The 217,304-nt window shown below is 50.0% G+C and overlaps 2 protein-coding genes and 1 pseudogene across 3 annotated transcripts; 2 read left to right on the top strand and 1 right to left on the bottom strand.

Annotated features, from left to right (window-relative positions):
* Positions 1 to 1,329: 1,329 nt before the first annotated feature.
* MYOF (myoferlin) lies at positions 1,330 to 157,518 on the bottom strand. 2 transcript variants are annotated; one of them, XM_038764076.1, is made up of 54 exons: positions 157,317 to 157,518; positions 114,069 to 114,124; positions 107,594 to 107,685; positions 104,112 to 104,220; positions 102,634 to 102,724; positions 101,152 to 101,324; positions 100,813 to 100,941; positions 98,318 to 98,380; positions 98,106 to 98,156; positions 93,985 to 94,015; positions 93,443 to 93,558; positions 90,748 to 90,874; positions 88,424 to 88,527; positions 86,262 to 86,330; positions 86,030 to 86,073; positions 84,988 to 85,070; positions 82,355 to 82,393; positions 78,957 to 79,078; positions 76,572 to 76,688; positions 73,584 to 73,761; positions 71,604 to 71,728; positions 70,263 to 70,369; positions 66,712 to 66,904; positions 65,298 to 65,453; positions 63,075 to 63,206; positions 62,213 to 62,376; positions 60,383 to 60,497; positions 59,671 to 59,776; positions 55,894 to 56,039; positions 53,165 to 53,338; positions 50,162 to 50,270; positions 42,603 to 42,680; positions 39,215 to 39,396; positions 36,086 to 36,244; positions 35,879 to 35,974; positions 35,629 to 35,790; positions 33,831 to 33,996; positions 31,536 to 31,612; positions 26,025 to 26,036; positions 24,430 to 24,528; positions 23,163 to 23,288; positions 21,547 to 21,702; positions 20,507 to 20,598; positions 17,086 to 17,256; positions 11,950 to 12,098; positions 11,546 to 11,685; positions 9,054 to 9,142; positions 8,859 to 8,954; positions 7,513 to 7,654; positions 7,089 to 7,188; positions 6,182 to 6,372; positions 3,753 to 3,862; positions 3,257 to 3,404; positions 1,330 to 1,778 (listed from the first exon to the last, which is right to left on the bottom strand). In XM_038764076.1, exons 1-54 carry the CDS (start codon positions 157,402 to 157,404, stop codon positions 1,737 to 1,739), a joined length of 6,192 nt encoding a protein of 2,063 aa, XP_038620004.1. In that variant the 5' UTR covers positions 157,405 to 157,518; the 3' UTR covers positions 1,330 to 1,736. The 2 variants fall into 2 exon arrangements, with proteins under 2 accessions (XP_038620004.1, XP_038620005.1); XM_038764077.1 differs by lacking the exon at positions 82,355 to 82,393.
* Positions 157,519 to 172,356: 14,838 nt separating this feature from the next.
* CEP55 (centrosomal protein 55) lies at positions 172,357 to 217,099 on the top strand. Its single transcript, XM_038764734.1, has 9 exons — positions 172,357 to 172,436; positions 182,061 to 182,236; positions 187,699 to 187,974; positions 201,020 to 201,079; positions 208,876 to 209,026; positions 210,532 to 210,842; positions 211,332 to 211,403; positions 212,809 to 212,934; positions 216,848 to 217,099. Exons 2-9 carry the CDS (start codon positions 182,063 to 182,065, stop codon positions 217,049 to 217,051), a joined length of 1,374 nt encoding a protein of 457 aa, XP_038620662.1. The 5' UTR covers positions 172,357 to 172,436; positions 182,061 to 182,062; the 3' UTR covers positions 217,052 to 217,099.
* On the top strand, positions 189,928 to 190,050 carry LOC119944189 (annotated as a pseudogene).
* Positions 217,100 to 217,304: the final 205 nt, after the last annotated feature.

Here is a 217,304-nt window from a genome sequence, read left to right as displayed (position 1 = left end):
ATTTATTAAGCACTTACTATTTGCAAAGCACTGTTCTAATAATAATAATAATAGTAATTGCTTACTATGTGCAAAGCACTGTTCTAATAATAATAATAATAATAATTGTGGGCGCTGGGGTGGATACAAGAAAATTGGGTCAGGAGCACTCCCTGCCCCACATGGAGTTCTCTTTATTTTACAGATGAGGATAGAGTATATCTGATGGACAGAGGATCCGGTAACTTGTTGCGGGCAGGGAATTTATCTACCGACTGTGTTATAGTTTTCTCTGCCTCCCAATCACTCAGTACATGATCTGCACGCAGTCATCACTCAATAAATGCAATTGATAGATTAATCAGTCGATTAATCAATTGACCAGGCAGGGTTGGATGGGTCACGGTTGGACAGAGAGGGTTTGGTGCGGTAGTGATAGTATTTATTAAGGGTTTATTGTGTGCAGAGCACTGTACTAAGTGCTGGGAGAAAATACGCAGTGGGGAAGTTGACACAGTCCCTGTCCTTGCCGCCGTTTGGACCAATCAGGGTTGGTTGGGTCGTGGGTGGACAGAGAGGGTCTGGTATTCATTCAGTCATATTTATTGAGCGCTTACTGTGTGCAGAACACTGTACTAAGCGCTTGGGTATGTGAACCAAGTTGGGCTGGGGGGAACAATTCTGCAACCATTACAGAAGCAGCGTGGCTCAGTGGAAAGAGCCCGGGCTTTGGAGCCAGAGGCCATGGGTTCAAATCCCGGCTCCGCCACTTGTCAGCTGTGTGACTTTGGGCAAGTCACTTCACTTCTCTGGGCCTCAGTGACCTCATCTGTAAAATGGGGATTAAGACTGTGAGCCCCATGTGGGACAACCTGATCACCTTGTGAATGCCCCAGCGCTTAGAACAGTGCTTTGCACATAGTAAGTGCTTAATAAATGCCATTATTATTATTATTATATATATAATAATATATAATATAATAATATATAATATATAATATAATATTATATATTTTTATATTTTAGACTGTGAGCCCACTGTTGGGTAGGGACTGTCTCTATATGTTGCCAATTTGTACTTCCCAAGCGCTTAGTACAGTGCTCTGCACATAGTAAGCACTCAATAAATGCGATTGATGATGATTATTACAGTTTGAGTACGTTCCACAGGCCGAAAACAGGACCAGACTTCCCCTTCCACGGGGGAAGAATTTTACCGTCAACAACGTATTCATTTATTCACCCACCTCTCCAAAAGGAATGTTTTCTGACTCTGATCTTTATCGGGAATTTCTCGGCTAAGCCCTTCGAGTTGACTTCTCTCACTAGAAGTTAAGTAAAGCATTTCAATTTAAAGACAGATAGTTGAAAAGTTTTTATTTCGTTCCATTATACGGTTTGAGCAGTGCCATAAAGTTGCTCCCTAAAGTGGCCCGGCAGTGGTGCGAAGGCTAGACGGCAAACGAGTGTTGATTTTCAACCGATATCACACTCTGTCCAGCTGGTGTTGGAAGAAGGGTTTCAGAGCTAAAGGGGATTTTTGGTTCATCTTGGGGGTAGACGGGCCTCGGCAGCGCCGTTCCCGAAATCCTTGGACAAGTAACTCCGCGATCCTGGTCCTTGGCGGGAGGCCGCAAGTCACGTCCCCCTCCTCCGGGAAGCCCAGCGTGGAGGGCAGCGGGGTCTGTGGCCCCAGGAAACTCTGTGGGATTGGGGGGGGGCTCCCCGAGGCTGCCGGGACGGATTGGCGGTCTCCCTTATTTTGCGTTCGGCCTCACGATCTTCATGGACAAATAGTTCTAAACCGGAAAACGGAAAGAGCAGAAATGAAAACCGAGACCGGCTGACTCCGGTCGACCGGAGTGTTGAGTCCGTCCCTCGGCTAAATTCCTGTGAGCTACCGGCTCTGGGCCGAGGACGGTCTGCCCGTGGCCCCCGAGCCCACGGCTGGTGGCCGGGCAGCTGCAGGACACTGGGGAAGCAGCGTGGCTCGGTGGAAAGAGCCCGGGCTTGGGAGTCAGAGGTCATGGGTTCCAATCCCGGCCCTGCCACTTGTCAGCTGTGTGACCTTGGGCAAGTCACCTAACTTCTCTGAACCTCAGTCACCTCATCTGTAAAATGGGGATTAAGACTGTGAGCCCCACGTGGGACAACCTGATCACCTTGTAACCTTCCCAGTGCTTAGAACAGCGCTTTGCACATAGTAAGCGCCTAATAAATGCCATTATTATTATTATTATTATTATTATTATTAATCCCGGCTCCGCCACCTGTCTGCTGTGTGACTTTGGGCAAGTCACCTAACTTCTCTGAGCCTCAGTCACCTCATCTGTAAAATGGGGATAAAGACTGTGAGCCCCACGTGGGACAACCTGATCACCTTGTAACCTTCCCAGCACTTAGAACAGCACTTTGCACATAGTAAGCAGTTAATAAATGCCATTATTATTATTATTATTATTATTATTATTATTATTAATCCCGGCTCCACCACCTGTCTGCTGTGTGACCTTGGGCAAGTCACCTAACTTCTCTGAGCCTCAGTCACCTCATCTGTAAAATGGGGATGAAGACTGGGAGCCCCACGTGGAGCAACCTGATCACCTTGTATCCCCACTCAGCGCTTAGAACAGTGCTGTGCACATAGTAAGCACTTAACAAATGCTATCATTATTATTATTATTATTATTACCACATCAGGAGCAGGGTAGGGAGGAGTCGGGGGGCTGAGGGAGTCAGGGAAGGCGACGGGGCTGGGGGTGAGGGAGGAGGGAAATTCAGGAGTCCGGGTGGGGTGGCGCGGGTACTTCTCAAGGGCCTGGGGAAGCACAGTGAAGGGAAACATGACACCGAGGAAGCCAATAAGAGACGGGGCGCCCGGCCCGGCAAAGAGGAGGAAAGAAGTCCGAGGATGGAGACGCGCCAGGTTAGCTCTGCGGGAAAAATGCGTCTCCGAACCTGGAGAAATGACCAAATGTCCAAACCTGGACTGACGTGGGCCGAGCAGACGCTCGGACCGTGGGCAGAGCCAGGACGGAGCCATAGCCCTCAACGCCCTGGGCACTTCTAGATGCCAAGGCCCAGCAGTTGTCTAGTTAACTGAGAGCCGGGCTGAGCTGGACGGGGATGGGCAGGGCTGAGCGGGGCTAAAGACGGATGGGGAGGAGCAGGGAAAGATTGGGCCAGGCAGGGTAGGGATGGGTAGGACTTGCAGGGTTTGGGCAGGGCTACAAGGGGATGGACGGGGTGGGAGGGGAGGAGCGGCTGGTCTTCTTACCGGCAAGGAGTAGAGGAGCACGGCTACAAACAGGAGCAGAATCAGCAGGATGATCAGGCCGATGATGACCCATTTAAATCGACGCCACAGAATAAATCTCATGGTCTTGCAGGGGTTGGTGAACCAAAGGAAAGAGGTCTCCGGGCGGCTGCATTAGGAAAGGAAGAGTAATCATCCCCGAGGAAGCTGAAGTTGCTAAGTAACACTGATCATCATTTATACCCACTGTGGCATTCGTCAAGCTCTTACCATGTGCCAAGCACTGGACTAAGGTTATCAGAGCGAACACGGCCTCTGCCCCAAAAGGGACTCACAGTCTAAGGAGGAGGGAGAACAGATATTGAATCCCCATTTTCCTTAGGCCTCCCTCCCAGCCCCGCCAAAACCGTGCCCCGTGCTCTGCCCCTCCTCTCTGTCCAGGCGGAGGTAGCGGGGTTGTCGAGGGCCCGGAGACCCTGGCCCTCAGGTAGCCCACCTCCCGAAGGCGACGACTCACTTGGGGGTCTCTAGCTTGGGGTTCATGTTGGGTTCGTCCCGGCCTTTCCCCGCCGGCCTCTCGTCCACCTCCTTCTCGTTCAGCACTTCCAGCGTCATCTCCACTTTCCCCTTCGGTAAAGCAAGCAGGTCAATCAATCAATCAATCAATCATATTTATTGAGCACTTACTGTGTGCAGAGCACTGTACTAAGCGCTTGGGAAGTACAAGTCGGCAACACATAGAGACAGTCCCTACCCAACAGCGGGCTCACAGTCTAGAAGAGCGGGCTCACAGTCTAGAAGTTCAGCCCGGGGGCTCAGCAGCCTCACCCAGAGGGCTCCCATCCCCTCCCGCCTGGCTTCTTCCTCGGTGCCTTCCGAGCCGGAGCCGAGAGCCCCCGCTCTCAGGCCTCTGAAAGGATGGGGGCCCGGTCCAGCGGCGGGAGGCTTGAGGCCTCGGGGGTGGACGGGGAGAGCAACAGATGGGCTCTGAGGGTCGCCCACCCACGTCAGACTGCCACGGTGGCTGGAGGCCCGCCCGGGGCCCGGCGTGGACAGCTGGGCCTCCGATCCGTTCGCCACTGAGGCCTCCGGGCCCGCACCTGCTCCGGGACCCCATTCCGGAGCTTAGAGTTGAGCCCTTGACCGGTTAAACGAGGGTTGGCCTGGGGGACCTGAAATCCCTTCCCACTCCCCACCCAGTCCTCTACTCGGCCCGTCTAAGCCCTGCCTTTCCTGCTCTCTTTCCTCACCATTCCCCTTTTAGACTGTGAGCCCACTCTTTTAGACTGTGAGCCCACTGTTGGGTAGGGACTGTCTCTATATGTTGCCAATTTGTACTTCCCAAGCACATAGTACAGTGTTCTGCACATAGTAAGCGCTCAATAAATACGATTGATGATGATGATTCCCCACCTCCCCTATTCATCGTTTCCCTTTCCCCCTTCCTCCCTTCCCCTCTCCCTTTCACCACCACCGATCTCCTTTCCCTCCCCATGGTGGCCCGCTTCCCTTTCCCCTCCCGCCATGCTCATCCAGGCTAGGCGGCTGCCGTGGGCGCAGCCTGAAAGGAGTCATGATAATAATATTAAAAATGACTGTGGTATTCGATAGGCGTCTAACTTGTACTTCCCAAGAGCTTGGTCCGGTACTCTGCACACGGTAAGCGCTCAATAAATACGATTGAATGAATGAATGAGATGAGAAGCAGCGTGGCTCAGTGGAAAGGAGCCCGGGCTTTGGAGTCAGAGGTCATGGGTTCAAATCTCAGCTCTGCCAGTTGGCAGCTGTGTGACTTTGGGCCAGTCACTTCACTCCTTCTAGACCGTGAGCCCACTGTTGGGTAGGGACCGTCTCTCTATGTTGCCAACTTGGACTTCCCAAGCGCTTAGTACAGCGCTCTGCACACAGTAAGCGCTCAATAAATACGATTGATTGATTGATTCTCTGGGCCTCAGTTCCCTCATCTGTCAAATGGGGACGAAGACCGTGAGCCCCCCGTGGGACCACCTGATCACCTTGGCACCTCCCCGGAGCTTAGAACAGTGCATTGCACGTAGTAAGCGCTTAATAAAAATGCCATTATTAGTGTTATTATGTGCCAAGTACCGTACTACACACTGGAGTAGATATAAGGTAATCAGGTCGGACACAGTCCCCGCTCCGGTACCTAAAAGGAAGGGAGAAGAGGTATCCTCTCTCGATTTTATAGTCGAGGGAACTGAGGCACAGAGAAGGGAAGCGACTCACCCGAGGTCACACGGCGGGTAAGTCGCAGAGCTGGGATTCAAACCCAGGTCCTCCGACTCCCAGATTGGGGCTCTCTCTAGTAGTCCATGCTGCTTCTCAGATCCACAGGCAACTGTCCCCGACAGCCAAACATTTCAGTTTGGTGCCCAGACCCCAGGCTTCTGTCTCCGGGGTCCTTTCTCAAATTATCAATCGTATTTATTGAGTGCTTACTGTGTGCAGAGCACTGTACTAAGCGCTCCCCAAATGCCGGGGGAGGACAAGGAGGTTGCCCGAACGCCATGCCCGGATGCCGCGGGGATGCGGGTGATGGATGAATGCATCTGGCCTAGAGGCTGAGCCCCGTGAGGCGCTGCCAGGGCTTTGGGAAGCGGCAGAAACGTGGCTGGGCAGGGAAGATGGCGTGGCCTAATGGAAAGAGCACGGGCCTGGGAGTTGGAGGACCCAGGTTCTAATCCCGGCTCTGCCTGCTGTTTGACCTGGGGAAAATCACTTAACTTCTCTGTTCCTCCTCTGTAAAATGGGGATTAAATCCTACTCCCTCCCGCTTAGAGGACAAGCCCCGTTTGGGGCAGGGACTGTGTCCCACCTGATTAACTTGCATCCGTCCCAGCGCTTGGAGCAGTGCGTAGCACGTAGTAAGCGCTTAACCAATACCGTAATAATAATAATTATAACAAGGGGGAGAAACCCGCATACGTTCAGCACACGGACGCCATCCTTCTCCGCGTAGCACGGCCACCAGCCCTTCATCGACTTCTGCTCGAAGAGGGACGCCGTCTTGATTTTCAGAGGGTTGGTCGTCCCGGGATCGGGGATCATGCCCAGGTGGCACTTTTCGGGCGACTTGGCTGGGATCACCACGCGGTGCAGATCGAGCTCCACAAAGCCTGGCCGAGAAAACGGACCCGACACCCTGCAGAGGAACTCAGGCCGAGGGCCGGAGCGGGCCAGGGTCCCCCACTGCCAGTCCCTTTCCTGAGCTGCCCGAAACTCCGAGGTCGTTTGTCTCTTTTTAAAGGCCCTGACGTCTGACCCAACATCCTCCTGTCCATTGTCCCCAGGCCAGGCCTCGCCTCATCACTCCCACTGATCCTGCTCTTCTCCTCCCACCCTTCCCCTTCCTCCAACTCTTAGCCCAGTCCAAGTTCCCCCAATCCGTTTCTTCCTGGCCAGTGCTCCCCACTCCCCTCCCATCCCTTTCTTCCTGTCCAGTGCTCCCCACCCCGCTCCCCTCTGACCGGTACCCAAGTGGACCGGCTGCCGGCTCCCCTCAAACTCCACCTCCAATCCAGGGCTTTCTGGACCAGTCTCTCATCCAGTGCCCGCCGCCTTCTGCCCCCCACCTAATATCCCTGGTTCCTGTTCTGGGGCCTCAAGGAGAAGCCCAGTCGAGACCTAGGGCGGTGCCACCCTGCCAGCCAGAAATATGCCCATCGAGCAACAGGGATTCCCAGAATTTCTTCCGTGTTCCCAGCAGGATGCCTGGTTCCGTTTTCCCCGCCCGATGCGTCTCGTGGTGGGACACTGAACAGAGCCCAGGGAAGAGGCATTCCTGCTGCCTGCCTCTGCGGCCGTCCCGGGCCAGCCGGCTCGGCAGGCTTACCCAGGAAGTCATCCAAGGAAAACTTGTCATTGTCCCAGATCTGCACGATCAGCCTCGGAGGGACGCGGAACTCGGTCTGGTCGAGGCTCCAGAAATGCTCCTGAAACGGAAGCCCGTCTCTGAGGAACCACACTTCCCTCACCCTATCAAGAGTACATATCGAGCACCGACTGCATGAAGTGACAGGGAGAGCGCTGTAGAGGAAAACGGCCCGATCCCTGCCCACGGAGAGCTCTCGTGACCAAATTTACGGAAAGGAGGACGACGGGCGTAAATAGTAGTCTCCTTGTTCTCCCAGGCTGCCAGAGGCTCACCCTACTACGCTTTCCAGCCCAGCTGCCCAGCCGGGCAGGATCTCAAAGACGGGATTGGGCGGTCCCACACCACTGGCCCCGCCTGAGGCCCAATTCCCCCTGCAACCCACCTTTTTGGAAACGATGCAGAGCTCCTCAGCTGGGAGATACTCAAAGGGGAAGACAAATCTCCAGTTAAAATTCCCTTCCCCATCCAGCGACCTGTAGTGCACATCCGTCTTTTGCTTATTTTCTTCATTTCCTGGGATCCAGCTGAAAGAAAGGTGGAGACAAGGCTTGGCTTCAGGGCGCGGACTGAGTTGGCTCGTGGGCCCCGAAAGGAGGCTTGGAGGTGATTCTAGTGGGGCTGCGGTTGAGGAACCCCGAAGGGACGGGTGATTCTCACCCGGCCTCGTCCGGTAACCACACCAGGGCCCCGTCTCCATCCCAGGGAGCGCGGCCGGATCCGGTGACCTGCATTTCTTCCCAGTGGGCCACATTCTGCACTTTCAGGATTTATAGGGGGAGACCCCCGAAATCCTTGGGAAACATGAGGTAAAGAGCTTTCCTTGTCTGGTGTGTGTTCGTGTCTGTCTGTGTGTTCCCTGTGTGTTTATGTGTGTCCGTGGGTCTCTGCGCCTGGGTGCCCGTGTCTCATGTGTATCTGTGTGTGTCTATACTTCCCATATATGCCCGTGTTTGTGTCCGTGTGGGTGTCCGTATTGGGGGCTGGCCAGAGAACCTTTGCCCTTCTTCAGCCCTGGGGCAGTTCTCCAATGAGGGCCGGCAGCTGCGGTTCCTGGCCCCTTGTCCCTCTAGACTGGAAGCTCGTTGTGGGCAGGGAATGCGTCTATTGTTATATTGTACTCTCCCGTGTGTTTAGTGCAGCGCTCTGCGCACAATAGGCGCTCAATAAATATGATTCAATAGATAGACGAATGGCCCGTCTATTGCTCACCTGGCTTTCCTTGTGCTCACTGTATCAGAGTCATAGGGTCCAGCTGAGGGAGCCCCCTTCTCTCTCTCTTCCTCCTCCTCCTTCTCCTCCCCCAAAGCCCCTGGATTAGAAGTCCTCCACCCTCCTGCAGTGCCTGGCCGGCCTGGGCAATCGGATGGCAAGGATCTGCTGTCGATCAACAGAGGGCTGTAGCCTTCCCTGATCCCAGATCCCAGGCCTCAGGTCTCAGGCTGGGAGCTTCTGCATAGAAGCCAGGGATTCTCAGGCTCAGTTCGGGGCTGAGATCGGCAACAGTTCCCTCCGGCCTGCTTCTAAAGGTCCCCAGAAACATCCACAACTTGGTGCTCAGATAGTTGGAGGCCACGATAACGGTTACGATATGCTCCATCCAAAGTTATCAGCCCGAAATAGCATTTGGTTCTCCCATCTCCCAACTGCTGTTTCTGAGCGGGTCCCCGGGGTGGGACGGGGAAGAGGCCTGGGTCTCGGCGTATCCTTTCACCCTGATAGCATCCGTACCCTTTCACATAGATATCACTCATCTCTTCTCCCGTGACGCTCTTCTCGTCCAGGATGACATCCTTTGTGTTCCAGATAATCACCCGCAGGACGTACCTGCCAGGGAAAGAGCACGGAGGGAGGTTGCCGGCTCAGGGCTGGGGCGCGGAGCCACGGGGGCGCGGGGTGGGGGGGACCGTCCCGTCCGCTACTCACTTCTTGGCCTTGCGGGGGTTGATGTTGAAAGGGGGGCCGGGAGGACCCAAGCTTTTGGGGAAAACATCCACCCACATCTGGAGCTTTCCCTGTGTCATTTGGAGGGAAAAGAGGAGCAGGGAATTATTGAGTGTCCTGTCGGAGAAGCGTGGTTAATCTAGGGCATCGGCCAGACAGGTAGACACACGGCTCGGCAGGCAGACTGACACAGACTGACAGATAGGCAGACATATGAGAAACAGCATGGCTATGAGAAGCAGCGTGGCTCAGTGGAAAGAGCCCGGGCTTTGGAGTCGGGGTTCATGGGTTCAAATCCCGGCTCCGCTAATTGTCAGCTGTGTGACTTTGGGCAACTCACTTCGCTTCTCTGGGCCCCAGTGACCTCATCTGGAAAATGGGGATGAAGACTGGGAGCCCCCCGTGGGACCACCTGATCACCTTGTACCCTCCCCAGCGCTTAGAACGGCGCTTTGCACATAGTAAGCACTTAATAAAATGCCATTATTATTATTATTGTTAGATAGACAGACAGACAGGCAGACAGACAGAAAGGCCAGCAGGTAAAGAAGTAGACAGGCAGACAGACAGTCAGACAGTCAGACAGGCAGTCGGACAGAAAGGCCGGGAGGCAGACGGGAAGATGGACAGTCAGACAGGCAGACACACAGACAGTCAGTCAGTATGGCTTAGTGGAAAGAGCCCGGGCTTGAGAGTCAGAGGTCGTGGGTTCTAATCCAGGTTCCGCCACTTATCACTCGTTCATTCATTTCATTCAATCGTATTTATTGTGCGCTTACCGTGTGCGGAGCACTGGACTAAGCGCTTGGGAAGTACAAGTACACGTACATATAGAGATGGTCCCTACCCGACAGCGGGCTCACAGTCTAGAAGGGGGAGACAGATGACAAAACATATTAACAAAATAAAGTGAATAGAATAAATATGTACAAATAAAATAGAGTAATAAATACGTACAAACATATATACGGGTGCTGTGGGGAGGGGAAGGAGGTAAGGATGAGGAGAGGAAGGAGGCGGTTCAGTCTGGGAAGGCCTCCTGGAGGAGGTGAGCTCTCAGTAGGGTGACTTTGGGCAAGTCACCTCATTTCTCTGGGCCTCGGTTCCCTCATCCGGAAAATGGGGATAGAATCTGTAAGCCGCACGTGGGACAACCTGAATACCTTGTATCTACCCCAGTGCTTAGAACAGCGCTTGGCACATAGTAAGCGCTTAACAAATACCATTATTATTATTATTAATAATATAATAAATAATATCAATACAGTAAAATAATATAAATATAATAAAATATAAATATAATATAAATTTATTTTAATATAAAATAATAATAATAATAATTATTGTTATTTATTATTAATAATAAAAACAGGCAGGCAGGCAGGGAGCAGACAAGCAAACAGACAGACAAACAGGCAGGCAGGAAGATAGATAGACAGACCAATGGGCAGAGCAGTGGGTAATCGCTGTCACCAGGCAGACGGAACCGTCTGCGGGCAGACTATGCCCTCCTTTCCTCTTCTCCCACTCCTTTCTGTGTCACCCTGATTTGCTCCCTTTATTCATCCCCGCCCATCCCAGCCCCATGACACTTATGTCCACCTAATAATAATAATGATGGCCTTTATGAAGCGCTTACTAGGTGCAAAGCACTGTTCTAAGCTCTGGGGAGGTTACAAGGTGATCGGGTTGGCCCAAGGGGAGCTCACAGTCTTCATCCCCCTTTTACAGATGAGGGAACTGAGGCCCAGAGAAGTTAAGTGACTTGCCCCAGGTCACACAGCGGACATGTGGAGGAGCCGTAATGTATTTATTTATATTAACGTCTGTCTCCCCATCTAGACTAGAAGCTCTCTGTGGGCAGGAAATGGGTCTGCTTATTGCTTTGGACACAGCAAGCTCTCAATAAATACGATCGCGTTGAAAGAGTGAGCGAGAGAGTCGGAGCCGTGTGGCTGGCAGAGAGGGTCATCGTCATCAATCGTATTTATTGAGCGCTTCCTGTGTGCAGAGCACTGTACTAAGCGCTTGGGAAGTACAAATTGGCAACATATAGAGACAGTCCCTACCCAACAGTGGGCTCACAGTCTAAAAGGGGGAGACAAAACCAAACATAGTAACAAAATAAAATAGAATAGATATGTACAAGTAAAATAAATAAATAGTAATAGGGTCGTCCCATAACTGCAGCCAGAGGTAAACTGAGCCCCCCCAGGCTCTCCCTCTACGCTTGGAGATCCTCTCCGACAGGGGAGGTGCAGAGGGGCAAATTCCTGGTGTGGCAGGGCCCAGGGACTGGGAAGTGGAGATCGGAGGAGCGTAATCTACTGGATTTGGGTGCTCCCTGAGGCTGGGCTCCCGGAGATCCTCTCCCCTTGACGCAGCGGGTTCCCCAGGTGGATCCGCCAGTGCTCTGCACACAGTAAGCGCTCAATAAATACGATTGATTGACTGAGGGAATGGGGGAGCTCCACCTGGGAGATGTTGGGCTGAAAGGTGCTGAACAGAGTGCGCGTCTCGACGTGCTCGGGAACCAGCCCTTGAGTCCGGAGGACGTGCAGGGCCAGGCGCTGCTCAGCCGACCCGAGGTGGGGGTGCAGGACTTTGTTGGCTTCTGCAATGGAGGCAAAATTGGCAGCGCCCGGCGGGCCCGGGCGCCTTGCCCGACAGACGGCCCGTCCGCGGCAGGGTGGGCGCGGAGGGGCTCCGTCGGAGGGGCCGGAGTCAGATGTGAGGTGTCTGCACGTTCCCCCCGAGGCTCGGGGGGTAGGAGCAGCGGGAGGACTAGGATCAGGAGCGGGTCGATAGGATGGGGCGCGTGGTCCCGCGGAAGGGAGGCCTGGAATTCCGCTCCACCCAAGCAGGGGCCTGGGCTCACCGAATTCATCCAGGCTGTAGTCTCGCCCTCCGAACTCCAGTCTGTTCCCACTTTCCAAGAGGATGGGGGGCGGGAACCCCTTGAACCGGGCCACGTTCTGCAGCAACTGGGTGGGCTGCAGCTGGTCTCGCCAGGTGTTGATTCCGGAGCTGCAGACGAAACGGGAGGCCGAACTGAGCCCGGCGAAGAGAAGCAGCGCGGCTCAACGGAAAGAGCCCGGGCTTTGGAGTCGGAGGTCACGGGTTCAAATCCCGGCTCGGCCGCTTGTCAGCTGGGTGACTTTGGGCAAGTCACTTCGCTTCCAGCGCTTAGAACAGTGCTTTGCACATAGTAAGCACTTAATAAATGCCATCATCATTATTATTATTATTCTCTGGGCCTCAGTTATCTCATCTGGAAAATGGGGAGGAAGGCTGTGAGCCTCCCGTGGGACAACCTGATCACTTTGTAACCTCCCCAGTGCTTAGAATAGTGCTTTGTACATAGTAAGCACTTAATAAATGCCACTATTATTATTATTATTATTATTCTCTGGGCCTCAGTTACCTCATCTGGAAAATGGGGAGGAAGACTGTGAGCCTCCCGTGGGACAACCTGATCACCTTGTAACCTTCCCAGTGCTTAGATCAGTGCTTTGCACATAGTAAGCACTTTTAATAAATGCCATTATTATTATTATTAAGCCATGCCCCTGTGTGGATAGAGGGTGTTGGGGGGCACCAGGCTGCCTGGCCGCCGGAAATCGCACCATGAGTGGGGAATTCATTCATTCAATCGTATTTATTGAGCGCTTACTGTGTGCAGAGCACCGTACTAAGCGCTTGGGAAGTACAAGTTGGCAACTTATAGAGGCGGTCCCTACCCAACAGTGGGCTCACAGTCTAGAAATGCCTCCCTGCCAGGCTTGGAGGGCCCCTGTCTGCCCCGTGCCTTCCGAAGGACTGGGAGGAAACTGAGATTGCGCTTTCCCGCTGGAAAGGTGGCAGGGGAGTCGGAGCCAGCACTGCCCAGCAACTCATTCATTCATTCCTTCAATCGTATTTATTGAGCGCTTACTGGGTGCAGAGCACTGTACTGAGCGCTTGGGAAGTACAAGTCTGACCCCTGGCAGGGCACGAGGGAGAGCAACAGAGGTCATACGACCAGGCTGGCCATCCCGGAGGTCACGAGTTTTGCCCCTGGGCCTGCTTCCTGACCGGAGGCCCGATGTGCGTTTCCCTCTTGGCGGAGGTAAGTGGGACGGCGGAGGGTGGCGGTGAGGGGGTGGCCATCACAGAGCCAGGCAGTGGCGGGGGAAACAGGTGAGAGGAAAGGGACTCCTGGGTTCCTGCCATCATCATCAATCGTATTTATTGAGCGCTTACTATGTGCAGAGCACTGTACTAAGCACTTGGGAAGTACAAATTGGCAACAAATTGCCACCCCTGGCCCTGGGGGCAGCCAGCCTAGGGGCATAGTGGGAACTCTGGGCAACCAGCAGAGGTGGCAACGCTGTAATGATAATCATAATGCTGGCATTTGTTAAGCGCTTACTCTGTGCCAAGCATTGTTCTAAGCGCTGGGGAGGATACACGGTGATCAGATTATCCCACGGGGGGCTCACAGTCTTCATCCCCATTTTCCAGATGAGGGAACTGAGGCCCAGAGAAGTGAAGTGACTTGCCCAAAGTCACCCAGCTGGCAATGGGCGGAGCCAGGATTTAATAATAATAGTAATGATGGCATTTATTAAGCGCTTACTATGTGCCCAGCACTGTTCTAAGCACTGGGGAGGATACAAGGTGATCAGATTGTCCCACGGGGGGCTCACAGTCTTCATCCCCATTTTCCAGATGAGGGAACTGAGGCCCAGAGAAGTGAAGTGACTTGCCCAAAGTCACACAGCTGGCAATGGGCGGAGCCTGGATTTAATAATAATAACGATGGCATTTATTAAGCGCTTACTATGTGCAAAGCACTGTTCTAAGGGCTGGGGAGGATACAAGGTGTTCAGATTGTCCCACGGGGGGCTCACAGTCTTCATCCTCATTTTCCATATGAGGTCATTGAGGTCCAGAGAAGTGAAGGGACTGGCCCAAAGTCACACAGCTGGCAATGGGTGGAGCCGGGATTTACTAGTAATAATAATAATGATGGCATTTATTAAGCGCTTACTATGTGCAAAGCACTGTTCTAATCGCTGGGGAGGCTACAAGGTGATGAGGTTGTCCCACGGGGGGCTCACAGTCTTCATCCCCATTTTGAGGTCACTGAAGTCCAGAGAAGTGAAGTGACTGGCCCAAAGTCACACAGCTGGCAATGGGCGGAGCCGGGATTTGAACCCTTGACCACTGACTCCCAAGCCCAGGCTCTTTCCGCTGAGCCACGCTGCTCCTGCTAGTGAGTTTGGTTGGGTCCGGGGGGGGGTCAGTGCCTGTTGTGTCAGGGGGATTTAAACAGTAGCATCACCCAGCTTCTGCACATTTTAGTATTTTGGGAAGCTCTGGCTGTGCCGGGGTTCTGGCCGAATCAATCAATCAATCAATCAATCAATCAATCGTATTTATTGAGCGCTTACTGTGTGCAGAGCACTGGACTAAGCGCTTGGGAAGTACAAGAATGACTTGGGGGTTGCCACTTTGAGGCCCCTGAAGGTCCCTGTTTTTCCTGGACTCATCGGACTCGGCACTTTCATTGTTGTTTTAAAAATAAAACCTAGGCGCTTAATTCATTCAATCATATTTATTGAGCGCTTACTGTGTGCAGAGCACTGGACTAAGTAGAGAAGCAGCGTGGAGAGAAGCACTGGAGAGAAGCAGCATGGCTCAATGGAAAGAGCCCAGGCTTTGGAGTCAGAGGTCACGGGTTCAAATCCCGGCTCTGCCCATTGTCAGCTGGGTGACTTTGGGTAAGTCACTTGGCTTCTCTGGGCCTCAGTGACCTCTTCTATGAAATGGGGACGAAGACTGAGAGCCCCCCGTGGGACAACCTGATCACCTTGTAACCTCCCCGGCGCTTAGAACAGTGCTTTGCACATAGCAAGCGCTTAACAAATGCCATCATTATTATTAGTAAAGCTTAATAATATTATTATTACTACTACTACTGATGCTTCTATTGCTACTTCTATTACTACCCTGAAAATATTACTACGACTAGTAGTAGCAATATCTCTAGTAGCAGCAAAAACTGTATTTCAAAATTCTGTTTGATGTAGAAAAGCAGCGTGGCTCAGTGGAAGAGAGCCCGGGCTTTGGAGTCAGAGGTCATGGGTTCAAATCCCGGCTCTGCCAATTGTCAGCTGGGTGACTTTGGGGAAGTCACTTCACTTCTCTGGGCCTCAGTGACCTCATCTGTTAAATGGGGATTAAGACTGTGAGCCTCCCATGGGACAACCTGATCACCTTGTAACCTCTCCGGCGCTTAGAACAGTGCTTTGCACATAGTAAGCGCTTAATAAATGCCATCATTATTATTATTATTATTACTACTACATCTACTATTTCTACTTCTGTTTACTGCTGCTACAACTAATGACACTACTACTACTAATAATGATGGTATTTGTTAAGCGCTTATTCTGTGCCAAGCACCGTTCTAAGCACTGGGGTAGATACAGGTAATCAGGTTGTCCCACAGGGGGCTCACAGCTTTAATCCCCATTTTACAGATGAGGGGACTGAGGCCCAGAGAAGTTAAGTAGGGACCGTCTCTCTATGTTGCTGACTTGTACTTCCCAAGCGCTCAGTACAGTGCTCTGCACACAGTAAGCGCTCAATAAATACGATTGAATGAATGAATGCCCACAAGGAGCTTGCAGTCAAGCGCTGAGTACAGTGCTCTGCACACAGTAAGCGCTCAATAAATGCGATCGAATGAATGTTTGAAGTGACTTGCCCAAGGTCCCACTGCGGATAAGTGGTGAAGCCGGGATTAGAACCCATGACCTCTGACTCCCAAGCCTGTGCTCTTTCCATTAAGCCACATTGCTTCTCTAGTCCACTCTACTCTACTGTATTCTACTTCTTCCTCTACTACTATTACTATGGTTACTGGTATTATTACTAGCTGCTACTACTCCATGTGTGAGTGTGCGTATTTGTGTGTGTGTGTGTATGTTCAGGAGCTCTGGGGCTCCTAATAATAATAATGATGGCATTTATTAAAGCGCTTACTATGTTCCAAGCACTGTTCTAAGTGCTGGGGAGGTTACAGGGTGATCAGGTTGTCCCACTGAAAATATTACTACTACTAGTAGTAGCAATACCCCCCTTTTAGACTGTGAGCCCACTGTTGGGTAGGGACTGTCTCTATATGTTGCCAACTTGTACTTCCCAAGCGCTTAGTACAGTGCTCTGCACACAGTAAGCGCTCAATAAATACGATTGATTGATAGTAGCAGCAAAAACTGCTGCTACTGCTACATCTACTATTATTACTTCTGTTAACTGCCGCTACAACTAATGATACTACTGCTACTACTAATAATAATACTACTAGTACTACTACTAATAATAATGATGGTATTTGTTAAGCACTTATTCTGTGCCAAGCATCGTTGTAAGCACTGGGGTAGATACCGGTAATCAGGTTGTCCCACGCGGGGCTCACAGCTTTAATCCCCATTTTCCAGATGAGAGAACTGAGGCCCAGAGAAGTGAAGTGACTCGCCCCAAGTCACACAGCTGACGAGTGGCCGAGCCGGGATTTGAACCCGTGACCTCTGACTCCAAAGCCCGGGCTCTTTTCCACTGAGCCACGCTGCTTCTCTAAGGGGATGGAGACCACGCTGGGAGACCCCCGGGACTTTGTGGGGGTAAGAGTGTCCTTTGGGTGGGACGACAGTTCTGCGGCCCGGGGCGCTGAGCTTTCCCAGAGTGAATTTGGTCCGGTGCTCGGCACGCAGTAAGCGCTCAATAAATATGATTGAGTGAATGAATGAACAAAGCAAACGGTTCCCTACCACTCCCGAGTGGATCCGTCTGCCCATCAACCACCGGTCCGGCTGCCCACCCACCCACCTGCCCCTCGGCCCGGGGGCAACGGTCATGCCAGGCCGGACGCCCACGTGGCCGACCGCTCGGGGGGCCCACACCGTGACCGCACGGTGCCCAGCTCCCGGGGGGCACGGACCGCAGCTGGCATCCCGGGACTCACGTGCAGTACTGTTGGGGGATGCCGCAGTGGGACCCAAAGCGAGACAGGAACCGGTTCTCCAGGTCTACGACGGTTTCTCCCACCTTCTCGTCCCGAGTTAGCGCGTCGTAGTCGTAGACGGAAATCTTCAGGTCTTTCTCTTGCGGTAAGAAGCAGCTCAACTCGTACATTCTGGGGGAAGGCACTGAGGTTACGGCCCCGGCCGGGAGGAGCCGCGACGGGCCTGCCCGTAGGGTGGTGGCGGGAGGGATGGGGGGCACCTCGGACCCCCGCGCTTCCTTCAACAGGACCAAAAAACTTCAAAAAACAAGTCCACACTGTGGACACTCTGCTGAAGAGCCAGCCCCCCAAGGGGGAGGCTGGAGGGAGGGAGCACAGCTTTAAAGACGGAATTACGGGGTGGGAATCGGGGGAGCCGTGCCCGCTTGGCCACTCTGGACTGGTCTTGGAACCCGTCTGAGCCTCAGTCTCCCCGTCTGTATAAGTGTTGCCTAGGACTGGACTCTGGAGTCTAAGGCCACGAGGGAGAGGAAGTGTTCTTCCCATTGCGGATGTGGATATTCTCCTCAAAGAAGCAGCGTGGCTCAGTGGAAAGAGCCCGGGCTTTGGAGTCGGAGGTCATGGGTTCAAATCCCAGCTCGGCCAGTTGTCAGCTGGGTGACTTTGGGCAAGTCCCTTCACTTCTCTGGGCCTCCGTTCCCTCGTCTGGAAAATGGGGATGAAGACTGGGAGCCCCCCGTGGGACAACCTGATTACCTGGTAACCTCCCCAGCGCTTAGAACGGTGCTTTGCACATTGGAAGCGCTTAATAAATGCCATCATTATTATTATTATCAAAGATCCCGAGTCCTTAACAGGCCAGGCCAGCTGAGCTCACAGTCCCAAGGAACCCAGGTGGAGGCGAGGCCCGGGGGGTCAAGAGCGAGACTGAGGTCGGCAGGAGTGACCAAGTCCCTCTCGGTGTTGCCGGGCTCGGCTGCCCTGTCGGAGTCTCCTATTCCTAGTTTCCTGGGAGGTTCAGGACTCAGATCAGAGTGGGGAGTCTGGTCCCGTGCAGCAGGGACCCCATTAGACTGTGAGCCCACTGTTGGGTAGGGACTGTCTCTATATGTTGCCAACTTGTACTTCCCAAGCGCTTAGTACAGTGCTCTGCACACAGTAAGTGCTCAATGAATATGATTGATTGATTGATTAGACTGTAGGTTCCTCCAGGGTAAGGATCTTGTCATCTATTGCCGTATTTACGTGCACAATCGCCCCGCTTTTTGCTGCTGTAGTGGGCCCGCCCTTCTATGTAATAATAATAATAATAATGGCATTTGTTAAGTGCTTACTATGTGCAAAGCACTGTTCTAAGTGCTGGGGGGGGATACAAGGCGACCAGATTGTCCTGCATGGGGCTCCCGGTTATCACCCCCATTTTCCAGATGAGGTAACTGGGGCTCCGAGAAGTTAAGTGACTTGCCCAAGGTCACACAGCAGACACGTGGTGGAGCCGGAATTCAAACCCATGACCTCTGACTCTCTTTCCACTGAGCCACGCTGCTTCTAGACTGTAATCCCATTGTTGGGCAGGGACCGTCTCTATATGTGGCCAACCTGTACTTCCCAAGCGCTTAATTCAGCGCTCTGCGCACAGTCAGCACTCAATAAATACGATTGAATGAAGGAATGAATCAGGAGAGGGGGAAAAAAGGAAGAAAAAGGAGAAGGAAAAGAGGATAAAGAGGAAGGTAAGAGGGCACTGGAGACTGCATCTCTTCCTTCGAGTACACGCTCCATGGGAGCGATGCATGCAATAGCCGTTCAGTGAATTACAGTAACCCTCCTCTTCCTACCCTTGGCATGCCCCAATTTCAGGGAATCCACCTTTCATTTCCACCTCCAAAATCAGGATAGGGAGAATTATGCATTGGGGGGAATGATGCGAGGGATTAAGACCCGAACACCTCAAAGGGAGAGTCACGGGGGTTGCACTTAGTACAGCGCTCTGCTCACAGTAGGGACTTGGGACCACCCTCTTGGGGCCCCCTATATAGTGCTCTGCCCCACTCACCCAGGGCAGGGGGGTCTTCTTGGATTGACCCCTCGCTCCAATCAATCAATCAATCAATTGTATTTATTGAGCGCTTACTGTATGCCGAGCACTGTACTAAGCGCTTGGGAAGTACAAGTTGGCAACATCTAGAGACAGTCCCTACCCAGCAGTGGGCTCACAGTCTAGAAGGGGGAGACAGAGAACAAAACCAAACATAATAACAAAATAAAATAAATAGAATAGATATGGCTCCTGCTGACAGAACAGCAGCCTCCTGTGCAGCCTTTGTGCAGATCCCAGCACTTAGAACAGTGCTTTGTGCATCGTAAGCACTAATAAATGCCATTATTATTATTATCCCCATGCAAACTCTCATTGCCCCCCCCACTGACACATGATTTGCAGTTTACCTTGCTTCCCAGAGCTCCTTTCCCTCTGGGGAGGGGGCCCGGCTCTCTTTTCAGAAATAAGAATGATGGTGTTTGTTAAGCGCTTGCTATGTGCCACGCACTCTTCTAAGCGCTGGGGAGAAACTGAGTCCCAGAGTCAGGGACTCATCCGGGAGAGTTCTCCTCACCGTTCCCCCGTTGCAGGTGCTTCTGGGAGAAACCAGACATCTCTAGGGTACCCACGCTCTGCCACCCACCTATGTCCAACGGGATGCCCGGGGCTTGACTGAGGGGTAGGGCCATGGAGAGAAAATGCCACGGTTCATCACAAGGAGATGGGCAACAACCAACGGCTAACCCTCACTGAGCGTCACAGCGAGCGTAAACGATAGGACCGGTCCAGCTGCAAAATTTACCGCCCGCCCGTCTAGCTGTAGTCTATTCCTGGTCCCAGCTTTGCCGGATCTGCTGGGCAAGGGATTTATCCTGCGCGATCCCCAGTTTCCCCAGCACTGGGCCGGGGGCAACCCTTTCCCATCCCTTTCCCGGCGGCTCAGAGGTGACGGGTAGAAAGAGTCACACGTGCAGCTGAGTCTGGGAAAAGGAGGATTGGGTGGGAGCCTGTGGTTGTGGTTTTCCTCCCTCGCTGCTGGGGAACTCCTGCTGCCCGCTGTTGGGGCCTGGTGAGGTGGGAGCTTGGGGGACAGAGGAGGGAAGGGGAAGGGGAGACTCCAGGCGGTGTGGAGAATGGGGGGTGTCGGGGCACCTCACCAGGGAAAGAGGGGAGATAGCAGCTGGGGCGACACTTTGGGGATGGGGATGGGGAGAAGGTGACCAACCTTAGTGGAGGGTCAGAGGGTTGGAAGAGGAGGAGGAGAAGGATGAAGAAAAGGAGGAGCGTGGCCCGAACCGAAAAAGAAGTGGGAATTTGGGGCGATAGACGGGCTGGGGTTGGATCTGGCCCGGGAGAAGCTGAGGGAACGGGAGGGCGTACCTGCCGAAAACTGGATTGAGTGTGTTGGGCACGTAGTGGTCTCTGTCCTCGATGACTTTTCTGCCCAGGGATATTTTGATGTAGGGGTCACACTGCGGGAGAGAGGTGGCGAGGGGCTCAGATGGCCAGGCCGGGATTCTGGGCTCCGGCCCCATTCAATCATCAATCAATCAATCAATCGTATTTATTGAGCACCTACTGTGTGCAGAGCACTGTACTAAGCGCTTGGGAAGTACAAGTTGGCTACATATAAAGATGGTCCCTACCCAGCAGTGGGAACCCGCATCCTTCTGAGCCGGCGGGGGTGAGGAGGGGGCTCTGTAGGTGGGGGTGGAGGGAAGTTGGGTGGTGGCAGGGGAGTGACTCTCTCAGTTGGGGTTGACTGGTGAGAGAGTCACGTGTGTAGTTGAGTTTGGGAGAAGTTTGGGAGAAGGAGTGAGGCGGAGGCATTGGGTGGGACCTGCCCATCCCATCCCCTTGTCGGGTAGGGACCGTCTCTATACGTCGCTGACTTGTACTTCCCAAGCGCTTAGTGCAGTGCTCTGCACACAGTAAGCGCTCAAGAAACACGATTGATGATGATGACAATGATGATGAGAAGGAGTGAGGCGGAGGCATTGGGTGGGACCTGCCCATCCCATCCCCTTGTCGGGTAGGGACCGTCTCTATACGTCGCCGACTTGTACTTCCCAAGCGCTTAGTACAGTGCTCTGCACACAGTAAGCACTCAAGATATACGACTGATGATGATGATGATGATGATGATGATGATGAGAAGGAGTGAGGCGGAGGCATTGGGTGGGACCTGCCCATCCCATCCCGTTGTCGGGTAGGGACCGTCTCTATACGTCGCCGACTTGTACTTCCCAAGCACTTAGTACAGTGCTCTGCACGCAGTAAGCGCTCAATAAATACGATTGAATGAATGTGGGACGACAGGGGGCCGGGACCGTGTGTGTGAGGGTTGAGGGGCGGAGGAGGGAAGTGGAAGGGGAGACCCCAGGCCCGTGTGGGGGACGGGGGACGAGGGGTCACCTCACCAGGCCGTTGCTGTCCTGCGGCTGCAGGTCCAGCCCTCTGACCACGTAGACCCTCACGATGCACTCCTGGGGGCCGCTGTCCGGGAGCTCTCGGAACTGGCGCGGGGGAACCGGAATCGAGGGGTCGTCTGGCAGAGGGTAGATCCGGAAGGCGCCCTGAGTGGGGACAGAGGTCGGGGGTCAGCCCGGGGGTCAAGCGTCGGGGTCAGGTCCCACCCAGAGGAGCAGCGTGGCTCAGTGGAAAGAGCCCGGGCTTTGGAGTCGGAGGTCACAGGTTCAAATCCCAGCTCCGCCACTTGTCAGCTGGGTGACTTTGGGCAAGTTGCTTCACTTCTCTGGGCCTCAGTTACCTCATCTGTCAAATGGGGATTAAGACTGCGAGCCCCCGTGGGACAACCTGATCGCCTTGTAACCTCCCCAGAGCTTAGAACGGTGCTTTGCACATGGTAAGCGCTTAATAAATGCCGACATTATTATTATAAGAAGCAGCTGAAGCAGCATGGCTCAGTGGAAAGAGCCCAGGCTTTGGAGTCGGAGGTCACGGGTTCAAATCCCGCTCCACCACTTGTCAGCTGTGTGACTTTGGGCAAGTCACTTCACTTCTCTGGGCCTCAGTTCCCTCACCTGGATAATGGGGATGAAGACTGTGAGCCCCCCGTGGGACAACCTGATCACCTTGCATCCCCCCAGCGCTTAGAACAGTGCTTTGCACATAGTAAGCACTTAATAAATGCCATTATTATTATTATTCTTAAGTGGGGGTGGGAAAGGGGCAGGCTGACCCTGTGGGCTCCAACTCTGAGGCTTGGCCCGTTCAGGACCTCGGTGGGGAACTGGATGAGACCCTTCTTTTGGTCGCTGCTTGGAGCTGGGAGGGGGTGCAGAAGGGGGGCTCTCAGGGGGCAGACATTCCTTTCATTCATTCATTCAATCGTATTTATTGAGCGCTTACTGTGTGCAGAGCACTGTACTAAGCGCTTGGGAAGTCCGAGTTGGCAACCTATAGAGACAGTCCCTACCCAACAGCGGGCTCACAGTCTAGAAGTGGGGAGACGGACAACAAAACAAAACAAGTAGACAGGCACCTCTGCGCACAGTAAGTGCTCAATAAATACGATTGAATGAATGAATCAATATAAATTCCAGGGGCTGGGGGAGCAGGAGCCGGGCTATGGATTGAGGAAGGGGGAGTCCGGGCTGCGGACAGTGCTAAGTACAGTGCTTAGTACAGTGCTCTGCACACAGTAAGCGCTCAACAAATATGATTGATTGATTGCGGGTGGGGTGGGGGCTCATCCTGGGAGCAGGTGGACGGAAAGGCATCTCCCATGTGAAGGGGGGTGGTTTCGTTCTCTGACCATTCCCGGGGTCAGGGGAGACCAAACGGGGGCTTCCGATTGCTGGTCAGGGGCCAGAGGCCGCGGACCTGGGGCCCCGGGGTCAGACACGAGGTAAGGGGAATAGGGGAAGCCCCCACTTCCTCCCCACCCCCGAGACCAATTCTCCCAGTGTCAGGGGCTCCTGGATACCCCTTGGTCACTAACTGAGCCTTGGGAAGGGGGTAAGTAGCCCAGGATCTGACCGGAGGGAGGCCAAGGGCCGGGGCTGAGTGTTACCTTAAACTCTCCAGCCAGCGATGGCTCATCATACTCTTCCGACTTGCCTCTGTACAGCTTGAAAGTGTCTGAGAAGTCTGTGAGGCCCTCAAACTCCGGCAACTGCTCTAATTCACAGTCGTACACCTGGACGCCAAAGAACCCCTGGCTTAGAGAGGTGGGGTCAACTCTTCCCCTGTCCCGCCCAGGGCTCTTGTTGGGATGTCCAAGGGCTTCAGGACCGTCCATCAGAGACCACCCCCATGGCCCACCGCCCCCGGGATAGGGCGGCGGGGAGGGATGGGCTAGACCGTGAGCCCGTTGTCGGGTAGGGACCGTCTCTACATGTTGCCGACTTGGACTTCCCAAGCACTTAGTCCAGTGCTCTGCACACTGTAAGCACTCAATAAATACGATCGAATGAATGAATGCTCCCAGCCATCCTCTAGCTAACGTGCCCGCTATGGATTCTGTACTCTAAAACCGTCTCCCCTGCACATTGATTCCTCGCTGCCCGAAAGTTTGCCGAAGTCTTCAAGTTGAAAACTGTTTCAGCTTCCAAACTCCCTGGCTCCTTCCAGGGAAGGACTCCCTAGACTGTTGGGAAATGATCCTGCCGCTTGTCAGCTGTGTGACTTCGTTTCTCTGTGCCTCAATCACCTCATCTGTAAAATGGGGATTAAGATTGGGAGCCCCACATGGGACAACCTGATCACCTTGTATCCTCTCCAGTGCTTAGAACAGTGCTTGGCACATAGTAAGTGCTTAACAAATACCAAAATTATTTTTATTATTATCCTGGAAATGGAACTATTATCCACACCACATTTCTAGCTTTGGGAAACTGCCGCTCTAGAGGAGACCTCTCAGCACGGCTGAGCTCTTAGAGTGGAACAGAAGACTGTGAGCCCGCTGTGGGACAACCTGATCATCTTGTATCCTCCCCAGCGCTTAGAACAGTGCTTGGCACATAGTAAGCGCTTAACAAATACCAAAATTATTATTATTATTATCCCAGAAATGGAACTATTATCCACACCACATTTCTGCCTCTGGGAAACTGCAGCTCTAGAGGAGACCTTCCAGCACAGCTGAGCTCTTAGAGCGGAACAGAAGACTGTAGGACAACCTGATCATCTTGTAACCTCCCCAGCGCTTAGAACAGTGCTTTGCACATAGTAAGTGCTTAATAAATGCCAGGGCTCCAGCCGGCCCTGGCCCGGAACTTACCTTCAGGGTGTCGTAGCCTTTCTGCGCGTACTGCCCACATTTTTGGCCCGGAACTTACCTTCAGGGTGTCGTAGCCTTTCTGTGCGTACTGCCCACATTTTTCCAGCTCCCCTGTGGAGGCGTAAAACTTACTCCACCAGTCAACGATCTCCTCCTCCTGAAACCAGAAACAGAAGACACCTCAGCATCCCCCCGTTCCCCCAAGGAGTGTCCCTCTGCACGCTTTCTACACCTGTCAGTGGCTAGTGGCTGGCTCTCCTCCTGGCTCAGCAGGGAACAGTGGTTGATGCCCGCTTCCCTTCTCCCCTTCTCCTCCTCCACGTAGGGACTAGGCCATGGGCTCCCCTTGCTCCCCTGCTAATTCCCACAGAGCAGGTGGGCATCCCCCCGCCCAGACTCTGAGAAAAGCGAGCCGACTGAGTGTCCTGTCCTGGGGATGGTGAGGACAGCGGTGGCCACAGTTGGGGCCTCTGATCACCACAGGTGTGGGGTCTCTCAGAGTCCTACTTTTAAGTGGGGGGGGATGATTGTGAAGCAGCGTGGCTCAGTGGAAAGAGCCCGGGCTTTGGAGTCGGAGGTCATGGGTTCAGATCCTGGCTCGGCCAATTGTCAGCTGTGTGACTTTGGGCAAGTCACTTCACTTCTCTGGGCCTCAGTTCCCTCATCTGGAAAATGGGGGTGAAGACTGGGAGCCCCCCGTGGGAAAACCTGATCACCTTGTAACCTCCCCAGCGCTTAGAACAGTGCTTTGAACATAGTAAGCACTTAATAAATGCCATTATTATTATTATTAGAAGCCCCTGGCTCCAGGGATTAAGATGGGGACTATTGGTGTTGTCCCGAAGGAAGGAGGGTATTCTTTCTTTACTTCTCCTCCTCCTTTTCTTCTTCCCAATCTTCCTCTCCCTCCTCTTCCATTGCCGCCATTGGCATCACAACCCCGGCTGAGTTGTCCTTTCTGGGATGGGGAATAGGAGTTTCTGGGACTGCTGGATAGGAACTGGATAGGAGTTTCTGGGGGGATTGCCCACCCCTTAATCTAGAAGGACCAGTTTTGGCCTGGCAACTCTTGCCACGGCTGCCACCCCTGGCAGCTGCCCAACTCAGCCCCTCCAGCCCGGGCAGAAGTGCTGAGGGGTGAGCAGGGGGGAGAAAGCCATGGCCAGAGAGAGAACTATATCACTCTGCCATCCTTCCAATCCTGCACACTTCCCTGCCCCTTCTCTCTTTCTGGCGTCTCCCCATCTGTCCAGTTTAGGGGTCAGGGTCGGGGTGGGAGGCCGGCCTGGGATTTGTAGGGAGGAATTCCCACCCCTTCCCAGCTACCGTGGAGGCAGGAAAGGACTACCCGCCTCTGTCGGTGTTCTGGGATGTCAACAGGAGGGACAGGAGAGCATTCCCCTGCCCCGGCCAGTGGGAGGGGGTGAAGGTAAATGGCCAGGAAATTTTCAACAACTTCATCTCTTAAGAAACTGGGGAAATTTGGAGATGGTTGTTAAACTGTTCCCGCCTGGCCTGGGCTATCTGTGGCGTCGTTCCCCTCTGTCCCCACCCCATACGCTTTCACTGGAGCTCTCGTAGCCTGCCCCAACCCCCTTCCAGGGCTCCTGGCTGTTGGGCGGCGTGAGGGCCAATGTTCTGGTTAGAAATTACCTTTTCGGTGAGCTGGGGGGAACATCAGGAGAGCCGACGTCCGGAGAAATAGGATGAAATCCAGGAATGAGGAATAGGGAAAGGCAGAAAGGTTAGCCGCCGGCCCCATCCCTGTCCCAATAGGGAGGTCCCGATGACTTCTATAGCCCTCAGGAAATCCCCCACAATATCATAACCCCCCAGCTGGAATCTGGGGGGCACAGACAGCCCTGGCATTATCTCTGAACTCGGCTCAGCAGCCACTCTCGATGCCCGCCTGTTCAGGCTCAACTAACACAGCCCGAACCTCTTCCACCATCACATCTTGCTCCTCTTCGGCATCCCGCAAGGAGTTGCGGGAGATCCAGATTGTGAGAAACACTTGGAAACCAGAACCACTTGTGGCAGGGGCCCTCTGGGCTCCACACTTTCCCCAGACTTGACAGTACAGAGAGATGGGCCGCCATCCAGGGCCTCCAGTTGGATCCTGCCTCTTCCTGGGGGAGATACAGCTCACCTCCTTCCCCTTCTCCTCCTCTCTTCCCCACCCTCTCTCATCCTACCCGCTGCCCCATGACAGAAGTGTTGGACTAAATCCGTGGCTCACCACGAGCGATCCGTCAGGCAAATTCCCCAACCTTCGCCAATCTTCCCTCTACCTCTTCATTTCCATTTGCTTAATAATAATAATAATGGCATTTATTAAGCGCTTACTATGTGCAAAGCACTGTTGTAAGTGCTGGAATTGATTGATTGATAAAGCTAGAGATGCAGGGCTTCAGAGACGGGGAGGATGGCGGTCTTGTCAACTGTAATGGGAAATACAGTCGGAGGAGAGGATCTGGGCGGGAAGATGAGATCAGTTTTAGACATGTTGAGCTTCCGGGGGCTGGCAGGACATCAAATAGTCAATCGGCACTATTTATTGAGTACCTACCGTATGCAGATTACTGTACTTGATACTTTGAATTAGTACAAATGACCCTGTCCCGAAGGAATTTTTAGTCCAACAGGGAAGATGGACACAAAAATATATTACAGACAGGAAGAAGAAGGAAAAGGGGACATGTTTTCCTAGTTAGAGCTTTAGTGGGGCATTTAATGTATGAACAAGACTGTACAGGAGGTTGAGATTAATTAAATGCTTAGGTGGAAACTGGTGGTGGGGCCTGTAAGTTGGGGAGAGCAGGTCTGATTTCCGAAAGGCTCCAAACTCAATGCAGGCAAGAGGAAATCCGAGATTGCAAAGAGGGAGAGAGGTCAGGGCTAGTGAGGATGATTTGGGAGTCATCCACGTAGAGGTGGTTGTTGAAGCCATGGGAGCAACTGAACTCCCCGAGGGAGCGCGTGTAAAACGGGACGAGAACGGGACCTAGAATTGGGCCTTGCCCTCAGTGAGACCCACTGAGAAGAGAAGGCAGAAGAGAAGTTCGGGGGGCACCATCCCCATTTGTTCCACACCAGGGAAACTTAAGAAGTCTCTGCCTCTATCACGCCCCAAAGCCGGGAATATGGGATCACTGGTTCCATCACCTCCGTGTGAAGTGATCAGATTTTCCTTCGCCCAAAGTGGGGCAGGGCAGGGACAAGGGTAGCCATACCATTTCTACTCATTCCCTTCCACCTCCCAGACTAAAGCAGGACCGGAGGAGTCGCACATTTAGCCTTCTGGGTGACACGGCTGAACCCCAAAAAAGGGTGGACTGTCCCACATCTTGCGGAATATCCGGTCACCCTGCCCAGGACAGCCACCACAGGTACACAAAGGGGACCATCGTGTGTCTCTTCCCCCCACCCCAACCTGGGCCTCACCTCTGCAGCCTGCTTCTTCCATACCCTTCCCCTCTGTCAGATGCGGAGGTGGGGATGGTGCCAATATATCATTTTAGGCTTCAGCTATCTGTGTAACTTTCTCATATCTACACAGCATCCATGTTTTAAAATTTAATTTGGGAAGAGCAACTTTTCAAATCATCTACTGATTTAAGGGTCATTGCAGAATGGAAACTCCTAGGTCCCCACTTCCCTTTTCCACAGGTAGAGAAAAGAAATCCACAATAAGCAATGAGGTTCTTAAGGGTCGTAAGTATCCAGTACGGTTCTTAGGCATGCTGAGCTCATCAGTCAGGAAGACAGGATGTGTGTTTCAGAGTATCTGCTCACGGGATGCGTTTGGAGAGATGGACAACCAAGCACACCATTCCAAATGGATTCTCATTCTAAGCCAAACAAATTACAGGGCCCAAATAAACAAGTCTGGTGTTTGGGACGGAACAAGTCTACCAGCCCAATGACACCGAAGGCCACTGTTTGGCTAAAAAAATCCAACCTGCCTTCCTACAGATTGGTGTCTCCCCTATATTTAGCCCAAATAAACTTCTGTGCCTCTGTAGGCCCTGCAGAAATGCAGCAGAAAATACTGCCCAGTCTGTGCCTGGGCCACACGGTGCCTAGTGGGACAGGTGAACGGGAAGAGGACGACGCCTAGAAAGATTCAGGGAGGAGCTGCCCTCCCTCACCCTGCCATGATAGCGGTTCATGGGAAGGACAGCTGTGTGTGGAGTTTACGCACAGGCACAATCAGGAAAACGGAAGAGAGATGAGAGTTCTCTTCCGAGCTGTGTCCACGAGAAGCCTCGGGCTGACCAGTTCTCAGTTGCTGGTCAGTGGTTTCTGGGGCCCTGTGGGAGCATAACATCTACGGGGAAAATACCCTGGGTGAGGGCCCCAAACTCCGAGCCAACGGAGCTTCCAGCCCAGTGAGATTTCCCCCGGGGAAAGATCCGGACACGGCTGCTTCGGCCCCTTCCTGTGATCAGGGAGAGTGGCTGAGGGATGGAGTTATTAGGGTTGCAAACTATTCAGGCCGGGATTAGGGCGTTGGAAAAGCTGGGCTGGGTCAGGCTCTGGCCAAAGGACTACCTTCCCCGTTATGGGGCCAGAGGAGGGCCGACAAGAGACGCCCATTGGTGCTGGAAGTGAGCGGGTTGGGGAGGACAGGGGGGTGTGAAAATCAGGGAACAGCTGCGTTTCAGCCCGAGGTGGCTTCTCACTAGCCAGGGCTTGCAGTAGATGCAGGTGGCCACCTGTTCCGAGGGGTGCTTCCCTCTTTCTTTTCCATTCATTCCGTCGTGTTTATCGAGCGCTCACTGTACTTGGGAGAGTACAATGTACCAATAAACAGACACACTCCCGGCCCGCAATGGGCTTACCGTCAAGAGCTTACATCTCTCAGGGTTCACGACCGGGAAGATGATGCCAGGACCTGAGTATGACTGCCTCCGCCACTTGACGGGCAGATGGGCAGGCAGGTCCATCTGACCTCTGCTGCTCTGAGGGGGACTCCGTATCTTGCCCAAATCTCCCCAACCACCATCGCGATGGCCAGGCGGCTGTTAGGTTAAGCAATCTGCTGGCCGATAAGGGGGTGCCGGCCACTGAGCCACCGGGTCTGGGATCCACGCCCCCTCTTCCTGCCCCCCACCATATACGCCCTGTGTTTGCCGCCCTCCCACCCTTCCCTCCGGATCTAGGGGGGCAACTGGCGTCTGTGTTCAGACTATGGCAGGTTGGCTGGGTTCTCCCCATCAGCTGGATTCCGAGCGCAGTAGTGGGGGGATCTGCCTCTGAATTATTCCTGCCTCCAGCTGGTTCCCTTCTCCCTCTTCTCGGGGCAGAAACACATGGAAATACAGGGAGAGGTTTCCCTTCAGTTCTGGACAGGACAAGCAGGAAGACGGGCAGGCCGCAGACAGGAAGAATGGCCCTGTTCCACATGGATGGTTGCAAGGAATCTGTGAATTGCTGGGGTCTGCGTCCCCTGCATTTTGTGGGTCCCTACCCCCAGTCCCGGTAAGATAGGTCACAGGGTCTGGGATAAGGAAACAGGGCAGATGGGGACTCCCTCTGGCAGGGTGCCCTAGGGGCAGGGCTGAATGTTGCCAACTTGTATTACCCAAACGCTTAGTACAGTGCTCTGCACACAGTAAGCGCTCAATAAATACGATTGAATGAATGAATGGTATTTCTCTTGGTTCACGTTGGCAACAAAGGATTCCTCACTCCAGCAAAACGTGTCTCCCAGAACGCACGCACTCACGCGCACCCTTCCCCGCCGCCCGGCCCCTTGGTGAAGAAGCCCAGCCACGGAAGAAGGGGGACGAGGGGGAGAGAGGACAGACGACGGAAGGCGGAGGTCACAGATACAGACGTGGTGATGGCAAGGTAAAATAGGGGGCTTGGTTCCTCGTTTCGACGCAGGAGGCCCAGTCACCAGAGCAGCCTCAAAACTGTCCCCACGAGAAGGGCAGATAGGCTTTTCTGCCTGCGCGGTGTGGAGGCACGGAGGCAGGAGGGGACAGGGAACCCCCTAGGCCTGCTGGGAGCACCGAGCCAGGTGAACCAGTGCCCACTGAACACCCAGGTAACTGGCCCAGGGGTCGAAGAGCTTAGTACAGTGCTCTGCACACAGTGAGCGCTCAAGAAATACGATTTGAATGAATGAGGGTGAATCCTCTGGGTCTTTCGGCCCCTCTGCATCTTGGTTTTATTTTTCATTTTTGCGTACTTTGTTTCCTCTTTCCTTATGGCGGTCGCCAACCCCCTCCTTCCTCTAAACTCTCAGACTGGGCATCCCTTGGGGGCCAGGGACTGTATCTAATCCTCACTGGCATCCAGTACAGTGCTTTGCACACAACGGGTACTTAATAAATATGATAATCCCTCCTGCTCCTCCTCCTCCTCCCCTTCCTTCTCTTTCCCTTCCTTCCTTCCTCCTACTTTAGAATGGGCTATGCCGCAGTCTGAATCAATATCCTGGTATCACTCTAATAATAACAATAATAGTCGTGGCTCAGTGGAAAGAGCCCGGGCTTTGGAGTCAGAGGTCATGGGTTCAAATCCTGGCTCTGCCAATTGTCAGCTGTGTGACTTTGGGCAAGTCGCTTCACTTCTCTGGGCCTCAGTGACCTCATCTGGAAAATGGGGATGAAGACCGTGAGCCCCCCGTGGGACAGCCTGATCACCTTGTAACCTCCCCAGCGCTTAGAACAGTGCTTTGCACATAACGCTTAGCAAATGCCATCATTATTATTATTATTATCATTCTGGCATTTGTTAGCTTACTAGGTACCAGGCACTGTACTGTATAGGCAAATTGGGTTGGACACAGTCCCCGTCCCACGTGGGGCTCGCAATCTCAATCCCCATTTTACAGATGAGGTAATCGAGGCATAGAGAAGTGGAGTGACTTGCCCAAGGTCACACAGCAGACAAGGGGCGGAGTCGGGATTAGAACCCGTGACCTCTGAATCCCAAGCCTGCGCTCTTTCCGCTGAGCCACGCTACGTCTCAGTGAATCAGATTTGGAATGCATCTTGGAGTAACCCCCAGAGACGCCCCATCCTTCCCCCCCAACAGACTCCAGCCCCACGTTTCTCTTGGAATAACCTCTTCCGAGGATCCCTGCTTGGGTTCACGGAGGGGAACACGCCCCATCCCCACCCACCGTCCCCCTCACGTCGTGACACCCACCTGCGAGGTCAGCAAAGGCTTGGGTTCCTCCACTTCGATGACCACCTCACGAGGAGCCGCCGCAGCCAGGAGCGAAACTGAAAACGTCAGGGGATTATGTAGCTGGGAACTTTCTCGCGGGACTCCAAGTGTGATCAATGGTACGGGTTTGGAGCCTGCCTAGGGGGTCTACATTTTGTGCCGCCGATACGTTTTCCCTGGCATGTCACTGGCATGTCAATGGCATGCGCCTTTGCTGGGTGCTGGGGCTGGGGGTAAAATGAATGAAAAGGGTTGGAGTCGGAAGCTTTGGCCCTCCAGATCAGCCCACGACCAGAGTTTCTTTGTTCACGCGTGCATTACATTAGTCGCTCGGCATTTGTAAATGTTTTGTCTGTGGTCTTGGCCAACGGGGAATTCATCCTCGTGAAAGCGGCCCCCGACCATAGGGACTGTCTCTATATGTTGCCAACTTGTAGTTCCCAAGCGCTTAGTACAGTGCTCTGCACACAGTAAGCGCTCAATAATTACGATTGATGATGATGATGATGACCACACCTCCAGACCCTGCTGCCTGAAGACTTCTTGGTGGCCAGCAGCCCCAGGCTCCTTCTTCAGGGGCTGGCCTCCGCCGCTGGCCACCTTCGGGCTCCCCCGGAGAGTCCGGGCCTCCGTGAGATCAATCAATCAATCGTATTTATTGAGTGCTTACTGTACTAAGCGCTTGGGAAGTACAAGTTGGCAACATATAGAGACAGTCCCTACCCAACAGTGGGCTCACAGTCTAAAAGATGTCGAATAAACTTTCCCTGCGGGGCGCTGATGGTACGTCCGGTTGCAGCTCACTTTCTGGCGTTTCCCCACCTGATCTCCGACCAACAGCAAGAAACTATATGTTGCCAGCTTGTACTTCCCAAGCGCTTAGTACGGTGCTCTGCACACAGTAAGCGCTCAATAAATACGATTGAATGAATGAATGAATGAATGAATGAACTACCATACGGGAGTGTCCCGTATGGGAAATCAGCGTGGAGCCGGGCCCCTTCCAGCGTCTTCAAGTGCTCAGTACAGTATTCCGCACACAGCAAGCGCTCAGTGAAATCCGCAAATTGATCTTGCTGTGACTCACCATCTTGGTTCTTTCCTTCCATGATACTTAGCAGCCAGCACTAGTATCATCGTGGTGCCCACCCCCGACTCCAAACGGCCATCATCATCATCATCAATCGTATTCATTGAGCGCTTACTATGTGCAGAGCACTGTACTAAGTGCTTGGGAAGTACAAATTGGCAACATATAGAGACAGGCCATCCACAATCGACCGATCTCCCCACGCTTGACACAGCCTTGTGAGTATCGTTTTGGGCTCTCGCAGTGCAGGACGTGTTGTCTGCAGATCTGTTCTATCTAACATATTGCTGGCCTGCTGTTTCTCGATATTGATGAGCCCTAATCCTGGCCTCCAATTTGGAGCCTGGCTGTGACAGATAATGATTAGAACAGTGCTTTGCACATGGTAAGCGCTTAATAAATGCCATTAAAAAAATCTTCTAATAAAAAATAATTGTGCTCTTTGTTAAGCGCTTCCTGTATGCCCAGGACTGTACTAAGCACTGGGATGGGTACAATATAATCGGCTCTGATATTCTATTTATTTTGTTAATACGTTTGGTTTTGTTCTCTGTCTCCCCCTTCTAGACTGTGAGCCCACTGTTGGGTAGGGACCGTCTCTATATGCTGCCAACTTGTACTTCCCAAGCACTTAGTACAGTGCTGTGCACACAGTAAGCGCTCAATAAATACGACTGATTGATTGATTGATAGGAACCTCGTGATGATGATTTTGGTATTTGTTAAGCACTTACTATGTGCAAAGCACAGTTCTAAGCGCTGGGGAGGCTACAAGGTGATCAGGTTGTCCCACGGGGGGCTCACAGTCTTAATCCCATTTTACAGAAGAGGGAACTGAAGTGGCTGGCCCCAGGTCCCACAGCTGACAAGCGGCGGAGTCGGGATTAGAACCCGTGACCCCCGACTCCAAAGCCTGGGCTTTTTCCACTGAGCTACGCGTGAGCAGAGGGAAGGGAGGCGGGATGATAGGGAAGCTGGCTTCACCCACAGTAGGGAAGGTAAGACACATCCTGGGCTATATTCCCCGAGACCGTTGTGGTGGAAGGCCAACGGGGTTGAGGGTGTCTCTTCTGTCCACGGTTGCAGAAAAGATGAGCCCGTACTCTTGGGGCCTCCTCCTACTCGCCGTATTTTAGCGACTGCTATTTTTATCGTTATTACCAATGATCATTCGGGCTACTTACCCTTCATATGAGGGATGATGTCCCGCTTGGCAGTGTAGGGGTCACAACGGAATTGCTCGAGGAGATCGATGGTGCACTGGCCTACCACGGGCTTCCTCCCAAAGGGTCTGTGGTCAATCACTTTGATAACCAGTGGGGGAGTGTACATTTCCTCCTTGGGCAGGAGCTGGGCGCGGGAGCAGAAAATTTCTATTTCAGTGAGGCCTGAGGCCCAAAAGCCTTCGCAGAGAGGTTAAACCCAGACCCAGCTGTTCCCCTTCTTTCGGTCTCCCACCCCCAGGTCCAACACAGATCGTAAATAGTACATGGCTCAGTGGAAAGAGCCCGGGCTTTGGAGTCAGAGGTCATGGGTTCAAATCCCGGCTCCGCCGCTTGTCAGCTGTGTGACTCTGGGCGAGTCACTTCACTTCTCTGGGCCTCAGTGACCTCATCTGTAAAATGGGGATTAAGGCTGGGAGCCCCAAGTGGGACAACCTGATCACCTTGTATCCTCCCAAGCGCTTAGAACAGTGTCTTGCACATAGTAAGCACTTAATAAATGCTATCATTATTATTATCATTAATATTACTTGTCGGCTGTGTGACTCTGGGCAAGCCACTTCACTTCTCTGGACCTCAGTTCCCTCATCTGTAAAATGGGGATTAATGTGAGACTCCCGTGGGACAACCTGATCACCTTGTATCCTCCCCAGCACTTAGAACAGTGTCTTGCACATAGTAAGCGCTTAATAAATGCTATCATTATTATTATAATTATTATTACTTGTCGGCTGTGTGACTCTGGGCAAGTCACTTCACTTCTCTGGGCCTCAGTTCCCTCATCTGTAAAATGGGGATGAAGACTGTGAGCCCCCCGTGGGACAACCTGATCACCTTGTAACCTCCCCAGCGCTTAGAACAGTGCTTTGTACATAGTAAGGGCTTAATAAATGCCATCATCATTACTATTCTATTTCTTTTGTTAATGATGTACATCTAGCTTGAATTCTATTTGTTCTGACGACTGGACACCTGTCCACATGTTTTGTTTCGTCATCTGTCTCCCTCTTCTAGACTGTGAGCCCGTTGTTGGGTAGGGACCGTCTCCATATGTTGCCGACTTGTACTTCCCAAACGCTTAGTACAGTGCTCTGCACACAGTAAGCGCTCAATAAATACGATTGAATGAATGAATGATTGAATGAACAGAGAAGCAGCAGGAGTTTCCTGCCTGGTCATAATGAGGCCGAGATGCCGGGGCCCAAGGCTTTGGGCCTTCTGAAGGTTGGAAGTGCCAGTGTACCCGGGTACTTCCTGCCCAGCGCTGGCTCTGCCGGAGTGAGACGCAGCATAGCTCAGTGGAAAGAGCCCGGGCTTTGGAGTCAGAGGTCATGGGTTCGAATCCCGGCTCCGCCACACGTCTGCTGTGTGACCTTGGGCAAGTCACTTAACTTCTCTGAGCCTCAGTTCCCTCATCTGTAAAATGGGGATTAAGACTGGGAGCCCCACGTGGGACAACTTGATCACCTTGTATCACCCCCAGCGCTTAGAACAGTGCTCTGCACATAGTGGGTGCTTAACAAATGCCATCATAATAATAATAATATGGGTGGGTCTCCCTGGGCCAAGCCGATGCGATGAGCCCCCCGCGTCGGCAGGACCCAGGATCCCCCGGGGGTGAGCCCCGCGGGACTGTGCCCTACAGGAGGGCGGTGGGCTGGGATCGGAGCGATGGAAACCTGCCTCGGCCCTCTCAGCCTGCCCGTGGGTGGGGCAGAGAGACGCCTCAGGGAGACGCCGGACCGGACCGGCCACTCACCACTTTCATGAAGAGGACCGAGTTGGAGAAGTTGGGGGTTTTTTTCAGGTTCTTGATCACCATCGACTCCACCCTTTCCCCGCCACACTCCACAACGAGACTGGGGGAAGTCACGGCTGCCATTTGGTAGTTCTTCATGTTCCTCAAGCCCCAAGCTAAAATCTGCAAGGAAAGGAGACAGCCAGGGCAGCCATTCAGCCGGGAGGGTCTTGGGCCCGTCGGCCCCGCTGGGCAAGGGGCGCGGACGTACCTCGATGGCTGTTAGCTGGACCACTGGCCGGATTCCCTGAGGAACCATGAACAGATTTCCTCTCTGGGCCGGGAGGATCGGAAGGTTAGAGCCGTCCTGCGGACAAAGGAGGCCATGCCCGTGAGCTCGGCCAAGGTGAGCGGCGGGGTCCCCGAACTCCCGTCCCAGAGGGAGGAGGTGGGATCGGGGGCAGGTGAGCGGCCTCACCTTGTCCCGCAGAATGAGTTCGGCTGCGAACAGCACCTCCCCGCAGGTGATGCCGCCATTCAGCACGGGATACCAGCGCAGCTTTGGAGTGACGTCTTCGCCGGGACTCAGTCGGACCACCGGGGAGCAGATGCTTCGGCCGAGGAATTCATCTCTGCCCTGGAAAGATGAGGGAGCTTGCCCCAGTGCCCCAGCACCCTGATGCCCCGGACCCCAATCGATCAATTAACTCTATTGATTGATAGATAACAGCCCCGGTGCCTCAGTACCCCAGCAGAGGCCCTGTACCCCTTTCATTCAAAGTCATCATTCTCCCTGCCTCCATAGTCCTCAAACGTCGTGTCATTCATTCATTCAATCGTATTTATTGAGCACTTACTGTGTGCAGAGCACTGTACTAAGCGCTTGGGAAGTACAAGTTGGCAACACATAGAGACGGTCCCTACCCAACAGTGGGCTCACAGTCTAGAATCCTCTCTGCCAGTGGTCTCATCCTTCCAACTGCTAAACGCCGTTGGCTACCCCCCGGCCAAGCCCGGACCATGTTGTGGTCATGTATATGTGTTTGTACATATTTATTACTCCATGTATTTATTTATTTATTTTACTTGTACATATCTATTCTATTTATTTTATTTTGTTAGTATGTTTGGTTTTGTTGTCTGTCTCCCCATTTTAGACTGTGAGCCCACTGTTGGGTAGGGACCGTCTCTATATGTTGCCAATTTGTACTTCCCAAGCGCTTAGTACAGTGCTCTGCACACAGTAAGCGCTCAATAAATACAATTGATTGATTGATTGTGGTTAGACTCCCCTCTTTTAGAGAAAAGCGTGGCTCAGTGGAAAGAGCACAGGCTCTGGAGTCAGGGATCGTGGGTTCAAATTCCAGCTCTGCCAATTATCAGCTGTGTGACTTCAGGCAAGTCCCTTCACTTCTCTGGGCCTCAGTTCCCTCATCTGGAAAATGGGGATGAAGACTGTGAGCCCACCGTGGGACAATCTGATCACCTTGTAACCTCCCCGGCGCTTAGAACAGTGCTTTGCACCTAGTAAGTGTTTAATAAATGCCATTATTATTATTATTTTTTTTTAATGGTAGTTAAGTGTCAGCAGCTTCACTGGTGTCTCCCTGCCTCTCGCCTCAGCCTGAACTCCACATTGCTGTACAAATCACTTCCGGAAGCATCCCTCAGCACTTTCCTCTTTTCAGACACTTCTGATGGCCACCTGACTCCCTTCACATCAAGCAGAAATCACTTCCCATTGTCTTCAAAGATTTCCACTGATTTTCGGTATCATACGCGTCAGCTTTCTTCACCCGCTGCGTCCCACCTTATACACTTCACTTCCCCCCATCTCTCTTTCTAACTTGTACCCCATTCATTCATTCATTCAATCGTATTTATTGAGCGCTCACTGTGTGCAGAGCACTGTACTAAGCGCTTGGGAAGTACATGTCGGCAACCTATAGAGACGGCCCCTACCCGACAACGGGCTCACAGTCTGGAACAGACTGGAGACAGACAACAAAACAAAACATGTGGACAGGTGTCAAGTCGTCAGAACAAATGGAATTAAAGCTAAATTCTCAAGTCTTCTCATTCTCATTCTCAAGTTTTCCACCTCGGATTCCTCCCCGCTGCCATGCCATTCCCTTCCCCACAGCACCTGTATATATGTATATATATGTTTGTACATATTTATTACTCTATTTATTTATTTATTTATTCTACTTGTACATATCTATTCTATTTATTTTATTTTGTTAGTATGTTTGGTTTTGTTCTCTGTCTCCCCCTTTTAGACTGTGAGCCCACTGTTGGGTAGGGACTGTCTCTATATGTTGCCAATTTTTGTACTTCCCAAGCGCTTAGTACAGTGCTCTGCACATAGTAAGCACTCAATAAATATGATTGATGATGATGATCCCCATCAAACCGTCAGATCGCAGCTCTCCCTATCTACAAGACCCTCCTGAAATCCCACCTCTTCTGCAAAGCCTTCCCTGATTAATTCTGAGCTCCCAAGTCCCATTGACCCTTTTGGCACATCTATTTCACTCCTATCTTCCTCACTTGAGTGGATTTTTAATGGAGACATTCAATGAGTTATTCGACTATTTCATTCTGATAAATGTGTAATACGTGCTCTTCCTCAAACTCCCACTACTTATGGATCATTTTTTCTGCCTGTTCATTTCCATTCATTCCTTCAATCGTATTTATTGAGCGCTTAGTGTGCAGAGCACTGTACTAAGTGCTTAATGTAAATGTCAAGGTCCGTGCCAGAAGTGGGGCATTGGTCTTGCATCTTTTGGACTCTCCCAGTAAATCAATCAATCAATTAATAATATTTATCAAGTGATGACTGTGTGCTAAGCACTTGGGAGAGAACAATAGAAATGACAGGCACAATCTTTGCTCTCAAGGATCTTAGTTGAGGTCAATGCTTCACACTAAGAATAATAATTATGGTACTTGTTAGGCGCCAAGCCCTGTTCTAAGTGCTGGAGTGAATGCAGTTATAATTATCATTATTAATAATAATAGTACTGGTTAAGTGCTTACTATCTACCAAGCATTGTTCTAAGAGCTGGGGTGGACACAAGTTACTCAGGTTGGACACAGTCTCTGTCTTAATCCCCCTTTTACGGATGAGGTAACTGAGGCACAGACAAGTTAAGTGACTTGCCCAAGGTCACAGAGTAGACACGTGGCGGAGCCGAGATTAGAACCCAGGTTCTTCCGATCTACCCACTAAGCCATGCTTCTTCTTCATTCTTTCTTCTCATGCTTCTTCTCATTCTTCTCAGAGAAGCAGCACGGCTCAGTGGAAAGAGCCCGGGCTTTGGAGTCCGAGGTCACGGGTTCGAATCCCGGCTCCGCCACTTGTCGGCTGTGTGACTTTGGGCAAGTCACTTCACTTCTCTGTGCCTCAGTGACCTCATCTGGAAAATGGGGATTAAGCCTGTGAGCCCCACGTGGGACAACTTGATTACTTTGTGTCTACCCCAGCGCTTAGAACAGCGCTTTGCACATAGTAGGCGCTTAATAAATGCCATTATTATTATTATTATAAGTAGTAGAGGCTCCAAAGCCACCAGTGGGGATGGGGCTGATGGCAACCTACCACCTGATCACTGTCAAACAGCTCAATGACCACGCTGGGTGGGTGCTGGGCGATGGCCTGGGGTTCGCCGTAGATGTCCACTTCATCGAAGATGAGAGTCTGGTCCCATGTTGGATTCAGAGTTGAGTGGATGATTTCCGTTGTTTGGCTCCGATGCAGGAATGAAACGTGAGCGTATGGGTCTGAAATCACAAGCAGAGGAACGGTGTGAGAAGCCAGATTCGGCTTGAGAGTCGCGGGGGCAGACGTTCCCATCCCTCTCTTCTAGCTCCTGGGTCGCACGACTTCCTCCGGCCCGCTCCAGCGCAAAGCCCCTGGAGGGAAACGCCCGGAGATCGATCCTTGGGGAAAAGGCTCCAGTTGGAGCTTGGAACTCTGCCCGATCCCAGGAAATGGGGCCACTGCTTGGGCTGATGGCAATCATTGGGCTGATGACAAGGCGGGAAAGGATTCCAAGCATTGCAAGTCATTTAATCCCATCAACCAACTAGCACTTCTGTTCCTCCTTGTGCCCATCCACAGCACTTATGTCTGTATGTTATTTAACTGATTATTCTGTTTAAAAATACTTTTATGTTTGCCCTTCCACACCCCGCCTTAGGGTACAAGCGCCTCGTGGGCAAGAAACACGTCACTTGCTTGCTCTGTCCTTCCCAAGTCTCTAGTACAAAGCATTGCAGTCAGTGGGCACTCAATAATAATAACAATAATTATCATATATTACATCATATAATTATTAATATGTTATATTTCACCACATCATATTATATTATCACACATAATATATAATACATTATACATATATTATTCATATATATTATTTATATATAATTAGATTACATCACATTATATTATATTATATTATATATCATATTATATTATTATATTATAGCATAGCATAGTATATTATAGTATATTATATCATAGTACATTATATTATATTACATTATATTATATCATGCTACGTTATATTTTATATTATATCATATCATATTATATTATATTATATTATATTATATTATATTATATATTATTATATTATATAATATTATATTAAATTATATTATATATTACACTATATTAATTATATTGCATCATATTGCATTATATTATATTATATTTTATTTTAATATTATATTATATTATGCTATGCTATGCTATATTATATTATATTATTTCACATTATATCATATCATATCATATTGTATCATATCATATTATATCATATCATATCATATCACATTACATCATATTATATTATATCATATTATATTATACCATATTATATCATATCATATTATATCACTATATTATATTATATTATATTATATTATATTATATTATATTATATTATATCACATTATATCACATCATATTATCTTATATTGCAATATTATATTATGATACTATATTATATAATTATTAATATATTAATTATATATTATATAATAATAATGATGATGATGATGATGATTATCTCTAGTACAAAGCTCAATGATAATAAAATGATGGCATTTATTAAGTGCTTACTACATGCAAAGCACTGTTCTAAGCGCTGGGGATGTTACAAGGTGATCAGGTTGTCCCACGGGGAGCTCACAGTCTTAATCCCCATTTGACAGATGAGGTCACTGAGGCCAAGAGAAGTGAAGTGACTTGCCCAAAGTCACCCAGCTGACAATTGGCGGAGCCAGGATTTGAACCCGTGACCTCAGACTCCAAAGCCCGGGTTCTTTCCACTGAGGCACGCTGCTCAATAAATGTGTTCTAATCCCAGCTCCGCCTCAGTTCCCTCATCTGTCAAACGGGGATGAAGACCGTGAGCCCCACGTGGGACAACCTGATCACCTTCTATCCCCCTCAGTGCTTACAACGGTGATCGGCACATAGTAAGTAAAATGGGGATCGACACTGTGAGCCCCACGTGGGACAGGGATTGCGTTTAACCTGTTTAACATGCATCTACCCCGGCGCTTAGTACAGTGTCTGGCACACAGTAAGCACTGAACAGAAACCACAAAAACGAACAACCTAAAACACCCTTTCTCTCTATCCTGTAGCCAAATGGCAGAACTGGGATTCGAATCCAGTCCTCCAAGCTCTTTCCATTAGGACACACTGCTTCTCGATTAAATGAAGTCTATGGCTCGAACTCCAGTTTTCCTTTCTGCTTCTAAAACCAGCGCCCTGCCGATGGGGAATCTTGGAATCGAGTCCCAGAGAGCTTGAAATTCTGCTCCTCTAGCCCAGCCCCCTGCAGAATTGGTTTTTATTTCATGGATTTGTCTTTGTCTTTTATAGTGTTTTAGTGTTTTATTGTTTCATCCCTCCTCACGATTCTCCAGTCCCCTCCTCTGCTTTGACTAGATTTTGAGCCTTCTGAGTGCCAGGGACTGTGGCTAACTCCTACTGCTGCTTAATAAACACAATTACTACTATGAATGGCCTCAAGTGGAGAAAAAAGATGATAAAGTAATATTCAAGAGGACCTTCTGGTGTAAAACAAAATGATTAATCTCTCAAAAAAGTGGTGAGCTTGTCTGATAGTTGCAGGCACCTCCCTCCCCGAAAGAATTGGCATGTGTGGTAAATGGTATTTAAGTGCTTACTATGTGCCGGGCACTGAACTAAGCCCTGGGATGGATACAATCTATTCGGGTTGGACACACTCCAAGGCCCATATGGGGCTCATAGTCTTAATCCCCATTTTGTAGGTGAGGTAACTGAGACCCAGAGAAGTGGGACTCGCCCAACACATGTGGCAGATAAATGGAGGAGCTGGAATTAGAACCCAGGTCCTTCTGATTCCCAGTACCATGATTTTTCGTTAGGCCATGCTGCTTCTCGCTGCATTTCGCCGTTTAGGGAGATGGGTTCTTCGATAGCCCACTTAGTCCTTCGACCTCTAATCCCCTCAAATTCCCAGCCCTGGCACAAGTCACTTAACTTCTCTGAGCCTCAGTTCCCTCATCTGTAATGGGGATGAAGAATGTGAGCCCCCCGTGGGACAACCTGATCACCTTGTATCCCCCCGGCGCTTAGAACAGTGCTTGGCACATAGTAAGCACTTAACAAGTGCCATCATTTTTATTCACCAGCTCTATGAAGGAAGTTATAGTAGCCTTCTAGTATAGCTCCGTTGGTAACAAAAAACCGCTCCCTTGACCCCATGGCTCCCTCCGGTTAGCGCCTCATCTCCTTCCTACCATTCCTCTCCAACCAATGCTCTTCCAAACCACCCGGCCCAGGTGACGACTGGCAGACTGATTCCACTGCAAATTCAGATGGCCTGAAGCCGGGGGGGCGGGCAAAGATGTGGCCCGGGAGGGGAGGCGATCACTCAGCCTCCTGGTCCACTGGACCGCTTTGGAGTTAGCCACCGCCTTACCTGAAAAACTGTCTTTGTCCAAGGCGATGAGGTTCTTGGCCTGGTAAATGTAGCAGCGCAGGTGATAGCTGAACACTCCTGGAACAAAAGAGCAAAGTCGCGTTCCCCTGTCGGAGGGGGTCGGAGGTCCCCGCTGGCCTGCGTCATAGTCAACTGCGCCACAGGGGAGGACCTCCGTGCCAACTTGTACTTCTCAAGCGCTTAGTACAGTGCTCTGCACACAGTAAGTGCTCAATAAATACGATTGAATGAATGAATGGATGAATGTGTCTGGCCGGGGCTCTGAGCACGCCTGGCTCCCAGCAATCTTCTGCTCATCTGGCAGCCCTGACATGCTGTCTAAAGGCATATCCGCCCTTTCCTCTCCACCCAAACCTCTACCTTGCTGGTTCAGTCTCTCATCCCATCCCGACTGGATGACTGCATCAGCCTCCTCTCTGATCTCCCATCCTCCTGTCTCTCCCCACTTCAGTCTATACTTCACACTGCTGCCTGGATCATCTCTGTGCAGAAATGCTCTGGGCTTGTTACTCTTCTCAAAAATCTTCAGTGGCTGCCTGTCAATCTACACATCAAGCAAAAACTCCTCACTCTCGGCTTCAAGGTTGTCCATCCCTTCGTCCCCTCCTCCCTCACCTCCCTTCTCTCCTTCTCCAGCCCAGCCCGCACCCTCCGCTCCTCTGCTGCCGCTAACCTCCTCACTGGGCCTCGTTCTCGCCTGTCCCGCCGTTGACCCCCAGCCCACGTCCTCCCCCTGGCCCGGAATGCCCTCCCTCCGCCCATCTGCCAAGCTAGCTCTCTTCCTCCCTTCAAAGCCCTACTGAGAGCTCACCTCCTCCAGGAGGCCTTCCCAGACTGAACCCCCTTTTTCCTCTCCTCCTCCCCATCCCCCCACCCTACCTCCTTCCCCTCCCCTTAGCACATGTATATATGTTTGTACAGATTTACCACTCTATTTTACTTGTCCATATTTACTATTCTATTTATTTTGTTAATGATGTGCATCTAGCTTTACTTCTATTTATTCTGATGACTTGACACCTGTCCACATGTCCTGTTTTGTTGTCTGTCTCCCCTTTCTATACTGTGAGCCCGTTGTTGGGTAGGGACCGTCTCTATATATTGCCAACTTCCTAAGCGCTTAGTACAATGCACACAGCAAGCACTCAATAAATATGATTGAATGAATGAATGAATTTCCCTACTTATCCACTCCTTGTCAGAGTCAGGGCCCGAAGGGCCTCACTGAGTTGAGCATCAAGTTGAATGCAGTGAGCCACTACGCCATCCGGCCCCGGGAAAGTGCTTGTTTCCGTGGCAGAGAGGGATGGTGCATCTGGCGTGGCCCCTTGGGAATCCAGGCCAACTTCTTAGACAGTTACCCTGTAGATGGGTAATCTGCAGCTCAATTGCTCTCAGTGGAGCAGTCCAGGGGGTGCTCAAAACACTGGCCAGTGCTGTGTGGAGCCCTGGTTCTCCCAGGGGGTTTGGGTTTTAGCCAGGACTTCCCTGGCAATAAGAGGCTCTCTTCCTCCGCATTGCTTTGCCAGCGTAAGCCAGGCTTGGGGATAATAATAATAATGGCATTTATTAAGCACTTACTATGTGCAAAGCACTGTTCTAAGCGCTGGGGAGGTCACAAGGTGATCGGGTCGTCCCACGGTCTTAATCCCCATTTTCCAGATGAGGTAACTGAGGCCTAGAGAAGTGAAGCGACTTGCCCAAAGTCATACAGCTGACAATTGGCGGAGCCGGGGTTTGAACCCATGACCTCTGACTCCAAAGCCCAGGCTCTTTCCATTCATTCATTCATTCAGTCGTATTTATTGAGCGCTTACTGTGTGCAAAGCACCGTACTAAGCGCTTGGGAAGTACAAGCTGGCAACACATAGAGATGGTCCCTACACAACAGCGGGCTCACAGTCTAGAAGGGGGAGACAGACAACAAAACAAAACGTATTAACAAAATAAAATCAATAGAATAAATACGTACAAATATTTCCACTGAACCACGCTGCCCCGAAAGGTCCATGCCCAGCCACATTCTCCGGCTTTTCAACCTCACGGCATCCCTTACCTCTGGCCCTCGGACAAGGGGAAGTCCTGAGTGCCGGACTCCAGGGCCCGGCAGATTACGGGAAGCAGCGTGGCTCAGTGGAAAGGGCCTGGGCTTTGGAGTCAGAGTTCATGGGTTCGAATCCCGGCTCTGCCAGTTGCCAGCTGTGTGACTTTGGGCAAGTCACTTCACTTCTCTGGGCCTCAGTTACCTCAACTGGAAAATGGGGATTAAGATTGTGATCACCTTGTAGCCTCCCCAGCGCTTGGAACAGTGCTTGGCACATAGTAAGTGCTTAATAAATGCCATTATTATTATTATGGAGGCTGGGAGGGGAAACCCGGGAGGGTCAGCCATTCTGAAACTGATGCTGTCAGGGGGGCGCGGGGTGCTTGGGAGAGAGGGGGTGAAGGGAGATGTTTTAGGAGCAAGGAAGGGAAAGTTAGGCTGGGGGAGACGGTCCAATACAACCCCATCTGACTGCAAGCGGTCGGCTAGCACAGGGTCGGCAACGAGGAGGTCCACAGGGGACCAGACTGTGAGCCCACTGTTGGGTAGGGACTGTCTCTATATGTTGCCAATTTGTACTTCCCAAGCGCTTAGTACAGTGCTCTGCACACAGTAAGTGCTCAATAAATACGATTGATGATGACCACCAGGAAAGTACTCGGCCCAGAGGACCCAGGCAGGAGGAAGCAGCAGCCGCGTTCTCAACTTTCAGAGCACTGGAGAGGCCGTGCTTGCTGTGTCTCTGCGCTCTCAGCTGCAAGGAGTCCCAAACACCGCTCCTTGACTATCCCTCTTGTTGTATTGCAGTCTTTGATTTCTATTTTGTCTCCATGGCTTTACTGTTTTAACCCTTCTTTATGTGTCTGTCACCTTATTCTTAGTTTGGAGCCCCTTGCTCGCCAGGGATGATGTCTAAGTTTTCCCTGTGGATTTTTTTCCAGCACTATAAGTGCTTAATAAACACCCAATCAATCAATATGTATATATGTTTGTACGTATTTATTACTCTATTTATTTTATTTGTACATATTTATTCTATTTATTTTATTTTGTTAATATGTTTTGTTTTGTTGTCTGTCTCCCCCTTCTAGACGGTGAGCCCTCTGTTGGGTAGGGACCGTCTCTATATGTTGCCATCTTGTACTTCCCAAGTGCTTAGTACAGTGCTCTGCACACAGTAAGCACTCAATAAATACGATTGAATGAATGAATGAATGAATCAATCAATCCATCATATTTATTGAGCACTTACTGTGTGCAGAGCACTGTATTAAGCACTTGGTAGAGTCCAGTGAAGCAGGTTCACGGGCCACAAAGAGCTTACAGTCTAGGGCTCACCATTGCTACCACTACTGTTATTGTTCTTAAATACTCTGGAGGTGCCCAGTACAGTCCCCTGAACACAGTACATAGCCAGTTCCGGTCTTTGCACTCAGTACAGGACTCTGAACGGAGTTAAGTGCTCAGTATATCCTGAGGAAAATGAGGCCTGTTAAAAATCACTTCAGAACAACGCTGGCAAATTGGAGTTCAGAATATGTCCAGAACGCTTTCCTCCAGGATATGCCCGGAGAAACCTAGAAAAAGACTACTCATTAAAATCCAAATAATAATAATAATGGCATTTATTAAGTGCTTACTATGAGCAAAGCACTGTTCTAAGCACTGGGGAGGTTACAAGGTGATCAGGTTGTCCCATGTGGGGCTCACAGTCTTCATCCCCATTTTACAGATGAGAGAACTGAGGCACGGAGAAGTGAAGTGACTCGCCCAAGGTCACACAGCTGACAAGTGGCAGAGCCGCGATTCGAACTCATGACCTCCGACTCCAAAGCCCGGGCTCTTTCCACTGAGCCACACTGCTTCTCCAAATCATTTTAGGCTGGAGGAACATCATCCACTCTGTCTTCCCTGGAAATCGTTGGCACTTGGCTCGCACGGAGCCGTTCCGACCGGAATTTTTCTTAACCTTATCACCGCTTTTTGAGAAGCTTTTAATGAACTCGAACCGGGTTTGAAAGGGAAGGTGACAACCTGCCCCAGCTGGAGGTGATCTGAGCGTCTCCCTTAGCCTCTCAGGACTCTCTCTTCATCAAGCGCTTAGTCCAGTGCTCTGCACACAGTAAGCGCTCGATAAATACGATTGAATGAATGACTGGAGAGCCGAAGCCCAAGCTGAGCTGGGGAGAGGGGAGCAACGGAATCTGAACCCCCGACTCCAGCGTACCCCGCGTCTGCTGGGGCTCCAGGGATTGGGAGCTGATCCCAGGAGGAAGTTCCACCCTTTTAACCCCTGGAACTTTTTTATTGACCCCATTAGGCGCCTCTGCCCCCATCTCCGACCTCTTGGCCTTTATTTCCCTTCAGCTTAGACTCTGAAGGCTCTTTGATCATCAATGATTTGTTCGACAGTATTGGCTGAGTGTCTTCTTTGTGCAGACTATTGTTCTGGGAGCCTACTGGGGGCAGAGCCCTGTACTGGATGCCTATTATTAATAACAATAATAACGATGGCATTTGTTAAGTGCTTATTCTGTGCGAAGCACTGTTCTAAGTGCTGGTGGGGGGCTCACAGACTTAAGACGGAAGCCATGTCCACCCTGATTTGCTTGTATCCGCCTCAGCACTTAGTACAGAAGCACTGTACAGTACAGAAGCACGAGAAGCAGTGTGGCTCAATGGAAAGAGCCCGGGCTTGGGAGTCAGAGGTCGTGGGTTCACATCCCGGCTCTGCCACTTGTCAGCTGGGTGACTTTGGGCAAATAATAATAATAATAATGATGATGATGATGATGATGGCATTTATTAAGCGCTTACTATGTGCAGAGCACTGTTCTAAGCGCTGGGGAGTTACAAGGTGATCAGGTTGTCCTACGTGGGGATCACAGTCTTCATCCCCATTTTACAGATGAGGTCACTGAGGCACAGAGAATAATGATGATTCATTCATTCAATCGTATTTATTGAGCACTTACTGTGTGCAGAGCACTGTACTAAGCGCTTGGGAAGTACAAGTTGGCAACATATAGAGACGGTCCCTACCCAACAGTGGGCTCACAGTCTGGCATTTATTTAGTGCTTACTATGTGCAAAACACTGTTCTAAGCGCTGGGGAGGCTACAAGGTGATCAGGTTGTCCCATGGGGGCTCACAGTCTTCATCCCCATTTTACAGATGAGGGAACTGAGGCCCAGAGAAGTGAAGTGACTTGCCCAAAGTCACCCAGCTGACAAGCGGCGGAGCCGGAATTTGAACCCATGACCTCTGATTCCAAAGCCCGGGCTCTTTCCACTGAGCCACTGTAATCACTTAACTTCTCTGGGCCTCAGTGCCCTCCTCTGCAAAATGGAAATTAATAATAATAATGATGGCATTTATTAAGTGCTTACTATGTGCAAAGCACTGTTCTAAGCGCTGGAGAGGTTACAAGGTGATCAGGTTGTCCCACGGGGGGCTCCCAGTCCTCATCCCCATTTTACAGATGAGGTCACTGAGGCACAGAGAAGTGAAGTGACTTGCCCAAAGTCACCCAGCTGACAATTGGCAGAGCCGGGATTCAAACCCATGACCTCTGACTCCAAAGCCCGGGCTCTTTCCACTGAGCCACGCTAATCACTTAACTTCTCTGGGCCTCAGTTCCCTCATCAGCAAAATGGGGATTAAGACTGTGAGCCCCACATGGAACAACCTGGTTTACCTTGTATCCCCCACCCCCCACGCTTAGAACAGTGCTTGGCACATAGTAAGCGCTTAACAAATACCACAACTATTATTATTATTATTACAGTGCCGGGCACATAGTAGGCGCTTGGGAAGTACAAATCGGCAACATACAGAGACGGTCCCTACCCGACAGGGGGCTCACCTTGGTCACTGTCCCTTCCCACGTGGGACTCACAGTCTCTATCCCCATTTTCCAGATGAGGTAATTGAGGCCCAGAGATGTGAAGTGACTTGCCCCAAGTCACACAGGTGACAAGGGGTGGAGCCGGGATTAGAACTCATGACCTCTGGCTCCCAAGCCTGGGCTCTTTCCACTGAGCCACGCAGGGTACTGTAGTGGCTGCCTATGGCTTACTGAGCATCGTGCTGGGCGTCTGCCGTGGTGGAGCTCTGCCCTAGGTACCTATTATGTGCAGAGCACTGTTCTAGACACCTAATGGACAGAGAACAGTGCAGTTTGCCTCCTGTGTATACAGTGCTTTACTGGCCAACGACCGGCAGCACAGATTCTACTGGATGGAAATGTATGATGAGGTGGTAAAATAATAATAATAATAATAATGGCATTTATTAAGTGCTTACTATGTGCAAAGCACTGTTCTAAGCACTGGGGAGGTTACAAGGTGATCAGGTTGTCCCACTGGGGGCTCACAGTCTAAACCCCCATTTTCCAGATAAGGGAACTGAGGCCCAGAGAAGTGAAGTGACTTGCCCAAAGTCACACAGCTGACAATTGGCAGAGCAGGGATTCGAACCCATGACCTCTGACTCCAAAGCCCGGGCTCTTTCCACGGAGATATGCTGAGGGGTGAATCAAAGGTTGCCTTCTGGAGGTGGTGGCTCCATGGAAAGAGCCCGGGCTTGGGATCAGAGGTCATGGGTTCTCATTCCGGCTCCACTACTTGTCAGGTGTGTGACCTTGGGCAAGTTACTTAACTTCTCTGTGCCTCAGTTACCTCATCTGTAAAATGGGGACGAAGACTGTGAGCCCCCCGTGGGACAACCTGATCACCTTGTAACCTCCCCAGTGCTTAGAACAGTGCTTTGCACATAGTAAGTGCTTAATAAATGCCATCATTATTATTATTAGAACAGTGCTTTGCACATAGTCAGCACTTAATAAATGCCATTATTATTATTATTATTATTAAAACAGTGCTTTGCACATAGTAAGCACTTAATAAATGCCATCATTATTATTATTATTATTCTCTGTGCCTCAGTTACCTCATCTGTAAAATGGACATTAAGAATGTGAGCCCTATGTGGGACAACCTAATTACCTTGTATATTCCCCAATGCTTAGAACAGTGCTTGGCACATAGTAAGCACTTAACAAATACCATTATTATTATTATTTAAGAGGACTTTGAAGGAAGCAAGAGAGGCAGTTTGGCAGATCAGAGGTGAGGAGGGAGGTACAGACGGGGGGATAGGTATGAGGATTGGATTGGAAGTGGGAGAATGGAGGGATGGGGTAGTGAGGGGCTTTGACTGTGGGCTTCTAGACTGTGAGCCCACTGTTTTGTAGGGACCGTCTCTATATGTTGCCAACTTGGACTTCCCAAGCGCTTAGTACAGTGCTCTGCACACAGTAAGCACTCAATAAATATGATTGATTGATTGATTGATTGATTGATTGATTAGTACAGTGCTCTGCACACAGCAAGCGCTCGATAAATACGATTGAATGAATGAATTCGTTGGGAAAGAACCAACAGAACGAATGGGGATACGGACGAGGGAAGAGGTGTAAGGAAGGCATACTCACGGTCAAAGTTACAGGAAACTATGGGTGTGTTGGCACCGAACACGGTGGTGGGACTGCCGTGCTTTCCCGATCTCTTTTCTTCCCCTTCATCAGGACTGGTGTCAGCTCCCTGAAACCGAGCACAAAAATCAAAGGTCAATGATAGACTGTGAGCCCCCTCTTCTAGACTGTGAGCCCACTGCTAGGTAGGGACTGTCTCTATATGTTGCCAACTTGGACTTCCCAAGCGCTTAGTACAGTGCTCTGCGCACAGTAAGCGCTCAATAAATACGACTGAATGAAAGAATGAATGAATGAGCCCACCGGTGGCCCTGGTGGCTTGGGGGGATGGGGTGGGAAGAGAGGGGAATCCTGCTCCTGAAGGCTCGGAATGGCTTGGGGCTCCCCGACAAGACCAGCCCTGGCTTCTCCGGAGCAGGATGGGTGGTTTCTAGACTGTGAGCCCACTGTTGAGTAGGGACCGTCTCTATATGTTGCCAAATTGGACTTCCCAAGCGCTTAGTCCAGTGCTCTGCACACAGTAAGCGCTCAATAAATACGATTGAATGAATGAATGACTGGCAGTTCCTCTCTCCCTCTAAGCAGGGTGACAGGGCGCGCCTCTTGGTCTTGAGCGGGCTTTGGCCAGGATGGGATATGCAGGCAAGAAGTGAGAACCACAGTTCGGTGCATGGAGATCCTGGGTAGCTAGCCTGGGCCCTGGGGAGTTGGTGAATTCATTCAGTCAATCGTATTTATTGAGCGCTTACGGTGTGCAGAGCACTGGACTAAGCACTTGAGCACTGTATGAAGCGCTTGAGTTGCAGAGGAGCAGAGAAGACACTCTGAGCAACCGGAGACACGGGCCCAGAGGTGGGCACAGCCTGGCTGGAGGTCACTGGCTAGACTGGCCCGGACACCTGGCCGACTGTCCCCTCCGACTGGGCGGGGGGGAATATCAATCAATCAATCAATCAATAGTATTTATTGAATGCTTACTGTGTGCAGAGCACTGTACTAAGCACTTGGGAAGTACAAGTTGGCAACATATAGACATATATAGACATATAGGGGAATACAGCCCCATCCTCCTCCTCTTCCTGAACTCTGGCCCCAGGGGCTCCGGTTGCGGGGTGGTGAGGGTTGGAAGGGGAGCAGCACTGAAGCAAAATAGCCAATTTGCTGATCTCGGCTGTGGGGAGAAGCCAGGACCATTCATTCATTCATTCATACAGTGCTCTGTCCGTATTTCTTGAGAAATAAGATTGAATGAATGAAATTCATTCAATCGCATCTATTGAGCGCTTACTGTGTGCAGAGCACTGTACTAAGTGCTTGGGAAGTACAAGTTGGCAACGTAGAGAGACGGTCCCTACCCAACAACGGGCTCACAGGCTAGAAGGGGGAGACGGACAGCAATACAAAACACGGAGACAGGTGTCGAAGTCATCGGAACAAATAGAATTAAAGCCAGACGACCAGGGCCCAGTCAGGCTGGAAAACGACAAGGTGAAACTCTGGGGGCCGACTGAAACCTACAGCCAGGGAATGGAGACACATTCTCCAGTTGGGCTGCGGACCCAACTGCCGTCTGCGGTTATTCGAGACAAGCAAAGCCCCCTGACCTGACCCCCACCAAGGATATGGGACTCCAATTTATCACCTGGTGAACCCGGAGCTCAGACTGCCCTTGGCTGGAACAGTAGGGATGGCAGCCACGGTGGACGGAGGTTCAGGGCATCCACGCAATTCATATTGGAATAAAGTCCGGCCCCTTCCGGCTAATTCTCTCCCCTTCTTCTTACTCACTTGGATCCTTCCTTCGTTCATTCAATCGTATTTATTGAGCGCTTATTGTGTAGAGACCACTGTACGAAGCACTTGGGAAGTCGGCAACATATAGAGATGGTCCCTTCTCAACAACGGGATCTTTGTCTCCTGTCCCCCCTTCACGTTCAGTTTCGTCTCCCCATTCCTGCCCCATCTCCTCTCCCCATTCCGGTCCTCATCTCCCCTCTTCCTTTCATTCATTCATTCAATCATATTTATTGAGCGCTTATTGTGTGCAGAGCACTGTCCTAAGCGCTTGGGAAATCGGCAACATATAGAGACGGTCCCTTCTCAACAACAGGATCTTTGTCTCCTGTCCCCGCTTCATGTTCCGTCTCATCTCCCTGTTCCTGCCCCTATCTCCTCTCCCCATTCCGGTCCTCATCTCCCCTCTTCCTTTCATTCATTCATTCAATTGTATTTATTGAGCGCTTATTTTGTGCAGAGCACTGTCCTAAGCGCTTGGGAAGTAGGTAACATATAGAGACGGTCCCTACCCAACAACGGGATCTTTGTCTCCTGTCCTCCCTTCCTGTTCCATCTTGTCTTCACGTTCCTGCCCCTATCTCCTCTCCCCATTCCGGTCCTCATCTCCCCTCTCCCTTTCATTCATTCAGTCAATCATATTTATTGAGCGCTTACTGTGTGCAGAACACTGGACTAAGCGCTTGGGAAGTACAAGTCGGCAACCTATAGAGACGGTCCCTACCCGACAACGGGCTCACAGTCTAGAAGGGGGAGACAGACGACAAAACAAAACATGTAGACAGGTGGCAAAGTCGTCAGAACAAATAGAATTAAAGCTATATGCACATCATTAAGAAAATAAATAGAGTAGTAAATATGTACAAGTAAAATAGAGTCATAAATCTGTACAAATATATATACAGGTGCTGTGGGGAGGGGAAGGAGGTAGGGCAGGGGGGGATGGGGAGGAGGAGAGGAAAAAGGCGGCTCAGTTTGGGAAGGCCTACTGAGGTAGGGCTTTGAAGGGAGGAAGAGAGCTAGCTTGGTGGATGTGTGGAAGGAGGGCATTCCGGGCCAGGGGAAGGACGTGGGCCGGGGGTCGACGGCGGGACGGGCGAGAACTAGGCACAGTGAGACGGTCCTTGGCTTCTCTCCCTTTTCTTGTTCTCGTCTCCTCACTCATTCCTGCTCCATTTCCTCCCCCTGCTCCTCGCCCACTCCACTTACAAGGGCGCCTTCCAGTTTGAAGATGGCGGCCGCACCGTGTGTGTCGGAAGGCGCCATTTTCCTCCGCCAGCGTCTTCGACGGAACGTGTCGGAGCTGCGTTGTTTCCAGTGAAATTTCCAACCGATCAGGGAAGCGTATTCCCATCCTTCTTGGTCTTCGAGCGCCGCCATTCGCTGCGACACGGTTGGTAAAGAGGCAGTCAGCCCGGGATGGACCGGCCGTAGAGGAAGGCGCAGTGCATTCCCCGGAGCGTTTGTTTGACGGGAAGAGCCCTCGATCCCCCTCCCAGAGGGAAAGGCTAACAGCATTAATCCTGTGCAGGGTGCCCAGGAAACAGCGTGGCCAAATGGATAGGGCCATGGGAGTCAGAGGGATCTGGGGTCTAATCTAATCCCGGTTCTGCCACTTTTCTGCTGCGTGACCTTGGGGAAGTCATTTCACTTCTCTGTGCCTCAGCGACCTCACCTGCAAAACGGGGATTCAGTACCTGTTCTCCCTCCTACTTAGGCTGTGAGCCCCAGGTGGGACCTGATTTAACGTACATAATAATAATGTTGGTATTTGTTAAGCACTTACTATGTGCCAAGCACTGTTCTAAGCGCTGGGGTAGATACAAGGTAATCAGGTTGTCCAGTATGCTCCCTATCTCACAAACCCCGTAACCTTGGCTTTGTCCTCTATTCCCTTCTCTGAGGAAACTCACATATTCTATCTGTCGCCAAATCCCGTCAGTTCTACCTTCACAGCAATGCCTCTCTCTTCAAATGGCTACTACGCTTATAATAATAGTAATGATGGTGTTTGTTAAGCGCTTACTATGTGCCAAGCACTGTTCTAAGCGCTGGGGTAGATACAGGTAATCAGGTTGTCCCACGTGGGGCTCACAGTCTTCATCCCCATTTTCCAGATGAGGGAACTGAGACTTAGAGAAGTTAAGTGATTTGCCCCAGGTCACACAGCTGACAAGTGGTGGAGCCAGGATTAGAACACACGACCTCTGGTTCCCCAGCCCGGGCTCTTTCCACTGAGCCACGCTGCTTCTCTGCCTCAGCGCCTCAGCGGTTAGAACAATGCTTGGCACATAGTAAGCCCTGAACAAATACCATTATTATTATTATTAATAATAATAATTAATAATAATAATGATAATAATAATACCATGGGGGCTCCAGATATCCCCCGGGAGGACTCACGATTCAACCACCAATGGCCAGAAGCCAGAGTCCTTGATGATGATGATGGCATTTCTTAAGCGCTTACTCTGTGCAAAGCACTGTTCTAAGCGCTGGGGAGGTTACAAGGTGATCAGGTTGTCCCATGGGGGGCTCCCAGTCTTAATCCCCATTTTCCAGATGAGGTAACTGAGGCCCAGAGAAGTGAAGTGACTTGCCCAAAGTCACACAGCTGACAGTTGGCAGAGCTGGGGTTTGAACCCGTGACCTCTGACTCCAAACCCTGGGCTCTTTCCACTGAGCCACTCTCTGGCCCCCCTCCCGCCCCTTATATGCCAGACACTGTACTAAGCGCTGGGGTTGATTCAGGATAATCAATTTGGACACAGTCCCTGTCCCTCACGGGACTCACAGCCTGAGAGAGGAGGATCGCCTCCCCATTTTACAGATGCGATAACTGAGGCACGGAGAAGTGAAGTGAGGTCTGGATCCTCCACCGTCCCTCCCTAAAGTCACCTAAAGTAACTGTTCTTTGTTCCCGAACAGGGGGACTAGAAGCACTGAGTTGCAGAAAAATCTCATTTTTAGCTTGGGTTTTTTGCCCTCCACTGGCACGGTGGCCGCGACCGCTTCGTCCTGAGCCCGGCAAGCTGCGATGTAAGCGTGGCAACCTTCGTCCCGCTGAGGGGCTTGGGGCTACGTGCTTCTCTCTGGAGTGAAGAGCCCGGGCAGGGTGCCAGGGCCATTGGTGTGGGCTTGGTGTCAGACCGATGGGGGAAAAGGGGGCCTGCCTTCCATTCCCCCCATTCTAGCCACCCGTAAAACGGGGATTCCATCCCTATTCTCCTTCCCTCAAACTGTGAGCCCTGTATGCTACAGGGACCGTATCTGATCTGATTATTTCGTATCTACCCCAGCGCTTAGCGTGTGCTTAACAACTATCACAATTATTAAAGTGACTTGCCCAAAGTCACACAACAGGTAAGTGACGGATCCCGGATTAGAACCCCGATCCGGGCTAAGAACGTTCCGGAAGCAGCATGGCTCAGTGGAAAGAGCCTGGGCTTTGGAGTCTGAGGTAATCGGTTCAAATCCCGGCTCTGCCACTTGTCAGCTGTGTGACTTTGGGCAAGTCACTTCACTTCTCTGGGCCTCAGTTACCTCATCTATAAAATGGGGATGAAGACCGTGAGCCTCATGTGGGACAGCCTGCTCACCTTGTAAACTCCCCAGCGCTTAGAACAGTGCTTGGCACATAGTAAGCGCTTAATAAATGCCATTATTATTATTATTATTATTATTAAATCCCGGCTCAGCCAATTGCCGCTGTGTGACTTTGGGCAAGTCACTTCACTTCTCTGGGCCTCAGTGACCTCATCTGGAAAATGGGGATGAAGACTGTGAGCCCCCCGGGGGACCACCTGATCGCCTTGTAACCTCCCCAGCGCTTAGAACAGTACTTTGCACATAGTAAGCGCTTAATAAATGCTGTCATTATTATGGATGGGCATCCCACCAGAGCTCCCGAGGAAAGCCAGGAGAGAGTCTCCTCTTACCTTGGCAGTCACGGCGGAACTTTGGGTCAAATCCTTCTTGCGTTTGCGCACCAGTCTCCGGCGCCGGTGCGTGTGATACATCTTCTCGGCGGCAACCCACGACTTGGGCTTATTGTCCGGAGGAACCGTAATTCCATATTCCCAACCTGCAGCGGAGTGCGAACCGTCATCGATTTCACGGCCCAAGGCGGGCCTGTTCCACCACCCCAAGGCCCGGCTCTGCCCAGAGGCGAAATTCTGGGGCTGCAGGGGAGGCCAGGCTGGACCTCTGGACAACTCTTCCTTCTCCTTCTCCTCCTCCCTTGGGCTCTCCCACATTGCTACTACAACCTAGCCCGTACAACCTAGTCCGTATGCTTTGCTCCTTCGATGCCCACCTTCTCACTGTACCTCCATCTCTTCCATCTCACCGCCAAAATCTCACCCACATCCTGCCTCTGGCCTGAAACATCTTCCCTTCTCATATCATCATCATCAATCATATTTATTGAGCGCTTACTATGTGCAGAGCACTGTACTAAGCGCTTGGGAAGTACAAATTGGCAATATATAGAGACAGTCCCTACCCAACAGTGGGCTCACAGTCTAAAAGAGTGGGCTCACAGTCTAAAAGGTGGGCGCACAGTCTAAAAGGTGGGCTCACAGTCTCATATCCCACAGACAATGACTCTCCCCCGGTCCAAAGCCTTTCTGAAGTTCGGCACATCTCTCCCAATAGGCCTATCCTGACTAATCCCACCTTTCCTCTTCTCCTGCTCCCTTCTGCATCACCTGACTTGCTCCCTTTATTCATCCCCTCCTCCCAGCTCCACAGGATTTATGTCCAGATCGGTCATTTATTTATAATCAATGTCTGTCTCCTCCTCTAGACTGTAAGTTCATTGGCAAGTCCCTTCACTTCTCGATGCCTCAGTGACCTCATCTGTAAAATGAGGATTAAGGCTGTGAGCCCCACGTGGGACAACCTGATCACCTTGTAAGCTATATATATGGGAATATATATAGCATATATATATATATATATAAAATAAATATGTACATATTTATTACTCTATTTATTTATTTATTTATTTTACTTGTACATATCTATTCTATTTATTTTATTTTGTTAATATGTTTGGTTTTGCTCTCTGTGTTCCCCTTCTAGACTGTGAGCCCACTGTTGGGTAGGGACCGTCTCTATATGTTGCCAACTTGTACTTCCCAAGCGCTTAGTACAGTGCTCTGCACACAGTAAGCGCTCAATAAATACGATTGATTGATTGATTGATTGATCACCTTGTAAGCTCCCCAGCGCTTTGCACATAGTAAGTGCTTAATAAATATGATTGATTGATTGATTGATTGATCACCTTGTAAGCTCCCCAGCGCTTTGAACAGTGCTTTGCACATAGTAAGTGCATAATAAATGCCATTATTATTATTATTGTGGTCAGGGAATGTGTTTGTTTATTATTGCTTTGTACTCTCCCAAGCACTTAGTACAGTGCTCTGCACATGGTAAGCGCTCAATAAATATGATTTAATGAATGAATGAATGAGTCAGGGCCCAGTGATGGTAATACTACTGATGATAAGATTTGTTAAGCACTAATTATGCGCCAAACACTGTACTGAGCGCTGGGGTAGACACAAGATACTCACACTGTTCACAGTCCTTGTCCCACATGGGACTCGCAGTCTAAGTAGAGGAAGTAGGATTTATTCTTCATTTTACAGATGAGGAAACTGAGGCAAAGGGAAGTGAAGGGACTTGACCAAGGTCACACAGCAGAGAAGTGGCCAAGCCAGGATTAGAACCCAGGACCTCTGATTCCCGGGCCCATGTTCTTTCCACTAGATAAAACTGCTTCCCCAAGGCTCAGAATGCAAAGCCCCAGGGAATGAGAGCATTTCTGTGGAGCCAATGATCCTGGTCCTAATAATAATAATAATAATAATAATAATAATGGCATTTATTAAGCACTTACTATGTGCAAAGCACTGTTCTAAGCACTGAGGAAGTTACAAGGTGATCAGGTTGTCCCACAGAGGGATCACAGTCAATCCCCATTTTACAGATGAGGGAACTGAGGCACAGAGAAGCGAAGTGACTTGCCCAAAGTTACACCCGGGTGCCGGGATTTGAACCCATGACCACTGACTCCAAAGCCCGGGCTCTTTCCACTGAGCCACGCTGCTGGAGGTGATGGCTTAACTCAACAACGTCTCTGTGGCTCAGTTTCCTCATCTGTAAAATGGGGATTCAATACGTATTCTTAGAGAATGTGTTCATATTTAGTAGTGATAATACTTTGAGAAGCAGTGTGGCTCAGTGGAAAGAGTACGGGCTTAGGAGTCAGGGGTCATGGGTTCTAATCCCGGCTCCGCCATCTGTCTGCTGTGTGACTTGGGGCAAGTCACTTCACTTCTCTGGGTCTCAGTTCCCTCATCTGTAAAATGGGGATTAAGACTGTGAGCCCCACGTGGGACAACCTGATCACCTTGTATTCCCCCAGTGCTTAGAACAGTGCTTGGCGTATAGTAAGCGCTCAACAAATACCATTGTTATTATTATTATTATTATTATTATTATTATTATTCTGTGAGCCTCAGTTCCTCATCTGCAAAATGGGGATTAAGACTGTGAGCCCCACATGGGACAACCTGATCCCCCAGTGCTTAGAACAGTGCTTGGCGTATAGTAAGCGCTTAACAAATACCATTATTATTATTATTATTATTATTATTCTGTGAGCCTCAGTTCCTCATCTGTAAAATGGGGATTAAGACTGTGAACCCCACGTGGGACAACCTGATCCCCCAGTGCTTAGAACAGTGCTTGGCACACAGTAAGCACTTAAATACCATTATTATTATTATTATTATTATTATTATTATTATTATTCTGTGAGCCTCAGTTCCCTCATCTGTAAAATGGGGATTAAGACTGTGAGCCCCACGTGGGACAACCTGATCCCCCAGTGCTTAGAACAGTGCTTGGCATATAGTAAGCGCTTAACAAATACAATCATTATTATTATTATTATTCTGTGAGCCTCAGTTCCTCATCTGTAAAATGGGGATTAAGACTGTGAGCCCCACGTGGGACAACCTGATCCCCCAGTGCTTAGAACACTGCTTGGCATATAGTAAGCGCTTAACAAATACCATTATCATTATTATTATTATTATTATTCTGTGAGCCTCAGTTCCTCATCTGTAAAATGGGGATGAAGACTGTGAGCCCCAAGTGGAACAACCTGATCCCCCAGTGCTTGGCATATAGTAAGCGCTTAACAAATACCATCATCATTATTATTATTATTCTGTGAGCCTCAGTTCCTCGTCTGTAAAATGGGGATTAAGACTGTGAGCCCCAAGTGGGACAACCTGATCCCCCAGTGCTTGGCATATAGTAAGTGCTTAACAAATACCATCATTATTATTATTATTATTCTGTGAGCCTCAGTTCCTCATCTGTAAAATGGGGATTAAGACTGTGAGCCCCACGTGGGACAACCTGATCCCCCAGTGCTTTGCACATAGTAAGCGCTTCACAAATGCTATCATTATTATTATTATTAACAAATGCCATCAATGAAAAAGCCATAAGAACGAGTGCCGGACTTCCTGCTAGAGTTCCCTTGGTCATATTCTTTTCTCATCCAATTTACGGATCCTCCCAAGAGTGCGGGGTCGGATGCTGAAAGCCCCGGCCCGGCTCTGAGAGGGCATCCGCCCCAGGCTCAAAGGCGGGTTCGGAGCCAGGAGAACAGATGCCCCTCGGCCCAGTACCTTTTTCGTCGACGGCTCGGTTGGTGTCGAAGACCCAAGCGTCGTCTTCCCATTCCCAGCCGGGGGGGCAGGTCAGCTCGCCGGGGGTGGCCGCTTTATCTCCATTCTTTAAACACGAGGGAGGAAGGTTTAGTGGCAGATACATCAGTTGGGATCTAGATTGGTCACATAAAATCAATCAATCAATCGTATTTATTGATTGGTCGATTGAGCGGTCGGAGAGACAGGCCAGACTGTCTCCGCCAGGCCAGCGTCACGACTCCAGAGGAGGACGACGAGTCCTTCCATCCTTCAGGAGCGGCGGTAGGCAATGCTGCTTCTCTGGCTGCTGCCAATATTCCTGCTGCAGCTAAGATGGCCTTCTGGGCTACGGAGAGGAGTTTTCATCGTGGCCTGATGTTGCATTTCTGGCTGCATGGGCAGCAAGCCAATCTCGGCTAATGTGTGGGACCAGATTCAGGAGGAGGAGGAAGGTGGTGAACAGTGGAGGAAAGGCAAGTGGGACGGTCACCCCCTCATCCCCGTCCCTGTCATTCCACCTCTAACTCTTCCCGATTTTCCCAGGCCCCCTCCCTCCTTCCTCCCACTGGCCAGCTGTCGGGTTGCCCCGCCTTTAGCTGAAAGGGAGGGACGGAGGCGATCCTTCTTATCCCGGGAGCCTCGGGTGAGCAGTCGATCCCAGCCAGGCAAGCCAAGGGGCAACCCATCTCACCACGTCCGTGTAGCTGTCCTCGGCCTGCTTCCACTCTCCCCCCGGGTAGCGGCTTTCGTTCTGGTACACCTCGTCGGTAAACTCGGTGTGGCCTGCGTCTGCTTCGGTCAGCAAACTAGGGGGAACAAAGTCACATCCTGCCACCCAGCCCGGCACGATCGTACTCCACTCTGCAACCCCAGTAGCCCCTTCCATTCTCTCCTGGGTTGGAGATGCTCAGGAACCACCCACAGTTCCTTTGAGGGGAGATTAGAATGGCTTCCTCCCCAATTTTCCACCTCCTGCTCTCCCTCAGCTGAGCTCTGTGGGTCTAATGCTGGAAAAGGGTGCAGCGAACGAGGGTTGGGTGTCCCCAAAGGCTGTGACCCCCAAACATCATCTCCCACCCCACTCCCATGTAGGTAGGATGCCGCTTTTGGCCGGATCGAACAATCGTGGGGTTTTAGATCACGCCGATGGATCCCTGAACCAAACTGCGCCATGAAAATGATTCTCGTGAACCACAGGAAACCCCCACGCGAGACTCCAAGATGCAGGGTAGAGCCACGCTGCCTCTGTAGCCCCCCTTTAGAATCATATAATACAGAAGTCATAGTTGGGAGCACCCCAAAATAGTCGCTGACTGCAGGAAAGATGAAGGGAAATCAACGTAAGCATTTTTAGATGCAGCACTGAGGGCCCACCACTATTTCAGTAAATGTTAATTAATTAGGACTGAAGGAGGAGGTTCCCACTCAACTCAGTGAAAAATCCAATTGGGAGAAAATGCTAGAAAAAGTATCGAAAGTTCAGTTTTATTACACTGTTCTGGGGTGCCCTGTGGGTGGGAGACCTCGGCGATGTGTGCTTCTATGCCTCTACTTGTCTGCCCTTCACCGGATCTCTAGTGCCTTTAATTCTCACCAACAATTTACCTTTATTTCTGCTATACTTTCCCAAGTCTGCTCTAATCTCTTGTACATACCCAGTGCTTACTACAGAGTTTAGCACTTAGTAAGCACTCAATAAATATCACCCCTGTTATTATGAAGTGTTTACTATAGTGCGTCATATTCAGAAGCAGCGTGGCTCAGTGGAAAGAGCCCGGGCTTGAGCGTCAGAGGTCCTGAGTTCTGATCCTGGCTCTGCCACTTGTCAGCTGTGTGACTTTGGGCAAGTCACTTCACTTCTCTGGGCCTCAGTTCCCTCATCTGTAAAATGGGGATTAAGATTATGAGCCCCCCATAGGACAACCTGATCACCTTGTAACCTCCTCAGAGCTTAGAACAGTGCTTTGCACATAATAAGTGCTTAATAAATGCCATTATTATTATTATTATTATTATGGGTTCTAATCCTGGCTCTGCCACTTGTCAGCTGTGTGACTCTGGGCAAGTCACTTCACTTCTCTGGGCCTCAGTGACCTCATCTGGAAAATAGGGATGAAGACTGTGAGCCCCACGTGGGACAACCTGATCACTTTGTATCCCCCCCCCCCACAGCGCTTAGAACAGTGCTTGGCACATAGTAAGCGCTTAACAAATACCAAAATTTTTATTATTATATTCAATAGGTGCTCAATAAATCGGACAGCTTGGTTAAAATAAAATGCTCTGTTTCTCACCTTCCTGCCCCAGTGAGTTCTTTACTCCTGTCACACATTCTCTAGGGGGTTTGTGGGCTCATGGAGACTTTGGGTAAAACGCAGAATAGAACAAAAGAGTCTTACTTTATTCCCAAATCTCTTTGCATTCCTCAGGAGAGAGGTAGGGATGGAAGTGTCTGAATCCTTCTGAATTCAAAGAGAAGGGGGTTTCCCAGGGCCTAGTTGTCCGGTTTAGGGTTTCTTACCTTCTTTCGGGATCAACCATCCATTCTCCTTCCCATTCCCAGCCCTTCGGAGGCAGGAAGAATTCCCTCTTGAGCTTGATCTTTCCCGTGACGTCGGAAAATTTGTGCCTTCCCAGCAGCCCGGACGTGCCCCACTTTCCGAACATAAGAGCTTGGTTTTCGTACTGTGGGGAAGACCCGGAGAAGAACGCCTTAGAGGCCAGGGGGACGAGCAGATGCCGATTTCCCAGGATTTCTCCGCCGAGGTCAGGGGAGGGGAAGCGAAACTGAGAGCCCTGAACTGGAAACTGCAGCCAGCTTCAGCTGAAGTTCAGGCGATGCTTAAGACCCCAGTGGGGCCCGAGTCTCCCCCCAGCCCTGGCACTCTCTGGCATTTAGAAGCAGCGTGGCTCAGTGGAAAGAGCCCGGCCTTTGGGGTCAGAGGCCATGGGTTCAAATCCCGGCTCCGCCAGTTGTCAGCTGTGTGACTTTGGGCAAGTCGCTTAACTTCTCTGTGCCTCAGTGACCTCATCTGTAAAAAGGGAATTTAGACTGTGAGCCCCCCGTGGGACAACCTGATCACCTTGTAACCTCCCCAGCGTTTAGAACAGTGCTTTGCACATAGTAAGCGCTTAATAAATGCCATTATTATTATTATTTAGATCTGAGGATCTTGGGGAGGCCCTCGAGTCTAGGGAGCCAGGAACTGGGAGCCGGGAGACCTGGTGGAGGAGCTGGGATGCCAGATGGGGTGGAGGGTTAGGGGTGAAATGGTTGCCAGGCCCAGGCTCTCCAGTGCCTATGGACCACTGGGAGGGCCAGGCTCTGGCCTTTTCTTCTCTCCTGCAAAAGGGAGAGAGGGCTGACAGGACGATCACGTTACCATTTCGGCGAAGACTGTGAATGTTCCCTCAGCGAAGCTATTGAACTTCTTCTCTGCGGCACTGAGACCCAGCCAAATGTTCACCCGCAGCTCTGCTGGCACCTTGACTCCACCGCTCCTGTCTTGGGGATACTGTTGGGCGGAACGGAGGCGGTCACCAGGCCGGGCAGGGGACTGCCAGCCACAGGCCCCCGTCTTCTGGACACATACCCAAGACTCTCTCCCCTGCTCCTCTGTCTGACCATCTCCCAGCCCCGGCTGGAGGGGAGAGTTCAGTCATTTATTCATTCAATCGCATTTATTCAGCGCTTACTTTGTGCACAGCACTGTACTAAGCGCTTACAATAAACAGGCACATTCCCCATCCACAACAAACATGCAGTCTAGAGTTGGGGAGACAGACGTCAGTACAGATAAATAAATTAGAGATATGTACATATATGCTGTGGGGCTGGGAAGGGGGAAGAGAGAAAGGAGAAACTCAGGGCGACATAGAAGGGAGTGGGAGATGAGGAAAAGAGGAGCTTAGTCTGGGAAGGCCTCTTGGAGGAGATGTGCTTCCAATAAGGCTTTGAAGGGGAGGGAGAATAATTGTCGGATTTGAGAAGGGAGGGCATTCCAGGCCAGAGGCGGGACGTGGGCTGGGGTCAGTGGTGAGATAGGCGAGATTGAGGCCCAGTGAGAAGGTTAACACTAGAGGAGCGAAGAGTTTTGGGTGGGTTGTAGAAGGAGAAAAGCGTGGTGAGGTAGGAGGGGGCAAGGTGGTGGAGTGTTTTAAAGCCAATGGTGAGGAGTTATTGTTTGATGCAGAAGTGGACGGGCAACCACTGGAGTTTTTTTGAGGAGCGGTGTGACCTGTCCTGAACATTTTTGTACAAAAATGATCCAGGCAGCAGAGTGAAGTATAGACTGGAATGGAGAGAGGGAGGAGGCTGGGAGGTCAGCCAGGAGGCTGATGCAGTAATCTAGGCTGGATTGGACGAGTGGCTGTATTAACATGGTAGCGGTTTGGACAGAGAGGAAAGGGCGGATTTGAGCGATTTTGTGAAGATGGGACCGACAGGATTGAGTGATGGATTGAATATGTGAGTTGAATGACAGAGAGGAGTCAAGGATAACAGCAAGGTTACAGGCTTGTGAAACAGGAAGGATTGAGGTGCCATCTACAGCGATGGGTGGGATGATAAGGAGTTCCGTTTTGGACGTATTAAGTTTGAAGTGATGAGGAGACATCCAAGTAGAGATGTCTTGAAGGCAGGAGGAGATGCAAGACTGGAGAGTCAGTGGTTTCTTGCCAATGTCGGTCCCGACCGAGCCCCACCTTTCCTGCTTTTTTCCCTAAACGGTCTTCGCTTCTTCCGCTTTGAGAGCAATTCCCACCAGCCTCTGAAGCAGACTCCTCCTGTTGAGTTTGTGAGCCCCATGTAGGCCAGGGATTGGGTCTGATCTTATTATACTGTACCTATTCCAGCTTGGCTCCCCCCCGCCCCGTGTGGGAAGTGAAGTCTTCTTTCGAAGCCTCTGAAATGACCAGCCAGAAAGAGTCTCGAGAGTCCTAAACACAGGCAAGGAATCAGCTTGGCCTAGTGGAAAGAGTCTGAGCCTGGGAGAAAGGGGATCTGAGCTCTTATCTCGACTCCATTAGCTTAGCTTCTCTGTCCCTCAGTTTCCTCACCTGTAAAATAGGGATTAAATACTTGCTCTCCTTTTTCCCTTTTCCCATTTTGGGCAGGGACTATGTCTGAGCTACTTAACTTGTGCCTACGGCGCTTAGCACGTAGTAAGGGTTTAACAAACACCACCATTATTACTAGGATTAGAGATAGAAGCAGATGGAGTCAGGGACTCGGAAAGGTGACAAAATACAGGGACACATAAAGATAGGGATATGGAGGCAGAGCTGGGCATTTCACTATTTAGGGAGATGGGGGCTTTTCTGGTTCACTTGGTCCTCTGAGCTCTAACCCCCTTGCAGCAAACCTGGCTCAGACCAGTCTGCTCCTGCCCGGATGGTTCCCATGGTGTTGGGCCGGACAGGTTAGTGGACCCCTGCAGCAGGCTGGCTGGGAAAAAAGCATCCAGGAAAACCACTTGGGTGTGAACCTCCCCTGTGGACAGTGAGCCCGTCTATCCATCAGTCCAACCATCCATCCATCCGGCCATCCATCTGTCCATCCACCCACCCACCCACCCACCCATCCATCCATCCATCCATTAGTCTACCTTCAGGAAGATTGTCTGTGTCTTCCCACAGTATTTCCCGGAGGCGTCTTCACTGGTGCCGGAGTACAGAACCTGGTGTGCAGGGATGCGGGCATAAGCCAGCCTCTTTTCTCCTCGGATCATCCAGATGATGACGTCGGGCATGCTGTTCTGGGGCTGAGGACAGCAAAGAGACGGTGCACAACGGCTTTGACCCTGAGCCCCTAACTCCCAGCAGCTGGGCTCTGGACGTCAGTCATAGTTTTTCCCTTTGCTGTAGAACTGCCTAGGGCTGAACAGGCTACCTGCCACTAGCCAGCCTGCCGGAAATCTCCTCCTGGCTTTCAAGTGTGGCCCGGCTAAGCCACTCAATTTTTTCCTGGCTCTAATCCTGGCTTGCCCAGTCCAGAGCTCTCTCTGAAGGAACCGTGCCTTCCTGGACGCCCATCCCCGTGTCAGTGATGATGAAAATGGCATTTGGTAAGTGCCTACTATATAATAATTCTGTGTATTTGTTAAGCGCTTACTATGTGCCAGGCACTGTGCTAAGCGCTGGGGTGGATACAAGCATATTGGGGTTGTGCCCAGTCCCTGTCCCATGTGGGGCTCATGGTCTCAATCCCCATTTTCCAGATGAGGTGACGGAGGCCTAGAGAAGTGATGTGACTTCCCCAAGGTCACGCAGCAGACGAGTGACAGATCTGGGATTAGAACCCATGACCTCCTGATTCCCAGGCCCAGGCTCTGTTCACTGCACTGTGCTGCTTCCCAATATACTATATGCTAAGCGCTGGGGATAATCAATAAGATCAAGATCAGGATCAAGATAATCAGCTGGACACCGTCCCTGTACCACACGAGGTTCACAATCTAAGGGGGAGGGAGAACAGGTCTCCAATCCCCCTTTTAAACAGATAACTGAAGCGATTTGCCCAGCGTCACCCAATGGGCCAGCGGCAAAGCAAGGATTCGAACCCAGGTAATCGGACTCCCAGGCCTGTGGTCTTTCCACTTGACTATGCTGCTCATTGTGACCCATCCCCAATCACTAACCGCCCTCTCTGCATTCTTATCTCTGGTGTCAGCGCAGAGCAGGCCTAATTCTGCCGGGCCCCGCCACTGCTCCGGCTCTATCAGAGATGGGGGCAGATGTCTGGCTAAGTCTCCCGGACTGTCTTAAAACCCTCCTCCCTCGTCCACCGTGGCCTGGCCCCGCACGACGGTCAGCCTGGAAGCCAAACCAGTTGCTGGAGGGGGTGGAAGCTTGCTCTTCGGCCTCGGCCTGCCGCGGCTGGAGAAAGCGGGGTAGGAGGGTTGTGAAGTGAGGACGGGAGGGGAAGGGAAGGAAGAAGCGAGGAGGGGAGGGGAAGGGAAGGGGACTCTTTCCAAGGGGTGGGGGCGGCATTCGAGAGGGGAAAAGCTGCGGAGGCAGAACCTCTTCCGTCAGCTGGGTTAGTTTCTCCAGCCAATCTTCAATCTCCCCCAGAGTGAGCTTCACATCGGTGGCTTCGGCTCGCATCCTCGTGGCCGCCTCCCGGATCTGAGCCAGAGCCCTGAGGCGCAGCTTCTGGATCTGAGTGTCGAGCACGGTGACGTTGGACTTTCCGTCCAGGTCGGGCAGGGGTTTCCTGGGAGGGGGAAACAAGGAGCTCCCATCTTGCCAACTCCGGGCCCTGCCCCCCCGGGAAGCCATTCCCGCGCTCTATTTTGAAGCATGAAAACAATCACATTTTCTGGGAATTTCAGGAGCTGCTGTCCCCGTCTACGCCAAGGGCAGGGTTGGGTCACCCGAACAAGGGCTGATTTCCTGCTGTGGTTTGGGACTCAGCCTCCTCAAATCCTGAAGGTCTGATCGTCCAGTACTGCTACTAATACTACTAAATATATTAATAGTTGTTGCATTTGTGCCTATTCTGTGCGGGGGTGGATAGAAGCCCCACTTGCCCCCTCCTCTCTTCCCTCCCTAACTTACATCTTCAAACGTTCAATCTCCAATGGCTTCTTCCCCACTGCTTTTAAACATTCCCACATCTCCCCTCTCCTAAAAACACCCTCCTGTAGCTCCATGGCTCCCTCCAGTTATCACCCCCTCTCTCTCCTACGGTTCCTCTCCAAACTCCTTGAGTGAGCTGTCTACACCTGCTGTCTCAATCCGTCCCTCCAATCTGGCTTCCATCCCCTTCACTCCACAGAAACCGCCCTCTCAAAGGTCACCGATCATCTCCTTGCCAAATCCAATGGCCTCTACTCCATCCTAATCTTCCTCGACCCCTCAGCTGCTTTGGGCATTCATTCAATTGTATTTATTGAGTGCTTACTGTGTGCAAAGCGCTGTACTAAGTGATTGGGAGTGTGCAACATAACAACAGACAGACACATTCCTGTCCACAGTGAGCTCACCATCTAGAGGGGGAGACAGACATTAATAGACTGGGATCCCGTTGTTGGGTAGGGATCGTCTCTGTTGCCGAATTGTACTGAGCGCACAGTAAGCACTCAGTAAATATGATTGACTGACTGAATGAATGAATAAATAAATGAATGAATTGCAAGTATATACATGTGTGCTGTGGGGATGGGAGGGAGGATGAACGAAGAAGCAAGAGCAGCTCAGAAAGGAGTGGGAGAAGAGGAGGGCTTAGTCAGGGAAGGCTTCTTGGAGGAGATGACGCTGTCGACAATGTTGACAATGTCAACCGCCTCCTCCTGGAAACGTTATCCAGGCTCAGCTTCCTGGTTTTCCTTCTATCTCTCTGGATGCTCATTCTCAGTCTCTTTTGCGAGCTCCTCCTCTGCCTCCCACCCTCTAACTCAAGGTTCACTTCTGGGTCCCTTTCTCTTCTCCATCTACACCCACTCCCTTGGAGAACTCATTCACTCACACGGCCTCACCTCTAAGCGGATGATACCCAAATCTACATCGCCAGCCCTGATTCCTCTTCCTCTCTGCAGCCTCCCGTTTCCTCCTGCCTTCAAGACATCTCCACTTGGATGTTCTCTCCTCACCTTAATCTTAACATGACTAAAATTGAATTTCTTATCTTTCCATCCAAACCCAGTCCTCCTGCTCACTTCCTCATCGATAATGATGGAACCACCATCCTTCCTGTCTCGCAAGCCCAAAGCCTTGGCGTTATCCTTTTCTCCTCTCTGTCATTCAACTTGCATATTCAAGCCATCACTAAATTCTGTCAGATCTACCTTCACTACGTTGTTAAAATCTTCCCCTTCCTCTCCATCCAAAATGCTTCCACATTAATACAAGCACTTATCCGATCCCACCATGGTTACTGTATCAACCTCCCTGCCTCCTGTCTCTCCCTACTCCGGATCATTTTCCTCTAAAACCGTTCAGACCATGTTTCCCCACTCCTCAAGGAACTCCGGCGGTTGCCCAGCCCCTTTTGCATCAAACAAAAACTCCTCACTATTGGCTTTAAAGCGCTGGATCATCTTGCTCCCTTCTACTTCACCTCACTACTCTCCCACTTCAACCCAGCCCAAATGCTTCATTCCTCTGATGCTATCCTTCTCGCCGTACCTCGATTTCGTCTATCTCGCCTCTGACCTCTCACCCACATCCTGCCTCCAGCCTGGAATGCCCACCCTCTTCATATCAGACAGATAATTGCTCTCCCCCAGTTCAAAGCCTTGTTGAAGGCACATCTCCTCCAAGAAGCCTTCCCTGACTCCTCTTCTCTTCTGTGCCACCTTGACTTCCTCCCTTCATTCATCCTCCCTCCCATCCCCATAGCACATATGTATATATATATATATCTGTAATTTATTCATTCATCTATTTATTTATGCATATTAATGTTTCTTTCCCCCTCTAATAATAATAATACTGATGGGATTTATTAAGCACTTACTATGTGCAAAACACTGTTCTAATAATAATAATGATAATAATGATGGCATTTGTTAAGCTTTTACTATGTGCACAACACTGTTCTAAGCACTGGGGAGGTTACAAGGTGATCAGGTTGTCCCACGGGGGGCTCACAGTCTTAATCCCCATTTTACAGATGAGGTAACTGAGGTACAGAAAGTTAAGTGACTTGCCCAAAGTCACACAGCTGGCGATTGGTGGAGCAGGGATTTGAACCCATGACCTCTGACTCCAAAGCCCGGGCTCTTTCCACTGACCCACACGGCTTCTCCCTCTAGACTCTGAGCTCGTTGTGGACTGGGAATGTATCTGTTTGTTGTAGTATTGTACTCCCCCGAGCACTTAGTACAGTGCTTTGCACACAGTAACCGCTCAGTAAATACAATTGAATGAATGAATACAGTCCCTGTCTCATAAGGGGCTCACATTCTCATTCCCTATTTTTACAGTTGAGGGAACTGAGGCAAAGAGAAGTGGAGTGGCTTGCCCAAGGTCACACAGAAGACACGTGGTGGCGCTGGGATTAGAACTCAGGACCTTCTGAATTCCAGGCCCAGCCACTCTCCAAAATGTGGGAAATGGACTCGCTGCTCAGTTGGCGCGGAGCACCTCTCAGATGCTCCCCACTTTCGGCCTCGGCTTGGAGAACAGGCCGGCGTGGCAGTGAGCACAGAGGAGGAAAAGAGTTTGAGAAAGAAGGTTGGTGGGCTGTGGGGTCCTTCGACCTGGCCCTTTGACCAGGATGGGGGAGACAGCCCAGACACCAAAGGAGAACAGCTAAATAATAATAATAATGATGGCATTTATTAAGCGCTTACTATGTGCAAAGCACTGTTCTAAGCGCTGGGGAGGTTACAAGGTGATCAGATTGTTCCACGGGGGCTCACAGTCTTCATCCCCATTTTACAGATGAGGTAACCGAGGCCCAGAGAAGTGAAGCGACTTCCCCAAAGTCACACAGCTGACAATCGGCGGAGCCGGGATTTGAACCCACGACCTCTGACTCCTAAGCTCGGGCTCTTTCCACTGAGCCGCGCCGCCTCTCCATAAATACGATCGAATGAATGAATGATCGGGAAATCGGCCCGCCTCACCTTGTATCTTCCACGAGCTCATCAATCAGTTCCAGCCACACCTCGGCCAGGTAGGTCTCCGGAGCTTTGCTCTGGATCGCTGTCTTCAAGGCGGTGAGGTTTGTTTGCTGGGAGAGGGAGAGAGGGGCCCGTCAGCGATGGTTCCTGATGCCGATGGAGTTTAGCTCGGAAGCTCGGAGCGGGGATGGGGGGCAGAGAGAGTCCCCATCGGCCTCTTGGCCCAGGTTGGAGCCCAGACTGTCCCCCAAAACCAAGACTGTACAGTTCACTAAGCTGCCAACACTTCCTGCCACCCAGTGTGGGGCTAATGAGGATGTCCCACACTCACGAGTCCAGTCGGGCTGGGAATAGCCACCCCACGGCTGCCCTGCTGCGTTAGCGATGAGCCACACGATCCCCCAAGGCAGGGTGTGACACACCCAAGGCAGTTCCAGAAATCAAGGAACAGCGCTGCTCCACTGATGGCTGCTAAGGCTGTTGGGACGTGGGGAGCATCCTGCCAAGTTGCACTTCCCAAGTGCTCTGCACACAGTAAGCGCTCATGAATGAATGAATCCTGGCCCTTATCAGCTCTCCTCAGGCTAGAAGAAAGGAGGGGAATCGTGAGAAATGAAGGCGTACAGGAGGAAGAAAGGGGGGACACAGGAGAGTTGGGGGGCTACAAAAAGGCCGGGAGGTTTAGGAGGACTGGAAGTTAAGGGATACAGGCAGGACAGAGGGATACAGGAGGATTCGACGGAATAATAATAATAATGATGGCATTTATTAAGCGCTTACTATGTGCAAAGCACTGTTCTAAGCACTGGGGAGGCTACAAGGTGATCAGGTTGTCCCATGGGGGCTCACAGTCTTAATCCTCATTTTACAGATGAGGTAACTGAGGCACAGACTAGTGAAGTGACTTGCCCAAAGTCACACAGCTGACAGGTGGCGGAGCCAGGATTTGAACCCATGACCTCTGACTCCAAAGCCCAGGCTCTTTCCACCGAGCCACGCTGCTGAATACAAGAGTTAGAAGATAAAGGAAGATCGGAGGGATGCAGGAGGGACAGGGAGGATACGGGGTGGGAGGAAGGTTGGGGGTGACAGGAGGATTGTGAGGAGAAGGAGGATTGGGGGATAAGGTGGGGACGGGAGGAGTAAAGCCTGAACAGGAACCAGGAACGGGTGGGGTTTAGGGTGGGTTCTCTGCAGGAAATGTCATCCAAACCTTGGACAGAACCAGGACCTTAGCTGGTCCCTCCTTCCCCGCCACTAGCCGTTCTTTCCCCCTGCCCTCTCTGCTCCGTGTCCCGTTCTGCGTTGGCCAAGATGGGGTGAGAGGAGCCCGAGACGATTTACCAGGCGATCCACCATGCTGAGGATCACGTTCACTGTGTCCAGTCGGTGACCAATGTCCTCCCAGTAGGATGTCAGGGTGACTACCGGCTTCGTGCTGGCCCAGGGCAGGAAATAGTAGAAGTTCCCTGATGCAGAGAGTCACATGTTAGCCACATCTGGGGCTCCAACTTTTCCCCAGGTCCCTGCCTCATGGCTGTCTCGGAATTTGACTCAACAGTGACCGAGGCTGATTCTCCCCTGGTTTCCTGGTCTGGAGAAGTTGGTTGGGGGGAGAAGGGGGAGAAGGGTTGTCTCTGCATCACTCTCTCGCCTCCTCCTTCCCTCAGCTCCAGGGCTGGAGGCTAATGTTCCCTTCATCCAGTCCCTAACTGTGGTGTCCAAGGTTCCTGCTGGCAGCTTCCAGGCTCAGTGAGCTCCCTGGGCACATAATAATAACAATAATAATGGCATTTATTAAGCACTTACTATGTGCAAAGCACTGTTCTAAGCGCTGGGGAGGTTACAAGGTGATCAGGTTGTCCCACGGGGGGCTCACAATCTTAATCCCCATTTTACAGATGAGGTAACTGAGGCACAGAGAAGTTAAGCGACTTGCCCAAAGTCACACAGCTGACAATTGGCGGAGCTGGGATTTGAACCCATGAACTCTGACTCCAAAGCCCATGCTCTTTCCACTGAACCATGCTGCTTCCACCATGACTAGGGGACCCCTGGGCTGGGGGACATGGAATCTGGGGGGGCGTCTCAGGATTGGGGGGCCAGGAAGCTTTTCTGGAAGAGTCGGGCCCAAGTTGGTTCTCGTTCCTTGGTCCTGAAATCGTCCCAGCTTCCGGCACCTGTTCTTTTCCCAAAGCCGGGACAGGCCTAGTCCCCTCCCAGCCGGACCTGCTCCTGGCTCCGACCTACCTCTGGCATCACCCGCTCTTAATAATAATAATGATGGCATTTATTAAGCGCTTACTATGTGCAAAGCACTGTTCTAAGTGCTGGGGAGGTTACAAGGTGATCAGGTTGTCCCACAGGGGGCTCACAGTCTTAATCCCCATTTTCCAGATGAGGGAACTGAGGCCCAGAGAAGGGAAGTGATTTGCCCAAAGTCACCCAGCTGACAGTTGGCAGAGCCAGGATTTGAACCCATGACCTCTGACTCCAAAGCCCGAGCTCTTTCCACTGAGCCACACTGCTTTTCTAAGCATCCACCCTGTCCTGGCTCACCCCTGGCCTGACCCAACTCTGGCCCTGACCCATCTCAGGGCTGACCCTCCCTTATAGACACCCTCCAGCCCTGCTTGGCCCCCAGCCCCAGTTCTGTTTCACCCTGTTCCTTCCTGAGCGTGGCTGGAAGAGGTGGCCCTCGGGCCAGGAGTTTCCCAGCAGCATTTCGGAACATTGTTCTGGTAAAAAGAATCCTGTTTTCTGGATAAGGATGATGGGGCACAGATCCCGATAGCTTAGAGGTACCAATTGCTCCCCGTGTCTAGTCCACCCTACAGAGCCGAGAGCATCGAGGCCGCTCCAGAAGCCATGGATTTAATCACTGCCAGTTTTCTACCAAGCTTCCTTCTGCCCCCTCCTTCCTCCTGTGGTATTATCAGGTCCAGGAAAGGAAAGACAAGTCATTTTTCCCTCCCACTTGCATCCCCCAGGCCCCAGGCCGCAGGCCCACCCTTAGTAATAAGCATGCCTCGCCAAGCTGCGCACATCTCCGGGAAGGGTGGGGGACCAATCTTTCAGCTTCCTGAAAGGCTGGAAAATTTCTCTCAGTCTTTCTTCACGCTTCCTCCCAGACCAGGGGGCAGAGATGGGGTCCAACCTTATTATTTTGTATTTCCCCTGTGCTTGGCACGGTCAGCGCTTGGCAGGGACAGATACTGCCCCATTTACTATTATTATCATTGGGGTTGGGGGAAGGGGCCTCAGGGCTTTGGTCTAACTGGAGGGCGGGATGAGGGGGCTGCTTGTGTTGGGCAGCCAACTTACCGTCGAACACAGCCCGGCTGTATTGGGTGGTGGAGGCCAGGGGCTTACAGGTGGCGTCAAATTTGTTGCCATAATTGCCGATGCTGACCTCAAACTGCACGGCCTCCCCGATGTCCTGCAGCATGGTCGCCGAGTGGAACACGGCCGCCAGGCTGAACTTCCGGCGGCGCTGGTACTTCTGCGGACAGACAGGTTGGAACTCAGGACGAGGGCGCCCGGCCTCCAGCTAGCTGCGGCCAGTTTCCCGAAACTGTGTGTCCAGCAGGCCTGTTGTCCTGGCTGGAACCTAAAGATGAACTTGATTCTCCCCTCTTCCCTCAGCCCCCTGGGCTGCTCTTGGGCCCCAGGGTCGAGACTGGTACTTGATGAGGGGATGAAGCCCGGCCCTAGAGGAGAGGTGGCTGGGTTTAAGGGTGGGAGGCAGAGGGTAATGGCCCCTTGGGCCCAGGAGCAGGGGTTGTGGCTGTTTCAGCTTTGCAAGGAATGGCCCCGGGCTTAAAAATCAGGTGACTATATTCGGGGGTTGGAAGTGGGAATGGACAGACCCACACGCATTCATCCGAGAAGCAGCGTGGCTCAGTGGAAAGAGCCCGGGTCAGAGGTCATGGGTTCAGATCCCGGCTCTGCCACTTGTCAGCTGTGGGACTTGGGGCAAGTCACTTCCCTCCTCTGGGCCTCAGTTCCCTCATCTGGAAAATGGAGATTAAGACTGTGGGACAACCTGATCACCTTGTATCCCCCCAGCGCTTAGAACAGTGCTTTGCACATAGTAAGCGCTTAACAGATACCATTATTATTATTATTATTATTTTTATATGTCACACACACACAGAGACTTATACAGCATAGCCACCCCCCTCCCCATCACCTCCTGAGCCAAAGGGAAGGTCTAAGTCTCACGCTCTGTCAGAGGCCAGGTTGAGAATTAGTGAAGCCCAGTGGTAGCCACTGCTGGCCCAGACCAGGCCATGGAGGTGGCCAACTAGTCAGCCATGCCAGAGCTGGCCCTTCTGGCTCAGGAATGGCTGGTTTCCAGCAGAGCTGGGCACCCCACTGACAGCCGTCGGCAGGCAATTTGGCTATGGTAGCAACATCACAGCAATGCCCGACTGAGGGGGCTCTCCTCAGTACAGAGGCCAAAGTTCATTCATTCCTTCAATCATATTTATTGAGCATTTACTGTGTGCAGAGGACTATACTAAGCATTTGGAAGGGTACAATACAACAATAAACACACACATTCCCTGCCCACAACGAACATACAGTCTAGAAGTAGGGAGATGGACATCAATACAAATAAATAAATTGGAGATATGTACATATGTGCTGTGGGGCTGGGAAGGGGGAAGAGCTAAGGGAGCAAGTCAAGGCAACATAGAAGGGAGTCAGAGATGAGGAAAAAAGGGGCTTAGTTTGGGAAGGCCTCTTGGAGGAGATGTGTCTTCAATAAGGCTTTGAAGGGTGGGGAGAGTAAATGTCTGCCGAATTTGAGGAGGAAGGGCATTCCAGGACAGAGGCAGGATGTGGGCTAGGGGTCAATGGAGAGACAGGCGAGACGGAGGCACAGTGAGAAGGTTAGCACTAGAGGAGCGAAGAGTTTTGGGTGGGTTGTAGAAGGAGAAAAGCATGGCGAGGTAGGAGGGGGCAAGGTGGTGCAGTGCTTTAAAGCCAATGGTGAGGAGTTTTCATTTGATGCAGGGGTGGATGGACAACCACTGGAGGTTTTTTAGCAGCTCGGTGACACGTCCTGAACGTTTTTGTAGAAAAATGATCCGGGCAACAGAGTGAAGGATGGACTGGAGTGGGGGGAGACAGGAGGCCGGGAGGTCGGCAAGTAGGCTGATGTAATAATTAAGGAGGGATAGGATGAGTGATTGGATTGAAGTGGTAGCAGTTTGGATGGAGAGGATTTTAGCTATGCTGTGCAGGTGGGACCGACGGGATTTGGTGACGAATTGAATATGTGGGTTGAATGACAGAGAGGAGTCAAGGATGTGATGGGAAAGTTAGAAGGAGGGCAGGGTTTGAGTGGGAAGATAAGGAGCTCTGTTTTGGACATGCTAAGTTTGAGGTGACAGGAGGACGTCCAAGCAGAGATGTCTTGAAGGCAGGAGGAGATGTGAGACTGGAGGGAGGAAGAGAAATCGGGGCTGGAGAAGTAGATTTGGGTATTATCCTCTTGGAGGTGGTAGTTGAAGCCTTGGGAGCAGATGAGTTCTCCAAGGGAGTGGCTATAGATGGAGAAGGGAACCCAGAACTGGACGCTGGGGGACACTCACAGTTAGGGGGTGGAAGGCAAAGGAGGACTCCACAAAAGAGACGGGGAACGAACGGCCAGAGAGATAAGAGGAGAACCAGGAGAGGACAGAGTCAGCGAAGCCAAGGTTGGAGAACGTTTCCAGGAGAAACGGGTGGGTGACAGCGTTGAAGGCAGCTGAGAGGTCGAGGAGGATTAGGATGGGGTAGAGCCCATTGGATTTGGCAAACGGAGATCACCGTCGGTCTTTGAGAGGGCGATCTCTGTGGAGGAAGGGGACAGAACCTAGATTGGAAGGGGTCGAGGAGAGAACTGGAAGAGAGGAGGAGCCCCAAAGCCAGACCGTGAGGCCATGCCAGAGGCATCTTGCTCATTCACCCCCAGCGGATGCTCTGGCCCAAAATCTATGGAGCAGGAAAAGTGGCGCAGAGGGGCTGAGGAAAGCCTCTTCTCTGAACTGGAGCCCCCTTCCCAGACTGAAGGACAGGATTGGCTGAGCAGGGCGGAGTGGGGTGAGCCTGTCAGAGTGGCAGGATCTCCAGCTGAGAACAATACCAATTTCCGATGGGTTTCCAGGCCTGAGCGGATGGCCCAGTCGGGAGAGGTCAGGAGGGGACTCGGTAGTTGGAAAGGAGGCCGTGCCCTACTGTCCCTGGATTCCCAGGGGCTAGGCCCGGGCTGAGACCCCGGGCTCCCCTCGTGTCCCGAGGGGCGAGAGCTAGGCTTCTTACCTCAACCACCAGCAAGTCGTCGCTGGGAATGGCCTCAATCCTCTTGTTTGGAGGGGTCTTCTCCAGGAGTGTGCTCAACTCCACCAGGATCCTGCCTCTGTAGGCCACGCCTTCACCCTGTGGGATCAGAGGATCAGGGATCAGTCTTCTAGACTGTGAGCCCACTGTTGGGTAGGGACTGTCTCTATATGTTGCCGACTTCCCAAGAGCTCAGTACAGTGCTCTGCACACAGTAAGCGCTCAATAAATACGATTGAATGAATGAATCAGAGCTGCAATTATCCTGCTTCCTGTAGGCTGGGTCCAGCCCGGGGGCCCTGGCCTCCAACTCCAGGGGAGCCAAGGCAGGAATCAGGGACTCCGGGGGCTAGAGGGGAGATGGGGAGGGAGCGCTCCTACCACAGGTGAGAGGATGGAGGGCAGCAGCACCATCAGGGAGGCCTGGGACCGGTTCCGGCCAAGACCATTGCGGTGGGCGTGGGCAGCGATGGAGAGGGAAGCACTGAGGCGTCCAATTCGAGGACTGAGGCGGGGTTGGGGTGAGGGGAGGAGACTGTGAGCCCGCTGCTTCTAGACTGTGAGCCCACTGTTGGGTAGGGACCGTCTCTATATGTTGCCAACTTGTACGTCCCAAGCGCTTAGTACAATGCTCTGCACACAGTACGCGCGCAATAAATTGAATGATTGATGGGGAGGAGACCCAGAGGAAGGGCAGGCACTGCATCTCTCCCTGTCGGTGTCGCTCCCACGGACAGTTGCCTCTGCAGCTCATCTTCTAGACTGTGAGCCCACTGTTGGGTAGGGACCGTCTCTATATGTTCCCAACTTGTACTTCCCAAGCGCTTAAGCGCTCAATAAATACGATTGAATGAATGAATGAATGAATCTCCTCTCTCAACAACAGCCCTTTCAACGGAAACACCAACAGTGCAGGCTTCCAGCTGTGGGAGCTGATCCCTGGTCGTTTTTCCCAGCTGCCCGGGGTGGTCTTGCTAATAATAATAATGATGGCATCTATTAAGCGCTTACTATGGGCAAAGCACTGTTCTAAGCGCTGGGGAGGTTTCAAGTTGATCAGCTTGTCCCACTTGGGGCTCACAGTCTTAATCCCCATTTTACAGATGAGGGAACTGAGGCTCAGAGAAGTTGTGACTTGCCCAAGGTCACACAGCAGACAAGTGGCGGAGCAGGGATTTGAACCCATGACCTCTGACTCCAGAGCCCGGGCTCTTTCCACTGAGCCACGCTGCTTCTCCTGCTACTCACCAGGATCTCAGCAAGACCTGAGAACTTCCAGGCAGAGCTGAAAAGACTCAAAATCGGGACTCTCCAACATGTCTGGCCTTCCCCAGCCCCATTCCCCCTGCCCACCCTCTCCGCATTTCTGGATCAGCCCCAACACAGTGACAGAGCCGGGCCTGGAGGGGAGGTATTTGCTGAGAGGGTTTAAGAGGGCATCATTTTATTAGACCTGCCCTCAAACAGTGTTTTTCTAAATGTGAAAACAGCCACTGGCACGGCAGTGCTGAATCAATCAATCAATCAATCAATCGTATTTATTGAGCGCTTACTGTGTGCAGAGCACTGTACTAAGCGCTTGGGAAGTACAAGTTGTCAACATATAGAGACAGTCCCTACCCAACAGTGGGCTCACAGTTTAAAAGGGGGAGACAGAGAACAGAGACAGAGAACAAAACCAAACATACTAACAAAATAAAATAGAATAGATGTGTACAAGTAAAATAAATAGATAAATAAATAAATAGAGTAATAAATATGTACAAACATATATACATATATACAGGTGAAGATGGGACTGCCCCGTATAAAACCAGACAAATGGCCATCCTCCTTGTCAAGAGCCTTGGGTACTGATCATGGTGAAAATGGACCTGCTGGGGGGTTTGGTGAACAGTTACTGACAGGCGTTGTGGGCCCCCAGGAGAAAATGATAATAATAATAATACTGGCATTTATTAAGCACTTACTATGTGCAAAGCACTGTTCTAAGTACTGCGGAGGTTACAAGGTGATCAGGTTGTCCCACGGGGGGCTCACAGTCTTAATCCTCATTTTACAGATGAGGCACAGAGAAGTTAAGTGACTTGCCCAAGGTCACACAGCAGACACGTGGCGGAGCTGGGATTCGAACCCATGACCTCTGACTCCCAAGCCTGTGCTTTTTCCACTGAGCCACACTGCTTTTCAGACCATTTCTCAGGGTAACTCCCCGGTCCCCCTCGTGGGCCCAGAGCGATTCATTCTCCTCCTCGTATGTCCTTGGGAAGATGGACGCTGTTGAAAACCTAACGGTCCCGTGCAAAACCAGGCCAATGGCCACAGCCCAAACTGGTCATCTCCCAGCGACATCCTGCTGCCACTCACCTTCCCGGAGTTGAGCTCATCATATGGGTCAGGGAAGCCGGTGTACTCCCGCGGACTCCCGTAAAGATTCAGGTAACAGGGCCCGAACGTGGGCACGAAGCCAACCTCCGTTTCTCCCGTTCCTGAGAAGCAAACAGCCCGTCACTACTAGGCGCCCCCAACCCCATCTCAGGCAGCGCAAGCGTGACGACACACTGGGAAGTTAGTTTCTAGCAGGCAGTTGGCGGCCTTGTGAGAGCGAGGGGAGGCCCCGATGGCGCGGAGCCCACGATATCGGGCTGAAAGACAAGGCCCACTTCGCTCCAGCTGCAGACTGAACTAGGGTCTGAGCTGGAATTCAGGAGTCCGAAAGGATGATGAACTTCCTGCCAATTCCCACCTGGCACCTTGCCATGGGAGCCTAGGGACTGTCTCTATATGTTGCCAACCTGTACTTCCCAAGCGCTTAGTACAGTGCTCTACGCACAGTAAGCGCTCAATAAATGAATGAAGAGAGGATTGCAATGAACCGAGAAGTTAATCCTTGGCATTAATCAATGTGATTTGTGTACTCTCCCTCTCTCTCTCCTCTCTTTCTCCTTCTCTCTATCTCTCTCGGTCTCTCTCTCCCTCATCCCAGTATTCCAAGGCTTATGGGAGAGAGGTAAACAACTATTGTCTTTCCTCAGCAATCTCCAGGGACAGAGACTCTACCCTCTCTCTGGGATGCCAGTTTCCACCCCATTTCAGCACTCTTGGGAGCCCAAATATTGCCCAGGCTGGCCACCACCTGGCCCCTCCTCCTGCCTCCTGCCCACAGCTTTCTTCTCATCTCTTCTGAGGGTCTTTTGGTACCTCTGGCCATCAGCTGGCCCCTCCTCTCCTATCCTGTCCACAGCTTGGCTCTTCTCCTCTTCCTTCTCCTCCCCTCTTTTCTCTCTTTTCCCCCACCCCCTCACTTCCTTTCCTCTCTTTTCCCCCACCCCCTCACTTCCTTTCCTCTCCCCTCCTCTCCCCTCCTCTCCCCTCCTCTCCCCTCCTCTCCCCTCCTCTCCCCTCCTCTCCTCTCCTCTCCTCTCCTCTCCTCTCCTCTCCTCTCCTCTCCTCTCCTCTCCTCTCCTCTCCCCTCCCCTCCCCTCCTCTCCTCTCCTCTCCCCTCCCCTCCTCTCCCCTCCTCTCCTCATCACTGAATTGCTCATCCTCCTGAATACCCTGGCTCCTATGGACTCCTCCGAAGCTCCCTGTGGGATTCCCACAGATGCAATCCAGGAGGCAGGATGGGCTCTGGGGCCTTGGCCATCCTGGAGCTGTTTCTCCACGAGGGCCCAGGATGGAAGCAACCTGGGCAGAAGTCGGGGGGCTGCAGCAGGAGCGTCCTGGATGCACGGCTCTTTGCAGTTTCCTGTTCTTTCTTCCATTTCCCCCCTGAACTCGGCCAGAGCCCAAACTGGCCCCGACAATCGTAAAACAGCCCCGTCAATCTCGGCCGGTGGTTCTCTGCTGTACTGGCTGCTGGACACCGGACCCCAAACCGATTCCGGGACCCAGAGCTGAACCAGGGACCACCCTGAGGCTCAGCCTCGAAGCATCGTCGTGCGCAAGCCAGGCCGAGCCATTTCCACTGTCCAAGCCCTTGTGGGCGGATCCCCAGGGGAAATGCAGCTTTTTCGAAGAGCCACAATGCTCTGAAAACAAGACATGTTCCCTCACATTTCCCTACAATCAGCCCCTTTGCCAATCACAGTGTTAGTGATAGTTTTTTTTAAATTAAGCGCTTACTATGTGCAAAGCACTGTTCTAAGCTCTGGGGAGGTTACAAGGTGATCAGGTTGTCCCACGTGGGGCTCACAGTCTTTATCCCCATTTTACAGATGAGGGAACTGAGGCCCAGAGAAGTGAGTGGCCACACATGGGGCTGGGTGCTTAGTACAGTGCTCTGCACACAGTAAGCGCTCAATAAATACGATTGAATGAATGAATGCTAGCATCTGCCCAAGCTCGCTTCCCCCCGGCTTTTTAGCCTATGAGTTGCATAGAACAGTGCTCAGTGCTTAGAACAGTGCTTTGCACATATTAAGCGCTTAACAAATGCCATTATTATTATTATTATACTAAGCACTGGGGTAGATACAAGATAATCAGGTTGGACACCGTCAATGTCCCACATGGAGCTCCTGGCTTTTTCATCCCCATTTTACAGATGAGGTAACTGAGGCACAGAGAAGTTAAGTGTCTTGCCCACGGTCACACAACAGATAAGTGCTGGAGCCGGGATTAGAACCCAGGACCTCTGACCCCTAGGCCCATGCTCTATCCACTAGGCAAGACTGTTTCTCCACTCTTTCTGCGCTGGAAAAGGTGGGCAGCCCAGTCCAGAGCCTTTCAGGGCTAGAGAAATAGCAAAAAGATTCCCTGTTTGCATCAGTGCTTAGAACAGTGCTTGGCACGTAGTAAGCGCTGAACAAATACCATCATCATCATCCCTGCCTTCCTCCTGTGTTCCTCCTCTCTTATCTCTCCCGATGTTTCCTCCGGCTAAGCTGCCCGTCTTGACTGCTAGAAACGTTTTTTAAAGGGATCAAAGGGGAGAGATAAATAAAAAGGGGAAAAGATGAAGGCGGGTAACGGGGAATATATAGAATTCTGGGTGAAGGCAGGGAAAAGGAATGAATTATTGTTCCATTCTGATCTTAAGGGGTCAGATTGAGAAGCAGCATGGTCTAGTGGTTAGAGCCCAGGTCTGAGAGTCCCAAGGACCCGGGTTCTAATCCTGCCTCCGTCATATGGCTGCTGTGTGACCTTAGGCCAGTCACTTCTCTGTGCTTCAGTCACCAGGCTTGTTAAATAGGGATTAAAACGGTGAGCCCCACTTGGGACACACACGTTGTCCAACTTGATTAGCTTCTATCTACCCCCAGCACTTAGTACAGTGCCTGGCACATAGTAAGCACTTAATAAATATCATTGAAAAATTATGCATTATCTTGGATTCAAAGCAACACGGAAATTTGTTTCTTTTTTTTAACTAATTACATTTTTCCATTGTCTGTACTTTAGAAAAAAAATGTGTGGAAGCAGCGTGGCTCAGTGGACAGAGCCTGTGCTCTTGGGAATCAGAGGTCACGGGTTCTAATCCTGCTCTGCCACTTGTCAGCTATGTGACTTTGGGCAAGTCGCTTGACTTCTCTGTGCCTCAGTTCCCTCATCTGGAAAATGGGGATTAAGACAGTGAGCCCCACGTGGGGCAATCTGATCACCTTGTAACCTCCCAGCGCTTAGAACAGTGGTTTGCACATAGTAAGCGCTTCATAAATTCCATCATTATTATTATTATTATTCCCACCCTCAGAGCCAGGCGCTGCATAATATAGAATTAAACTCAGTTTGGGCAGTGGATAGCCAAATCACACGATATACACCTTCATAGGACGAAGACTCATTTCCCGGAGACGAAGAATCTATATTGTTAGAGGATAAAAATACATGTATTATCAAACAAAACAACATAGAAAAGAGGATTCTAGGGTAAAAAACCAGTAGTAGTAGTAGCAACAGCAGCAGTTTCTACTGAGACTATATTACTCTATTTATTAATTATTGCTCTATTTATTAATTTATTACTCAATTTATTTTACTTGTACGTATTTATTCTATTTATTTTATTTTGGTAATATGTTCTGTTTTGTTCTCTGTCTCCCCCTTCTAGACTGTGAGCCCACTGTTGGGTAGGGACCGTCTCTATATGTTGTCAACTTGGACTTCCCAAGCGCTTAGTACAGTGCTCTGCACACAGTAAGCGCTCAATAAATATGACAATGAATTGAATGAAATGAATGAGAGCCACTTGGTGCGGTGCACTGTATTAGATACTTGGAAAGTACAGAATAATCAATTAATAGTGGTATTTCTTAAGTGCTTACTATGTGCCAGGCTCTGTAGTAAGCGCTGGGGTGGATACCAGCAAAGTGGGAGGGACCATGGGGGGCTCACAGCCTCAATCCCCATTTTTCAGATGAGGGAACTGAGGCCCAGGGAAGTGAAGCGACTTGCCCAAGGTCACCCAGCAGACAAGTGGCGGAGCCGGGATTAGGACGCGTGGACTTCTGATTCCCAAGCCCGGGCTGTAGCCATTATCCCGTGCTGCTTCCCAGCACGTTGGACGTGTTTCCCGCCCCAAAGCAATTTACCCTCTTACAGAGGAGTTAGCCGTGGAAATAGGGTAATAGTGGTACCTCTTTGCATCCAATGTACTGGGGTAATAATGGCAGCCCTTTGGATTCAGTGCGTTACAGCAATAGCCAAACCCCTTTAGATCCAGTTGTGTTGGTGGTTGTTGACCCACCACCTTGGATCCAGTGGATTAGTGATAGCCTTGGGATCCCCTTTGGGTAGCTGTTCCTCGTTGGGTTCGGTCCATTGGCAGTTCTGGGGCTCCACTCTGTTTCTGGACCCCTCCTGTTCCCTCCTCAGCAAGGCCCCTGCCAGCTTTCTGGCATTTCGGGCTCTGTGGAAAGAGCCCGGGCTTTGGAGTCAGAGGTCATGGGTTCAAATCTCCACTCCGCCAACTGTCAGCTGTGTGACTTTGGGCAAGTCCTCCCTGGGCCTCAGTGACCTCAACTGGAAAATGGGGGTTAAGACCGTGAGCCCCCCGTGGGACAACCTGATGTGCTTTGCACATAGTAAGCGCTTAATAAATGTCATTATTATTATTATTTTTCCCCTTCACCGCCTCCCCCATCCCTGGCCCCCAGACACGCCTGTGGGAGCCGGTTTGTTGTGCGGGGCTGATGGAGCTTTGGGGGGAACTTGTGGCCAGGGAGCACCAGCTGATCAGTATGGCTTAGTGTTTAGTAACACTAAATGAGAATGATTAAGCGATGGCTTAGGGTTTAGTAATAATAATAATAATAATGATGGCATTTATTAAGCGCTTACTATGTGCAAAGCACCATTCTAAGAGCTGGTACAGTGCTCTGCACCTCGTTGGTGCTCAATAAATACTACCCCCTTCTAGACTGTGAGCCCGTTGTTGGGTAGCGATTGTCTCTGTTGCCGAGTTGTACTTTCCGAGTGCTTAGTACAGTGCTCTGCACACAGTAAGCACTCAATAAATACGACTGAATGAATGAATGCTTGTGCTGCAAAGGGGCCAGGCCTCCTGAACCCAGCTGCCTGCAAGGGAAAGCTGAGCTCACCTCTCCAGCCTCGCCTGGGAGGAGGCCACAGACCCAATCCCAGGCCAACCCTAATTCCAACCCCTGTCCCATTTCCCATTTCCAATCCCAGCCCAGCCCCACCCCCAGCCCCAGGCCCAGAAGTTCAGGGGAGCCTGTGCTCAGTGTTTCTCAGACCTGGAGACCCACCTGGCCCCCTAAAGCCCCCCTCCGCACCAAATAGCCTGGTGACGTATAATAATAATAATAATAATGATGATGGTATCTGTTAAGCGCTGCAAAGCACTGCTCAAAGCGCTGGGAAGGTTACAAGGTGATCAGGTTGTCCCACGGGGGGCTCACGGTCTTCATCCCCATTTTCCAGAGGACGGAACTGAGACCCGGAGAAGTGAGGTGACTTGCCCAAAGTCCCACAGCTGACAGTCGCAGCGTGGCTCAGTGGAAAGAGCCCGGGCTTTGGAGCCAGAGGTGATGGGTTCGAATCCCGGCCCGCCCACTGGTCAGCTGGGTGACTTTGGGCGAGTCACTTCACTTCTCTGGGCCTCAGTGACCTCATCTGGGAAATGGGGATGAAGACTGTGCCCCCCCCCCCCCACGTGGGACAACCTGATCACCTTGTAATCTCCCCAGTGCTTAGAACAGTGCTTGGCACAGAGTAAGTGCTTAATAAATGCCATCATTATTATTATTCTTTGGGCCTCAGTGACCTCATCTGGGAAATGGGGATGAAGACTGTAACCCCCCGCACATGGGACAACCTGATCCCCGTGTAATCTCCCCAGCGCTTAGAACAGTGCTTGGCACAGAGTAAGCGCTTAAAAAATGCCATCATCATCATTATTAATAATAACAGTGAGGAGAAATGTGGTATCTGTTACCTTCCACCATCCCCCCGGATGCAGCAATTTTAGAGAGATGCAAGTACGTTGTTCCCACCACATCATTCCTGGTCAGGCGGTCCCTGCGTGGAGGGGGGGAAGAGTACGGGTCAAAGTCCATCCCCCAAGCCATGTGATTGGCAAGTGGGGGCTCTCACTACAGAGTCCGCGCCGTCCAAGACCTGATCCCTGTCCCTCCACGCCTGGCCATCCCCTCACGCCAGGCCTCACCCCTCACACTTGGGACTCTGTTCGGGGCATGGAGGGACACGTTCCCCGTGGGGTGGTCTGCTTCTGGGGCAGGGAGGGCATGGAGCCCGCGACGGGCCCAGGATGCACCCAACCACAGACGGGCTCTTACCTCCACGCCCAGCTGGCCCAGTTGAAAGCCGGATCCCATCGGAAACGGGATGGAGCCCGGCTGTGAACGCCCTTACCTCCACCCCTGCCGCCTGCCCTCTGATCCTACCTGGGCATCGAGATGCCCCAGAAAGGGAGGGGTGATGAGCCCTGCTGGGCGCCGCTCGCTCTGGCCAGAAGGAAAGAACTCGGCATGCCAGGCAGAGCGACCCGTCCGCCCTGAGCCCGGATGGAAGCAGGAGCTGATACTGCCGGGAGCCTCATCGGGGACAGGGATGGGAACTACTCTGATGATCTCGTATCTACCCCATCTACCCAGTTTGGCCCATAGAAAGCGCTGAACAAATACCACTAAAAAAAGAGAGAGCACCCGAAGCGGTCTTGCCGTGCCCCCCCATATCCTGGTCTTGCCCTTCCCGTGTCTGCCGCCACCTCGCATCATCCCGGTTATTTGGGGGGCTGCTAGTCCACCCAGAGGCCCAGCCCTCAGGGGTAAGGAGGGGGCGAGGCAGCCTGCAAATCTACCGCTCCCGGATGGCAGGACCCTCTCTCCGGACCCTCTTTCCAGCTCTGGGGTCAGGTCCAGTTTCACCTCCAACCCACAGAAGCCAGGTGGCTGGCATTCGCCCGCCCCTCCCGGGCCTGCTTCTCACCGACTGACCCCTTCCCTCGGTGGTCTTACCAGTCAAACACCGTGAGTTTGATCTTCTCGCACACCGAGGGGAACTGTCAACGAGAAAACGACACCATCTGCCCCGGGCCTGAACCAAGCGGAGTCGTACCAACGGTTCCCAGAAACAAATCCAACGGCCGGATCGATTGAGCGCTTACTGTGTGCACAGCACCGTACTAAGCGCCGGGGCGAGAACAACAAGAAACGGACACATTCCCTGCCCGCCGCGAGCTTACGCAACCTTGATTTGAAGATTGACAACTTGATTCCACTCTGGATTGGCGTTCTTCTCGATGACGTTCGTGGAGACCTGCGGACCCGAGGAAGAAGGAGATATTGACCCCGGTCGAATCCTGCAGGGTGAGGTTTTCACTTCACCCCGCCCCGGGAAAGTGAGTCCCCTGTAGTTGCTCCCGGAGAGGCTCAGGGAACCCAGCATTTAAAACAGTGCTTTGCACATAGTAAGCGCTTAATAAATGTCACAAAGAAGTGGCCAGTCTGATTGGCCCACTGAGCAGGTAAAAGCGAATAATAACGTTTCCACTCACTCATTCAGTTGTATTTATTAAGCGTTTACTGTGTGCCGAGTACTGTACTAAGCGCTTAGGAGAGTACAACAGTAAACGGACAAGTTCATGCCAACCCTCAGCATGTGGGTATATAAGTATATTCACTGAACGTTCAGTTTCATTTATTCCAATTCGCTCTCTCTATTTCTATGTCTATCCTACAATTGGAGGGTAAGTTTCTTGTGGACAAGGAACTTGTCTTGTGCTCCCGGTGTACTTTCCAAGAGCTTAATAAATCAACAGAAGTAATAGTATTTGATTGAATGCTTATTGTGTGCAGAACACTGTACGGCACAGAGTACAGTAAACTCTACAAATACTCAATAAATACAATTACTACTATTTAACTAATGCTCATCCTTTAATTTTCTGTGATGAATGCAGGGAGCGGTTCTTCACAGGATCTGCAACAAGCTGCCTGTGGCTCAGTGGAAAGAGCCCGGGCTTTGGAGTCAGAGGTCATGGGTTCAAATCCCAGCTCTGCCAACTGTCAGCTGTGTGACTTTGGGCCAGTCACTTCACTTTTCTGTGTTTCAGTTACCTCACCTGTAAAATGGGGATTAGAACTGTGAGTCCCCCGTGGGACAACCTGGTCACCTTGTAACCTCCCCAGTGCTTAGAACAGTGTTTTGCATGTAGTAAGCTCTTAACAAATACCATCATTATTATTACTAAAGATAGAAGCTAAGCTCTCCTTTATCTACTGTCCAATGGTCAAAATGCGGGAAATACCCAGGAGGCAGGTATTCTTTCCCCATCCGTAGTGTGTGACTGTAAACTTTTCTGCCCTAAGGACAGAAGCCTGGGGCAAAGCTAGGGTGTGGCTCAGTTGTGGCTATGGGGCTGATGCAGAGAAACCCCACCAATATCTGCTGCTGGGCAGAAAAGGGCTCTGGAAGGGGCCGATTTACACTTCCCTTCTCCGGGCATACGCCTGGGAGAAGAATCGGAGCTTACGGAAGCTCTCAGACTCTAAACCCTTTGTGGGATGGGGATTATCTGATTATCTTGTATCTACCCTGGTGCTTGGAGCATATCAAGCTCTTAACAACTACCATAATTATTCTGAGTCCCAGTTTATAAGGATTTTAGAGTCTAGTAATGAGCGAGGAGCACTGCTGTTCAATGTCTCTATTTTTCTTTGTCCTGATTTAACACTCAAGCTAATATTAGCCTGGTCTAGCAGAAAGAATGTTAACTAGAGAAGCCGAGTGGCCTAGTGAATAGAGCATGGGCCTGGAAAACAGACGGACCTGAGTTTTAATCCCCACTCTGCCACTTGTCTGCTGTGTGACCTTGGGCAAGTCACTTAACTTGTAAGGAGCTCCCATCCCCAGAAACATGGAAAAGGTATCCACTACCCACCCATCCACTCCATCCATCTGCCCACCCCACCCACTCACGCACACATCCATTCCCTCGACCATCCACTCATCAACCCAATCATCCATGGATGTACCCTCGCACTCATCCATCCATCCACCCACCCAACCCATCCAACCATACATTCATAATCCAGACACCCACGCGCTCATCCATCCATTTATCCTCTCAGCCATCCACCCAACCATCCACCCCCACCTCCAACTTCTACACACTCGTCCCTCTGCTCAGAGGTTAATTTGTGAAAGGGTTGACTCCTCCCTGGGCCAGGTCCACTGGTGTCTCTTCCCTCTACTTCTGATGTCAGACACAGCCCCCTCAAGCTCAGAGACCTCTTTAGAAGCTGCTTCAATTCTGGCGTCAGTTGACGAGCTATCGGGTGTTTTCAAGGCTCCTCCCTGGCCAGTGGGGTCTGCCCCACGCCCTCCCGCTGGTTCGCTTACATACGCACCTTCTTTCCAGCAAAGCAAACTTCCACAAATGGGTCCACCAGGTTTTTCTTGTCCGCATTGCCTCCGAACATCTCCTTCACGGTTTGGGAAAAGGCGTCGTCCACTGGGAACGGTGGGGGAAATGGAAGCCATTACATTAGCCTGGGCCCCTGGAAGGCCCTCCATTCAGCAACCAGTTCTTGGGGTTGGTGAACCAATGGACTCCGTCCCCGCCCCCACGTTCAATCAATCAATCAATCAATCGATCGTATTTATTGAGCGCTTACTGTGTGCAGAGCACTGTACTAAGCGCTTGGGAAGTACAAGTTGGCAACACATAGAGATGGTCCCTACCCAACAGTGGGCTCACAGTCTAGAAGGGGGGCTCGCAGTCTAGAAGATTGGTTCCAGCACCAATCCAAGGGAAATCTACCGCCGCTAAAGGCAGGGTCTCAGAGATTGGCTGGATCGATCTGGTTTCCACACAGATCGACTCCGGGGCCTGGAATTCCTGGGGGAAGGAGATGTAAATCAGATCGGGGTCTTCCTGCTGTTGATAGCTGAGAAGAGAAGGTGGGGAGGAGGAATCCCCAAGCTGGGGAACCCCTCCACTCAGACTGCTTCCCCTCTGGCTTTGGGAGGGTCCGATTAATCTCTTCTCTCATGCACAGAGTTGGGAGAGGGGTGGGACTCGCGTCAGAGGGCGGAACTGGGGCCGTTCCCCAGCCCGTTCATAGCCAGGGCTGTTATGAATCGATCAATTGATTGATGTAAGGTTTTGAGCTGCAAGGATGGAGGAGCAGTTGGCCGGATAACTGGGGCTGCCCTACCTGGGATGTTGGAGGTGGGGGTGGATGGTTGGGTGGATGGCTGAGAGGATAAGTGGATGGATGAGCGCGTGGGTGTCTGGATTATGAATGCATGGTTGGATGGGTTGGGTGGCCGGATGGATGGATGAGTGCGAGGGTATGTCCATGGATGGAAGGGGAGCCTTTGGAGGTGGAAGGCGGGATGGTTTGGGATGGGACGGTTCCATTAGGGGCTGGTCTTGGTTGATGTGGCTCAGGCTGAGTGGAGCCCACAGAGGCTTCGGTTTCACGGGTCACCCTGAAGCACTGCCACTCCATCTCAAAAGCTCTTCCGACAACTGCTCTTGGGCTAGGGGACTTGGCGTTGGGCCATAAGATTTGGCTTTGGGCTATGAGATTTGGCTTTGGACTATTGGATTCGGGCTCTGGGATCTGTCTTTGGGCTATGGAATTTGCAGCGTGGCTCCGTGGAAAGAGCACAGGCTTTGGAGTCAGAGGTCATGGGTTCAAATCCTGGCTCCACCAGTTGTCAGCTGGGTGACTTTGGGCAAGTCACTTCACTTCTCTGAGCCTCAGTTACCTCATCTGTAAAATGGGGATGAAGACTGTGAGCCCCATGTGGGACAACCTGATCATTTTGTATCCCCCCCCAGCGCTTAGTGCTTTGCACATAGCAAGCGCTTAACAAATGCCATCATTATTATTATTAGAATATTGCTTTGCACATAGTAAGTGCTTAATAAATGCCATTATTATTATTATTATTTCATGCTACAGGATTTATCTTTGGGCTATGGAATTTGACTTTGGGCTACGGGATTTAGTTTTGGGCTATGGGATTTGGTTTTGGGCTATGGGCTTTGGCTTTGTGCTATGATATTTGGCTTTGGGCTCTGCGATTTGTCCACGGGCTCTGGGATTTGGCTTTGGGCAATAGGATTTGTCTTTGGACTGTGGAATGTGGCTTTGGGCTACGTAATTTTGTTTTGGGCCAGAGATGTCCTGGCTTCCCCTGGACAGGCTGGTGATGAAGGAGTGGGATGAGGAGCCCCGGCTGGTCCTGCCGAGAGCCTGGCCTCAGTCTCACCGGCTAGAAGGAGTTGGGGGAGAGGGGCAGGGGAGGTCGCGGTGTGGTTGCCAAAAGACCTGGCCCATCCTGGAGCCCGGAGCGGGAGAATGCTGATGGCTCAAAGCTCCTGCCCACTGCTAGTGGCCCAGGGCCTGGGCTGAGGCGGGTGGGAGTCTCGGCAGGGGACGGCACGGTTAAATAGAGGCGGGGAGGTGCCGGGCCAGCAGCCAAAGCCAACACTGCTTCCCAGCCAGCTCCGGCTCAGGAGTTCAACACCCTCTGAGCCCTCGGCGGCTCCCAGATTGTCCACACGCTTAACATCTGGGGCCGGAGCCCAGGCGCAGCGTGGAAACCCCCGGAGCTCTGGGAAGGGGCTAGGCCGGTCCAGGCCTGGGAGCGTCATCACCCTGTGGGGGCGAAAGCGGGGGCGACCGGACCGGGAGGGGGTTGTGGCTGGCGGCCGTACTCTGGGGGATGTCCTCGGCTCGGTAGATCTTCAAAAGGAACGTCACCCAACGCAGCGCGATCCCTGCGGGCAGTAACAGGTTACTCTCCACATCGTCGCTGTCGTCGTGGCGATCCCTCTTCTCGGGCTGGGGGAGACACGTGATCTTAGATGACCTGCCCAGGCCCGCGGGGAATGGTGCCCCTCGACCCCAGCCCTGTGGCCTGGATGGTGATCCCAATGGGGGCTGCGCTGGCTGCTTTAATAATAATGATAGCATCTATTAAGCGCTTACTATGTGCGAAGCACTGTTCTAAGCGCTGGGGAGGTTACAAGGTGATCAGGTCGTCCCACGGGGGGCTCTCAGTCTTCATCCCCATTTTACAGATGAGGGAACTGAGAAACAGAGAAGTGAAGTGACTTGCCCAAAGTCACCCAGCTGACAATTGGCAGAGCTGGGATTTGAACTCATGACCTCTGACTCCAAAGCTCGGGCTCTGTGATGTCTTTCCAGAGCGCTCAGCATGGATCACCCAGGATTTCCACATCCCTAAAGAGGTGGTTTGACAAAGGGAAATAGCACATGTCTCTTGCCCTGGCTCTGCTTTCTGTGCGACTTTGGCCAAATCACTTAACCTCTCTGAGCCCCAGTTTCCTGATTTTTAAAATGGGGATAAGATACCTGCCCTCCCTGCCGCTCAGAGGGCGAGCCCATGTGGGATCCGATTATCTTGGACACAGCGTTTGGCAGGTAGGAATCAGCAGAGAAGCAGCGTGGCTCAGTGGAAAGAGCCCGGGCTTTGGAGTCAGAGGTCACGGGTTCAAATCCCGGCCCCGCCAACTGTCAGCTGGGTGACTTTGGGCAAGTCACTTCACTTCTCTGGGCCTCTGTTACCTCATCTGGAAAATGGGGATGAAGACTGGGAGCCCCCCGTGGGACCACCTGATTACCTTGTAGAACAGGGCTTTGCACATAGTAAGTGCTTAATAAATGCCATTATTATTATTATTATTATTATTATTCTCTGGGCCTCTGTTACCTCATCTGAAAAATGGGGATGAAGACTGTGAGCCCCCTGTGGGACCACCTGGTCACTTTGTAACCTCCCCAGCGCTTAGAACAGTGCTTAATAAATACCATCGTTATTATTAGGAATCAGTTAATAAATGGTGCGATGAAAACTGTCCCAGGACAGCTTCAGCCTACTGTAGGAGGTTGCCACGGACACCATGAGGGCCCAAGGGGGTGAGATGTTGAGAGAGGGGTTTGTTTATGGCCGGCCTGCTAGCCCTCCTTGACTGACCCACCCTCAGAGGGCAACTTCATCCCCAGATACCCTTCGGAGAGGAGGCTATTTGGCCAGAGCCTGTTTTCTGCGAGCAGCTAGCAAGCCCCAGAATGAGGGCAGGAATCTTTCTACCATCTCCCATTGTATTGTTCTCTCCCAAGCGCTTAGTACAGTTCTCTGAGCAGTAGTAATAAAAATAATAATTGTGGCACCTGTTAAGCGCTTACAATGTATCAAACGAGGCAGCGTGGCTCAGTGGAAAGAGCCTGGGCTTTGGAGTCAGAGGTCATGGGTTCAAATCCTGGCTCCGCCACCTGTCAGCTGGGTGACTTTGGGCAAGTCCCTTCACTTCTCTGGGCCTCGGTTACCTCATCTGTCAAATAGGGATGAAGATTGTGAGCCCCCTGTGGGACAACCTGATCACCTTGTATCCCCCCAGTGCATAGAACAGTGCTCTGCACATAGTAAGCGCTTAATAAATGCCATTATTATTATTATTAGATCATCAGGTCCCGCTTGAGGCTCTAAGAAGGAGGCAGAACAGGGCAATCCCCATTTTGCAGATGAGGAAACTGAGGCACAGAAAAGTTAAGTGATTTGCCCTAGATCATGCGGCAGACAAGTGGCAGAAACGGGATCAGAACCAGGTCCTCTGACTCCTAATAATAATAATAATGATGGCATTTATTAAGCACTTACTATGTGCAAAGCTCTGTTCTAAGCACTGGGGAGGTTACAAGGTGATCAGGTTGTCCCACATGGGGCTCACAATCTTAATCCCCATTTTACAGATGAGGTAACTGAGGCACAGAGAAGTGAAGTAACTTGCCCAAAGTCACACAGCCGACAATTGGCGGAGCCGGGATTTGAACCCATGACCTCTGACTCCAAAGCCTGGGCTCTTTCCACTGAGCCCCACTGCTCCTCAGTAAGCACTCAATAAATTCCAATACCGATAATGGAGCGGGAGGGGAGAGAAGAAAGATTTGGGGGCAGGGAGAGCTGGGATGGAAAGGCAGGAAGGGGGAATGTCTGGAGCCCTGGAGCCGCATGAGAGGCACAAAATAATAATAATAATGATGATGGCTTTTGTTAAGCGCTTACAATGTGCAAAGCACTGTTCTGAGTGCTGGAGGGCTACACGGTGATCAGGTTGTCCCAAGTGGGGCTCACAGTCTTAATCCCCATTTTACAGATGAGGTAGCTGAGGCTCAGAGAAGTTAAGTGACTTGCCTAAGGTGACACAGCAGACATGTGACGGAGCTGGGATTAGAACCCGTGACCTCTGACTCCCAAGCCCGGGTTCTTTCCACCGAGCCACGCTGCTTCTCCTTGTCTTCTCTTCTCGTGTCCCAGGAGACACTGGACCCCCGCCTCCCCCCGAGCCTCCCCGGCAGACCCTCCGAGCCGACCGCCTCGACACTCACGGGAGGTTCGTCACCGGTGCCCAGGATAAACATGCTGACTTTCACGTAACCTTTGGCTCCCGAGCTGGTGTCTTCAGGGTCGTTGAGAAGGAGCCACTTTCTCATGACTGCGTGCCCTGGAACGGAGGGGGAGTTCGGACCCTTCTTCAGCAGGGAGACCCCCATTCCCTGGGTCACCGTTTCATCCCGCGGTACCCTGGGGCCACCCTCCCTCTTCCCCTGGCAAGGCCAAGGAGTGACCCACACCTGCTGATGAGACAGGGCTAGGGAAGTGTTATGAGGCCCTCTGGGCCCTAATTCATCCAATCGTCTTTATTGAGCGCTCACTGTGTGCAGAGCACTGTACTAAGCGCTTGGGAAGTCCAAGTTGGCAACATATAAAGACGGTCCCTACCCGACAGCGGGCTCACGGTCTAGAAGTTGGCCTCCAGTGCCATCTTCTTGCCCCTCAGTGAGGGCCGGCAGGAAGCGGAACTGAGCCCAAGTCCGCGGCCGTGAGCCCGGGTTGGAGGGACGCTGGCGGTTTGGGCCCCGGGACTCACCTGGCTCATCGTAAACGTAACCGATGTCGATCTGGAATCGAGATTGGAAAGAGTGAAATCCGTTCAAATACGGTGGCCACCCACCCCCACCCCTAGAGAAGTCCCCTCCTCCCTGGAGATGTCCCTCCTCCCATGAAGGCTGTCTGGCGACTCTGGGTGCTCAACATTCATTCATTCATTCAATCATACTGATCGAGTGTTTTCGGTGTGCAGAGCGCTTGGGAGAGGACGATATAACAATAAACGGACACATTCCCTGCCCACAACGAGCTTACGGTCGAGGCCACTGAAGCACACAGAAGTGACTTGCCCAGGGTCACACAACGGGCAAGAAACTCCTTGGGGGCGGAGATTATGTCTACCAACTCTACTGTCCTCTTCCCAGAGTTTAGTACAGTGCACTGCACACAGGAGACTGTCAGCTCCTTGTGGGCAGGGATCATAATAGTAATAATAATAATAACAATGATGGCATTTATTAAGCGCTTACTATGTGCAAAGCACTGTTCTAAGCGCTGGGAAGGTTACGAGGTGATCAGGTTGTCCCACGGGGGGCTCACAGTCTTAATCCCCATTTTACAGATGAGGTCACTGAGGCCCAGAGACGTTAAGCGACTTGCCCAAAGTCACACAGCTGACAATTGGCAGAGCCGGGATTTGAACCCATGACCTCTGACTCCAAAGCCCGTGCTCTTTTCCACTGAGCCACGCTGCTTCTCTATCATGTCTCCCCCTTCTAGACTGTTAGCCCGTTGTTGGGTAGGGACTCTATCTGTTGCCAAATTGTACTTTCCAAGTGCTTAGTACAGTGCTCTGCACACAGCAAGCGCTCAGTAAATACAATTGAATGAATGAATGAATCATGTCTATTCACTAACAGGTACATACATATATACCTGTATATATGTTTGTATGTATTTATTACTCTATTTGTTTATTTGTACAAATTTATTCTATTTATTTTATTTTGTTAATATGTTTTGTTTTGTTGTCTGTCTCCCCCTTCTAGGCTGTGAGCCTACTGTAGGGTAGGGACCGTCTCTATATGTTGCCAACTCGTACTTCCCAAGCGCTTAGTACAGTGCTCTGCACACAGTAAGCACTCAGTAAATACGATTGAATGAATTAATCAATGAATGAATGAATGAATGAGAGGCCTACCCTGACTGAGCCCTCATTTCCCCTTTTCACCTTCCCCTGTATGTCGCCTAAACATTTAGATCTGTATCCCTTAAGCAGTGGATACTCACCCTATCCATCAGCGTTTAGAACAGTGCTTGGCACATAGTAAGCGCTTAACAAATACCATCATCATTACTATTATTATCTTTATTATTATTATTATTATTGTTATAGCCCCACGGCACTGATGTACATATCCTTCAATGCTACTATTTCCCCTCTCTGTAATTAATTTTATTATCTACCAACTCTGTAGACTGTAAAGCTTCTTGTGGGCAGGGATCAATCAATCAATCGTATTTATTGAGCGCTTACTGTGTGCACAGCACTGTACTAAGCGCTTGGGAAGTACAAGTTGGCAACATATAGAGACGGTCCCTGCCCAACAGTGGGCTCACATGGGCTCAGTGTGGGGGGCGAGGGCGGGGAGAGGTGTGACAGAGGAATGTTATCCCACTAATCCAGGCACGTGATGTCATTATATTACATCGTGTGCCCACGTAGCCTGACAAGATGGCGTCACGTGGAACATGGCAGCATCCTCAGGGCGGCCAAGGTTGCCAACTTGTACTTCCCAAGCACTTAGTACAGTGCTCTGCACACAGTAAGCGCTCAATCACTACGATTGAATGAATGACTGAATATAGCTATCATTCTATTTGTTCTAACGTATAGTCTATAGTCACTATAATAGTCACTATTATTATTATTATTATTATTACTTGTCGGCTGTGTGACTCTGGGCAAGTCACTTAACTTCTCTGGGCCTCAGTTCCCTCATCTGTAAAACGGGGATGAAGACTGTGAGTCCCCCGGGGACTGTGAGCCCACTGTTGGGTAGGGACTGTCTCCATATGTTGCCAACTTGGACTTCCCAAGCGCTTAATCCAGTGCTCTGCACACAGTAAGCGCTCAATAAATACGATTGATTGATTGATTGATTGATCACTTCCTATGATGGTCCAAAGACCCCTTAAATCGAAAAGACCAACCGCACCCAGAACTCTCTTCCTCTCTTCCAAGCTCTCTTCCTCTCCCAGACTGAGCCCCCCTTTTCCCTCCCGTCCTCCTTCTCCTCTCCCCATCGCCCGTTGTTGAGCCGATCAATAATTCAGTTCTTCCTCCTATCCCTTCTAGACTGTGAGCCCATTGTTGGGTAGGGACCGTCTCTCTATGTTGCCAACTTGGACTTCCCAAGCGCTTATTACAGTGCTCTGCACACAGTAAGCGCTCAATAAATACGATCGAATGAATGAATGAATCGCCCACCCTCCCTCCTCCCCCCTTCCTCTCACCACAGCTCTTGTAATAATCATAATGATGGTATTTGTTAAGTGCTTACTACGTGCAAAGCACTGTTCTAAGCGCTGGGGAGGTTACAAGGTGATCAGGTTGTCCCACGGGAGGCTCACAGTCTTCATCCCCATTTTACAGATGAGGGAACTGAGGCCCAGAGAAGTTAAGTGACTTGCCCAGAGTCACACAGCCAACAAGTAATAATAATAATAGCATTTATTACGTGCTTACTATGTGCAAGGCACTGTTCTAAGCGCTGGGGAGGTTACAAGGTGATCAGGTTGTCCCACGGGGGGCTCACAGTTTTAATCCCCATTTTACAGATGAGGGAACTGAGGCCCAGAGAAGTTAAGTGACTTGCCCAGAGTCACACAACCAACAAGTAATAATAATAATAGCATTTATTAAGCGCTTACTATATGCAAGGCACTATTCTAAGCGCTGGGGAAGTTACAAGGTGATCAGGTTGTCCCAGGTGGGGCTCACAGTTTTAATCCCCATTTTCCAGATGAGGTAACTGAGGCCCAGAGAAGTTAAGTGACTCGCCCAAAGTCACACAGCTGACAATTGGCGGAGCGGGATTTGAACCCATGACCTCTGACTCCAAAGCCCGGGCTCTTTCCACTGAGCCACACTTATTTCTACATATTTATCACTCTATTTTATTTGTACATACTTACTATATTTATTTTACTAATGATGTGTATATACCTATTTATTCTAAGAGCATTGAAGCCTGTCTATTTGTTTCGTTTTTTTGTCTGTCTCCCCCTTCTAGACTGTGAACCCGTTGTTGGGTAGGGACCGTCTCTACATGTTGCCGATTTGTATTTCCCAAGGGCTTAATACGGTGCTTTGCACACAGTAAGTGCTCAATAAATACGATTGAGTGAATGAATGAATGAATCAGCCTCTCTGCACCTTGGTTTCCTCATCTGTGAAATGGGGATAAACATCTGTCCTTTTATGGGCAGGGAACGGGCCTGATAATTCTATTGTTTTATACTCTCCCGTATGCTTACTGTAGCGGTCTGCACATAGAAAGCGCTCAGTAAATACCACTGAATTCATTCATTCATTCATTCAATCGTATTTATTGAGCACTCACTGTGTGCAGAGCACTGTACTAAGCGCTTGGGAAGTCCAAGTTGGCAACATATAGAGACGGTCCCTACCCGACAACGGGGTCTAGAAGGGATAGGAGGAAGAACTGAATTATTGATTGACTCTCCCAATTAGACTGTGAGCTCTTCGTCGGGCAGGGACTGAGCCGGATGTGTTTGCACTGTGTCTACCTCAGCTTTTGGATGTGGGAAGCACCCAGTAACATCACTATTGATATCACTAAAGAAGCAGTGTGGCCCAGTGGAAAGAGCCCGGGCTTTGGAGTCGGAGGTCATGGGTTCAAATCCCAGCTCCGCCAATTGTCAGCTGGGTGACTTTGGGCAAGTCACTTCGCTTCTCCATGCCTCAGTTCCCTCATCTGTAAAATGGGGATGAAGACTGTGAGCCCCACGCGGGACAACCTGATCACCTCGCATCCTCCCCAACGCTTAGAACAGTGTTTTGCACATAGTAAGCGCTGACCAAATACCATCATTGTTATTATTAAACCAGGGCGTCAGATGGAGGCGGGTACCCACCTTGAACTCCCCCATCAGGCAATCTGCTCGTAGAGAATGGGAATCGTACACCTAGAAGAGAAATCCAGAATGACGACGGGCTTTGGTGGCATTCCCAAGCGCTTAGTACAGTGCTCTGCACATGGTAAGTGCTCAATAAATACGATTGATGATGATGATCCACTATATAGCAGCACAAGGCAGGGCGGAGCCCCCTCTGCGGCCTTCCTTACCCTAATGCTTATCGTCTCATCCAGCAACTCTGAAGGGGCCATGTGGACATTGTAGAAGAATAACTGTGGAAAGAGAAAGAGGGAAACACCGGTTCAGAATGGGCATTCCCAGCAATCCCTGGATTTAGCTCTCTGGGCTCCAGTCAGCGATTCAATCAATCAAAGAAGCAATCAGTGGTATCTAGTGAGGCTTACTGAGTGCAGAGTTCATTTAGTAGTATTTATTGAGCGCTTACTGGGTGCAGAGCACTGTACTAAGAGCTTGGGAAGTACAAGTTGGCAACATATAGAGACGGTCCCTACCTAACAGTGGGCTCACAGTCTAGAAGGTAATAATAATAATAACAACAATGATGGTATTTGCTAAGCGCTTACTATGTGCCAAGCACTGTTCTAAGCGCTAGGGTAATCAGGTTGTCCCACGTGGGGCTCACAGGCTTCATCCCCAGTTTGCGGATGAAGTAACTGAGGCACAGAGAAGTTAAGTGACTTGCCCAAAGTCGCACAGCTGACAAGTGGCAGAGGCAGGATTAGAACCCACAGCCTCTGACTCTGAAGCCCGTGCTCTTTGGATGCTGCTTCTCCGTACTAAGCACTTGGGAGAATACAACAGAGTTGGTATACATGTTCCCTGCCCACCAGAAGCTTACAGTCTACTGGGGCAGACAGGTGTGACTATAAGTCAATTAATTTCAAAGATGAAGGTAAGTGCGGGCAGAGGCAGGAATACCGGCTCTACCCGTTCAAATGTGAGTAGGTTTGCCCCAGTGGACTGAATCCTCCGGATATAGAGAGTTTTCAGAGAGAGATGAGATCTGTTTGCTGGTCGCCTCCATTTCCTCTCTTCCAATTCTCTCTCTTACTCCCACCCATTTGATTTCCGTCCCCTCCACTCTTTAGAAACTGCCCACGAATGACCTCCTTCTTGCCAAATCCAATGGCCCCTACTCCATCCTAATCCTCTTCAACCTCTCAGCTGCCTTCGACACTTCTTTGAAACACTATCCAACCTTGGCTTCACTGACATGGCTTTCTCCCGGTTCTCCTACTTCTCTGGCTGCTCCTTCTCAGTCTCTTTCAAGGCTTCTCCCCCCTAACTGTGGGAGTCCCTCTGGGTCCCCTTCTATTCTCCGGCTAAATCCACTCCCTTGGAGAACTCGTGCACTCCTACAGTTTCAACAGTCATCTCTACATCAGTCGGTCACTGAAACCTGCCGGTCTCAGCTTCACAACATCGCCAAGATCCGCCCTTTCCTCTTCGTACAAACCGCTACTCCGTAGTACAGTCACTCATCCTATCCCGACTGGATGACTGCATCGGCCTCCTCTCTGATCTCCCAACCTCCTGCCTCTCCCCGCTTCAGTCTATACTTCACTCTGCTGCTCGATTATCTTTCTACAGAAACGTTCTGGGCATGTAACCCCATTCCTCGGAAATCTCCAGTGGTTGCCTATCAACCTCCGTATGAAGCAAAAACCCTTCACGCTTGGCTTCAAAGCTCTCCATCACCTCGCCCCCTCTTACCTCACCTCCCTTCTCTCCTACATCTCAGCCCACATTCCGCTCCTCTGGTGCTAACCTTCTCACTGTGCTTCGTTCTCACCTGTCCCTCCGTTTACCCCTGGCCCACGTCCTGCCTCTGGCCTGGAATGCCCTCCCTCCTCAAATCCATCAAACTAGCACATTTCCACCTTTCAAAGCCCTACTGAAAGCTCCTCTCCTCCAGGAGGCCTTCCAGGACTAAGCCCCTCCTTTCCTCTGCTCCCCCTCCCTATCACTCCCTCTGCTCTACCCCCCTGCCCACCCCACAGCACTTGTGTGTGAATATATAAATATATATACATGTACATATTTATAATTCTATTTATTTCTCTTCTGCATCACATATACATTTGGATTTGTACCCTTTAAGCACTGGAGTGTGCTTCTAGACTGTGCTTCTAGACCGTGAGCCCACTGTTGGGTAGGGACCATCTCTATACGTTGCCAATTTGTACTTCCCACGCGCTTAGTACAGTGCTCTGCACACAGTAAGCGCTCAATAAATACAATTGAAAGGATGGATAGTCCCCCACCTTCGACACTGGGTAGGGGCTGTCTCTTTATGTTGCCAATTTGTACCTCTCACGCGCTTAGTACAGTGCTCTGCACACAATAAGAGCTCAATAAATATGACTGAGTGAATGAATGGACAGTCCCCCGCCTTCAACACCACAGCACATATATATATAGTCATAATTTATTTCAGTGTCTGTCTCCTCCTATAGCCTGTGAACTCCCTGTGAGCAGGGAGCGTGTCTACCAGCTCTACCGCATTCTCCCAAGCATGTAGTACAGTGTTCTGCACACAGTAGATGCTCAATAAATGCCAGTGATTGGTCGATTCATTGATTGACCCGAGTCCGTCAGGAGCCCGGGGCCCACTGGCTTTGTTTGCCCGGGTGCTGACGGACACCCAAAGCCCCCTGCTTTCCCCTCCTGGCTGCCCGCTCACCTCGTCGAAGAAAGGACTGTTCCCTCTCTTGATCCGCGTCCGGTGGGTCTGGCCGCAGACATGGACCTTCACCACCGGTTTGATGTTGTTGCCCGTCAGCTGGCGGCCCTCGATCACCCGGACTCGGATCTAGAAGGAAGGGAGGCGGAGCGAGAGGGTGTGGATCGCCGGAGACGGGCCCCTTCTGTGGCCCACCAGAATGAACCCACTCAGGTGCCCGCCCTGCTAGGCTGGGGCCACTGAGAAGGCGACTGACCCCTCCGGCGTGAAGCAGCCCACAGCCATGGCCCATTCCCATGCCTCTGGGAGCGGGCTTCAGGACAGCCCCCGGATGACTACCTGGAAGTCTTGTGGTTTGCTGGAGAGAGTCCGGCGAGTCTTCCTCCCCTTTGTAATCCGCCGGGCCAGCTGGGCCCCCGCCACATTTTTCACCGGGCCCCGGGGGGCAATGCCCGCTGCGGGGCCATCCACCCCATCTTCCTCTTCTCCATCTTCCTCTTCTCCATCTTCCTCTGCGGAGGGGAAGCCCCATAGTTCAGGACAGAAATGCCCAGCTTGGGATGGCCCGCCGGCCAGCTCAGCCCTTCTGCTGGTTGCCGGGTCTGCAGCTGCGGTTGAGTGGCCCTGGGCAGCCCTCGATGTGGGCTTGATGACCCTCGGCCCTGTGAAAAATGTTCCTCTGGGGGTTTCAGCTCCCTCAGTAGAGGGGTAGCTCAGGCCAGGGGGTTCTGAGTCTTCACTCCCGGCCCGCTCTGGAGCTCTGGACGAGGGCAGAGGAGTCGGCACACGCTACCGTCAATCGGTACTGTTTATCAAGCACCTACGGTGCGCAGGCACTTGAGAGCGTACACTAGAGTCAGTAGGTATGATCTCTGCCCTCAAGGAGCTGACAGTCTGGAAGAAGAGTGGGATGCTAGAGGGCACAGCCTGGCAGAAAGGAAATGGGAGGCCTGGTTGAGGCAGGGGTGGGCGTGCTGTGCGGCCATAGGCCCGTGGCCGGGGGGCACTGACTCTCCTCAGAGGGTAGTCCCTTTTTCAGCTGGACTAAGAGGATGAAAGCAGGAGTAGAGGCAGATGGGGGGCGAGGAGGGGGGAGAGGGTTCTTTGGGGAAAGGCGTTTCCCCTGAACCCATTTCACTGGAGAGGCACTTCCCCCCTGCTGAGTGCCCAGTGATACCCTCCATTATTTGGAACAGTAACACACCACACAGCTTATGTCCGGGCCTCCTGCCCGCCCTCAGTGGAGCCAGCACAGTGAATCAGGAGTTGGGGGAAGAGAGAGGAGGGAATCGTGGGGAGCCTTGGTTGGGTTCAGACTTCCAAGCGAAGGGCATTTCCTCTCATGGCCAAGGAAGAGGAATGCACATTGGTTCCAAGCCAGGCTTTCCTAGCCATCTTGGCCCTCTGCCTTGGTCCTCAGCACACGTTCCCAGAGAGCTCTGCTGCCGGCCTGCTGGTCTGTCGACCCTGCTGGTCTGTCGACCCTGCTGGCCCCTGGGCTGGAAGGAAGGGCCCTCCCAGTCTCCCAGTCTGCTCCCAGGGTGGGCAGCTACATGGTTTCCATCACAGGCTGCACCCATAGATGACGCGTGTGACATGACGGTATCTCACCTGCCAAAGCTTCTATGGTTCCGGGGCCCAAAATCAAAAAGGGGGCTGGTCCTTGAATCCTCCCTCCCTCCCTCTATCCTTTTCCCCTCCCTTGCCTCCCTCCCTCCGCCCCTTCCCTCCCTCTTTCCTTCCCTCCTTCCCTCCCCTCAATCTGCTTTATCTGATCGTCACGTCCTTCCCGTGAGCTGCCTCAGACCAAACCTGGCTCACCCTCCAGGCCTCGGGCTTCGGGCCCTCCTGGGTCACTGGGGTCGACTGCTGCCGTTGGGGGTTCGTAGCCCACCACCAGGTCGATGGTTGCCTGAGGAGGAAACAGTTGGCCCTCTGGATCCACCTCCCTTGGGTGGGGACTCGGGACCCAAACTTGGGGCAGGGTAGCGGCCGGGCCGACGAGCGCTTGATGACCCTTCCAGGCAAAGTTCTGAGCTAAGGAGAGTAGCTCTGGAGCTTAGGATTCAGCAACAGACTGAACATGGGAGGTAGAATGCGGAGGGGGTCATAGCGAGCTTCTGGGATGGAGGGAGGGCAACGTCGTCCACTGGGATGGGACGGGTCGGAGGGGGGAACCGGCCTGATGGGAAGATGAAGAATCCAGCTCTTGCCATGTTGAGTTTAAGGACATCGAAGCAGAGAGATCCTGGGGCTGGGGTAGTGTGATATCGTAAGGCGAGTGAGAGGTGGGGATTGGAGGGGTAGATTTGGGAGTTAGCCACGCACATGATGGATGATCTCCCTGTGAAGGCAGAGTACACTGAGCAGGAACAATCACTTTGGAGGACCGGATAGGAGTCGCCCTCCAGGACACCCGAACTCACGGTTCAGAATGGACTGTCCAAAACCCTCAACTCCCCCCCCCTCCTTTTCTAATTTGTCCTCCAGTGTCCCAGCATGGACCACTGGTCCACAGATCCACCTAAACCTCTTCAGAACCTGCTGGCGTTTATGATTTTGGTGGTATTGCTGTTATTTCCTGAGGGAATGGATTCCTTGTGCTGGCGGTGGGTTGGAGGGTCGGGAGAGGGGAGTTCCTACTGTTAGTTTTGGACTAGCCTCCCTCCAGCTCCAGTGGTGTCCCTCACCTAGTGGCTGTAGGATTTGGGCTCTTGTTCACCCCCATCCTTTCAATGTAGACCTCAATCCTGTCCCCTCTCATTTGTAGGGTTTCCCGGGATAGCCCAAGATTCCCCCAAGGGACAACTCGGCCGAAGCGCTTCTCCTTCTGTGACCATCTCATATGCCACTCTTCCCTGCCCTTCTCTGGCTCCATCTTCTCTTCCCTAAACTGTGGCGGGCCACCAGAAGAGCGTTCCGGCGGCGGTTAACTCCGGATTATTCTGAGCCAGAAATCTGCTCTGTTTAGTGTTCTGACCCTGCTTGGCAACGCCAGCCCTCTTTTGGGAGTTGGGGGATGTAGGTGAGTCACTGGTGGGTTTGGAAGGGAGATGCTAGGGGTGGTGGAAGAAGGAGGAACGGAGACGTCAGGTTACCTGGAAGAGGCTGAGGGAAAGAGGCGGGAGAGGATTTGGGCGAGGAAGAAGAGGACAAGGAGGAAGAGGGCACCTGGGGGGCGGGGGACGAGCTCTCGGTCTCTGCATTTCCCTTGTGTTGTGGTTGTTTTTGCTGCCATGGCTCCTGATTTGTAGGGTTTCCCGGGAGAGCCCAAGATTCCCCCGAGGAACAATCCTTACCCCGGTGTCCTGGCCCCGGTCCCCTAGCAGGGGGGTCAGCCTGAATGGAAGGGATCGACTCTGGCCTCCCACCAGTTCCTTCAGGGGCACCGTCGCGCTCCCAATCAACCTGCCAATAGAATTTATTTGTAAGCATTTATTCTATTTATTTTATTTTGTTAATATGTTTAGTTCTCTGCCTCCCCCTTTTCTAGACTGTGAGCCCACTGTTGGGTAGGGACCGTCTCTATATGTTGCCAACTTGTACTTCCCAAGTGCTTAGTACAGTGCTCTGCACATAGTAAGCTCTCAATAAATACGATTGAATGAATGAATGAATTAATTAATGAATGAATGAAAAGAATCCAGCATCCAATCCCGGGGGGCCACCCATCTCCAGGTCAGTTGTCTTCCAGCACGGCTCAGCTCCAAGGCCCCACGCTGCTCAATAAGCAACGTGGCTTAGTGGAAAGAGCCCGAACTTGGGAGTCAGAGGTTGTGGGTTCTAATCCCGGCTCCGCCACTTCTCAGCTGGGGGCAATTTACTTAACTTCACTGTGCCTCAGTGACCTCATCTGTAAAATGGGGATGAAGACCGTGAGCTTCACGTGGGACAACCTGATGACCTTGTATCTCCCCCAGCGTTTAGAACAGTGCTATGCACATAGTAAGCGCTTAACAAATGCCATTATTATTATTATTTTTAGGACCATATTGTACATACTGTACATATTTACTATTCTATTTATTTTATTTTGTTAATATATTTTGTTTTGTTGCCTGTCTCTCCCTTCTAGACTGTGAGCCCGTTGTTGGATAGGGACCGTCTCTATATGCTGTCAACTTGTACTTCCCAAGCGCTTAGTACAGTGCTCTGCACACAGTAAGTGCTCAATAAATACGATAGAATGAATGAATTATTATTATTATTATTATTATCATTATTATTATTATTATTACAAGCACCCCCACGCGGATACCCAACCCATCCTTCCAGGTCCAAGGGGAATTGGGTAATGATAACTCTAACTGGAGGAGACCTAGGTTTAATCCTTCAGATTTTTTTTTATAGTATTTGCTAAGCATTTATTATGTGTCAGGCACTATACTAAGCCCTGGGTAGATACAAACTAGCCAGGCTTGTCCCACATGGGGCTCATAGTCCTAATCCCCATTTTACAGATGGGGTAACTGAGGCACAGAGAAATAAAGTGACCTCCCCAAGGTCACCCAGGAGATAAGCATGTGGCCTAGTGGATAGAGCCCGGGTTTGGGAGTTAGAGGGCGTGGGTTCTAATCCCGACTCCGCCATTTGTCTGCTGTGTGGCCTTGGGCAAGTCACTTAACTTCTCTGTGCCTCAGTTACCCCATCTGTAAAGTGGGAATTAAGACTGTAAGCCCAGTGTAGGACAACCTGATTAACTTGTATCTACCCCAGTGTTTAGAACAGTGCTTGGCACATAGTAAGTGCTTAACAAACACCATTCTTCTTCTTCTTCTTCTCCTTCTCCTTCTCCTCCTTCTCCTTCTCCTTCTCCTTCTCCTCCTTCTCCTTCTCCTCCTTCTCCTTCTCCTCCTCCTCCTCCTCCTCCCCTCCTCCTCCTCCTCCTCCCCCTCCCCTCCTCCTCCTCCTCCTCCCCTCCTTCTCCTCCTCCTCCTCCTCCTCCTCCTCCTCCTTCTCCTTCTCCTTCTCCTTCTCCTTCTTCTTCTTCTTCTTCCTCTTCTTCTTCTTCTTCTTCTTCTTCTTCTTCTTCTTCTTCTTCTTCTTCTTCTTCTTCTTCTTCTTCTTCTTCTTCTTCTTCTTCTTCTTCTTCTTCTTCTTCTTCTTCTTCTTCTTCTTCTTCTTCTTCTTCTCCTTCTTCTCTTCTCCTCTCCTTCTCCTCCTAATCCTCCTCCTCCCAAGTCCTTCTGACACTCAGGCCCATGCTCTGCTACTAAACCATGCCGTTCTCCCTACTACTAAGATGGTGAAACCCCCGTGGGATATGGACTGTGTCTGATTGATTAACTTACATTTTACCCAGAACTTAAGAATGCTTGATCACATAGTAAGTGCTTAACAAATACCATTAATTAGTAATAATGGCATTTGTTAAGCACTTACTATATTCCAGGCATTGGGCTAAGCGCTGGGGCAGATACAAGCAAACCGGGTTGGTCACAGTCCCTGTCCCGCATGGGACTCACAGTCTTAATTTCCATCCATTTTACAGATGAGGTAACCGAGGCTCAGAGAAGTGAAGTGACTTGCCCAAGGTCACACAGCAGACACGTGGCGGAGCCAGAATTAGAACCCATGACTTTCTGACTCCCAGGTTCGGGCTCTAAAATAATAATAATGACAATGATAATATTTGTTATGTGCTTACTATGTGCCAAGCACTGTTCTAAGTGCTAGGATAGATACGAGGTTATCATGTTGAGAAGCAGCATGGCTTAGTGGGAAGAACCCGGGCTTGGGAGTCAGAGGTCATGAATTCTAATCCAGACTTTGCCACCTTTCTGCTGTGTGACCTTGGGCACGTCACTTCACTTCTCTGTGCCTCAGTTCCCTCATCTGTAAAATGGGGATTAAGGCTGTGAGCCCCATGTGGGACAACCTGATTACCTTGTATCTACCCCCGCACTTAGAACAGTGCTTTGCACATAGTAAGTGCTTAACAAATATCATTATTATCATTATTTTTATGTTGTCCCCCTTGAGGCTCACAGTCTTGATCCCCATTTTACAGATGAGGTCATGGAGGCACAGAGAAGTTAAGTAGCTTGCCCAGGGTCACACAGCTGACAAGTGGCGGAGTCGAGATTTGAACCCACGACCTCTGACTCCCAAGCCCGGGCTCTTTCCACTAAGCCACGCTATACTCCAGAAGGCCCAAGGGATCCACCCCACCTGCCAAACTCATCCAGGCCTCTCCCGGCCCCCTGTGCCTCCCAACTCCCCCCCTCCGTTGGAAATCTTGGAGGATCCCAGGGGTCAAAGGGTGGAATAATGATGATGGCATTTGTTAAGCGCTTACTATGTGCAAAGCACTGTTCTAAGCGCTGGGGGGGGATACAAGGTGATCAATTTGTCCCACTTGGGGCTCACAGTCTTAATCCCCATTTTCCAGATGAGGGAACTGAGGCCCAGGGAAGTGAAGTGACTTGCTCAAGGTCACACAGCAGACATGTGGTGGAGCCGGGATTTGAACCCTTGACCTCTGACTCCAAAGCCCAGGCTCTTTCCACTGAGCCACGCTGCTTCTCCTAACCCATAAATACATAAATAGATAGATAAATAAATAGATAGATAACTAACTAAATAGATAGATAACTAAATAACTGAATAAATAAATAAATAGATAAATAAATAAATAAATAGATGGATAGATAGATAGATAGATATAGATAGATGGATAGATAGATAGATAGATAGATAGATAGATAGATAGATAGATAGATAAAGAATAGAATAATATTATACAGTGTACTATAGTCCGGAAAGGGAGGCAAGGACCTACCTGTTCTGTCCAATCGTCTCAAAGTCTTTCACGGTGACAACGAGGGTTGAGGAAGTAGTCAGGGGAACCCCTCGCAGGTCAAACTCCAAAACCTGGGCACAGGAAACACAGCGGTTATTAACCAAGGCTGGCTACTTCAGAAGATACGAGGGAAGGTAGGGGGGCCAACTGAGGCAAATATTGAGCCGGGGGGCGGCTGGCGTGCCAGACCTCAGGAGGTGCGACCCTGGAGACAATATTTTAACCAGGGCAGGCAGGGAACCACTCAAATGACAATAACCAGATTGATTCAAGTAAAACTCAGATAGCAAATACCAAACAAGAAACTCTTCATTATTGGCTTCAAAGTTCTCCATCACCTCGCCCCCTCCTCCCTCACCTCCCTTCTCTCCTTCTAAAGACCAGCCCACACACTCCGCTCCTCTACCGCCGCTAACCTCCTCACTGAGAAGGAAGAGAAGCAGTGTGGCTCGGTGGAAAGAGCCCGGCTTTGGAGTCGGAGGTCATGGGTTCAAATCCCGGCTCTGACGACTGTCAGCTGGGTGACTTTGGGCAAGTCACTTCACTTCTCTGGGCCTCAGTTCTCTCATCTGGACAATGGGGATGAAGACTGTGAGCCCCACGTGAGACAACCTGATCACTTTGTTATCCCCCCAGCACTTAGAACAGTGCTCTGCACATAGTAAGCACTTAACAAATACCATCATCATCATCATCATCAGTGTGTCTCATTCTCGCCTGTCCCACCTCATCCCCTGGCCTGGAATGCCCTCCCTCCTCAAATCCACCAAACTAGTAGACTTCCCCCCTTCAAAGCCCTACTGAAAGCTCACCTCCTCCAGGAGGCCTTCCCAGACCGAGCCCCTCCTTCTCCTCTGCTCCTCCCTTGCCCCGATTCGCTCCCTTCGCCCTTCCCCTTTCCCCGCCCCACAGCACTTGTGTATAGATGTACATATTTATAATTATAATTCTATTTATTTGTATTAATGAGGTGCATATTTCTAGAATTCTACTTATTTGTACTGATGCTACCGATGCCTGTTTACTTGTTTTGATGTCTCATCATCATCATCATCATCAATCGTATTTATTGAGCACTTACTATGTGCAGAGCACTGTACTAAGCGCTTGGGAAGTACAAATTGGCAACATATAGAGACAGTCCCTACCCAACAGTGGGCTCACAGTCTAAAAGGGGGAGACAGAGAACAAAACCAAACATATTAACAAAATAAAATAAATAGAATAGATATGTGCAAGTAAAATAAATTAATAAATAAATAGAGTAATAAATATGTACAAACATATATACATATATACAGGTATATACAGGTATATCTGTCTCCCCCCTTCTAGACTGTGAGCCCGTTGTGGTCAGGGATTGTCTCTGTTGCTGAATTGTACTTCCCAAGCACTTAGTCCAGTGCTCTGCACGCAGTAAGCGCTCAATAAATACGACTGAATGAATGAATGAATGAATGAATGAATGAATGAATGAATTCAAGAATGGGTAACAGGATACTTCCGCCTTTCTGGGAAAAGCCCTGACAAGAAGCAGAAACAGAGATGTAAGCAGAGACCAGATAGAGGCAGGGATGAAGAGTTGGCTGGGCATTGTTTGACTATCAGGCAACCAATAAGTATTTATTGAGAGTTTACTCTTAGCAGAGCACTTTCCCAAGTGTTTGGGAGAGGACATCAGATTTAGTAGACGTGACGTCTGTTCTTGAGGAGCTTACGGTCTACGGAGAGAGGCGTACACTAAAATCAATCCGCTGATGGTATTTATTGAGAATTTCCCATGTGCAGAGCACTGTACTAAGTGCTCAGGAGAGCACACTGCAACAGAGTTGGTAGACACGATCCCAGTCTTTGAGGAATTTACAGTCTAGTGAGGGAGGCATAGACTAGGATAAATTAAAGGTAGGAAAAGGAACAGAGATTAAAGATCTATACCTAAGTGCTTGGGGAGGGTGGGGGGAGAGGTGATAATAATAATCATAATTCTGGTATTTGTTAAAAGTGCTTACTATGTACCAAGCACTGTTCTAAGCACTGGAGAAGATGCAAGGTAATCAGGTTGTCCCACGCGGGGCTTGCAGTCTTAATCCCCATTTTACAGATGAGGTAACCGAGGCACAGGGAATCATCATTATCATCATCATCATCATGGTATTTGTTAAATGCTTACTATCAATCAATCAATCGTATTTATTGAGCGCTTACTGTGTGCAGAGCACTGTACTAAGCACTTGGGAAGTACAAGTTGGCAACATATAGAGACAGTCCCTACCCAACAGTGGGCTCACAGTCTACTATGTTCCAAGCACTGGGGTAGATTCAAGGTAATCAGGTTGGACACAGTCCCTGTTCATTCATTCATTCAATCGTATTTATTGAGTGCTTACTGTGTGCAGAGGACTGGACTAAGCGCTTGGGAAGTACAAGTTGGCAACATATACAGACGGTCCCTGTCTCACAAGCGCTCACAGTCTTAATCCCCAATTTATAGATGAGATAACTGAGGCCCAGAGAAGTTAAGTGGCTTGCCCAAGGTCACAGAGCAGACAAGCGGCGGACCCGGGATTAGAACCCATGTCCTCAGACTCCCAAGCCCGGGCTCTTTATCCTAAGCCATGCTGCTTCTCTCCTCTTGGTACAGTTCGAGCTCTGGGCTGTTTGAGGGGCTGTCTATGATCTCAGCCCCCTTCCACCTCCCTGTGAGCATCACACCCTCTCTCCAGCTAGGGAGAGAAGCAAGATCAGATTCACATCGGGGATTTGGGACGGGGATAACTTGGAGGGAGGGCAGAGATCGAGGCTTGCAGCGTCAGGAAAATGAGCAGAAGGGGGAAGAAAAGAGATAGGTCAAGGCGGGAAAGAGGAAGTAGGAGGATGGAGATAGAGAAACCAAACAAGGAGAACAAAATTCACCGGGAGCAGGTGGGAAGGGCCGGGATGGGGAATCCAGGGGCCGCCAGGAGAGCAGGGATCAGGGTACAGGAGGGGAAGGGGACTGGGAGAAAGGGAAGAGGGCCTTGGGGGGAGTGGATAAGGAGATTAAGGTGATTAAGCGCTTAGTACAGTGCTCTGCACACAGTAAGCGCTCAATAAATATGATTGATGATGAGAGGAGATGTCAGACGGTAGACTCAGGAGGGACCTACAGCTGGGCATGGAGAGGGGACTTGGCAGAGGAGCTGGAACAGACAGGAAGACAGTCATTCAGAGGCGCTTCTGAGTAAGGGGAGAGAGTAAGGGCCAGCATGGGTGGAGGATGAGAGAAGGGACAGGTTGGGGTGCTGAGCCCCCAAAATGAGCCTAGGTCCCCGCCGAGCGGACTGCAGCTGCCCCAGTTTTCCACCCCACAGTTACACTGGGCAGTCGTCGCCAGCCCTGGTCCGGCCTGACCACTGAGTGGAGACACAGGACGAATGATAATAATAATGATAATGGCATTTATTAAGCGCTTACTCTGTGCAAAGCACTGTTCTAAGCGCTGGGGAGGTTACAAGGTGATCAGGTGGTCCCACGGGGGCTCCCAGTCTTCATTCCCGTTTTCCAGATGAGGGAACTGAGGCCCAGAGAAGTGAAGTGACTTGCCCGAAGTCACACAGCTGACAAGTGGCGGAGCCGGGATTTGAACCCATGACCTCTGACTCCAAAGCCCGGGCTCTTTCCACCGAGCCACGCTGCTTCTCTGGCCAGTGGCGGGGTGGGATGAGTTGCCGATATAGCGGATGCCCAAATCTCTCTTGAGGTCCATTCTTTCCCACACACTGCCCCTCAGCCCGGTGGAATTGGATCAGGTCATGAGGACTGCAGGGGCTGTCGGGATATTCATTCATTCAGTCATATTTATTGAGCGCTTATCGTGTGCAGAGCACTGAACTAAACGCTTGGAAAGTACAATTCAGCAACAAAGAGAGACAGTCCCTACCCAACAACGGGCTCACAGTCTAGAAGAGGGAGGACAGACATCCAAACAGAAGCAGCGTGGCTCAGTGGGAAGAGCTCGGGCTTTGAAGTCAGAGGTCATGGGTTCAAATCCCGGCTCTGCCAATTGTCGCTGTGTGGCTTTGGGCAAGTCACTTCACTTCTCTGGGCCTCAGTTACTTCATCTGTAAAATGGGGATGAAGACTGTGAGCCCCCCGGGGGACAACCTGATCACCTTGTAACCTCCCCAGCGCTTAGAACAGTGCTTTGCACATAGTAATCAATCAATCAATCAATCGATCGTATTTATTGAGCGCTTACTATGTGCAGAGCACTGTACTAAGCGCTTGGGAAGTACAAATTGGCAACACATAGAGACAGTCCCTACCCAACAGTGGGCTCACAGTCTAAAAGGGGGAGACAGAGAACAGAACCAAACATACCAACAAAATAGAATAAATAGGATAGAAATGTACAAGTAAAATAAATAAACAAATAAATAAATAGAGTAATAAATATGTACAACCATATATACATATATACAGGTGCTGTGGGGAAGGGAAGGAGGTAAGATGGGAGGATGGAGAGGGGGACGAGGGGGAGAGGAGGGAAGGGGCTCAGTCTGGGAAGGCCTCCTGGAGGCGGTGAGCTCTCAGCAGGGCCTTGAAGGGAGGAAGAGAGCTAGCTTGGCGGAGGGGCAGAGGGAGGGCATTCCAGGCCTAGGGGATGACGTGGGCCGGGGGTCGACGGCGGGACAGGCGAGAACGAGGTACAGTGAGGAGATTAGCGGCAGAGGAGCGGAGGGTGCGGGCTGGGCAGTAGAAGGAGAGAAGGGAGGTGAGGTAGGAGGGGGCGAGGTGATGGACAGCCTTGAAGCCCAGGGTGAGGAGTTTCTGCCTGATGTGCAGATTGATTGGTAGCCACTGGAGGTTTTTGAGGAGGGGAGTAATATGCCCAGAGCGTTTCTGGACAAAGATAATCCGGGCAGCAGCATGAAGTATGGATTGAAGTGGAGAGAGACACGAGGATGGGAGATCAGAGAGAAGGCTGGTGCAGTAGTCCAGACGGGATAGGATGAGAGCTTGAATGAGCAGGGTAGCGGTTTGGATGGAGAGGAAAGGGCGGATCTTGGCAATGTTGCGGAGCTGAGACCGGCAGGTTTTGGTGACGGCTTGGATGTGAGGGGTGAATGAGAGAGCGAAGTCGAGGATGACACCAAGGTTGCGGGCTTGTGAGACGGGAAGGATGGTAGTGCCGTCAACAGAGATGGGAAAGTCAGGGAGAGGACAAGGTTTGGGAGGGAAGACAAGGAGCTCGGTCTTCGACATGTTGAGCTTTAGGTGGCGGGCGGACATCCAGATGGAGATGTCCTGAAGGCAGGAGGAGATGCGAGCCTGGAGGGAGGGGGAGAGAGCAGGGGCAGAGATGTAGATCTGGGTGTCATCAGCGTAGAGATGATAGTTGAAGCCGTGGGAGTGAATGAGGTCACCAAGGGAGTGAGTGTAGATTGAGAACAGAAGGGGACCAAGCACTGAACCTTGGGGAACCCCCACAGTAAGAGGATGGGAGGGGGAGGAGGAGCCTGCAAAAGAGACTGAGAAAGAATGACCGGAGAGATAAGAGGAGAACCAGGAGAGGACGGAGTCTGTGAAGCCAAGGTCAGATAGCGTGTTGAGGAGAAGGGGGTGGTCCACAGTGTCGAAGGCAGCTGAGAGGTCGAGGAGGATTAGGACAGAAGGGCTTAATAAATGCCATTAGTTAGTAAGCGCTTAATAAATGCCATTATCATTATTATTATTAAAACAAGTAAACAGGCATCAGTAGCAACAATATAAATAGAATTAGAGACATATGCACATTATTAATCAAAGAGAATAATCAATATGTACATATATACACAAGCGCCGTGGGGCAGGGAGAGGAGCAGAGAAGAGGGAGAGAGTGGGGCGATGGGGAGGGGAGGAGGAGCAGAGGAAAAGAGGGGCTTAGTCTGGGAAGGCCTCCTGGAAGAGGTGAGCTTTCAGTAGGGCTTTGAAGGGGGGAAGTGTGCTAGTTTGGAGGATTTCAGGAGGGAGGGCATTCCAGGCCAGAGGTAGGACGTGGGCCGGGGGTCGATGGCGGGACAGGCGAGAACGAGGCCCAGTGAGGAGGTGAGCGGCGGCAGAGGAGCGGAGGGCATGGGCTGGGCCGGAAAAGGAGAGAAGGGAGGTGAGGGAGGAGGGGACGAGGGATGGAGAGCTTTGAAACAAATAGTGAGGAATTCTCGCTTGATATGAAGGTTGACAGGCAACCACTGGAGATTTTGAGGAAGGGAGTGACGTGCTCAGAGCGTTTCTTTAGAAAGATAATCCGGGCAGCAGAGTGAAGTACAGAGAGGATATCAATCCCTGAAACCTGGTCCCCAAATCCCAGGTTAAATGCCAGTATAATCCCTCCTTCCCTCCTTCCCTGGCTGCACAGATTTCCTCCCTGGCCATGCCCAGGCAGAGACCCAATGTGGGAATTCAAAGCTCAAACGAAGCTGAGAGGGTACCTCACCTCATTCCACAGTGGGTTGAGCTCATTATCGATCTTCTTTGTTTTTTTCTTTTCATCTGCAAACGGAACACAAGAGAAGATGTTTTCCTGCGCAGGACGAAGATACGACACAAGCGGGTGTTGAACGAACACCTCCATCCACCTCAGAGCTGGATCACTTCCTGTCCTTACTCCAGCCCAGCGAGGCAGATCGCAGCCGGACCCGGGAGGGACGGTGGAGTGACCCGGAACGCTCAACAGCCACATCCCATTTGTCTGGCGTTGGAAGGTTCATCATCATCATCAATCGTATTTATTGAGCGCTTACTATGTGCAGAGCACTGTACTAAGCGCTTGGGAAGTACAAATTGGCAACATATAGAGACAGTCATGGTCACCATGTCGAAGGCTCTGACTCGGCAGGGAGATCCCACTTGAGAGAGAGATGGGAATGAGTTGGGAATGAGGGCAGTCTGCTGGGCTGACGAACGGGACCTGTCCTCGGCCCCAGACCCCTGGGCACCTCTGTGAGGGGTCTCCAGGTTGCTCTTTCCATCCAGCTCTCCATTGCCACTACTAGTAGGGTGGCCCTCTGGGCGACAGACAAACCCCAGGCCCTATAGACCCAAATGAACACCCAACCGGACCGGTAGCCACTGGCGTAGGCTAATTCTGCCCGGTAATAATAATAGCAATGATAGTACTTGTTAAACGCTTACTTTGCGCCAGGCACTGTACTACGCAGTGGGGTGGACCAGCAAATCGAGTTGGGACATGGTCCCTGTCCCATGGGGGGCTCACCATCCCAATCCCCATTTTACAGAGGAGGTAACTGAGGCACAGAGAAGCGAAGTGACTTGTCCACGGTCACACAGCTGACAAGTGGTAGAGGCAGGATCAGAACCCATCACGTTCTGTGGCCGGAGAAACTGAGGGCTCGTCGTTAGCTCCCTCAGACACGCTTTGGCTCAGTGGGAGGGATGGTTCTGTGCCCAGCTCTTGTCGTAATATAATAATAATAATGATGATGGCATTTATTAAGCGTATATTATGTGCAGAGCACTGTTCCACCCGATCATCAATCAATCAATCAATCAATCGTGTTTATTGAGCGCTTACTGTGTGCAGAGCACTGTACTAAGCGCTTGGGAAGTACAAGTACAAATTGGCAATCATCAGGCCAACCAGGACCAGAGAGATGTTGAATAAGTAGAAATACAAATAATAATAATAACTGTGGTATTTGCTAAGTGCTTACCATGTGTGAAGCACTGTTTTAGGAGCTGGGGAAGATTCTTAAATACCAGCACATATCTTGGTCCCATTTAAAGATCAATCCTATTTATTGAGCGCTTACTGTGTGCAAAGCACTGTCCTAAGTGCTTCAGAGAAGATAGCAGAACAGATTTGGTAGATACGTTCCCTGCCCACCACGAGCTTACCGTCTAAAGATGCAGAAACTGAGGCATAGGCGCTAAGTGCCTTGCCCACTGGCTGGTCACATCTCCTCCAAAAGCTATTCCCCGACTGAGTGCGTGTTTCCCCTTCTTCCTATTCACTTCCCCTTCTGTGTCGCCTTGGTACTTGGGTCAGTACCGGTCATTCCTTCATTCTTTCAATTGTATTTATTGAGCACTTCCCTGTGTGCAGAGCACTGTACTAAGTGCTTGGGAAGTACAAGTTGGCAACATATAGAGACGATCCCTACCCAACAACGGGCTCACAGTCTAGAAGGGGTCAAGCACTTGATATTCACCCCAGGCCTAGCATTTGTACTTCCCAAGCACTTAGTAATAATAATAATAATTGGCATTTGTTAAGTGCTTACTATGTGCAAAGCACTGTTCTAAGCGCTAAGTACAGTGCTCTGCACACAGTAAGCGCTCAATAAATACAACTGATTGATTGATTGATTGATATCCTTACACTCTCCCATTTCCTCTATCTGTAATTTAATTTAATCCATTTCCCCCTCTCTACTGTGTGTTTCTTGTAAGTAGGGATTGTGGTGAGCAAGAGTGACTCCATCTTGAAACGCAGAAGCCATTTTCTCAGAAAGAGGTGGGGTTGGCATGGGGAGGGGAGTGTAACCATTTCCCCCTCCCCGCCACTTCCACCTCCCCTGCCGGGCTTCTCCCGGGAAGCAGCATGGCTTAGTGTGGAGAGCCCGGGCTTGGGAGTCAGAGGTCACGGGTTTGAATCCCAGGTCCGCCACTTCTCAGCTGTGTGACTTTAGGCAAGTCACTTACCTTCCCTTGGCCTCAGTTCCCTCATCTGTAAAATGGGGATGAAGACTGGGAGCCCCACGTGGGGCAATCCAATTACCTTGTATCTACCCCAGCGCTTCGAACAGTGCTTGGCACATAGTAAGCGTTTAACAAATACCAACATTATTATTATTATTAATGGAGCTGAAGACAGCGGGAAATCCTGAGCAGCCCCCACTGCAATGCCCCCGATCTTTGAAACAACTGATGAAAGGGGGAAAGAACTGGTCTCACATCCCACGCGGTGAAACCACCCAAGTCAACACACGTACGCCGTGGCCGCGGAGAAAGCATCTAAGCCATACTCTGAGACACCTACTGCAGCTGTGACCAAACCACCCAAAACTTGAACCAGGATTGCACGTTACGGGTGGCCGGACTCTTTGGGCTCCTCCAGTGCGGGATCATCTTCATGAAACTTGGGGAAAACCTGTTGGATCGGTAACTACGGGTGTTGAAATTTGTGTGCGTGAATGCGTGCATACGTATCTACCCCCTGTTGTTAATAAGTTACGTGTGAAATAAAGCTTTCAGCTGTACACCGTGACCTTGTCATTGTAATTGAGCACCTGATATTAGGAGGAGACAAATTTCCCTGCAAGAGGGCTAACAGATTGAGCATCAGATATTAAGGGAGTACAATCCCGGTGAAGGGCTCATGACAGGGATTGTATCTACCAATCAACTCCCAAGCACTTAATAACATTGCTCTGTGCCCAATAAGCATTGAATAAATACCTTTGACTGATAAAAGTGCGGAGAGTGGAAGTGGCCAAAAATGTGAAATAAATAGCAGGAGAGTAGGAGCGGCTGATGAGGTAGATTTGGGCAACTTTCACAAGGCAAAGCTTCCCAGTAGAGTGTGTTTTGTGAGAGAAGTGTGAGATCCCAGAATAGAGCTTTGCGGGATATCAAACGTGAGGTGGTTCATTGGTGGACGAGGAACTGGAAAACGAGATGGAGAAAGAACGGTCAGAGATTAAGGGGGAGAACCAGGTAAGAACCATGGGGGTGAAACCAAGATCAGATAGTATTTCCAGAAGGAGGGGGTAGTAAACACTGTCAAAAGCAGTGAGGACTGAGTACAGAATATTGATCCGTTGAAGAGAGAGGGCATTTCATTTGTTCTTCCCCCTCCCGGCCTCCCCCCTCCTCCCTCCACTCCCCCCCCAGCCCCACCAGCCAAGCCAGCCCTGTCTGTGATATGTCACAAACGTCCTTTGTGACGTACGTCCTGGGGAGCTTCATATTCTGATCCCCCAAGGATCGGGATTCATTTACTCATCTGAGGTCATGCTGACTGAAAGCTTGCCCTCGATGGAGCTCTTCCTTTATGTGGTTGTCTTTCTTTTGTTGCTGTGGCTACTGGTTCAGAGGATCTGGAACAGGCACGATGCAGACAACGTATGGAAAGACCCAAACTACATCTGGGTAAGGGCCGTTTAATGAAACCCACCCCTTGGGAGAAAGGCTGGGGCGGGGGGTAGGGGGTGGAAGGAGCTGAGATGTCCAGTTTGTTGCCAAAGTGCGTAGCGTGGGGAGTGTTTGTTGAGCATTCCCAGCAAGGCAGGCTAAGGGTGCAGGGAGGGAGAAGAGAAGAAGCAGGAAAGAAGCTTTGTTGCTTTCGGTCCTGACAGAGAGGCCCAGTCCCAACCCTAAGCCCTGCCTAATTGTTTCCTTCCTGTCTTTCAGGCTCTGCTCAGGTCCTGGTGGAGGCGCAGAGCTGCAAGAGGTACGATCCTCGCTTTTCCTACATGGACCAGGCCTCAGGGCCCGAGATCCAGCCGACCGGGCCTCTGGAAGCTCCCTTCCCTGCCCTTCTGGGGGAGCCCCGGGATCGGATGGCCTTAACTCTCCTGGAGACGGAAAGAGGGCCAGAAGTGGGCCGACAACTGCCTTCATGACTCTACCATGGCAGAGGCCCTAGGCTTTTGGGGGAAGAGCCTTTGGGACTTTGGGGATCATGCAGACTGAAAGCTTTCCCCCGCCAGGGCCCTTCCGTGGCTCAGTGGAAAGAGCCCGGGCTTGGGAACCAGAGGTCGTGGGTTCTAATCCCAGCTCCGCCACTTAGCTGTGTCACTTAGCTTCTCTGGGCCTCAGTTACCTCATCTGTAAGATGGGGATGGAGTCTGTGAGCCCCTCGTGGGACAACCTGATCACCTTGTATCCCCCTCCCCAGCGCTTACAACAATGCTTTGCACATAGGAAGTGCTTAACAAATTTATTATTATTGTTATTATGATTGCCTTCTGCTGCTGTGCCTGCTGATTTTGTGACTCCGGAATAGCCACAATGCAGACACCATATGGAAAGACCAAAGCTACTTCTAGGTATGGGCCGTTAATCAAACTCTTGTTCTCTTGTTCCTAGCTCGGAGAGCCACCTGGGACTATGATGCAGATTTAGAAGAGGCCCTGTCCATCCTGCGGAGGTAATCCAGCCCCTTAGGGTCACCCGAGACCGAGAGGCTCCTCCCAGAATGGGTCGAGGGGCCGGGGGGAAAGCGGTCACTGGGAAGGGGAGCGTGGTGAGGGGCTCTGGGAGATTCCAGTTAGGCCAGGCCAGTAGGGACCAGGTTCCCTCTAATTCCTGGCCGTTATGAAATCGAATCTGGAGCCGTTCTTAGGAGAGGAGAATCAGGAGGGGGAGAAATCGAAACAGAATCATTTTTAGGGTTCATGGCAAGAGGGAACCAACTCGAAGCTGGCAATCGGGAGGTGGACTATTACATAAAAGGCGAAGGGAACCGTGGATGAAGGGAACGTGGGGCTGTAAATGGCAGGCTGAGGAGCTGATCCTGCTGCCGTCTGGAGGGGAAGTCGAATGGAGAGAGAGGCTGGGGGCAGGGAGGACAGTAAGGATCCTATTACAGCAGCGCAGGTGGAGGGATATGATTCGATAATAATAATAATAATAATGGCATTTATTAAGCACTTACTATGTGCAAAGCACTGTTCTAAGCACTGGGGAGGTTACAAGGTGATCAGGCTGTCCCACGGGGGGCTCATAGTCTTAATCCCCATTTTACAGATGAGGTAACTGAGGCCCAGAGAAGTCAAGTGACTTGCCCAAAGTCACAAAGCTGACAGTTGGTGGAGCCGGGATTAGAACCCATGACCTCTGACTCAAAATCTCTTTCCACTGAGCCATGCTGCTTCTCTGTTGGGTTGTCAATGTGGTGGTTATCAGTGGGGAGAGGAAGGAGAAGGTCTGTGATAATAATAATAATAATCAATCAATCAATCAATCATATTTATTGGGAGCTTTTAGACTGTGAGCCCACCTTTTAGACTGTGAGCCCACTGTTGGGTAGGGACTGTCTCTATATGTTGCCAACTTGTACTTCCCAAGCACTTAGTACAGTGCTCTGCACACAGTAAGCGCTAAATAAATACGATTGATTGATTGATTGATTACTGTGTGCAGAGCACTGTACTAAGCGCTTGGGAAGTACAAGTTGGCAACATATACAATAATGATGATGATGGCATTTGTTAAGCGCTTACTATGTGCAAAGCACTGTTCTAAGCGCAGGAACAAGTTGACTAAGCCTGTGGGACAGAGTGGATGGGAACTCCTTTGACCGCGATGGGAACATTAGAAAGATGAGACGGTCTAGGAGGGAAGAGGTGGAGGCCACCTCTTCCAAGGTCAGTTGAAGGTTCCAGAAGGTTATCTACAGGACACTGAAAAGCAGCTGAGGGGTCAGCGTGGGAGAGGAAGGGTGGGAAGTCATCTCCAGAAAGGGCGAGGAGTGTGGGAGTAGGAAGTACTTCCCGAGAGAGAGGGGGGAGAAGGAGAAGCACAGAGCATCCCGATTAGAGCCCTCTGGGACAACTTCGGTCAGAAGATGAGACGAGGAAGGGGAGCTGGCTAAGCCGGAATGAGAAGGAGCAGTCGGGATGGCAGTGAGAAATGCCCTGGGTCTGTAAAACCCCGTCTGGGAGGAGTTTCTCAGAGTACAGAATGGCCAGTTTGCATTGACTGCGGCAGAAATGGCAAGGAGGATAAGGTAATAATAATGATGGTATTTGTTAAGTGCTTACTATGTGCAAAGCACTGTTCTAAGTGCTTGGGGGATACAAAGTAATCAGGCTGTCCCACTGGGAGCTCACAGTCTTAATCCCCATTTTCCAGATGAGGGAACTGAGGCCCAGAGAAGCTGACAATTGTGGAGCCGGAATTTGAACCCATGACCTCTGACTCCCAAGCCTGGGCTCTTTCCACTGAGCCACGCCACAAATAGGGCGAGATATAGAGTGCATGGGCAGACAATTCATTGGCTGGGAGGAAGGGAGGGAGGTGGGTTGAGAAGCAGTGTGGTTCAGTGGAAAGAGCCCAAGCTTGGGAGTCAGAGGTCATGGGTTCTAATCTCGAGTCCGCCCCTTGTCAGCTGGGTGACTTTGGGCAGATCACTTCACTTTTCTGGGCCTCAGTTCCCTCATCTGTAAAATGGGGATGGAGACTGTGAGCCCCACATGGGGCAGCCTGATCACCTTGTATCTCCCCCAGCGCTTAGAACAGTGCTTCGCACATAGTAAGCGCTTGACAGATGCCATCATCATCATTATTATTATTTACACAGCTGGTTGGGGGCCAGCGAGAGTGGAAGGGGAGGAGGGAGATGGGCCGTGGTGGGAGGGTGGATCCGGTACAAAGTGCAGTGGGAGTTTGGTCTGCTATATCTGAGGCTCATTTCCTTCCACAGCGTAGGATGGAAGTTCAACGAAGACCGCCTGCGGGACTTGCTGGACGACCACCCAGCCTGCAGTGCCCTGATATCGGAGGTCAAGCTCCTGTTCTCCCGGAAAGTCCCGTCCCGCCAGGAGGCCCGGCCCTCCTCTTCAACCGGGCACCCAAAAACAGGCACTCGACGTGTCAAGGAGCGATCCCTGGGAACTGACGGATCTTACTCCTCCTCCTCCTCGCCCTCTTTTTACCCCTCCTTCTCTTCTTGCTCCTGCTCGTCCTCCTCATTTTACCCATCCTCCACCTCCTATTTTTCCATGTCCCCCGCCCGGAGTTCCCGCAGTACGGCAGACCCTCTGACTCCCTCTGCGGCCCGCCGTGACGAAGCGGGGACGGAAAACCAGGGTGAAGTCATCAAAGAGTCCCTGGATCTGCGCGTGCTGAAGAACACCCTCCAGGAGCCGAAGGCTCCGGCCCAGGAGGAGCGAGAGGCTCCGATTCTAGTGTTGGCCAAGCAGTGTGGAAACCAAGAGAGCAGAGAGATGACACTGTGCCTCAAGCCCAGCCACGTCTTGAAGAGATGCGCATGGCCGCCGTTCAACATCCAAGATCCCGTCACCGTCCTGGAGGTCAACGTCAGGCAGAAATATCTGGCGTTCCTCCTGGGCCTGCATGATTTCCGTTAGACGCCCACCCTGGGGGAGGAAGCCGGAGCGGACCAACCCATCTGTCCGCACCCAGGCGCACCTGGGCCGGGGGGAGCCCGCCGTTACCATCTTGTCTATCCCGTCCCCCCCCCCTCCTGGGTCCACAGCCGTAACGGTGCCCAGGCTGCCCCGGCCTCTCATCCCGGGGCGCCTCCTGCTCCGGACCTCTCCCGATGCCCTCCCCTCCATCCCTAGAATAAAGTTTTCTTGTAGGTTTCTTTGCCTCTTTCCTTCTTCATTAAACGGAGGCGGGATTGTCGGTTTCTTCTGCCTCCAGTCGCCACCGGGAGGGTGTGACCAGGAGGATCGACGGGGCGAGAGAAGCGAAGTGACTTGCCCAGAGTCACACATCTGACAATTGGCAGAGCTGGGATCTGAACCCATGACCTCTGACTCCAAAGCCCGGGCTCTTTCCACTGAGTCACGCTGCTTCTTGGTCTGAAGCTCTTAAGGAATTACCACACCAATTTTTTCCTAATTGCAGACTGTGGTTACATTCCTTTGGTCACCGAGGATTTGATCATTTTCTCTTCAAGGTTTCTATCTAGTTTCCTCTGTATTCTACAAGAGCCTCCCCGTGTTCCCCTCAGGTATCATGATGAGCAGGGAACGTGACTATTGTTACCCGGTACTCTCCCAAGTGTTTAGTACAGTGCCCTGCACACAGTAAGTGCTCAATACATATGATTGACTGGCACTGGGGTGGATACAAGATGATCAGACTGGACACAATCCCCACCTCACACGGAGTTCACTGTCTAAAAAAGAGGGAGTAGAATTGAATCCCCATTTTATAGATGAGGAAACTGAGGCGCAGAGAAGTGCCCCAGGTCTCACAGCAGACAAGAGACAGAGCATGGATTAGAACCCAGATCCTCTGCCCTCACACTCAGGCTCTTTCCAACTAGGTTAGGTGAGAAGGAATGGGGAGAGAGGGGCAGAACGAAGAAAACAGGAAGGTGATCTTTTGAGAGCTGGAAGAGGAGGATATGGGGGAGGCGGAGATATTTAGGAATTCGAGTCCGATGGATTTAATTTTGTCAACAAGGTCGTTGGCAAGGTCATCGGCCGGGGGGAGTGGGGGACGGGGACATTGGGAATTCAAGGCGGGAGCTAACTGCCTGGAATATTTAGAGCGGACCACGGGCAAGGAAGTAAGAGGGAAGAAGTTTCGTTGCTGAGTGGAGGCGAGGGCAGAGCTAAAGCAGGGAAAGATGAATTTGTAGGCCTTTTTGAGAAGCCTTGAGGAGTTGACAGTTCATACACACACTCATTCGCAACCACTAAGACACAACCGTGTTTCCACGTAAAATATCCGTATAGTGTGCTGCAGTCAGAAACTTATTAACCCATGCATATGTCAGTGTACTAGTTTCAATTCTTTTTTGAGGAACTGAGACTGAACCAAACCTCATTCTTCCTCAGCTCTCCACTTCACCTCAAAGACTGGGCAACAATGCCAGCTAAGATCCTCAGATTAAACACAGGAAACTCCTCGTCAAACGGAGTTCAGCCTCTGTTTCCAAGGAACAAAAGGAAATATTTTCACTCCAGAAAGTGGGAACGGATTTGGAGGTGGGGTCCACTGCGGGCTGAGGCGCTTCACAGTTCCTGGAGTGTTTCCGGACAGACAAGTGAACTCTTTTCTGCTTTTGACGTTCTGATGGCAAGAGCGGAATTGCGTCGCACGCCAGCTTTCCATCTCTTTCCATCTCTTTCCACGTGGTTTTAGAAACATCCCGAGGTCGGTCCTTCAGACCTTGGCCATCCTGCTCTCCGGAGGTTGGTCACCGAGCCCAGCCCGGCCTGGGAAGCAGGAGGGAGGAAGAACTTTTCTCCTTCATCCTGAGCATGCGCTCAGGCCCCGGTGGGCCCTTGGCCTTATGGGCCTGGCATCAGTGGCCCGTTTCATTCCTCCCTGGAGATTAGTTTATATAAGGATTCTGGGAATGCCGGAAAATGTTTGCCTTGGCTCTGCGATGTGGGGAGGGGAGAAAATGGAAGTGTTTCAGGACGGAGCGGGTTGCGTAGATGCGGACCTGTCTGTGTAGATCCCCTCCCCTCCTCTGAGCCATGTCGGCAGCTATAGACCCCTGGGCTGCCCGCCTTCCCCCTCCCCTGACCCAGCCCGGGGTTTCAGTCGGGAACAAAGCCCTTTTCACCCAGGCCACAGAAGGCGGGGGAGCTCACTGTGGGCAGGGATTGTCTCCTTTTATTGCTGAATTGTACTTTCCAAGCATTTAGTACAGTGCTCTGCCCACAGTAAGCGCTCAGTAAACACTACTGAATGTACGGACTTCTAGAGACACAGTGGCCGTCCGGTCCTGCTTCCCTTTGTGACGTCATCAGGTGTCCGGGCCTGCAGCCTAACAAGCTGATGACTTTCTGCGGAAAGTCATCCAAAGAGAGGGAGAGGGGACGGAAACCCCTGGAGATGTAAGGCCCAACAATGGCTACCTCTCTCTGGGCTGGCGCCCGGGCTTCTGCCCAGAGCAGGCCTGAGCCAGAAGGGCTGGCCCCTTTAGATTGCCATCGTGGCCATTCACTCATCCATTCGTATTTATTGAACGCTTACTATTATTACTATTATTAAATGCCATGGAGTCGTTTCCGATTCACAGCGACTCCGCGGATATACTTTCTCCAGAACGTCCTGTCATCTGCCATAATCCGCAACCATTCTAGACTGTGAGCCCACTGTTGGGTGGGGACCGTCTCTATATGTTGCCAACTTGTACTTCCCAAGCTCTTAGTCCAGTGCTCTGCACACAGTAAGCGCTCAATAAATACGATTGAATGAATGAATGAATGAACCATTCTAACGGTTCTTGTTATCGTCGGTACGGTTTTCTATCCGACTAGCTGCTGGTCCGCCTCTTCCACGTTTTCCCTCCAGTTTTCCTAGCATTAGGGTCTTCTCCAGAGAATTAGTTCTCCTGATTCTGTGTCCGAAATACGCTCATCTAAGTCGAGTTATGTGGCCCTCCAAAGACCGCTTGGGTTTCATTTGCTCGCAAATCCATTTTCTTTTTTTTCAGGCAGTCCACGGTAGTCGCAAAAGCCTTCCGTAACACCGCATTTTCAAAAGAATCGAGTTTCTTTCTAGTCTGCTTTTTCACTATCCATACATTGTCACTGGGAACCCCACAGAGTTGACAGTTTGCATTTTTGTGGCAATTGTTGCATCAGCACCTTTGTGACTTTTTCCAGGCCCCTGTGCAAGGCACTGTACTAAGCGCTTGGGAGAGTACTACGTAACAATGTAACAGACACGTCCCCCTGTCCACAGTGAGCTTATGGCTCAGTGTAAAGGGCGCAGACTTGGGAGCCAAAGGTCATGGGTTCGAATCCCAGCTCCACCACCTGTCAGCTGTGTGACCTTGGGCAAGCCACTTAACTTCTCTGGGCCTCAGTTACCTCATCTGTAAAATGGGGATTAAGACTGTGAGCCCCTCGTGGGACAACCTGATCACCTTGTAACCGCCTCAGCGCTTAGAACAGAGCTTTGCACATTGTAAGTGCTTAACAAATACCAACATTATTATTATTATATAATAAGTGCTTAACAAATACCATAATAATAATAAAAACAGTCTAAAGGGGGAGACAGACATTAACATAAACAAATAAATTACAGATACAGACATAAGCGCTCAATAAATAAGATTGAATGAATGAATGAACAACGTACAGACACATTCCCTGCCCACGATGAGCTCACAATCTAGAGATCCAGGCTGGCGCCAGGCAATCAGTCGTATTTATTGAGTGCTTACTGTGCGCTCGGCACTGCACTAAGCGCTTGGGAGAGTACAGTGTAACAATATCACAGACACTTCCCTGCCCACAACGAGCTTACCGTCTAGACGAGGAGGAAGACGTTAATGTAAGTAAATCAATTTCGGAGGGCTGTCAGGCTGGGAGCGGGGATGAATGACAGGAGGAAGTCAGGGTGACACAGAAGAGAGTGGAAGAAAAGGAAAAAGAGAGTCTCAGGGAAGGCCTGCTGAAGGAGATGTGCCTTCAGTAAGGCTTTGAAGTGGGGGAGAGCATTTGTTGGCTATGGGGAGAGGATGGTCCAGGCCAGAGAAGCAGCGTGGCTCAGTGTAAAAGAGCCCGGGCTTTGGAGTCAGAGGTCGTGGGTTCAAATCCCAGCTCTGCCACTTGTCAGCTGTGTGACTTTGGGCCAGTCACTTCACTTCTCTGGGCCTCAGTTACCTCATCGGTAAAATGAGGATTAAGACTGTGAGCCCCACGTGGGACAGCCTGGTCACCTTGTAACCTCCCCAGTGCTTAGAACAGTGCTTTGTACATAATAAGTGCTTAATAAATGCCATCATTATTATTATTATTATTCTTATGTGGGCCAGAAGTCATCAGTGAGATAGACAGGATGAAGGTAGAGCCAACCTCCTTAACCTTCTCCTCAGCCCCTTCCCGCTTCGCACAGCAAGGGTTATGATGTTGACGGAGACATCGTCTCCCTCCCTCCCGCATCCAGTCAGTCATTCAGTCAATCGTATTTATTGAGCGCTTACTGAGCACTTGGGAGAGTACAGTTCAACAGTACAACGGACACACTGCCTGCCCACAGTGAGCTTACAGTCTACAGATGAGCTTACAGTTTAGAGACAAGTTGGCTGTCTAGGTGAGCAGCCTCTTGAAATATCCCTCTCTCCTCGCTTAGACTCCTGATTGTATCCTACCTGAGCAATCTGTATCCATCCCAGCACATAGAACGGCCCCTGAAACATAGTAAGTTACATCAGCACATTCATGACTTTTTCCAGGCCCCTGTGCAAAGCACTGTACTGAGCGCTTGGGAGAGTACTACGCAACAATGTAACAGACATGTTCCCCTGTCCAGAGTGAGCTTACGGCTTAACAAATACCATTAAAAAAAATCTAAAGCAGGAGGTGGCTCAGAGGCCCAGATTTGGGGCCATCCTCTCTCTACTTCTCTCTCTCTGCCTCTCTTTTCTGCCTTAGTAGGTTCTGTCCATGGCCCTGCCTCCCTTCTACTTTGAATTTCCAATATCTGGGCCCCACTTATTCTTGTCCTCCCGTAACTGGACATTACCTCCAGGGTCCCTACACTCTCCCTGACCCCTCCCAAGTGGTCTTAATAATAATAACTTATTATTATTATTATATATTATAATATATTATTATTGTTATTATGGTATCGGTAAAGCGCTTGCTATGTGCCAAGCACTGTTCTAAGCACTGGGAGGCCCAGAGAAGTGAAACAGCTTGCCCAAAGTCACACAGCTGACGAGTGGCGGAGCCAGGATTTGAACCCATGACCTCTGACTCCAAAGCCCTGGCTCTTTCAATCAATCAATCAATCAATCAGTCGTATTTATTGAGCGCTTATTGAGTACTAAGTGCTTGGGAAGTACAAGTTTGCAACATATAGAGACAGTCCCTACCCAACAGTGGGCTCACAGTCTAGAAGGGGGACAGCTGGATAGAGGGTGAGGTCTCAAAGGGCTGCAGTCAGGGAAGAGACACCTCCTCCAACAGACATTAATATAAATGTATCAATTATAATATATAATTTATAGCTATGTGCAAAAACGCTGTGAGGTTGAGGGTGGGATATATAAAAGGGTGGGAGATGGTCCCTACCCAACAACGGGCTCACATATGCCATTTTGTTTATTTGTATCAATGTCTGCTCCCCCGACTCTAGACTGTAAGCCCGTCGAGGGCAGGGAATGTGACTGTTGATTGCTGTATTAGACTCTCCCAAGGATTTTAGGAGGATTTGGAAGGGAGGAACCATAACAACAATAATGGACAAACGGTTAGCGAGGTTACAGATTATGGCAGAAGACAGGACGCTCTGGGGAAAATATAGCCATAGAGCCACTAGGAATTGAAAATGACTCGACGGCACCCGATAATGATAATATTTGACATGTTTCGTGGAGTGGATATGGGCTTGAGTTGTGTGTTGAAAGCAGGAAAGTCAAGACGGGGGGACAGTTAGAACATTAGCTTATGGGGAGTGAAGAGCAGGAATTGGGGGCGGTAACAGGAAAAGAGAGCAGAAAGATAGGTGGGAGGAAGCTGGAGGAGAATTTGAAACCAGTGCTCAGGGTTTTTTTTTCCCGATAGGTAGGAAGATAGAGAAGCAGCGTGGCTCAGTGGAAAGAGCACGGACTCCCAAGTCATGAGTTCAAATCCCAGCTCCACCATTTGTCAGCTGTGTGACTTGGGGCAAGTCACTTCACTTCTCTGTGCCTCAGTTACCTCATCTGTGAAATGGAGATTAAGACTGTGAGCCCCACATGGGACAACCTGATCACCTTGTATCCTCCCCAGCGCTTAAAACAGTGCTTTGCACATAGTAAGCGCTTAACAAACACCAAAATTATTATTATTAAGATGGGGTTCCCCGGAGGTTTTAAGGAGCTTAATGATGCATTCTGTATGGATTTTGGAGAGACAGGACAAGGGGTCTTCTGCGCAGATGTGGTGGAGGGAGTAGGATGCTCTATCTCTCATCGGAGATTTTTAGGCTAGTGGCAGAGGCTAGCCGTGGTCCCCGGGGGCTGGAAAGGAGCCAGGAACAGAGCTGAGATGTTGGCCATGGCCAGGAGCCAGAAGACGCCGTCACCCTCGCCTTTCCCATCCTCATTGGGCATCAGGGCTGGACCCTTGCATCTCCGAGTGGTCTGCCCAGACATGGGATGAGACGGGGGTCACGGTGGTGATGGGCTTCCCACAGGATGGATGAATCCCTGCCCCACTGTAGGATCAAGGAGAACCAGAACCGCACTCCTCCTGATTTCTCCCTCCTCCGGCCCCTGCGTCCTTGCTCCCTGCTGGCCCTGTCTTCCCTCCTATGTCTCCTCCCGACACTTCCCCTGGAGCCTGGGCCTGACTCCCCAGGATACGGGCTCTCACTCGGCAGTCTTCGGCTAGAGGAGGCCCCCAGAGGAAGGGCCTCTGGGCGAAGGACCCTGCTCCAGTTCTGTGACTTTCCCTAGGTCCCTGCCTTCCCTGGCATCTCTTCCCACCTCCCCGCAAGTTAGAAGTGGTCCCGGGGAAATTTAAATCTCCCAACAGGTATCAGTAAACACCCGAGTGCTGCGGGATAGCTTCCCCACTTCGGTTCTAAGAACGTGTCGGAATGCCCGAAGTCTGATTTCCCTTTAAGCTCTCGCCCAAATCTCCCAACAGGTAAACATCCGAGTGCTGCGGCCTGGCTTCCCTACTTCGGTTCTCAGAACGTGCCGGAATGCCCGATTTCCCTTTAAGCTCTGGCCCAAGTGGCTCGGAGGCGTCACCCGGGCACCTGGGAATGTCCCCTGTGGCCACCCTGGCAAGGCACTGAGCAGCGAGGTTTGCTGAAGTGCAAAATGCCCTTCTGGAAAGGAGAGAAAGGGAGGGGGCCCAAATAGTCGCTCTGCCTGGGCCTGCGCGTTAGGGAGGAGAAAGGGCAGGGTTGGGGGGGAATGCGGTCTGGGGGAGGAGCCCTTACCTAGCAGAGGATCAACTTTCCCGGCCATGGAAACCTCACAAGTTAACTCTTCAGCCCCCCAGCAAATGATCTCCGCAGAGCTGGCCCTGCCCCACTGTAGGCGACCCCAAACTGGCCCGTCCCGCATCGTTCTGCTGGTGACCGCACCCTGAATGCATCCCGCTCCTCTGAGTGCCCCCCTCTGAGCCCCTTCCACTGCCCCCCTCTTTGAACCCCCTCTCTGATCACCTCCACTGGGCCCCCCTCCCTTGGAGCCCCCTCTCCTGAGCCCCCTCGGAGCCCTCTCTTCCAAGGCTGCTTCTCCGCCCCCCGCCGCCAACTGGACCACCGTCCCCGGTCTTCGCAGTCCAGGGAGGCAAGGGCGATGGCAGCCAAAATGCAGCTCCCGTCCTCTTCCCCAGCCCCCCTTCCCTTCCACGGTCGCCTCCGCTGCATTCCAGTTCCAGGGCCAACGCCAACGCCAATTCCGGGGAAAGAAGGATGTAGGGAAGAAGGCCCGGCCCTGTCTGCCACTGCGGCAGAACAAAGGAGGTGGGGGGACAGCTGAACCAGGGAGCCCAGAGAGGGGGATGCAGCTGAGTCAGGGAGGTGGTGAAAAGGGGTGCAACAGAGCCAGGGGGGCGACAGACGGGGGGCCCAACTGAGTCAGTGAAATGGCAGGCAGTTCTGGCGTGCGGGAGCGGGGCTCCGAAACCCACAATAAAGGGAGGGCCAGTCCAGGAAGGGCGGGACTGAATTGTTCTGGGGCAAATTCAATGAGGAAGAGACTTGGACTTTAGTCATTTCGAAAAGCAATGATTTCTGACTCACTGACTCAAGGAAATTCCTGGCCTTTCCTGCCTCATTTCCAGCCTTGCCCTTTTGTGGGCCGGACAGATCCTGGGCTCAAGAGCATCCATAAGTCATTCGACGGAGAGGCCAGAAGCCGCTTAGTGAACTTGACATCCCAACTTGAGCAGACGGTTTAAAGCCAAATGTGAGTTTCCCTGATTTGGGATTGGCCGGCCAACCAGCCAGATCACTGGCCCCACAGTCTCCAGCCAGGCCTGGCTCATTCATTCATTCATTCAATTGTATTTCTTGAGCGCTTCCTGTGTGCAGAACACTGTATTAAGTGCTTGGGAAGTACAAATCGGCAACATATAGAGACGGTCCCTACCTGACAACGGGCTCACAGTCTAGAAGGGGGAGACAGACAACAAAACAAAACATGTGGACGGGTGTCAGGTCATCAGAATAAATAGAATTAAAGCTAAATTCATTCATTCATTCAATCGTATTTATTGAGTGCTTACTGTGTGCAGAGCATTGTACTAAGTGCTTGGGAAGTACAAGTCAGCAACATATAGAGACAGTCCTTACCCAACAATGAACTCACAGTCTAGAAGGGGGAGACAGACAACAAAACAAAACATATGGATAGGTGTCAGGTCGTCAGAATAAATAGAATTAAGGCTAAATGCACATCATTAACAAAATAAATAGAATAGTAAATATTTACAAGTAAAATAAACAGAGTAATAAATCTGTACAAACAGGTGCTGGAGGGAGGGGAAGGAGGTAGGGCGGGGGGGGATGGAGAGGAGGAGAGGAAAAAGGGGGCTCAGTCTGGGAAGGCCTCTTGGAGGAGGTGAGCTCTCACTAGGGCTTTGAAGGGAATAATAATAATAATAATAATGATGGCATTTATTAAGCACTTACTATGTGCAAAGCACTGTTCTAAGCACTGGGGAGGTGACAAGGTGATCAAGTTGTCCCACGGGGGGCACACAGTCTTAATCCCCATTTTACAGATGAGGTCACTGAGGCCCAGAGAAGTGAAGTGACGTGCCCAAAGTCACCCAGCTGACAATTGACAGAGCCAGAATTTGAACCCACGACCTCTGACTCCAGAGCCCAGGCTCTTTCCACTGAGCCACGCTGCTTCTCTAAGAAGAGAGCTAGCTTGGCGGATGTGTGGAGGGAGGGCATTCCAGGCCAGGGGGAGGACGTAGGCCGGGGGTCGACGGCGGGATGGGCGAGAACGAGGCCCAGTGAGGAGGTTAGCGGCGGCAGAGGAGTGGAGGGTGCGGGCTGGGCTGGAGAAGGAGAGAAGGGAGGTGAGGGAGGAGGGGGCGAGGGGATGGACAGCCTTGAAGCCGAGAGTGAGGAGCTATAGCTTGATGCGTAGGTTGACTGGCAGCCACTGGAGATTTTTGAGGAGGGGAGTAACGTGCCCAGAGCGTTTCTGCACAAAGATGATCCGGGCAGCAGCGTGAAGTACAGACTGAAGTGGGGAAGTGAAGTGGCTCCCAAGGGTCGAAGTCCTGTGCTTGGAAAATTCAAACCAGAGCAGGGGTCTAACTTCCCCTCTGGGCCGCATCCTCCTCCGGCCCACTGGGCAGGAGGCAGGAATCACACAGAGGGAGCAGAGTGGCTCCTGCGGATTCCTTTCTTAGAGCCCACAGGCTTCCCCGCCCGGCCCTGCTCAATCCTGCCCAATCCTGCCCGGTCCTGCCCTCTCTGAGATCTCCCTCACCATCTCCAGAGATGCGGCGTCTGTGGCACGGGATAGGGTGAGCGGACTAGAACCCACACCTGGGGGAAAAGGAGAACCGAATCCAAATTCAGGAAGCAGTGCGGCTTAGGGGAAAGGGCAGAGGCCTAGAAGCGAGGTCACCGTTTTTTTCCACCTCCGTACCGGGCTGAGCGCTGGGGTAGATGCAAGCTAATCAGGTAGGACACAGTTCATGTGTCAGAGAAGCGGCGTGGCTCAATAATAATAATAATGATGGCATTTATTAAGTGCTTACTATGTGCAAAGCACTGTTCTAAGCACTGGGGAGGTTACAAGAGGATCAGGTTGTCCCACGGGGGGCTCACAGTCTTCATCCCCATTTACCTAACTGAGGCCCAGAGAAGATAAGTGACTTGCCGACAATTGGCAGAGTCGGGATTGGAACCCATGACCTCTGACTCCAAAGCCCAGGCTCTTTCCACCGAGCCACGCTGCTTCTCTGATGGAAAGAGACCGGGCTTGGGAGTCAGAGGTCGTGGGTTCTAATCCCGGCTCCGCCACTTATCAGCTGTGTGACTTTGGGCAAGTCACTTCACTTCCTCAGTTCCCTCATCTGGAAAATGGGGATTAAGGCTGTGAGCCCCACGTGGGACAACCTGATCACCTCATATCCTCCCAGCGCTTAGAACAGTGCTTGGCACATAGTAAGCGCTTAACAAATGCCATCATTATTATTATGTCCCACATGGGGCTCACGGTCTTAATCCCCTATTTTCCGGATGAGGTAAACTGAGGCACAGAAAAATGGTGTGACTTGCTCCAGGTCATACCGCAGACAAGTGGCAAAGCGGGGATTAGAACCCAGGTCCTTCTGACTCCCAAGCCTGTGTTTAATCCACTAGGCTCTGCTGCATTCTCATCCGATGTGGCTCAGTGGAAAGAGCCCGAGCTTGGGAGTCAGAGGTCATGAGCTTGAATCCCAACTCCGCCACTTGGCAGCTGTGTGACCTTGGGCAAGTCACTTCGCTTCTCCGTGCCTCAGTTATCTTATCTGGAAAATTGGGACTAAGACTGTGAGCCCCACCTGGGCTCCCCCAGCACTCAGAACAGTGCTTGGCACATAGGAAGCACTGAACAAACACCATCATTATAATTATTATTACTATCCTAGCTCTGCCACTTGCCCTCTGTGTGATCTTGGGCAAGTCACTTAATTTCTCTCGGCCTTAAGTTCCTTTGGCTGCAAAGTACATATTTACTATTCTATTTATTTTGTTAACAATGTGCATCTAGCTTTATTTTTATTTATTCTGATGACACCTGTCCACGTGTTTTGTTTTGTTGTCCATCTCCCCCTTCTAGACTGTGAGCCTGTTGTTGGGTAGGGAACGTCTCTATATGTTGCCAACTTGGACTTCCCAAGCACTTAGTACAGTGCTCTGCACACAGTAAGCGCTCAATAAATACGATTGAATGAATGAATGAATGAATACCCGGTCTCCCCACTGCTTAGACTATGAATCCCATGTGGGACAGGGACTGTATCTGGCTTTATTAACTTGTTCTTAAGAACAATACTTGACACAGAGGAAGCAGTTAACAAATACCGTTAAAAAAAAACAAACACTCCACCCCCGCAGGTTTCAGAGCCCCGCGGATGTGTGTTCACTGCCCATGGATAAGGCCTGTGTGCCAACATGAAAAGACATGTCAGAAATACGCTCTGATGACTTGATACCCGTCCACATGTTTTGTTTTGTTCTCTGTCTCCCCTTTCTAGACTGTGAGCCCGTTGTCGGGTAGGGACCGTCTCTATATGCTGCCGACTTGGACTTCCCAAGTGCTCTGCACACAGTAAGCGCTCAATAAATATGATTGAATGAATGAATAAATGAGGGGATTATTGATGGAACTCAAAAGCACCAGACCCAGAAACACACATGTCAGCACATGTGTTTTCCCAGACATACTGTGTAATGTAATGAGGTCTTATTTGCCAATTGTTGGGAGTACGCTCAGCTCTCTGGGGAATCCCTCGATTCATTCATTCAATCGCATTTCTTGAGCGCAGAGCACTGGACTAAGCGCTTGGAAAGTACAATTTGGCAACGGATAGAGACAATCCCTACCCAACAACGGGTTCACATTCTACCCTGCCCCTCTACTTACCCCAGAGCCTCTATCTTCCCTATGTAAGTCACCGGGAACCTGGGGGCCGCCATCAAACTATGGGATTTAGCAGCAGCAGAAGTAAACAGGTCGAAAGGTGATGATATTTACTGAGAGTCCACTGGACACAGTGTACTTATACTAGGCGCTTGAGAGAGCAAGAAAGACAGAAACACAAGATTTGTTTCCTGCCCAAAAGGAAGTTACGGTCTAGTGGAGGAAACCGAAAAAAAAAATTGCCAACAGAATATTCATTCATTCATTCAATCAATCATATTTATTGAGTGCTTACTATTGTAGAGCACTGGACTAAGCACTTGGGAAGTCCAAGTTGGCAACATATAGAGACGGTCCCTACCCAACAGTGGGTTCACAGTCTAGAAGAGTCTAGAATAAGCACACAATGCTTGGGAAGAGAATAAATAAATATGTAAATGTCAAAGGTGGTTGACTGTTGGGTTTGTACTCATTCATTCATTCGATCTGTGTGCAGAGCACTGTACTAAGCGCTTGGGAAGTGCAAAGTGGCAACATATAGATATGCCTGGCGGGGGTGGGGACGGGCGGGGGGAGTTGGGAGTTGAAATGGAGAAGCCTTGTTGGGGGCGGTGGGAGTTTAGGAGGGTTTTGAAAGTGGGGAGGCTTGTGGTCTGTCAGATTATTTTATGGTATTTATTAAGCGCTTACTATGCATCAGGCACTGTAGTAAGCACCGGTGTAGTTACAAGTTCATCAGGTTGGACAGTCCCTGTCCCACATGGGGCTCACTGTCTTAATCTCCACTTTCCAGATGAGCAACTGAGGCACGGATTAGGTTGGGGAGAGAGTTCCAGGCTAGAAGAACGGTCTGAGTCGGGGAACAGAGGTGGGAGAGTTGAGAGTGAGATTTGGAAGGGACAAATAGAGAAGCAGTGTGGCTCAGTGGAAAGAGCCCGGCTTTGGGAGCCAGAGGTCGTGGGTTCTAATCCCGGCTCTGCCACTTGTCAGCTGGGTGACTTTGGGCAAGTCACTTCACTTCTCTGGGCCTCAGTGACCTCATCTGGAAAATGGGGATGAAGACTGGGAGCCCCCCGTGGGACAACCTGATCACCTTGTGAGCGCTTAGAACAGTGCTTTGCACATAGTAAGTGCTTAATAAATGCCATCATCCTTATTATTATAAAATGGCAGATTTGATGGAAAGCCTGGAAGCTGACCCAGAGGAGTTTTTGTTTAATGAGGAAAGAAATGGGAAACCATTGAAGGCTTTTGAGGAGAGGGCAGAGGTGAGGTGTGAGACTAATTCATTCATTCATTCATTCATTCAATCATATTTATTGAGCGCTTACTGTGTGCAGAGCACTGTACTAAGCACTTGGGAAGTACAAGTTGACTAATAACTTATTAGTTATTAGTTATAATTAGTAAAGTGACTAATTAGATGATCTGGGCAGCACCTTGGAGTGTAATAATAATAATTATGGCATTTGTTAAGCACTTACTCTATGGCAGGCACTGTGCTAAGCACAAGCAGGGAGGGTTGGACACAATCCCTGTCCCTCATGGGGCTCACAGTCTTGATCCCCATTTTATTCATTCATTCAATCGTATTGATCGAGCGCTTACTGTGGGCAGAACACTGTACTAAGCGCTTGGGAAGTACCAGTCGGCAACATATAGAGACGGTCCCCACCCAACAACGGGCTCACGGCCTAGAAGGGGGAGACAGACAACGAAACAAAACACGTAGACCGGTGCCAAAATCGTCAGGATAAATACAATACTAGCTCTACGCCCGTCATTAACAAAATGGTAAATATGTCCAAGTAAAATAAATAGAGTAATAAATCCGTACAAATATACACAAGCGCTGTGGGGAGGGGAGGGAGGTAGGGAAGATGAGGTAACTGAGGCCCAGAGAAGTGAAGTGACTTGCCCAAGTTAGAAGCCATGACTCCTAAACCCGTGATCTAATCTCTACGTCACGTTGCGGAGACACAAGGGGCAGGGAAACTAGCAGAAGACGGTCGTCGCCGTGATTCCACAGGATCTTGGACCAAGGTGGTGGCAGTTTGGTTTGGAGAGGAATGGGCGATAAATGGGAGAAGGCAGGCAATGCCGTATAGGATGAACAGGCGGGATTAGCGGTGGCTCGAAGGTCAGAGTTGTGAAACGGGAAGGAGCCAAGGGTGACATCGAGATTGTGGGTTTTCCGTGATCGTGACTTTGGCAGAGATGGGGAAGTTTGGAGGGGGAGCATATTCCAGAGGGAAAAGGAGCAGTTCTGTGCAGCGTGGCTCAGTGGAAAGAGCCCAGGCTTTGGAGTCAGAGGTCATGGGTCCGTATCGCGGCTCCGCCACATATCTGCTGTGTGACCTTGGACAAGTCACTTCACTTCTCTGAGCCTCAGTTACCTCACCTGTAAAATGGGGATTAAGACTGTGAGCCCGCATGGGGCAACGTGATCACCTTGTATCCCCCCAGCGCTTAGAACAGTGCTTTGCACATAGCAAGCGCTTAACAAATGCCATCATTATTATTATATGAGGTTTGAGGTACCAGCAGGGAATTCATTCATTCACTCGCGTTTATTGAGCGCTTCCTGTATACGGAGCACTGTACTGAGCGCTTGGGAAGTCCAAGTTGGCAACATATAGAGACGGTCCCGACCCCGCAACGGGCTCACAGTCTAGAAGGGGGAGACAGACGACAAAAGAAAACACGTAGACGGGTGTCCCAAGGGAGACGCCCTGGAGGAGAGAAGGAAATGTGGGATTATAGGTCAGATTAGAAACTGGGGCTGGACAGGTAAGTTTGGTAACTTAGAGGCGGAAGTTGAAGCTGTGGGAGCAGAGGAGCTCCTGAAGAGAGTCGGGGAGGGGACGCTGGGCTCTGGAAATATAATACGCACAGAAGGGCCTCTGATTGCCATATTCAGACCGAGGACGGCCCAGCCTCTCTCCTCCACTGTCTAGCACTTCTCTGGGCCTCAGTTCCCTCATCTGGAAAATGGGGATGAAGACTGTGAGCCCCCCGTGGGACAACCTGATCACCTCGCACCCTCCCCAGCGCTTAGAACAGTGCATTGCATATCGTAAGTGCTTAACAAATGCCATTATTATTATTATTTCTAATGGCAAAGGACCCACGCTACGCCATTCACACTCTCAGTTGACTTTGGCTGCATAGTTTTCTGCCGCTGTACTTCAGTAAATACAGGAAAGGGCTCTTGAAACCTGCTGCTCAAAAAGAATGTCGTCTGGGGCTCCAGAGAGTTAATCTTTAATTCTGTTATGAACCAAAACAAATACTAAATCCTGCCTTCGGCTTGGTTAAACCCCTGGATGTTTTTTCCCTTAGCCCGGGTCGAAGAGGAATTAATGAAGCAGACGGTAGAATATTAGCTCTTTGCTGTTAAAAGTGACTGTATATATGTATATATGTTTGTACGTATTTATTACTCTATTTATTTATTTATTTTACTTGTACATATCTATTCTATTTATTTTATTTTGTTAGTATGTTTGGTTTTGTTCTCTGTCTCCCCCTTTTAGACTGTGAGCCCACTGTTGGGTAGGGACTGTCTCTATATATTGCCAATTTGTACTTCCCAAGCGCTTAGTACAGTGCTCTGCACATAGTAAGCGCTCAATAAATACGATCGATGATGATGAAAAGTGACGGAACAAATTCCTTTCGTTCTGACCATCAGCCTTCAAGTCGTTCATAGTCGCCGTGGGTTGCTTGGATCTTTTTGCAGTTGTGACTGTAGTGAGCGGCAGTCAAATGCTGAGGAGCGATTTGTGGTCCAAGATGACCTGACCATGGCTCTTGGCAGAAAGCTGTCCCCTCCTCCTCCCGATCCTCTGTCCATTCAGGTATCGGAGCGAATCCCCCCCAGGTGGATAAATCACCCTCCTCCACCCCTAGGGAAGGGGCTGTCCGAGCCCAGCTCTTCCTTACGTTGGGAACGGGCCTGTCGGGGCCCGGGCATTGGATTTTTGAACAGCGGCATGACTTAGTGGAAAGAGCGTGAAACTGGGAGTCAGGGGACTTGGGGTCTGCTGTGTGACCTCGGGCAAGCCCCTAAACCTCTCTGGGCCTCAGTTTCCTCAGCAGTGAAATGGGTACTTAATACCTTCTAGACTGTGAGCCCACTGTTGGGTAGGGACCGTCTCTATATGTTGCCAACTTGTACTTCCCAAGTACTTTCCCAAGCCCCCTGAGGGACAACCTGATCACCTTGTAACCTCCCCTATGTGCTTTGCACATAGTAAGCACTTAATAAATGCCATTATTATTATTATTATTATTATTATTATTATTATTATTATTATTGGCTGACTCCATGTGCCTCAGGGGGCTCACAGTCTTCATCCCCATTTTACAGATGACGTCACTGAGGCACAGAGAAATGAAGTGACTTCCCCAAGGTCACACAGCAGACAAGTGGCAGAGCTGGGATTAGAACTCAGGTCCTTCAGACTCCTACGCCAAAGCAGTTTGGAGTTCTTCCCATCGATCAGATATTTCACCACTCTGCCAAGTCTTGAACGGTCCCTAGGATTGTATATGCAGGTACTGACACCAAGAGAAGTTGTCTTAATCAATCAATCAATCGTATTTATTGAGCGCTTACTGTGTGCAGAGCACTGTACTAAGCGCTTGGGAAGTCTTAACATCTACAAGCTGTGGGTTATTTTGTAAAATGATCTACTTAGACTGAGAGCCCCACGTGGGACATGGACTGTGTCCAATCTGATGAACTTGAATCTATCTCAGCGCTTATAACAGGGCTTTACACAAAGTAAATGCTTAACTGATATAATAATAACAATAGTAGCAATAATTTATAGAGTTACATCTGCAGGATACGAAGTGAAGTGGAGATTTGACTCGCAGATTTCATCTCTGTAAATAATAATAATAATAATAATAATGGCATTTATTCAGCATTTACTATGTGCAAAGCACTGTTCTAAGCGCTGGGGAGTTTACAAGGCGATCAGGTTGTCCCACATGGGGCTCCCAGTCTTCATCCCCATTTTACAGATGAGGGAACTGAGGCACAGAGAATCAATCAATCAATCAATCGTATTTATTGAACGCTTACTGTGTGCAGAGCACTGTACTAAGCGCTTAGGAAGTACAAGTTGGCAACATATAGAGACAGTCCCTACCCAACAGTGGGCTCACAGTCTAAAAGAAAGTCACACAGCTGACAAGTGGCGGAGCCGGGATTTGAACCAATGACCTCTGACTCCAAAGCCGTGCTCTTTCCACTGAGCCACGCTACCTAATTCAACCCCCCAGAATCCATCCTGAGCCTTAAACTGTCCGGTTGGGCTGTCTACATTGGGCCAACTAACTGGATAATTAATAAACATCACGTTAATTATGTAGCAGATGTATTAAGCACATGGCCTCTGGATAAAGCAAAACATACACATAGTCCTGTCACATTGAAGTACATGCTGATTTACACGCTCTACCATTTAACCACTTATTTTTTTTCCTCATCCACCTTTCTATTCTCCTTTTCCTTCTAAATAATTCGGGGTCTGCCTCCCCCTTTAGATTGTACGCTCCTTGAGGGCAGGACTGCGGCTTTCATTTCCATCCTCCTCTCCCAAGCGCTCAGTAAGGTGTGGCCAGCCCACAGCAAACGTTCAGAAAGTACTATTGATGGTTGATGATCTCATCCCAGCTATGATGCCTGCACGGGAACAGAGTGGCACAAAAAAGTCAACGTCCTTAATTAAGTGCTGAGCATCGTTGTTACTGAACACAGTCTTACGTGGCTACGGGGATCCAGGCAAATCTCCACATCTCTATTTACGGCAACATGACATTTTGGTAAATAGGCCATACAGAAAGGAGGTGTTATTTTTGCAAAAAGGCTGTGGAGTGTCATTTTATTCAGCCAGAAAGAGAACATGTTTCGCTAGAAATACAGACCCTGGCCTCCAATAAATAGAACTCCAGCCTCATTGAGATCACAAGACACCCGGAAGAATGCTAAGCAGAACCACATGCTGACATGCTTGACTGTGACTGGTTTGCGCCGCTTCTTAAGTAATTGATATTAGCAAGGGAAAAGAGCACGTCACTTCTTCTGACTGTGATCTACGGGCCAGAGTCCAATTATTCTTAACAATAATAGTATTTGTTCAGAGCTGACTCTGGTGCCAAGCACTGCCCTAAAAGCTGGGGGAGATGCTGGACAATCGGATTGGATACTCCCTGGGGTATCCGGTGGGATACCCGGGGGATACGAGGCGATCAGGTTGTCCCACGTGGGGCTCACAATCTTAATCCCCATTCTAAAGATGAGGGAACTGAGGCCCAGAGAAGTGAAGTGACTTGCCCAAAGTCACACAGCTGACAAGTGGCGGAACTGGGATTAGAACCCATGACCCCTGACTCTCAAGCCCGGGCTCTTTCCACTAAGCCATGCTGCTTTTCTAATTAATAACTGTGGTATTCCTTAAGTACTCATTATGTGCCAAGCACTATACTGAGAATGGGGATCTCTCTCACTATACTGAGAGCGGGATACAAGATAATCAGATCAAAATCAGTCCCTGCTCCACATGGGGCCCCCAGCCTTCTAATTCCCATTTTACAGATGAGGACGCTGAGGCACAGAGAGCGTAAGTGACTTGCTCAAAGTCAAACAATCGGATCGGATACTCCCTGTCCCACCAGGGGCTCACAGTCTAGGGGGAAAGGGGGCCAGGAATCTTACTCCCTTTTTACAAGTGAGGAAACCGAGGCCCGCAGACCGGTGGTGGAGCCAGGATTAGAACCCCGATCTCCTGGCTCCTGGCCCGAGTGCTCTGCACACAGTAAGCACGCAATAAATACGATTGAATGAATGAACTGCGCCGCGTCGTTTCCCATTAAAGATGAAATAAATCAGAGCGTATCAGCAAGGGAGAAGCTGGTTGTCAGGTTCCGTCTGTTCTATCGCTGCCCCGAATTCACCTTCTCCATGAGCAGGAATATGTGCTTGGCAAATGGCCGGATGGTGTCTCAACCCCCACTGCGTTTACAGGTGTAGTTCCCGGCCTTCTGGGCCGTGGGATGATCTTGGTGGGAAAATCGCTCACACCGCCTTCCGCAGGGTGTGGAAGCGAAGACGGCGCCCGGCGTGGGAAGTCTGTGAGTTTATTTGGTGTGGGGATCTTCCCGTGGAGTGTGGATGGGACCGTGAGTCTCGGAACGACCTATTAGCCATCCATATACCCGGAGGAGATCTTAACAATTAATGATAATAATGGTATTCGTTAAGCGCTTACTAGGTGCCAAGCACTGTTCTAAGCACTGGGTGAGATACAAGGTTAACAGGTTGTCCCATGTGAGGCTCGCAGTCTTAATCCCCATTATCCAGATGAGGTAACTGAGGCCTGGAGAATAATAATATTAATATTTGTTAAGCACTTACTATGTGCAAAGCACTGTTCTAAGTGCTGGGGAGATACGAGGTGATCAGGTTGTCCCACGTGGGGCTCACAATCTTAATCCCCATTTTAAAGATGAGGGAACTGAGGCCCAGAGAAGTGAAGTGACTTGCCCGAAGTCACCCAGCTGACAAGTGGCGGACCTGGGATTAGAACCCGTGACCCCTGACTCCCAAGCCCGGGCTCTTTCCACTAAGCCATGCTGCTTTCCTAATTAATAACTGTGGTATTCCTTAAGTACTCATTATGTGCCAAGCACTATACCGAGAACGGGGGAAGATACAGGATAATCAGATCAAAACCAGTCCCTGCTCCACATGGGGCCCCCAGCGTTTCATTCATTCATTCAATCATATTTATTGAGTGCTTACTATGTGCAGAGCACTGTACTAAGCACTTGGGAAGGACACTGAGGCACAGAGAGCTCAAGTGACTTGCTCAAAGTCAAACAATGGCCAAGTGGCAGAACCGAAATCAGAACTCAGGTCTCGTGCTCTTTCTGCTAGGCCATACGACTTCACAGCCCGAGGCATCTTTTTTGATTATGAAGTCAATTAACCCCTCAACGATATTTATTGAGTGCCCACTGTGTGCGGAGCACTGTACAAAGCGCCTGGGAGAGTATGCTACAACGGAGTCGGTAGTTCCCTGCCCACCGCAAGCTTACAATCTAGAGGGAGAGAGAAGACAACCGTATATTTGACCGTATATACAGTCACCTAAAGCGAAACTTACATAACCAAGCCCAGGAGTCTTGTGACGTCCTGGTTTCTAGTCATCCTTTTCTTGCATTTCTTATAGGAACATCTTGCCTTAAAATGCTTCTCGCAAAAGCACGGAAGAAAGAGATGGGGCTCTTGAGGGCGGATGGCGCGTAGGAAGGGATGTGGAGAGTGACTCGAAGGGAGAGGCAAGCCGGAACTCTAGTCGGGGACGGGCAGGAATCTGGGAGAAACCAGCTCCTTGATCCACCGTGGATACGGGTGTCAGGTCATGGGGCTGAAGGTGGGAATTTCCCGGGGATGGGGAAGAGCTGGAAAGAGAGTGGGTTCTCCTGGGAAAGCCATCCCAGGAGAAATCCCAATTCCCCCTCAACCCACTTATCCAGTTGACAGGTGGTTAGGCAAGAGGATCCCAAGGGTGTCTAGTGGAAAAAGCACGGGATTGGGGGCTGGGTTCCTGGGATTCTAGTCCCAGCTCTGTTTTGGTCATGTTACGTAGCCCAGGATAGGTCGGGTAATCTTCCGGGCCTCGGTTCAGCCTGCTGCTAAAACCTGATGGTTTTTCCTCCATGACATTTCCAGGATCTGCCTTTCCTTCTCCATCCAACTGGCCACCACCCCTGGTCCGGGCACGTCTCATATCCGTCGTGGCCACCTGCGTCAGGCTCCTCGCAGACCTCCCCGCCTTCAGCCTCTCCCGTCGCCGATCCATGCTTCCCTCTGGGGACCAGTTCATTTTCCTAAAACATCATTTTGCCCATATCTCCAAAACCCTCACCGCATTCCCATTTTTCTGCATATTTAGCACTGGCTTCACCGTGGTGCGCTCTCACTATACCTCTGCCCCCACACTTCCCTTATCTCAAACTAATCCAACCTTTGGGCCTGGCTTCCTGCTGCCTGGAATTCCCACCCACTCCAAATTCTCCAGTCCACAGTTCTCCCTAATTCCCAAGCTTTTCCAAAACCCGACCTTCTCCAGGAGGCCTTCCTGATTTATTTTTCTTCTCCCTAGGTCCCATCCTTTCTCAATTCCCTCAGTGCTCACGTGTCAATTACGCAGTCACGCACTAATACTTCCGCACCTGATTTTCCCTATTTAAGCACTCCCTCCCTTAAAGATCCTTTTCCTTTCTCTTCCCCTCTTTGGAATTGTTTCGGACCAGTTTCCTCCTCTCGATTGTAAGTTCCTTGAGGACAGGGATCGGCTCTTCTGATTCTATTGTATGGTATTCGCCCAAACGCTCAGACTTAGAACAGTGCTCCAGTGCTTAGAACAGTGCTTTGCACATAATAAGCGCTTAATAAATGCCATTATTATTATTACAGTAGGTGCACAATAAACGTCACCGCAGGACTGGCCACGGCTCATGTGCTGAAGAATTGCTACAGACCCAGATTGGAAAATCCTCCCTTAACCACGAGCCAGGGTTTCCAAGAGAAGCAGCGTGGCTCAGTGGAAAGAGCCCGGGCTTTGGAGTCAGAGGTGATGGGTTCAAATCCCGACTCTGCCAATTGGCATCTGGGTGACTTTGGGCAAGTCACTTCACTTCTCTGGGCCTCAGTGGCCTCATCTGGAAAATGGGGATTAAAACTGTGAGCCCACCGTGGGACAACCTGATCACCTTGTAACCTCCCCAGCGCTTAGAAGAGTGCTTTGCACATAGTAAGCACTTGATAAATGCCATTATTATTATTATTATGGGTTCAAATCCCAGCTCTGCCACTTGTCGGCTGTGTGACTTTGGGCAAGTCATTTCATTTCTCTGGACCTCAGTTCCCTCATCTGGAAAATGGGGTTGAAGACGGTGAGCTCCCCGTGGGACAACCTGATCACCTTGTAACCTCCCCAGCGCTTAGGACAGTGCTTTGAACGTAGTAAGCACTTGATAAATGCTATTATTATGATTATGGGTTCAAATCCCGGCTCTGCCACTTGTCAGCTGTGTGACTTTGGGCAAGTCACTTCACTTCTCTGGGCCTCAGTTCCCTCGTCTGGAAAATGGGGATGAAGACGGTGAGCCCCCCGTGGGACAACCTGATCAGCTTGCAACCTCCCCAGCGCTTAGAACAGTGCTTTGCACATAGTAAGCGCTTAATAAATGCCATTATTATTATTTATTAAGGAGGCGCTGAGTGGCAGGGAGCAGGCGTTGGGCGGTTGGGTTGAAGGGGGAGAAGTTGAAGGAGAGCAGGTGCTCCTGGGACGGGTAGCAGGAAAACCAGAGGCGATTGGGGATGGAGTGGGGCGCTTCAACCTACGACAATAATAATACTAATAATGGCATTTATTAAGTACTTACTATGTGCAAAGCACTGGCAGTCTGGGCACCGCCACCACCGTTACTGCCACTGTCACTGTGACCACTGCTATCATGGTCACCACAGCTTAACAAATGCCATCATCATTATTATTATTATTATTACCAATAATAATGGCATTTGTTAAGCCCCCAATAGGTGTCGAGCGCATTCTAAGCGCCGGGGCGGGATGCAAGGTAATCAGGTCGTCCTACACGGGGGCTCATGAGAAGCAGCATGGCTCACTGGAAAGAGCCCGGGCTTTGGAGGCCGAGGTCGTGGGTTCAAATCCCGGCTCCGCCAACTGTCAGCTGGGTGATTTGGGGCAAGTCTCTTCACTTCTCTTTTAGACTGTGAGCCCACTGTTGGGTAGGGACTGTCTCTATATGTTGCCAACTTGTACTTCCCAAGCGCTTAGTACAGTGCTCTGCACACAGTAAGCGCTCAATAAATACGATTGATTGATTAATTGATTGATTCTCTGGGCCTCATCGGGAAAATGGGGATTAAAACTGTGAGCCCCCCCGTGGGACAACCTGATCACTTTGTAACCTCCCCGGCGCTTGGAACAGTGTTTGGAGCATAGTAAGCGCTTAATAAATGCCATTATTATCATTATTATTATTATAAATCCCCATTTGACAGATGAGGTAACTGAGGCACGGAGAAGTTAAGGCACCCTGCAGCCAATGATAAAAAATAGAGTACGTGGCCTTGTGTCATACGGTAAATGAGGAAGAATCACACGAGGAAGAAGCCATATGGTGTAATGAATGGATACAGCACAGGCCTGGGGTCAGAAGATCACGGGTTCCAATCCCGGCTCCGCCACGTGTCTGCCGTGTGACCTTAGGCAAGTCATTTCACTTCTCTGGGCCTCAGTTACCTCATCTGTAAAATGGGGGTTGAGTCTGTGAGCCCCACATGGGGCAGGGACTGTGTCCAACCCGATTTGCTCTATTCACCCCGGCGCTTAGTACAGTATTTGGAACTTAGTAAGTGCTTAGGAAATACCATCCTTATTGTGTGGCTCATGAGCTGCTGTACTCTCGATTGATTCTAGACTCTCCCCCTTCTAGACTGTGAGCCCGCTGTCGGGTAGGGACCGTCTCTATATGTCGCCTACTTGGACTTCCCAAGCGCTTAGTACAGTGCTCTGCACACAGTAAGCGCTCAATAAATACGAATGAATGAATAAATTGATTGATTGATTTGCCAAATTGGGATAAGATACCTGCTCTCTCCTACCTGTTGTGGACAGGGCCAGTGGCTGATGTGATTGCCTTTTTTTTCCCTAGTGCTCAGCACAGTGTTTTGACAACTAATAAGCACTTAATAATGACACCAATGCTCAGGGCAGGTTTCTTTTTTAATGGAATTTGTTAAACACTTACTATGTGCCAGGCACTGTACTAAGCACTGGGGTCAGTACAGTGCTTGGCACATAGTGAGCGCTTAACAAATACCGTGGGTTCTAATCCCGGTTCCCCCATGTATCTGCTGTGTGACCTTGGGTGAGTCACTTCACTTCTCTGAGCCTCAGTTACCTCATCTGTGAAATGCGGGTGAAGACTGGGAGCCCCACACGTGATCACCTTGTATCCCCCAGCGCTTAGAACCGTGCTTTGCACATAGTAAGTGCTTAATAAATGCCATCATTATTATTATTATTCTCTGAGCCTCAGTTACCTCATCTGTCAAATGGGGATGAAGACTGTGAGCCCCACTTGGGACGACATGATCACCTTGTATCTCCCAGCACTTAGAACAGTGCTTTGCACATAGTAAGGGCTTAACAAATGCCATTATTATTATTATTATTATTCTCTGAGCCTCAGTTACCTCATCTGTGAAATGGGGATGAAGACTGTGAGCCCCACATGTGATCACCTCGTATCCCCCAGCGCTTAGAACAGTGCTTTGCACATAGTAAGCGCTTAACACATGCCATTATTATTATTATTCTCTGAGCCTCAGTTACCTCATCTGTGAAATAGGGATGAAGACTGTGAGCCCCACTTGGGACGACACGATCACCTTGTATCCCCCAGCGCTTAGAACAGTGCTTTGCACATAGTAAGCGCTTAACAAATGCCATTATTATTATTATTATTATTATTATTGATAATCAGGTTGGACACAGCCCATGTCCCACAAAGGGACCTTCAATCTTAATCTCTGTTTTACAGATGAGGTGATTGAGCGCAGAGAAGTGAAGTGACTCACCCAAGGCCACACCACAGACAAACGGCAGAACCTGAATTATTCATTCATTCATTCAATCGTATTTATTGAGCGCTTACTGTGTGCAGAGTACTGTAATAAGCGCTTGGGAAGTCCAAGTCGGCAACACAGAGAGACGGTCCCTACCCGACAACGGGCTCACAGCCTAGAAGAGGACTCTTGACGGCATCCCGACGGGAGCTCGTGATTCCTTCACAGTGAGGGCGGGGCAGGATGCCGCCGGAATCTTCAGTTAATAATAATAATAATAATAATAATAATAATGGCATTTATTAAGCGCTTACTATGTGCAAAGCACCGTTCTAAGCGCTGGGGAGGTTACAAGGTGATCAGGTTGCCCCACAGGGGGCTCACAGTCTTCACCCTCATTTTACAGATGAAGCCACTGAGGCCCAGAGAAGTGAAGTGACTTGCCCAAAATCACCCAGCTGCCAATTGGCAGAGTCGGGATTTGAACCCATGACCTCTGACTCCAAAGCCCGGGCTCTTTTCCACTGAGCCACGCTGTTGTTTTCTCTGTTGTTTTCTCTGTTCTTTTCAGTTGTTTTGACCCCCTTGGCCTGGTCATTCCCGCCTCGCTCCTTCCATCCCCTGGAGATGGGAAGGCAGCCCAGATTTGGCCCGTGCGGGCAGCGGGAGATTACATATCTGCGGGCGAGAGGGAGGGAAAGAGGGAGGGCCCGCAGAGCCCAAATCCCCCGTGAGTGAACAAGCCAGAGCCAGGCAGATTCTTTTCCAGTGAGTCAAATTCAGTTCAGAAACATTTTGATTTTTTCCCAAAAAAAAAATCAGGAGCAGGCCTCAGGAGCAGGGCTCTTAGGAAAAAATCAAAACGTTTCTGAACCGAATTTGACTCACTGGAAAAGAATCTGCCTGGCTCTGGCTTGTTCACTCACGGGGGATTTGGGCTCTGCGGGCCCTCCCCAGTGCTTAGAACAGTGCTTGGCACATAGTCTGTGCTCATTATTATTATTATTTCCACCACCCTTCCTTCCTCAGAACTCTCCTTCCCCAGTTAGTCCCCAGGACCACAAGTCAAACGAGCCCACCAGTCATCTCTAATAATAATAATAATAATAATGACGGGATTTGTTAAGCGCTTACTATGTGCAAAGCACTAAGCACTGGGGGGATACAAGGAGCCCACGGGGGGCTCACAGTGTTAATCCCCATTTGACAGATGAGGGAACTGAGGCTCAGAGAAATTAAGTGACTTGCCCAAGGTCACACAGCAGACATGTGGTGGAGCCGGGATTCGAACCCATGACCTCCGACTCCAAAGCCCATGCTCTGTCCACTGAGCCATGCTGCTTCTCTAAATCTAGCACTTCAGCGCTTATCGATACCTGTCCTGCCTACTTTGGTGCAAACATCATTCAGTTTGTACTTGCTTCCTTTGCTTATTCAATTAGCAATTATTTTTATGCTGTCTTGTCCTGGTGGACAGGGAACCTGTGACATCTCTAGTTATTTTTAATTTTCCAAGCGCTCCCTGCAAACTGTAAGCTCCTTGTGGCTGGGATCACATCCACCAACTCCACTGTACTGGACTTTCCCAAGCGCTTAGTACAGTACTCGGCACGTCACTGATGGATTGTTTACACCCCATGGGTGTTCAACAGATGCTATTTAGTTTTGGGACTTGGGGACTCTGAGATCAAATAGGTGGTCTTGAGTTCCCTCTGGCCCCTTGCCAACATTTCCCATCAATCCCGTTCTTCTCCTTCCTACTCTCCTTCTCTCCTTTTTTTTTAATGGTATTTATTAAGTGCTTGTTATGTGCTGAGCACTAGGGTAGATACAAGGTAATCAGGCTGGATGCAGTCCCTGTTATTCATTCATTCAATCGTATTTATTGAGCGCTTACTTCCTTCCTTCAGTCGTATTTATTGAGCGCTTGCTGTGTGCAGAGCACTGTACTAAACGCTTGGGAATTACAAGTCGGCAACATATAGAGACGGTCCCTACCCAACAGCGGGCTTACTGTGTGCAGAGCACTGAACTAAACACTTGGGAGAGCACAAAACAGCAATAAACAGCCACATTCCCCGCCCAAAATGAGCTTAGAGTCTAGAGGGGGAGACAGACATTAATATAAATAAATCAGTGACAGATATTCATTCATTTATTCATTCAATCGTATTTATTGAGTGCTTACTGTGGGCAGAGCACTGTACTAAGCGCTTGGGAAGTAGTAGGAGAAGCAGCGTGGCTCCGTGGAAAGAGCCCGGGCTTTGGAGTCAGAGGTCATGGGTTCAAGTCCCGGCTCCACCACTTGTCACCTGTGTGACTTTGGGCAAGTCACTTCACTTCCCTGGGCCTCAGTTACCTCATCTGTAAAATGGGGATTCATTCATTCATTCAATCGTATTTATTGAGCGCTTACTGTGTGCAGAGCACTGTACTAAGCACTTGGGAAGTCCAAGTTGGCAACATATAGAGACGGTCCCTACCCAACAGTGGGCTCACAGTCTAGAAGGGGGAGACAGAAAACAAAACATATTGACAAAATAAAATAAATACGCACAAATAAAACAGAATAATAAATCCCAACATTATTATTATTTTATTATTCTCTGCCTCAGTTCCTTGCTCTGTAAAATGGGGAGGAAGACTGAGCCCCACGTGGGGATGAAGACTGTGAGCCCCCCGTGGACAACCTGATCACCTTGGTAACCTCCCCAGCGCTTAGAACAGTGCTTTGCACATAGTAAGCGCTTAATAAATGCTATCATTATTATTATTATTACAAGTTGGCAACATATAGAGACGGTCCCTACCCAACAGCGGGCTCACAGTCTAGAAGGGGGAGACGGACAACAAAACAAAACATATTAACAAAATAAAATAAATAGAATAGTACATAGATACGTACTTGAGTGCTGTGGACCGGGAAGGGGGGAATGGAATAAAGGGAGCAGGTCAAGGTGACACAGAAGGGAGTGGGAGAAGAGGAAAGGAGGGCTTAGTCAGGGAAGGCCTCTTGGAGGAGACGGGCCTTCAATAAGGCGTGGAAGCGGAGAGTAATCATCGGAGTCGAAGATTGGAAAAGCCAACTTGTACTTCCCAAGCGCTTAGTACAGTGCTCTGCACACAGTAAGCGCTCAATAAATACGACTGATTGATTGATTGACTGATTGATTGAAGAGGGAGGGCGATCCGGGCCAGAGGCAGGACTTTGGTGAGAGCTCAGTGCAGATAAGAGTTCCAATGAGAAGATTAGCACTAAAGGAGAGAAGTTTGCAGGCGGGGGGGCAAGGTGATGGAGAGCTTCGAAGCCAACGGTGAGGAGTTTCGGTTTGGTGCGGAGGTGGATGGGCAGCCACCGGAGTTTCTTGTGGAGTGGGGAAAGCCCTTTTGAACGTTTTTGTAGAAAAATGACCTGGGCAGCAGAGTGAAGGACGGACTAGAGTCGGGAGAGGCAGGAGACTGTCCCAGGTGGGGCTCGCGGTCTTCATCCCCATTTTACAGACGAGGTGGCTGAGGCGGAGAGAAGGGAGGGGATTTTCCCCAGGTCACTCAGCGGGCAAAGTGCTGGAACTAGGACTAGAACTCAGTTCCTTCTGATTCCCAGGACTATGCACTACCCACTAGGCTATACTGCTTCTTTTTCCTTCTGTCTTCCCACCTACTGCTTCCTTATCATTATTATTATTATTATTATTATTATTATTATTATTATTATTATTATTATTATTCCTTCAGCTCAACCCCCAAGAGCTAGCTCTACTCTCTTCTCCGTTCTCCCTCCGCTGTGACTCCTCCAGCCGCTTTGAGTTGTGACAATAAAATGGAGCCTCTCTGGTTTCCTGGGGGACAAGATGTTGAAACTGAGGCAGTCATCCCCGCGTAGGGCCCGGGGCTGGCTCATCTGTGAAACAAACCCGAGGTCTTGCCGGCCTGATGAGCCAGCGCCGAGAACGGATTAAAGAAGCAGCGTGGCTCAGTGGAAAGAGCCCGGGCTTTGGAGTCAGAGGTCACGGGTTCGAATCCCAGCTCCTCCACATGTCAGCTGCGTGACCCTGGGCAAGTCACTTAACTCCTCTGAGCCTCAGTTACCTCATTTGTAAAATGGGGATTAAGACTGTGAGCCCCACCTGGGACAACCTGATCACCTTGTATCCCCCCACAGTGCTTAGAATGGTGCTTGGCACATAGTAAGCGCTTAACAAATGCCATTATTATTATTATTATTATTATTATTATTATTATTATTATTATATCTGGACGTGCCGAACTGGACAGAACCAGGGTCTGGCCACCCTAACCCTTCCACCCCACCATCCGACCCTGAGAAAGGGCCCCCAGGCTCCCTGGACCCTCGGGGTTATCACTCCACGGTGCGGAGCTCTCGGAAACCCTGTCCCAGCCATGAATCGAGGGTTCATTCATTCGTTCAGTCGTATTTATTGAGAGCTTACTGTGTGCAGAGCACTGTACTAAGCGCTTGGGAAGTCCAAGTTGGCAACATATAGAGATGGTCCCTCTCCAACGGCGGGCTCACGGCCTAGAAGGTGAATTATGCCAGCTAACTTCCCACTGAACTGCACTTAGCAGATCACTGGGTAAACTTCAACGCTGGCCCGGTGACCCCCGGAGTTGATCAGCCAGCCAGGAAGTAGGACAACAGGATAATAATAATAATAATTTTATTTATTTATTTATTTATTTATTTATTTATTTATTATTATATTTATTATTATAAAATTTATTTTATTTTGTTAGTATGTTTGGTTTTGTTCTCTGTCTCCCCCTTTTAGACTGTGAGCCCACTGCTGGGTAGGGACTGTCTCTATATGTTGCCAACTTGTACTTCCCAAGCGCTTAGTACAGTGCTCTGCACACAGTAAGCGCTCAATAAATGCGATTGATGATGATGATGATGATAATAATAATAATAATAATAATAATGATAATGATGGAATTTGTTAGGCACTTACTATGTGCAGAGCACTGTTCTAAGTGCTGAGGTGGATACAAGGTGATCAGGTTGTCCCAAGTGGGGCTCACAGTCTTCATCCCCATTTTACAGATGAGGGAACTGAGGCACAGAGGTGTTCATCCATTCATTCATTCAATCGCATTTAGTGAGCATCTACTTTGTGCAGAGCACTGTACTAAGCGCTTGGGAAGTACAAGTTGGCAACATAAGTGAGAAGTGAAGTGACATGCCCAAAGTCCCACAGCTGACAATTGGTGGGAGCTGGGATTTGAACCCATGGCCTCTGACTCCCGAGTCCGTGCTCTTTCCACTGAGCCACGCTGCTTCTAATGATGATGGAATTTGTTAAGCGCTTACTATGTGCCAGGCACTGTACTGAGCGCTGGGGTGGAAGCAAGCAAATCGGGTAGGACCCACAGTCTTCATCCCCATTTAGAGAAGCAGCGTGGCTCAGTGGAAAGAGCCCGGGCTTTGGAGTCAGAGGTCATGGGTTCAAATCCCAGCTCCACCACTTGTCAGCTGGGTGACTTTGGGCAAGTCACTTCACTTCTCTGGGCCTCAGTGCCTTCACCTGGAAAATGGGGATTAAGACTGTGAGCCCCCTGTGGGACAACCTGATCTCCTTGTAATCTCCCCAGCGCTTAGAACAGTGCTTTGCACATAGTAAGGGCTTAATAAATGCCATCATCATCATTATTATTATTGTTATTTTACAGATTCATTCATTCAATCGTATTTATTGAGCGCTTACTGTGTGCAGAGCACCTGACTAAGCGCTTGGGAAGTACAAGTTGGCAACATGTAGAGACGGTCCCTACCCGACGACGGGCTCACAGTCTGAAGTACAGTGACAGGCCCAAGGTCACCCAGCAGGCAAGTGGGGGAGCCCGGATTAGAGCCCGGGGTTGGGCTGGGCCAAGGCTTCCAGGAAATCACGAGCTCATGACTCAGTAGCTTCATCAGGGCTGATGGCATGAACCTAGCGTGGTCCAGGATCCTACTTCCAGCTGTGTGACTTTGGACAAGTCACTTCACTTCTCTGGGCCTCAGTTCCCTCATCTGGAAAATGGGGGTGAAGACTGGGAGCCCCCCGTGGGACAACCTCATCACCTTGTAACCTCCCCAGCACTTAGAACAGGGCTTTGCACACAGTAAATGCTTAATAAATGCCATCATCATCATCATCAATCGTATTTATTGAGCGCTTACTGTGTGCAGAGCACTGTACTAAGCGCTTGGGAAGTACAAGTTGGCAACATATAGAGACAGTCCCTACCCAATAGTGGGCTCACAGACTAAAAGGGGGAGACAGAGAACAAAACCAAACATACTAACAAAATAAAATAAATAGAATAGATATGTACAAGTAAAATAAATAAATAGAGTAATATTATTATCATTTGGGCAAGTCACTTCACTTCTCTGGGCCTCTGTTTCCTCATCTGTAAAATGGGGATGAAGACTGGGAGCACCCCCTGGGACAACCTGATCACCTTGTAACCTCCCCAGCGCTTAGAACTGTGCTTTGCACATAGTAAGCGCTTAATAAATGCCATTATTATTATTATTATTATTATTATTATTATTATTATTATTATTATCATTTGGGCAAGTCACTTCACTTCTCTGGGCCTCAGTTCCCTCATCTGTAAAATGGGGATGAAGACTGTGAGCCCCCCGGGGGACAACCTGATCACCTTGTAACCTCCCCAGTGCTTATTAGAACGGTGCTTTGCACATAGTGAGCGCTTAATAAATGCCATCATCATCATTATTATTATTATCATTTGGGCAAGTCACTTCACTTCTCTGGGCCTCAGTTCCCTCATCTGGAAAATGGGGATGAAGACTGGGAGCCCCCCGTGGGACAACCTGATCACCTTGTAACTTCCCCAGTGCTTATTAGAACAGTGCTTTGCACATAGTAAGCACTTAATAAATGCCATCATCATTATTATTATTATTATCATTTGGGCAAGTCACTTCACTTCTCTGGGCCTCAGTTCCCTCATCTGGAAAATGGGGATGAAGACTGGGAGCCCCCCGTGGGACAACCTGATCACCTTGTAACCTCCCCAGTGCTTAGAACCGTGCTTTGCACATAGTAAGCTCTTAATAAATGCCATTATTATTATTATTATTATTATTTGGGCAAGTCACCTCACTTCTCTGGGCCTCAGTTCCCTCACCTGGAAAATGGGGATGAAGACGGGGACAACCTGATCGGCTCGTTAACCTCCCCAGCGCTTAGACCGGTGCTTTGCACATCGCAAGGGCTTAACAAATGCTATTATGATCGTTAATATCATAAGGAAAACAGTGAAACAAAAACCTCAAGCACAAGAAGATCAGGCAACTCGGTCAACTCTGGCATTTTGTCTGGGAATGACAAGGTTAAGTACAGTTTAAAGAACGTTTCCCGCTCTTCCTGACCCCCCGGTTGCAACATTTCCCCCCCCAAATTCTCCCATCTAAATCCAGCCCCTCTAACTCGAGCTACGGGGACTAATATCTTTCCCTGCGGCCTCTGGCCGGTTCTTCGCGGCAGATTGGGGTTTCTCCTCCTTTCATTTCCCGTTTATCGGCGCTGAAGAGCGGGATTGCGGTCAGAAGAGAGAACTGACCCCCTCGGCCACACCCCACTGCGACTCAGCCCCCGGGACTGACTCCAGATCCAGAAGGGTTTGCTGAAAAAAAGGAAGCCGAAACTTTTTTCTGGGTTCTTTTTCTGGTTTTTCTCAGCAGGCCAGGTGACGATACATTGTCAACACTCTGAAGAGAAGGTAGGCCGTCGTGACAATCCCAGCAGACTAAACTAATCCCCTTCTTCGATGGAGTCAGGGCTGTTGGACCCCGGGGCAGTAGTAGACATCGCCATAGAGAAGCGGCGTGGCTCAGTGGAAAGAGCCCGGGCTTTGGAGTCAGAGGTCATGGGTTCAAATCCCAGCTCCGCCCATTGTCAGCTGGGTGACTTTGGGCGAGTCACTTCACTTCTCTGGGCCATAGTGACCTCATCTGGAAAATGTGGGATGAAGACTGGGAGCCCCCCGTGGGACAACCTGATCACCTTGTAACCTCCCCAGCGCTTCGAACAGTGCTTTGCACATAGTAAGCGCTTAACAAACACCATTATCATTATTATTATTATTCTCTGGACCTCAGTTCCCTCATCTGGAAAATGGGGGATGAAGACTGGGAGCCCCCCGTGGGACCACCTGATCTCCTTGTAACCTCCCCAGCGCTTAGAACAGTGCTTTGCACATAGTAAGCTCTTAACAAATACCATTATCATTATTATTATTATTCTCTGGGCCTGTTACCTCATCTGTAAAATGGGGATGAAGACTGTGAGCCCCCCATGGGACAACCTGATCACCTTGTAACCTCCCCAGCGCTTCGAACAGTGCTTTGCACATAGTAAGCGCTTAACAAATACCATTATCATTATTATTATTATTCTCTGGGCCTGTTACCTCATCTGTAAAATGGGGATGAACACTGGGAGCCCCCCGTGGGACAACCTGATCACCTTGTAACCTCCCCAGCGCTTAGAACAGTGCTCTGCACATAGTAAGTGCTTAATAAATGCCATCATCATCATTATTATTATTATCTGGAAGCTGTAAGTTCTTTACAGGCAGGGATCTACTTGATTTATTATCCCCTCCCAAGCGCTTACTGCAGCGCTCTGCACAGAATAGTAAAAGCTCGATCAATGCATTCATTCAGCGGTATTTATTGAGTGCTTCCTGTGTGCAGAGCACTGTACTAAGCGCCTGGAAAGTACGAATCATTAGCACCCTGGGCCAGGCTCTTTCCACTGGGCATGCTGCTTCTCTTCTCCCTTGTACCCACAACCATCACAGAAGAACTGTTAGAAAGGCGACGATTTACAACAGGAGACGGGATGTTCTGGAGAAAATCTATCCCTAGAGGTGCCATGAATCAGAAATGACTCAATGGCATTTGATAATAAAATAACGTTGATATAATGTTAATGATATAATATAATACAATGATATAATATGTATAATATAGTGATAAGCAGCGTGGCTCAAGGGAAAGAACACGGGCTGGGGAGCCAGGGGTCGTGGGTTCTAATCCCGGCTCCGCCACTTGTCTGCTGTGTGACCTGGGGCAAGTCACTTCACTTCTCTGGGCCTCAGTTCCCTCATCTGGAAAATGGGGATTAAGACTGTGAGCCCCACATGGGACAACCTGATCACCTTGTAACCTCCCCAGCGCTTAGAACAGTGCTTTGCACATAGTGAGCGCTTAATAAATACCATTATTATTATTATTCTCTGGGCCTCAGTTCCCTCATCTGGAAAATGGGGATTAAGACTGTGAGCCCCACATGGGACAACCTGATTACCTTGTATCCTCCCCAGTGCTTAGAACAGTGCTTGGCACAGAGTAAGCGCTTAACAAACACCAACATTATTTTTATTATCCAATGATATAATGATGTATAATAAAATAAAATCAATAAGAAAATAAATAAAATACGATAATAACAATAACGGTAATAATAATGGAAGGATTGATAGAGCAAGGCTCTGATTCTGTCCCAAACAACTTTCCCATCAACAAACTGGGAAATACGGCCTAGGCTTTGGTCCCAAACAACTTTCCCATCAACAAACTGGGAAATACGGCCTAGGCTTTGGTCCCAAACAACTTTCCCATCAACAAACTGGGAAATACGGCCTAGGCTTTGGCAGTCTCAGCTGGAAACTGGTCAAACCCCCCTGGAGACCAGTTGAGTCCTTTGGGGAGGAATCCTGAGCGACGGCCCAGGAACGTCAAACATTTCCGTGTCCAGCGGGACGAGGGAAGTGAGAGCAGGGCTCCGGTCAGTTTGAGGATGACTCCGAGCCGAGGAAGAAGGCTAATTGGAGAAGTGTCGGACATTAGAAGAACGAAATTCACTAGGGCCAAGGGAGGAGAGTCATTGGCGACACGCCCGCTCCCCAGGCTGCAAGAAGGGCAGATGTGGGAGCAGGAAGCGGGGCGGCATTTTGGTTAAGGCCGGGGCGGGAAGGGCTAGGGGGTGTGACATCTCCAAAGCAGGCAGCGGAAAAGAGGAAAAGGGAAAGCACGGCGCTTACTGCCATGTTCTGTCATGGTGAGGGGGACGGCGTGGGCTTCCTAAGGTGGGAGGAGAGGATCTCAGTAGCTCCGGCCTGGCCGGTTGCCAGCCGTGGCAACCCCCGTTGGCACTAACTCTGACCCCGCCACCGATGCCTGGGAAGCCGGAGGCCGGAGGTTGACGGAAACACGTGTCACCTTGCTCCCTCCCGTTAGCGCCCAAAGGACAGTTGCCCAAACTGCCACGGAAGGCAGGCATCCCTGCCTCAAGAAGCCAAGGCGCGCAACCACACCCAGCCATGGGCCAACACGGGGACGAACCAACGAGGATTCACGTGCACGAAAGCAGCCGACGAGGAGCTGCTGTTCGGCTGACTGGGAGGAGAAATAACGTTCCTAACAGGCGGAAGCAAATGCAAGGAAAAACGCTGAGGTTCAAACCTGGACGGATCGACAGAGGTGAACGGGACGGCTCAATCGGCTTTCCGGAGATACAAGGCCAGCTGTCCACTGGTTCTCACCCCTCAAACTACAGATCACACCCTCGTGCCCAAATTGCAAACCACCCCGGTCTCCCGGAGGCCTCAGGTAACCGCACGGACCTATCGGGCCCGGACTTCAAGGGTAAAAGGTCACTTGATCCGAGACCCCCCAAGGCGCCCGCCCCAAACTCTTCCAGCTGAGATCGAAGCAACTTCCTTCTTACCTTTAAAGACCACCGACACGATGGGGTCAGGTTTCCCGAATTTGGTTTTCGGGATATTGCTGGCCGCCTCGACGATGACCCGAAGCATGGTTCCCGGAGCAGTCCCCGCCCGCCGAGAGGGAGAGACTTCTGCAGGCCGGTGGTTCGGCCGGGGGCCCCTTCCTCCCAGCCAGCTCAGACGCGGAGGCGCGGGCAGGGGAGTGATTCACTTAGACCGAAAGGGGAAAAGGAGAATGGGTGGATCTCTGCCGGTTAGTTCCTAAAAGCTGGATGTAAACTGACACCCCAATCCCTCCCAGCTTTGCCCAGACAGAGTCTCGGGATCTAACTTGTAAACGCCGCCCGGGATGTGTGGGACTCAGGAATGCGATCCCGACCAGTGGGGAAAAACAGAACAAGCGCCTCCGCCTCTGGCATCACGGAGGATGCCGGCTAGGGAAGACCGTGGACATTTCCGCAAGCACGGTGCTCGCCTCCTACCGCTTCTTGAAGAGCGAATGGCAGAACTGGGAAAAGTTGCCCCAACTTGTTACGGTTGAGTCAACTTTGGGAAGTTCTTTGATTTTATTCAATCCTTATGAGGGTGGCTTTCTGTGGTTTAATCTACCCACGAAATACCACTGGTCTTGATGGTAAAATAATTCAAACTCTCCCCCTTCTGCCCAAATCAGAAACCACAAGCCAGATTTTCCTGAACGCTCCGCAGACAAAAAGACTATATTGTCCCTGGACACTTTACCTGCAAGGCTTCAGGAGCTTGTATTAACAGGGGTGTCCGTGTTTCTAGCCACGACAAACAACAACACAAAGCCGAGATGCTTTTTTTTTTTCAAGAGTTCAGGGGAACACGAAGGCATTATCTGAAGGGACCATATTTCCCAGAACTTCAAGTGCAACAGGAAGGGTGGCTTCCATCAGCGCTTAGAACAGCGCTTTGCACATAATAATAATAATGATGGCATTTATTAAGCGCTTACAAGTGCTTAATAAATGCCATCATTATTATTATTATTCCAGGAGGAGAAGGCAGTGATTCAAGAATGGGGGTTAGAGAGGGTTGCGGAGAAAAAGGAAAGAGAGCCAAAGTACAGACAGAGGGGAGAGAACTAAAGGGAGAGGAGGATCGTTAGAGGGGAGGACAGTTTAGAGAGATAGAGGCACGGGGGCCGGACTCCCCCGTATCCCCGATCCCCACTCAAGCAGAAACCTTCACCAGGATGGTCGGATCAATTAATCGGTTTCTGGAACTTCTCCAATTAGCCTTCCTCTTCCCCTCCCCGGGGCTTAGAGTCATCCTCAAACTGACCAGCGTATGGTTCTTACTTCCCTCACTCCGCTGGAAATGGAAATAATTGACATTTCCAGTCCCAACCCCAGGACTCCCCACCTAGGGCCCACCCCAAAGGACAGAGCTGCTCTCCAGGGGGTTTGACGTGGACACAGTGGCCTTGTACGCACCCAGTACAATGATATTTATTGAGTGCTTACTCTGTGCACAGCACCGTACTAAGCGTTTGGGAGAGTACGATACAACAGAGAAGCAGCATGGCTTAGTGGAAAGAGCCCGGGCTTGGGGGTCACAGGTCAATCAATCAATCAATCGTATTTATTGAGCGCTTACTATGTGCAGAGCACTGTACTAAGCGCTTGGGAAGTACAAATTGGCAACACATAGAGACAGTCCCTACCCAACAGTGGGCTCACAGTCTAAAAGGGGGAGACAGAGAACAAAACCAAACATACCAACAAAATAAAATAAATAGGATAGAAATGTACAAGTAAAATAAATAAATAAATAAATAAATAGAGTAATAAATATGTGCAACCATATATACATATATACAGGTGCTGTGGGGAAGGGAAGGAGGTAAGATGGGGGGATGGAGAGGGGGACGAGGGGGAGAGGAAGGAAGGGGCTCAGTCTGGGAAGGCCTCCTGGAGGAGGTGAGCTCTCAGCAGGGCCTTAAAGGGAGGAAGAGAGCTAGCTTGGCGGAGGGGCAGAGGAAGGGCATTCCAGGCCTGGGGGATGACGTGGGCCGGGGGTCGATGGCAGGACAGGCGAGAACGAGGTACAGTGAGGAGATTAGCGGTGGAGGAGCGGAGGGTGCGGGCTGGGCAGTAGAAGGAGAGAAGGGAGGTGAGGTAGGAGGGGGCGAGGTGATGGACAGCCTTGAAGCCCAGGGTGAGGAGTTTCTGCCTGATGCGCAGATTGATTGGTAGCCATTGGAGGTTTTTGAGGAGGGGAGTAACATGCCCAGAGCGTTTCTGGACAAAGATAATCCGGGCAGCAGCATGAAGTATGGATTGAAGTGGTGAGAGACACGAGGATGGGAGATCAGAGAGAAGGCTGGTGCAGTAGTCCAGATGGGGTTGTGGGTTCTAATCCCAGCGCTGCCACCTGTTAGCCCTGTGACTTTGGACAAGTCACTCAGCTTCTCTGTGCCTCAGTTCCTTCACCTGGAAAATGGGGATTAAGACTGTGAGCCCCACCTGGGACGGCCTGATCACCTTGCATCTCCCCCAGCACTTAGAACAGAAAGCACTTAACAAATGCCATCATCATTATGTTGCCAACTTGTACTTCCCAAGCGCTTAGTACAGTGCTCTGCACACAGTAAGTGTTCAATGAATACGATTGAATGAATGAATGAATGAATTATTATTATTATTAATAGAGCTGAAAGATGTGATCCCCATCCACAAGGAGCTAAAAGACATCAAAGCCGCCTTTCCCCTTACCCTGCTAGGGTTACGGTTTCTCCTAGGGGTTTCCATTGCAGCTATTCTACACACATCTGCGGCCACTGCAGAGCTTCAGCGTGGCTCAGTGGAAAGAGCCCGGGCTTGGGAGCCAGAGGTCATGGGTTCTAATCCTGCCTCTGCCACTTGTCTGCTGTGTGACTCTGGGCAAGTCACTTCACTTCTCTGGGCCTCAGTGACCTCATCTGGAAAATGGGGATGAAGACCGGGAGCCCCCTGTGGGACAACCTGATCACCTTGTATCTCCCCCAGCGCTTAGAACAGTGCTTCGCACATAGTAAGTGCTTAACAAATGCCATTATTATTATTATTATTCAGAAGCAGGGTGCCTGGGGCGATCTCTTTGTGGAGTGGACAGCGGAGTGGGGTTCTGTTTCTTCCACGTTCTCCGTCGCTATCTGCTGCTATTCCGCTTCCACAGCCATTGGAAAAAGCAAACCTTTTGGAGGTCCCACTAGACATTTTTAGAGAAGCAGCGTGGCTCAGGCGAAAGAGCCCGGGCTTTGGAGTCAGAGTTCATGGGTTCAAATCCCGGCTCCGCCACTTGTCGGCTGTGTGACCTTGGGCAAGTCACTTCATTTCTCTGGGCCTCAGTTCCCTCATCTGTAAAATGGGGATGAAGACTGTGAGCCCCACGTGGGACAACCTGATCACCTTGTATCCCCCCCAGCACTTAGAATCAAACAATCAATCAATCAATCGTATTTATTGAGCGCTTACTGTGTGCAGAGCACCGTACTAAGCTCTTGGGAAGTGCAAGATGGCAACATATAGAGACAGTCCCTACCCAACAGTGGGCTCACAGTCTAAAAGAACAGTGCTTTGCACACAGTAGGCGCTTAATACCATCATTATTATTATTATTAACCCAGTGCTTAGTACAATGCCTAGCACACAGTAAGCAAGCAAGGAATGCCATTACAAACGTACAATGTTAATAATAATCATAATAATAATTATTACTGTTGTCGTTATTAAAACCAGGCTCCACTTTAGGGGTCCAGGACTCCAGCCCTGGCTTTTCTCCTGCTCCCAGACCAGGCAAAGCTCAGAAAACGGAAAACAGTCTTGGTGTCTGAGAGTTGGCGAGGCAGCCGAAAAGCTATTTAAGGCCAGGCCCAAAGAGGCCTGGAGGAGGAGGAGGAGGAGGAGGCCGCCGCAAAGGGAGGATCATGTGAGGAGCTCGTTGGATGCCTTCTCTAGTTCTCATGGGGGAGCAGGGGCAGAGGCATAAAGCCTCCATTTGAGATTCTGCTGCTCAATCCATCCATCAATCAATCAGTTTCCATCACTTCTCCAATTAGCCTTCCTCTCCCTCTCCCCTGAGCAGAACGCTGCCCTCACTTCCCTCATCCTGCTAGAAATGGAAGTAATCCGCCGTTTTGCCTGCTTAGGCCTACGTGTAACCCAAACTCGTTTCTGGGAGTTGGCAGCCAGAGCCCGCCCGCGTCGCGCGACGTACGGGCGGCCGGGGTACCCGCCACCCCTGTGAAAGCACGCGGGCTTCCCCACACGCCGCCTCGGGGAAAGTTTGTTGGCCAGCAATGTCATCTGAATTGCTGGCCACGTTCTGGTCTCCGCTCTGTGCCCCTGCCACCTGAAGGGAGCCACAAATTTGACCGTGGGGGAAGAAGCAAGGTGGCCATGTGCTCAGGGACACTGGGGAGTTGGGGAAGGGGCGGAAGCAACCGGGGTGGGACTGAAAGTGGGGGAAGTAGAGGAAGAGAAGTGGGGCAGAGAAAGGGGGGGATGGAGAAAGGGCAAGAAAGAATGGCCGAGAGAAAGGAACAGAAGAGGACGAATACGGGAGAGCGGAAGGGGGGGAAACGTTGGTTACTTTCACCAGCCACGTCGGCCAGGAGGAGGAGGAAGGGGAGAAGGAGAAGATAGTTCAGACTCCTCCATTTCACTTGTCTTCCTCTTCCCAGTTGTGGTCCTGGGCTCAAATTCCTGCTCCCCCCGGTGAGAAGGATTGAGCACGAGAATTGGAAACAGAAAAGGAATTCCCGTCAGGGTTTGTCCGGGCTGCCTTCCTCGTGGCTCTAGCTCCCTTGTAGTTGATCACAAATGAACAACGGATTATCAGCGTGGCTCAGTGGAAAGATCACGGGCTTGGGAGTCACAGGTCATGGGTTCAAATTCCTGCTCCCCCCTGGTGAGAAGGATTGAGCAGGAGAATAGGAAACAGAAAAGGAATTCCCATCAGGGTTTGTTCGGGCTGCCTTCCTCGTGGCTCTAGCTCCCTTGTAGTTGATCACAAATGAACAACGGATTGTCAGCGTGGCTCAGTGGAAAGATCACAGGCTTGGGAGTCAGAGGACATGGGTTCAAATTCCTGCTCCCACCTGGCGAGAAGGATTGAGCACGAGAATAGGAAACAGAAAAGGAATTCCCGTCAGGGTTTGTCCGGGCTGCCTTCCTCGTGGCTCTACCTCACTTGTAGTTGATCACAAATGAACAACGGATTGTCAGCGTGGCTCAGTGGAAAGATCACAGGCTTGGGAGTCAGAGGACATGGGTTCAAATTCCTGCTCCCACCTGGCGAGAAGGATTGAGCACGAGAATAGGAAACAGAAAAGGAATTCCCGTCAGGGTTTGTCCGGGCTGCCTTCCTCGTGGCTCTACCTCACTTGTAGTTGATCACAAATGAACAACGGATTGTCAGCGTGGCTCAGTGGAAAGATCACAGGTTCGGGAGTCAGAGGTCATGGGTTCTAATCCCCGCTCTGCCAACTGTCGGCTGTGTGACTTTGGGCAAGTCACTTCACTTCTCTGGGCCTCAGTTCCCTCATCTGTAAAATGGGGATTAAGACTATTAGCCCCACGTGGGACAACCCGTTTACCTTGTATCTCCCCCAGCGCTTAGAACAGTGCTTGGCACATAGTAAGCGCTTAGTAAATACCATTATTATTATTATCATTCTATTCTTATTCCTTTGAAACTCTTTCTTTCTCCCAAACATTCAGTGGCAAGTCGCCATCATTAACTACAGTATGATTTTTTAAGTTGTTACCTTAATGAGTTCTGGCTTGGAATTCCCTCCCTCTTCATATCTGACAGACAGTCACTCTCCCTAGCCTTATGAGAAGCAACGTGGCTCAGTGGAAAGAGCCCGGGCTTTGGAGTCAGAGGTCATGGGTTCAAATCCCGGCTCCGCCACTTGTCAGCTGGGTGACTTTGGGCAAATCACGTCACTTCTCTGGGCCTCAGTTCCCTCATCTGGATAATGGGGATGAAGACTGTGAGCCCACCGTGGGACAACCTGATCATCTTGAAACCTCCCCAGCGCTTAGAACAGTGCTTTGCACATCATAAGTGCTTAATAAATGTTATTATTATTATTATAAGCACATGCCCCGCCACTTGTCAGCTGCATGACTTTGGGCAAGTTGTTTCACTTCTCTGGGCCTCAGTTCCCTCATCTGTAAAATGGGGATGAAGACTGTGAGCCCCCCGTGGGACAACCAGATCACCTTGTAACCTCCCCAGCGTTTGAACGGTGCTTTGCACATAAAAAGCGCTTAATAAATGCCATTATTATTATTATAAGCACATCTTCCCCAAGAGGCCTTCTCCAACTAAGCCCTCATTTCCTGTTCTCTCACTATCTTCTGCGTCATCCTTGGACTTGAATTTCTACCCTTTTCCCACCCCTCCCTCAACCCCACAACACTTATGCGCCTAGCCATAATTTATTTAAGACTGAGCTCCTTGTCTTCCCTCCCAAACCTTGTCCTCTCCCAGACTTTCCCATCTCTGTTGACGGCACTACCATCCTTCCCGTCTCACAAGCCCGCAACCTTGGTGTCATCCTCGACTCCGCTCTCTCATTCACCCCTCACATCCAAGCCGTCACCAAAACCTGCCGGTCTCAGCTCCGCAACATTGCCAAGATCCGCCTTTTCCTCTCCATCCAAACTGCTACCCTGCTCATTCAAGCTCTCATCCTATCCCGTCTGGACTACTGCACCAGCCTTCTCTCTGATCTCCCATCCTCGTGTCTCTCTCCACTTCAATCCATACTTCATGCTGCTGCCCGGATTATCTTTGTCCAGAAACGCTCTGGGCATATTACTCCCCTCCTCAAAAATCTCCAGTGGCTACCAATCAATCCGCGCATCAGGCAGAAACTCCTCACCCTGGGCTTCAAGGCTGTCCATCACCTCGCCCCCTCCTACCTCACCTCCCTTCTCTCCTTCTCCAGCCCAGCCCGCAACCTCCGCTCCTCCACCGCTAATCTCCTCATTGTACCTCGTTCTCGCCTGTCCCGCCGTCGACCCCTGGCCCACGTCATCCCCCGGGCCTGGAATGGCCTCCCTCTGCCCCTCCGCCAAGCTAGCTCTCTTCCTCCCTTCAAGGCCCTACTGAGAGCTCACCTCCTCCAGGAGGCCTTCCCAGACTGAGCCCCTTCCTTCCTCTCCCCCTCGTCCCCCTCTCCATCCCCCCATCTTACCTCCTTCCCTTCCCCACAGCACCTGTATATATGTATATATGGTTGTACATATTTATTACTCTATTTATTTATTTATTTTACTTGTACATTTCTATCCTATTTATTTTATTTTGTTGGTATGTTTGGTTCTGTTCTCTGTCTCCCCCTTTTAGACTGTGAGCCCACTGTTGGGTAGGGACTGTCTCTATGTGTTGCCAATTTGTACTTCCCAAGCGCTTAGTACAGTGCTCTGCACATAGTAAGCGCTCAATAAATACGATCGATTGATTGATTGATTGATTATTTATCTATGTTAATGTCCCCCTCTAATAATTATAATAATGATGGCATTTATTAAGCGTTTACTATGTGCCAAGCACTGTTCTAAGCATTGGGGATGTTACAAGGTGATCAGGTTGTCCCACGGGGGGCTCACAGTCTTCATCCCTATTTTCCAGATGAGGGAACTGAGGCCCAGAGAAGTGAAGTGACTTGCCCAAAGTCACACAGCTGACAAGTGGCGGGACGGGGATTTGAACCCATGACCTCTGACTCCAAAGCCTGGGCTCTTTCCACTGAGCCACGCTGCTTCTCTAGACTGTAAGCTAACTGTGGGCAAGGAACATGTCTACCGACCCTGCTGTATTGTCCTCTCCCAAGCGCTTAGTACAGTGCTCTACCCACAGGAAGTGCTCAATAAATACGATTGATTGATTCACTGCCAAGTCCCTGTCGCTGATTACAGTGTATTAGCTTCGGAGTCAAAGGTTGTGAGTTCTAATCCCACCTCCGCCACTTGTCAGCTGTGTGACCTTGGGCGAGTCACTTCACTTCTCTGGGCCTCAGTTCCCTCATCTGTAAAATGGGGGTTAAAATTGTGAGCCCCACGTGGGACAACCTGATTACCTTGTATCTCCCTTGGCGCTTAGAACAGTGCTTGGCACATAGTAAGCGCTTAACAAATACCATTATTATTATTATTATTAAGTTCTTACCTTGCAGAGAGCACTGTGTAAGGAAGGCCAAGACAGCAGATCCATAATGGTCTCGGGCAACAAAATATTACTTTACCGCTCAGTACAGCTCAGGACATCGGTGATGGCAATACATACCAAAGGTCACGGTATTATGTCTCTGGAAGCACATAAAAAAATCCTCTTGTTCCCGCTTCTGTTGTCTGGGTCATCGCGATGATTAGAGAAGCAGCGTGGCTCAGTGGAAAGAGCCCGGGCTTGGGAGTCAGAGGTCGTGGGTTCAAATCCCAGCCCCGCCAATCATCAGCTGTGTGACTTTGGGAAAGTCACTTCACTTCTCTGGGCCTCAGTTCCCTCATCTGTAAAATGGAGATGAAGCTGTGAGCCCCCCATGGGGCAACCTTGTAACCTCCCCGGAGCTTAGAACAGTGCTTTGCACATAGTAAGCGCTTAATCAATGCCATCATTATTATTATTAAGATGGGTTTGCGGTTCTGGGCCTCCGTCAGCCACTGGCCTGCTTGGGGGCAGCGGGAAAGGGCAGCTGACCTCCCTTCAGTTCATGCCCTCAGTCGAATTTGACTTTCATTACGGAAAGGGCGGGAAGGTGACAGTTTGCAAAGACGGTCACTAGCTTCGGAAGGTCAGGAGAGTGGGTTAAAACGGGACCCAAGAACCAAGGGCATTTTGCAGAAATCCTTCAATTTCGTGAGCGCTTTCCTTTGGGGAACCACTTCCACCTCACCCAGGTCAGAATCACTGTGTTGCTCTCCCAAATCCCTCTCTCCAAGGCTCTTTCCTAAAAGCAAAAACCATCAAAATGCCCGGCACCTTATCAGTGCCAGACGGGAACAGAATCAACCAATCAATCACTGGCAATTATTATTATTATTCCTAATAATAATAATGATGATGATGGCATTTATTAAGCACTTACTATGTGCAAAACACTGTTCTAAGCACTGGGGAATTTACAAGGTGATCAGGTTGTCCCAAGGGGGGCTCACAGTCTTAATTCCCATTTTACAGAGGTGGTAACAGGCCCAGAGAAGTGAAGTGACTTGCCCAAAGTCACACAGCTGCCAAGTGGCAGAGCCGGGAATTGAACCGATGACCTCTGACTTCAAAGCCCGGGCTCTTTCCGCTGAGCCACGCTGCTTCCCTACTTCCCAAGCACTTAGTACAGTGCTCTGCACACAGTAAGCGCTCGATAAAATTACTAGAATAATAATGGCATTTGTTAAGCCTTACTTTGTTAAGGCTTCCTGCCTTAACTCAGCCCTCTCCTCTACCAGACAAAACTATTTCTCCTCCCTTATTGACACCCATGCCCATCACCCCCGCCAGCTCTTCCGTACATTCAACTCCCTTTTCAGGCCCCCAGTTCCTCCCCCTCCTCCTTCCCTCACCCCTAACTATCTGGCCTCCTACTTCATTAACAAAATTAAATCCATCAGGTCCGACTTCCCCAAAGTCACTCCCCGGCCTTATCCAAACCCCCGGTTCTCAACACTCTCTGCTACTCTCCCATCCTTCCCAGCAGTATCCTCAGAGGAGCTCTCCTCCCTCCTCTCAAGTGCTACTCCGGCCACCTGTGCTTCTGACCCCATTCCTTCTCATCTCATGAAATCTCTCGCTCCATCCCTTCTCTGCTCCTTAACTTCCATCTTCAACCGCTCACTCTCCACTGGTTCTTTCCCCTCTGCCTTCAAACATGCCCGTGTCTCTCTCATCCTAAAAAAACCCTCTCTTGACCCCACCTCACCTTCTAGTTATCACCCCATCTCCCTCCTACCATTCCTTTCCAACTCCTTGAACGGGTTGTCTACACGCGCTGCCTCGAATTCCTCAACACCAACTCTCTCCTCGACCCCCTCCAGTCTGGCTTCCGTCCCCTACATTCCACAGAAACTGCCCTCTCAAAGGTCACCAATGACCTCCTGCTTGCCAAATCCAATGGCTCCTACTCTATCCTAATCTTCCTCGACCTCTCAGCTGCCTTCGGCACTGTGGACCACCCCCTTCTCCTCAACACTCTATCTGACCTTGGCTTCACAGACTCCGTCCTCTCCTGGTTCTCCTCTTACCTCTCTGGTCGTTCTTTCTCAGTCTCTTTTGCAAGCTCCTCCTCCCCCTCCCATCCCCTTACTGTGGGGGTTCCCCAAGGTTCAGTGCTTGGTCCCCTTCTGTTCTCGATCTACACGCACTCTCTTAGTGACCTTATTCACTCCCACAGCTTCAACTATCATCTCTACGCTGATGACACCCAGATCCACATCTCTGCCCCTGCTCTCTCCCCCTCTCTCCAGGCTCGCATCTCCCCCTGCCTTCGGGACACCTCCATCTGGATGTCTGCCCGCCACCTAAAACTCAACATGTCCAAGACTGAACTCCTTGTCTTCCCTCCCAAACCTTACCCTCTCCCTGACTTTCCCATCTCTGTTGGCGGCACTACCATCCTTCCTGTCTCACAAGCTCGCAACCTTGGTGTCATCCTCGACTCCGCTCTCTCATTCACCCCTCACATCCAAGCCGTCACCAAAACCTGCCAGTCTCAGCTCCGCAACGTTGCCAAGATCCGCCCTTTCCTCTCCATCCAAACCGCTACCCTGCTCGTTCAAGCTCTCATCCTATTCCGTCTGGACTACTGCATCAGCCTTCTCTCCGATCTCCCAACCTCGTGTCTCTCCCCACTTCAATCCATACTTCATGCTGCTGCCCGGATTGTCTTTGTCCAGAAACACTCTGGGCACGTTACTCCCCTCCTCAAAACTCTCCAGTGGCTACCAATCAATCTGCGCATCAGGCAGAAACTCCTCACCCTGGGCTTCAAGGCTGTCCATCCCCTCGCCCCCTCCTACCTCACCTCCCTTCTCTCCTTCTCCAGCCCAGCCCGCACCCTCTGCTCCTCCACCGCTAATCTCCTCACCGTGCCTCCTTCTCGCCTGTCCCGCCGTCGACCCCCGGCCCACGTCATCCCCCGGGCCTGGAATGCCCTCCCTCTGCCCATCCGCCAAACTAGCTCTCTTCCTCCCTTCAAGGCCTTACTGAGAGCTCACCTCCTCCAGGAGGCCTTCCCAGACTGAGCCCCTTCCTTCCTCTCCCCCTTGTCCCCCTCTCCATCCTCCCATTTTACCTCCTTCCCTTCCCCACAGTACCTGTATATATGTATATATGTTTGTACATATTTATTACTCTATTTATTTATTTATTTTACTTGTACATATCTATTCTATTTATTTTATTTTGTTAGTATGTTTGGTTTTGTTCTCTGTCTCCCCCTTTTAGACTGTGAGCCCACTGTTGGGTAGGGACCGTCTCTATATGTTGCCAACTTGTACTTCCCAAGCGCTTAATACAGTGCTCTGCACACAGTAAGCGCTCAATAAATACGATTGATTGATTGATTGAATGAATGAGTGAACGAATGAACTAATGAACGAATGAAGTAACGAATGAATGAATGATCAAATGAACGAATGAATGAATGAACTAATGAATGAATGAAGAATGAACAAACGAATGAATGAGTGGATGAATGAAGTAATGAATGAATGAACTAATGACTGAATGAATGAAGAATGACTGAATGGACGAATGAATGAACTAATGAATGAATGAACAAACAAATGAATTAACTAATGACTGAATGAATGAAGAACGAATGAATGAATGTATGAACTTATTCATTCATTCATTCAATCGTATTTATTGAGTGCTTACTGTGTGCAGAGCACTGTACTAAGCGCTTGGGGAGTACAAGTTGGCAACATATAGAGACGGTCCCTACCCAACAGCGGGCTCACAGTCTAGAAGGGGGAGACAGAGAACAAAACAAAACATATTAACCGAATAAAATAAATAGAATAAATATGTACAAGTAAAATAAATAAATAAATAGAGTAATAAATATGTACAAACATATATACATATACACAGGTGCTGTGGGGAAGGGAAGGAGGTAAGGCAGGGGGGATGGAGAGGGGTAGGAGGGGACATGTCAAGGACACCAATGAAGGAATGAATGAATGAATGAACTTATGACTGAATGGACGAATGAATGAACTAATGACTGAATGAACAAATGAACGAATGAATGAACTAATGACTGAATGAATGAAGAACGAATGAATGAACTAATGACTGAATGAACTAATGACTGAATGAACAAATGAGCGAATGAATGCACTAATGACTGACTGAAAGAAGAACGAATGAATGAACTAATGACTGAATGAATGAAGAACGAATGAATGAACTAATGAATGAACGAATGAAGAACGAATGAATGAACTAATGACTGACTGAATGAAGAACGAATGAATAAATGAACTAATGAATGGATGAACTTAAGCCTGAATGGACGAATGAGTGAATGAAGAATGAACGAATGAATGAATAAACTTACGACTGAATGGACGAATGAATGAACTAATGAATGAATGAACAAACGAACGAATGAATGAACTAATGACTGAATGAATGAAGAACGAATGAATGAACTAATGAATGAATGAACAAACGAACGAATGAACGAACTAATGACTGAATGAATGAAGAACGAATGAATAAACTAATGAATGAATGAACAAATGAACGAATGAATGAACTAATGACTGAATGAATGAAGAACAAATGAATGAACGAATGAAGAACGAATGAATGAACTAATGACTGAATGAAGAACGAATGAATAAATGAACTAATGAATGGATGAACTTAAGACCGAATGGACGAATGAATGAACTAATGAATGAATGAACAAACGAACGAACGAATGAATGAATGAATGAACGAACTAATGACTGAAGGAATGAAGAACGAATGAATGACTGAACTAATGAACTTATGACTGAATGGACGAATTCAGTCATAAGTTCACTTCACTTTCACCAACTTCATCTTCATGGTCAAGGATACCTCCTACCTCTTCATCACCGGGCCTGACGTAGTGAAGTCCGTTACCAACGAAGACGTCCCCCAGGAGGAACTTGGGGGAGCAAAGACCCACACCACGATGTCAGGTGTGGCCCACCGTGCTTTTGAGAACAACATCGACGCCTTATTCAACGTCCTCGAGTTTTTCAACTACCTCCCTCTGAGCAACGAGGACCCAGCCCCAGCCCGGGAATGCCACGACCCCTGTGGCCGCCCGGTCCCCGAGCTCGGCACGATCGTCCCGTTGGAGTCCACCAAGGCCTAGGACATGGTGGACAACGTACACTCAACGAGGGAACTGAGGCCCAGAGAAGTGAAGTGACTTGCCCGAAGACACACAACTGACAAGTGGCAGAGCCGGGATTTGAACCCACGGCCTCTGACTCCAAAGCCCGAGCTCTTTCCACTGAGCCATGCTGCTTCAAGCAACCCCATTATTTAACACCTGTATATATTTATTTATTTTATTTGTACACATTTATTCTATTTATTTTATTTTGTTAATCTGTTTTGTTTTGTTGTCTGTCACCCCTTCTAGACTGTGAGCCCGCTGTTGGGTAGGAACCGTCTCTCTGTGTTGCCGACTTGTACTTCCCAAGCGCTTAGTCCAGTGCTCTGCACACAGTAAGCGCTCAATAAATACCATTGAATGAATGAACTAATGAATGAATGAACTGATGAATTCAGATGAAGGAGAAGCAGCGTGGCTCAGTGGAAAGAGCCTAGGCTTTGGATTCAAAGGTCACGGGTTCAAATCCCGGCTCCGCCACTTGTCAGCTGTGTGACTTTGGGCGAGTCACTTAACTTCTCTTAGAGAAGCAGCGTGGCTCAGTGGAAAGAGCCCGGGCTTTGGAGTCAGAGGTCTTGGGTTTGAATCCCGGCTCCCCCACGTCTGCTGCATGACCTTGGGCAAATCACTTCACTTCTCTGAGCCTCAGTTCCCTCGTCCGGAAAATGGGGATTGACTGTGAGCCCCACGTGTGACAACCTGATCACGTTGGATCCCCCCAGGCGCTTAGAACAGCGCTTGGCACATAGTAAGTGCTTAACAAATGCCACTATTATTATTATTATTATTATTCTCTGTGCCTCAGTTTCCTCATCCAGAAAACGGGGATTGACTGTGAGCCCCACGTGGGACAACCTGATCACGTTGGATCCCCCCCGGCGCTTAGAACAGTGCTTTGCACATAGTAAGCGCTTAACAAATGCCACTATTACTATTATTATTATTCTCTGGGCCTCAGTTCCCTCATCTGTAAAATGGGGGTGAAGACTGGGAGCCCCCCCCCCCGGGGGACAACCTGATCACCTTGTAACCTCCCCAGCGCTTAAAACAGTGCTTGGCACATAGTAAGCGCTTAACAAATGCCATTATTAGTATTATTATTATTATTATTCTCTGGGCCTCAGTTACCTCATCTGTAAAATGGGGATGAAGACTGTGGGACAACCTGATCACCTTGTAACCTCCCCAGCGCTTAAAACAGTGCTTGGCACATAGTAAGCGCTTAATAAATGCCATCATTATTATTATTATTATTATTATTATTATGAATGAATGAATTAACCAATGAGTGGACGTATGAATAAATGAAGGAATTAACGAATTAAGGAAGGAAGATACGAACGAACGAACGAACGAACGAACGAACGAACGAACGAACGAACGAACGAACGAACGAACGAACGAACGAACGAACGAACGAACGAACGAACGAACGAACGAACGAACGAACGAACGAACGAACGAACGAACGAACGAACGAACGAACGAACGAACGAACGAACGAACGAACGAACGCAGGAACGCACGAATGAACGCACGAAGGCACGAAGGCACGAACGCACGAAGGCACGAGCGCACGCACGTACGTACGTACGAACGAACGCAGACGCCCCGCCCCCGGAAGTGACGTCAGAGGGCCGCGAAATTCAAACCACCGGAAGCGGCTTCCGGCCCAGGACCGGCTCCAGCGCAGGGGAGGGAGCGGCCCTTAGCAACCGCTTCGCAAGTAACCGGCTTTATCCTTATTTACCCTTATTATTATTATTATTATCATCGTTATTATTATTGTTATTATTGTTAATTATTAACCCTTAACCAGGGCCTTGAATTGGGTGTGAGTGCAGCCTGCGGAGGAAGGGGGCGTTGCCGGATTGGATCAATCAATCAATCAATCAATTCATTCATTCATTCAATGGCATTTATTGAGCGCTTACTGTGTGCAGAGCACTGGACTAAGCGCTTGGAAAGTACAATTCAGCAACAAAGTGAGACAACAGCACAATTCGGCAACAGGTAGAGACAATCTCTACCCAACAACGGACTCACAGTCTAGAAGAGAAGCAGCAATAATAATAATAATAATAATGATAATAATAATGATGGCATTTGTTAAGCGCTTACTATGTGCAGAGCACTGTTCTAAGCGCTGGGGGTGGATACAAGGTGATCAAGTTGTCCCACGTGGGGCTCACAGTCTTCATCCCCATTTTACAGATGAGGGAACTGAGGCCCAGAGAAGTTAAGTGACTTGCCCAAAGTCAGACAGCTGACAATTGGCGGAACTGGATTTGAACCCATGACCTCTGACTCCAAAGCCCGGGCTCTTTTCCACTGAGCCACGCTGCTTCTCTAATCGTATTTATTGAGCGCTTCTTGTGTGCAGAGCACTGGGCTAATCAATCAATCGTATTTATTGAGCACTTCCTGTGTGCAGAGCACTGTACTAAGCGCTTGGGAAGTCCAAGTTGGCCACATATAGAGACGGTCCCTACCCGACAGTGGGCTCACAGTCTATATACACACCTGCATATATGTTTGTACATATTTATTACTCTATTTTACTTGTACATATCAATTCTATTTATTTTATTTTGTTAGTATGTTTGGTTTTGTTCTCTGTCTCCCCCTTTTAGACTGTGAGCCCACTGTTGGGTAGGGACTGTCTCTAGATGTTGCCAACTTCTACTTCCCAAGCGCTTAGAACAGTGTTGGGGTTGGGCTTGGGAGTCAGAGGTCATGGGTTCAAATCCCGGCTCCGCCACTTGTCAGCTGGGTGACTTTGGGCGAGTCACTTCGCTTCTCTGGGCCTCAGTTCCCTCATCTGGAAAATGGGAATGAAGAGTGTGAGCCACATGTGGGGCCCAATTATTATTATTAGTGCTCTGCACACAGTGAGCGCTCAATAAGAATAATAATGATGGCATTTATTAAGCGCTTACTGTGTGCACAGCCCTGTTCTAAGCGCTGGGGAGGATGCAAGGTAATCAGGTTGTCCCTCGTGGGGCTCCCAGTCTTCATCCCCATTTGACAGATGAGGGAACTGAGGCCCAGAGAAGTGAAGTGACTTGCCCAAGGTCACATAGCTGACACCTGGCAGAGCCGGGATTTGAACCCATGACCTCTGAGTCCCAAGCCCGGGCTCTTTCCGTTTAGCTACGCTGCTTCTCTAAGAGATACGATTGATTGATTGATTGATTGATAGAAGACTCTGCGAGCGCTTAGCGCAGTGCCCTGCGCACAGGAAGCGCCCAGTCAAGCCGATCGGGTGAATTCTACTTTATTCGGTTAATACTATTTCTTTTATTTTGTTAATATGTTTTGTTTCGTCGTCTGCCTCCCCCTTCTAGCCTGTGAGCCCACTGTTGGGTAGGGACTGTCTCTATATGTTGCCAACTTGTACATCCCAAGCGCTTAGTATAGTGCTCTGCACACAGGAAGTGAATGACTCTGCCCCGTGGCCCTGGAGGCCGGGGAGACGGCGGACTAGTCATTCAATCAGATTTTATAATAATAATCATAATTATAATGGTATTTGTTAAGCGCTTACTATGTGCTAAGCACTGCTGTAAGCGCTGGGCGCATGGCTCAGTGGAAAGAGCCCGGGCTTTGGAGTCGGAGGTCATGGGTTCAAATAATAATAATGTTCGTATTTGTTAAGCGCTTACTATGTACAAAGCACTGTTCTAAGCGCCTCCCCATATTTATTCTATTTATTTTATTTTGTTAATACATTTTGTTTTGTTGTCTGTCTCCCCCTTCTAGACTGTGAGCCCGCTGTTGGGTAGGGACCCTCTCTATCTGTTGTCAACTTGGACTTCCCAAGCGCTTAGAACAGTGTTGGGGTTGGGCTTGGGAGTCAGAGGTCATGGGTTCAAATCCCAGCTCTGCCACTTGTCAGCTGGGTGACTTTGGGCGAGTCACTTCGCTTCTCTGGGCCTCAGTTCCCTCATCTGGAAAATGGGGATGAAGACGGTGAGCCCCCCGTGTGACAACCTCATAACCTTGTCACCTCCCCAGCCCTTAGAACAGTGCTAGGCACATAATAATGGCTTAATAAATGCCATCATCATCATTATTATTATTAATCCCCATCTTACAGATGAGGGAACTGAGGCACAGAGAAGTAAAGCGTGTAGTATTCACTCAGTCGTATTTATTGAGCGCTTTCTGTGTGCAGAGCACTGTACTAAGCGCTTGGAAAGTACAGTCCAGCAACAGAAACGGTCCCCACCCAACAATGGGCTCACAGGCTAGAAGTGGGGAGGCCCGGGGGTTGCGTACTATTGGGGGTCCGGGGAGATTGTGTAGTAGCCGGGTGCCCGGAGAGGTGGTGTGCTGCTCATTCATTCATTGTTGTATTTATTGAGCGCTTCCTGTGTGCAGAGCACTGTACTAAGCGCTTGGAAAGTCCAGTTTGGCCACAGATAGAGACGGTCCCTGCCCAACCACGGGCTCACAGTCTAGAAGGGGGAGACAGACAACAAAACAACGCTTCCTGTGTGCAGAGCAGCGTGGCGTAGAGGAAAGAGCCCGGATTTTGGAGTCAGAGGACATGGGTTCTAATTCTGGTTCTGCCACTTGTCAGCTGTGTGACTTTGGGCAAGTCACTTCACTTCCCTGGGCCTCAGTTCCCTCATCTATAAAATGGGGATTAAGATTGTGAGCCCCACTTGGGACAACCTGATGACCTTGTATCCTCCCCAGCGCTTAGAACAGTGCTTTGCACATAGTAAGCGCTTAATAAATGCCATTATATTATTATTATTATTAGAACAGTGCTTTGCACATAGTAAGTGCTTAATAAATGCCATTATATTATTATTATTATTAGAACAGTGCTTTGCACATAGTAAGTGCTTAATAAATGCCATTATATTATTATTATTATTATTAGAACAGTGCTTTGCACATAGTAAGCGCTTAACAAATGCCTTCATTATTATTATTATTATTATTATTATTACTAAGCGCCTGGAAAGTACAATTCAGCAACAAAGAGAGGCCATCCCCTCCCAACAAGGGGCTTGCAGTCTAGAAGGGGTGCTTCCTGCGTGCAGAGCACTGTACTGAGCGCTTGGAAAGTCCAGTTTGGCCACAGATAGAGACGGTCCCCGCCCAACCACGGGCTCACAGTCTAGAAGGGGGAGACAGACGACTAAACAACGCTCCCTGTGTGCAGAGCACTGTACTAAGCGCTACAAAGAGAGGCCATCCCCTCCCAACAACGGGCTCACAGGCCCGTTAATGATGTGCATTTAGCTTTAATTCTATCTGTTCCGACGACTTGACACCTGTCCCCATGTTTTGTTTTGTTCATTCATTCATTCAACCGTATTTATTGAGCGCTCACTGTGTGCAGAGCACTGGACTAAGCGCTTGGGAAGTACAATTGTCTGCATCCCCCTTCTTGACTGTGAGCCCGTTGTCGGGTAAGGACTGTCTCTATAAGTTGCCGACTTGGACTTCCCAAGCGCTTAGTCCAGTGCTCTGCACACAGTAAGCGCTCCATAAATACGACCGAATGAATGAATCGCATACTAGCAGGGTGCCCGGGAGCCTGGGTTGGGGGGTCGTTACCCTTGAGCTGTCCAGGGGGCCCGGGACTAGTCCAGTGCTCTGCACACAGTAAGCGCTCAATATGTTGCCAACTTGTACTTCCCAAGCGCTTAGTACAGTGCTCTGCACACAGTAAGCGCTCAATAAATACGATTGAATGAATGAATGAATGAGTGGCCTGGGGAAGACCTCCACTTTTCATTCATTCAATCGTATTTATTGAGCGCTTACTGTGTGCAGAGCACTGGACTAAGCGCTTGGAAAGTACAAGTTGGCAATGTATAGAGACGGTCCCTACTCAACAGTGAGCTCAGAGTCTAGAAGGGGGAGACGGACAACAAAACAAAACATATTAGCAAAATAAGATAAATAGAATAAATATGTACTAATAAAATAAATAAATCGAGTAATAAATGCGTACACTTGCCAGCTGTGTGACCTTGGGCAAGCCACTTCACTTCTCTGTGCCTCAGTTACCTCATCTGGAAAATGGGGATGAAGCCTGTGAGCCCCACGAGGGACGACCTGATCACCTTGTTTCCCCCTCCAGCGCTTAGAACAGTGCTTTGCACATAGTAAGCGCTTAAACAAATGCCATTATTATTATGATAATAATATCATAATAATCCCCTTCTCCCCCTCCCCATCCCCCCGCCTTACCTCCTTCCCTTCCCCACAGCACCTGTATATACGTATATATGTTTGTACGGATTTATGACTCTATTTTATTTGTACATATTTTTTCTATTCATTTTATTAATACTTTTTGTCTTGGCCGTCTCCCCCTTCTTGACTGTGAGCCCGCTGTCGGGTAGGGACCGTCTCTAGATGGTGCCGACTTGGACTCCTCAAGCGCTTAGTCCAGTGCTCTGCACTCAGTAAGCGCTCAATAAATGTACGATTGAGTGAATGAATGAATAAATACGATTGAATGAATGAATGAATGCATACTATGGGGGTGGAGAAGGGGGCGGGGAAACCCCAGGCTGGAATTTCCCTTTTAGACTGTGAGCCCACTGTTGGGTAGGGACTGCCTCTATATGTTGCCAACTTGTACTTCCCAAGCGCTTAGTACAGTGCTCTGCACACAGTAAGCGCTCAATAAATACGATTGATTGATTGATTTCCCCCCAGACCTACCATGTCCCAAGGGGGTCTGACCAGGCCAGAGCTTGCCCAAGGGCTTCTCCCAGCGCTGGCTGGGCGGCCCCTCGACACCCCCCCCCCCCCCCCCAAAATGCAGAGTCAGCGTGGCTCAGTGGAAAGAGCCCAGGCTTTGGAGTCCGAGGTCATGGGTTCAAATCCCGGCTCCGCCAGCTGCCAGCTGGGTGACTTGGGGCAAGTCACTTCACTTCCCTGGGCCTCAGTTCCCTCATCTGCAAATGGGGATTAAGACTGTGAGCCCTATGTAGGACAACCTCATCACCTTGTATCTCCCCAGCTCTTAGAACAGTGCTTTGCACATAGTAAGCGCTTAACAAATGCCATCATTATTATTATTATTATTGTTACCTAGCTTGAGAGCTACTTGCCCCTCCTTCAGCTTTCTCATCTTTAGGGGCGATCTCCTGCCTTTCCTCAAAATCTATCTCTTCCTGCCCGTCCCGCATATCTGTATATATGTTTGTACATATTTATTACTGTATTTTACTTGTACATATCTATTCTATTTATTTTATTTTGTTAGTATGTTTGGTTTTGTTCTCCGTCTCCCCCTTCTAGACTATGAGCCCACTTTTGGGTAGGGACCATCTCTATGTGTTGCCAACTTGTACTTCCCTAACGCCTAGTACGGTGCTCTGCACACAGTGAGCGCTCAATAAATACGATTGATTGATTGATTGATTTATCGGACCCCCATTCCTTCGCCACTTATCAAAGCACTTCTTTCCTTAAGTGTCATCTTCAACTGTTCGCTCTCCAACGGCTTCTCACCCCACTGCTTTCAAACCTGCCCGTGTGTCTTCCCCATCCTAAAGAAAGCCCTCCCTTGACCCATCTCTCTCCTTCCATTCCCGGTCTCTCCCGGATTCCTCCTCTGCTTCCCACTTCCCAACTGTGGGGATCCTTCAAGGTTCAGTTCTGGGTCCCCACTCCCTCGGAGAACTCGTTCGCCCATATGGCTTCAAACTACCCCCTCTGTGCGGATAATACCCCCATCTATAGCTCCAGCTCTGATTCATTCATTCAATCGTATTTATTGAGCGCTTACTGTGTGCAGAGCACTGTACTAAGCGCTTGGGAAGTACAAGTTGGCAACATATAGAGACGGTCCCTACCCAACAGCGGGCTCACTGCTCTCTCTCCCTCTCTGCTGTCTTGCATTTCCTCATTCGTTCGCATTTAGCGTGTGCGTACTATGTGCAGAGCACTGTAGTAAGTGCTCGGGAAAGTACGATACGACGGGAAGCAGTGACATACCCTGCCCATGACGAGCTTACAGGCTAGAGTGGGGGAGATGGACATCAATACGAATAAATAAAATTACCCCGCCCGCCACAAGCTTACAGTCTAGAGCGGGGGGAGACGGACATCAATACAAATAAGTAAAATTACCCTGCCCACAACGAGCTTGCAGTCTAGCGCAGGGAGAGACGGACATCAATACGAATAAATAAAATTACCCTGCCCACAACGAGCTTACAGTCTAGAGCGGGGGAGACAGACATCAATACAAATAAATAAAATTACCCTGCCCACAATGAGCTTACAGTCTAGAGCGGGAGAGATGGACATCAATACAAATAAATAAAATTACCCTGCCCACAACGAGCTTACAATCTAGAGCGGGGAGAGATGGACATCAATACAAATAAATAAAATTACCCTGCCCACAACGAGCTTACAGTCTAGAGCAGGGAGAGATGGACATCAATACATATAAATAAAATTACCCTGCCCACAACGAGCTTACGGTCTAGAGCGGGGGAGACGGACATCAATACAAATAAATAAAATTACCCTGCCCACAACGAGCTTACAGTCTAGAGCGGGGAGAGACAGACATCAATACAAATAAATAAAATTACCCTGCCCACAACGAGCTTACAGTCTAGAGCAGAGGAGACGGACATCAATACAAATAAATAAAATTACCCTGCCCACAACGAGCTTACAGTCTAGAGCAGGGGATCAATACAAATAAATAAAACTACAGATATGTACATAAGTGTTGTGGGCCTGGGAGGGGGAGAAGAGCAAAGGGGGCAAGTTAGGGCGATGCAGAAGGGTGCGGGAGCTGGGGAAAAAAGAAGGGCTTAGTGTGGGAAGGCCTCTTGGAGGAGAGGTACCTTCAGTACGGCTTTGAAGAGCGGGAGAGTCATTATCTGTCAGATTTGAGGAGGGAGGGCGTTCCAGGCCGGAGGCAGGATGTGGGCTAACGGTCGACGGCGAGACGGGCGAAACTGAGGCACAGCGAGAAGGTTAGCACTAGAGAGAGGGGCGAAGTACGCGGGAGGGGTGGTAGAAAGAGAGAAGCAAAGTGAGGTAGGAGAGGGCAGAGTGATGGAGTGCTTTAAAGTCAGTGGTGAGTTTTTGTCTGATAAGTCATTGGGGAGTTTTTGTTTGATAAAGAAGTGGACGGGCCACCACTGGAGTGTTGTTGTTGTTTTTTGAGGAGTGGGGTGACACGTCCTGGATGTTTCCGTAGAAAAACGATCCAGGCAGCCGAGTGTATTACGGACCGGAGTGGGGAGAGACAGGAGGCTGGGAGGTCATTCATTCATTCATTCAGTTGTATTTGTTGAGTGCTTACTGTGTGCAGAGCACTGGACTAAGCGCTTGGGAAGTACAAGTTGGCAACATAAGGTCAGGAAGGAGGCTGACGGAATAATCCAGGCAGGAGAGGATGAGTGATTGTATTAACGTGGTAATTCTCCCGCCTTTAAGACATCTCTACTTGGTTGTCCTCCCGTCACCTCAAACTTAACCTGTCTAAAACAGAAGTTCTTATCATCTCATTAGAGAAGCAGCGTGGCTCAGTGGAAAGAGCCCGGGCTTTGGAGTCAGAGGTCATGGGTTCAAATCCCGGCTCCTCCACTTGTCAGTTGGGTGACTCTGGGCAAGTCACTTCACTTCTCTGGGCCTCAGTTCCCTCATCTGTCAAATGGGGATGAAGACTGTGAGCCCCACGTGGGACAACCTGATCACCTTGTATCCTCCCCAGTGCTTAGAACAGTGCTTTGCACATAGTAAGTGCTTAATAAATGCCATCATTATTATTATTATCCCACCCAAACCCTGTCCTCCCCCTGACCTTCCCATCACTGTAGACGCCACTGCCGTACTCTATTTATTTTCTGTTGTTAATATGTTTTGTCGTCTGTCTCCCCCTTCTAGACTGTGAGCCCGCTGTTGCGTAGGGACCGTCTCGACATGTTGCCAACTTGGACTTCCCAGGCGCTAAGTCCAGTGCTCCGCGCACGGTAAGCGCTCAATAAATACGATTGAATGAATGAATGAATCCTTCCCGTCTCACAAACCCGTAACCTTGGCGTTATCCTTGACTCCTCTCATTCAGCCCACATATTCGATCCATCACTAAATCCTTTCGGCCCCCACATTCACGACATTGCTAAAGTCCGCCCTTTCCTCTCCATTCATCCGTTCATTCAATCGTATTTATTGAGCGCTTACTGTGTGCAGAGCACCGTACTAAGCAACTGTTCCCGTGTTAATCTAATCACGTACCCTTTCCCTCTCTGATTACTGCATCAGCCTCCTTGCTGACCTCCCAGCCTCCTGTGTCTCCCCACTCCAGTCCAAACCTCACTCTGCTGCCCGGATCAGTTTTCTACAAAGAAGTTCAGGACGTGTTTCCCCATTCCTCAAGAAGCTCCAGTTGGTGCCCATCCGTCCCCGCATCAAACGGAAACTCCTCACCACTGGCTTTAAGGCGTTGCGTCATCTTGCCCCCTCCTTCCTCACCTTCCTCGATCTCGCCTCCGACCTCTCGCCCACATCCTTCCTCCGGCCTGGGACGCCCTCCCTCCTCAAATCTGGCAGACGACGACTCTCCCCCACCTTCAAAGCCTTATCGAAGACACATCTCCAAGAGGCCTTCCCCATATGTTGCCAACTTGTACTTCCCAAGCGCTTAGTACAGTGCTCTGCACACAGTAAGCGCTCAGTAAATACGATCGATGATCCAAGCCCCTTTCCCTTTTCTTCAACTCCCTTCTGCATCCCCCTGACTTAATTCATCCCCCCCGTCCCAGCCCCACAGCATCTATGTACATATCTCTGATAAATGCCATTATCATTATTATATTAATGTCGCCTCCCCCTCTAGACTGTAAGCTCGTTGTGGGCAGGGGATGTGACTTCTACTCTTATGATGTACTCTCCTAAGTGCTCAGTACGGTGCTCTGCTCACAGCTCTCAATAAATGCTTGACTGACTGAGCATAATTAATTTGAGGCAGAAGTTTTGAGCTCCTCGCAGCAGTCTGAACCTCCACCTCTAGACTGTGAGCCCGTTGTTGGGTAGGGACCGTCTCTATATGTTGCCAACTTGTACTTTCCAAGCGCTCAGTACAGTGCTCTGCACACAGTAAGTGCTCAATAAATACGAATGAATGAATGGTGGGAGAAAGACCATAAAATAAATTATAGATGAACATGTCATAAGTGCCGTCGGGGTGAGGTGCGAATCGAATTGCCGTTTTATTTGGGGGGGGGAATAGATTATGACCCATTTAGTCCAATTGTATGGTTTGGACTTAAGTTCTTTATCGTTCTGGACCTAAACCCTTTAATTCTGGTGTTTATGTCCTTATTTTTCACCGCTATTCTAGAGATGGCATCAAAGACAACCAGGGACATGCTGAAGAGCAAGTGGGGTTTAAAGTCCAACAACGCCAAATCCGAAGCCGAATTAGAGAAGTGTAAAAGAGATAACGAAGCCATCAAAAAGGACATTGCTGGTGGAAAAGGAAAGCTGACAGATAAGGAAAGGGACAGACTCCTAGAGGTAAGGTCCTCGGGCTTTAAAACTTTCCGTTTTCCTCCTCGTCTCCCGTCCTTCTCTCCCCTGCCTCATCCAGAGAAGCAGAGTGGCTCAGTGGAAAGAGCCCGGGCTTTGGAGTCAGAAGTCGTGGGTGCAAACCCCGGCTCGGCCAATTGTCAGCTGGGTGACTTTGGGCAAGTCACTTCACTTCTCTGGGCCTCAGTGACCTCACCTGGAAAATGGGGATGAAGACTGTGAGCCCCCCGTGGGACCGCCTGATCACCTTGTAACCTCCCCAGCGCTTAGAGCAGTGATTTGCACGTAATAAGCGCTTAACAAATGCCATTATTATTATTATTATTATTATTATTATTATTACTACTATCCACACCCCTCCCTCTGGCTTCCTGAAGTTGGCCACTGCCTGACCGCCCTGGCCCGATTGTCTAAGAAGGAGGTTGGGGCGAGATGAGGGCAGCAGCCAGGGGATCAGCAGGCCCCCTGACTTCCTTCTTTTTAATCTCAGACATTTGGAGGAGTTGGCATATTTCCCTCATGGCTAACTAAAGACCCTCTATAGAGTATTATGTTAAATATCAAACACATTGTGGAAACTGAGGCCCGTGGCCAAAAAAATTCAACAAATGGTTCCAACATGTACAGGTGTCACCGTTGTATACAGAAGCATTCATTCATTCATTCAATCGTATTTACTGAGCGCTTACGGTGTGCAGAGCACTGTATTAAGCGCTTAGTACAGAAGCAGCGTGACTTCCGACGGTTTTGACACCCGTCTACACGTTTTATTGTCTGTCTCCCCCTTCTAGACTGTGAGCCCGTTGTCGGGTAGGGACCGTCTCTATATGTTGCCGACTTGGACTTCCCAAGCGCTTAGCACAGTGCTCTACACACAGTAAGTGCTCAATAAATATGAATGAATGAATGGAGGAGCACAGACTTGGGAGTCAGAGGTCATGGGTTCTAATCCCGCCTCCACAATTTATCAGCTGTGTGACTTTGGGCAAGTCGCTTAACTTCTCAGTGCCTGTTATCTCATCTGTAAAATGGGGATTAAGACTGTGAGCCCCACGTGGGACAGCCTGGTTACCTTGTATCTACCCCAGTGCTTAAAACAGTGCTTGGCACATACTAAGCGCTTAACAAATACCATTATTATTATCATCATCTTTTTTGCCTTGTCAAATTTCCCCTTTCCATTTCTGCCTCATGCTTAAATGGTCATTTTCAGAAATTCCAAATTGCGTTACCATTCTTCACTGTTTTGAGCAAAGCTCCTAGCTTGCAGAAAGCTATTTTGGATTTCAGCATTTTTCATCCTGGCCACTTTCAGTGGTGTGACTTCAAAAGAGCGTAGAGTGGTGATACCAGTTGATAAGTTGCCATAATTTTAAGGCCGCTTTATGGCACTTCATTTTAAGCACTCAGCTGAAAACGTATTGTGCCAGTGTGAAAGTGCTGCTTTCCGGTAGCATTTTAATATTCAATAAAAAGAGGGAATGTGTTTGTTCTTGTCATGAATCAGTTTTTTTCAGGTCATGGGAGGTCATTTAAAGGTACAAGCTGCCATTGTGAAACTTCTCTGTAAATGTTTAACAATCCAGTGTCCTTTGGCTTCTTTCCAGGCTAAATATTGGGCTGACGCTGTCAGCGTCAGATCTTCTGAGGGCATTTTGTAAAGGGTCTAATGTCATTTCAAGAATAGATACGCTGATTCTCAAGTTAACTTTCTCATCTCTAAAATGCTCGTGAAAAGTTCACTTCCAGGTGGCTTTCCCTGGTTAAAACCCACCTGCTTGGGATGTGCCTATGGAGTCAACTTAGCACCTAATTAATGTTAATTGACATTAACATTACTATGGGCAAAGCACTGTTCTAAGCGCTGGGTAGGTTACAAGGCGATCAGGTTGTCCCACGGGGGGCTCACAGTCTTCATCCCCATTTTCCAGATGAGGTCACTGAGGCCCAGAGAAGTGGACTTGCCCAAAGTCACACAGCTGACGACTGGCAGAGCCGGGGTTTGAACCCACAACTTCTGACTCCAAATTAACGTTAATTGACATCCCCATTAACATTTAGTGTGTAATTCCGTTTTACTCATTTATCCCTCCATCATTTTGCTGTCCGCAGTCTCGTTGTTTCTTTCTCCAATTATTTTGAAAGTCCTGCGTCGGACTCCCCTGTTAGACTGTAAACACCTTGAGGACAGAGATCGTTTTTCTGGTAGTTCCTTAAGCGCCGTGAGTCTCCATTAAAAACTGTCAGTTGAGTTCATTCTCGATTTAGTCGCAAGAGCCATTGGCTTATCTCTCCAGCTGTTTTCTCCTCAAGCACTGCTTCCTCCCGCTTGTCTCGCCTTACGCGCTTAGAACAGTGCTTTGCAAATAGTAAGCAAATACCATTATTATTACTATTATTATTATTATTATTTGGTCGAGTCCTCTTCGACCCATTAGGCTCCACGGACACATCTCTCCCAGAACGCCCCACCTCCATCTGCAATCGTTCTGGTAGTGCATCCGTAGAGTTATTCTCTTGGCAAAGATCCGCAAGTGGTTTACCACTGCTTTCTTCCACGCGGTAAACTTGAGTCTCCACCCTCGACTCTCTCCCTCGCCGCTGCTGCCTAATACAGGTGGGTTTTGACGTGTAGCAGATGGCCTTCCACTCGCTAGCCGCTGCCCAAACTGGGAATGGAATGGGTGGGCCTCTGCCTGACTCTCCCTCCCATAGCCGAGACTGGTGGGGTACTGGAAACTCTCCGAGTGTGAGTCTGCGAGGGCTCCTCCCTCTTGGGATTTGGAAAAAAAATGCAGGGAGGGGGTGGAAACGGATCTGCTTTCGGAGCCGGGAATTTCTGTGTGATGGCCACCAGAAATACGAAACCCCTGTTCCCGCTTCTCCCCCATTTGGCTTTGGTAATCGACGAAGACAGTACCAAGTTACAGGTGTAGTGTCAGCATTAAGAAAGGCTGACCGGACAGCCTGGCAAGAAATGAGCTAAATCCAATTAGTCAAGCGAGTTTATACTGTACTAAAGGTTGGGGAGAATATAATATGAATGAATGAACTGGAATCAATCAGGCAATAGAATTGGCTGATGCCGGATAACTAGGACTGGGTGTCTGGGACGGAACGATACAGTCGATTTGTTAGAAGTGGTCCCTGCCCACAGGGAGCTCATAGTTTAGTCTGCATGACCTAGTGGAAGGAGCCTAGGTTAGGGAGTCAATGCCCAAGGTCACTCTTGTCTGCTGTGTGACCTTAGGCAAGTCACTTCTCTGCCTCAGTTGCCTCATCTTGTAAAGTGAGACTGTGACCCCCACGTGGGATGATTGACACCTGTCTACATGTTTTGTTTTGTTGTCCGTCTCCCCCTTCTAGACTGTGAGCCCGTTGTCGGGTAGGGACCGTCTCTCTATGTTGCCGACTTGGACTTCCCAAGCGCTTAGTCCAGTGCTCTGCACACAGTAAGCGCTCAATAAATACGATTGAATGAATGAATGAATATAACAGTAAACGGACACAGTCCCTGCCCACAATGGGGGTATTCAGGATGCAAGCCGAAGCAGTTTTAGGGGCACGTGAAGCAAATAATGCAGTGCTTTGCCAGTAATAGCTGTGGAATTCACGATAAACTCAACCTCCGTCTTAGCCATCACTCAGCTTCTGCCTCCAGGACACCTGTCTAATGGAAAGAGCCCAGGCTTGGGGGTCAGAGGTCACGGGTTCAAATCCCGGCTCCACCACTTGTCTGCTGTGTGACTTTGGGCAAGTCGTTTCACTTCTCTGGGCCTCAGTTCCCTCATCTGGAAAATGGGGATGAAGACTGAGCCCCCCGTGGGACAACCGGATCACCTTGTATCCTCCCCAGCGCTTAGAACCGTGCTTTGCACATAGTAAGCGCTTAACAAACGCCATCGTTATTATTATTATTATGCTCCAGTGGCACCTTAACACGTCCCAAACTGAACCTCTCATCTTGCCTCCCAAATTCTCTCCTCTCCGTACCTTTCCCACATCCTTCCCACCCCTCGGGACCGCAACCTTGACATTATCTTTGATCCCTATGTCTCTTTCAATCTCCTCATTCAGTTTGTCACCAAATCCTGTCGTTTCTTTCGTCATCATGTCTCCAGAATCCACCCCTTCCTCTCTTTCGAAACTGCCGATCGTCAACTGCCCACTGTCATCCCAATTTGAGTATTGCATCCTCATCCTCCCAGACCCCCTCACACCCTCTCCCTTCTCCGATCCATATTTCCCTCTGTTGCCTGGATCCTAAAACATCATTTCGCCCTGCTGGGGTAGATCCGATTTAAGCGGGTTGGACAGAGTCATCCCGCAGCAGGCTACCGGTTTAAGGAGGAGGGAGGACAGGTATTGCCATCCCAGTTTACAGGTGAGGTAACTGAGATAGAGAAGCTAAATGATGTGCCCGTGGTCACACAGCAAGCAAGTGGCAGAGCTGAGATTTAGAACTCAGGTCCTGCTTCCCAAGCACCGCCCCGTTCTTCCACATCCTCCAGTGGTGGCCCATCCCTCTCCACATTACGTGGGAATTCCTGACCACGGACTGCAAACCCACTCGCTCTTCCCGCTCTTCCCACTGCAGTCTAGCTCATCCACTTTGCTCCTTTCAAGCCCAACTACAGACCTTGCTCACGTCCTTGCCCTTGCCGGAAACTCCCTCCCCCTTCATTCCTGGCGGACCGCTCTTCTCCTTATCTTCAAGGCACATCTCCTGGAGGCCTTACATGATCTCTCATCCCCCCCACTCACTCCCCACTGCCACATCAGCTCTTCCAGAGTCAATCAGTGGTGTTTATTGAGCGCTTACTGTGTGCAAAACACTGCACCGAGTCCTTTGGCAGTCACACTTCCCCACTGTACTTATCTTTAAACCCTTGCTTTCCCTTACCGGTAGCTTACTTTAGTGTCCATCTCCCCTACCTGACTGTAGGACCCTTGGTCTCAACGCTGTTGTGCTCGCTTATGTGACAGCGTGGCTCAGTGGAAAGAGCCCGGACTTTGGAGTCAGAGGTCGTGGGTTCAAATCCCGGCTCCGCCACTTGCCAGCTGTGTGACTTTGGGCAAGTCACTTCACTTCTCTGGGCCTCAGTGACCTCATCTGTAAAATGGGGATTAAGACTGTGTGCCCCCCTGGGACAGCCTGATCACCTTGTTTCCTCTCCAGCGCTTAGAACGGTGCTTTGCACATAGTAAGCGCTTAATAAATACCATTATTATTATTATTATTATTAATAAAATCTGTCAATTGACTAGAAAAAAAAGGTCTTACCGTATTTTTCAAGAACACTTTTATCTTAAAGTGAATAATAGTTTTAGAGTAAAAGTTTTCCAGCATCTTCCAGTTTTTCAATCGCCCGTTTTGATGTGCGTTATCCAATTTATTGCTTGACCTGGCTCCTCAATGACGAGGTCCTTTCTCATCCTCTCACTTCTAGAAAATCCTCTCTCTCGAAACTGAGAAGGAAAAGAATTGCCATCACCTTGTAGAGAAAGACAGAGAGATTCAGCGGCTCCAAGAGCAGCTGGGGCGCAGAAACTGCCCCAGTGAGGAACGGGACGACTTGGAGGAGAAAGCAAGAGAGGCCAAGAGGAGAGAGCAGCTCTTGAAGTCCTTCTCCGAAGAGACCGACATTCTGAAAACACAGTTATCGACGGCAACCACAAGACTCTCTGAACTGGAAAGCAAGGCCAGTGCAGTGCAGTTAACCCAGGTATCTGAGTGGAATGGATGTGAGGCATCTCATGTCCGGAATTGTTTTTAGCGAGAAGGGGGATGTGCTTAGGACTTTACGTTGCTGTTCGCCGAGTCCTGAGCCCCTTTCTGCCCACAGCCACCTTCTGTTGTTCCAACTGTTCTTCCCTTAATTTCTTTTAATGGTATTGAAGCGCTTACTATGTGCCAGGCACTGGGGTAGATACGAGCTAGTCAAGCGGGACACAGTGCCTGTCCCGGGTGCGGCTCCCAGTCTTAATCTCCATTTTCCAGATGAGGTCAATGAGGCCCGGAGAAGTGACGTGACTTGCCCAAAGTCACACAGCTGACAAGCGGCAGGACCCAGGCCCTCCCGACTCCCAGGCGGTGCCCACCCACTGGGCCGTGCTGCTTTCTGACGTCCGTCATGACCTCTCTGCTCTGCCAAAGTGTCGGCCGAGGCGGGTGTAATCAGTTGTCTTTATTTGAATCCCACCCCCCTCACTTCCCGTCTCGGAGAGCCCCCCGGCATTCGCGGGGCGCTGCGGGCTCTGGCATTTAGCTCAAGGAATAATAATAATAATGATGGCATTTGTTAAACGCTTACTATGTGCAAAGCACTGTGCCTTGGTGCCCCCACTGCTGTCCCCAATGCCCACCAAGGTGGCACAGCCAGGGGAAATAATATGGATGGTATTTGCTAAGTGCTTACTATGTACCAAGCACTGTTAGTTCATTCATTCGTATTTACTGAGCGCTTACCGTGTGCAGAGCACTTGGGAAGTACAGGTCGGCAACATATAGAGATGGTCCCTGCCCGACAACGGGCTCACGGTCTAGAAGGGGGAGACGGATGGCAAAACAAAACATGTGGACGGGGGTCGAGTCTTCAGAAGAAATAGAATTCAAGCTAGATGCACATCATTAACAAAATAAATAGAATAGTAAATATGGACAAGTAAAATAGAGTCATAAATCTGTACAAACATATATACAGGTGCCATGGGGAGGGAAAGGAAGTAGGGCGGGGGGGGTGGGGAGGAGGAGAGGAAAAAGGGGGCTCAGTGTGGGAAGGCCTACTGAGGTAGGGCTTTGAAGGGAGAAGGAGAGCTAGCTTGGCGGATGTGCGGAGGGAGGGCATTCCGAGCCAGGGGGAGGACATGGGCCGGGGGTCGACGGCGGGACGGGCGAGAATGAGGCACAATGAGGAGATTAGCGGCAGAGGAGCGGAGGGTGCGGGCTGGGCTGGAGAAAGAGAGAAGGGAAGTGAGGTAGGAGGGGGTGAAGGGATGGAGAGCTTTGAAGCAGAGAGTGAGGAGTTTTTGCTTGATGATGCACTGTTCAAAGCACTGGGGTAGGTACAAGGTAATCGGGGTGTCCCACGTGGGGCTCATACGGTCCTAATCCCCATTTTCCAGATGAAGTAACTGGGGCACAGAGAAGTAAAGTGACTTGCCCAAAGTCGCACAGCTGACAAGTGGTGGAGCGGGGATTAGAACCCACGACCCCTGACTCCCAAGCCCGGGCTCTTTCATTCATTCATTCATTCAACCGTATTTATTGAGCGCTTACTGTGTGCAGAGCAGTGTACTAAGCACTTGGGAAGTACAAGTTGGCAACATATAGAGACGGACCCTACCCAACAGCGGGCTCACAGTCAACAGGGGGAGACAGACAACAAAACAAAACATATTAACAAAATAAAATAAATAGAATAAATATGTACAAATAAAATAGAGTAATAAATATGTACAAACATATATACATAAATACGCAGGTGCTCTTTCCACTAAGACGCATCCCCCTTTTAGACTGTGAGCCCACTGTTGGGTAGGGACTGTCTCTATATGTTGCCAACTTGTACTTCCCAAGCGCTTAGTACAGTGCTCTGCACACAGTAAGCGCTCAATAAATACAGTTGATTGATTGATTGATTGAAAGTGGTTGGGGTGTCCAGCGCGGTGGTGTGGACGTCTGCGGCCAAACCACCCTGAACGCGCCCGATCTCGTCTGATCTCGGAAGCTAAGCAGGGTTGGGCCTGGTTAGTATTTGGATGGGAGACCGCCCGGGAATACCGGGCTTAACTTGTATCCCCCTCAGCGCTTAGAACAGTGCTTGACACATAGTAAGCGCTTAACAAATACCATCATCATCATTATTATCATGTCTGGAGCACCTATGGTGTTGCTTCCAGGTTAGGTAGATACCTGGAGGGCTGCAGCCCAAGAGATCAGTCTGCTCCTCCGATGAAACGGGCAACTCCCGGAAGCCTGGAGGCTTAGGGGGAATCTTTGCCGTGACGGCGGGGGGGTCCTTGACCCAAGCCCTGACCTGGAATGGATGGCCACTTCATCACCCAGGCCTAAAGGGGTCCACGAGGCTCAGGATTTTCTGTGGATGATACGGAAGATCTCAGCGCGTCAGGGCCTTTTACTTAACGTTTATAATCTCCAGAGTGACAAACATCGCGCTTCCCGGGATTCGGTGTGCCCAGAGTAGAGTGGAGGTGGAATGGGAAGCCACCGCTTTACGGCTTCTGGGAAGAATGCTCACAATCCAAATTGCGTTTAGGTCGAAGTTTTGACAATGGCACAGTCATTAAGGGAGCGAACAGAGAAACAGTGAGCCATGGATTAGAGCCACTTAACTTCTCGGTGCCTCAGTTTCCTCATCTGAGTAATGGGGATTCCATACCTGTTCTCCCTCCTACTTAGACTGCCAGCCTCATGTGGGACGGGTCTGTCTGACCTTGGTATCTACCCTTGTGCTTAGTACAGCTCAAAGGAAGTGTTTACCATATACCAGCGTGGCTCGGTGGAAAGAGCCCGGGCTTTGGAGTCAGAGTCATGGGTTCAAATCCCTGCTCTGCCAACTGTCAGCTGTGTGACTCTGGGCGAGTCACTTCACTTCTCCGGGCCTCAGTGACCTCATCTGGAAAATGGGGATGAAGACTGTGAGCCCCCCGTGGGACAACCTGATCACCTTGTAACCTCCCCAGCGCTTAGAACAGTGCTTTGCACATAGTAAGCGCTTAATAAATGCCATTATTATTATTATTATTATTATTGTTATTATTACCACAATTATCATTTTAATGTAGAAGTGTTCGGACGATCCCTAGCCATAAAAATGGGCATCCAGAAAGGCACTGAAGCACAGGTTTTCTTCAGGCGACTTCGGCCGTCTTCTCCAGCGTCTCCTAGCTTGGATGACTGCATCTGGTGGGAGGAATTGGCGGGTTTTCATTCATTCATTCATTCAGTCATATTTATTGAGCGCTTACTGTGTGCAGAGCACTGTACTAAGCGCTTGGGAAGTACAAGTTGGCAACATATAGAGACGGTCCCTACCCAACAGTGGGCTCACAGTCTAGAAGTTTTATTAAGGTCTCAATTTACAGTGATGGTATGAACCAAAATCTTCACCACCGAAATTCCCCTGTGTTGAATGCCTTATTCAGATCTTTCCTTTGAACAGATTTCAGAACGGATGTGGCAGTGCGGCCTGGTGGAAAGAACCTGGGGCTGGGAGTTGGGAGACTCATTCATTCAATCGTATTTATTGAGCGCTTACTGTATGCAGAGCACCGTACGACGCATCTGGGAGGGTACAATCCAAGAATAAACTTTTATATTCCCTGCCCATGGCGGTCGATCTGGGTTCTATCCCCAGCTCCTGTCAGTCCTGGAGCTTAGCTTGGGTGATTGGATCGCGCTTCTCCCAGACGTCTCTGCCTGGCAGTGGAGCCAAGGGGAAGGGGCTTTATCACTCCATCTAGTGAGGGAGAACTCTTCAGTCAGTGGTATTTATTGAGCCTTTCCCGGGTGGAATGGGAAGCCACAGTTTTACGGCTTCTGGGAAGAATACTCACAATCCAAATTGCGTTTAGGTCTGAGTTTCGACTAAGAGGAAACTTCAGTCTATACTTCACGCTGCTGCCCGGATCATCTCTGTGCAGAAACGCTCTGGGCGTGTTACTCCCCTCCTCAAAAATCTCCAGTGGCGGCCTGTCAACCTACGCATCAAGCAAAAACTCCTCACTCTCGGCTTCGAGGCTGTCCATCCCCTCGCCCCCTCCTACCTCACCTCCCTTCTCTCCTTCTCCAGCCCAGCCCGCGCCGTCCGCTCCTCTGTCGCCGCTCACCTCCTCACTGGCCCTCGTTCTCGCCCGTCCCGCCGTCGACCCCCAGCCCACATCGTCCCCCGGGCCCAGAATGTCCTCCCTCCGCACATCCGCCAAGCTCGCTCTCTTCCTCCCTTCAAAGCCCTACTGAGAGCTCACCTCCTCCAGGAGGCCTCCCCAGGCTGAGCCCCCTTTTTCCTCTCCTCCTTCCCCTCCCCACAGCACCTGTATATATGTTTGTACAGATTTATGACTCTATTTTACTTGTCCATATTTACTATTCTATGTATTTTGTTAATGATGTGCATCTAGCTTTAATTCTCTTTGTTCTGACGGCTCGACACCTGTCCACCTGTTTTGTTGCCCGTCTCCCCCTTAGACTGTGAGCCCGTTGTCGCTTAGGGACAGTCTCCATATGTTGCCGACTTGTACTTCCCAAGTGCTTAGGACAGTGCTGTGCACACAGCAAGGGCTCAATAAATACGACTGAGTGAATGGATGAAATTGTGGTTACGCTTCTGCGGCAGAGAGGACTGCAGGGGAACATTTTGTAACGATAACAACAACTGTGGCATCTAATCACTTTATACTATGCACTTTGCGAAGCATCAGGGTAGGATAGGTACAACTGTCAGATCAGACACGGTCCCAGCCCCACGTGGGGCTCACGGTCTTTGTGGGAGGACAGTAGGTATTTAATCCTCAATTTACAGAAGAGGAAATTTACAGAAGAGGGAAGTGGCAGAGCTGAGATTAGAACCCAGGTCCCCTGTGCTCATTTCCATCAGAAAAGCAGCGTGGCTCAGTGGGAAGAGCCCAGGCTTGGGAGTCAGAGGTCGTGGGTTCTAACTCCGGCTCTGCCACTTCATTCATTCAATCCTATTTATTGAGCGCTTGCTGTGTGCAGAGCACTGCACTAAGCGCTTGGGAAGTCCAAGTTGGCAACATCTAGAGACGGTCCCTACCCAACAGCGGGCTCACGGTCTAGAAGGGGGAGGCAGAGAACAAAACAAAACATATTAACAAAATAAAATAAATAGAAGAAATATGTTCAAATAAAATAGAGTAATAAGTGCAATAGAGTAATAAATGCCACTTGTCAGCTGTGTGACTTTGGGCAAGTCACTTCACTTCTCTGGGCCTCAGTTACCTCATCTGGAAAATGGGGATTAAGACTGTGAGCCCCACATGGGACATTCTGATCACCTTGTATCCCCCCAGCGCTTAGCGCAGTGCTTGGCACATAGTAAGTTCTTAACAAATGCCATCATTATTATTATTAGACCTTGCTTCTCTACCTCAATCAATCATGCTACTTACAGCGCAAATAATCTCTTCGAGCTTGTTGATTTGGGCGGCTGAAGACCTCCTGTGGGATGCTCATAAGAGCCACGGTTGTTCCCTCTCCCAAGTGCTTCCTTTTTTTAAAAAAAAAAGGTTACTAAGCGCTTACTATGTGCCCAGGACTGTACTAAGAGGTGGATACAAGATAATCAGGTTGGACACAGTAGCTGTTCCACGTGGGGCCCAATCGATTAAAGGGAGGAGGATTCAATCTCAGATTCAGGTGAGGTAACTGAGACATAGAAAAGTTAGGTGATTTGCCTAAGGTCACACAGCAGACAAAGGGTGGAGCTGGGTGGGATTAGAACCCAGGTCCTCTGACTTCCAGGCACATAATAAGAATAAGAATAATAATAACGATGGCATTTATTAAGCGTTTACTATGCGCCAGGCACTGTTCTAAGCGCTGGGGAGGTTACAAGGCGATCAGGTTGTCCCACGGGGGGCTCCCAGTCTTCATCCCCGTTTTCCAGATGAGGTCACTGGGGCCCAGAGATGTGAAGTGACTTGCCCAGAGTCACACTACTGACAGTTGGCGGAGCCAGGATTTGAACCCATGACCCCAAACCCGGGCTCTTTCCTTTGAGCCACGCTGCTCTTTCCACTAGGCCACTCCGCTTCTTACTTTCCATTCTGTTCTGAAATCGTCTGCTCCGCCATCACCAGTTGATGGCAATATTGTTTTAAAAATGGGAAAATCACCAAGTGGGACTCAGTCAATCATATTTGAGCGCTTACTGTGTGCAGAGCACTGTACTGAGCGCTAGTGAGATGTTTTAGGCTGTTTTGTCTCTTCCTGTTTTTTTTTAAACAATAGTAGCACATGGTCCCTTGTATAAGTCCTATTAGAAAAAAATATATAATAATAATAATAATTTTGGTATTTAAGTGCTTACTATGTGCCAAGCACTGTACTAAGCGCTGGGGGAGATACAAGGTAATCAGGTCGTCCCACATGGGGCTCCCAGTCTTAATCCCCATTTTCCAGATGAGGTAACTGAGGCACAGAGAAGTTAAGTGACTTGCCCAAAGTCACACAGCGGCTAAGTGGCGGAGCCGGGATTGGAACCCGTGACCTGTGGCTCCCAAGCCTGCGCTCTTTCCACTGAGCCACGCCGCTTCTCTATCTGTAAAGTGTTAGCTTTCTCTTTCTCTACAAGCCATTGTGCGGTTTGGGTTCTGTGCATTTAATTTGAGAACGAAATACGGTCCCGAATCGGAGGCCCCAAATAATTTAGCGGTTGTGGGGGTCTTGAAAGGTTGGGGTTTTTATTTATTTTTTTGATGCTCGGCTTCAGGGGTCGCTTAGCGATGGGGGTTTTTGTGCCCAGTTGGTGACGTGCCTAGCATTGGAGGGTAGAGCCCAAATAATAATAATAATAATAATGGAATTTATTAAGCGCTTACTATGTGCAAAGCACTGTTCTAAGCGCTGGGGAGGTTACAAGGTGATCAGGTTGTCCCCCGGGGGGCTCACAGTCTTAATTCCCATTTTACAGATGAGGTAACTGAGGCCCAGAGAAGTGAAGCGACTTGCCCAAAGTCACCCAGCTGACAAGTGGCAGAGCCGGGATTTGAACCCATGACCTCTGACTCCAAAGCCCGGGCTCTTTCCACTGAGCCCCGCTGCTTCTATATAAGCCAAAGAGGCTAATCCGCGGCCGGACGGGAGCCCCTCTCCACAGGTGGATTCTGCTCCGGGGACGGCTCGGGGCCCGCCGCGATAAGCCGCCCTCAGACGTTGTGAGCTTCGGGGGGCAGAGCCTGGGGGGAATTCGAGAAGCAGCGTGGCTCAGTGGACAGAGGTCATGGGTTCAAATCCCGGCTCCGCCAATTGTCAGCTGGGTGACTTTGGGCAAGTCACTTCACTTCTCTGGCCCTCAGTTCCTTCATCTCTAAAATGGGGATTAAGACCGCGAGCCCCCCCCGTGGGACAACCTGATCACCTTGTAACCTCCCCAGCGCTTAGAACAGTGCCAGGCACATAGTAAGCACTTCATAAATGCCATCATTATTATAATTATTATTATTTGACCTCACTCCCTGCAAGGTGGGGCCTCCCCGTCTCCGAAGGAGCTCTGGCACTTGGGACCCAGACTGGGGGAGAGAACCCCTAAATGAGGTCGGCCCATTTAGCCCCAGGAGCCGGCCCTTTCTGAATGTCAGACTAAACGCATCGTGTAACTGACTTCATTCATTCAGTCGTATTTATTGAGCGCTTACTGTGTGCCGAGCACTGTACTAAGCGCTTGGGAAGTCCAAGTTGCCAACATATAGAGACGGTCCCTACCCAACAGCGGGCTCACAGTCTTCGGTGTTGGGGCCTCGTTCCTGGGGCCCTGAAGTATGTAGGAGTATTTTCTCTTACTCAGTGGCACTTGAGCGCTTTTGTGTGCAGAACACCGTACTAAATCCTTGAGAAAGTGTATATATGTTTGTACGTATTTATTACTCTATTTTATTTGTACACATTTATTCTATTTCGTTTTGTTAATATGTTTTGTTTTGTTGTCTGTCTCCCCCTTCTAGACTGTGAGCCCGCTGTCGGGTAGGGACCGTCTCTGTATGTTGTCAACTTGGACTTCCCAAGCGCTTATTACAGTGCTCTGCACACAGTAAGCGCTCAATAAATACGATTGATTGATTGATTATTACAGTGCTCTGCACACAGTAAGCTCAATAAATACGATTGAATGAATGAATGAATACAGCAGGGCTCACAGGGTGCTTACAATCTACAGATTTAATTTAGGCCAAATTTTTTACTGAAATCCCAAATATACTGGCCACTTGTGAGCTCATCTTGGGCAGGGAATGTGTCTACCATCGGGAAGCAGCGTGGCTCGGTGGAAAGAGCCCGGGCTTTGGAGTCAGAGGTCAGGGGTTCAAATCCCGGCTCCGCCAACTGTCAGCTGGGTGACTTTGGGCAAGTTGCTTCACTTCTCTGTGCCTCAGTTCCCTCATCTGGAAAATGGAGTGAAGACTGTGAGCCGCCCGTGGGATGACCTGATCACCTTGTAACCTCCCCAGCACTTAGAACAGGGCTTTGCACATAGTAAGTGCTTAATAAATGCCATCATTATTATTATTACCAACTCTATATTGTACTCTCCCAATCGCTTAGGACGATACTCTGCACGTGGTAAGTGCTTATTAAATGCAATTGAAACATAAGTGGCTATATGGATAATAGGCCGAGGTATTCATTCATTCAGTTTTATTTATCGAATGCTTACTGTGTGCAAAGCATCGTACTAAGCATTTAGGAGAGTACAGTATAGAATCAGACACATTCCTGCCCACAGTGAGCTCGCAGTCTAGAGGGAGAGACAGACAATATGAATAGAAAAATTAAGAAATTCCAGATATATGCAGATATATAGATATAGGCAGATATATAGATACACACACACGCTCATCAGTTAACCAGCGACGAGCAAGTCGTCAAGGAAGTGCATCTTATTTGTAAATAGCCACCTCGGCAGTGAGAGTCAGAAAGAGATCGCAGTAAGACTTCGAGTCTAAGGGGAGGCCGCACAGCCCAAAGCAGAGCGATATTGTAGTTTGGCTAGGGGACCAAGCCAATCTTTAGTTCGATAAACAAGGGATTTGGCAGGTGGGAGTCGTCCTCTTCTCTTCTTCCTGAGGGAGAAGTGCCCTGTCCTTGGTTACCTTGCCGTTTCTCTAGGAGGAATGAGGTTGTCTTTTGGACGAGAGCCACGTGCTTGGGTAAAGACAGCCTCAGGGACCCTTGAGCAGAGCAAGATTCAAAGCAGAAGCCCAGAGAGATGTTTAATGTGCTCCTAGGTCACCTCTCCCCGGCACTCTGGGAGTTTGGGAATTTTGGGAACAGGACTTTTTAGGAGATCCGGAGTGGCTGGGAAGTTTGGGAACAGGAATTTCTAGCAGGTCCGGAGTGGCGCGGGCACAGAGCAGGGCAGAGGATGCGGTGTCCCGCGTCAGAGGTTGGCGTTCCCTTTTCACCTTCCTGTAAAGGGGATGTGTTGTCAATCTCCCGTCGCCCAGTTGCCCTCGGGGGCTCGTTCAGGGCATCGTCACCTGGCCAGTTGCTCCTTGTGCCCCTGAACTGGGGCCTGGACTCTAACCCCGGGTGTTTGGAAAGTCTGGGCCCCGGCCTCGGGCCGCCCAACCCCGCTCGCTCGAAGGTGAAGAGGTAAAGGAGCAGTGGTGGAGACAATCAAGGCCTCAGGGCCACTGCCCCGGCTGCACCTTCAGCAGACCCAGCGGAAGTGGGGATCGGCTTCTTGAACTGACGAACGTCTTCCCAAAAAGAAACCAACTGGGTGCGTTGGATTGGAAAGCCCCAGTCTAGGGCTCACAGTCTAGAAGGGAGAGACGGACGACAAAACGAAACAAGTAGACGGGTGTCAGAACCGTCAGAATAAATAGAATTATAGTTATGTGCACATCATTAATAGAATAGAGTATAATAATGGCATTTATCAAGCGCTTACGATGTGCAAAGCACTCTTCTAAGCGCTGGAGAGGTTACAAGGGGATCAGCGTGTCCCACGGGGGGCTCACAGAGAAGAGAAGCAGCGTGGCTTAGTGGAAAGAGCACGGGCTTTGGAGTCAGAGGTCATGGGTTTGAATCCTGACTCAGTTGTCCGCTGTGTGACTTTGGGCAAGTCACTTAATAATAATAATAATAATGGCATTTATTAAGCGCTTACTATGTGCTGAGCACTGTTCTAAGCACTGAATCAATCAATCAGTCATATTTATTGAGCGCTTACTGTGTGCAGAGCACTGTACTAAGCACTTGGGAAGTACAAGTCGGCAACACATAGGGACAGTCCCTACCCAACAGTGAGCTCACAGTCTAGAAGGGGGAGACAGAGAACAAAACCAAACATACTAACAAAATAAAATAAATAGAATAGATATGTACAAGTAAGATAAATAGAGTAATAAACATGTACAAACATATATACATATATACAGGTCCTGTGGGGAAGGGAAGGAGGTAAGATGGGAATGGAGAGGGGGAGAGGAAGGAAGGGGCTCAGTCTGGAAAGGCCTCCTGGAGGAGGTGAACTCTCCGTAGGGCCTTGAAGGGAGGAAGAGAGCTAGCTTCCCAGCCGAACTTCTCTGTGCCTCAGTTACCTCATCTGTAAAATGGGGATGAAGACTGTGAGCCCGTTGTGGGACAACCTGATCGCCTTGTATCCCCCCCCCCAGCGCTTAGAACAGTGCTTTGCACATAGTAAGTGCTTAATTAATGCCATTATTATTATTATTATTAGTCCCCATTTTCCAGATGAGGTAACTAAAGCCCAGAGAAGTGAAGTGACTTGCCCAAAGTCACCCAGCTGACAGTGGGCGGAGCCGGGATTTGAACCCATGACCTCCGACTCCAAAGCCCGGGCTCTTTCCACTGAGCCACACTGCTTCTCCCAAGATAATGCCAGAGTCGCCGCTCTGGGCATGTCATCCCCCTCAGACATCTCCAGTGGTTGCCCGTCAACCTCCGTATCAAGCAAAAACTCCTCACCCTCGGGTTCAGAGCTGTCCATCCCCTCGCCCCCTCCTTCCTCACCTCCCTTCTCTCCTTCTGCGGCCCAGCCCGCACCCTCCGCTCCTCTGCCGCTAATCTCCTCACCGTACCTCATTCTCGCCTGTCCCGCCATCGACCCCCGTCCACGTCCTAACTCCAGCCTGGAATTCCCTCCCTCCTCAAATCCGCCAAACGGCCGCACTTCCCCCCCTTCAAAGCCCAACAGAAGGCTTCAGGAGGCCTTCCCAAACTAAGCCCCCCTTTTCCTCAGTTTCACCTCGCCCCAACTGCTCCCTTTTCTCTATTCCCCCTTTCCTGCCCCACAGCACTCGTGTATATATGTACAAATCTCTAATTCTATTTATTTATATTAATTCCTGTTTTAATTGTTCTGATGTGTGTCTGTGTATGGAGAAGCAGCGTGGCTCAGTGGAAAGAGCCCGGGCTTTGGAGTCAGAGGGCGTGGGTTTTCATCCGGGCTCCGCCACTTATCAGCTGTGTGACTCTGGGCAAGTCACGTCACTTCTCTGGGCCTCAGTTCCCTCATCTGGAAAATGGGGATGAAGACTTTGAGCCCCCCGTGGGACAACCTGATCACCTTGTATCCTCCCCAGCGCTTAGAACAGTGCTTTGCACATAGTAAGCGCTTAATAAATGCCATTATTATTATTATTATTATGTGCCTGGAAGTCAGAGGACCTGGGTTAGTTGAAAGAGCCTGGGCTTGGGAGTTTGAGGTTGTAAGTTCTCATCCTGCCTCCACCACTTCATTCATTCATTCAATCGTATTTATTGAGTGCTTAACAGTGTGCAGAGCACTGTACTAAGCACTTGGGAAGTACAAATTGGCAACATCTAGAGATGGTCCCTACCCAACAGTGGGCTCACAGTCTAGCCATCATCATTATTATTATATATATATATATATATATATATATATATATATATATCCAATTCTATTTATATTGATGCTATTAATACCCATATACTCATTTTGATGTCTGTCTCCCCTCTTCTAGACTGTAAGCCCATCGGGGCAGGGATTGTCTCTTTTTGTTGTGAACTGTATTTGAATTGTATTTTATTTCGTTAATATGTGTTGTTTTGTCATCTGTCTCCCCCTTCTAGACTGTGAGCCCGCTGTTGGGTAGGGACCATCTCTATATGTTGCCGACTTGGACTTCCCAAGCGCTTAGTACAGCGCTCTGCACACAGTAAGCGCTCAATAAATAGGATTGAATGAATGAATTGTACTTTCCAAGCACTTAGTACAGTGCTCTGCACACAGTAAGTGCTCAATAAATAGGATTGAATGAATGAATGGTACTTTCCAAGCGCTTAGTACAGTGCTCTGCACACAGTAAGCGCTCAATAAATAGGATTGAATGAATGAATGAATTGTACTTTCCAAGTGCTTAGTACAGTGCTCTGCACACAGTAAGCGCTCAATAAATAGGATTGAATGAATGAATGAATTGTACTTTCCAAGCGCTTAGTATAGTGCTCTGCACACAGTAAGCGCTCAATAAATAGGATTGAATGAATGAATGAATGGTACTTTCCAAGCGCTTAGTACAGTGCTCTGCACACGGTAAGCGCTCAATAAATAGGATTAGATGAATGAATGAATGAATTGTACTTTCCAAGCGCTTAGTACAGTGCTCTGCACACAGTAAGCGCTCAATGAATCCGACTGAATGAACGAATAAGTATTCTTTAAAGGCCCAGCATTCACTGCAGGTGTGCACCGCTTATGTAGGTCGTCACCATTCATTCCATCGTATTTATTGAGCGCTTACGGTGTGCAGAGCACTGTACCAAGCGCTTGGGAAGTAGAAGTTGGCGATGAATAGAGGCGGTCCCTACCCAACGGGGGCTGACACCTGATGGAGTTCCCTCCCCATCCCTGGCAGAGGGACGGGCGGGACTCCAGCCAGGCCTGACGCACACAGTAAGCGCTCAATAAATACAATTGATTGATTGATTGCGCGGCTGAGGTGAGTGGGTTTCGGGGGAGAGACCCTGGATCGTAGCGAACCAAATCCCTCCGGCACTAATCCATTTTGATTCGCTTACAGGAAACGGCCTTGGACTCGCGCCTGGGAAATATCGGAGCCGTGGAGTTGCAGCTGAAAGACGTAAGTGTCTCCCCGGCCATTTCAATGGGGCTGAAGGCCGGCCCACTTCCCTCTGAAGCAAAGCTGGCGCCTGCTGTAGGCCGTGGGTTCGAATCCCGGCTCCGCGGCTCGTGTTGCCAACTTGTACTTCCCAAGCGCTTAGTACAGTGCTCCGCACACAGCAAGCGCTCAATGAATACGATGGAGCGAATGACTTGGGGCAAGTCACTTCACTTCTCGGGGCCTCATCTGTAAAAGTGGGGATTGAGACTGGGAGCCCCACGTGGGATAAGCATCATCATCATCAATCGTATTTATTGAGCGCTTACTATGTGCAGAGCACTGTACCAAGCGCTTGGGAAGTACAAATTGGCAACATATAGAGACAGTCCCTACCCAACAGTGGGCTCACAGTCTAAAAGGGGGAGACAGAGAACAAAACCAAACATACTAACAAAATAAAATAAATAACCTTCATTACCTTGTCTCCCCCCCACCACAGCGCGTAGAACAGTGCTTAACAAATACCACCGTTATCATTAAGAAGAAGCAGCGTGGCTCAGTGGAAAGAGCCCGGGCTTTGGAGTTGAGGGTCATGGGTTCGAATTCCGACTCTGCCAGCTGTCAGCTGTGTGACTTGGGGCAAGTCGCTTCACTTCTCTGGGCCTCAGCGACCTCATCTGGAAAATGGGGATGAAGACTGGGAGCCCCCCGTGGGACAACCTGATCTCCTTGAAATCTCCCCAGCGCTTAGTACTTAGTACTAGTACTTAGTACTAGTACTTAGTACTTAGTACTTGCAAAGCTTAGCTTTGCAAATAGTAAGCGCTTAATAAATGCCATTATTATTATTATTATTATTATTACTAGCTGTCTGCTTGGAAGAAAGTTCTGTAACTCCGAAGCCCTGGGTTTGCAGGTGGTGATCGCCACAGTGTTACCAAAGTTGGACGACTAGAAAGATACGGAAAACTTTAAGCCCTGCTCCCTGTCAACATGTGAGGAAGTCGCACAGGCCTGGGTGTTGGAGGGCCTGGGTTTTTGGTGGGTTTTTTTTTAATGGCATTTATTAAGCGCTTACTATGTGCAAAGCACTGTTCTAAACGCCGTAACTGCTACTTGCCTGCTATGTGACGTGGAGGAAGCGGCGTGGCTCAGTGGAAAGAGCCCGGGCTGAGGAGTCGGAGGTAATGGGTTCTAATCCCGGCTCCACCGCTTGTCTGCTGTGTGACTTTGGGCAAGTCACTTCACTTCTCTGGGCCTCAGTTGCCCCATCTGTAAAATGGGGATGAAGACTGTTAGCTCCATGTGGGACAACCTGATGACCTTGTATCCCCCCCCAGTGCTTAGAACAGTGCTTGGCACATAGTAAGCGCTTACCAATGCCATCATTATTATTATTATTTAACTCCTCTGGGCCTCAGTTTCCTCATCTGTACAATGGGGAGTCAATACCTGTTCTTCCTCCTCCTTATTAATAATTAATAATAACGGCATTTGTTAAGCACTGACTATATGCAGAGCACTGTTCTAAGCGCAGGGAGGATACAAGGAGATCATGTTGTCCCATGTGGGGCTCACAGTCTTAATCCCCATTTTCCAGGTGAAGGAACTGAGGCCCAGAGAAGTGAAGTGACTTGTCCAAAGTCACACGGCTGACAGGCGACGGAGCCGGGATTTGAACCCATGACCTCTGACTCCAAAGCCCGGGCTCTTTCCACTGAGCCACGCTGCTTGCTTACTGTGTGCAAAGCACTCTACTAAGCGCTTTAGACTGTGAGCCCCCGTTGGGAGAGGGACCGTGTCTAACCTGATTCTTATATATAATAATAATAATAATGTCGGCATTTATTAAGCACTTACTATGTGCAAAGCACTGTTCTAAGCACTGGGGAGGTTACAAGGTGATCAGGTTGTCCCTCGTTGGGGCTCACAGTCTTAATCCCCATTTTCCAGAAGATCAGTGACTTGCCCAGAGTCCCACAGCTGACAATCAGCGGAGCCGGGATTTGAACCCACGACCTCTGACTCCAAAGCCTGTGCTCTTTCCTACTGAGCCACGCTGCTTGGCACATAGCAAGCACTTAAATACCACAATTATTATTATTTTGAAGGGAGAAGGGGTTCTGTCTGACTCCAAGAAGGGCTAAAAGTGAGGTCTGCCACCCCATCCCTCGAATGCTGATCCCTAGGCCTTCCTGGGAACCACCCTTGGATTTCTTCCAAGTTCACTTCTGCAGCAGGAAATTCAACTCCCTGTTTAGGAATTGATATGACAGGTCTATCTGAGGTTTTCACCACTCTGGCAACCAGCAGCCTAAAACAAGCCCGTCTTTCATTTGATCCCCCTCGCTGTTTCGACCTCAGGCGGAGGGCTGTCTCCTTTCGGGACTGCAAGGGGCCAAGGGTGTGCGTTGTTTTCTTTTCTGATATCCGTTAAGTGCTTTCTGCGTGCCAGGCACTGTATTAAGCGCTGGGGTAGATACGAAATAATCAGGTTGGACACGGTGCATGTCCCGTGTGGGGCTCCCAGCCTTAATCCCCATTTTACAGATGAATAGCTGAGGCACAGAGAAGTTAAGTGACTGGCCCCAGGTCACACAGCCAGAGAAGTGGCAGGGCCAGGAGCATCCCACCTTCCGTCGTGAGGTCAGTCCGGTAGGCGGATCCGTAGGGTTTTCTTAGAAAAGATAATGGAAGTGGTTTACCGCTGCCTTCTTCCACGCAGTAAAAACTTGAGTCTCTGCCGTTGCCTTTGTTCAGTATTTTGATCCCTTGGTCATCTAGACTGTGAGCCCACTGTTGGGTAGGGACCATCTCTATATGTTGCCAACTTGTACTTCCCAAGCGCTTAGTACAGTGCTCTGCACACAGTAAGCGCTCAATAAATACGATTGATGATGATGATCTCTATATGTTGCCAACTTGTACTTCCCAAGCGCTTAGTACAGTGCTCTGCACACAGTAAGCGCTCAATAAATACGATTGAATGAAATGAATCTGACTTTGACTCCCGTGCCGCTGCGGCCCAGCACGGGTGCATCAACTTTAACGCTTCAGCTTAGACCTTTCCGTCACGGGTAGTCCTGTGTGGCGTAGCTCTAAGCTTTATCCGTCGACGCAAACTCTCCTGCCATATTAAGGCGTAGATTCGCAGGAGAGGATTGGATACATAGCGGTAATTTATTTATCTCCATGTCTGTATCCCCTTCTAAACCGTAAGCTCTTTGTGGGCAGGGAACCCTTCTACCAACTCTGTTGTGTGTGTGTATATATATATTTGTACAGATTTATCACTCTATTTATTTTACTTGTCCATATTGACTATTCTATTTATTTTGTTAATGATGTGCATCTAGCTTTACTTCTATTTATTTTGTTAATGATGTGTCACTTCATTTCTCTGGGCCTCAGTTACCTCCTCTGTAATTTGGGGATTAAGACCGTGAGCCCCATGTGGGACAACCTGATCATCTTGTAAATTCCCCAGCGCTTAGTACAGTACTTTGCACATAGTAAGCGCTTAATAAATGCCATCATCATTATTATTATTATCTAGCTTTACTTCTGTTTATTCTGACGACTTGACACCTGTCCACATGTTTTGTTTTGTTGTCTCCCCCCCCCCCTTCTAGACCGTGAGCCTGTAGTTGGGTAGGGACCATCTCTGTATGTTGCCGACTTGTACTTCCCAAACACTTAGTACAGTGCTGTGCACACAGTAAGCGCTCAATAAATACGATTGAATGAATGAATGAATAGGGACCGTCTCTATATGTTGCCGACTTGGACTTCCCAAGCGCTTAGTACAGTGCTCTGCACACAGTAAGCGCTCAGTAAATGCGATTGAATTAAATGAATGAATACTCTCTCAAGCAGGCGCTCAATAAATACCATAGATTCGTAGCTGTTTCCCCACCCCGACCACAGTTCAGTTTAGGTCCCACTTTAGGGTTGGAGCTATGTGTAAAATTATGTGTAAAAAGAGATGGGAAATCTGGTCCCTTTTCTACACCGTTTCCTTCTCCCCCTGGTAGACTGCAAACTCTTTAAGGTCAGAGATCAGGTCCGCTAATTCTACTGTGCATCCCCAAGCACTTAGTACAGTCCTCCACACATAGAAGACACTCAATGAGGTGCTCAAGAAGTATTATTGATTAGCACCAAACTAAAGAATTCATCAAGCCTCTTCGCTAGCTCCTTTTCAACCCCATCGTCACCGATCCCTACGCTCAATCCCTAGTCGGCCTCTAGCTTTTAGAATAGTTTTTTTATGATGTATGTTCTAAGTGCTGGGGTAGATACAAATTAATTAGTTTGTACACAATCCCTGCTCTTCATGGGGCTCACAGTCTGAAGTAGGAGAGAGAACAGGAGAACGGGGCCACGGAGCAGTTAAGTGACTTATCCAAGGCCACACGGTAAGCAATTGGCAGAGCCGGGCTTAGAAGCCAAGCCCTTGCTCTTTCCATCCTTTCCGTGCAGCTTATTAACTTTGCTATCATAGCCAAGGACTTTTCAGACTCCTTTTTCTTATTTGCACCTGGCCTGCTATTTTTCAGAAGTTTCCCTGTTCTGTTAGGTGACCTTTCCCCGTTATAAAAGATGAATCACGCTCCTATTTTGTTGGATCATTCCCTTTTTTTTGGTCTGTGGCCCAGATTTCACCTGAAATACAATGGTTTGGAAACACTCGAGTCTCCTTGAAGATGATTTCTTTGGTATCTACTGCTTTTCACCTTTTCCTAGCTAAGATCCGTTTCTTTATTGGAAATCTCTGCGTTGTATTTTTTGGTTTGTTTTTTTTTTGTTTTATTTTTCCCTCCCCAGAGATGATTTTCTCCTTTTTCCTCAGCAGCCTGAGGGCTGTCTTGAGAGTTGGGGCCGTTCTACAGTGGACCCACTCTAACCCCCTCAATCCCTCCTTCCCCCCTGCAACCCACCCCACCATTAGGGTGAGGAATTCCCAGCGAAGCTGGAAGATGTCAGGTTCAAAACCAACTGAGGAAACACTTCTTCACCCAGCACGTGGTGAGCACATGGAATTTCAGAAGGGATGTGGGTTACGTTCCTGGCCGAGAGAATCATTGCTGGGTGTTGGATGATATCCCTAATCAAGAGGCTGAAAGTCCAGAAGGGGAACCGGCCCACTGTTCTTCCAAGAATTTGGGATCCAGTAATGACAATACTCCTGGTCATTTCTTCACCCTCTGTTAGTTTCTTAGAAGACACACTGATTTAATAATAATAATAATGATAATAACGCCGATATTTGTTAAGCGCTTACTATGTGCAAAGCACTGTTCTAAGCACTGGAGGGATACAAGGTGATCAGGTTGTCCCACGGGGGGCTCACAGTCTTAATCCCCATTTTAAAGATGAGGGAACTGAGGCACAGCGAAGCAGAGTAGCTTGCCCAAAGTCACCCAGCTGACAGTTGGCGGAGCTGGGATTTGAACCCATGACCTCTGGCTCCAAAGCTCTTTCCACTGAGCCATGCTGCTTCTCTATTTGATTTGATTTGATTTTCTTTGTCTATCTGTGCATTGCTTATTCATATCTACAGCCTAGCGAGCAGGAATCAACCGATCAATGGTATTTCATTCATTCAATCGTATTTATTGAGCGCTCACTGTGTGCAGGGCACTGTACTAAGCGCTTGGGAAGTCCAGGTTGGCAACATATAGAGACGGTCCCTACCCAGCAACGGGCTCACAGTCTAGAGGCTGTGTATTTGAGTGCTAACTGGGTGCCGAGCACCGTACGAAGCACTAAGGAGAACCCGGAACAGTAGAGCTGGTAGATGTAATCCCCGTCATCAAGGAGAAGCAGCGCGGGCCTAATGGAATGGGCATGGACTGGAGGGTTAGGGTTAGGGTCAGGTCCGCTGTGTGACCTTGGGCAAGTCACTTAACTCTTCTGGACTTCCATTTCCTCATCTGTAACGTAGAGATTAAATCCTCCTCCCTCCTCCCGTGTCCGGCATACAGTAAGTGCTGAACAAATGCCATTAAAAACCAAAAAGGAGTTTACAATCTAGTGGGATGGGAGTGGGGGCGAGTAAATGGGAAGTAAGAATATAATGTTCTTGTACTTCCCAAGCGCTTAGTACAGTGCTCTGCCTACAGTAAGCGCTCAATAAATACGATTGATTGATTGATAATGTTGGGTGCATATAAGTGCTGAAGGGGTAGCAAAGTCTTAGGGGGAATAAGTTTAAGGGCACAGATGGCACAGAAGGGAGGATGGATAGACTGGCGGGATGGCAGCCCTTCTAGACTGTGAGCCCGTCGTTGGGTAGGGCCCATCTCTACATGTTGCCAACTTGTACTTCCCAAGCGCTTAGTACAGTGCTCTGCACACAATAAGCACTCAATAAATACGGTTGAATGAATGGGAGGTTAATTAGAGAAGGATTTCATGGAGGAGAGATTTTTTAGTAGGGTTTTGAAGAGGGAGAAAATGGCCTGTCAGCTGAGAAGCAGCGGGGCTCAGCAGAAAGAGCCCGGGCTTTGGAGTCAGAGGTCAGGGGTTCAAATCCCGGCTCTGCCAACTGTCAGCTGGGTGACTTGGGGCAAGTCACTTCACTTCTCTGGGCCTCAGTGACCTCATCTGGAAAATGGGGATGAAGACTGGGAGCTCCCCCGCCGTGGGACAACCTGATCGCCTTGCGCATGGAACAGTGCTTTGCACATAGTAAGCGCTTAATAAATGCCTTCATCATCATCATTCATTCATTCAATCGTATTTATTGAGCACTTACTGTGTGCAGAGCACTGTACTGAGTGCTTGGGAAGTACAGGTTGGCATCGTCATTTGAAGAGGGAAGGAGCCCCAGGCAGCAGGGAGGATGTGAATAAGGGGTCAATGGTGGATGTGATTGAGGTCCAGTGAGGCAAGGGAGGAGAGAGAGATCTGACACGGGACCTTTGAGCCAACAGTGAGGAGTTGTACTTCCCAAGCGCTTAGTACAGTGCTCTGCACACAGTAAGCGCTCAATAAATACAATTGAATGAATGAATGAGTTTCCGTTTAACACGGAGCCATCGGAGGCTCTGGAGACGGGCACGGAATGACCTTTTTATCCGAACGATCCGATCCGCCGAATGACTTTTTTAGCGGAATGATCCGATCGGCCGATTGGAAGTGGGGAGTGGCGAGAGGCCTGGAGGCAGGGAGGGCCAGCAGGCAGGTGAGTGGAATATGAGAAGCATTTGGACCAGGATGGAGAGGTAAGGGCGGGGTCTAGAGATGTCGGGAACGTTTAAAACTGAGAGGATTCGGTGGCCGGTGGAACAGGCGGCTCAGAAGAGAGAGATGGGGGGAGGATGATGCGGTGGCGACAGGCCGGTGATACCGGGTGATGACGGCTGTCTCTACAGTGACGGACGCGTCCCGGTGGGGAGAGGGTTTGGATGGAAAGATGAATCTTATGTATATATGTTTGTACATATTTATTACTCTCTTTATTTATTTTACTTGTACATATCTATTCTATTTTATTTTGTTAATATGTTTGGTTTCGTTCTCTGTCTCCCCCTTCTAGACTGTGAGCCCGCTGTTGGGTAGGGACTGTCTCTATATGTTGCCAACTTGGACTTCCCAAGTGCTTAGTCCAGTGCTCTGCACACAGTAAGCGCTCAATAAATACGATTGATTGATTAATTGATTGAATCGATCGGAGCACTAAGTGCCGCGTTTTCCTCTGCCCGCATTTTTGCAGGTTCGGAGGCCGGGTGCAGCCCGGAAATGCCGGACGTGGGAAACCCATCTATCCTCACGCGTTTTGTGTCTTGTATTTTTCTTGTTTGCGTCAGGCCCTGGAGAAAAATCAGCAGTGGCTGAAGTACGATCAGCAGCGAGAGGTCTACGTAAGGAGCCTCCTGGCGAAAATCATCCAGTTGGAACAACAGGCCGCAGCCGTCGCCCAGCCCCTCCAAAAGAAAGCGGAAGAGGGCAATTCCGAAGGTCCGTACCCCACTTCTCTCTCTCTCTCCCCGCTTTCTTTCACTCTCTCTCCCTCTTTTTCTCAGGATATGTTGCCAACTTGTACTTCCCAAGCGCTTAGTACAGTGCTCTGCACACAGTAAGCGCTCAATAAATACGCTTGATTGATTGATTTTCTCTCAGGCTCTGACTCCAAAGCCTAGGCTCTTTCCACCGAGCCACGCTGCTTCCCTTATTCTTAGAAACACCGTCAGACATAGTAAGCGCTTAATAAATGCCATCGTCATTATTATTATTAACTTGAGTGGCTAGCCCAAGATAACGCAGCAGACATGTGGCGGAGCTGGGGGATTTGAACCCAGGTTCTTCTGATTCCTAGTCCCTTGCTACATTCATTCAATCGTATTTATTGAGCACTCACTGTGTACAAAGCACTGTGCTACACCCACTAGGCCGTGCCACGTCTCCTGGCACCTTTCCGTACATGGACAAGCACTTAGTACAGTGTTCTGCGCACAGTAAGTGCTCAATAAATACGATTGAATGAATGACAGTGCCCAGCCCAGGGACAGCCTCCAGCCCAGCCTAGGCTGAGAAGCAGCGTGGCTCAGTGGAAAGAGCCCGGGCTTTGGAGTCAAAGGTCATGGGTTCGAATCCCGGCTCCGCCAACTGCCAGCTGTGTGACTCGGGGCAAGTCACTTCACTTCTCTGGGCCTCAGTGACCTCATCTGGAAAATGGGGGTGAAGACCCCGGGGGGCAACCTGATCACCGTGTAACCTCCCCAGCGCTGAGAACAGTGCTCTGCACATAGTAAGCGCTTAATAAATGCCATTATTATTATTATTACCTCTTCCTCCTCCTACCAGACAGGGACTCCTGAGGGTCATCATCAATCGTATTTATCGAGCGCTTACTGTGTGCAGAGCACTGTACTAAGCGCTTGGGAAGTACAAGTTGGCAACATATAGAGACAGTCCCTACCCAACAGTGGGCTCACAGTATATTGATGGGTCAATCTTCCCATCAGCAGGCACCAATACCCTCCAGGCAGTGCGCCTCTCCGAAGTTGAACCGAAGCACTTGGTACGGTGCTTCGGCCACTGTAAGCGCTCAATACATCCGAACGAATGAATCCTCGATGGGATGGCGATTGGCCACCTGGGCCCCGCCCCACAATGGCCACCTGAGCCCCGGGACTTTTCAGGATCAGGGAACCAGTCTCTGGGTTCGGTCTCAAACCCCATCTTCCCCTTATTTGGGCCGGTGAGTCCCATGTCGGACGGGGACTGAATCTTCCCCGATTATCTCGTCTACCGCAGTGACGAGACTTCTGCGGTCTATCCCCGATTATCTCATCTACCTGGAGGCCTAGCGGGGCAGCTTAGCTCTTCCGTTTCCAAAGGAGAGTTGAAGAAGAAGCCAGCATTCGTGGTCCCATTTTTCCCGCTTCTTCTCAGGTATAGAAGAACCAGCCAGATGGGAATCCTCCAGAAACCCCTGAATGGATCTCTGTCTCTTCTGCCAGGTTATCTGTCGGAGGAAAAGCGAAAGTACTATGACCGACTCTTCCTGGCTGCGAAAAGGGATCTGGAAGTGGAACGGCAAACCGTCACGCAACTGAGGTTCGATCTTAATGAATTTCAAAGGAAATATGAAGCAGCCAAGCAGGAGGTGTGCGATTTAAGCCACCGCCTGTACTCGCAAAGAGAGGCAGATGTCCAGACTCTGGAAGACCAGAGTAAGATGGAGAAAATACAGAGGCTGAAGAAGGAAAATGAACTTTCCAGAAGGAAACTGGAAGAAGAAAAGAAAAGATCTGAAGAACTCTTATCTCAGGTGAGTCCTGAATGGTTTGCCAGGCTGCTCCCGAATTAAATCGCCTTGAGAACGCAAATATATTGCTAAATGAGCAGAAAATCGTTGCTTTGGCTGTAGCCTTTTTACGGATCCATAATGTTCCGTGTTGACCCTCAGAGGAAAGTTGAGCGTCCCGATTTGGTCACCGCGAAGGGACTTGGACGGAGACTGTGAGTCCCGTGTCGGACGGGGACTGAATCTTCCCTGATTATCTCATCTACCTCAGTGAGGGATGGGTGGCAGTTACCCAGGCCGGGCTTGGTGATCCAGAAGTCGTAGAACCGTGCTTGGCACATAGTGAGCGCTTAACAAATGCCATCGTCGTCATTATTATCATTAGCAGTAGGCAAATAATGGAGCCATCCCAAGTAAAACAGTCAGTGATGATTTTGAACCTTGAACGTGAACGTTGCCATCAAAAATCGTTTAGGAATAATATTGGAGGGGTGTCTCTTTTCTGTGTTACAGGTACAGTTTCTGTACACATGCTTATCAAAGCATGAAGAGGAGCACACGAGGATAACTTGGATGGAGCAGCAGGTATGCAGTGGAAACTCTTCCCTCTTGGACGTCAACACCACTATCTAAAGTTCCCTCTTGGTTTGCGTTAACCTAGTGGGGGATGTTTACGAATGGATGCAGGGTGTTTTTTTAAAAAAAACTTTATTTTAGGAAGATTTCTTTCACTGGAGGAATTGAATCCTTCCCCTAAGTAGAATGGGGAATTAGTTTCAATCTTGAATCTACCCCAGAACTTGGTGTGGAGGAATCTCTTAGTAAATGTCTCGCTTTATTTGACCACGTGCTAAGGTAGGGTTGAGTTCTTAAGAGGACCTTTTTGCCCGTAGCCACCAAATACTTGAGAAGCAATGCGTCCTAGTGGAAAGAGCTGGGTCTGGAGTCAGAGGACCTGGGTTCTAATCCTGGCTCTGCTCTGCTGTATGACTTTGGGCAAGTCACTTCACTTCACGGTGCCTGTTACCTCATCTGGAAAATGGAGACTAAAACGTCCTCCCTTACTGCGTTCAACCTGATTACCTTGTATCCACCCCAGTGCTCTGTGCAGTGCTGAGCATTTAGTAAGCACTTAGCAAGCACCATAAAAAAATAGTCCTTATTAGGAGTGTGCACCCTGGTTGAATATTCTTTCTTTTAGAGGCTCCAGGTATAAATTTTGGATTTTCCCCTAAGAGCATCCCAGCGATTGAGTCTTAGACTCAGATACCCTTTGATAGCGAAGACGTGCCAGAAACCTTTTCTTCTCCTGCTCCTCCACTCCCAACCCTGTCTCTATCTGAGAGAGAAGAGATGCATAGACCCATATCTATTCCACGTGGGACTAATGTCCTGCTAGAGAACCCAAGATCAGTCAGTGGTGTTTATTGAGCACTCACTGGGTGCAGAACTCTGTACTAAGTGCTTGGGAGAGGATGATACCCTAGAAATAAGTAGTCAAGGAGTCTAGAAGGAGTCAGGCGCTGAAGTAAATTGCAGATAGGGGAAATGGCACGGTGTGGAACTGAGGGTGCCCAGAAGAAAGGACTGTCCATTGGACGGGACAAATGGGTATAAATCTATCCTAGAGTAGAAGAATTCCAGCCCATCCAGTACCTTAACGTCATCCCAGAGGCTCTTCCGGGGCTGCCTTCCTTAGGGGGTGCGGGTTGGAACTTGGACTCTCCTGGGAGAATCTGGTCCAGTTCCAGGGTGAGGCTGAGAGTTAGATCCAGCCCTGAAGAGGGGTGAGCCCAAGTATAGAGACCCTCCCTCCACCTGACAGTCTTTTCTAGAGGCTTGACAAGCATGAGTTCAGTCCCCCCACCTCGTAATGGTCAGAGTCCCCTCTTCTTACGGAGCAGAAAATTTGGTTCGGAATTCGGGTAGCGAAACCAAACTGGCTGCTCCCCTCCATCCCCAAAGGATGTACAGCTTTTGCCTTTTCCAGATCCAGGCTTGTACTACAGACTTTGAAAACGAAAAACTTGATCGTCAGAACATGCAACGGCAGCTGCATAAAGTCCTCCTGGAGCTCCGAAGAGCCCGAGAGCAGATAACACGTCTGGAACCCTTGGTAAGCCCTCCCGGGTTTAAAAGAAACCAGTTAGCATAAAGGGATAATAATAATAATGATGATGGTGGTATTTGTTAAGCGCTTACTATGTGCCAACACTGTTCTAAGCGCTGGGATAGATACAAGGTTCTCATATTGTCCCATGTGGGGCTCACAGGCTTTATCTTAATGAGGTAACAGACGCAGAGAAGTTAAGTGACTTGCCCAAAGTCACTCAGCTGACAAGTGGCGGAGCCAAGATTAGAACTTATGACGTCTGACCCCCAAGCCCGTGATCTTTCCGTTAAGCCACGCCGCTTCTCTAAGGGACTGGTTACTTATTAGGGGACCCAGCTGGGGTGTTTTCGCCTACTGACCGTTAAAAACTTTGGAGTTTTTTTTTTTGAAAGAGAAATCTGGACAGATGTGAGTGCTTCCAAGTTAGCTCCAGAATTAAAACCAGTAATTAAAAAGATAAAGGCAGTTATTTTGGAATAATAATAATAATGGCATTTGTTAAGCGCTTACTATGTGCAAAGCGCCGTTCTAAGTGCTGGGAGTCAGTTCTTCTATAATGCAGAAAGCAATGGCAGAATTAGGGAACTTTCTTCCATCAGTGCCGTGCCCTGTCAGATAAAATGGTGAGGAGTTTGCATGTGACGCAATATGAGTGCAATATGAGTTTACCATAATGTGGTAATCTACAAGAATGCATCCCCTGCGATATAGGAGGACTATCGAGTAGGGGTCCAGCTCTAATAAGCTTGGATAACTTTTTTACCGTATATTAATAGTTTGGTAAATAGAGAAGCAGCCGGGCCTAGTGGAAAGAGCCTGGGCATCAGACGACAGGAGTTGTCATCCTAACTCTGTCATGTGCCTGCCGTGTGACCGTGGGCAAGTCACTTAACTTCTCTGTGCCTCAGTTTCTTCACCTGTAAAATAGGGATGTGATATCCACTCCCCATCCTAGTTAGACCGCGAATGCTTTGTGCTCAGCCTGATCATCTTGTCTCTACTCCAGCGCTTTGTACAGGGCTTGACACTTCACAAATGCTTAACAAATATCACAGATATTGAATGGAATCGTTTATTCCCCATTTCAGTGGCTGCCCAGAGCTCTTTCCTGGGGTGGGGCCAGCAATTTCAGGGGAATCTTTTTCAATTTCCACTTTTCCTCTTTTTTTTTTCTTCCCTTTATTCTCTGCTCACCAGTCAGACACTATCAATGTCCTCAGTAACATTGGGCACCCTTCGGCAGCAAACAGTTTTGAGCCACTGTAGAGCGTGGGCTTGGGAGTCAGAAAGTCATGAGTTCTAATCCTAGTTCTGCCACCTGTCTACTGTGTGACCTTGGGCAAGTCACTTAACTTCTCCGGGCCTCAGTTACCTCATCTCTAAAACGGGGATTGAGACCGTGAGCCCCATGTGGGACAATGAGCTGCGTCCACCCCGATTTGCTTGTACTGTGTGACCTTGGGCAAGTCACTTAACTTCTCCGGGCCTCAGTTACCTCATCTGTAAAATGGGGATTGAGACCGTGAGCCCCATGTGGGACAGTGAGCTGCGTCCAACCCAATTTGCTTGTACTGTGTGACCTTGGGCAAGTCACTTAACTTCTCCGGGCCTCAGTTACCTCATCTGTAAAATGGAGATTGAGACCGTGAGCCCCATGTGGGACAATGAGCTGCGTCCAACCCGATTTGCTTGTACTGTGTGACCTTGGGCAAGTCACTTAACTTCTCCGGGCCTCAGTTACCTCATCTGTAAAATGGGGATTGAGACCGTGAGCCCCATGTAGGACAATGAGCTGTGTCCAACCCGATTTGCTTGTATCCACCGCAGCGCTTAGTACAGTGCCTGGCATATAGTAAGTGCTTAACAAATGCCATTATTATTATGACTAGCGGTTTTCCAGTAACAGGTAATGATAATGATGATTGTAGCATTTAAGTGCTTACTATGTGCCACGCACTGTGTTAAGTGCTGGGGTAGATAGATAATCAGGTCAGACACAGTCCCTGTCCCACATGGGACTCATCTTCTAAGTAGGAGAAAGAACAGGTCTCGAATCCTTCTCCTATTCTAGAAGAGGCACAAAGAAGTTAAGTGATTTGCCTACAACACCCAACAAACAGGTGATGGAAATGGGATTAGAAGCCAAGTCCTCTGATTCTCAGGCCCGGGCTATTGCCGCCAGTAGTAGTATTGCCACTACTTCCAAATTCTTCTCCCTTCTGTGAGGGTTTAAAGCGCCTCTTCCCTCTCCCCCCAAGCCCTTCATGGATTCAGTGTCCCTTTTCTCCCCGGCAACTCTGTGCAGATTCACTGCGTCCCCTCGCTGCCCAGTAGGACTGCGTGGATTCCCTGTGTCCCCGGCACCCCTTCACTGTCCGGAGGATCCCGGCATTCCTCTCTTGGGTCAGAGCCATGACCCAGGGGTTCTCATCATTCACAGGAGCCTCCCATCACCAGGGCTCGGAGCTGCGTGTTTCTGACTCCGAGGTGGGGAATAAGGGTGGGCCCCACTAGATTTCTCACCTGCCTCTACGCACACATCAGTGCGTGCTCCCTAAATGGAAACGGCATCAAGATGCTCTACCTCTTAGTTATCCAAGATAGCATCATTTTGGATGCGGGAGGGTTTTCCCTCTTCGCCGTCGCTAGGTATTTCCTTCCATCGGAATAGCCCCCTATGTCGGTCTCCGAGAGGGGGCTCACGGAAACGCTGCTTCTCTCAGCCCCGGTTTGTCTTCCCAAAGAAAGACCCAGTTTGCCCAGGACTGTGCACTTGGCTGAATTCAGCTGCACGTGAGTATCGCACACTGGCACAGCAACTGACTCTCTGTCCAGCTGAGCGAAGATAATAATAATGATGGAATTTGTTAAGCGCTTACTATGTGCAAAGCACTGTTCTAAGCGCTGGGAGGTTACAGGGTGATCAGGTTGTCCCACGGGGGGGGCTAACAGTCTTCATCCCCATTTTACAGATGAGGGAACTGAAGCACAGAGAAGTGAAGTGACTTGCCTAAAGTCACCCAGCTGACAGTTGGCGGAGCCGGGATTTAAACCCGTGACCTCTGACTCCAAAGCCCGGGCTCTTTCCACTGAGCCACGTTGTCCCCATGTCCCTCCCTAGTCCCGCCCTCGGTGGCATCCTCGCCTCAGACCTGTCTCCCGGATATTTCGTTGCGGGCCACACATGGAGGATGATTTCATTTTTCTCCGACCCCTTCCTCATTCATTATCGTTTTTGTGATCAAGGGTCCTCTTCGATGGACAAAATCCCTTCTTATCCTAATCTGCTCTGTTTCCTCTTCTGGCTCTTCAGTATTTGCTGGCCTTTGAGGTTCATCTACAGATTTTTAACCCTGTATCAGTTGTTGAAATCATCTTCAACTATTCTTTCGCTCGGACTCCTCTCTCCTGTCCTTTTAGCTCATCGTCCATTGGGCAACCTCAGCCTCCCGAGGCCTGCATCACCGTTACCTCATCCTCTCCCCCCACGCCATACACCAAGCCAACACTTTCCCTCATCGCCCTCACGCTGCGTTGTAAGGGAGCTTGATTTTCAGTGATCTCTAAAGAAGGCTACGCTCTGGGCCGGTCCTTCCCACAGTTCAGCAGTGACAAAGGGCCAAAGTCAGGAACGAATCCTCCTTGCTCCCCTCTTCAGCTGATTCTTTCTCCCTAAAGCACAGACGTTCGGGCCGCCGAACACGTTAGTATTAGTGACTCGGAGAATTACAGACCCCGGCCTCTCTCCCCTCTCTCAGGGTTGGGCTATTGAACACGAAGCGGCATTACGTCTCTAATACTGCTCTGAGCTTCACCTCCTTGGGAGCGGTCACCAACCAGCGCGTTTAGGGGAAGAAGAACGTGGCAGCTGAGGGTTAGCGAAAGGCCGCAATTCACCGGAGACTTTCTCTTTCAGAAACAGCTCTGTGACTTCGCTCATCTGGAATCCCTAAAACAGTTCCAAGGAGAGCAGGACGCCAAGTTGAAAAATGCCGTCACCCCCGCGCGATGTTCCAGCCTGTTAGACGAAAGCTTCTTGGAGTGTCCGAAGTGTCAAATGCAGTACCCGACGAGCCAGCACCGAGAACTCTTAGCCCACATTGATTACTGTGCAAATTAAACTCTGCTTTTGTTCCAGGCAGCTAATCTCCCCCGCCGGCAGGCTAGCTTTCGAATCGTATAAAATGCTCCAATTGTAGGCCAAAAATGTACGTTTGTCCGGGCCGCTTCATCTCCTCTTTGGCAATTATGTCACCCGGAAATGGCCACCCCTTGGGCCCTAATCTCCGTCCACCGTCCTCACTGCACCCCAGGCAGCCCCTCCGAGGGCAGGCCCGTCTCCAGCCCACCCAAATACACCCCCATCCCAACCC

The sequence above is a fragment of the Tachyglossus aculeatus genome, chromosome 22, assembly GCF_015852505.1.
Source record: "Tachyglossus aculeatus isolate mTacAcu1 chromosome 22, mTacAcu1.pri, whole genome shotgun sequence".
NCBI classification, from domain to species: domain Eukaryota; kingdom Metazoa; phylum Chordata; class Mammalia; order Monotremata; family Tachyglossidae; genus Tachyglossus; species Tachyglossus aculeatus.
This window is presented reverse-complemented; position numbering and strand designations above follow the sequence as displayed.

Excerpts from the sequence above, each read along its gene's own strand:
- MYOF (XM_038764076.1), bottom strand. The coding sequence starts at position 157,404 with ATGCTTCGGGTCATCGTCGAGGCGGCCAGCAATATCCCGAAAACCAAA. Across the intron at positions 107,686-114,068 it reads TCAACCCACTGTGGAATGAG|GTTTTGGAGTTTGACCTGCG; the intron begins GTGAGGTACCCT and ends TCCTGTGCCCAG. Across the intron at positions 85,071-86,029 it reads AAACTCACGGTGTTTGACTG|GGACCGCCTGACCAGGAATG; the intron begins GTAAGACCACCG and ends CCCTCCACGCAG.
- CEP55 (XM_038764734.1), top strand. The coding sequence starts at position 182,063 with ATGGCATCAAAGACAACCAGGGACATGCTGAAGAGCAAGTGGGGTTTA. Across the intron at positions 209,027-210,531 it reads GGAAGAGGGCAATTCCGAAG|GTTATCTGTCGGAGGAAAAG; the intron begins GTCCGTACCCCA and ends CTCTTCTGCCAG. Across the intron at positions 211,404-212,808 it reads TAACTTGGATGGAGCAGCAG|ATCCAGGCTTGTACTACAGA; the intron begins GTATGCAGTGGA and ends TGCCTTTTCCAG.